At 40.9% G+C, this 288,358-nt stretch overlaps 12 protein-coding genes across 19 annotated transcripts; 7 read left to right on the top strand and 5 right to left on the bottom strand.

The window, feature by feature from the left end:
- Positions 1-10,591: 10,591 nt before the first annotated feature.
- Positions 10,592-39,869, top strand: gabra2a (gamma-aminobutyric acid type A receptor subunit alpha2a). The gene is made up of 10 exons (XM_028565899.1): positions 10,592-10,667; positions 10,967-11,043; positions 16,361-16,473; positions 18,734-18,801; positions 27,719-27,939; positions 28,299-28,381; positions 29,334-29,477; positions 32,973-33,125; positions 37,808-38,010; positions 39,100-39,869. The coding sequence occupies exons 2-10, from the start codon at positions 10,976-10,978 to the stop codon at positions 39,403-39,405; spliced, it is 1,359 nt and encodes a 452-aa protein (XP_028421700.1). The 5' UTR covers positions 10,592-10,667; positions 10,967-10,975; the 3' UTR covers positions 39,406-39,869.
- Positions 39,870-54,493: 14,624 nt separating this feature from the next.
- gabrg1 (gamma-aminobutyric acid type A receptor subunit gamma1) lies at positions 54,494-68,186 on the top strand. The gene is made up of 9 exons (XM_028565820.1): positions 54,494-54,824; positions 60,319-60,479; positions 62,253-62,320; positions 62,962-63,182; positions 63,451-63,533; positions 64,880-65,017; positions 65,150-65,302; positions 65,868-66,070; positions 66,810-68,186. The coding sequence occupies exons 1-9, from the start codon at positions 54,748-54,750 to the stop codon at positions 67,089-67,091; spliced, it is 1,386 nt and encodes a 461-aa protein (XP_028421621.1). The 5' UTR covers positions 54,494-54,747; the 3' UTR covers positions 67,092-68,186.
- A 49,806-nt stretch (positions 68,187-117,992) lies between these two features.
- On the bottom strand, positions 117,993-124,807 carry LOC114546798 (glucosamine-6-phosphate isomerase 2). Of its 4 annotated transcripts, XM_028565866.1 has the most exons (8): positions 124,704-124,807; positions 123,911-124,046; positions 123,701-123,802; positions 122,038-122,220; positions 121,682-121,866; positions 120,756-120,930; positions 119,164-119,219; positions 117,993-118,605 (listed from the first exon to the last, which is right to left on the bottom strand). In XM_028565866.1, exons 2-7 carry the CDS (start codon positions 124,032-124,034, stop codon positions 119,191-119,193), a joined length of 798 nt encoding a protein of 265 aa, XP_028421667.1. In that variant the 5' UTR covers positions 124,035-124,046; positions 124,704-124,807; the 3' UTR covers positions 117,993-118,605; positions 119,164-119,190. The 4 variants fall into 4 exon arrangements, 3 of the variants coding, with proteins under 3 accessions (XP_028421667.1, XP_028421665.1, XP_028421666.1); XM_028565864.1 differs by lacking the exon at positions 119,164-119,219; XM_028565865.1 differs by lacking the exons at positions 119,164-119,219; positions 124,704-124,807 and adding an exon at positions 124,144-124,696.
- Positions 124,808-126,360: 1,553 nt separating this feature from the next.
- cox8a (cytochrome c oxidase subunit 8A) lies at positions 126,361-129,235 on the bottom strand. The gene is made up of 2 exons (XM_028566315.1): positions 129,007-129,235; positions 126,361-126,718 (listed from the first exon to the last, which is right to left on the bottom strand). Exons 1-2 carry the CDS (start codon positions 129,121-129,123, stop codon positions 126,623-126,625), a joined length of 213 nt encoding a protein of 70 aa, XP_028422116.1. The 5' UTR covers positions 129,124-129,235; the 3' UTR covers positions 126,361-126,622.
- rrh (retinal pigment epithelium-derived rhodopsin homolog) lies at positions 128,936-139,106 on the top strand. The gene is made up of 8 exons (XM_028566314.1): positions 128,936-129,299; positions 132,776-132,890; positions 134,497-134,687; positions 134,986-135,085; positions 135,666-135,819; positions 137,006-137,174; positions 137,901-138,079; positions 139,001-139,106. The coding sequence occupies exons 1-8, from the start codon at positions 129,294-129,296 to the stop codon at positions 139,104-139,106; spliced, it is 1,020 nt and encodes a 339-aa protein (XP_028422115.1). The 5' UTR covers positions 128,936-129,293.
- A 1,296-nt stretch (positions 139,107-140,402) lies between these two features.
- Positions 140,403-167,359, bottom strand: enpep (glutamyl aminopeptidase). The gene is made up of 21 exons (XM_028566261.1): positions 166,640-167,359; positions 163,247-163,388; positions 162,156-162,290; positions 161,909-162,029; positions 160,411-160,565; positions 158,650-158,763; positions 158,403-158,537; positions 158,225-158,290; positions 158,041-158,106; positions 157,189-157,349; positions 155,517-155,599; positions 153,832-153,968; positions 152,886-152,941; positions 152,644-152,794; positions 150,704-150,777; positions 150,093-150,197; positions 148,057-148,230; positions 143,593-143,733; positions 143,439-143,520; positions 142,061-142,248; positions 140,403-140,535 (listed from the first exon to the last, which is right to left on the bottom strand). The coding sequence occupies exons 1-20, from the start codon at positions 167,266-167,268 to the stop codon at positions 142,102-142,104; spliced, it is 2,874 nt and encodes a 957-aa protein (XP_028422062.1). The 5' UTR covers positions 167,269-167,359; the 3' UTR covers positions 140,403-140,535; positions 142,061-142,101.
- A 5,620-nt stretch (positions 167,360-172,979) lies between these two features.
- On the bottom strand, positions 172,980-187,539 carry lrit3b (leucine-rich repeat, immunoglobulin-like and transmembrane domains 3b). Its single transcript, XM_028566304.1, has 5 exons — positions 187,454-187,539; positions 186,690-187,064; positions 185,954-186,039; positions 185,364-185,657; positions 172,980-173,621 (listed from the first exon to the last, which is right to left on the bottom strand). Exons 1-5 carry the CDS (start codon positions 187,537-187,539, stop codon positions 173,125-173,127), a joined length of 1,338 nt encoding a protein of 445 aa, XP_028422105.1. The 3' UTR covers positions 172,980-173,124.
- Positions 187,540-191,722: 4,183 nt separating this feature from the next.
- Positions 191,723-195,496, top strand: fam241a (family with sequence similarity 241 member A). The gene is made up of 2 exons (XM_028566407.1): positions 191,723-191,989; positions 194,737-195,496. The coding sequence occupies exons 1-2, from the start codon at positions 191,840-191,842 to the stop codon at positions 195,031-195,033; spliced, it is 447 nt and encodes a 148-aa protein (XP_028422208.1). The 5' UTR covers positions 191,723-191,839; the 3' UTR covers positions 195,034-195,496.
- Positions 195,497-201,357: 5,861 nt separating this feature from the next.
- jkamp (jnk1/mapk8 associated membrane protein) lies at positions 201,358-212,368 on the bottom strand. The gene is made up of 7 exons (XM_028565826.1): positions 212,283-212,368; positions 210,433-210,512; positions 207,124-207,278; positions 204,710-204,916; positions 203,799-203,980; positions 202,784-202,860; positions 201,358-202,588 (listed from the first exon to the last, which is right to left on the bottom strand). The coding sequence occupies exons 1-7, from the start codon at positions 212,284-212,286 to the stop codon at positions 202,370-202,372; spliced, it is 924 nt and encodes a 307-aa protein (XP_028421627.1). The 5' UTR covers positions 212,287-212,368; the 3' UTR covers positions 201,358-202,369.
- Positions 212,369-215,401: 3,033 nt separating this feature from the next.
- gpr135 (G protein-coupled receptor 135) lies at positions 215,402-224,171 on the top strand. Of its 4 annotated transcripts, none has more exons than XM_028566493.1 (3): positions 215,402-216,226; positions 217,106-217,341; positions 219,113-224,171. In XM_028566493.1, the coding sequence occupies exons 2-3, from the start codon at positions 217,181-217,183 to the stop codon at positions 220,464-220,466; spliced, it is 1,515 nt and encodes a 504-aa protein (XP_028422294.1). In that variant the 5' UTR covers positions 215,402-216,226; positions 217,106-217,180; the 3' UTR covers positions 220,467-224,171. The 4 variants fall into 4 exon arrangements, with proteins under 4 accessions (XP_028422294.1, XP_028422292.1, XP_028422293.1 ...); XM_028566491.1 differs by having other exon boundaries at positions 217,093-217,341; XM_028566492.1 differs by having other exon boundaries at positions 215,402-216,262.
- A 6,414-nt stretch (positions 224,172-230,585) lies between these two features.
- Positions 230,586-256,953, top strand: LOC114547286 (disheveled-associated activator of morphogenesis 1). Of its 2 annotated transcripts, none has more exons than XM_028566570.1 (26): positions 230,586-231,276; positions 237,084-237,288; positions 237,436-237,525; positions 238,533-238,604; positions 238,875-238,969; positions 240,180-240,399; positions 240,786-240,899; positions 241,263-241,373; positions 241,749-241,852; positions 242,005-242,071; positions 243,070-243,187; positions 243,284-243,422; positions 244,563-244,621; positions 245,100-245,287; positions 245,747-246,007; positions 247,863-247,970; positions 249,184-249,281; positions 250,474-250,558; positions 251,078-251,181; positions 252,939-253,030; positions 253,267-253,435; positions 253,559-253,666; positions 254,027-254,087; positions 254,242-254,376; positions 254,632-254,802; positions 255,813-256,953. In XM_028566570.1, exons 2-26 carry the CDS (start codon positions 237,106-237,108, stop codon positions 256,014-256,016), a joined length of 3,156 nt encoding a protein of 1,051 aa, XP_028422371.1. In that variant the 5' UTR covers positions 230,586-231,276; positions 237,084-237,105; the 3' UTR covers positions 256,017-256,953. The 2 variants fall into 2 exon arrangements, with proteins under 2 accessions (XP_028422371.1, XP_028422370.1); XM_028566569.1 differs by having other exon boundaries at positions 237,057-237,288.
- A 3,389-nt stretch (positions 256,954-260,342) lies between these two features.
- LOC114547321 (mitogen-activated protein kinase kinase kinase 7) lies at positions 260,343-278,954 on the top strand. The gene is made up of 14 exons (XM_028566632.1): positions 260,343-260,802; positions 261,410-261,520; positions 263,967-264,032; positions 264,971-265,016; positions 266,230-266,368; positions 267,813-267,937; positions 269,333-269,461; positions 272,680-272,810; positions 273,865-273,949; positions 274,064-274,194; positions 274,856-274,994; positions 275,716-275,777; positions 276,924-277,039; positions 278,091-278,954. Exons 1-14 carry the CDS (start codon positions 260,737-260,739, stop codon positions 278,260-278,262), a joined length of 1,518 nt encoding a protein of 505 aa, XP_028422433.1. The 5' UTR covers positions 260,343-260,736; the 3' UTR covers positions 278,263-278,954.
- Positions 278,955-288,358: the final 9,404 nt, after the last annotated feature.

Here is a 288,358-nt window from a genome sequence, read left to right as displayed (position 1 = left end):
ACTTGTTTTACTGGTCCCAAGTGTAGCCATCTGTCATTTGATATACTGTAGACCCAGCAATGAGCTGGAGGCTTGTTCAGGTTCAAAAGTTCAGGTTATGAAGGAATATTCTTCTAGACACACCCATGTAGTGAAGACCAGGGCTGCTTGGCTAAGGGGGTTGAATGGAACATGACCTTTCTAAATATAAAAAGAAGAAATATAGCACAGAAGCTGAATGTCAAGTATGTGCAAATATTTTTTGTTCTAGAAGGAGTGATAGTGATTGAAAAATGATACTTTATTTTGTGAGCCCACTAGATGGCGCTCTCTGTTCAACAAGGGTTGAAAGCACACTGAATTGACATTCCTTGAGCCTTTTAAAAAAACAACCAAGAGCGCCATCTAGTGGGCTCAGAAAATTCATAAAATGGTTCACTAGCTAAAAGAGAAAGCTGATTGCTAAAACGCTTAAGTCTAAATATTAAACGTCTACAGCCAAGCTAGTGGCCCTTAATCTAAATGCTAATTTCAGCGTGCTAATGTGGAAGAGGTTTTCTCCTTTCTATCTGCCCACTAAATTGTTACCGGCTGGATCTAATGATGAACTGGCACCTTTATTACTTAAACGGGAACTATGCAGTTTTTTTTTTTTTAGCTTAATTTAACTTAACTGAACAGCTTCGGAGTCATTGGAATGGTTATATGACTTTTTTTCCGAGTTGAATGGTGGTCGTCTCGCTCCCCCCTAGCGCCTGTGAGCGGAAAAACCACCCTTGCAACTTTCGGTGCGGCCTCAGCGTCAGGAAGTATGGCGTGATATCAGGTCTCGTGGTGTTACGAATTGCTTCACGGCACTGCACACATACCATACGCCCATTCAGGAACCGGCTAACAAGGTAGCGATGGAGTTTGTCACACTCATCATGTCACCATGAATTTCCATTCCTTGAGCCTTTTTCTTTAAACTAACCTCAGAAATTACATAAAATGGTTTACAAAGCTTCACGAGGCTTCATTTGGCCATCGCTAGCTAAAAGAGAAAGGTGATTGCTAAAACACAAAAGTTTAAACATTAAAGGTCTACAGCCTAACTCGTGCCCCTATGCACCTAAATGCTAATGTAGCAGAGCTTTTCTTCTGTCTTACCGCACCGGCACCTTAATTACTTAATTACGCCGTTTTGTTCAGCGCTTTATCTGAGCAGGCGACTGGTGCTCTGTTTGTTTCCTACTCCACCTCGTCTGTCAACCTGGTTCCTGTGTTGGCGGCGTGGTCCACAGTTTTGGCACAGCTGTGTTAGACGCCATGGCTCGTGGTAATCAGTGCTGCCCGCTCATGTGTGTCACAGGCATTACATTTTCCTCCGCTCCTTTGCTTTTGCAGCGTGGCTGGCTCATCTCTTGGCTTCGGATGTGGGTAATATGTTCCGCTATGTGTCCTGTGCCCCCAAGCCTTGCTTAACGCAGCTTCGCTTTGGTTGAGGTAGGCCGCCTCATTTTCACCTCTGCTAACTTTCGGTTGCTTCTATTCGGCCTCATTCTAAATGTGCATTTTTGTAATTTGTGGTGCCTGACTGTCGATCGAGACACAGTTTCTACCCTCCTGCAGTTTGGGAAACTGTGTCGTTTCCCTTACGGTATGGACTTTGTACATGCAAGTTTGCGTTATTGTTTCTCCTGCATTTGTAGGCCAGCCTGTGTATCACAATGACAGCCTTTCCAAATACCTGGCTTCCATGGCCATGGCCCAGTCTCCTCTGGTTTATTTAGCCTACATGCACTCAGGGATCTGACAACAGCTAATTTCAGCTCACATGGGAGAACCCACTTAGCAGTATTAGGGTGTAATGTGATGGTTGGAGTATAGCGAGAGGGAAGGGGAATTCATCTCTGCAGCGCAAAGAAACCACACAGCTTCTACAACCCCAAATCAGAAAAAGTTGGGACAGTATGGAAAACACAAATAAAAAAAGAAAGTAGTGATTTCTAAATGTACTTTGACTTGTATTTAATTGCAGACAATACAACAGCACATCATTTAACGTGTTCCTCATGATTTTTATTGTTATTTAAAAAAAAAAAAAAATTCCTATTTTGGTTCTCGCAACACATTTCAAAAGAAGTTGGAACAGTAAAGCATTTACCACTTTGTAATGTTGCCATTCCTTTTCACAACACTTGAAAGATGTTTAGGGACTGAAGACACCAAGAGATGAAGGTGTAATTTTGTACCATTCTTGCTGCAAACAAGTCTGAAGGTGGGCAACAGTACGGGGTCTTCGTTGTCGCAAATTTTGCGCTTCAAAATGCGCCACACATTCTCTATTGTTGACAGGTCGGGACTGCAGGCAGGCCAGTCAAGTACCAGTATCCTCTTCCTCCGCAGCCAGGACTTTGTAATGTGTGCAGAATGTGGTTTTGCATTATATTGTTGCAATATGCATTGACGTCCCTGGAAAAGAGGTCTTCTTGAAGGCAGCATATTGTGCTCCAAAATCTCTATGTACTTTTCAGCATTAATGGTGCCATCACAGAAGTGCAAGTTACCTTGGCCAAGGGCACTGACACAACCCCATACCATGACAGACCCTGGCTTTTGGACTTGTTGCTGGTAACAGTCTGGATGATCCTTTTCTTCTTTGGTCCGGAGCACATGGCGTCCATTTCTCCCAAAAAATACCTGAAATACTGATTCATCTGACCACAGTACACGTTTCCACGGTGTGATGGTACATCCCAGATGCCTCCGATCCCAGAGAAGTTGACGGCGCTTCTGGACACCGTTAACATAGGGCTTCCTTTTGGCACAGTACAGTTTTAACTGGCATTTGTGGACGTAACTACGTATTGTGGTACTTTACAAAGGTTTGCCAAAGTAGTCCTGAGCCCATGTGGTGATATCCCTTATAGATGAATGACAATTCTTGATGCAGTGCCGCCTGAGGGATCGGAGATCACGGTTGTTCAGCTTAGGCTTGCGCCCTTGTCCTTTACGCACTGAAATTCCTCCACATTCCTTGAATCTTTTAATTATGTTATGCACTGTTGAAGTTGAAATAAGCAAATGTCTTCCTATATTTCTTTGAGGAACATTGTTTTTAAACATTTCAATAATTTTCTCACGTATTTGTTGGCAAACTGGCGATCCTCGGCCCATCTTTGCTCCTAAAGGACTAGACCTTTCTTGGATGCTGCTTTTGTACCAAATCATAATTACAATCACCTGTTGACATCACCTGTTTCAAATCACATCATTATTTAACCAATTTACCTGTATACTAGCCCTAAATTGCTCCTGTCCCAACTTTTTTTGGAAACTGTTGCAGGTCTGAATGACAGGAAAGGATGTATATTTACAAATGAAATTAAGTTGACCAGACAAAACATGAAATATTTTGTGTTCACATTGTCTGCAATGAAATACAAGTCAAAGTACATTTAGAAATCACTACTTTCTTTTTTTATTTGTGTTTTCCATACTGTCCCAACTTTTTCTGATTTGGGGTTGTTTTTAAACAAAGGAACAAGACATCTGCACCCACAGAAGAAACTAACAGTGGGGCTAATGAACTTATAGAGAGTGATTATTTGAAGTAAAATACATATGGCATGTTTTTTTTGAGCAAGAATTCAATACTTTATTTTGCATTGCACTGTAGAAAACTAGTGTGGATCAAATCAAAGAAAGTGAATTTAGTTACCGTTCCATTGTAAACATATAATGTACATAAAACCTAGAATTTGTATGTACAGTTAATAATGTATGTAACTGGGGCCCACCTTCAGTCTATTTTATTATACTGTAAATCCCCGCTGTGGAGCACTGACAGGAAGGAAGCAGGGAGACTGTCTTCGCCAAGCCGTCTAAAAAACCATGTGTGCGATTCAGGAGATGAAAGCAAGTCCCATGAAGGGGTAAGACAATAGAAGTCATCCCATTCTAAAAGGCGCAGTGTCAAGGCAGGGCAATTGTTCATTCATTGAGTCATTAAGGCAGGTTATGAAGTGGAGGAGGTCAGCCTGTGAGAACATGATCATGTAATAGACGGTATCTGAATGACAACAGCAGGCCACTTTCATGCCACGTGCTCTATGCTCACTGTCAGTAATGCTGCAATTTCAAAGAGGAGCTGTCATGACCACCTACCATAATTTCCGCCCTCCCCCAACCACCAAGCGCGCATGCACGCACACGCACACACACACACACACACACACACACACACACACACACACACACACACACACGTATATGTACACATGTATACACCATATGTAAACCAGCCAGCTGTGTGTGGCTGTCATCATTCCTTAGTATCACAATCGCTTGTCCACATAAGAGGCATCCAACAGTCTGCTGTAAATGTTCTAAGCCATGAATGTCAACAAATGACACAAGCATGCAGTGATCATTTGTCAAAATCAATCAATCAGTCAATCAAAATGTATTTGTATAGCGCTTTGCAACAACCAACAGGTATCCAAAGTGCTTAACATCTGGAACTAAGAATAGACAACATATCTTGCAATAAGAAGAATGAAACATTATAAAAGATAACAGAAACAGGAAGAGGAAAAAAAAACATGAAACCGATCTATATCTACTACGTCCTGATATCCACATTTACCCCTATGTTCACATCAGTTGGAGGTTCAAGTGCAGTATTTTCTTATAACAATGTTTGTAAATTATTTTGGACTCAAGTCACATGCAACGTAATTTCAGTTGACAACTTTTACCCTTTTGACCCTTGTCACCCTCCTAGGGGCTAGGTCGGGGGGTGGGGACCTTGGGCCTACAGTACATATCTAGACCCCCTTCCACAGGGCTTTGGAGCTTCGGAGTTGGATCATCATCTGTGTCCTGGACTGGGGGTCTCTTTCCCTTACCCCATGTCTTCCCTAACCATGTCATGGCTTTTAAACTATGCGTTTAAGGACTTGTGATAGATGAGCTAAAATTAGGATTTTATGTGCACAGACACATGCTCATACATGCATGCATCTAATGCATGTCAGCCTACCCTCAGTCTGGTCGGTTCAACCTTTCAATAAAAGCATGTATGCTTGATCTAATCCTGCCCTCCCGCTCATTGGAATCATTAATCTCCATGATTTAAACAGTATATGTGTGTTTTTTGTTACTGTTCTTGTACACACTCTCTCCTGAATGTCTTGAATGAAAGAGCAGTGTGCTTGAATCTCCTTTTTTACAAGATACTGAGGACTTCAACGCTCCTGCATAAGAAATACTAGATGTTCAAGTCTGGACCTCATTCATGAACAGGCCACGATTTTGGAAGTTTAGCAGGCTACTTTACCAAAACAGTGTAGGACATTTTGAGCTAAGGGTGGAAGGTGAATGTGGATAAGTCGTCACCAGTCTTGTGTCACTAACCCAGTATTCCAGGAGCTTCCTGGGCAAGGCTGATCCAAAGATGGAGCACTCCAGATAGCCTCAGGTGGATTCTTCATACTGGACTGAAGCTGTCACAACTCATCTGGCTTTAACGTTCAGCTGTAAGTAGAGCACCATGGCTGGTGTTGGCAGAGCCGTTTCTTCCTATGGGCTACCCAAAAACATATAGACCTACAAGTCCAGCTGAAATTATCAGACGATTATACACTTAGTTGATTGACAGAACTGTTTGGATCGTTTCCAGTTTCTAAAATGTGAGGATTATTTATATTGTTTAATCATCCCCCTTATAACACTTTGTTTTTTATTAAGATAATTTTTTGAGTCATATTATTGTTTCTCTGGATAATTATTTTGAGTATGTGTCTGAATGATATCAATATGAATGTATTTTTCAATAAAGTTGAAAAAAAAAACTTTTCTCATCTATCATTTTTATTGTTAAAATTGTTAAAAAAAAACGAGGTCTCTCCTGACTGACCTATCATTACTTGACCTGAGACATACAGTAGAGGTCTCAGTGAGACATAAAGTGAAGTTAAACAAGATAAGACACTTTCTTAATGATAAATTACGGAATTTACCAGTAATAATAAACATAGGAATGGGAAGTGGTCTAGAAGTACATACTTACAGTGAATGAAACTGAAAACACATGCAATATACTAGATCCAGCAGACACACAGTAATATTAATATTCATTGGGAATCGTTTGGCTCTAGTTTGTTCTTTAAGTTATGAGAAAAAAGGCTCTTTAGCTGCAAAATGTTCCACTCTTCACCAGCTAGACTCTTACTTTTATCTGAACGTACACTGAAAACAGCTGCCTGCTGGAAACCACGTTCATAAGAGTTTGTGGGCAGGAAAACTAAAACAGAAAAATGCAATTAAGTATAAAAAAAACTAATTTTTTGTTATTTTAACATTTAAAGTATCTGTATGCACTGTACCTGATGGGAACAATCCAAGTTTGCCACTGGGCATCCTAACAGGTTAATTCTGCCAGGCTGTAAATGGGATCTTTGTAAGTGATAATGCATTACAAGTATTAGGTAAGAGTATCTTCGCACATATATAAAAACCAAAAACAAATGTGGAGATGCAATGACAGCTGAGTCCTGTTGTTTTCTATATCAACAATGATTATTTATGTTTTTTAACTGTTTTAAGGAAATGACTATTTTAAGTGTCCATGATATAACAAGCTTGATCTGTCACATACATGATTCTAGGTGCTCTGGTTCAAAAGTAAATTTTTCAAGATGGCGAAGGGACCTGGGGGGGCCTTATTTTTTTTTCATAAAAGGTCCAAAGAAGTCAAACCAACTATCAAAACATCTTAGCCAGAGAATGGTCACGGAATTGAGGTTCTAGACCCAACTACAAGACTTGTTTATACTGCTACCATCATTCAGTTTTGTTACACACACACACACACACACACACAGGTCACTGTGACTGTGCCTATGACTAAACATTTACACTTGATGCCTGGATCCACTCCATCAGTCATCAGCACTGGCAGGAGAATGCACGTGCAGCCCGAGGCCACATCTGTCAACTCCCTAGTTAGTTCTTCTAATCAAAATATGTTATGTCACACCTTAAACTGCATGAAGGTTTGTGTGTAAAAATCAAACAATTGCTTACTTAATAACCTTTACCTAGCATGAAGCCGACTGATGTCAGCATATTCTATCCCTCCAGTTGCAGCAGTTTGGTTGGGAGTGAAGCCAGTTATCTTAATTTACTGGTTGATCTACAGTATGTTCCAACCCTCACCTTTAGCAACAAGATTTAGGTAATGACTGAACGAATGAGATCGCAATTAAAAGTGAGGTAAATGAGTTTTCTTCGCAGAGTAGCTAGGCTCAAACTTAAGGCTGATTTATGGTTCTGCGGAGGCTCCACGCAGAGCTCTCGCCGCAGCCTACGTAAGTGGTCTGAAGTTTATACTTGTGCGTTGGATCTGCGTCGATCTCTTTAAGAAAATAGCAGGGCCGGCATGTGTGTGTGCGTGGGGAGCGTGTGGTAGAGCAAGTGAGAGAGTGACGGCGATTATCTTCGGAGCGAGGACTCTAGAGAGGCATAACTGGGGAAACAAAGTGTCTCCCCTGTGCTTTCTGAATACGGTCGAAAATCTGTAGCAGGAAAAGTTAACCCTCTCCCTGATTTCATGTCGTTTATGGAGAAGGAGAACCAGGAAATGAGTCGGGGGAAATGCAACGCTACCAAGCCACGTCCGAGCGACGTGCGTCACCTCGACGTGTAGTTAAATTTTTTTAAGGGGCACGTCAGGCTACGGCGTAGGGTCGGTATCTCCACGTTTACATACGCGGATATACCGGGACTATTCTGCATTGTTTTAAACATTCAATATACGATAATATTAGGTGTTAGCTTAGCGGTAAATGGGACATGAAGTATAACTGCGGCCCTTTCTCCGCTCTGCTCTGAAGCAGTGCTGCCGCTCGTGCACGTCTGTGTGTGGGTCAGATCCCCGAGGGCAGGGGCAGGGGTTAGACGGAGCCCCGAGGAGATGCTACTTTCAAATCTTGCTAGCTGTAGAGGCTAAGCCCAAGCCTGTTGGTGCTGTTCCCCGGGTAGAGTCATTGACCTTTTTGATCAATGAAAGTCCAAGTCGTATTTGCAGTTAAAACCTTTGGTTCCATTTATTTCCATGAGCTCTTAGTTGGGTTTCCAGATAAATCACTGCTTGTATGTATGCCTGTGTAGTTTTGTGGTGTTGGTGTGCGTGTGTTCATGTGTGCGTGTGGTCAAAAACTGTATGTCCTTCCGGGTTGCACCCGAGGAACCAAAGATTGGTTCCAATTTATACCAAGGGCACTAATTGGCTCTTACACTAGCTTTTCAACATTACCAACCCTGTCTTCAAATGTCTAATGTCAACCATCTACTGAGCATTAGTGATATTGGACAGTGTTTCCTTTAGGATTTTTTTTAGCAGTTGGGGCAGGTCCGAACCCCCCCCCACATGCTCTCTAACAATGCATGTTTAGTGACACCAAAGCCCTGCTGGCAGAACAGGAGATAGATGCACACCCAAAGGGCTGCATATGTCCCTGTGTGTTTTGGAACAGGTAGTACCGTTCCTATCTTGTTTGTGAAGGTTGCCGCCGTCACTGACTATTACTTGAGACATTTGCGACCTTTCAGGTCTTGGTGCCTCAACAATTCATCTCCTGCTGTTGTGTGAACCCAAAGTGTGTTCACACAATTGTGGAAATAGCAGTTACTCTATATTGCACTTATGAGTCTTAGCTTTTAGCTCTAATGCAAAAAGAAATATTTTAAAAAAAAAGTGCTAGTTTTAAAAAAAGGAAACAGAGGGCAACCAGGGTTCCTCTGAGATAAATAATAAGAATAAAAATAACTTCATTTGTATAGCACCTTTAAAAACAATAGTTCACAAAGTGCTATATCTGTGGAAATAAAATACATAAAAATAAAAAACAAATCAATACACATATACACATTAAATCAACTCATACACCCATAAATACACAACATTGTAATAGTGAAAATGGACAGCTGGGTCAGCTCTTAAAGGACAAAATGACAAACAAAAAACCACAACACCCAATTATGCTATGCTAAAGGCCTAGGAAAAGGAAAAAAACAAAACAACTGATATGCTATTGTCTGTACAACGCATTCTCATAAACGAGTCCGTATGATATCGTATGAAAGTGTATGCACACCAAAACGTATGATATCCTTACGAAATTAGGAGACCACGTGACGCCGGCTGGCTATGAGCTCCATGACGCCGAGCGGCAGTTGCTAGTTGTTTAAGCCGCTACAGAGCTTCATGACCCGGGCTACAGACTTCCATTGTATCAGTAGTAGTTGGTGGTTCAGTTACCCGAAAATAGGTGACTTTGAGCCGGGTACAAAGCATCACAACAGCCGGTCGTTTTGCCGGACATTACGGTTACATTTAGTCCACAAAATATGAGCATTTTGCAATCAGAATAGTTCAAATCCAAACAATGCCCAACCCTAGCAGCGTCCATCACTGCCTGTTTGGAGACACTGATACAGATATAAAGAAATATGATTCATAATTATAGCAGTTGGAACGGTGAACAGTGGCAATTATAGTAACAATAAAGATAGTGGAACTATGACTAGAAATAATAGTTGTAGCCAGGGGCGATTCTAGGATCAGACCTTTAGGGGGGGGCTCAGCCCCTACTGAGAATGTGACACAGATACAGAGCCTTGCAAAAGTATCAGTAATTTCATTAGCCGATAATCTCTGAGTTAGCTACTGAACAACAAGTTCTCAAACTCTCATTTGAAGTACCAAAATTTACGTCAGGGCGATGCGGGCGTAGTTGGGTGTAGCTGGGAGTTGCGGGGCATAAAGAAGTCTCAATATATTTATACTTTTTTTTTACACACAATAAGTGTAAAAAGCAACAACAACAAAATGAACCCAGTCGAATTTTATTGAAATAACATTATCTAAAAATAAAACTGCATGTTTCTTTTCATGAATGTTTCTCATTAGTTTTGGCTGTGCGAATTCTGCTTGAGGTCCTCAAAGGACTTGGCAGGATCTGGATTATTATGGTCCCTAAAGTTCAGATTTGGCAATGTTCTTCTCTTTTCATTTCATTGTTTGTCATGTCACAGGACTGTTCTTCTGTGACTCTGCAAGGAGAAGCATGAGATCAGTCCGCTGTCAGCTGCAGTGTAACATTTGTGTTTTGACTGTCGTTTTCATGTTGTTTTATTAAACCTTTTTGCTTAACTTTCAATTCGACCCCAGCCTCTCCTATCTCCTCCAGAAATCGAAGAACGCGTCTTTTAGCATTCTTAACACTAGCCTAGAACACCCATTGACATCCATACATGCGATTTGACGGCGCTTTTTTAAATGCAATGTGCACGTTGGTTTCCATCGTGCGCAGTGGTGCGCACTGATAAATATCTCATTAGCAGGAAATGGAGGCTTTCCGAGCGGCGGAGCCCTGCGCCTCTGTATGGATCCGTCAGTGTGCTGCTGTGCTGCAATAGGACGCTGCTCTTTGTACACTTTGCTCTCAGGTTAGTCTCTGGCTGAGCTGAGTGGACCCCCCCTGTTGGAGGAGCTGACAGAATGGACGGACAGTAAACGCATCTCTCCGGGTTGCTATACTCTCTCTATTTTTTCTGCCGAAGGCTTTTTCGTCTCCACTGTGTTTTAGTCACTGTTCCGTCTCTCTTGGCAACCCCCGGGGACACCTGTCGCGTGTCAGGTAGGCAGAATCAGTCGATAATGACACTTAATTGGACGCATTTTAAAAAAAGAAAAGAAAAAAAAAAGCGGTGGAGAAAGCTCATTGTTCAGCCAGTTTTTGGATCGGGAGTTGGGCTTTGCAGATTCTTGGATTGAAACTGAACAGAACCCCAGTTTTAAGTAGACCAAGCCGGTGTAATGTCTGTCTTTATGGAGGCATATATCGGCGCTGGGTGCGTTTATTTGCAACAGCTGTAAGGCGGTCTGTGCCGGGTTTTTTTACCGTGTAATTACGCGCGTTTCCCGTCTCGTTTGCAGGTTTCAGCAATGAGAGGACGATGGAGCTCACATTCCATCTCTATATTGGTCTCTTTGATCGTAATGTGGCAGACACGGTAAGTTGGATATCCGTCATATGTGTTTTTTTTTTCTTCTTTTTTTCTTATAAATGAACATAAACAAAAATAAATAAAAAAAACACCGCTCGGACGGCGGGCTGACCGCGCGCACAGGCAGCGTAGCCTACACGACTCTTTGGCTTTCAACCGAAAGGCCATTTAACGGGATGTTTTGTTGATCAACCTAGTAGTCTAACCTTAATGAGCCACGTTTACATCTGGATGGATCCTTTCCATGACGGTTGCTCTGAGCGCAGTTCATCCCCACGTTCGGAGCGCAACACCAAAGCTCGTTGATAAATCTATCTAAAATAAGTGTTATTTGCATATTAGGAAAAGATCACACATAGCTCAATGCTTTATGCAGTTCCATAAGAGTTGTTAAGACGTGCGGGTAAGTTCGGCTCCTCGATATTAGACCAAGCATCCATTTATTGAGAGAAATCTCAACTTGTGGTGCACTTAAATGGCAGGCAAGTTAAACGGCAACCCGTTTTCAAAAGTTTAAATCCTAATTCAAAATAATTGAAGCAACACGTTGGCACCCCATTAATCTGTATGGTATTACATGGGGTGTTTAGCCTACAGCGCTTATAGAAAGAAAAGAACAGCTGCGATAATTAAAACAGGTTATCCCCCATCAAACTGAAAATAGGCCTAATATTTTAGTGGGAATTAATTTACCAAATTATTTGTTTATTATTATTAATTATATATTTTTTTTTAAAAAGACAAAGGAAATTGATTTTGAGACTTGTGTTTAAAGGGTCAACAAATAGAAGATTAGGCATTTTGTCACAATGTTCTGCCTCAGTGCATCACAATCCTTTATTTTTCATATTGGATTAAGTAGCCTAATACATTACTGTGTTAGATTCTTGTTAACTAGGAAATATTAGTGTTACTTCTTACTTTATCAATGGCTAAAGTAGACTGACTCTGTAACAACAAGCTGCCCTATCAATGCGTCACTCCACTCGTGACAATTAAAAACATTGGTAACATTTCAGTCGGCAACAAAAAGGGTAATTCTTCCCAATTCTCAGTGTAAGGTGTTGTACGGAGTACTAACTAGTACAGTAGCCTGTGTACTGATAGTACCTGCAGCTACAAGGCAACAGGATGGGAAGTAAGAATCTGGGAACTTAAGAATTATTCATACTGTAGGCATTTGTTAAGTAACGTGTACAAGATCCAATATTACAGAGTTACAGTATAACCTACCCAGCAACTCTAGCACTTTATAAATATGCTGTGATTTATTTCAGAATTACCCTATACCGCTTACCAACACTAGAGGGGTACAGATGATAACAAAATGAGGATAGGCAAACTATTTCTTATAACTACAGGGCAACTTTATGTTTATACTTTATACAAGCAGGGGTTGAGGGAACATACTGTAGGTATATGTAGCCTATGTGTAAGTGTTGAAGTCGGCCTACTTTCAGTAGTGGGTTCAACATTATGCATACTGACTCAATGGCTTTGAGTCACCTGTGCCTCCCGAGCCTCCATCACTGAAGTCGGACTATAGCCACATGTCATTTTTTTAATGCCACAATGTTTAATATGAATGAATCATGAGCTAATACAACCACTGAATCTTGTGCGGCAAACAGCCCCCACACGCACGCACACCTACTGTACAAACCAGGCAGGGGCGGCATAGGGTGGCAAATGCCACCCTAAAAGAAAGCCTTGCCACCCCTGCTGCCACCCCAGTTGGCAGCAAGGAATTAAAAGTTATGGCCAATTTGACCATTTACGAGCGCAAATCTCCAATGTCTGACTGCAGTATAAAGTCAAAAACTGTTTGCTTTCCCCTCTCACACATCTGCCACTCAGCACCTGGGTCTTACCTTAATGCCTTTCCTGTGATAATACCCCTTACTTCTATCCTACTTCTATCTCCTATTAAGTGAGATCACATTGTATGGTCACCTCAAATGCAGGACATTGATTGCATGAGATGAAGTTTGTCCGTATGAGTTTGTAAATGGCAGCCTGCACTTTGTAGTGTGTACATACTATTTATCATCAAACTGTGAGAACTGTGATTAAATTCAGTATATATACGTCTGCCATATGTTGCCACCCCTCAAAAATTCCTGCCCCCCTCTTGCCACCCCATAAATGCTTTTCTAGATCCGCCCCTGATACCAGGGGTTGATGCATAGACTGTATAAGTGAAGCCAAAACATCTGGATCGTCCCCTGGTGGCTGGCTGCAGTATAGGTCATAAACCCCGCCCCCTTCATGTTAGCGGATGGGACATGAACCAAACTGAAAAATACATGTCAAATACATTTTTCCCCAAAGATGGTTTCTGTCATTTTAGGTAGTTCTGATTACGCTGGTGTTATTTAAGTGTTCATATGTCTAATACGTTTTTTTTTTTTTTTTTTTTTTTTTTTTGATGCTATAGAAACGGGGTGAAACGTCACGATTGACAGCTGTGATTGACTTGCGATTGGTCGGGCGGGTGTATGGGCGTATGGGTGTATGTTTTTGATATTGCCTTACACCGCCTGATTACTGCGCAGTCTCTGGCTCAAAAATTACAAGATGGCGGTGCTCCTATCGGGGATATTTTGGCTTCACTTCTGTACAGTGGGAGGAAGTGGAGACGCGTCGTCCATCTTTATATACAGGCTATAGCTGCGTTCGAAAACCAAACCCTATCACGGAAATAGTGCACTATGGCGTGTGTATAGTGTGCTCGCCATTTTGTAGTGGTGTTTGAATTCTTTGCGGTTACTTTCGTTCACTATATAGTCCACTATAAAATACCCACAATGCACTGCTAATGCACAAACGATGTACCCTACATTTTACTCCCGTATACCACAATGCAATGCGGAGAAGAAGTAGCACCTGCGAAAACTGTAAAGGAAAAATGGAGCAGGTTTTCGTTTCTGAACAGTGGAAATGTAACATGCAACATATATCATATACAACTTTTATTCTCCTCCTGGGTGCTCGGTTTGTTTCAGGGACATATTAGAAGTATTTTTCTATGTGTTTGTTTACATGATGCCGGATGCGCCCGCCTCCGTCACACACATAACCCAAGCATCTACTGATGCAACGATATTTTCAGTGAGGGTCCAAAATCTCGTTTGGTTGCTCCCTATATAGTTCACTATTTAATAAACACTACATAGGGAATAGTGAGTGAGTGAACGAGGGAACACAGCTCATGTTTTACACGCACACACACAATGTTGGCAACTTTCTCAGCGGCTCCTCTGGCAGCAGCACAGCCTCTCTTCCTCCCTCTGCTCTCTCGCCGTGCGCACGCAGGCACGACTCAGTTACTATGGTTACGGGCATCTGTGTCGCCAGGTCATTTTGTCAGGGCTCAACCCTGAATGTTTCGAGTGTAGACCCAAAAAATCATTGTAAATGTAAGCCTGTGTGTGTGAATTTCATGTAGTCTTGCTAACCGGAACAGCCTGTCAAAATGAATGCAAGATTCTACATTTTTTTACATAACTATTCATAATTAATCTGGAAAGTACACAACAGTTTTTAAAGTACACATTTACATTTCTCAGTGGTTAAGACTAGGGCTGTGCTCGATTGAAGAAATTCTTAGTTGACTAATGCTCGTTCAATTGTATCAACTAATCGATTAGTTGATTTAATCGACAGATCTGTAAATCTGAGTTTCTCCGCAAAGAGTCATGTAAAAGCACCACTTGAATTCTTGTGTTTACCAGAGATGTGCTCGTACGTTTCTTGGAAATAAGTCATTCAGCATGAAAAAAGCATAAAATATGACTAATCGACTAAAGAAATCTAAGTTGACTAAGACCAAAACGACCGATTAGTCGACTAATCGGCTAAGAGGGAGCAGCCCTAGTTTAGACATGTACTTTGCATGTAGATAAGGTGCCACAGTGCATGAAAAAGCATAAAAATAGAGCTTGTTTATCCCGATTGCACTATATCTTAATTCAAATATGATTTGACGAGCTATGGGTCAAACTCAGCATGACTCTGTTAACAATACATTTTTCATTTTTTTTAACCTTTATTTATCCAGGTAAGTCGAACGATGACCTGTCACATTCACACAGTTCCAAGTTGCCCAGTACAACCACAGTCTGATCTGCTGGCCACTGAGCAGCTCCACTGGAGCGGTTGGGGTTCAGGGCCTTGCTCAAGGGCACCTCAGTGGTGGTAATGAGGGAGGGACAAGCGCTGCTCTTTCACTTTCCCCACCCAGATTTAATCCTGCCGGTCTGGGGATTGAACCAGCGACCTCCCGGTCCCCCTACTCCTACCCCACCACTGCCCCAGGTGGTAGTTTAACATCAAGCTATTCATCTTTCATCCAAAACTGAGCGGACCTAATGCCAGATCCGTAGGCAAACATGTCTCTATGGTAACCCTCAACAACAGCTCCATGGAAGACAGTCACAGCTGCCACTCGCTTCGCCAGCAGATGTTGGTGGTTGACGCTCTACGCTCCCAAGGATAGTCCCGCTTTTGTACTAAGTAATATTATGTACCCAGCCGGTAGTTAAAAAATACTTAGAGATTAAGTTCTCTTAAATTCCTCCCAAACACCAGATTGTTGCACACAAGGACATAGCCTACTGTACGCCATAATAATAGAATTAGTACCCGTTCAATGGAATTCATTGTTTTTTGTTTGTTCATGTTTGACCTGAACCGGACCATAAAACAATGATAGCAATCATATCACATCCATACAGGGATAGTAGTATACAGCTGTTAAAACATAGTAAAATATATGTATTTTCTAACACGCTAGTGTCAGATTGGTTCTAGGTATTGGCCGATACGCAAGTTCAGGTATCGGAATTGGCATTGGGAAGGAAAAAATAGTATCGGAACATCCCGGACATTATTTTATTTGTTTATTTTGTAATGTGTACGTATGCAGCTCTTTTAATATACACGTTTACGTTGAAGCTTCTTCAGTTTGATCCGGACCGAGACTATTTTTTTGGTCGGACCAAATTTCGGCCGTTTGATCCAACCAAAAGAGGTAGTCTCGGTCCGGATCAAACTGAACCATACACCTGTAATTTTGGTTCGGATCAAACTGAAAAGTCCGAAGGTCCGGACCAAACGAGGTAGGTGTGAAAGCCCCCTTAGTGTTTAAATTTTAGAGCTTTTAATTCACTGAAAAAAAGAGTTTGTTGGTTATAAAATGGATGTGATGTAGCAGGTAGACATTACCAAGATGTGTCATCACCCACAGTTCTTAGTAGAAAGTATATTTCTGTAGCTGATTTAGAGGCCTGTGTCCATAATCACACGTTTGTCTTTTATGTAGGTCAAAAGCAGCTTCCAATTCAACACGTAACGTCAAAGACATCACAACCTTCACCAAGATCCTGGACAGTCTGCTGGATGGATATGACAACCGACTGAGACCTGGCCTGGGAGGTAAGAAAGGGAAGACCATTCACTTACAGTACTTGGTGTGTGTACCAGTAAAAGGCTTCTCCAGTGATTTACTATTGCCCTAGTCTCGCTTTGCCAGACCTTCCTTCACAGCGCTGCGGGGGAGAGTCCTCACAGCATTCCCCGATGGGAGAAAAATGTGCTCTGGTCCATTGGCATTTCTTTAAACCAAGCACAATCGTCATGGGCGGAGCTAAGCGCCCAACAGAGTCGCAGTGCCACTGCAAAATAGCCTCAGGAAGGAACTTGTTTTGGTGGAACACGTGTACGTTTAAAAGTAGTTTTAGTCGTGCAACAGAAATCTCAGATTGGACAGATAGTCTAGCTAGCTGTCTGGATTTACCCTGCAGAGATCTGAGGAGCAGTTAACCATAGTCCTCAGAAATGTACCAGAGATTAAAATTAGAACACAAAGAAAGCCGAAGTCAACGGACATCCAGGTGAAAAGAGCGTGATCCAGCGGAATTTTCGGCAGCACCGGAGCAATCACGGAGGTGGAACGTCGTGAATCTAGACTACTATTGCCCTTTAATAAAGTTGGGACATATTTCAAAAGGAATGGTCAAAAATCGAAGCAGCAGAAAAGGAGATATCCTGACTTTTATTCCCTAGTTTAAGTCAAACTACTTAAGCACTGGATCCTACATTCTCCTTGTAGGATGGCTGCTTGCCTTTGCTTGCCTGTGCTGGATTACCTCCACCCCAACACTCCCCTACCCCATTGTGTGTCTTGTGTGCTCTTGTACTGTTATGTGCTTATGTTGCTAAGGTGTTTTTTTCCTCTTCCCAGACTGTACTCCTATCAAGAGCATAGTCTGGGAGTTGCCTTTTTCTCCTCCTCTTTCCTCATGTCATGCTGTATTTTCTTAATACCCTGTCTTCCTGTCCTGTCTACCCCATTGTCATATTGTATGTTTGTATATGTATGGCCAGGTTGATGTGGTTGTACCTTGTAAAGCGCTTTGTGATTTGTATCTGTGAAATGCGCTCTATAAATAAACTTTACTTACTTACTCCTTAATGTAATTGAATTAAGTCTTTCATTAGACTCTTCCTGTCTGGAGCAACGACAGTACATTTCCAGAATAATTGCCTCACATTCCCGATGTCCCTTTTCTTTGCACTCTGAGTATTGGAAAGAGCGAATGAAGTTTAACCATGTATCCAGCTAATTCAAATATATTACATTACTGTATTGTGTGAACAGTTAATTTCATTTAATATTGTATGTGGCGTTTTCTTTTGCGTGGGTGCAAATGTTCCACCAAAAACAAGTTCCTTCCCAGCATCATTTAGCAGAGCCACCGCCTCTGCGTCCAGAGCTTAGCGCCGCCCAAGATGATTGTGATTGGTTTAAAGAAATGCCAACAACCCAGAGCGTTTTTTTCTCCTATACTGGAATGTAGTGCTGCTGAGATAGGTCTGGCAATGAAAGACTAGACTCTTCCTGTCTGGTGAATACCCAGGTCTTTCAAACTCCAAACCTGCAGTTTGTAAGTCAAGCTTTCTGTTATAAAGTTTAAGTCTCCATAACCGAGATGACATAACCCAGGGTTTTTCCAGCAATAGAGGAATTTTTGGCAACGCCCCAAAATTAGCGCCAAAATAATAAGAATTAAGATAAAAACTAGCAATTAAAATCCTCCTCAACTGTGTTTAATAGCAATTTACCAAACAACAGTTGAAAAGCAGAACATGAAGTTGAAAAGGAGAGCTAATCTCAGTTTTACCGTCCAGAGTCTGGCTGTGTCGGACTCTCTTGGTGATTTTAACAGTGGTATTTAAATAATATTAATTTTTTAAGCAGTTTTGTTGATTGGGGTGACATTTACTCAAGCGCAATCAACATTTTTATAAATCATATTTATAGAAATAACAGTACGTGGACCAATTGGGCTTCCTGCCGTGCGTAGTCACTACTCACAATTCCAATGACCCATTGAGCCAGGAAAAACCCTGCATAACCCTGATGACATCACTACGACATCATCATGGATAGTTTTCACACAGAGTAAGACTCAATAGTAAACTGATTATCATGTGTAAAACGTACAGAGCTTAAGGCATGAATGTACAGCATATAAACTCCATGAAAAAGATTTTTCAGTTTTTTTTTAACCAAAGATTAAAGTGTAGAGAAATAAAATAAAATCTTGCTAATTTGTCCAATGCCCCTTCCTCAGGGCAGGGACTTATAGCAGCTATGATTTTCTATAATGAATTTCACTCTTTGTCATCGCAGACCGAGTAACAGAAGTGAAGACTGACATCTATGTGACCAGTTTTGGTCCAGTGTCTGACACAGATATGGTAAGTTCACAGCCCATCTCATAGTGCATCTTCTCAGGACCCGAGACAACACACACAAAGTGTAAAATGAAAAAGGCTTCAGCTCTTTGAACACCCCAAGCCGTCAAAATAAAGGCACAGTTAGAGCTGTAACAATTCCAAATTTTGCTGCACAATTAATTGTCTCAGAAATAAATGTGATTATAATAATAATAATAATAATAATAAAAACTAATTGTTATTTGTAGAGCACTTTTCATTGAATAAGCAATCCCAAAGTGCTACAGGAGTTTAAGAACAGGGTAAAAACAGAAGCAAACCAAAGAAATAAAGATAAACAAATAAAGAAAAAATAAGGACTTTTGCGAAAGCTTGCTCAAAATGAAAGGTTTTTAGGTGCTTCTTGAATGAGTCAGTAGTTTGTGGAGCCCTCAGGTGGTCTGGGAGGGAATTCCATAGGCGAGGGGCCGCAGAGCAGAAAGCCCGATCCCCCATGGTGCGGACCATGATGATTAACAATAGAATTGCCGCTTTCAGTCAAATTTAATGAATGAATGAATGAATGAATTTTAATTAAAATTTGAATGAGTTATGTAACCCAGATAAAATATAATAAGACAAATACACAGCATATCAAGTAAACCACGCCTCTTTATCATCACATTTTGTCTAACTGTAGACCCATCCCTTGTCATTTTTGTTGCTATTAATGTGTATAGGGTGTGTATAGGGTGCCAACAACTAACAATTGAAATAATAATAAAAATATGTAGTCTGACCAATAATCACTTATAGAATTACAATTTGGCACGTCTAAACTCAATCAACAATTACCATTCATACGCCTTAAGATCTTAGCTAATGTTAGCAATTAATTGCGGTTAAAAAAAGAAACCGCCGACAATTATGTAATAATTGTAACAGGCCTAGGTGCAGTTTCAAACACATATCACTTGGTTTGAAAATGCTTGTAGGATTCTTGCTCCAGGTGTAAACAAGGAACTTGACAAAATTGTTAAGTGTAATATGTGGAAGGCTCTGAGGCACCAGAAAGACAGTTAATTGTTACTAATAAGGATGGGGGGATGTTTCAGTTAGGTTCATATCAATAGCAAACAAAAGTCAAATGGACTGCATTTATATAGCACCTTTTTATCTCACCGGACAAAGTGCTAAACAATTTGCCTCTCATTCTCACACATTCATACTGAGGGATGGGTACCAAATTCAATACTTTTTAGGCTCCAACCGAATTGCCTCTAAAGTATCGAGTATTGAAAAAATGCCTCGTCATTCAATACCCAAATTCAGTACCTAAGGAGTAGATCTCATTAGAGTCAGTGAGCCAATAAGCACGCAGCGTGATTCTACCAAGATGTAATCACGTTTGATTGGCTATCTAACGTTACACGTCGTAGTGACACGCAGGTAAGACTCTACGTTACACAAAGACATGTGGCTCACGTAGTCAGAGCTGACAAAAATTAAAATAAATATTTGTGTCACAATCTAATGTAATTTCTTTTTGTTTTATAAAATTGGTATCGAAAAAGTTTTGTTTAGGAACCTGTTTCCACGTTATTGGTATCGGTACCGTTATCGTGAATGTTGTAATTAAAGAACGACCGGCTCTACCTCCTTCAGATGGGTGTTGGTGAGCGTAGGTTGATTGGGTGTTTCATGGTACTGATCTGTAAGTATGAGTACAGAGTTATGCCCAGATACCATCAACACATCAGCTGTGCTACCAACCCATTCTCACTCCGAACTCTTAAAATACGGATGTTTGGACAGTGGCTGTCAGCATCTGAAGCGACGCAAAAAGCACCCATCTATCTACCGTTTGTAGAACGCACCAGGGAGAGCAGCAGCTACACGGGGTTTGAAGATGACGTAGCACTAAGAGCGACTACGATAGCGAGTAGTATGAAAGCCCGAAAATCCACATAGGGAGGTTGGTTGGGTCAAACAACACAGGACTTTCACCCAGGATACCGGGGATTGTGTCCCGCGTGTTTTGTTTCCTAAACCCAACCGTCCTGTTCTTCTTTTCCTAAACCCAACTGTCACTTTCTTCTTTTCCTAAACCCAACCGTCCCGTTCTTCTTCTCCTAAACCCAACCGTCCTGTTCTTCTTCTCCTAAACCCAACCGTCCCGTTCTTCTTTTCCTAAACCCAACCATCCCGTTCTTCTTTTCCTAAACCCAACCATCCTGTTCTTCTTTTCCTAAACGCAACCATCCTGTTCTTCTTTTCCTAAACCCAACCGTTCTGTTCTTCTTTTCATAAATCCAATCCTCCCGTTCTGCCCGCGTGTCATGGAAACATAAGCCCACCCACGAACTTTTCCTTAACCTAACTGCGTCAAAAGTGATGCCAATAGTCCCGACCAAGCCAGTTTAGATGTGATGCTAAAGGAGACTTTTAGCATCAATAACAACGGCAAAGGCACCTGACCAAGCGTCCGTATTTTACGACATGGGAGTGAGAATCTGTTGGTGCTACGCATAGGTAACACGCTTAACCATGTTAGCGCTCCTTTCCGGAGATGGCTTGTCAGACGGACATATTCGGCGCCGCAAACAACATACAAGGTAAATGCAAAGATGTGATTAGACGAGAAAAGACGCACATTTGAGGGGGGCGGCGTGAATTACGCAAATGGTGCGATGCGAATAAGGCGAACATGGAAAAATAACGCGTCATTCACATGTGTTTACGAGAATGACGCTGACGTGTTAGTGAAGGCGGTTTGGGGGTGCGATACTACGAGAGCACTCAGACTGAACCAGCACATCCAGAAAACTAAAACAAAGTCAATTCAATTTTATTTATAGTTAATGTAGCACAGAAGAAAAAAAAAATACAGAGGGGTAATTTTATGAGATTAACTACGTAAATTTACGAGAAAAAAACCTCTGATATTCTCTGAAATAAAACCCAGACCTCCGGATACTGGCGCCGTTTATCTGCATGTATGGCATTACAGCTTTAAATTGGCTGGTTACCACCTAATGCTAGCTAGCTTTGTTTTATTCAATTCAATTTGAATTGATAGTGAATGTAGCTTTACAGCTCTGTAGAGCTGAGGGGAACTGCAGAGTTGGTTGTAATTCTCTTCGGCTACCTCCCACGTTTCTTTCTTTATATCAAAATCAATTAGCAATAAAGGCAATATCAGAGTAATAAAAATACATGACATGCCCACAGTTCATTAGAAATTAGAACCCTGTGTGAATTTTTTTTTACTATTTTCACTGCTCTAAGGAGTGACCGTTAAAACCGGAACTGACTACAAAAAACGTTGCCAAATACAGGGTTTCTATCCAGGACTCAACCTGAAGAAAACTGCCTTCAAATCAACATGATCCGTCATAAAATCTCAGGGTTGCCTTGCCGGGCCGGTTTAGATGCAATGACCTACATCCAGCAGATACAATCTTCCAGACGGAGAGCTGTCAGCTCGGCTGTCCTGTTGCTAATGGAAACCGAGCCACTCCAAACAGGACAATGATGACATGGCAAGGGTCAGACTCTCTTATTAAAGATGAGATCTGATCATCCGCTGCCATGCAGCTCTGATACGGAGCAGTGTGGTGTTCTACATATTAATGATCATTATCATATATTGGCTGTCCATCGTAAACCTCATACAGAAATTATTATAATGCGGCATTTTAATAGGATGGCACATCTTGTAGTCCTGCACATTGTATTACGATCAAAATCCATTCATATATTACAGCGTAGGCTGTTTTAGCTCATGTTTCCGCTATACTATCTTACACATAGTGTACCGTAACTTCTGATAGGCTACATCCATACTACTAGGTTTTCGATTTAAAACAGCGTTTAAAAAACTAAAACAATCTCCGTCCTCATGTGCATAAGGCTGAGTACGCCCCCGGACATGGGAATTATCATTTGAATAATAGCTTGCCTCCTGCACATGCAGGCAGCAGTAGCATTATGGAACAACTGCTAGCTAACAAATAAACAGCTGTAAGTTGTTATCCACATTGAATTAACCACCTGTAGCCAAGGCTGATTTTGTCGTTCGTTTTCTTCCGGAAAAGGGTCACATGATAGGGGCATGACGAATCAGGAAATGACACGTAAGGACTGATAAGATCAAATCGGGGAGTGAATGTGGGTGTCATTGTTTACAAAGGTCATGTGGGTTTCTGTCAGTCCAGACTAAAACGCAACCCCAGAGTTTTCCAAACATCACCATCTTAGAGGCTCTTAGAGTACATTTATAATTTATACTTTCTATTCATCCCCACTGGGGAAAATAAAATGTGTTGTTAGAACACACTACACGCAGGCCTGAAATACACACACATGCTCAGGCCCTATACATGCACAAATGGAGAGCTGTCAGAGTGAGGGGGCTGCAACTGTTAGACAGGCGCCCCGAGCCTTGCTCAAGAGCACTTTGGCAGTGCCCAGGAGGTGAACTGGCATCTCTCCAGCTACCAGTCCACACTCCGTACTTCGGTCCGAACAGGGACTACAACCTGCGACCCCCCCCCGGTTCCCAACCCAACTGAGCTACTGCCACCCCAAAGTAGAGTAGAGTGGATGCAAGGTGTATATGTGGCAAAAGATATCCGTTTTGAAACAAAAGTTAATAATTTTGGATGTAGCCACAGAATATACCACAATACACAGGGTCAACACAGGGGCTCCTGGACCTGGATTGATTAATTAACATTTAGGGGCCGGCCTTACTTTATAGCTACGCTGTAACACTTAATGTATAAATGCAGCTTAAATTAGTCGGCTGAAGCCTCGTATTGTTTTTTTTTCTCACAGAACAAGGGCTTGGATTTTGTCCCCTTTCTTTTACAGCGTAGTTGTGCTATGAATTTTGCTCAGTATGGACAGGAGGAATGATTCCAGGGCCCAGTAACTGTGCATGTGGCATATAATTATGGATTATGATAGGTGGGACTTTCATGCCTTTTAATATAGATTTCCAGTGTGTACACACAGGGAGACCCCCAACTCCCCCCCAATAAACGGTATATGACACACACACACACACACACACACACACACACACACACACACACACACACACACACACACACAGCTTCCTGCCTTAAAAGCTTTCCTTAGTTTTTCCATCACAATCACAGCCATCAACCCTTATCCCACCTGGCTCTTTTTCAAATATTTAAGTGGCACAGAAGCGAGGGGCAGAGGGATGGAAGTGGTCGTGATCGAGACAGCACCTTCAAAAGAAAAAAAGAGAGATGGTCTCATATTTAATTCATGCCATGTCTCCATCAAACTTGCAGCAGATCATTTCACCCCACCACTGTGTCTATCTTCCCTCTTCCTTTGATAGCTCGGCTCTGATACACACACACACACACACACACACACACACACACACACACACACACACACACACACACACACACACACACGCACCTCATCCCTTTCCGTGATAGATTGCACCGCCTCCCTGCTGCACCCTCTGCCTCGTTGTTTGTGAAGGTTTCTTATTGCTGGATTATATATATCCTGTCTGTCCATCTGACGCAAATACTGTGAAAGCAAAAACACCTGCTTATTTTGTATGTTCGCCATTAAAAAGATGAAGACATTTGGGGGCCTGGGTAGCTCACCTGGTAGAGTGCGCCCCCATACATAGAGGTTTACTCCTCGACGCAGCAGCCATGGGTTCGACTCCGCCCTGCGGCCCTTTGCTGCATGTCATTCCCCCTCCCTCTCCCCTTTTGTGTCTTCAGCTGTCCTATATAAATAAAGGCCTAAAATGCCCAAACAATAATCTTAAAAAAAAAAAAGATGAAGACATTCTAAAGCCTTCTATTTTGAATGACAGATGGCGAAATGGCGTAAAAATCTGAATTATAAAAGTGGTCCAGATCTGGATCTCAGGTGGAGGCAAAAAAATAGCTCACACAGCTGGAAAAGGTAGCCTCAATAAAACGGGGAAACGCAGTTTCTCCAGTGGGCTTTGTCCTGACATCACAGCCCCACTGCAGCGATTTTACACACAAAAACTAAATAACAACTAAAAACATATCTTATGACATACACACAGTATAAGCAGATATTAATAAAAACTACAATGCATGTGTCAGAGTCTCCGTGAAGGTGCGCACATTCTCCTGTCAAGTCTGTTGTCCAGAGCACGTTTTGTCTCCCATCCCGTATTGCTGTGTGGACTAGCCAGACCTTCCTCCTCAGAGCTGTGGAGGAAGGTCTGGCAATGCGAGACTAATATTATAATAAAGCATTTCATTTTGTTAATTCATTTTGTTATTATTTAAATATTGGTGCTTGCAACGTCAAAATTTGAGATTCTAATGGTAGCGAGGATGGTTAACTCATAGGTCGTTATGTACATGTACTGTGGAGTAATGAAAGAGAAAGAGTGGGGTGAGATGTTTTCACATCCTTGGAGGGACTGAAGGTCCTCAGTGATATTGATTTAAACCGCGGCTGACACTTTGCCTCAGGGAGCAGCTGGATCTGAGACTGACAGGTCTGAACCGGGCCAGGTGTCGCGCTCGGCCAAGCTATCATGTGTCAAAATCTGAGGCTGAAGACAAGACAGGACAACGGGACTGATTTAAAAATGCAACGTACCAAAACACATGCATGATTTCACAGATTTTAGTCTCTCAATGGTAATTTACAAGGTATTACAATGATGAGATGATCATGCTTAATTTTAATGATATACTTCATACACATAATATTCGGAGAACATTATGAGACATGTAAAAGAAAGTGCATTTAAATGATCAGTTCACCCAAGTTACAAAAAAATACCCTTAGTGGTATCTACCCGTGCACCTGGGCAAATTAAATGCAGAAGTATCCACATGACTAGACAAGAATAAGGGGGATTTATGGGTGATTTGGGCAAATGTCCCTTAATATTTCCTGAATCAACAAGACTAACTACAGGTACATATTATGAAATGGAGTAATAGATGGTATATCTAGGTACATCTCTGTGCAATACCTATGCACCCAGCCTCATCTTAGATAAAAGTATAGGTGTAATATTAGCAGGAGGGGACATGAACTGTGTGATGTCCCAGACAGCAGAAAGGGCCCCAACAACAACTTCTATACATTACGCATCAGAATGAGCAGAGCTGTGAATTAGGGCCGCTTTTTTGGCAGTTAACAGATAGTTAAATAGTTAAAAAGTGATCTACTTTGGCTCGGCTACAGCTCTGTGTCTGTCCCTCTGCTTCGGTTTGTCTCACCACTGAGTCTAAGTTAATGTCCCGCCCACAACACTGTCTGACTCTCTGTTACTGGGGATTATGTTCAAAGTTTCTAATTTATTAAATAATTGCTTAAAGCATTTAAACAAAAGTTTTATGTTGGAGTTTGTAACATTCCAAAAATCTTAATTTTGACTTTTAATGACTATTTTAATTTTTTATGTAAATGCATATCAGTTCCAAATATCGGTTATCGGTTTCATTAACTATTAATAATCGGTATCAATATCGGCCTTGAAAAAACAGTATCGGTCCATCCCTACTGTGAATCACACAGTATGGATGTGAAATGGGACTAGTTGACATATGACGATATAAATACATCACTGCCTCTATTGCTGCCACAAGAAAGTTTTACAAACACTATGAGGGTAAAAAAACAAAACACAAGCACTGAACTGCCCGGCAATTTATGCACAGCTGACTGTTTGCCAAACAACGGTCTTTTTGTCTCTTTTTCAAAGTCAAAGTTAACTTTATTTAGCCTGGTCCTACCAGACTCTGGTACATTTCATTTGTCCAGAGAGTCTGGCCACTCTCCACTGACAAGTGTTAACTTCCTTGAAGGCGGGTACTCTGTTGAAGTTTAAAACTATTGGATCTGCCATAACTAATTGCCAACATTTGGTCGTGATGTATGTCATGCGCATGTGCAACAAGACGGGAGACCAACAACAACTATTGTCTTATATTTAGCATTAGCATAGCTAGCGTTAGCCTTAGCCAACTCCTTCACCACTAACGGAGCGAGCTGGAAAATCAAACATGCCCCCACCAACACAACTCAGCAAAGATTGTTCTTGCTCGGGCTTTAACTTCTGGATATTCGGCAGCGTTGCCAAAACGGACCGAATGGCTTCACTCGCATCTTTCGAGCGCATGTCCTCAACGTCATTGTTCTCAGCCACTCCTTCTGTTCGCTGATTGGACCGCCAAAGATTTGGCCGGAGAAAACCTAAGACTATACCGCAAACCCAGACGGAGTACTGAAGGAAAATGAAAATTGAGCGGAAGTACGTAGGAGGGTGGAGCAAGGCTAAACTTTATTATCCCGCAAGGGTAAATTCATGAGGTCTTACACATCTCCTTGCAAGAAAAAGGAACACAACACTTTAAAATATGGGCGGTACACACAGTATAATATACCACACATACATAAAACATAAAATCGTTCTCTTTCTCCGTGAAATGAAACTGCCTTCAAATGCATTCGGGAACATCAAGATCTATAGGCTACACGATCTGCCGGAAAACAGTAATTGTGAAACATAAAGTCTACTTGTGCTTCATTGGGAGGTTAAATAACACAACAGGACGGGACACAAATGGGCCATTTAAGTGACACACCAAGCGTCGCACAAATCTGCGGCACAATGCCGGATCGCTGTTTCCTGGTCTGAATTTACGAATCCTACTATGGCCACGCCAAGACCTGCCCTTCAATAGCATTTATTGGCCAGGTGTCCATGCTTACGCAAGGTAACCCCATTTGTACAGGTCCTATCCCCTGACCAATCGGCTATCCTAACCCCAACCAATCGAGCTGCTTCGTAGGGCGGGTCTTGGCGTGGCCATAGTAGGAGTCGTAAATATGCCCGCAGCTCCTTTTAACACTGCTTTCCCTGCTCTCTCTGTCTCTCTCTCTTTCTCTCTCTCAGGAGTACACCGTTGACGTTTTCTTCCGTCAGAGTTGGAAGGACGAGCGGCTGAAGTTCCACGGACCAATGAACATTCTGCCTCTCAACAACCTGATGGCCAGTAAGATCTGGACCCCTGACACCTTCTTCCACAACGGGAAGAAATCTGTCGCCCACAACATGACCATGCCCAACAAGCTGCTGAGGATCATGGAGGACGGAACCCTGCTCTACACTATGAGGTAGCTGGTTTTACCATTCAAGTGATAATACACGTTCATTCATCCAGTCTTTCCAGTTGTATATTACTTGTATAGTATGCTAAACCCTGGTTTGTTTTAATTGGTTTTAAAGGGGACATATCAATATAAAACTCACTTTTTTACAGCATGTGCACATACACTTAGATATCTAGAGTGCCTACAAAGCCATAAACTGTGAAATAATACAACACTTAGTTTTTGTGACTTAAAAGTTTCTATGCCACACTTAGCAATGCAGAAAATAACATTCATTTTGTTCTTTGTATTTCATTATTTTAAACAAACTGTGCGTGCGTGCATGTGTGCGTGCGTGTGCTTGTATGTGTGTTTACTGCCAGGCTAACGGTTCAAGCTGAGTGCCCCATGCACCTTGAAGACTTCCCAATGGATTCTCACTCATGTCCTCTCAAGTTTGGCAGCTGTAAGTGTGAGCAGATTCACATCATCCACACTGTGCATGCCTCTTAAACCTTGATGTCATTTTCACCTTAAAAGGATATGTTCACTGTTTTCAACACAGACTGCGCTGAAATGTTCCTTGAAGCTTATTATTTTTAATTTTTCCTTCACCAAATTTCAGTCAAAATTGGTTTTGCCTCCCAAACAGATTACACATTTTACATTTTACTAGAGCAGGAAATCATATCGATAAAAAATGCCCCATGTCATCCGCCTGTCAAAACTCTTTGGCAGTTTTACGGAAAAGACTAAACCCTTTTTTTTTGTACACAAGCATCTGATTTTATTACCCAGAACGACAAACTTGTTGTAAAGTGTCATTTTTTGAGACAGATGTCGTGTTGGGTTCTTAAAATAAGCAATAAAGACGTAGCAGGGTAGATTCACACGGCTTACTTTATTGTTCTCTCCTCAACTCTCTCGCTATACAACCCCATGATAGCCTATACTGCCCCCTAGTGCCCCAGCAGTCTAACAATATTATAGATCACACCACTACAGACACCATTTTGTCCTCTAATCTCTGAATAACAATGTTCAAATATATCCAAATGTGGTACACATAATGTTTGACTATTTAGTGAAGGCACCAAAATAGACCTCTGAGTCAGGAAGCAGCCTGCAAAGGCTCCAGAACAACACTAATAACCAACTGGCCAATTAATTGTAGGCTGTGCATGGCACTGAGCTAGCTATCAACCCCTTGTTAGGGTCACAAACAGCACTGTGAACTCTGAAAACAGAACAGAGGGGTTGACGTTCGCGATGCAACATGAAATGGATATTAATTGATATGTTTTGTTTAGCTAACATATAGAAAACATAAGAGGCTTGTTTTAACATCCTGATTTTAATGCAGGAACCAACCCCTCTGGGTTGAGACTGTGTGTTGAATGTTGCTCTCTCTGCATCAGATGCCTACACTAAGACAGAGGTTACTTACATCTGGACTCGTAATGCCACCGCGTCAGTGGAAGTGGCAGAAGACGGATCCAGACTCAACCAGTATGACTTGGTGGACCAGACTGCAGGGGAGGAGACCATTAAATCCAGCACTGGTGAGCATCATGCATCGGTTTCAAGTCAGTCGGACAAACAGAAGTACCCAAACGGTGCCTGGACAAATGAAAAGGTTTCATGACAATTGCAATTTGAATTGCAAGCTTGGTGCAATCCTTGGTGACCCTTGGTGTGTCACTCAGCAAAGTGTAAATGTCTGATGTGAGTGGTGTTATATAGTTTGAAAGATAAGATAACTTAACACCACTCATCCAAATTTGAGTTTGGACTTAAAAACACTCGAAGTCTATAGTTAATCAAACAGATGCACAAGACCAACAAGATGTTATCACACGCAAAGAAAAAAATCCATTCATCAAAGCCTACAAGCTTTGGAAGCAGAGAGCAAAAGGAGGGTACGATTTGTGTTTTTTGATCATGCTCAACAAAACAAAACATGCAAGAATGAAATTGCCCTTTCAATACGATGGATATAGAGCCACTCCACCAGGCATGTCAAAACCCGTAATTATGAACTTCAATATCTAATGGAAAACAAATCGCAAAATGAAATAGTATAACGTGGTGTCAACATACAGTAAATCACAGAGCTTTTCAAGCTTCAGGGCGAAACCAAAATGCTTTCACCCAAGAAACGCGTGTTCGTTCCTCGGGAGTGTTTTAATCCAAACCATGATCTTTTCCCTAAACTTATCTGTAGAGATGCACCGATTGAACGGCCGGTGACCGGAATTGACAACTGGAACATTAAAACCGCACTCAGGTGGATCCCGTGAAATTTGACAGCTATAGTTTATGGGAAAATAGCACTGGGGACCCTGACTTTGATGAATTTACTGTTTATCAGACCCCAGATGAGACAAGAAGCTAACGTTGGCAAACGCTGTGGTCCCTCTGCCGCCCCCGCTGCAAAAAAAAAAAAAAAAAAAGAGAGACGCTGTATTCCTCCGACACGTTGTGTTAACGTTACTGTTTAAAACGCTTTCCAGGTTAGTCGGGATGCATACCGCTCCAAACCAACATTAAAAACGTAGTAAACTTCCCCCAGCGTTTAGTTTGTTATTAAACTGTGTGTAAAATGAGCGATGACGTTAATGTTTTCAGGTAACGTTACAGTTGACGTTCAAACAGGCCAGCGTGTGTGTTTTGAGAAATATCTTTATACTGCAAGGCTATATTTATTTTATTTTTATTTTTATTTTTTATTTATATATACATATATATATATATATTTTAGTGTGATATTGGATGTGAAAAGAAGGAAATGGTTCTAACATTGCACTTGATGTGTGTGAATGTCCCACACCAGGAGTTATTTATATAGTTCTGTTTTATAGTGATCGATTATCTGTTCAAAAAAAATCGGTATCGGCAGTTCAAACTCAGTGAAAAATCAGAAATCGGAATCAGCCTAGAAAGTTGAAATCGGTGCATCTCTACTTATCTGTCATCGCCGCATGACGCTCACTTTTTCCGGCCAAACTCCACTACCACGGCCCCCGAAAGGAGCGTCATCTGGCGGAGCCTGTAGCCGGCTCACCTGTTGGCGACTGAACAACTGCTACAAGAGCTCTGTAGCGGCTAAATACAACCAGCAACTGCCGCTCGGATTTTATCGTTCTATGGCATCTCTGTGTTCATGTTACAGCGCTTTACTTAGTTTAAAATACTTCTATTTTAGGTATATAATGTGGTCTATTGGTGAAGTAGCATTGATCACTTTGAAGGGGGCGGGGGTGGGGGGGTAGCCTACATTTTGTCCCCACCGGAGATACAAATAATTCAGCAGAGGCAGGGACATGTAGAACAGAAAGGGGGAAATCCCACGCAACCCATCCTGGGAAATCGCACCCTGGAAACGGTAATCAGAGTTATCACAAGGATGTGTCAACCACTGAACCACCACCTCCAGGTCCTCTAGCAATCATGCAGGTGCAGAAGCAGACCTGGTATCCAAACCAGAACAAGCAAAAGCTATGCAAAAGACGACATGCCCAACAAGCAAGACTCGATAAACTGGCGAGCGAATGGAAACACAGACCTACAAGAAGAAATTAGGCAGATGAGGCCGCAATTAAATTAAAGCTAGAGAAGGAAAAAGCAAGGTTACAAGAGCTACAAGCAGACAGAGAAGTGAAGGTAGCAGCTCGGCTGAGAGTGTACAATGCTATGAAAGTGGCGAGGAAGAGACTCACCACAAAACCCTTTAACATCCGTGCCAGTTTGAGAATTTTTTTACTCACTGCGCCAATTTTCTTTCTTTTTATCTATGTTATGGCATTAAGTCCACTCTCTTCATCCCTCTTTGAAGTTTTTATTTTTTTATTTTTATTCTCAGCCTGGAGGAAGTAAAGGGTGCAAAGGGAATATGGGAGCTCCAGAAGCTGCCAAAGTTTACAGCATCACAGGGCCAGAAGTAATTTGTGAATTAAAAAAATAAAAGTGAATTTTTCACAAACCAAACTGCGTCGGACTTCTCACAAAGAAAGCTGAGCTTAAGTGATCAAAGAAGCCTTTGACAGGCACGCACACAACGCAGTATTTACTTTTTTTTTTCTTCTTTTTATTCGGAACAGTTATTATTCTCCACATTGAACTATAACAACTCTTTGTTTAGATATACTCTTTCATGATGAATGCATCAATCATGAATATAACACTATTTATACCTGACATTTATGCATCTTTTAATCAATCTACTAATTCTGTAGCATCTACTGCATTTGAAGGCCCGTAACAGTTATTACAATTGTACATTTTCTTATGTAATCGCAGTTTCTTTGTTCAACCGCAAAATGGTCATTGTTGATTTTGTTTAGATACGCACATTTGTAATTATATAAGTGATTATTGGTCGGACTGTTGAGCTGAAGCTATGCTAGTTGTTGGCACTTGACCCCTATTATACACGTCCATAGCAACAAAAATTATGAGGGGGGGATAAAGCAGTGTGGTTTACATCATAGGCCGTGTATTTGTGTTATTAAATTATCTGGGTCATATAACAGTGATATAACCAAAAGATTCATTCAAAACTTAATTTTGTTTAAAAAAAAAAGAAGTAATAAATAATATTTAATTTTGACGGAAAGAGACAATTATATTGTTAATCGCAATTATATTGAATTGTTACAGCTCTACATGTGTCACCATTCTCACTCAGCAAAACCTCTCTCTCTCTCCCTCTCCCTTCTCCTTCTCCCTCTCTCTCTCCCTACATCTCTCTCTCCTTCTCCCTTTCTCTCTCTATCTCCTTCTCCCTCTTCCTCTCCCAATCTCTCCTACTCCCTCTCCCTCCATCTCTCTCCCTCTCTCTCTCCCTACGTCTCTCTCTCCTTCTCCCTCTCCCTCTCTCTCCCTCTCCTTCTCCATCTCCCTCTCTCTCTCCCTACGTCTATCTTTCTCTCCCTCTCCCTCCGTCTCTCTTTCTCTCTCCGTCTCTCTCCCTCCCTCTCCCCCCCCTCTCCCTCTCTCTCTCTCTCTCTCTCTCTCTCTCTCTCCCCCCCATCTCTCCCTCCCTCTCTCTCTCTCAGGTGAATACACGGTCATGACAGCTCACTTCCATCTGAAGAGGAAGATCGGCTACTTTGTGATCCAGACTTACCTGCCCTGTATCATGACGGTCATCCTCTCCCAGGTCTCCTTCTGGCTCAATCGAGAGTCGGTGCCAGCCAGAACTGTCTTTGGTGAGTTTTTTTATTTTATTTTAACATTTCAAGCTATGGGTAGGCTTGGGTATCGTTTGGATTTTTACGATTCCAATGCCGATTCTTGAAAAAAACTGAAAAATGACCTCAAAGAACGGTTCTTTTATAGTTTTTTTTTTTTTATTGAAAATTATTTAAATGTAACAATATATTAACATTTTAAAGTACTTAAATATACAATAAGTCAACCTAAGTCACCTAACACACACAATGTGTTTACTAGCGATCATGTGCAGTGAATGGTTAATATGCTTTTACGTCCGTTTTGGTGAGCCCAGAGGGGAAAATATGGCATTTTAAAAGTAGCCTACATCTACGGTAGCTAGCTAACGGTAGACTACAGAGAAAGTGTGATATTTTTACGTCCGTTTCGGAGCGACAGAGGGAAAATATTTCAGTGGACACATTAAGTGGAACTGAAATGAGGAACCGAAATTTGTGTTCTAATCCGGTCCAATTCTTACCGGTTGCGTATCCCTAACTATGGCTGGGAATCACAGGGTAACTCATAATACCATACACGATACACGGCTCACGATACTGATCGTATCACGATACAGCAATTCTGCGATAATCAATATATTGATTAACAATCCTATGATGATACATCCCAATATCTCTCTAACTATACAAAATGCAGTGAAAAGGTAAAGTGCCGGTTTTCTCACTTTATTCACTGCAAGTCCAAACAGTAAGAAAACAGCACAGTTCTTCAGTTGGCATATTAAAATTACAGAACTATAAAGCAACCATGGGTCCAGACTTTGGGCTTATATGTGGCTGGGGCATCTGTTATTTTCCTCAAACTACTGCCCGCCACCCCGTTGAAAAACCTCTTTTCCCTTTGGCTTGTTAACTTATGTTTTTCATGTGTTGAGCGCCACCTCAAGGAGCCATGAAGTAGTGATGCTGGGAGCAGGGAAATCTATTGAGGGCACCCTATTATATTAATTAACAACTAAATTAAAAAGATGGGCAAAACAAACTATTCTTTCCAACTGGCAATAGCTACTAAAAATTGTATTAAAAAAACAACAGCATCATATCAAAATGAAATCTAAATAAATAATGCCAGTTTATTCATCCGTTTAAGATGTGATGAAAAAAGAAAGCAAGTTTGTGTTATTCCAAATTTATTAGGTATAAAAGAGAAACTTTATTGTGTCTGGGCCTTCAATTCGAAATGCCTCTAGAACATTTTATTTATGTCCACTATTGTGGTGAAACAGAAAAGCACATGTAGCCAGACAGCTACGCCAGGATTCCCAAACAGTTGCTGTTTTATGCTTCTGCGTCAACTCCACGCCGTAGCTACGCCATCGCTCCTACGGCGTAGTGACCCTTTCTGAGTTCTTGTCGGGGTTGCTTGGCATCGCGGTGCATTTCACCGCCATAACGCTACGGGGGTGTCGCCTGTGTCTGTGTCGCTCACCACCCAAAACGGTACATAGACTGTCGTGCTAAAATATTAATCTTATTTGTTTGGCCTTTTCTTGCTTAGATTTTGTAAAACGTTTCGAGAAATAGACACAGTAAAATCCATTGACCTAGTTACTGTAACCAGAAAATAAGTCTGAGGTTATTTGCGAGGTGTCTGCCAGCCAGTTTATGTCATGTTAGCAAGCTAACTTTAGCACTGCCCACTACGTACCGCCTGCTGGCGAAGTGCTAATTTCAAAACGTTACTGACATATAGACACTTTACAAACGGATAACCCTGTCACTGTAACCAAAATATGTCTGAGTTTATTTGCAAAGCTGATGTCAGTGAACTAGCATGTTGCTACTCCCCACAGTAGGCTGCTTGAAACACTGACTATCAACAGACAGGACGAGTTGACCAATCACAGTCCTTGCGGTCTGCGTCGCCTCGACGCAAAGTTACACATTTTCGGAGGTGCACTTCGAGCTACGGCGGAGGGGGGTCTGCGGAGGGGGGTCTGCGGAGGGGGTTCTGCGGGGGCACGCCGTCGATTCAACGCAGAAGCATAAATCAGCTTTAACTCTTCCTATCCTCACCTCAACCTGCAGGGCTTTCTCTGCCTGGGTTTGCTGTCCTGATAGTTAACTGTGTGTTCATGCTGACAGGTGAACATTTTATCAGGCCACAGCAGGCTTATCAAATCACAAAAGACTGTGATTTAATTAAATAGGTATAATTACTATAAATAAGATATTAAATAAGTATAAATCTACCCCGGCTACTGTTAAAAAGTAACTTTTACTCTGTTCCAAGTTCAAGTTTGTAAAAAGTTAAGAAAGCATTTTTTAAGTTAAGCCTGATGTTGCCTTACACATAAAAGAATAACCCTAGTCACTTCCACACAGTGAGGCATACAGCTCTCTAATTCAATGCCGGTATCAGATCAGTAATCTGTTTCGATCGATACCCAAAGCCCAGGTAATGGTATCGGGACTAAAAAAAGTTGGATCGATGCATTCCTAATTTGAAGTATAGTCTGAATGGAATTACTTTAAAACTAAAGAACACAGTTTCAAATGGGGAAATCGGAGGGATTTGCAGATTGATTTACCATGTGTCATTTCTAAAAGCCTAACCAGAGACATGGACGGCAAATTAGCCTACGGCTAGAAGTCCCAGATACATTGTATCGATTGCACTTTAGATGTAACAAGCCTATATGTATTGCCCCTGACAAATAAACTGATAAAATAAAATACCCATCGTTGTAACAAGGAAATTACACTGTTTCCAGGTTAGAAATCGCAGCACATTATGTAATATGGTATAGGAAAAAATTACCTTAATTGCAAAGTGGAAATGTAACGTTGTAGTTTTTAGTAATGTGATTGGACTGGAATTGTGTTGTTGTTCGTTCAATATTAAGTAATTGTGTTGTAGGATTCAGAGAATGTGGGATGCAAATGCAGAGACAGCAGGCAGTGGTGAGCTTGAGGATTTAATACCATAAATTCCATACAAACAAAAAGAGTCCTGAATACAAGAGGCAAAGTAGTCCAAAATGTAGTGGAAGTCAAAAACAGGAAGCACAGGAAACAGGAACACTGAGACCAAAAGGGTAGGGTAGATTATATATACACACACACACACACACACACACACACACACAATCCAATACAGAAGCAATGATCTGACACTAGACAAAAACAACACAGAGACTAAATACAAGAGGTTACGAGGAGAAACAAGGAACAGGTGACACAAGGACTCAGGAACAGGTGAAACACATCAGGGCGGGGCAGACAATCACAAAAGGCGGGAAAACACAAAGCAGGAAGTTAAACAAGACATGACATGGGAGAAAATGGACTACAAAATAAAACAGGAGACTGAAATACATACACAAACATAACAAACTGGTCCATATTACAGTACACAGTACAACACACAGGCTCAACAAACAACTGTTGTATGCTGTACAGTTGTCCTATATGGTGATACTCCTCTATGATAGTTGGTTAGTCCTGTTATTGCCAAGGTAGGTCTAATACACTCAGTTGGCAGCGGAAGGGAATCAACAGATTTGTGAAGTGCGACTCAGCAAGAAAATTAATCTCCCACTGCTTCTTACAACATCAAAGAAATTCGTGGCTGAAGCCATCTCATTGTTGCAAGTTGAAACTGTGTATTGCAGCTAAAGTTTAACGGTTGTTATGATCCATGGCAGACCGGGCTATCAGTGCTGTCTGTTGCACAACAACACCAACACAATAGAACACAATTTATGACATTATTCCTGCGAGAGTATGAATGTGCTCGATATACAGTATTCCAGCAATATTGACATGAGAGTTTAAAGCTATAGTGCGTAGATTCTGTCGCCCCCATGAGGAATTCTAAGTAATGACATCAACACTGTTGGCGCGTCCACATGATAGAAGCCTTCTGTGATCGCGCACCTGACAATTTGATTGGTCCAAACAGCTCTGGTTCGAGCATAGTGGCTCCACAGTGGATCAAGTCCAGACTGAACTTCTCGACCTCAAATGTTTTGGGGCGGGGCTAAATTCAGCTGGCATGCAGGCTGAAAAGTTCAACTAATTATTCACACAATTGAAATAAAATGTTTCTCTGAATACAGTTTGCAGGCAGTAGGTTTTTTGGTTTTGTTATTTTTTTCATTTTGGTCTTTATATTGTCAGTCAGGTCATGCTTTAATGACCTCTCTGTTTTCAGATGTTTCTATACACGTAGAACATCCATGATGGAGTCAGATCTGGTTGAAATTCAAATAAGACGTGCAAGGCCATTTTGTCAGTACATTTCTACGTATAAAATCAAAACGATATTGGGCAAATGTTCATCGTGTTCACACCCCCCTTGGTTTTGATACCAAGGGGGGTGTGAACACGATGTACATTTGCTTCAAATGACAACAAATATAAAAAAAAATGCATAATGATGATTCTACAGGATGAAATATGTAAGGGGAAGAGATATGTGTGTATGGTTTTGAACATGTGTGTGTGCGCGCACGCGTGTGCATACAAGAAATGCAACTTCAAAAGGAAAACACAATATCCGCTTACAGTGTTTAGGGGTGTGTTCACGGTGTGATAAAGAGCTTTTAAATATGACCTGCAGCCCGAATAAAATGTATGTGTGTCCCCTATATCAATCATCATATCCCTGCAGTTACTAAATAAATCTTCTCTATGCTTTTGACCTCTCTTCCCAGGTGTAACTACAGTTCTCACCATGACAACCCTGAGTATTAGTGCCCGTAATTCACTGCCCAAGGTGGCCTATGCTACAGCCATGGACTGGTTCATCGCCGTCTGCTACGCCTTCGTCTTCTCTGCACTAATCGAGTTTGCTACGGTCAACTACTTCACCAAGCGAGGCTGGGCCTGGGACGGAAAGAGTGTCGTCAGTGAAAAGGTACAGCTGTCCATGACCTAGAGGGAGCATTCCTCTTTAGGATCAATCATACTGTAAAGGCCATCATGTTTCATGCTTGCCTTTATTGGGAAACGTACAGCCCGACTGCGATGCTCTAGTACAACATTAGCAAGTAGTATGAAAGACCTAAAATAGGGAGGCAGGTTGGGGTGGTGGATGGGTCAAACAACACCGGGGTTCGTGTCCTGTTCTTGTCCCGCGTGTCACTTGAACATGCATTTTGTAACCCCACCCACGATCTCTTTGTCCTAAACCTTACTGTCCCGCCGCATGTCAGTTAAACATATATTTTTTTAAATTGCGCCAAATCGGTCCAGACCTAGAGCGTCAAAAAGTGACGCCAAGAGTCCCGACACGTCAGTAACAAATGCCAAAGGCACCTGACCAAGCGTCACTTTTTGACGCACTGGGAATGACAATTTGTGTCCTGTCTAAACCTTGCATGCACAACAATATCAACTGAGCAAGAAGTAGTTTTTACTTCAAAAGGGTTGCGTCTGAATTTCCATACTAACATGCTATTTATAAGCTAAAACAGTATGTGAGATTTTTTAGTACGTCCGAAACCTTAGTATGAAACCAGTAGTACGTGAACCTCATACTATTTCTGGTGAAATATTACAGTATGCAAACATTGGACACTACGCCGGCATAAGTATCCCACTATGCAATGCGGTAGTGGAACGACAACGTTCATACAGACAAACGGACAGCAACCAAGTAGCTCTGTAACGTCAAAAACGCTGTAATTTACATTTCTACACATAAAATCTGTGATTTTATCACCTGCGACTGTTGGTCTTGTTGCTTACTGTTTTCAGGGATTTAAGCATTCGCCAGAGCTTAGCTCGGCAGGGGTTACCATGGTAACGCGTCTCCAACCAGCAAGGAGGCTCTCAGTATGTGACGTTGAAAATTACAGCTTAGGGGGCGTCCCAAAAGATACACTCTACTGTTTATTTACACAAAAGTATATTGAACGATAGTATACATATTGAGCATGTAGTGCAGAGTGTGAGATTTCGGATGCAACCAGGCTCTCTAACCCTGAGGCATTTTCCCCTGCAGAAAAAGGAAGCGTCAGTCATGAAGAAGAACAACGCCTATGCTGTAGCCGTGGCCAACTACGCTCCCAACCTCACAAAGGACTCCACGCTGCCCACCATCTCCAAGTGTGCTCTGAGCGATCCCAACCACAAGACCACAGCGGAGCTGAAGCCTGAACAGAACAAGAAAACCTTCAACAGTGTCAGCAAGATCGACCGCATCTCCCGCATCATGTTCCCCGTGTTGTTTGGGAGCTTTAACCTGGTCTACTGGGCCACCTACCTGAACAGAGAACCAGTCATTGTAAAATCAGATCCCTCCAAATGAACTGTAGGAAATCCCTTCGAAAACAATTCAGCCCATTCAGGACTAACATCTGTTGGTATTCATTTTTGTCAGCCCAAAAGCTGTTTTACATGCACGGAGAATTTCCTTCTTCCCTTCTTCCCTTCTGTCCTCGCTGAGTACAGTTTGGGATTGTTGCAGGTAAACATCGTAACTGGGTTTCGAAAAACTGTCAAACAGGATACTTTTAGTTTCAGCTGCCCGAACTGAGAGTAAACCAAACGTGTAGTTCCTTGATCTCCAAAAAAAGAAAAAGAAAAAGAAAAGACAAATGCATTAAAAAAAAGAGAAAAAGACATTTCCTGATTTAAAAGTCATCTTGGTGGACACGGTCTGTTCCTCTAGTCCTTATTTGTTTGTTTCCAGAAGGTTGATAGGTAGAGTATAAATTTGGCAATTTAAGAACTGTGTGGTGGGAGCTCGGAAAAGCAAGACCAACCCGGAAGTCTCCCTGCAGAAAAATACATTTCCTTCTAATTATGGCTTCTAAAATGTTAGAATTATGATAGTATATTATTTCAGTTATTATATATATATATATTTTTTTTTAAACTAATTTATCAACACAGTCCGTGAAACGGTGCATAATCAACAGGAACAGCTGATTATCTAAGGATCCTTTTCTTATAAATGTGTAACATGTTCTCATATTTGTGAGATGTACTACTGATGGGTTATGGAAGTCATAATTACAGGAAAACCTCTCTGGATTTTATGTTACCATGTCAAACACTTTAGAATCTTAACTTAACAGTTTTGTCATTAATTAACTTCTGCATTCATGAGACAGAAGGGAGTTGAGAGGCAGCAAGTCAGCACATTGCTCCTCAGTGTAGCAGAAAGATATTTCTAGGGAAAAAAATCAGGAGTTTGCAGAAGGTAGTCTTGTTCTGTGGGGCGGGCAGGTTGGCCCATTACCATCTATATACCACATCCGGCTATTTGCTGGGAACGTATTCCACACCATTGCTTCGTCACAATCACTGCAGGATTACATGGTGCTTTGCTGCTCACTCTGTAGCTTTTGTACAGCTTTTTAGACTTTTATCTTCCCCCACGTGGACTGCGTCACACTGGGGAAGATGATTCTGACTGGACACAAATGTGTGAGAATAGGTGTCTGTGTGTATGAAATATATATGTATTCATGTGTTTTGTTTAAGTGTCTTTGTGTTTATTTCAAATATTTTAAGTTTTTTTTTTTTTTTTTTAAGATTTATTGCAATCTTTTTTATATGCAATGTAGCAGGAACAACCTCCCAGAACAGCATACTGTGTCTGTAATACTGCATTCATTGAATTTTGTGTAGTCTTTGTGTGAACGTTTTAAAAAAAAAAATATGGGAATTATAATGTATATGAACCCTGTGCTTTGTTTAACCCACTTTTATTTTTTGTTCTAAAGATCACTATCTTTTCCACTTGGAACACTTGACCACATGTTTATTTAAATGTTGGAGTGTGGAAGCTCTTCGTGAATCATATGATCGCTAATACAAACTGATGTTCAGTGATATTCACTGATAACGAATCTCAGTGTCTGTTTTTAGCTAGGCAAAACTAAGATTTACCTTCAGAGCCAACATGTGTGAAAACAAACAGAAAAGAGGCCAAAATTGCTAAGAAAAAAACCCTGCAGGGAGCCAAAGAGGTGCACCTTCCAAAATATGTATGTCTGGCCTTGTCTTATGGCCTAGTGGGTGTTGATGGTGGGTGGGTGACCCCTGATGATTGTCAGCTATTTGTTAGTCTCGCATTGCCAGGCCTTCCTCCACAGCACTGCAAGTCCACACAGCATTACTGGATAGGAGAAAAACGTGCTCTGGCTTATTGGCATTTTTGGAAACCAATCACATTGGTCTTGGGCAGTGCTAAGCGCCGGACGGAGCAACGGTGTCTCTGTCTCTGCAAAATAGCCTCGGGAAGGAACTTGTTTTGGTGGAACATGTATACGTTTAAAAGTTGTTTTATAACAGAAAACTCAGATTGGACAGATAGTGTCAAGTCCTACTCTTGTTCACCTTCCAAAGGACACAGGGACAACTCAGATTTCTGACTCAATCACTTTTATTTTGCTTTTGCTTTGTCAGTTGATTGGTCTGTTCAGTGAATTAGGTTATAAACCTTTAAAGACAGAGAACAAAAGTTGTCATTTAAACAAAATTTAATTAAACATTTTTAATGAACTTAAATTAGTTTAAACATTCAATTAAAACCTTCTAAATAACTTTTAAATGAATTAACCACTCAAGACTTTTACATGAAATAAAGAAAGATAATTTCATGAACTTCCAAATTCGTTAGCAAAGTTTTAACATTTAACAGAATTTTAACATTGTACTATACTTTTGTATCTTATACTTTTACTTTCTCAAACTGAAACATTATTTTAGCACAAACCCATTTACCACTGAAGTATATTAACATCCTACTTTATTCTGATCATTCTATAACTTGTATTTAGGCCATATCTGAACTATCTATATGTAGCTAGAATGAGAACTTTAGCCTACTTTCAGAAGACACATCTGGAAAAGTGTTATCAATGGGACCCTCCAGGACAGAGCCAGTTGGCATGAAGCCATTGGTCAGTTATCGATCCCACCCCAATTCATGGAATATACACATGTGGTCCACACACAAAGAACTTTAGAGTGACTTTTGAGAATCTGGGTAGCTGTCCTCTCCGAGCTCTGCAGGGCTTGTACATGATGCTGATTTCTTTGATGTAAATAAACCTTTATAATCAAGAAACAGTGTCGGCGGATTCCTTTCCACACAACATTACAGCATCGCTACCAATTACACTACACCACAAAATCAATTAAGTCAATCTTTATCTTCCTTAACCAATCTACATAGCAGTTAACCAATACAAAGAAAGAGGAAGGTGACGGCAGGAAGTGGAACGTCGGTGGTATGGACTATGCTCTCACCAACGACTGAAAGCCAGACATTTACTCTCTGGTCATTTCTTTTCTTTTCTAAGCTTCCTCCTTGTGCTCTTCGGTCTCTTTGCCTTTGCAATGACCTCCGTAGAGGCTGATGAACCTGGTTGCTTTGCATGCCCGACTCCAATTCTGGCACTACAACGCCGTTCGCCGCTAGCATTCCCCACCATGCCCCGGGCCTGAAAACCTTCTCCTCCCAGTGGTCCTAAGCTCCCGTGCTAGCGGTGTAAATGGCAACACTCCCCCGGTGCTCGACGTTTCCAGTCCTGACCTGACAGCTGACGGCAGCTACAGTTAGCAGCACTTAGCGGTTAGCTTTAGCACTAACCACTTTAGCAACAAGTAGAGATGTCAGTCATAGCTGCCCGGAGGGACTCAGAGGGAAAACATTTTCTCCATTAAATATGATGCAGTTTTGCCAGTTTTAGTGACGTGGTGCATTAAAGCGCTACGCATATCCCCTGGGACATTGATCCCGCTCGCCAAAGTTACACAGGCGTTCGAGCCGCGCAGTGGGAATGACAAAGGCCCCGTTCTCCCGGTTACATGCTGCCAGTCTGACATGCCGCCACTCCGACATGCTTCTATTCCGACTTGTCGCTATTCCGACATGCTGCTATTCCGACATGCTGCTGTTCCATAACCCTAACCCCTAACCCTAATGGGAAAAAAAATTGTCGGAGTGGTGGGACGTTTGAAAACAATGAAAGTGCTGCCACTCCGACAATTAGACGTCAATGTCGGAGTGGGGATATGTCAGAATGGATGGCGGAACCCCATTCTCCCTAATACAAGTCAGTGTAGCATCAAAGTGATTTTGCAGGTGTTATTTTAAGGTAAAATAGTTGTGCAATGTTGCTTTAAGTGACCCCGTATAGAGCATGGCATTCTTTCTTTGCAACACTCAGTGTGGTAACTATTCAAAGCACTTTAACATAGCACAGGTACCATTCACCATTCACCCACTGTGGCCAAGGCTGCCATACAAGGTGCCACTTGCTCATCACAAAAACATTCACACACACATTTACACAGCATCAGGGGCAACTCAGGGTTCAGTGTCTTGCCCAAGGACACTTTGACATGGGACTGGGCCAGGGATCAAACCTCCAACCTTCCAATTGGCAGGCAACCGCTCTACCACTGAGCCACAGTGGTGGGATTCTTTTCTGTAGGATTTGTTTTACTGGGGGAATCTTGCAGAGATTGTTCAGCCACACAACTCCAGTGGAGTTCTGATCAGCTCAGCCTAAATACTGCCATCCCCAGTTTGGCCCAATATGTAATCTAGCAAAATTGTCGCTCTCCGTCTACTGTACATATCCTGCCACACCCTGCTGCTGCTGCTACCTGTGAACCCCACTCCTAACCACCTACCCCATCATCCACCTGTGTGCTCGGCGCCTTCATGCTTTCACATTCAAAGTCAATATAAGTGTGCCACCTCAAATGGATGGATGGATGGACAAAACATATTAATTAATATAAAAGTCACACATTCAGAAAATTCTATTTTAACAGAAAGTACATGTATGTAGCTCATTGACTGTTAACAAAGGTAAGTCCCATATTAATCACTTATGTTTCCTTTGTATTATTGTATCTGCTTGCTAGTTTATTTAAAAAAAAAATACATTTCTCTCACAAGGAACACAAAGGAATAACTTCTTTTTAGCTCTAATTACATAATGTCTTATGGTTGGGTCAAGCAAAAACAACTATTTTGAAACCTGTGATGATAAAATCCAACTTGTTTTTCCTCTGAAAATCTGCTATGACTCCAAGGCCTCGAAGGAAATGCATGTATGCTGCCTCCAGAAAAGGAAGCTACCATACAATCACTGAAAGATGATGGCACCCAAATGTGAATAAATGTGCTTTACTGTTAATAGTTGTACACCAGTGTGCTGATGTAAATAACGGCAGTGAACTGTAATCATTGCTGAAATGTTTATCCTCCGGGCTGATTGCTCCTGGCACTTCATCTCCATTTCTTTTAATGTGTAACCTGCAAGATCTCTGCTGGTACACCCTAAAGACAGGAAGACTGGAGGTTTCGGTGCATGACAATGAACATAGTAAGAGAAAATAAAAAATGAAAAGGGAGTATACCACAAAGGTTAGGAAACAAATGTAAAGAGCCATATAATGAAAAAAAATGAACAGTATTTTATAATGTCAGAGAATACAATAATCTGCAGTGTTATAAACATGACCTACCGCTTACGGAAGGTGCGTCATCCATATTTTAAAGTGACAGAACACTAAACCAAAGTACACAAAATATACGCTTCTAGTAAACGGGCAAGTGGAAGCATTATTAACCATGTTACACTGGGGCTAGAATCTTGCAATGTGGAGCTTTTAAATCAATTTTAGGTCTACTCCATACAAAGGTGTCCAGATTTTCTTAATACACAAGTCAGCAGGCGACGGGGCATCCAAATCCTCACAGTGCTTAGAGCCGCAGCAGCATTGCTGAGAGTGGAGTCCTGCTGAATGGGTAGTGTTGCTGAGGAGGTTGTAATCAGGCCCAGCACCGCATCGACTGCACATCAGCACATTTACCCTCATGTCCGCACTTATCCACCTACCTTTGATCTGCACCAGCAGCACCTTTACCCCTACTGCTGGCTAGCCTTTCACTGGGTGTCATCGGCCCATTCACACTGGGGAAGAAAAAAAAAGAACACAAGCTTTGCACACATCAGCTATGGACAAATAATATTTTAAATAAAGAATAAACTAGGGCTGCACAATATGAGGAAAATATACAATATGTGGTAATTTTGAATATCGCAATCATTTTATTTGCGATATAAAAAAAATAAAGTTAATACAATTTACCCTGTTCTGCATTTCTGGTGCTTTCAGTATTCTGCTAAAATACAACACATTACTTGTTGATTTTATAACAAATGAAAGGAAACAATTTTCAACTTTTTTAATTTTTTTATTGGACAAATTGAACATTGAATGGAGTATGAAAGGCACCACTATAAAAATCAAATGATTTTTTAAATGCAGTTTTCTGATAAAAAAAATCCCTGAGCCTTTTGCGATGTGTTTAATGCGACAGTTAATATTTCGATGACGATTAAAAAAAAATGATACTTTGTGCAGCCCTAGTATAAACTATACCCAAGCAGGTAGGAATACACTTCTTTTTAGCTCTAATTACAGAATGTCTCAAGCTTGGGTCAAGCTGCTGTGGCCCACAATACAAAACCAACCATTTTGAAACCATGCCCTTTTATGCAAATGTGATTAAAATACCCCTATCTTGTTTTTCCTCTGAAAATCTGCTCTGAGCCCGAGGCCTCGAAGGAAAAAGATGTAAAGGAAGCTACCATATAATCACTGAAAGATGATGGCAAGCAAATGTGAATAAATGCTCCGTACTGTTAATAGTTGTACACCAGTGTGCTGATGTAAATAATACCAGTGAACTGTAATAACTGCTGAAATGTTTATCCTCTGGGCTGATTGCTCCTGGCACTTCATCTCCATCTCTTAATAGGACTCAAAATATATGGGATCATATCATTACCTAAAACTATATTCTTAAAGAGGTAGTGAAACATGTTTTAAATTCCAATAGGCTGTAATATCTACATTAAAGCGATATTAGGACTGTATTTTTACCCACTTGTATACATTCAACATGCTCAAACCTTGCCATGTTAATAGAACATTACTTCAGCTGTCAACATGCCTCAAATTATTTAATTATGCACACACACACACACACACACACGCACGCACACACACACACACGCAGTGATTCTTCTGTCTTTAGGGGAGTGTAAGGTGGTGTAGCCTATCTACGGCCTGTCAGTAGCCAGAGGCCGGAACTGTCCACGCCATCACAGGCTCCCTCCACATCCTGCCCGCCACATCCACCCTACCCCTCTGCATGCATGGGCTGCAGCTGACAACACATGTCATGGGAACTTACACCTCAACAAGGCATACAAGTTAAACAGAAAAGTAAGTGAGGTGTGGGCACACTTGATATTACAACTCTCAGTGAAACTGAATAATTTTGAGACTTTAAACAGAGAAATAAAGAAAAAAAAAAAAATCTGACTGAATTTACCATCCCTGACACAATATATCCCACCTGGAGTAGTCTATCTCGACGACGTTTCATTTCTGACGTTTTAAACTCCGGTGGATTTCTGAGGACTATGGTTAACTGCTCCTCAGATCTCTGCAGGGTAAATTCAGACAGCTAGCTAGACTATCTGTCCAATCAGAGTTTTCTGTTGCACGACTAAAACTACTTTTGACAAACACACGTTCCACCAAAACAAGTTCCTTCCCGAGGCTATTTTGCAGAGGCACCGTTGCTCCGTCTTGCGCTTAGCGCTGTCCAAGACGATTGTGATTGGTTTAAAGTTATGCCAAAAAAACAGAGCAAGTTTTCTCCTATCCCAGAATGCTGTGCGGAATTGCCAGACCCTGCAGCGGTTGTGGAGGAAGGTCTGCTAATGGGAGACTACACCTGGTGGATGTTATTTGCCAATAAGTGTTTACCAGTGCACTGTTTCAGTTCATCTAAAGCCAGTGTATATTAAATATTAGGGGTGGGAATCACCAGAGGCCTCACGATGCGATATCATCACGATACTTACAGTATGTCACGATACGATTTTATTGCGATTTTAAACATATTGCAATATTCCGCGATATATTGCAATTTATTACCTTTTTTCCAACTTCAAATTTTCCCCAGTTTCGAAAGATGTCTCCAAAATGGAACTTTGTTAACATCTCTTTTATCTAAAAAGATTAATTTCTCTCTTTTTTCATCTCACTTGACTTGTAAAATGGGATTGTCAAGCAGACAAACTGACCGACACATACAGTATATAATAAAAGATCGATATTTGGTGTCTGTGTATCGATACGGTATTGCCACGAAAATATCGCGATACTATGCTGTATCGATTTTTTTTCCCCAACCCCTATTAAATAAACATGTTTGCTTACTTTCTGATATCTCAGATCTCTAGTACGGAGCTGGAGTCAAAACATAGTTAACCTAGCTTAGCCCAAAGACTAGAATAAGGAGTAAAGAAGCCTGCATTCAAAGTTAAAAAATACACCTACCAACACCCCTGAAGCTAATGGTGTACACAAAGAAAACCGGATGATTTTAGGGGGAGTTAGTCTGGATCAACGGAAGTACATTTAGAGGATATTTGCCTGACATCACGCGCCAGACATCCCTCCACATCCTCCACTTCCACTGTCTGTGTGTTGCCGTTCTCAAAATACCTTCGCTACGGGAGGTAATAACAAACTACGAGCTAGCAAACTACACACTGATTAAGTCAAGTTTTGAAGAAAATTTGGATCATGCAACAAGGCAGGCTTGGATGGTTCTTTTGGGGAATGATTGTCAAGATTTACAAAGAACATGTTTAGGGCATTTACTGGGCTGTTTGGGACCGATGGGTGGGGATTATCCACCAAAACAAGTTCCCTTACGAGACTATTTAGCAGAGCCACCGCCGCTGTATCTGTGGCTTAGTGCCTCCTAGGACGATTGTGATTGGAAGAAATGCAAATGACCCAGACCGTTTTTTCTCCTATCCAAGAATGTATGTATGGTGTAGCCAGACCTTACTCCACAGCACGGTGGAGATAGGTCTGGCAATGCGAGACTAAGGCGGAGTTACGTGTTGAAACTGTGTCTTGACAAACCGTTTATCCACCCACCTGGTAGTTCAGTTTTATAGTTTGTGCTATAAAACTGACAACAGAAATAAACAACTTTACCAATTTCACATATCTCTGCAATTCAAATCAAAGGCCATTTGTCTACCAGGAAGTGATTTTTGTGTTAGCGCGACGCCACAGTGTTTCGGTCTATTCCTCCAAAATTGTCCTTAAATTTTCTTCCAGTCTGAGCAGTAATTCTAGTTGGAGAAAATGAACATGAATTCTCATTTTCATCACATCACTGGATTGCATGCCCGTTGATTACCTTGCTTTTGTTTTCAAACTCAACAAAGTAATTAGCACAAATGCGCTTATCACATACTGTATCTTTGACACAGTCAGCTTCTCGGTGCAAAGAAAAAAGCCACCTACTGTATAGCAGATGATGAGCTGTATGATCTAAAATACATATCCAGCAATAGCACTGGCCCGGGGGATGGCAAAGCTGTTCACAATGGTTTTATCATGTGTGAATAATCTACCTCTCTCACCTCTGCAGCCTCAGTCAGCAAGATGGGACGCAGCCATGCGTCCAGAAACAAATACAAAGTAATCTGATGGGAACAATAATATAGAATATTTTACAGCATGTGAGTAAGGCAGATATGATCCGTTTATTTTTATTTAGACTGCATTTGATTTGAATGTTGCTGCATTGAATAGATTTCTAGAATATCATTTTTAGGTATGCAAAACATAAACCCAGTCAAGGTAAGGGATAAGGCTTCTTCTTGTCAACAAATCTCATGTGCAGACCCAAACCAACAGGGAATGTATTTACTAGCAGGTGTTGTGTGCATAGGTGTAATTTACAGAGGGGATGGGGGGGGGGATTACAACCCCCCCAATAATCAAACTGGCCCGTGCAATCCACCCCAAAAAGCTATTATAATTTCCTTGACATAAATAAAGACATATGCACCATAAATTGATGCAGAAAAGGCAGAAATTGTTGCAGAAACATACACCAGAGTGCAGAAAATAAAGTGTTTGATGTTCAAAATTTCAGTTTTGCTCAAAAGTGGAGATCTTAACCCTTCAAATGTTGAACCCAAAGTTGTGCCCTTGGTTGTGTGTGTATCACAGCCTGATAGATCTTCTTCCTCTATGCCGTAGAGCTCCATTGTTGTTAAAAACACATCAAAGAGCCACACTGTTAAACTGGCACTGGAAACAACATGTTTCATTACCAGGACCACACACACACACACTGAAGTTTATTTTAAGTCAATCCCACATACACCGTCGCGCTGCCACAAATCCTCACTAGACTTTGCCCTGGACCTGAGGAACTGTTTTGACCGTAGGGACCAGGGTCTATATTTAGTTCTGGGGGCTTTATAGCGGGTAGCTTCTTTCTGAAAGTACAGGAACCTTCAGGGTGGGGTTTGCAGGGATGACCGTCGCTGATTGGTCAAACACATAACCACTTCATTCGTTAAACAAGGAAGTACTCTCAAATCGACGTATGACCAATTTAGGATGAGGGAAGAACATTTCTCTTTGTTTGAGACTATTAAAAGTAAAGTTAGGCTTTGCTGTCGGCTTCCTGACTCCTTTTATAAGAAGACAGAGAGAAAGAAAGATAGAGATCGAGCGAGCCGTCAAGGAAACCCTAAATTGCAAGCTGCAAAGTGTGTTTACCCCTGCCACCCCCAGCTGCCCTCATCCTGTCATGTTGCTTTGGCCTATACGTCAGCGACCTCATCTTCCTCATCTTCACGGGTCTTTAGACCATGGTGGAAATGCACATAGCCATGGGCAGAAGGAACCTTCTAGTTCGTTCAAAATAGTTCTGGGGACTTTCAAAAGACCCCGCTGAAAAGAGTCCCCAACAAATGCACCATTTGCTCTTGTTTAAGTCACGTTTCGGGATTGCCCAGAAAACGTTATTCTGCGAGGTCTGTTAACAGAAGTGCTGATGAATACAGAGTGAAAGCTTTGATGAAAAGATAAAAGCAAGTGGGATTTCTTGAAATTGGTTTCTCTCGTATCATCTTCGTCATGCTATTTAGGCACTATCAATTAGTTGATACAGTTACTTATTCAAACCATGAATAATATTTTTCCCACATGAAGTTTACGTGTCAAATGAATTTAAGTTATGTGTTTCTTGGTGCCAATTAAAAAGAGCTGATATTGGCTTAAACAAAGTAAGTACGTTGGGTGTGTGTGTGTGTGTGTGTGTTTGATTGACAGGTGTCTGCTGTGGTTGCTGTTTGCTCGTCCCACATCTGTTTCATCCAGTTGTTATCATACGTTTTGGTGTGCGAAATCATACGGATCCGTTCATGAGAATGTGTTGATGATATCCTACCAAATTACAGCGATTTCTGGCCTGTCACATGACGACCGGTCACATGAGTTTAGCGGTGTTTACAGTTGAATTTAGCTGTGAAAAAGTGAATGTGAGCCGGGTACAGAGCATCGGGAGGGAGGCGGTCATTTCAAAAGGCGTTGAGTTTAGCCGACAAAAGTTGACAGTCCTGCGGAGACGACAGTTAAGTTTAGGCACCAAAACGACTAGTTGAGATTAGAAAAAAAGTTTGTGGTTTGGGTTAAAACAGCACGTCCCTCCTGTTGTCCTCGGGTCAAGTCTGACCCCTTTTCAAATTTTTCTACATCAGAAATTTGGGTTTCTTTCAACAAAATTGCCCAAAAATAACATGGATGGTTCAACGTAGCACTCTTCGCAATTAAATTTAATTAAAAGTACGTCAAAGAATGTTGACTAAAATTACATAAAAGTGACAAAAGCGCCAAAAATATTGAAAAAAGCGACTAAAGGCATTGAAAGCCTAGAAAGCAGCGGCATAAAGCTTTGAAAAAAGCGTCAAACAAGACACTAACAACGTTTAGCAACAAAAAAGTAAAAGAAATTGTTGGAAAAAAATCATCTAAAAATGTGTTGAAAAAATGTGAACACAAGGGTTAAGTGGTACTCCCTAGACACTAACTCCCTCTGGGGGGAAAGTCTTGTGTTTTCCCCTTAACTTCTTCCGGAACATTAATTCCGCTCCCCCGCCTAAAAAAGCCCAGTGTTTTATGACCCAAACATCCACCCTGACCTTCACAGCGCTGTGGAGGAGGGTCTGGCAATGCCAGACTAGAACACAGCAGACAACAGACAACAAAATAAAAGAAGCAGCGACCAAGAAAATGAACAAGTAACATCAGTAGGGAATAATCGATTTATGGTCTGTCACTGCATCGATGCAGAATCTTCCACGTCCGCATTGCTACGCATCAATGCCATGATTAATTTCAACAACAGACAGTCTGTGTCCAGCAGTCACTAGCTCCTGCACCATCTGTAAATAGATTACACAGCAGCTGATGTGAATATGAAAAATGACAGCTCTGTTTTCAAGCGTGCATAACCAGTGGTAGAATGTAACTAAGTAGCCTACATTCACTCAAGTACTGTCATTAAATTTGAGGTACGTTGTTGGTCTGATTGGTTGAAGGACTATCCAATTGCGGCCAGAGCCATTCGAGGGGCGTCCGTTAGTGACGCCCCTTTGGAAATGAACTGTCAATGAACCTTCCCCAGACCCACTCTGTTACAACTGAGAAGGGTCTGGTGTCAACCAGCCTAATTAGTAGGCCTAATTTTACTTAAAGGTCCAATGTGTGGGAATTTCTCCCATCTAGCATTGAGATCATATATCGCAATCAACTCTCTCGCGCCACGCAGTTCAAACTAGCCTTCACGCTTCAAAAAGCTCTTGCTCTTTTCAATATCCTTTTTCTTTTTCTGGGCGAAGAAGAAGACTCCTGTTGCAGGGGCCGGGAAGCTACGATACCCATTAGCAGCATTAGCAGCACCTGGGAGTTTATCATGTGACAGTGAAAAGGCGAAAGGCAGAGTATGTATGTCCATTACCGGCTAACGTATTTCAAGATGGCGCATGAATATGGAGCGTCTACCCCAGTTCATGCAAATGTAAAATTTCATGCCATAGGAATACTTGGAATTGATGGTGGTGGTAAATATTCATGAAAAAGAATAGTTTGTGAACGGGCAACACAGATTTAGATAAAAAAAAAAAAAAAACTAAACACGTTACACACTGAACCTAAAGGATCTGAATACTTCTTGCACCACTGAATATAACATACAGTACAGGCCAAAAGTTTGGACACACCTTCTCATTCAATGGGTTTCTTTATTTTCATGACTATTTTCATTGTAGATTCTCACTGAAGGCATCAAAACTATGAATGAACACATATGTAATTATGTACTTAACAAAAAAGTTTATAATAACTGAAAACATGTCTTATTATTTTAGATTCCTCAAAGTAGCCAACCTTTGCTTTTTTTGATAACTCTGCAAACCCTTGGTGTTCTCTCAATGAGCTTCATGAGGTAGTCACCTGAAATGGTTTTCACTTCACAGGTGTGCTTTGTCAGGGTTAATTAGTGGAATTTTTCCCTTATTAATAAAAAAGCAAAGGGTGGCTACTTTGAAGAATCTAAAATATAAGACATGTTTTCAGTTATTTCACACTTTTTTGTTAATATAAGTACATAATTCCATATGTGTTCATTCATGGTTTTGATGCCTTTAGTGAGAATCTACAATGTAAATAGTCATGAAGATAAAAAGGAAACGCATTGAATGAGAAGGTGTGTCCAAACTTTTGGCCTGTACTGTAATATTTTATCCACCACTAAACTAAACATTTTTTTATTTACAAATATCAACATTGTTGTTGTTGTAAACATGATTAATACATATGAATACAGATTATTTATAAACAAACACCATTTATTATGTGTATGCTATTTATTTATTCAGTATGCCATGTTTTTTTAATTTTTTTTAATTTTTACATTTTCCCCTTTTTCTTTAACTAGTTTATTAGTTTTAAGTAGCCTTATCAAGTTATTTATTTATGCATATATTTTTGCATTTATCGGTTTATTTTAGGGCTGTCAAAATTAACGCGTTAATTTTTGCGTTAATTTTTTAATATTTAACTCGTTAAAAAAAATTAACGAAATTAACGCAGCTGTGTTTGTTTACTGAGAAACGTAATACGTCTACATAACAGCAGGCGGCGCTACTCTGTATTGTTGCCCAAGTAATGAAAACCGGCAGCTGATTGGACGAACGCGTCACATGGGTTTGTTTTCTCCGGAAAACCAAAGCCAGACTGTCATGGCGGCCGTTCAGAATACGATCTCATATTGTACTAAAATAGTTCACTGAAACATGTTTCTGAAAACATGTTAATGCAGCTGCTGAATCTGTCTTCATTTCAGCTCAACAAAGGTCAGTTTAGAAAATTTTCGGCAGATTTTGAGAGACTAGTCACGTCATTCCGCTCGCCATTTCCGGGTGAGTCCCTACTGCGATATTACGAATCCCACTATGGCCACGCCAAGACCCGCCCTTCAATAGCGTTCACACACTACTATTGGCCAGGCGTCCATGCTTACATGTACTGGTCCTATCCCCTGACCAATCCCCTAACCCTAACCTTAACCACTCGAGGTGAAATGCCTAACCCCAACCAATCGAGCTGCTTCATGGTGTGGCCATAGTGGGATTCGTAATTTTGCGTCCCGACTGCCCTGCCGGCGACTGAACTCTCGGCTCGTTGGAGATGAACTGCGCCTCGCCTGTAAAGTAGACGAGAGCAGGCGACAGCAGCCGGGGACGGTGACAAAAATCTGCTCTCAAGCCATTTCAGCAGCCTTCAGCAGGACTAAATAAGCCAAATTGTTGCTGCTGTTGTTCTGAAAAATATTAAACATTCTGAACTTAGCAGAGCCTTTCCTTGTTTGTTTTTTTCTTCATATTTGCAAAGTTAAGTGATTTAGCATTTAAATATCATTATTATAAGCTTGTCTCAATTTAAAAAAGCAATTAATCGCATTAATTACAGCAAATTGTGCAATTAATTTGTTAATTTTTTTTAATCGATTGACAGCCCTTTACTTATTTGAAAATGCAATTTGTGGAAAATTAGAGTTCAGAAAATAATTTCATGGTAGCCTATCTACAGTGACAGTTAAAGAAATCATAGACAGTAAGGAGTACCTAAGAATATGTGTTTTGTGAGCAAAAACCTTCATTTGTAAAGTAGTAACTAAAGCTGTCAGATGAATGTAGTGGAGTAAAAAGACCAATATTGCTTTTCTGAGATGTAGCGGAGTAGAAGTAGAAAGTAGCATGAAAAGAAAAGTAAAGTACCTCAATTTGTACTTAAGTACAGTACTTGAGTAAATGTAGGCTAGGCTACTTAGTTACATTCCACCACTGGTTTTCTAGTGTGCATAACAGCAATATAAACCCACCACCACGAGCACCAGTCAGTCGGTAGCCTAGCCTAGCCTAGCCTACTGGGTGTAACAAGGAAACAGACGCCCCGTGTGAGAGCAGCGTGTCAGAGCCGCCTGTTAGCGGCACTGCAGATGGACTAAAGCAGAGTCAGCTCTGCCACATCCTCCCCCTTCCTCACACACACACACACACACACACACACACACACCATGGACGAATTTCTCTCATCCTAGCGTCGCTACAATTAACCCTCATCGGCTGCGTTTAACCTATACACGCGACCTGACGATAGATAACTCGGATTTTTGGACGCTGTTCAGTCGGTTCTCACCGCTCTGGAGCAGAGCATGAAGCGGCTTTTTGTCAGAGCTGTGCCGGACAGAGCCATGAACCCCTGGCTGCTTTTGGCTCTCCTCGGACTCTGGTAAGTGTGTCTATATTGATGTGAAGGGGGGCAGGGGTATGTCTCCATTATGATAAGAGGAGGGAGGTTTGACAGGGGTGGGGGAATGGTTGCAGATGTTGCCGCCTCCTCCGACAGGAATCGCTGCATCTTGTTAAGGTGTTCTACCGGTGATCACAGTGCAGCGGGTCATTGTCTTAGCGGGGGTGGGTAGGGGCCAGGGGGGCCCTATAGAGGAACACATTTGATCCGGGAAATGTTTGTTAAAATGAACCCACCTTGAGCCATAGATCTGCATTTTCCTAATCTGTGCGGAACCCATGTGATTTGATTTATAGAGTGTGTTTTTGGAGAGAAAAAAAACAGGGTGGGCTTTATTAGCCTACACCTGCATCTGAGTATTTTTCTAGAGGGTCTGTCACAGGGGCATAGGTTTTGTTTCAACATTGGGGGGGCACATAACCAGGGGGCTGGGTGTCCTCCCCCAGAAAATTTGGAGAGTCAAACACTTCATTTCCTGTGTCAAAAATCGTTGAGAAAATACTGTAGGCGATTTACTGGTAAAAAGGATATTATATTATATTATATTTATAGTATCAAATCATGACAAGAGTTATCTCGAGACACTTTACAGATAGAGTAGGTCTAGACCACACTATAATTTACAAAGCCCCAACAATTCCAGTAATTCCCTGCATCGACCCTGGAATATATACGCCTATGGTCCGTCATATGGCAGAATATTATGTGGGCTATTGATGGACGGGCGAGTGATGATTTAGTACCTCAGAAGACATCACTTCCCTCACCCCCCAACAGGAAACCTCTGTCAGCTGGCCACAGAGGTGTAAATTGTACCCTGCTAAGGACATGCCTATGCTCTTCCAGATGACAAATGTGAAAAGATGAAGCAGAAGCTGCTGATCCGCAGAGTAGACTGTCAGTCCTGGACCTGTATTCAACATTCATCATTCTGCATATTACTCTCTCAGACACTTTAAGGTCACCCGACAAAGTGAGATTTGGAGCCTGTCTTAGAAAGCTCTAATTAAAAACAAGAAATTAATTAAAAAGAAAAAAAATCATGGCGTTTGCCAGATTTGCTACTATATTTCAAAATAAAAGTGCTAAACAAATTTTAAAAGTTAACTTTTTCTTATTCCATTTACCAATGTGCCTGTCTTTCAAATGCACAGTCGATTGTTTTACATGTTTGCATTTAGGGATCTGTTAGATTGAAATCGAAACGTAGTGTGTGGCAGAACTCAGAGTTGTACTTAAAGTCACAATGTGTTGACTTTGTATACCTCTGACTTTAAGTACAACTGTGAGTCCTGCCACATCCAGAAGTACTCGAATGATACCGGCTGTTGTGGCATGTGTGCGAAGCGGACGGTTTTAGCTTGCGAAGCAACCACTTGAACAAATGACAGAAAAGTGCCTGAAGAAAAACATGCTGAAACAAACTGAACTGGTGCTAAAAAAAAGTCTCAAGGGCTCCAGTTGAATCAACACATCGAATCGAAGCGAGAAGATTCAGCAGAACTCTGCCTCGCCAGCTTTTAAACTTCAGATGAACTCAAGCAGCATCATCCACCACAGCTCAGTGCTAAAGGCAGAGCCACAGTGAAAAAAACTGTCTGTTCTGTAATGAACTGAGTAAGAAAACTCCCAACATTTAAGTAGAAATACAAAGTCCCGTTCTTGTCCCGCATGTCACCGAAACGTACATTTTGTAACCCCACCCACCATCTTTCTTTAACCCTAACTGTCCCGTTCTTGTGCCGCATACGTTCCGACCATAGACCGTTAATATTAATGGACAGAGCATGTGTGACGTCACCCATTGGTTGGTGGAGATCTGCTATCCATCATCGAGTTTGCCGTTACGGGTGACGATTTTAGACAAGTGAGGGAGGAGCCACGTTACGTTACACACTTTCACTGGCAATCAAATCATAGCCACGCCCGAAAACACCCCCTGCCTTATCGCCGATTTTAAAATCAACGAGACCATAATTAAAAAAATTATCATTCTGTGTTGCAGAAGACTTCAAACTAGCGATTGAGACCATAAGCTCATTATGAAAATGTTTACTGAGGTAATAAATCAAGTGAGAAGTGGGTCACTTTCTCATAGACTTCCACAGAAACCGACCTCGATAGAATGCAGGTTTAAGGCACTTCCGCATTTGCAGCACTTCGCCAAACCGGATGCTTTGTCCATTAATATTATACAGTCAATGGTTCCGACCCAGAATGTCAAACAGTGATGCCAAGAGTGCTGACCAAGCGCGTCTAAATATGACGCTAAAGCAGACTTTTTGCATCACTAACAAAACGCCAAAGCCACCTGACCGAGCGTCACTTTTTGACATGATGGGAGTGAGAATGTGTTAGTATATCCACAGCAGCCATGTACAGCTCAAATAAAATTAGTTTTGGCCATAATGTTGGTTAAGGGAATATGGATCTAACGGCGGTGCTAGGCACAAAGTGAAAGGTTGTCTTCAAATTCATTGGGAATAGTCCTCCATTAATATCCATAGCAAATTTCATGGCAATCTTCCGTCAGCTGCCCAGATATCTTGTTCAAGGTGTTTGCAGGACACAGGCAGATTACCAGACCAACCGTACCATCCTTAAGCCCCACTTCTGGGGGGGGAAAAAGTAAAAAAAATATTATTCTAAATTTGTGGCAACAAAATTGCGGAAAGGTAAGCTATTTTTATCCATTTTTTTTTTAACATTGAGCAGACATGAATCAGATGAAATGACATGGTATCGTAGTGAGTCATGTACAGTATTATTTCTGTTCAAGTGATAGCACAGAGTGGTAAGGTTCGTTTCTGCTGCACTGGGTTATTGTGCCATGGTTGAGGTCAGGTCCTTGGAATTAGAAGTCTAAGAAAGGTAATTTAACAGCCTGGGCTGAAGTCCTCAGGTCTCTTTACAGTATCAGGTCCATGTTCATTATCAGAAAAGCAGCAGTACACCTTGGCACAGACTGAGAGTTCAGCCATGTGTAACCGCCTGCAATAGACACAGCAGGGCGGCAGGAAACCCACTGCCTACAGCTGTTTAATTCCCAAGTTACAATCCTAAAAATGCTCTTTTCATTTGGATTCACTAAGCATTCTGCTGCTCTAAATTCACTGGGTGTTTGTGACTTATACCCTAAAGCTTTTCCTAGAATAAAAATATGTTCTCCTTTAGTACTTCACAATGTAGAAACAGAACATGAGAAGTGGCTTTATTTAAAAGTAATCCTGACTATATATATATATATATATATATATATATATATATATATATATAGTGTTCCAGTGTTTGCAGAGACAACTGATTGTTTGTTTGCTGAAATAAGCACAACATACTTTCATGCTTTATGAGCAAAATCTGGCTTTTGTCCTTGGAGAGCACTACTACGGTGAGGCTGCACCTTCTTGATAAAATGAGAATAACGATTTTTGGAAGAATTGAGATCATGATTCTCTCATGATTCTCAGGGAAAGTATTTATTTTCTATAACCAAAACAAATGATTGCTATTTCCATCATTGCATTTCTTGCCTGTAAAAGTGTCAAAGAAACCAAGCAAGCATATGGACTTATACAACATTCATTAAATTACCAACACGGTCAGCAACATACCTCCGACTAAAACAAACAAACAATTGCTATACCTATCCCTCTATCTATCTATATCCATATCAACCCACCATATATGGTAAAAAAAAGATGAACGACACGTCTCCACTTTCTATTCATCAATTATTAATAAGTGGATATGTTTCAGCCATTTTTTTCCAAGTGGCCACTCATGTTTTTGATGCGTAAAATCGCCATTCTGGCAAAAGGAATATCAAAACAAAAGTCCAAAATACCAGAACACTAGGAATAACCAAAGCACTAGGAATCAAACTGCAAAGGGAGCGATGCAGACAAAGAAAGCAGACAAAGAAAGCACAGAGACTAAATCCACAAGGTAATGAGGCTAGTAATGAGGGACTGGTGGCATAAGGGCTGATGAACAGGTGAAACACATCAGGGCGGGGGTGCCAATCACAAAGGCGGGAAAACACACAAGGCAGGAAGTAAACAAGACATGACACAGGAGAAACAGAGACTACAAAATAAAACAGGAAACTGAAGCATGAAAACATACACAAGGATGAAACTAGGAAAACAGAACAGACATGGGTAAAACATAACCTTGAACAAATAACAGGAAAACAGTAACACACAGGGAATGAATTGACAAAATAAAATAGGAAACTACTGAAAACAGCAACCATGACACATCCGGCCCAACAACGTAAAAACAGGACAGCTCGAACTGCAAACAAGGTCGATGAATTTTTGATCCATGGAGGTTTTATATTTGTTCAACTTTTCATAGAGCCTAGAAAACCAAGCCACTGAGGATCTTCCACCCTTAATGGAATAAAATTGGGTGCAGCACTGAGTCTTTGGAGTATTGAAAACCAATGCAAATGTATACTACACTTAAGTTTGACCTTTTTCATACCAAAACAAACAACTTGCTGTATTGCTGCTGCAAAGCCAATCCATACCTGCAAAAACACTCTTAACATATAGTTTCTGGCATTCACAGACACCCACTGAAATATTTGGGCTATATTATTGCAAATGACCTGTCTGATGATAAGGATATCTATAGGCAGCGTCAGAAGCTGTATGCTCAAGCGAACATGCTGTGTCGTAAGTTTAGCATGTGCTCTGTATCTGTGAAGATCTCACTGTTCAGAGCGTATTGTACACCTTTGTATACTTCCTACCTGTGGTGTTGTTATAGGCAAGGCAGCATTAGAAAACTCATAGTGGCTCATAATGACAGCATAAGGCTGCTGCTGAGAGCTCCAAGAAGCTCCAGTGCAAGCCATATGTTTGTCAGTGTCAGGGTACCTACCTGCTCTGCTTTTTTACGTAACCTGATGTATAGATTTATGTGTAGGGTATCTGAGTCAGAAAATAACTTGATTACTGTTTTGACTAACCCTCTACGCCAGGGGTCACCAACGCGGTGCCCGCGGGCACCAGGTAGCCCCCAAGGACCACATGAGTAGCCCTCAGGCCTGTTCTAAAAATGAAAGTTGAATATTGATACCCACCTTGTTAAGTCATTGTTGATAATTATTGTGAGAAATCATTAACATGACCAGTGTCTTCACATAAATGAGTCTCATTAATCATTAATAATCATAACTAAAGGCAAACTGAGCAAATTTGTTATTTCAGAAGAGTGTATCAAACTGGTAGCCCTTCGTATGACTCAATACCCATAAAGTAGCTCTCAGTGTCAAAAAGGTTGGTGACCCCTGCTCTACGCAGTTCTGTCAGATTTACTTCCAGGCGGTGGAACCATTGGCGAACATGTCTGTATGTCAGACACTGAATTTTGTGGAAGATTTTGTATTTTATGTTATACTCTGTATAAGTATAAATATTGTACATTTTTGTGTCTGACATTGTTTCTGTTTTCTAACTCACAGTGCAGCGTTTGGGCCCAGTAAACAGGAAGAAGAGGACTACGAAGATGTGCCCATAAATAAAACTTGGGTCTTATCACCGAAGGTCTACGAGAGCGATGTGACTTTGATCCTAAATAAACTGCTGCTGGGCTACGACAACAAACTGCGGCCTGACATCGGAGGTAAGTCAAGTTCACCCTCTGGAAATGTGTGCTTTGTTTTAGCTATGTTACCACAAAAGAGTAGAAGTGTGAAAAATAGCCTTGTGCAAATTACAACAGCTGCTGCTGTCAGGACAGAAATTTGTATACAACCTTGTTCCACTTTTAAAGTGATTAATTCTCCTTACTAATGAAAAACTCATAAGTGATAAAAAAAAAAAAAATGCTCTTCATCAAAACTAACATAGGTCGCTTTAAGGATCTATCTATTTGCACAATGTGCTAAGATAAGATAATAATAATAATAGTAATAATAATAATAAAGATAAGACGTTGATGCAATAGAAATACATTAATGTGTATTGTAACTTTAGTTAGTTATTTCATGGTTTTACACATCAGTAGGGTGACCAGACATCCCGAAAAATTCAGGACATTCCTGAAATCCAAACAGTTTAGGGCAAAGTCTCAAGAGCAGACTCTCGAGTAGTTCTAGTCTGATAGAACATTAAAAACTGTTCATTGTGATTGAGTCCCGTCGGCTGCTCATTGGCTGCCACAGTACGTAGGCCCTACGGAGGCGGCTATGCGTGAATTTTGATAACACGCATTGCTATTTTTCATTCATTCATTCATTCATTCATTCATTGTTGAAATGGAGACGTCAGACGTCAGTCTGCATGCTAGCAGCAAACTACATATAACTAACAGCACAACTGTACAGACCCACACTTTGGTCTCATCCTTCTTTAAGTGGGAGGATGACTCCATGTATGATAAAACAGCTGCTGCTGAGCTGACCACTGTGTGACCCACCAACAGTCATACAGATTGCTTGACTGTGCTATGAAGTTAACGCCAAATCGGTACTCTGACTCGGCTATAGCTAAACACATCTGCTGCGGTCGCACAAAAGCAGCAGAGTTTTGAAATTCATGTTAAGTGCAGGCAGCCACGAGAAGGAGTGATTGGATTGGATGTTGCTGATGTTAAAGCGCAGTCATTGTGTTCGTTTTATTTGTTTGAGATTGAGTGTGCACCGACTGTAGCAGAACAGAATTCTGATTTATTGAGTGGTTGTGTAATTGTGACATGTTTTGTTGTCTAAAACGAGTTTTCAAGTCAAATGTTTCTGGAATATTCTACAAAATTTGCTTTGCTTGATAGTACATAGTGGGCAAATGAGGGTTCAAAGAGTCTTAGATATTGTGTTCCTAATACCAGATATATATGGAATAGCTTCTAAAGTACTGAAGTTATTGAGTTTAAAGCTGGACATTAAAACAAACATTTGCTGAGACTAAGTGACATGATTGTTTCATTAACAATGTAATAGTAGTTTTTTTTTAAATGCATTTTTGCACAATTTGAAATGTCAAAATTTGATGCAGTCCTTGTCCTTTTTACACCTGCGTCTTTTTCAGAGGGTGGCCCCCGGAGTGTGACGCAGCTTAAATAAAGTGACATCACTTGGCACCAACGATGCAGGGAATTGACCACGCTTGCAAATATCAATGCAACTTGAATTGCCAAACAAAGAAAAACCAGCAACAGCAAAAGATTGAGTTTTCTGACAACTCCGTGTGTATGCATCTAATCACCTGAACACCACTGTCTTGTGCTTCAATAGGCAAAAAGTGGGCTTACACTAACCGAATTGCGATAGGATGCTGCTTGTTGTTTCACTTTAGGTTGATCAGACAGGCAGCATCTTTTTGGGAATCAGCTAACAAACATGTACGAAAGTTAATTCTGTCTATGTCAGTGCAGTGTGTCTTCTGTTATGTTTTTTAGTGAGGCCGACAGTGATTGAAGCAGCCGTGTATGTCAACAGCATTGGACCAGTGGACCCCATCAACATGGTGAGAATGCTTTTTCTGATTTCCCTTTGCTTTTCCTTTGCTGATATAATGGGAAATTTACTGATACATCCCCTTACTAATGTTAAATAACCTGCACATACAACCTACAATGAAATTGTGTTTTTACAGTATTAGGAAGTCATCAGGATTCATCCTCTGGGTACCATGAATGTCTGTAGAAATATGAAAAGCAATACATCCCATAGTTGAGAGCAAAAGTACATTCTTTCAAAGTTCCTTGGCACTGGTATTTTAACCCAATGTCCACAGATGAGTTTTTCCAGAGCTTTCAACCTCCATCCAGTGAGATGCCATTACAATTTTCAAATTTAATGGCAATTCACACAATAGTGGTAGAGAGATTTTAGTCTAAAAAAAAAATCAGGAGATCACCAAGTTATTAGCATTTAAGAAAGGTCAGCGGATTACTAAAGCAATTAGCATTAATGAAAAGTCAGGGGATCACTAAATTATTTACAGTTCATCCTGAGGCGAACATCTGAACCAAATTACTTAGCAATCCATCCAATCCAATAGCTAATTAACTATTTACTCTGGGAATTCTTAAAGTAACCGTTTAGATATCTTCTGTATATTATTCTTTAATTGGCTTTATTTGCATGTTTTTCCAAACTCTGCAGGAATACACCATTGACATCTTCTTTGCCCAAACATGGTATGACAGCCGACTGAAGTTCAACAGCTCGATGAAGCTGCTCATGCTCAACAGTAACATGGTAGGCAAAATCTGGATCCCCGACACATTCTTCAGGAATTCCCGCAAATCAGATGCCCACTGGATCACCACTCCCAACCGCCTCCTGAGGCTGTGGAGCAATGGGAGAGTCATGTACACACTGAGGTAGGACAGTTATGCAGCCAGTTTGCTAAACCGTTTGGTAGCCATTTAAAATGTTGTTGATTTTAATAAACTATCAACTCTTCAACAATCTTTGTTGTTTGTGCAGCTTTAGTGTGTGTATCTGTATTTATATCATTTAGCTCTGTTTTAGGTCTTGATCTCTTTAAGTTTAATTCAATGGTCTTTTTGATGTAATTACAGAGAAAGCATGAAGTACCTTTTACTATGTTCAGTCACACTTTCTCTGTCACAATTCTGTTTTTGTCAGGTTGACTATTAATGCGGAGTGTTACCTTAAGCTGCATAACTTTCCAATGGATGAACACTCGTGTCCACTGGAGTTTTCAAGCTGTAGGTGGTCAAACGTTTTCCCCTCCCCATTTCGACTTCAACTTCCGTAACTTGCCCAGAGGGAGAAGCTTCTGTGCGGGCTAGCATAGTTGCTAAGCCATTGTTCCTTCTCCTTGCCAAAAGGCTCATCTGCTTGAGGCTGCCCTCTCTAAGCCTGTACCAATCTATCATCTGCTCCACCAGCGGAGAGAGGAGGTCACACAGTCCCATTTTCTCTGACAGACCTAATGAATTATGCACCTTCTCCCTGTCTGATTCATGTTGTCTGTGTCATCCTCCATTCGTCTCCTGCATTGTACTTTAGCCTCTCATGTCTTGTCATGATCTTAATCTTCCACACAGTAGTGAAAAATGCAATACCATTCCATGGAGTTGAGAACAAATGTCCGGACCAGTGCAGTCACACTAAATTTCATGAAATGAGCATAAACATCGACAAAAACTACTGGACGAATAAAGAAACCTTCCCTGAAAAACTACATTTTAAAATTTTTCTTATTAGCAAGCATTATCTGGCAGTTGTGCAAAAAAATGCTCTCCTAGTAGCAGTGACAGCAGTAGTGTGACATTGTTATACCAACGCACATCTAAAAAAGAGGGAAGTGTGATCGAAAGCAAAGCGTGTGACTTTAACACCAGGGACCTTGGACTATGTCCTGTCTTCTACTAAAAGTCAATACTGGTTTCTTTTAACTATTAAGAAAATGCTTCCCATAGTTTAACCATGAACACAGTATTTCCCTAACCGTAACCAATTGGTTTTATTTGCCTATAATATAATGGCCTTAAGATTTGCATAAGATTTCGTACGATATAATACGAAGCCGATCATGAGAATGCGTTGATTTGTTTCAAGGAGAACTTCTTTGTGTAAAATAATTCAATTTAGAAGCACTATAAGCTCAAGTCAAATACAACACTGAAACATCACTACAAACGTATTAAGTAATGAAAGGGAATTTCTTTCCTCCATTATAGACGCCAGGTAGAGCAATTACTTTGACACTAGGTATTGCCTGGGAGTACACACTGGGTCACATCTGCACAAACACCCTTCTACTGTATATTAGGCTACAGGTATGCCTATCAAAGCACACGTTTACCCACCATACACAGAGTGTTATATGCATTGGAAGACATCTTGCTCATTTGAAGAAATTTCTTGAGACTGGGCAGGTCCGTTCCATCTTGAATGCGCCCCTTTGCCTTGCCATGGTGCAATGTTTCCTTGTGATGTACAGTACACTCAATGACAGATCTATAGGCATCAGAAAGGCTTCTAATTCATTTATTATGTGTCTGTCTTGGGGGGCGGGGTGGGGGTTGGGGTGGGGGGGTTTCTGTAGATGGTTATCCCAAGAATGAGATCATGTACCGGTGGCAGAGACGGGCGGTGGAAGTGGCAGACCAGCGGTACTGGAGACTCTACCAGTTTGCCTTCGTAGGGTTGAGGAACTCCACTGATGTGGCACACACCCAGTCAGGTAAGAGATTATGGCCAAGGCCTCTTACATGTTGCCGGTTTCCAGTTTTACATGAAGCACTGATACATCAAAAATTCAGACTAAACCAGACCTTTGTATGTGTGCATGTCTACCCTATTGTAAAACTTTCAGGGGAATATGTAATCATGACAATCTTTTTTGACCTGAGTCGGAGAATGGGCTACTTTACCATCCAGACCTACATTCCCTGCAGTATGATCGTGGTCTTGTCCTGGGTCTCGTTCTGGATCAACAAGGATGCCGTCCCAGCCCGCACATCTCTAGGTCTGTTAAGTTCTTATATTTCATACACAATTAAACTGAGTCAGAGTCCAAATGTGCCTGGTTCTGTAAATGGCTGTACTGGAAATCTGATCAAATCACACCCACACAGTCCTGATGAAACAGATCAGCTGAGTTGTTGCCTGGTTGTTTAACTTGATTGTCGCTTATTTAGTCATGAATAATATTGCTGTAGAGAAATACTTATTATTTGATGTTTAGTGGCTTTAAAGTTGTACTATATAAGTTTCAATGATTACCCAAATGCCAGGAAGAGGTAATTTTTCAAGATGTAGGGTTAGGGTTTGGGGGCTAGGGTTTAACTGCCCACACTAACCCATTTCTCCCTTTTCGGCAAGGAATACCAAAGGGACAAGATTAATCTAACATTGAGTCCAACTTTGACACAAGCCTTCTTTGCTACGGAACTTCACTGATTTGTTCTTTGGCTGTTACATAAATATTCTGCCAAACTCATCATGTAGGACACATACTTTAAATACCGGTAAATGTAGATCAAAAGTATTGGATATTCCACTGAGGAATTTGTCTCTGTGACTCCATTTAGGTATAACCACAGTGCTCACGATGACAACTCTAAGCACCATCTCCAGGAAGTCCCTGCCCAAGGTTTCCTATGTCACTGCCATGGACCTGTTTGTCTCTGTCTGCTTCATCTTCACCTTCGCTGCCCTCATGGAGTATGGCACTCTGCACTACTTCACCAGCAACAGACAGACCAAGAAGTCTAAATCCAACAATAACACACAAGTACCTACCACTCATTTTATTTCCTCTTCTTTCTTTTTAACCTACTGAATTGTTTGTTTTCAGGCTGTTCTCATGAGACATACATGCATACATACAAACATACAGTATAGCTTTGAAAAGTTAGGCACTGTTAGTTAGCATTCCACATATTTCTTGCTGTATGTAATGCTGCTGTATAAGAACGATATGGGCTGTGTCGGAAGGAGGTCAGGGTGGTTGGGTTACCCTGACTCTAACCCTTAGTAACCCTAACCCTAACCCAGCGCTTTCAAGTCGGAGGAAACCATATACTTGCACCCAGGAAATGCATGTTAATTCATCAGGAGTGTTTTAATCAAAAAATTATTTTCCCTAAACTTAACTAATGGTGCCTAAACTTAACAGTCGTCTCCACGTGACGCTCAGTTTTTCTCGGCTTAACTCAATGGCCATGGTCCCTGAATGGACCGTCATCTGGCGGTGCCTGTACCCGGCTAACAGTCCCCTATTGACGGCTAAACGCAGCTACAAACTGCCGTTGATTCGACGGAGCTCTGCAGCCGGCGTCACAGAGCTCTGTAGCAGTTAAACACAACTAGCAACTGTCGCTCGGTGCCACGAAACTCTGTAGCCGGCGCCACGTGACCATCTGGCAGTCGCCTAGTTTTGTAGGATATCATACGAATTGGTGTGCATCATTTTCTGTACTATACTGTATCGAACCCGTTCATGAGAATGCGTTGGTGTGTTTCCTTCACAGCAGAAAGCACCCAGCATGATGAATATCCGACCTGGCACGTCCCTGCTGCAGATGAACAACATTGTGCCCTATCACGAGGAGGCTGACTATGCTTACGAGTGTTTGGATGGAAAAGACTGCACCAGCTTCTTCTGCTGCTTCGACGACTGTCGCTCAGGTGCTTGGCGCGAAAACAGGATGCATGTGCGGGTTTCCAAGATCGATTCGTACTCACGAATATTCTTCCCCACTGCTTTTGGCCTTTTCAATCTGGTTTATTGGATTGGTTATCTGTATCTGTAAAACCATTACCTCAAAGAAGGACAACTGGAGTTTGACATATGCAAGCATTTTACATTAGCATAGCTGCTCTTGTAGCATCAGAAGTATTAGCTACTTAGCAAACAAGAAACAATATTAGAGAGCCCCTATTATACTCCTTTTCAGCGTCTTGGGGTCTACACGAATAGGTTTACATGCTTTGATGTTAAAAAAACATATGTTTCTCATACTGCCCATTGCTGCAGCGCCTCGACCTGAAACGCTTTGTCTGAGATCCTGGCACCCCCTTCCCAAAAAACCCTGGCGAGGATTTTCAGGCAGTTTAGAAAAAGTGCTTTCTGTGGAATAAAACGTTAAATTTGTACTTTACACATCTATTAAACACACAAAATACTATATAACACAGTAACAGACATGAAAAATCCAAAAAAAGCATAATTTAGAATTTTAAATTATGAATTGACATTGCCTTGTGTTTTACTCGCGCTCGGGATGAAGTATGGCAAATGTCCCTCAATCTGTCTAACACCTTGTTCCAGAGCAAGATAGGTCAACAATTACTGGTTAATATGCCATAAAGTATAGCATGTATATTCATTGTCCCTAGTGGATTATACCTAATGATTATGGTGACCTATTGACCTTTTAATTGTTGCCGGGGGATTGATCCCGTTTTTTATGACTGTTTAACCTTAACATGACCCTGAGCTAATTGAAGTCCTTTCCTCGTGGTATTTAGTACGTTTACATGCACACTAATATTCCACTTTTAAATTTATCATGCCAGTAAAATTATGGTTTCTGATAATTTTGGATTAAGGTTGGCAAATACCCAGATTTACTTAGCTCTAATGCGTACGACTGTCTTGCGTCTTTTATCTCTTCGTATTCTTTTTTATCAACCAAAAAGCAACATTGAAACTATTTCAATACATTTAGGCCTCATTTTTACCCAGCATTCTGTCACTTTCACCAGTTAAAATGACAAATGTTGACTCTGTAACCCCTAACTTGCAAATGTTGGAATTTCAAACCTCATAGGATTTGATAATTAGCCTAGAAATCTAGACGCACCCTACCGGCAGCAAATGTAATTTGCAGCCCAGAAACCAAACTCTGGCCGGGCCAATCACATCGTGTATAGAGTCAGTGGACGGACTTATGGCTGCTGCTGCTGCTGCTGGGAACAGCTTTCGAATCGGCTTTGGCCGTGACTCTGGAAGACTTGGAGTTAAGCTTTTATTTGAGAAAAGAACAAAGAACGGCCCTGAAGTCATTCTTTAAAAAGGAAGACTTATTAAAAGTTTTGCCAACCGGATACGGCAAAAGTTTAATCTATCAACTAGCTTTGCTACCTTCTTCGTTTCTCTGCTTGGTTGTAGCACTATCCTATTGCGTACAGAGGGAATTTGAAAGACAACCGTTTATCCCGCCCCTCAGATTGAGCCCTGCCAATGGTGAGTTCCAAGACCCAACATCTTGATGTGGGTCTGGCTTGTCAGGCTATTTGATAATGATTTAAAAGAATTCTGGTAGAATAAGCAGATTTGACACTGGATTCAGATTTGTTGATATGCTGTCAAACCCTATACCTACCCATAGCAGCTCTGACCCCGGAAATGTTTGCACACGTAAAACTCCAGTCTACACAGAGGAGATATTGCCATCAAACCTGAAAAACATAGCCCAAATGTTTGTTTACTCTTTGCTACCGTGCTATTGATATTGTTGAGAAGCGGGAAAGTGGAAGGGAGGGATATGTTGTTCTCTCTCTTAAAGGTATAGTCCCTGATTTTCTTAGCGAGGCCAATAGCTCTTACGCTTTGGCTACATTGAACGCGTAACGTATGCCGACCTTTTTAACAGGCTACACCTGCTGTGCACACACGGCGTAGGACCGTGTGATTCACAGGAGACACGTAGAGCTTTTGCTTTGGCATTGTGGTTGTTTCTTCAGTTTTTTGGAGCCGGCACAGCGCTGTGAAACGTCAATCTATTGTCGGCTGTTATCGCATGACATGACGCAGGTGTGGGAAACAAGAAATTAAAACAGAAACTATCAAAATGAAACTGACAGTCGTTAAGTTGTTTCCTGTATGTCGGTAGTTTAATTTAAAAGACATATCAGACACTGTATGATCTATTTCTGTGTAAAAGGGGAGCACACAGCTCGCGAAAAAAAATATAAATATTGTCCTATTGTTAGGTTTGTAGAGGGGATCTCCGCGGAGTATACGCACCACTTATGTGCTGCTCACGTGCCCGGTGTAGCCAGTTTCAGTGATTATAGTGGAAGCGTAGTGTTGGAACTTCCGCTCTGCATACGTTACGCTTGCAATGTACCCGGCCAGTTATATATTCCGTTGTGTTTTTTAGTTTGCAGGAGTTTGGAGCACTATTGGTCACTATAACTAGGGTTGGGCATCGTTTTGATTTTAACAATTCTGATTCTAATTCTGATTCTCTCTTTCGGTTCCAGTTCTTATGTATTTGAGGGGTGGAGTTGAAACGGGTCACCTGCTTATTTCACAGATAAGAGAAACATTTTTGGTTACAGTTTTTCTAGAGCGCTGCTTACTACGCTCCATGGCTGCAACACAACAAGCGCCTGGAAGTACAGTGGCTGGTACGGAAACCCAAATTTGCACGTGGTAAATTTGGAACAGAAGATCGGATTCGAAACCACATTTTCCAAACGACTCCCAAAAAAAAAATTATTCCATTGGAATCGTAATTTTTGAAACGCTTCCAAGTTGGAACCGGTTCTCGATGCCCAATCCTAACTAAAACAACCAGGGAGCATATCTTTAAATATATGAACAGCTCCATTGTTCATAGGGTTCTATTTTTCTAGGCAACACCTCACAGCAGTATGATTAGTGGGGTCAAACTGGGCCAGCCTCTGCTCAGAAGTTACTGCATGGAATCACTTTGTGACCTCTGTCCACTGGCGTATTGTCATGAACAATGACGGTTGTTTTTTCAGCAGCCAGATTTTATACTCTGATGTATAGGTTACAAAAGTAATCAAATTTTCGTTGATGAAATACATGTTCAGGCAAATGCTTATACACTCTCAAAAACACCAAATTTGAATTTGAAAATTTCTATCCCTAAATTGTAGATTTACTTTCTGAACAGGTTTGAGAAAAGAGTGTCCTTTACTATACAGTTCATAAATGACTTGAATTTCCTTTTATACAGTTGTGTTGCATGTGAAAAGTCTCACTGTGTGGACAAATAATGTTGCCACCCTGCAGACAAACTGAAACACAAGAAATGAATACATACTGAAATATCTCCAGCAACATCTTCTTAGAATTACTCTTATATTCATTTTCAATATAGTGTGTGAATGGCAGCCAATATCGTAAAGAAACAATGAACTACGATAGACTTAAATCTATGGAGCGTAGTTTTCTCTCCCCCATGAGGAATTCTAAGTAATGACAACAAAACTGTTGGCGCATCCACATGACACAAGCCTTCTGTGATCGTGCACCACCCCTCCTCTACGCAGTTGCTAGTAGCCAAGGAGGACACGGAGGATTAAAAAAACATAGACTCTTCAGAAAAGGTGATTATCTTCGCTAAATTTTCTGCACGCGAACGTCGCCGGACGACACAATTTTCTGAACATAGCCATACTGACAAATATAAAGAGAGTTGTGTGGAGCTTAGCTTTGTATAAACTCATTTGGCAATGGCTTGAATGTAACGGACGTTCATTAATGTAAAAATGTTAAGTTCTAAAGTTTTCCCCCCCAATGTTTTCTCTTCAGCCACGCATCCATACAGAAAAACAGTACATTATTTCTTCAGAAATAGCAGAGGTTCATAAAGTTGTCATGTAGTCATTAAGCAAGTGAGGCAACGTTAGCCTCTGTTAGTCTGTCAGCTACTGTTTGACTTGGTGAAATTATGCAAAACATCATCACTTTTGTCTCTCCTTCTGTTAAACTGTGCATTATGGGATATGCAAGTTCTTGGCTTTTAACAAATGTGCAAACCAGAACATGTCAAACTGTCATGAACCTGTGCCATTATTGAAGAATACCATTACATTATTTTTTTTCATTTTAAGTTACTGAGCATTTCATGTAAATAGTATTTATAAAAAGATTCAGCTTTAAGCCCTAAATCACCTAAACATACTCTTTTTAGATCTTCTAAATAGCAGACGGTATCCTGTGCGTCCATATAGACGGCTAAATCCTTGGCTTTTTTTCTACTATTAAAAAATAACAGAAAACACAATTGAGCAGTACTTCAGCCATTTTTTGTAATGCCCCAAAATGTAGACATGGAACAGATATCAAGAGGCGAAAAAATTATACACCAACCTTCGGCCATTACTTAACTACAGACAAGAGGTTCTTGAACTTTTTACATACACCAAAGATACAATTTAGTAGCATGTCCTGTTCAAATGTCATGTTGCACATCCGTCTCCACATATGTAAAACATTAAATACAGAATAGGCTTAACCCATAGTTAAGATGCCATATCTCTGACGTGTTTTAGAAATTGCAAGGTGAAACAGCCAATAATTAACCCACATGTTGGTTGGTTAAAGATTAAGAATTTTTTCGTATTATCGAACAAGTAATGTACTGAAAGCCACATTAATCTATGCAAACGTGAACATTGTTGCAACTGTTCTCTTAGGGTGTGAAAATCCTTTAGTTTATTTGTTTGGTCTGAACAAGGGATGTACAATTTGACTGAATTGACTATCGGCCAGTTTAACCCTTGTGTTGTCTTCCCGTGGACCATTAACTTGTTGTCCTACCGGGTCAAAATTGAAAATTAACTTTTTTAGTGCTTTTTTCAATGCTTTTGGCAATTTTTTAAAAAGCTTTTGTCAATAAAGCTTTCAAAGCTTTCTTTATTCATGGTCAATAAACCAAATTTATATGGTATATACTGCAGAAAGTATGAATTGTTTTGACTAAAAGTTAAGATCATAGGATGTTGAATGGATCACAGACTGGTTTATGTTAAAGTTTAGTCAGGATGCTGTTTTACAACCATGTAAACCTTTTTTTCAAATGCTATACAATTGAATGAAACACCCTAAATTCAATGAAAGTAATCATTAACTTGACCTGCATCCATATTAATTTTCTGCAATTTGGTTGAAAGAAACCCATGTTTCTGATATAGAAAACTTCTTCAAAACGGGTCACATTTGACCCAAGGACAACACAAGGGTTAAATATCCACAGTGTAAACTCTGTCCTCACACTGCAAGGCTACAACATCAGTGTTTCGCTCAAGTCTCTACAGCCAAAACACACAGTACAAAAGATCCTCTTACCCGCCCCTACCTCTGCAGCAGTGAAACCCTTCATTAGGTTTTTGCTACTTCCAGTCACATTGTTCTATTAACTTCTACTTAGTAGCAAAAACAAAAAAAGGAGCATGTGCAAATGACAAATATTCTTTAAATGTAGAAATTAGATCAGCCTTGGTAAACCTGTTAATACTGTACCAAAAGGACATTCTATAGACACATGAAATGATTCTCATCATGACCATGCTATTAAATATAGCAGATTTCATTTTAACATAGTGTTTGTCTAATATATTGCTATTCTAAGAATATTTTTGTTTATATTTGGGGGAATAAATCCAAATTACAAGCTGAATGTGCTTAATATTTACAATACCACAGATTATGCAAAGCATAATAAATGCAAGCGCCATTTGTTGTTCAGCGCTTCTTTGCCAAAATATCATAGCTGCTTTTCTGATTATATTATTTGCAGAGTATCATTTCATAAAAGTTTGAAATTGCACGTTTTGAAAAAGCTGTGTTAGCACTGATGGTTTCTGCCTAGACATGGTATCTCTAGTAGTCTCTATAGGGCTTTCAGTTCCCCCAAGCTTCAACAATCCTGTGTCTTGGCTTAAAAAAAAAAAGAGATTGTTTTTATGATCTATGTTAAAAGAAGAAGTATGTTTATATCGCTTATTTTGTAAAGTGTAACCCAAATGATTCATTTAAGTGTATTCACAAGTTGCTCTGTAACACGTCTGAAATTATGTTGCATACCCCTCCGTGTAGGTAGCCATGGACTTCAAAATCAAATGCTGTATTTTTCAGCCCAACAACCTCAACATGTTCAATGACCATGTGCTTATGAGAGTGAGGTTGTTTGCTGTACTAATTATTAATGGTTGGCATATTGCTATGTATTGCATTCAACTCAAGCCATATAAACACATCTATCATCTGTGTACAATGTCATTCTCTGTAAATGTTGTCATATTGTATCGTGACTACTAACTCAATACACTGTGAAAATAAAGCAGTGCCTGGAAAAAGGTCCAAGTGGTGTCAGACTTGATGTTGCAGTAGGAAACCATCTTGGAGACAGTAAGAACTCTTTTAGAGCATTGATTCCCAACCACGTGTTCGTGTACCTATGGGGTACTTCTGCAGTTGTCAGGGGGTACGTGGAAAGGTTGCGGAGAAGCTCAACTACTGTAGTTAGAAAATTTTGAAATTATTTGATGAAAGGAATATATCCACACATTAACATTAATTCAACTGTACCACCTGAACACATGTTGCAATTATGTGAGAGAAAACTAGTTAGCGAGCACAGAAGTTTAAACAGGTAGCTTAAAATAATGAATAAATGATAGAAATTCATAGTAAAAAGTAATGGCTAAACAGTTCAAATGATTAGTTATTAGAGCTGGATAAATGGTTGAAACATTCAGCTTTACTCAAAGTAGTAGTAGCCTAGGTTTGTAGTAGTATAGTTTTGCACAGCATTCTGGGATGGTAGAAAAACGTGCTTTGGTTTATTGGCATTTCTTTAAACCAATCACAATCGTTTTGGGCGGCGCCAAGCACCGGACAGAGCCACGCTGTCGCTGCAAAATAGCCTCGGATGAAATTTGTTTTGGAGGAACGTGTACGTTCAAAAGTTGTTTTAGTCGTGCAACAGAAAACTCAGATTGGACAGATAACCAACCTTAATATTAACAGTTAAATTGTATAAACAACCTAAAAATATCCAAAAGTTATACATTTGAAACATAAATTGGGAATCAACGAAGGGGTACATGAGTTCATCCGACAGGGCTTTGGGGATACCTTAGACCACAAAGGTTGGGAACCCCTGATTTAGAGTGTAAATTCTCACAATCATTATGGTCAGATTTACAGTTCTGTGTTTTAGCCAACTCCTATGAAATTTGAAAACATTTAATGTCTGCCTATCATTAAGTCCAACGGTCTAGATTCAGACCACTGACTCAAGGGTCAGTCAGTCAGTCCATCATGTTGGCTGAGACTGAAAAATCTCAACTATTTGATGGATTGTCTCATCTTTGAAATCACTTCTTACAACTCATGTTTATGTAATGACCATTCAATGGTCATTTGTTTGTAAAGTTAGAGACTCTTGTAGAGTAGAGACTCTGATATGATGTTCCTTGTTTTTCTTTAATATTCTGATGATGTATTCATGATCTGTTTTGACTTGTACCTCTTAGCGTTTTCAATTTTACATTGTCAGTCACTTTGTTATTTAGTTTTAAAATGTGCTGCTGTATACAGTATATGAAGTTTGTTATTACTCATACAGTCAGTTTTGCTGAGTTGATATTCCGGAGTTATGCATCACACCCTGCATGAGCACATCTCGTCAGCAACTGTTATCACCGAGTTATGTAATTACTTGGATTACAGCATTACCAGAGTGGAAACTAAGTTCACCTCTGGTATTTCTTTGGGTCTGAAAAAGAACTATAAGCTTCTAATGGTCGACCTTAGAACATATTATGCTGCGTATTAATAAAACCACAATCACCACTGGTGTCTGAATGCTGAAACCAGTACTAAAAAGCTTACGCCACAATTACTAAATAGTCAATGCAGGCTCCGTTAGACTTTATTGGACTGACCCTCACCTTCCCTCTGGAAATATGAAATCAAAACATATTTCCCAGAAGTACAGTCTCAATAGTTAACTTTGTTCCAATGTGCATCTTGGGCTGAAGATGAATGGAGATCTTGTGTGAATTCACCTCCCATATCTGGTTATTGAAGGATGTTTTTCACTCAAATTTACTGTCACAATTCTAGAAAAGGAAGAAAAGGTAAGAAATCCTGGGGAAATAAAAAAAAATGCTTTATCAGAAAACTCAGGGAAGCAGATGAGGGATTAATCTACAAGTGGTGACATGCAATGGGTGAGCCATATACTGTACTCCTTGTAAAATTAGTATTTCAATCAGGAGAGACTTCATTTAAGAGTGAAATAAGTGTATAGTCTGGCTATCACCAGACCCAGCTCTATCTTTTAAGATTGAACATTAGTCTGGGGAGTCTGCTCTGTATTTTCTACTTCACAAGAGGCGTGATCAACGGCCATAGTTCATATGACTCTGTACGCAATTGGATAGTCCTTCAACCAATCAGAGCAACGTTCCAGGTGACGTAGCAGCGACAGCGGCATCAACGGGTTTCTGCGCTTCGTTGGCCGCCAACGTTGTTGAACGTAAACAAAATGCTGCTTGGTCGCTTCTCTATCGTCAAACCCGGCAATAGCACACCAGGTGGATAAGCCAGTTTGTGATTGGTCCCCGCAAAATTGTAACGGAAGCAGGATAGTACAGGTCTCCAGCCTGAGCTGCAGGGCGAATTCAAATCGCTAGCAGATCGGGTTGGGTTTACCCAGTCTAATAAGTTTAATAACATGGTTCCATGGGCATAGCTTGAATTGGGGCGCAAATATGATTTCCCCCTAAATTAATCTACCCAACAATATAACGGCCTACAATCCATCCATCCATCCATCCATCTTCGTCCGCTTATCCGGTGTCGGGTCGCGGGGGGAGCAGTTCCAGCAGGGGACCCCAAACTTCCCTTTCCCGAGCAACATTAACCAGCTCCGACTGGGGATCCCGGAGTTCCCAGGCCAGGTTGGAGATATAATCCCTCCACCTAGTCCTGGGTCTTCCCCGAGGCCTCCTCCCAGCTGGACGTGCCTGGAACACCTCCCTAGGGAGGCGCCCAGGGGGCATCCTTACCAGATGCCCGAACCACCTCAACTGGCTCCTTTCGACGCAAAGGAGCAGCGGCTCTACTCCGAGCTCCTCACGGATGACTGAGCTTCTCACCCTATCTCTAAGGGAGACGCCAGCCACCCTCCTGAGGAAACCCATTTCAGCCGCTTGTACCCTGGATCTCGTTCTTTCGGTCATGACCCAGCCTTCATGACCATAGGTGAGGGTAGGAACGAAAACTGACCGGTAGATCGAGAGCTTTGCCTTCTGGCTAAGCTCTCTTTTTCGTCACAACGGTGCGATAGATTGAATGCAATACCGCACCCGCTGCGCCCGATTCTCCGACCAATCTCCCGCTCCATTGTCCCTCACTCGCGAACACAACCCCAAGGTACTTGAACTCCTTCACTTGGGGTAAGGACTCATTCCCTACCTGGAGAAGGCATTCCATCGGTTTCCTGCTGAGAACCATGGCCTCAGATTTAGAGGTGCTGATCCTCATCCCAACCGCTTCACACTCGGTTGCGAACCGATCCAGTGAGTGCTGAAGGTCGCAGGCCGATGATGCCATCAGGACCACATCATCTGCAAAGAGCAGCGATGAGATCCCCAGCCCACCAAACTGCAAACCCTCCCCACCCCGACTACGCCTCGATATCCTGTCCATAAATACTACAAACAGGATTGGTGACAAAGCGCAGCCCTGGCGGAGGCCAACCCTCACCTGAAACGAGTCCGACTTACTACCGAGAACCCGGACACAGCTCTCGCTTTGGTTGTACAGAGATTGGATGGCCCTGAGAAGAGACCCCTCACCCCATACTCCCCGCAGCACCTCCCACAGTATCTCCCGGGGGACCCGGTCATACGCCTTCTCCAAATCCACAAAACACATGTAGACCGGTTGGGCATACTCCCAGGCTCCCTCCAGGATCCTTGCGAGAGTGAAGAGCTGGTCCGTTGTTCCACGACCAGGACGGAATCCGCATTGTTCCTCCTCAACCCGAGGTTCGACTATCGGCCGAACCCTCCTTTCCAGCACCTTGGAGTAGACTTTACCAGGGAGGCTGAGAAGTGTGATACCCCTATAATTGGCACACACCCTCTGGTCCCCCTTTTTAAAAAGGGGAACCACCACCCCAGTCTGCCACTCCTTTGGCACCGTCCCAAACTTCCACGCAATGTTGAAAAGGCGTGTCAACCAGGACAGCCCCTCCACACCCAGAGCCTTGAGCATTTCTGGACGGATCTCATCAATCCCCGGGGCTTTGCCACTGTGTAGTTGTTTGACTACATCAGTGACTTCCGCCTGGGAAATCGACGACAATCCCCCATTATCCTCCAGCTCTGCCTCTAACATAGAGGGCGTATTAGTCGGATTCAGGAGTTCCTCAAAGTGCTCCTTCCACCGCCCTATTACCTCCTCAGTTGAGGTCAACAGTGTCCCATCCTTACTGTACACAGCTTGGATGTTTCCCGCTTCCCCCTCCTGAGGTGGCGAACAGTTTTCCAGAAGCACTTTGGTGCCGACCGAAAGTCCTTCTCCATGTCTTCTCCAAACTTCTCCCACACCCGCTGCTTTGCCTCTTTCACGGCAGAGGCTGCAGCCCTTCGGGCCCTTCGGTACCCTGCAACTGCCTCCGAGTCCTCCGGGATAACATATCCCGGAAAGACTCCTTCTTCAGTCGGACGGCTTCCTGACCACCGGTGTCCACCACGGTGTTCGTGGGTTACCGCCCCTTGAGGCACCTAAGACCCTAAGACCACAGCTCCTCGCCGCAGCTTCAGCAATGGAAACTTTGAACATTGTCCACTGGGTTCAATGCCCCCAGCCTCCACAGGGATGCACGAAAAGCTCCGCCCGGAGGTGTGAGTTGAAAGTCTGTTGGACAGGGCCTCCTCCAGACGTTCCCCAATTTACCCGCACTACACGTTTGGGCTTACCAGGTCTGTCCAGAGTCTTCCCCACCCTCTGACCCAACTCATCACCAGATGGTGATCGGTTGACAGCTCTGCCCCTCTCTTCACCCGAGTGTCCAAAACATACGGCCTCAGATCAGATGAAACGATTATGAAATCGATCATTGACCTTGGCCTAGGGTGCTCTGGTACCAGGTACACTTATGAGCATCCCTATGTTCGAACATGGTGTTCGTTATAGACAATCCATGACTAGCACAGAAGTCCAACAACAAACACCCACTCTGGTTTAGATCAGGGAGGCCGTTCCTCCCAATCACGCCTCCAGGTGTCTCCATCATTGCCCACGTGTGCGTTGAAGTCCCCCAGCAGAACAATGGAGTCCCCCACTGGAGCCCCATGCAGGACTCCAGTCAAGGTCTCCAAGAAGGCTGAATACTCCGAACTCCTGTTTGGTGCATATGCACAAACAACAGTCAGAGTTTTCCCCACAACCCGCAGGCGTGGGAGGCGACCCTCTCGTCCACCGGGTAAACTCCAACACAGCGGCGCCAGCCGGGGCTTGTGAGTATCCCCACACCCGCCCGGCGCCTCACACCCTGGGCAACTCCGGAAGAAAAAGAGTCCACCCCTATCCAGGAGTATGGTTCCAGAACCAAGACTGTGCGTAGAGGTAAGCCCCACCAGATCTAACCGGTAGCGCCCACCTCCCGCACCAGTTCCGGCTCCTTCCCCCACAGAGAGGTGACGTTCCACGTCCCCAGAGCCAGCGTCTGCCGCCCGGGTCTGGTCCGTCGAGGCCCCTGACCTTCACTGCCACCCATGTGGCATCGCACCCGACCCCAACGGTTCCTCCCACAGGTGGTGGGCCCATGGGATGGAGAGGGAGTTGCCACGTAGCTTGTTCGGGCTGTGCCCGGCCGGGCTCCGTGGCAAACCCGGCCACCAGGCGCTCGCCGACGAGCCCGCCGTCTGGGCCTGGCTCCAGACGGGGGCCCCGGGCTTCCTCCGGGCAGGGTCACTCCATCTCTGCTTAGCTTTTGCATTCGGGTTTTTGAACCATTCTTTGTCTGGCCCCTCACCTGAGACCACTTTGCCTTGGGAGACCCTACCAGGAGCACAAAGCTCCAGACAACACAGCCCTCAGGTTCACAGAGACACACAAACCTCTCCACCACGATAAGGTGATGGTTCACGGCCTACAAGTACAGCTAAAATAATTAGCCGATTAAATATGATTTAAAAAAGGCATTTTGTGTTAATTGCACTCAACTAAAACTGTCTGATAGATACAAACAAGTGTGTAACTAATCTTATGCAGACTGCAAATTGAACAACCACAATACAGTATCTAGTCTGATATGTTGATATGGTATCGGAAACACTTAAAAAAAATGTGAGGATTTTTCTGCATTGAATACTTTTACTTTTAATACATTTCCCTGACAATAGATACTATGCCTCATTAGTAAAATGTAGAGAATACACGATTACAATGTATAACCAACAATGAAAGTGCCAACGCTACAAAGTAGTAGAAATACAGAATAAATGGAATTAAACAAGTAGCAAAATGACACTATGCTGTACTGAGGATTTCAAATAGAGACAGAATGGAGTATTAATGCAGTATGCAACTTCAAGGCCCATCATTCCATCTGACAGTACTTGTATAATCTGATGTGTTTATGAATTGCGTTTTTTAATTACTTTTTAATGTGTGTGGTTCTTTTTGTGCCAACACTGCAAATCAGTTTCCCCTTTGGGGAAAATAAAGTTAATCAATCACAATTAACATGGCAAAAAAAATTCTCAGGCATTTACCTGAGACAAACAACTAAAAAATACAAAAATTGCACTACATTTAACCCTAATTTTCTGGATGTCAGTTAACTAAAATAGAAATCCCCCAGGCTCAATGGCAAAGATTATGTGCGGACTCAAGAGTATTTCAACCCATGCTTGTTATTAATAATGTAAGTCTCAAAATCAAGGACACATTTCCATAACTGGCATCATTAGCTTTACAATTACAACATAAATACTTACTTTTTCCACTTTGTTTTTTGAAATATTGTTACTACTGGCGAATATACTGCACTGTAAACTGTTGAAGAAAAATGTTAAGTATTTGATCAAAGATAAATGAGATCTCTGGCACATTTCTGGAAGGAACAATAAATCCGTAAACACTCATTCCTCTGAATATTACCCCGGCAGCCTGTTGGAATTTCATAACTGCTAACTTTTTCTTTTTCCTTGATTGATTTTTAATTGAAATTTAATGATGAAACATTGGGTTCCAGGGAAATGAAATATTTTCTACATGATGGAGGCAATCACAGCTGCTGGGTACAATATTACAAAAAGCTATTTGGAAGTTGGGAGACACTAAAGATAGAGGGGATGAAAACGTCGCCAACTGTCGTCTCCTGGCGAGACGTGACTATGGGGTAAAAAGATGTGAAGTGTTAAAGTTGAAAAGCTCCCACCTCCTGGCTAAAAGATGAGATACATCACAGAAACATTGTGCTGCTACAGTAGCTCCCTGCTCAAACACAGAGCTTGGTCTCTACTAGTCTAGCATTGCCAGACCTTCCTCTACAGCGCTGCGGAGGAGGGTCTGGCTAGTCCACAGAGCATTCCAGGATGGGAGAAAAACGTTCTCTGGTTAATTGGCATTTCTTTAAACCAATCACACTTGGGCAGTGCTAAGCGCTGGACGGAGGAACGATCCCTCTGCAAAATAGCCTCGGGAAGGAACTTGTTTTGGTGGAATTGGGACTACGTTCAAAAGTTGTTTTAGTCGTGCAACAGAAAACTCAGATTGGACAAATCAGAGATCTGACGAGCAGTTAGTTGTTGTTTTAACTGAGACATGTAATGTAATGCTTATTTTTTTAGTTGAGCTACTCTTAGTCTATACAAAGACATTTTCATTTTCATCAGGACTATGGTTAACTGCTCCTCAGAACTGATCTCTGCAGGGTAAATCCAGACAGCTAGCTAGACTATCTGTCCAATCTGAGTTTTCTGTTGCATGACTAAAACAACATATTTTGCAGAGGCACCATGCCTCTGTCCAGCGCCCAGGACGATTGTGATTGGTTAAAAGAAATGCCAATAAACCAGAGCACTGCAAAACTAGTTTACATTCAACTCCCTTGCTGTCATATTGGAATCAGACATGATTGACTAATCCACGGAGGGTCAGAGGTGACCGTGGAGGGTTTCTTTTCACACCTGTGAGTGTGTGTGTGTGTGTGAAGTTGCTATTCCCCTTGTTCATCTCAGTTCTGTGAAAATCACTCCGTTTTTGGTGACATGCTGTGTGAGCAGCTGTGGAAAGGAGACAGGGAAAAAAGACGTGCAACTAGAAGCGGGATTGTTTTTCGGCGGCACGCTGCACCTGGTCCTCAATTCTGAGTCATTTAAAAAGAAATCTGTCATTTGTTTTGCCATGCCTAATAATTAAAATGTGAACTTTATTACTATACAGTGAGCTTGTTGGAGAAGTGCTTAATTAGGTAAATCTTCTGCCCACTGGTGAGTAGCAGTACACGACTGATTAGCTGAACAGCTTATAACTTGATGTTGCATCATGTAATGTCTTTCTTTCTTCCCCAATGCCTGCTACATACTGAAGGAATGCACTGAAGCCTACAGGCTGCACAGCATGATTCATTGCTCTCGTGCCTCGATGGTTTTGTCTCTCATGAGTGGCCCAGGTGCTTTCAATGTGGATTATGCATGTTTGCACAAAAAGTGGCAGGGACTCTTTCCATGTACAAGGCGTAGGCATACTAGACTCAAAATAGCTTTCTCAGACATTCAGATTTCTTTTTTCAATCTTTTCTAATCATCCAGTTCCACTAAATTACGAGCTGATCTGTTCCAGCTGTAATGAGCAGCTTCAGGCCAGAGCTGTGTGGACACGGTCTCATGGCAGTTCGTGAAATGGTCACGTTATTTTGAATCTATTGATTCGTGTTCACAGGGAGTTTTTTTTTCTCTGTTTTTTTCATGGTGGCCAGCACGAAATGGTCTATACGGAGATTAACGGGGAAAGCAAACTTCACACCCCGGGAGACGGTCGCAGGGAACGCGCGACAATAACGGGACGGTTAACGGGAAAACAAAACTCCACACGCGGGACGCGATCCCCGGACTCCAGGGTCAAAGTCCTGAATTGTTTGACCCATCCACCCCCCAAACCAACCTCCTTACGCGGATTTTCGGCATTTCACACTATTCGCTACGGTAGTCGTGCTGTGACCATGACATATGCTTCCCATTTAAATACATTAGTTTAAATTTTCGTGCTGGCCACCACGGAAAAAGACAAAAACGTCCCCGTGAACACGAATCTATAGATTAAATAATGTGACCATTTCACGTACTGCCATAAGACTGGGTTGCGCCATAAATTCAGGTGTTGAATTTAATTTGGCTTAATTTACTGTAAATCTATATCGACGGTGTTTCATTTACGGGATTGTTCTGGTGCTGTCAGAAATTCCACCGGATGTCCCTCATTTTCAGCCGGATGTCCGTCACCTTCCGCTTTCTTTGTGTTGGCATTTATAATTTTTAGGACTATGGTTAACTGCTCCTCAGATCTCTAGGGTGAATCCAGACAGCTAGCTATCTGTCCAATCTGAGTTTTCTGTTGCACAACCGTACACGTTCCACCAAAACAAGTTCCTTCCAGAGGCACCGTTGCTCCATCCAGCGCTTAGTGCCGCCCAAGACGATTGCGATTGGTTTAAGGAAATGCCAATAAACCAGAGCATGTTTTTCTTCCATCCCGGAATGCTGTGTGGACCAGCTTGACCTTCCTCCGCAGCGCTGTGGTGGAAGGTCTAGCAATGTGAGACTAATTAGTGTTAACTGCACAGTCAAGAAGGGACTAATCAAATTCAAGACCTGGATCAGAAAGCAACTTTTTATTAGTTGTGTTAGCAGCATGGCTCTATGGATGGCAGTGTCCAGTGTCGGTCTGTCAACCCTCTTGGTCTTGAAATATCTCAACACTTACTGGATGGATTGCCATGGAATTTTATAGAGACATCCATAGTTCCTAGACAATGAATACTGACTCTGGTGATCCTCTTGACTTTTCCTCTAACGCCACCACCAGGTTGAAATTTTTTTTTTAGGGAAATATCTTGACAACAACTTAACAAGTATTGCACGTATTGCCATAAACTTTCATGTTCATGCCCCTCTCAGGATGAATTGTAAGAACTTTGGTGATTCCTTCATTTATTTATTTATTCACACAGACAACGCACATTAATCAACATACAGACGAGATGTTTTGGCAAGTCACTTTTCCTCTACACGTTCACGTGAACATAAGAAGCCAGCGGTGCCAGTTAGAGCTGGTTGGTGGCCGAAAACGGCATCCAGATCATCAAACCACTATGTAGGTTTTCAGTTTGCTCTACTGCACAAATAATGACGGTGCTCAACCTCCCAGAAACGGTGCCGTGAAGTGACTTTTTTTGTTATCAGAATTGAATCCATTCAATCAAATACCATCTTGAAAGTCTACAAGAGCCGTATGATTAAATGATTTCATCCCATTCATGTATGCAGGGTTGCAACAAGAAGTGTCATGACTCCTGTTGTTTTTGTTTTGCTCATTCTGCCTCTCTGTCCTAGCCTTGGAACCAGACAAACCTGCGTTTTCATTTGCTCTGGCAGATACGTCTGGTCCCCTTATGTTCAGACAGTGTGGGGGTGGAATTTGGCTGCCTTTAATTGTGCATTACTTTAAGCCTGAAAAAAATAAATAAATCGCATCCTTTGCTATAAAGCCCAAAGCTGCTTTTTGTACCAGGCTGTTTACATGTTTATTTCTGCAGTAAATTTGGGCATTATAACATGGGCGTCTCTGAGGATTGACTCAGTGGCCACTGAATGAACTGCAGTTATTTTTTATTTTTTTTTACGTTGGCTTCATTTTTGCAACTAATTCTTACACCCATCGTGTAAGGTGCCTTTTTTGTTTGTTACTGACAAAAAGTCTCCTTTAGCGTCATATTTAGACGCGCTTGGTTGGGACTCTTGGCGTCACTTTTTGTCACACTTGTTCGGCATGTACGTTTAACTGACATGAGGCACAAGAAAAGGAAAATATCATGGGTGGGGTTACAAAATTTATGTTTCAGTGACACGCTGGACAAAAACGAGACACGAACCCCGGTCTCCTGGGGGAAAGTCCTGAGTTGTTGGACCCATCCACCACTTCAAACAAGGGAGATCCTAAATTGGATCTGCTAGAATAGTCGATGTAGATAGATTTTTCAGCACCGGAGGTTGCAGGTTTTGACCTGCTGCCTCTTTCTGACCATCCTGCCTGCCATTCTCCGATTAGTTTTCTTGTTTGGACTTTCTTCTTGTGCCTGACTGTAAACCTCAGTGTTGATCTGTACCTCACCTTTCGAGCAGAGACTAAATATAGTTCCATCGGCTTGCGTGTGTGAGTGTGTATTATTATCAGCGAGGAAATAACACACACTGTGTGGCTCCAGCTTTGTTTGAGTGTTAATAATTGTGCTGACAGTTCATGCTTAAATGAACACAGAATAAGAAAACCAAAGACACACTCACTCACTTCCACGTCTTCATTTACAGAGTGAAATCAGCCGAAAAGCTTGAGAATAACAGATAAAAGGCACTTTTCCTCTTATGTAACAGAGCAGCTCGTCCACGTCTCAAGCATGGATATAAAAAGGGAAGTTGCTGCCTGTCACTGACACTTTGTTTTTGTCCTTTACATCTGAGCTGTAGCTTACTCACACAGCGATGGCTTTAGCTCCCTGTACTGCTGCTTAGCCAGTTACTTAGCTACTATCGTGTTATTACTGATTAAATTATTAAATTATCATACAAAGTTGATTCTACCTGTTCATCTGTTATTCAGTAATGTGTTTTTCTTTAGTCAGGTGGAAGGTGATTTATTTCCTGAGGGTCCATGTCTTCACATGAAACTGCACAGAAGATAAGCGCTTCAAATTAATTTAAATGTTAATAGAAAAATCATCTGTACAGGTTTGTAGTCTTTATCTTAGCATGCCCCCAGGCATAAACAAATGACTCAGCCTCCTTTAGCCCCACAGCCAAGGGTCCCTGAACAAGCGGATTACAAATGGGAAGTGTCTTGGGTTCCGCTGTTCACTTTTATCATAATTAAATTCATTTATTTAAGTAAAGTTGTTGGAAGTCTCGGAATCAGATATTGTTTTTAAATCCCCGTGGAGGAAATAGCAACACACATTTTATTTCAGTTAATTTACACACTTGTACCATTTGACCATTACAGAAAGGTTCTGCCACTTACAAGACTGAAACTAGCTTTCACCATTTCAGTTTAAGAATTAATTTTATAATTAAATGTATACCTATATTTTGGACATAGTGGACATACTTATGTCAAGGTTTGAGTAATAGCAGGCTTGGACCCCAATGCAGATTGGAGCGAGGAGGCAGCAGGGAGATTTTAAAGGTTTAATAAACTAAAACCGCTACAAAGAAAAGATGTCCAAAAGCGAGCAGGTAAAAAACTGGCAACCGAGATCCAAACAAAAATGAATACACTGAAAATTAATTCTGACCTTACACCAAACGACTTTTCAAGCGATTCCACTGTCGCAGACTAATTTCCAATATGGGAAATGAAATCCTGAGTCTTGCTAGAGTTGGCACGCTCCCGTCGTCTCAATCGTTCCGACAGTCTAGACGTTCTGACAAAATCAAACATGTTTGATATTAAGTATGTTTTGAGTCTTGGTAGTGAAGTTAAATCATGTCAACAACCAATGGGTGCACTCCCTCTAGCACCAAACAGGAAGCAGGGAATGGCTAGAGCCAGTGTTGTTTATTGTTGCTATGGCGGCGGGGGGAAGAGGGAAAGTTGATTTTCAACCTTTATGAAGCTAGTCATCCAACGGGAGTTTTAAAATGCGGACCTCTGGCTACTGCCATTCATCTGCATACATGGCAGAACAGAAAATTGGCAAATTGGGCCCATGGTTAGCTCACCTGGTAGAGTGGTCGCCCATATATATATATATATATATATATATATATATATATATATATATAGAGGTTTACTCCTTGACGCAGCGGCCACAGGTTCGACTCCGACCTGTTACCCTTTGCTGCAGGTCATTCCCCTTCTCTCTTCCCTTTCAAGTCTAAGCTACAAATGCTCAAAAAATAATAATAAAAAAAAAACTTTAGTTACCATCTAACACTTGTGGTAGCTAGCTAGCTTTTACATATTATGACATTCTTTAACGTTGATGATGTTAGATGGTTGTCTTTAGATGTGAGATGGTGTCAGACTTGAGTCTTTTCAAAATCTGTTCAAAGTCTTCTAGTGTAAGGGAGGCATGAGGAGAGAAAGAAGAGAATGACTCAGGAAATGACATTCGGAAAACAGACAATGAAAGCACCGAGACTAAATACACAAGGTAATGAGGGTGGTAACGAGGGACAGGTGACACGAGGGCTGATGGAGCACAGGTGGAACACATCAGGGCGGGGCAGCCAATCACAGAGGCGGGAAAACACACAAGGCAGGAAGTTAAACAAGACATGACACAGGAGAAACAGAGACTACAAAATAAAACTGAACTGAGCATGAAAACAAACACGAAACGTTACTGGGAAAAACTAAATCCGAGAACAATACTGCAAAACAGGAAACAGTGAACAAATGACAGGGTATCAAGCAAAACAGGGAATGGATACAAAATAAAAGAGGAAAAACCACAACCTTGACATGAAATAAATATTTAGAAATTTGACTGAAAGACACAATTACATTGTTAATTGCAATTATTTCTGAGACAGTTAATTGTACAGTCAAATTTGGAATTGTTAGGCAAGGCAAGGCAAGGCAGCTTTATTTATATAGCACATTTCAGCAACAGGGCAATTCAAAGTGCTTTACATAAAACATTAAAGAGCAATTAGAAAACAATTAAAAAACAATAATAAACAACTTAAAAACATTAAAAGACAAGAATAAAATTGATAGTGCAGTATAATAATAAAAGTTACAGTGCAGTATAAGAAATTAAAGTTAATAAAATAGATTATTTAAAGAAAAGCAACATCAAAAAGATAGGTCTTTAGCTTAGATTTAAAAGAACTGAGAGTTGCAGCGGACCTACAGGTTTCTGGGAGTTTGTTCCAAATATGTGGAGCATAAAAACTGAACGCTGCTTCCCCCTGTTTAGTTCTGACTCTGGGGACAACAAGTAGACCTGTCCCAGACGACCTGAGAGGTCTGGGTGGGTCATAATGTAGTAACAGATCAGAAATGTATTCTGGCCCTAAACCGTTTAGTGATTTATAAACCAGTAAAAGTATTTTGAAATCAATTCTTTGAGGCACTGGAAGCCAGTGTAGAGACTTCAGTACTGGAGTGATGTGATCCACTTTCTTGGTTTTAGTGAGGACTCGAGCAGCAGCGTTTTGAATCAGCTGCAGCTGTCTGATTTTTTAGGGAGACCTGTAAAGACACCGTTGCAGTAGTCAAGTCTACTGAAGATAAAAGCATGGACAAGTTTTTCCAGATCCTGCTGAGACATAAGCCCTTTAACCCTTGATATATTTTTAAGGTGATAATAGGCTGATTTTTTAATTATGTTAATGTGGCTTTTAAAATTTAGGTCTGAGTCCATGACTACACCAAGATTTCTTGCTTTGTCTGTTGTTTTTAACATTGTCGTTTGAAGCTGAGCGATGACTTTCAATCGTTCCTCTTTTGCTCCAAAAACAACCACCTCCGTTTTTTCTTCATTTAATTTAAGAAAGTTCTGGCACATCCAATCATTAATCTGTTCAATGCACATATTTAATTGTTGTATTGGGCTATAGTTCCCTGGCGATAAGGTTATGTAAATTTGTGTGTCATCCGCATAACTATGGTAACTTATTTTGTTGTTTTCCATAATCTGAGAGAGTGGAAGCATGTAGATGTTGAACAGAAGAGGCCCCAGAACTGAGCCTTGGGGAACTCCGCACGTCATATTTGTATGCTCAGATGTATAATTACCTATAGACACAAAGTAGTCCCTATTCTTTAAATAGGATTCAAACCACTTTAGTACTGAGCCAGAAAGACCAACCCAGTTTTCCAATCGGTCGAGCAATATGTCATGGTCTACCGTATCAAATGCAGCACTGAGATCAAGTAATACTAAGACTGAAATTTTGCCACTATCTGTGTTTAAGTGGATGTCATTAAAGACTTTAACAAGAGCTGTCTCAGTGCTGTGGTGTGGTCGAAAACCTGACTGGAAGGCATCAAAACTGTTGTTTAGTGATAAGAAAAGGTTGAGTTGTTGAAAAACCACTTTTTCTATGATTTTACTTAAAAATGGAAGGTTTGATATTGGCCTATAGTTGCTCATTAGTGTCATGTCTAGATTGTTCTTTTTTAGGAGTGGCTTGATGACTGCAGTTTTCAGGGCCTGTGGGAAGATACCTGAGAGCAGAGATGTGTTTACAATCTGTAGAAGATCAGAAGCCAAACAACAGTTACAGATCTAATGACTATTTATGAAAATTAAAACACGGCAGTAGCTCACTCTGTAGGGACTTGGCTTGGGAGCTGGAGTTCACCAGGGCATTGGGCTTTATTTCTTGCCAAAATAATGATATATTATATATAATATAATAATTGCCAGTGTAAGCTGATCTACAGCTTGTGTGGTGCTGTTAGAGACAATGGCTGTTTTCTCGTGTAAGTAGGAAAATGGGACACTAATTGAACCTATTAGGACGATGACATTAGGTAATGACTTGTGTGATTACAAAATTAATGGAGCTTAACAGAAATCTACTTCTCTCTCTCCTGCAAACCACTCTCCCACGCTAAGCTACACCTTCATTTTTTTCCCCACTCTTTCAAATTGAAATTCTACACCTAACTCCCTCTTCATCCATCACTGCAGTTTCCCTCTCCAGCCCACAGTGCCACGAGCAACATCAAGACTGTTTGGAAAGCAGAGGATGATGGCTGATGGGAATCTGTTGCTACTGTATGTGACAAAGGGTCCATTAGCTCGCAATGGTCTCCGGGGGAGATTTGGGTTTATGAACTAGAATCTCCTGATTGCATTGGATTTGCATTTGGTTGCATTCATGTCCTCTACAAACAAAGCTTCACAACAAACTGTTTTCTATCTGAATCAAAGGATTGTACTTCTGTTTGCCTTGTCTTTTGTTTGTTTATAAATGTATAGAAATGATCATGTGTTAGTTGTATTTTTGTTCTTTTGTAATAGGGGAGGACGTTGATTAAGCCTCTTGGGCTTCTCTCATCTCCTGCACTGTAGTTGGTTGTTTTTGAAATTATATTGTATGTATTTCGCTTGTTTGGACAAATACACTTAACTCTGTTATTAGGTTCTTCATGGTGGAGCGACTGTCCAGTTGGAGTGACTATGTTGTATAAAAGAAAGATTCAAAGCATCTAGCACCATCAGCAACCTAGAGAATAATAACAGTCATCATCTTGAGGGCAAAGTGACCCTGCAACACAGCAAAATAACGGTCTGCTTTTGCAGAGCCGACAAAATGTGTTCACCATCTGTCACACTGAGTCAACACTACTGGGCTGATCTGGGTTCTTTTTATACAACATGTAGTTAAAAAAAAACCAAAAAAAACATTGTCATCCAGTTGTGCATCCTCACACTTTCACCTCAAAGCGTCCACATGTGCATCATTAAAATCATAAAATGTGGTCTCACTCAGGCTGTTCCCATGAACCGTCAGTACAATATCTTACGAAAATGCACGCACACCAATCGTATCGTGTTTTCCAATGTTGTGTTCCCTGAATTGATGTTCTGTTTTCTTGAGCCTTGTTGTGTATTCTGTAAGGATGCGTTTGAATGTTTTTCCGATTGGATGTTTATTTTTTTCTCCAGCGTTTGCTTGTTGACTTTGCACCTCAGGGCCACCGTAGCATAAGGATCTACAATGATTTTTTTTGTTGCAAAAAAGGTCTAAAAGTCAATCTGCTTCTCACAAGGCCAGCAGTATAATAACTCTCTCTCTCTCTCTCTCTCTCTCTCTCTCTCTCTCTCTCTCACACACACACACACACACACACACACACACACACACACACACAGATAAAGATAGATTCTGAGCATTTCCATGAAGACATTTAGAATCTATCAGCTTTAATAAATAATAAAGCTAATCTTAGCAGCCATCTAAAGATTTCAACAGAAATCTCCCTCCTCTAGTCCGGATCCATGTGCCGCCCAGTATAGGAAACTTTTCTTTTAGTGAAATGCTTCATAAACAATGTATGACACATATAGGTGGAAGTGCTCTGTCAGATGCCATTTTCTTTTTAAAAGCATGAAGGAGAAATGCCCCATCTATCCCGTCTTCTACCCAAAGCTCTGCAGCATTCAGACATGCACTTTGAAAGGGAATAGATTATATGGAAATAGGTTTGTGGGGGGAGGCCACATATGATATGACAAACATGGGTTTCAGCAGCTGTTGGGACAGATCAGGGACAGACTAAATAAAAAATGTCTCTTTGACTTATGAAAGATTCTAACCAGCATTACTCATACAGCACCAGTGCTCTATTGAAGTTGTGCTGCTGGTGATGCTTTCATCATATTTCCTGGACAGATTCAGTGCCTTACATTCTAAAGCAAGGGAACAAAAGTCCCCTTTGTGCAGCAAAGACCATGGATTACATGAAAGACTGTAACATCCTGCAGTCTTGCTCTGTAAGATGTGCATTGATGATTATCTTTGGCTATTGTTAAGTAGGTATACAGTAACCTTAGTAACCAATACAAATGTATACATTAATCATCTTCTTCACCTTTCCTTCAGCGTTTGAAAATCAGCCCAGGCTAGCAGAGCCGACAGAAGACTAGCAGGTTGATTTCCTGATCCCAATGAGGGACTCGTAGCGATGCCATCACCACCCAATGTTAACCATGTAACGTACAACTAATATTTTTACAATCCACAATTCAGCACTAACCCTCTGAGGTCTAAAGGCCATCACCTGTGGCGCCGCCTCTCGTCGCCTTTGTCTGGGCAAAACATCTGCACTGGAACACACCACACAGACTACAGCTGACGGCCAAGTACCACGTACATTTTGCACATTCGTGCAAGGAAATAACTCCCGATACCAGCAGGCAGTGGTAATCTGTACTCGTTGATCAATAAAGGGGACACCGGAAGGCCGGCAGGAATGCAGGTATAAAAAACTAAACAAGAAGGACATTTTCTCACAGCTCGTAGTTTCAATCACTCTAATCGAAAAGAAAATATGTCCAGTGAAGACATGGAGATGGTACTGGCGTTGGGAGCCCTTAGTCTTTTGTTGGTGGAAGAAGCGGAGGCGACAAAAAGGAAGAAACCACACTAAATGGGTAGGTTTGTCAACGAAGACCGATGGTGCAGGACATACTGCACAGACTTGACCAACCGTCGGCCCAACTAGGAGGCCGGTGTGTTGATTTTTACATATCTTCATTCTCCTTTTAAAGGTACGTCCATCCATATAACCTTAGAACAAACTCAGTTTCCTTAAGTGAGGCCCAAATTTGTCCGAGAGAAATGTGTAAAGTGATAATTTGACCCTAAAGCCGGAAAGTCAATGTCACCTCTGCTCGCTTCATAATTACAAGGGCCACTAAAGGGGGGCCGCCAAATATAGATTGTATTATGTTGCTTGAACAAACTGGGAGGGGTTTTTTTTTGGGGAGGACAGTCTCTGATATATCAATTAATACATTGTCCTGCAGCTGCACAAATGGCCTGTCAATCCCAACACCCTCACTTTCCCTGGCAGCCGGTGCATGACTTATTAATGCCACAAGGCATATGGGTTCATTATTAAAAGAACACAATGTGCAGAGCGGCCCCCTCGCTCCTGATGTAATGGAAGCTGAGGGACTTGCAGTGAATCATTGGGGTGTGGGGGCGGATGTGTCTTCAGGGAGATGCACAGTTAAAGAAACCTTCTGCAGATTTTAGAGACACTGATATTTGCAGGAATTCATTTTCCCAGTAAGCACCGATTATGGACAGTGAACATTTCAGTCCAGCCGAGCCTTCTTTTTATTAACACACACAATAAAATGAGACTTCATCACTGAGAGGGGAAATTCTGTTGACACAGCAGGACAGAGCACAGGTCAGAGAGGCTACACATACAAATTGATATGTAAAGGAGGTAATTACAATAGATCAATAAAATGGACTTGACAGCAGAATGGAAATGCACATACCATAAAGAGCACAGATATTAGTGTAGTATAAGGGGATGACACACTGCTTTAAACTGCAATGCATTCTCATGAAGATTTTTTAGGATATTGTACGGAAATGTATGCACACCAATTTGTATGATATCTGACAAAATCAGACCGCCGGCTGGTCATGTGATGCCAGCTACAGAGCACACAGAACACACGTTTTCTGGGTGAATGTCTTTTCTTTTCCCCGGAAAGTGAACTCCGCTCCCCGGCTTGAAAGCGCTGTGTTTTATAAACCTCCCATCCATTATGACCTATTTACTTGAAATACACTAGATGTTTGGATGTGATTTGACTATTTAAAAAAAGAAATGGGATGAACCATTTGAGATGCAGCATCTCGTTTTCAAAGGGGTCCTCTATTGGATCTACTTTACAATCTTGGAAGCGGATATCCGGGCCAAGACATCTTCTTCCGTGCACCGGGTCAGATTAGCAACTTGACACACGAGAATGAAGTTGGACTTGAGAGACTACGTCTCTATAAACAAACGTCTGCATATGAATGCAAGAAAAGTCAACAGCTAAATCGTCGTCCGACACCAGCCGATGGGTTCCGCCTCTTTTGCTCTCCACATGGACTGTTTACATGCACGCAACCAAAGCTTCCTCAAACGTGATTGGTCCATACTACTTGGACTACAAGCGGAAACCAGAACACTTCTGGTACCAAAATCTTGTCCTGTTGCCTACAGATTCTGAATTTGATATCTAGAATATGTTTATAGAGATTACTTACTGTATGACTGGGCATAAACTGATCCAGTTTTGGGGGTTAAATTGTTGGTTGTTTACAGGGCTTTAAATTAACTTTTTTGATCAAGAGCCAACATGGCTATTAGATTTTTAAAGTTACCAGCTAGATTTTTAACTAGCCAAATTTTACTTATTTTCCCCTCCTCTTTCATCTTCATTGCCCCCAGTCTCTGCAGCCGTCGCAACTTGGTGTTCTTGGGGAATGTAGGTTTAGTACTTAAAGCAGTGTTGCCAGATAAAGATAACTTTTCCAAGCCAAACGCACACAAAAACGCCCAAATTTCTTGGCAGAAAACAGACCAATCTGGCAATACTGAGTTTGTTTCTGCAGCTGGCTGATTCAGACAGACAGAGTTTTTTTTTTGCTTCATTCATCTCCGGACAAATTGGCTAGTTAGCTTTACAATGTTACCCACCAATTGTAATTTTTACCTGCTTTTGGCCATTTGGCAGGTGTAAATTTAAAGCCCTGGTTGTTTCATATTAAAGGTGCTGTAGGTAGGGCTGTGAAGATCCAGGACTTATGGTGCGTTCTTTTTGTCCACCGAAGTCGATCTACGAGTCGTTTTCTGGAGTTACGAACGGGAAGTTGCAAAAAGAACGCCACCGAGGTCGTATATATACGACTCGTCAAGTCGTCTGAACTCAGAGGACCCCGAGTTCACTTTCAAAGATGGCTACGTCGTGCATCACACGTAGTAAACATTGTGGTTTTCTACAATTTTAAGCAATTTTGTCTTTGTTGTAACCAAATGAAGAAGTCGTACACATAGCGCTGTATACTGCTACCTATAGGCATGTCGCTGCAGTCTTATTAGGAGTTAAATACCGCCCGATTAGTTATTTTGTAGCTTGTGCAGCTGAAATTGGCCGAGTCTTGAGCAGAAAGCAGAGCAGTAGCCTACCCGCGGTTATTCGTTTTTCGACATGGATGTGACGTCACACTCGAGCTACTGGTCGCGATTACAAGACAAAAAGAACTCACCAATAGCCAAAAAATGTGAACATTGACAACTTCTCAGTCCCTCCCCCCTTTCCGCTAAAGAACAAAACTGTCTCCTAAGCCCCTCCCCCCACAAGGGAGAATTAATGCGTGTGCATGAGCAGTGGAGGAGTTTTCAACCTTTTGAATGGTAGTGTATAATGATGTATTATATTTCTTGAAAATATCTAAAAGTCATGAAACCAAAGGCCAAGTTCATGATTTAAATGCCCTGCTGACAGAGTGAATATGTTTCCCTTTCAGCTGTATTACTTTCTGTTAAATCGCACTGTGTTGGTCTCAGCGTGCTGCCCAGACTGATGTCGGGGGAGGGGGGGGAGGGGGGGGTAAACAGGCCTTAGTGGGTCAGGCACACTGTGTCCTGGTCTCTGTGCTGCAGGAAGGCCTCAGCTGTGCTTTCCTTCCTCACACTTTTCCATGTGTGATTATGTAGTCCCTGTTGGTTTGTCTCTTCGGTGCCGCTTTCACTCCCGATGTATCCGACCCTCTCTCACTGATGCCTCTGTATGCACTCCACTCAAAGTGTCACTGACAATAAAGATCATACAGTGACAGATGTCACTTTAAATACACATGGGACCCTTAATTATGTTAGCTTCGGCTAACGAGGGATATTTAGATGTTTACGTGCAGGAGGAAGGATTCTTCGGGACAAAGCATAAAATAATTATCTTCCGTTACTGTGGAGGATGGAAATATTCCTACAGTCTGTAGAACGCTGAATCTCCAGTGCACGCAGACTCACACCAAACGCAAACGAATGATCACAACATGTACAAAGTAGAACTAGAACCTTTACTACCACCTACATAGTTCTAGTAGCAAGGTAACATTACCATAGCAAATTATCCTTTATAATAGTGCTGCTAGAAAAAATCATAATTGTTAAGGTGAATATTGAAATCACCATTATATAACACGATTACTCATTGGCTTTTGGAAAGATGTTGCATTTATTGAAGTTAAAAAAAACAACCTGTGAAACACTTAAATCAACCGTGAAAACACCTTGAACTGTGAAATTCCCCTTCATACGTTTCCTCTTGAACTTTTTGAATTCCCCTTAAAATAAATAACAGAAATATTCAAATGTTCAAATAGTATTAAATAATAAACACAAAAATAGATCAATTGTTGTAGTGCCCTTTCACAATCTTTCGGAAAAAATAAATAAAATACAAATGAAAGAAAAACTAAAGAATTGTTTTTTCTCGATTACATTGATTTGTGATCGTTGGGAGCCAAAATTGCGATTTGATTAATTGCGATTTGATTAATTGCACAGCCCTAGTTTCTACTGTAATTAACTCAACATGACTGGCATACGTCTTTAGGGCATAGAAGAATAATAGTACCAATACAAAAAAAAATCTACGCAGAAAGGAAATTATTTTGGAGCACGTGTAATAGGCTTGTTTTCCATCTTCAGAATAAAAGAAATATCAATTTCATCTTTGTGTGGCTGGACCGCTGTCTTACTCACACAATGTACCCTGTTAATGAAACACATGTAGGAATCAAAGCATAAAAAGCAAACGTTGGGCCTCATGCAAACACCACTGGTACGAACAATTTCATCGTTAAGTGGCACACAGGAGAGATTTAAGAGGATTTTTTTCTCATACTTACCTAACCCACGGATAAAGTTCATGATCCTGACAAATTGAATGACTGATTCTCCACAAACACCCTTACACTATTGAACTGTTATCCGGGCTGTTCTCATGAACTATTCCTACATATAGTTACGAAAAAGTAATGTACTATAATTCGTATGTATTCCATTTGGTGCTGTACGCACCACATCGACCGCTGCTCTATAAGAGAGCTGTGGAGTGCATAGGGTGGAGGTTGGGGGGGTGGGTCATAAAAAACAGAGCTTTCAGTTTCCCAAGTAAACAAAAGACTTTCACCCAGGAAATGCATGTTCAGGAGTGTTTCAATCCAAACCACAATCTTTTTCCATCATCGTTTTGGTGACTAAACATCCCGGTCGTCGGCGCATGACGCTCACTTTTTGTCGGCTAAACTCAACTACCAACCGTCGCTGATACGACCGCCGGCAAGTTACTGGCCGACGGGCACCTTATTTCGTAGGATATCATATGAATTTGTTTGCATAAATTTCCGTTCATGAAAATGCGTTGACTTATATTGCCATATTCTGAATGAATTTGGAATTTAAATATTAAATTACTTTAACAATTAGTATTCAATGAATAATGATCAGCCAATTTAAAGGTATCGCTGTTATGCGATGAAATCCAGTTGTATGTCTCTTTTAAGCTGGAGACTGACGAACTGAGACTATTTTGCGCAGTTGCCTGACTGCCAGTAAGCACTTTTTGACTTTGTTCTGTAAAAGGTGCTGTATTAAATCAATGTATTTATTATGTCCAACTGGCGAGCTAATCGCCGTCAATCTGCAGAGAGCACTGTGTGTAAGCCAACCCCCATTAACTGCACTACTAACTCCTCCTCCATGTTTTCTTGTGCAGGCTGACATCTGTTTTGATGTCTAAATGTCTTAACTGTTGTCATGGCAGGACAGTCACCTTTTGTCAGCTAAACTTAACAATGGCCGCTAAAACAGCCGGGCTCTCACAGCGGCCTGTTCCCGGCCCAGACTCTGAGGCTACATTTACATCGCTATGTTTTGGTTTTTATGCAGAGTTTTGAGCCAAAAGCGATCTCCATGCACACAAGTGTTTTAAGCTCCAGTTGAAGAACTAATCTGAATTTAAACTAAAATCTCATCAACTTTCTGTTATGCTGGGCATTAACAGGAGGCAATCGGGCGGCGAAACGTTGCCGTCAGTGTTGGCGTTGTCAAAGGTCTCTGTTTGCGGCCGTTGAAACTGCAACACACCCCCTGAGATTCCAAACCAGAACAGGGTCAGAAGTGTTTTCAGTTTTCCCCCGGTTTAAGGGCTCTGAAACGCCAGAGAAGTGTTAATGCAAGGTGTTAACGTAGCAAAAGATATTTGTTTTTAAACCAAAATGTAGCGATGTCAATGTAGCCTGAATGACGTATATTGCCCTTTTAACAACGGCTGAAGCTGAAAGAAAGCAGGCACAGCAGGACATCACGGATCTATGATTAGACACAATCGACTCCGGCACCGTGTTATCTTGTTTTGACGGGATACATTCAAAGATATGCTGATGAGTGTGTGAAATAATGTGATATAATTATTCTGCTTAATATGTCAGTAACCCTGCAGCAAACCCACAGTGTGAGTTGAACAGACGTGTGTTTGGTTCCAGCTGCAGTGAACCTGGTGTGTTCTGTCGGATGTGCTGTGATTACTTCTAGTCACGATCATTCTCCATTCCTCATCACTGCAGCTCAGTTTCCATGGAAGCAGACGAGACAGCCACAATGGCCATGAATAGCATACTAGTGTGCTGAGCATCAGGTCAGAGCCTCGTGCACTATGAAAGGAGCTATTATGACGCAAAGCAATAGTAGAGATGAATCATGGTCAGAGTGATGACAGGTTGGAAAAGATTTGCTGGGATTTGGCCAATGGAGCAATCCACCTGAGGCTCTAGGGATGTGTCTGCTAAGCCTTAGATTTGATTTGAGCAATGGAAAAATTCATATTTGGCATCAGGGAAAAGCACAAGAAAGGCTGCAAAAGAAATAGAGCAACATAAAAGTGTAGCTCCAATGAAGGATGTGATGTTACGCTTCTGATGTGGGTAATAAATAAATAAATAGTGACCATTGCTCCATTTTTAAACACAGAACATCAGTGTTTCTTACTGGCTCCACTGTGAGTCGAAGTAGAACTCTGAACCGTACGCCGACGGGTGATCCCAAGGAAACATGAAACATGCTTGAATTAGTCTGTCGTGCAGGCTTCCCTAGAAAGTGAATGGAGATGGACCGAATATGTGATTATACCTTTAATTGTCTTTTAAGATACGAACACAGCTGTTGGTGCAAGGGCCACTAAAATCAGTGTTCAAATTACACCGTGGCTTTTGGGATAGCCCCATTTGTCAGTGATGAGTGGGTGCACACATAGACGTGCACACATGAATGCATCAAACTGTGTCCACACTGTATAAAATATAGAAATGGAACACCACGTTTGAAAAATAAAATAAAAACTATTGGTACCAAATATGGCGATATTTTAGAGCTCCCCTTAAATTCCTCAAATGAGGCTTTCTGCGGCCTGTAGCCCCCCTGTATTTACAACACTGCCTTAAATGGAGATTTTTAAAGCCTATAGCCAAATACAGGTTTTAGGCAGAGAAAAACAACCCAGCACTACTGCACTGGCAACTCACTTGTAAATCCACACAATAAGACTTTAAAAATAAGCTCCAAGTGTTGAGCGGGACATGGGTCCAGTGTCCTCGTGTTCTCGGAAGACTTTGATGACTTGCACAGAAGCGTTTAATTAACTCTCGATCGAGGAGAATTAGGAAAACCGCACAGTTAAACCACAACGTGTTATCGTGTAATGCCATCCCAAATATGAGGGTCTGTGAATCTCCAAGAGGCATGCATCTCTCATTTAAGCTGTAAAGTTTGGGTTATGCAAAGATATTGATGGTGCCATAACATAGATGCTCACCTGAATCTAGTTCAGTCTATCTCTCCTGTCTCTGGGAAGTAGGCTTAAATGTTTTCCGCCTTTAAAATGATACGTTCCGGAACACAAGCACCCTAGACTCCCTCCATCTCTAGCTACACACATACTGTAAATTCATACATGGACACAGGACAGGTTTGGTTATTAGAGTATGGCCAAATAGAGCATCTCTTCCCCTGACCTGGGACCTAAGAATCCTAACCCTAACCTCAACACATCCATCCAGATCTTCAGGCTCTTCTCCCATCACCACCACCAGTGTCTAGACTCCATCAGGGTAGTCTATATCGATGACGTTTAATTCCCAGGAATGTTCAGGTGCCGCCGGAAATTCTGCCGGATGTCCCTCATTTTCGGCAGGATGTCCGTCCCCTTCCTATTTCTTTGTGTTGGTGTTCTAAACTCCGCTGGATTCATGAGGACTATGGTTAACTGCTCCTCAGATCTCTGCAGGATAAATCCAGACAGCTAGCTAGACTATCTGTCCAATCTGAGTTTTCTGTTGCACGACTAACACAACTTTTGAATGTACACACGTTCCACCAAAACAAGTTCCTTCCAGAGGCTATTTTGCAGAGACGTCGTTGCTCCGTCCAGCGCTTAGACCATTGTGATTGGTTTAAAGAAATGCCAATAAACCAGAGCACGTTTTTTCTCCCATCCCGGAATGCTTTGTGTGGACTAGCCAGACCCTCCTCCGCAGCGCTGTGGAGGAAGACTACCATCGGGGGATATTCCTGTATATGCATGGCTTCTATACCTCTTACACATTTAACACTGCGACGGAGTCTAATCACCAAAGACACTAACAAATCTACCTATTATGCACCATGTTAATTAAACTTATTTCACTCTTACATTAAGCCTCTCCTGATTGAAATTACTTATTACACACATGCAACTTAGTCTTATAATTAAAGGTTTAAAGATATTTTCATGAACATTGGAATGATTCTGCCGTTACCTACTGTACATACGTACATTCTCAAGTTGTGCACTGTGCTCTGTTACTATTCAGTCACAGATCTGCAGGATAACTGGTTGCTGTCAGAATTCTCCAGCTGACAAAAGATGTGCTGCAGCACAGACCCGCAGTTGCCATGGTTACAATGCCCACACTCTGCCAGGGGGATGTCCAACCCTCCCCTTCCCCCCAATTGAAAGGGAATCCTAATCACCCCCAATCACTGACAGAGGAGGGCGGCTGGATCAGGATCTGAATGACAGGAGGCAGGGAGTAAAGATGCTGCGGTTGGCTCTCTGGTTACTGATATATTATATCAGACGCATCTCATCACATTTAGATGTTCCTTTATATCCACCATCTGCTACTCCGTTGTAGCACAAGCAAAGTTAATCTCTTTTCAAGGAGGCTGAAGTTAAACCGACATGTAAAACTTAGGTGTAAAATTATGTTTAAGTGCAAAATGGTGTCGAGAAGGAACTTGTTTTGGTGGAACATTTGCACCCCGCAAAAGAAAACGTCACATGCATTATTAAATGAAGTTAACTGTTGACACAATACAGTAACGTGAGCTATTTAAATTAGCTGGATACATGGTTAAACCTCATTAGCTCTTACCAGTGTATCTCCGTGTGTACCTCGTCCACAGCAATCCCACCAATCGGTCCCAAAACGTCCCAGTTAGAGAGGAAATGACCTGAACATATTCTTTGTAAATCTTTACAATCATTCACCGAAAGAACCAAGCAGGCCTGCCTTGCTGGACGATCCAAGATTCAAACCTTGACATTTTCAGCCTGTTGCTTGCTTGCTCCAAGTTTGTTGTTTTTCCCCTCAAAGAGAACGGAGTTAGACAGCAGCAACACACATGTATCATCTGAAGTGAACTGTCGTCGATCCAGGCTACTTAAACATACATTTTTGATCTTCTAACCATAACTTAGTGGTTTCACCCTGCACGTTGAAAAATGACGCAGAGGGGTCCTGACGGAGCATCAGTATTTGACGAGTTGGTAGTGGGTTAGGGTTTTGTCTTCAACTGTTAAACTGAAACACTGAAGCAGGCGGTCCTGCAGCTGCAGACCAACATGGCATCATGACATCACTTTCCTAAAGCCAAATGGCGTGTTATGTGTACGCATTTTGAGCTATCCACGTGTATGTCTACGCTGTATACAGCGGATGTAAACATACACGCCAGGTTGCGTGTTATTCTGAGAACGTGCTGTACTATCGCGAGTAGAAGAAAAAAACAAGGTTAAGGAAAAGAACATTGGGAAAGGCTTTAGTAACACAACAAAAACACGACAAAAACACGACAAAAACACGACGTGACCAACGTCACGCGCTTAGGACAACAAACGGTTGGGGTTAGGAAAGAAACATTGGGGAAGACTTAAAAGAAATAAACGGCTGAAAAATGCCACATGCGGGACGCAATCCCAGCTCTCCTGGGTGAAAGCCCTGTGTTTTACACATCCACCAACCGCCCACCACAGACTTATGTCCCTTCATACTACTCACTACGGCGAAAATTCACACATTGATACGTTGATAAATACGCTTAAAAGCGATTATGCGTATTGATAACAGGCCAAAATGGCATATGGCTTGGCGTGTCATATATACGCCACTTTATGAGATCAGGCTGTGCAGACAGACCCTGCTGCTCTGGAGACTGCAATCAGTGCGGACCGGCATTTTGCACCAAATTTACCTTCATAGATCTCATTCCAAGCGGCAAGTGTGAAATGACTTTAAACTCATAAGACTAATGGAACTGGAAGCCCTGGGCTAACCATGGTGTGTCAGAGGGTCCCTCCTATCACACTGTTGGAGCCATTACACAACTTTGTTTAGTTAATTAATCTGCAGTTTTATGTTTGAGCACTGGGTGGAGCATTGCCTTTGGGAAGCCATATAGGTAATTAACGGCCAGGGATACACAGGTGTGTGGCTAGGGGGAAAGGCAGACAGCTTTTCATAGGTCAGGTTTGCGTGTTATTGTTAGATTAGTGTGCAAAAGAAAATAAATGGGTCACTCAGTGCAGACAGATTGTGGACGTTGATTATTGGCACGCAGAACACGCGTCCAAGCAAGTTCTTCCCTGGTCCCACCTCATTGGCCTGATGTATCCATCCATCCATCCATCTTCGTCCGCTTATCCGGTGTCGGGTCGCGGGGGGAGCAGCTCCAGCAGGGGACCCCAGACTTCCCTTTCCCAAGCAACATTAACCAGCTCCGACTGGGGGATCCTGATGGCGTTCCCAGGCCAGGTTGGAGATATAATCTCTCCACCTAGTCCTGGGTCTTCCCCGAGGCCTCCTCCCAGCTGGACGTGCCTGGAACACCTCCCTAGGGAGGCGCCCAGGGGGCATCCTTACCAGATGCCCGAACCACCTCAACTGGCTCCTTTCGACGCAAAAGAGCAGCGGCTCTATTCCGAGCTCCTCATGGATGACTGAGCTTCTCACCCTCTCTCTAAGGGAGACGCCAGCCACCCTCCTGAGGAAACCTATTTCGGCCGCTTGTACCCTGGATCTAGTTCTTTCGGTCATGAATGTAGGAGATGGTAAAAGACTCTAAACAGACACAGTACAGCTGCAACAGAGAGGATCATCCATCCCAGCAACAAGTATATTTTATTCTATTGTATGATATCCGTATGTGATATGGAAATAGTTGACTTATTATTTGCAGTTTTATAGTTTTAAGAGTCTTGAGTTTTCTAAGGTATGTTACTGTAGTATTCCTCGATGGCACATGTGTCAAACTAAAGGTCCGAGGGCCCAATCAGGCTCCTCGCAGAATTGATCTGGACCGCAAGTTTTGGTCCCTTTTTTTCCTGACATTCTTGGTGCTTTTTTTTTTTTTGACGTTTTTGACGCATTTTCCGGTGTTTTTGGTGTATATTTCCATGCTTTAAGCATTTTTTTTTTTTTTTTTTTTTTTTTTGTCGCTTTTTTAGACAATTTTGTCACTTTTTCCGGCCTTTTTTGTCCCTTTTTTCAATGTTTTTGTTGCTTTTTTCTAGACTCTTTGGTGCTGTAATTGAGAAAGCTATATAAGAGATAATAATACAGTAATACTTATTTTCTTAAATAAAAGCATGTCAATAAACTATACATGTCTGGCCCTTGATGTGATTCTCATTTTTCAGTCTGGCCCTCAGTAAAATTGAGTGCGACAGCCCTGCTCCATGGGATCTGGTTTATATCTTCGTATGCCATTTCTAGAAGCCCTTTGTGTGTGTAGATACAGTAAATCCTCTTGCACCAGTGATCAGAGAGTACGCTGACAGTATATGACATGCCAATGACTGCCGCCCTTTGCCTGCAGCCTCCCGCTGCTGCCAAAGATCAATTTCTACAGCGAGCCAGACCTTTGAGACTTCCCGTGCACACAGGTAGCAAATATTCACTTTTCCAGGTTCAGCCAAGTGAGCAGTGTCCTGGAAATTGAAAACTGAGGCTTGTTCTCAGACTTCTTAAGGTCAGTTTTTCCATTTCATATTTTTGGACAGACGTGTCACAAAGTTGCAGGCGTAACTGCAGACAAAGATTGAAAGACCAACAAAATGACAGCTGAAAATCTTGTTTATGCTCTCATCCAGCCAGGAGTTAAAGCTCTAAACCCTTGTGTTGTCCTCCCAGGTCAAAATGAACACTCTTTTAGACACTGTTTTAATATTTTTGTTGCTTTTTCCCAACGTTATGCTTGCTTCTTTTTTTTCACATTTTTTGTCACTTATTACAACGTTTTTGGTACTTTTTTCCATTAACACCAGTATATTCACCACTAGACCTATTTATTTGCATTAGTTTTACACTTATCTTTTGGAATTCATGGTCAATAAATCTCATTTATATGAAATTTAAAAAATTTTGGGTAAGAAAAACAAATTATGTATGATTTTGACTAATGGTTAAGATCAGAGGAATGAAGGTCATGGATAATCACAGATCTGTCAAAGTTTAGTCAGGATAACGCTATAAAATTTAATACAACCATCCATGTTATTTTGGGGCAATTTGGTTAAAAGAAACCCAAATGTATGATATAGAAACTTTGAAAACGGGTCAAATTTGACCCGAGGACAACATGAGGGTTAATTTGTTGCAATAACGATGAAGTGTACTCTAGGTTTGGTCACCATGACAGCACTTTTTGGTGGGGTTACAGGCACAACACAGCACACTTCTGACCACATCTATCAGCAGGGGCAATATTCAGGGCTCCATTTACAGCAGCTATTTGCACTATTTTTCAAGCCATTTGATTATAGAATGCCTAAAAATCTGAACATCGTTTGGGAAAAACACGATAGTTGCCGAGGAAAAGAATCATCCTGTAGAGACTACATCCTGTTTTGTATCTAATTGTTCCCTAACTGTCTTCATCTGAAGAACACAGCAAAATGTTGAGGATGACGATTTCATGACGATAATAAGGCAACATTTGTCTGACGTTTCTATTTTTAAGTAACACAACGTAGGTAGCGTAGTGTGACTTTGGCGTAAACAGCAAAGTCTTGAAACCTATTTTTAGTCGAGCTCACAGAATAGGAATTTTTCCCCAGGAATGGAACTTTTACTCCATTGATTTGCCGGTCCAGTCAGAGAGACTGACAATGACAACAAATTAAAATTATTTTAAAACCCTTAAGGCCAGTTCATACCAAAGATTCGCCAGAAGACGAGTTGAAACTTTTAACTACTTGCAACGCACCAGTCTGCAGCGTTCACACCAACATGACGAGACCAGACCCTGTATCATCTCCAATGGAACAACTCAACTTTTGACTCTCAGGCTTTTTTGTAGCTGGATATATCATTTTTTGCATCTAAATATGAATGTGGATAACGTTAGTGATACTAAGTAATGCTTGCTACAGTTGCATTTCTAGTGATGAATCAGCGAAAATGTTTTTCTCTGATAGACGTTTTTGTTTAATGCCGCTCAGTTCAGTCGCTCTCTAGCTCGCTCCACCACATACCGTGGCCACGGGCGCTTGTTGAGGCTCCGTCTACCTGCCATTTCGACCAGCTGGCAGTTTGTAACATAGAAATAAAATGGATTATGGATTTATTTCTATAGTTTGTGGATGACTTGACCCAGCTGACTTCTCTATTGGCTGTTGAAACAGGTGACGTCTCTTACGTTCTAAAACCAGCTGCTGGAGGCTGGATCAGCTGTTTGAGTCGAGCTGAGACGGGCCGGTTCAGACCGCTGCAACTTTCCCTGCAACGTTCTAAAAACGCTTTTGTCTTATTGCGAATCTTTGGTCTGAACTGGGCTTTTGAGAAAACATTCGGGACTGGAGCCCCAGAAGCCGCCCCCTCACTCCGCCTCCATCCAGTCCTTCCAGAAAAATGTGGAGTTTTTTTGTGATTGTTGCGGGCAAAAATCCTTGATTATGCGGCACGTTTTCTTAAAAAATGCGATGGAATATGCAGGATATTTATGCAATTTTATGCGATGAAATTGCGGGAACTTGCAAAAATTGCGGTTTGATGAAAAAGAGAAAGAAAAGTGATTCGCCCAACATCCTGCTTTTCGATGATGTTCACGTTGCGTAATTACGTCACTTCATAATGTTCCCATGGCAACGGGAAAAATGGCTGCTGAAATAAACGCAACATTTTTCAACTTTCTGCTAGATATATGTGACTTTTTTTGCAACAAAAATGCAGGGATTATGAAATCATGCAAGTCCCGCATATTTTGCGCGGCCCCCATATAAATATGCGGACTTTGGCTGATTATGCATTGAATTTTGCGATCGCATAATCACGTTTTTCTGGAGGGACTGCCTATCAGTCACATGCTGCAGACTTAAAACGTTCAACCTTTAGACAAAGTCAAAGTGAGCAGTTCATTCAAACACTGGAAAAGTTTAGTGAGTGAACATTTTGTTAAACTGTGATACTTGTGAGATAGTATATAATGAGAATGATGATGAGACATTACAGGAAGAAGGCAGTTTCTTTATCTTCTCAATCAGATTGTTACTTCTGATGGAACTGTGTGTACATGTTTTACATGCTGATGAACAAAGCTTTATTAACTAATGCTAATCAGTTTCCTCATCATGTAAATCAAGTCCCACGGTGGTTAATAAAGCTAAATCTATTGGCAGGATGTGATTTGCTTGCTCCATCTCATTACAAATCCCTGTTTATTCCCCTGGATATTTATGTACTTGAAATATCTCATTAGCAACAGATATTTATCTATGTATTGACATGGCCTTCTTGACAGTCTTATGGCCCAATTATTACCACTGCTCATCAGATTTAAACACTGAACAAATGGTTGTTATGTCCCAAAGGTTGTCTAGGGCACTAACACTAACAGCTAAATTATGATATAATGAGACACGCCTTTAAATTTTAATTTTGTTTATCTGGTTTTCTTTTCCTTTATTTTATGTACAGTATTTATGTGTGTATGCGTGCATGTATATCTGGATGTGTATGTACAGTATATATATATATATATATATATATATTATTTTTCTGTTTCTGGTTTCAAGGGTATCAATTTGTGTCTAAACTTGCTTCTACTTGAATCGTGTTGTATGTATATATGTGACATTATGCTTGTATACATATGTTTTTGTCTTTGTGAAGCACTTTGGTGCAACTGTGTTTGCTTTTAAAGTGCTATATCAATGAAATAAACTTAAACAATTAAATAAACCCAGGGGGAAAACAAAAGGAAAGGCTGAAACGGTTCAAGCTATAACAAATCATTTACAGTAAATTAAACACAAACCAACTAAACGATCTTCACCAAAAGAAGACGGACATGAAGTTAAGATGATGTAAAAAACTTAACGTTTAACACACAGAAACCGCTGCCGTTCACACAACTGCAACCACTGTAATAACTTATTTCACAAAAACAACCAAAAGCAGTAACACACGGCTTCCGCGCAGCCGCTGAAGCACGCTGGCTGTCTGGCCCAATGGCACTCTGTGCTCTCTCTGGCTCACACTGGCAATCACGGGCTCAGCACAGCCACTTAATGCTTCTCCCTGATTGCTGCTGAACGGCTTCAGGTGTGGGAGTGACGTCAACAGCCTACACACCTGAAGGGAATCACATGCGCACACACAAGCAGAAAACGCAGCAAAAACACTATGGCACATAACAAATGCATTATGAGGTGACAAGTGTGTAGGGATCCTGACAAACGCTTTCAAAATGGGCATTAAAGCTAGAAAGCACTCAGTGGAGCTTCCATAACAGCGAACGCTTCAATTCAATTCTTATTTATAGTGTCAAATCACAACAGGAGTTATCTCAAGACACTTTACAGATAGAGTAGGTAGGTCTAGACAACACAATTTACAAAGACCCAAAAATTCCCCACGAGCAAGCATTTGGCGCGGCGAGGAAAAACTCCCTTTTTACAGGCAGAAACCTTGGATAGACCCTGGCTCTTGGTGGGCGACGATCTGCCGCTGCCGGTTGGGACACAGAGACACTGACTATGTTGAACTGCACATAATGTTCCCGGTTTTTGCCCTTATTCCGAAAAAGACGATATTCCAAAAAAGATGATTTTCCGACCAAGCAGTTTACATGGCTAGTGAAAGTGAATATTCCACTATATAGGGAATATATATATATGCAATATTGCAGCTGTACAAAATACGATTTTTCTCAAAGTTTACCACCAGTGGAGGACTTGTTGGATCGTGCAAACACAGCCTCCCTCTTTCATTCCTTCAACTAGCTTCTAGAAAAGGTCGTCTCATATCCAAAAACCTGTTGATATCCAAGTCCTTAATAATGTTTAAAAGATGCTGTGTTTCTCCTTCTTATCGGACTGCAGCCTTGCAAACTCTTGTCTGGTTGGTTTGTGTACAGCAACCACATAGCAACTCGCAGAGTTGACCATAAGCTGTAAATAATCAAGAGGCCATAAAAAATGGGAAAATAAATACACCAATTATAAATCAAGAGTCAATATTGTTAAAACTTTCATCCTATCCAAACTCCTGTTTTTAGCCATTATCTTTCCTCCATCTCACAAAATAATAATGAAATTAAATAAACAGTGTGTAAACTTGGTTTGGGGTACAACCAGGGAAGTAACAAAAAGAGAACTCATGTATAAAAGTAAAGAATATGGGGGGCTAGGGCCATAGATATGCGAATTAAATTGTACATAGCTTTTATTAAAAACGTGTCAGCAGCCATCTCCAGGAATGCTCTCTGGACCTGTAATCGCTCCAAGTGGAGGAAAAGGAGAGGGAGAGCCAGACAAGGTCCAGAGTACAATCTCATTTATGGTAATTTTGAGTAAAATTGACTGGAATGGCCTCCCAATTAAAATGATTTAAAAAAATAATGATTATAAATATGGTGAATGTATAAATTATAAAAATGTTACACATAACGAAGGAACCCACTTCCTGAAATTTTTAAATAATAAAAACATTTCAGAGAGCATCCGTGACATGAGATGGCTGATGTCTGTAAATAGACCAGCTGTTAGAGCTGTTGTTTCTTGGAGTTGTTATGTAAAAACAAAAAAATGTCCCATGACTAATTGCAATGAGGATGAGACACAGCAGCATCTATTGATGGATTGTTATAGGGCTAAAGAGGTCTGGGACAAATTAGGAATGTATGGTGTAAATATTGAACTTTCATATAAATCTGTGATGTACTGTATTATTGATGAACCTCTACCAGAGAAACAAAAGGAACTGTTAAAAATAATCATATGTATTGTCTGTTTTAAGCTGTGGAAAAGTAGATGTTGTATGACTATACAACAGACTTTCATAAGTAGTGATGAAGTGTGCAAACAAGTGCTCACTGAGCTCAAGAGAAGAAGAACCCTAGACAGAAAACAGCTCTTTCCTCCTCTGAGCATGGTGGCCCAGTGGTTAGCACTGCCGTGAGGCCACAGTGCTAACCACTGGCCTCACGGCAAGAAGGTTCTGTTTTTGAATTCAGGTCGTTCCGGGGCCTTTCTGTGTGGAGTTTACATGTTCTCCCCATGTTTGCGTGGGTTTCCTCCAGGTGCTCCGGTTTCCCCCACCATCAAAAACATGTACTAGGTTCTCCAATCAGTGCCCTTGATCAAGGCACTGGCTCAGATCTGGAGTTGGTCCCCGGGCGCTGTGATTGGCTGCCCACTGCTCCCTTGAGGGATGGGTTAAATGCTGAGAATGAATTTCGCTACATGTATGTGTATGTGACAAATAAACTACCTTTACCTTCTGTGAACTACAGCACTTTATGAAGACTAATTTGCACTGTACGCACTTTTAATAGCCCAATTTGCACATTTGTCTCTGGTATCGTTTTTTTCTTTCTTTGGTATATTGTGATATTTAATGTATAACTTGTAATTTTGTAAAAACTTTGTTGTATTGTATATTGTGATGTTGTTTGGTGTATAACATGTAATTTTGTAAAAATTTAATAAAGCTCTTAAAAAAAAAGCAAGAGACCATAAACTGCAGTAAAAACTTAGACTGGGTAAACCCAGCCTGATCTGCCGGCGATTTGATTTCTCCCTGCAGCTCAGGCTGGAAACCTGTACATTTTTCTATCCTGCTTCCGTTACAAATCTGCGGGGACCAATCACAAACTGGCTTATCCAACTGGCGCGCTATTGGCAAGTTTAACTGTAAACTCCTCTAAAACCCCAATAATACCAGAATATCCCATGTCTTAATCGGAAAATGGTAAATTTTTAAAAAGGGGAACCACCACCCCGGTCTGCCACTCTTTTGGCACTGTCCCAGACTTCCACGCAATGTTGAAGAGGCGTGTCAACCAGGACAGCCTCTCCACACCCAGAGCCTTGAGCATTTCTGGACAGATCTCATCAATCCCAGGGGCTTTGCCACTGTGGAGTTGTTTGACTACATCAGTGACTTCCGCCTGGGAAATTGACAATGATCCCCCATCATCCTCCACCTTAGACCCTAAGACCACAGCTCCTCGCCGCAGCTTCAGCAATGGAAACTTTGAACATTATCCACTCGGGTTCAGTGCCCCCAGCCTTCACAGGATGCAGGAAAAGCTCCGCCGGAGGTGTGAGTTGAAAGTCTGTCGGACAGGGGCCTCCTCCAGACGTTCCCAATTTACCCGCACTACCCGTTTGGGCTTACCAGGTCTGTCCAGTGTCTTCCCCCACCCCCTGACCCAACTCACCACCAGATGGTGATCAGTTGACAGCTCCGCCCCTCTCTTCACCCGAGTGTCCAAAACATACGGCCTCAGATCAGATGAAACAATTATAAAATCGATCATTGACCTTTGGCCTAGGGTGCTCTGGTACCACGTACACTTATGAGCATCCCTATGTTCGAACATGGTGTTCGTTATAGACAATCCATGACTAGCACAGAAGTCCAACAACAAACAACCACTCTGGTTTAGATCAAGGAGGCCGTTCCTCCCAATCACGCCTCTCCATGTGTCTCCAACATTGCCCACGTGCGCGTTGAAGTCCCCCAGCAGAACAATGGAGTCCCCCACTGGAGCCCCATGCAGGACTCCGGTCAAGGTCTCCAAGAAGGCCAAATACTCCGAACTCTTGTTTGGTGCATATGCCCAAACAACAGTCAGAGTTTTCCCCCCCACAACCCACAGGCGTAGGGAGGCGACCCTCTCGTCCACCGGGGTAAACTCCAACGTAGCGGCGCTCAGCCGGGGGCTTGTGACCTTCACTGCCACCCGTGTAGCAGCGCACCCGGCCCCAGCGGTTCCTCCCACAGGTGGTGGGTCCATGGGATGGTCGATTAGTCATTTTTTAAATGCTTTTTCATGCTGACTGACTTATTTCCAGGAAACTTGTGAGCACATCTCTGGTAAACACAATGTTTAGAGTGGTGCTTTTGCACGATTCTTTGTGGAAAAATTCAGTTTTACAGATCAGCCGATTAAACCAACTCATCGCTAAGTCGATAAAATCGTTTGAGTGTTAGTTGACTGAGAATTTCTTAATCGAGGACAGCCCTGATATCATCTCCTCGGACCCCAAATATTGCCACTGTTGGGTTGGGTTGTGTATCTATCTATATCAAAAGCTTCATTCAAGATCCTAAATATTGAATCCAATATCCAAAGATACCAGTTTGCCAAGTAGGGATGGGTACCGTATTCAATACAGTATCGAGTGTCGAAAAAATTCAATTGGTAATTCAACACCCAATTTCAATACATTAGGAGCAAATCTCATCAGCGTGCTTCTACCAAGATCCAATAATGTCTGTGATTGGCCGTCTAACATTACACGCCGTAGAGGTAAAACTCACGTAATGTTATTTTAAGTATTGTTAGGACCCGGTATCAAAGTCACGATATTAATCCATACTGGTATTTTGGTATTACTGATATTTTATAGGTATCGAACATTTTTGAATACCCAGCCCTAGTGCCAAGTCTGCTTTGGTTAATTTACAGTGATCACGTTTCATCTGTTTGAGTATATTTGAGCCAATTTGGTTTTACTCTAGTGAGTACAATGGAGGACTTTAACTTTAACTTTTAAATTGAGTCAGATTAAGATTTGCACAGGAAGAAGGAGCCTTGTCCCGTGAATTGTCAGATATTTCAGTTCCTAGTTCTTCTTCCCATTGTTGCCTTGGTATTGTCTAGAGACACATTTTGAATGACGTGATTAAATTATAGGTAGGCCATTGTTTTACAACAAAAAAACGTATTTCTCTCCGGATCACCAGCAGAAGGACCTGTATTCTATCTGCTTTAATCACACATTCAAATGAGAGAAGCAAACAGCTTCTGTCAGAAGAAAACCAAACACGGAGGACGGGGCAGCTGTCACCCTGCTGCCTGTTTAATCAGGCCTCACTGCATCATAATAAAGTAATTACTCAGTATTTATACATGTCATAGTTCATCAGTAGCATGGATTTCAGAGGTGCTGAAATGCAACGCAGCACTGTTTACGGTGTCAGACTGCAACTACGGAAACCGCGCTGAACTCATGAACCTGATTCAAGCGGGCAGCATCACAGTGCTGCTGGTTGTGTGTCCACTGCCGGTCTGGCTACACCACAGACACAAAAACGTCAACATAACTTCACAGAGTCAGATACAATTCCAACATGGTGTGATGTTACACTGGTGCCATCTGGTGGCTGTAACTGCAACAGGTGTGTGAGGTAAACAAGATTTTAATATTTTTGTTTGCCTTAAAACCGCTGCATGTAGTCAACCTTTGAAGTATTTCATGACCAGCAGTGGTATACTTACACACCATACTTACCCCACTACAGTTCAGGGAGTATTATTGCACTTACTTTACCAAGATCTGTCATACAAAACATTAGATTTAACTAACCAACAGAATGCAAAGTAGTTAATTAGCAGGGACGCTTTAGTCTGTGGGTATTTTCTGATAACTTAATAGGAATTTCCTGAAAAGATCTATGATCTAAAGATCCCTATATCTATTTCGTACAAATTATAGGGAGATATAATTCCCTATATGTTTGCAGCACCTGAGAAGCCCCGTGGTGAGGAGCAGAGAGTAACAACAGTGCTTTTCAGGTGTTGCACTAATCACTCCGCCCAAGTAGCAGAAGTAGCAGTGCTTCGCCTTTCTGAGAATATAGTTACCAGTATGTATACAGTTAGAAGATGCCTGTGTCTCATGTGACCTTGTTATTTGTACACCCTGTGACTATATAAATCACAACATATAAATAGGAAAATGTTGGCGTTATTTTGTCACTTATTAGGAGCAGTAGGCTAGATGGAGCCGGTTACCTCCAGGCTCTGTGCTAAGCTTGGCTAGCGGTGGGGGCGTCAGACAGCGTTACAACACGCACGGAGATGAGAAGGGTATGTATGGACTTATCTAACTCTGGGGGGTACAGGGAATAAGACAAAATCCCAATAAGTCGGCGCGTTCCTTTAAGTTTAGCAGTATTTACAGTTCAATCTAGCGCAGGAAAGATTGCGGTCGATTCAGAGGCCGATGCAGTTGAGTTCAGCCAACAACAAGTTACCGGCATGCAGTGACGTTAAAATTTGAAGAAAAAAAATTTGGTTAGCAGTACTCCAGGGATACAAACACGTGTTTGTTTCCCCGGTGAAAGTCTGTGTTTTCAACGGAATGAACTCCAATCCAGTGCAGAGCCATCCACCTCAACCACCTGTGCTTTGCATTTTTACATCAGCAGTGAATGTGATGCATACAACAAAAAATATGCGGAAAACATACAAATTACAGGTGTGTTTATGTGTGTGTGTGTGTGTGTGTGTGTGTGTGTGTGTGTGTGTGTGTGTGTGTGTGTGTGTGTGTGTGTGTGTGTGTGTGTGTGTGTGTGTGTGTGTGTGTGTGTGTGTGTGTGTGTAGGCGAGGTCAGCATGTGGTGCTGCTGTGCACCTGCTGTCTACTGCTGGATTACACAGCCTTTAAAAAGAAGATAAACCCATGTGATGTCTCTGGAAAGAGCCACAGGAGAGCCATTTCATGCTGTGCAGGACATTGTGTAGGCTCAAAGGTATCGGTGAATAAAGGCTCGGTACAACTACTGAAGGTAAACAAATTGTGTGCTATTTGAGGTAAATTATCAGTGGCACGCATGATGCCGTCAATGGCGACGATCCAGATAATGTTTGAGAGATTTCATTTATTTTCCTGAATATTACTAATTACTACTCCATGTCCCTCTCCAATCACTTTGGAGAGAATGAAACCATAACTACGCGATTAGTTATGGAACTGTCAGACTCTTCAATCAAAGGGATCTCAACAGACTAATCTGGCTGCTTTATGTACAATAACTCAGTTTTTCCTGGCTCAGATTTAAATCAATCACTGAGAGAGTCTGGTACAGCCTGACTCTGGAGATAAAACTGAGATCAGCGCTCATATTCAAGTTTATGTTCTGCTTGTTCAACGGTTGTTTGGTAAATTGCTCTTAACTCTCGTATTGTCTTTCTGCAGGCCATATTTTGACAGTTTTCAACACTTTATTGACTTTATTTTTTTTTTACGGTTTTAACGCTTTTGATGATTTTCTCTGACAATTTTGGCATTTTTTTGGACGGTTTTAAAGGTCCCATGGACTGAACATTTCACTTTGGGTATCCTGCTCTGTCTTTTAGAAAATGAAAGCTCAGATGGGCCGATCTGGAATCTTCTCCTTATGAGGTCATAAGGGGAAAGGTTACCTCCTCTTTCTCTGCTTTGCCCGCCCAGAGAATTTGGCCCACCCATGAGAGAGAGACATCATGGCTTTCAAACGAGCAAAATGGCAGTTGGTCAAGGCCACACCCGCAACCTCCACCTTGCCCACCCCCCCTTTGCTCCTCCTCAATAGCTACAGACACAGAAATGGCACATCCTAAGGAAAGCTCATTGAGGGACTGGCTCTAGTGGCTGTAATTCTGCACCAAGGCTGAATTTCGGGAAAGAGACTTCAGATACAGTATTAGGGGACCACTAAGGTCTATATAAAAGAGACTTCAGATACAGTATTAGGGGACCACTAAGGTCTATATAAAAGAGACTTCAGATACAGTATTAGGGGACCACTAAGGTCTATATAAAAGAGACTTCAGATACAGTATTAGGGGACCACTAAGGTCTATATAAAAGAGACTTCAGATACAGTATTAGGGGACCACTAAGGTCTATATAAAAGAGACTTCAGATACAGTATTAGGGGACCACTAAGGTCTATATACAAGAGACTTCAGATACAGTATTAGAGGACCACTAAGGCCTATATAAAAGAGACTTCAGATACAGTATTAGGGGACCACTAAGGCCTATATAAAAGCATCCAAAAAGCACCATGTCGTAGGACCTTTAACGCTTTCTTTGACACTTTCAACACACTTTCCTACGTACTCGCATGCTGTCCTCCTCTGGTTTGCCTGTCTGTAAAGCATAAATTATTACCCAATTCTGTGTTACATCTAGTCTTCTAGACAATTTCATTCAGTTATTTTTGGGAAATTTGGTTGAAAGAACCCCAGATTTCTGATATAGAAACGGGTCACATTTGACCCGAGGACAACAGGAGGGTTGAACGCATTTAGAGAGGACTTGAGTTGCTATTTTTATTCTCAATTCTGGTCATTTTGGTGCTGATGATTTTCTTTTGAGGCTGGCTAAAACTTCTTTGGGGGAGGGGGTTACGCCACGGCAAAAATTCCTCTATGCAAGAAAACCCTGTAACTTTATTTCTTGCCGCTATCTGCAGACACACTACACTTTACCAGCCACTTAAGTATTCAAAAATCCTCATTTTGTCGCTTACTTGTGATTGTGTCTCAACACACCTGTTATTTTTTTTTAGCTTTGATTTTGGTTTTTCCAATGTCTCATTACAAATTGTGTATAGTAGCTGAACAGCATTCTCATTATTTAAAGTTACCAATCTGTTCTTGTACTTCCTTGTGCTGCTGTGAGCCATGCTTGCCTGCATAAGGGTCAATAACGTTTGTTTTATCTTACAATGAGAATCGACGAGGGCCATTAACATGCAACTTAAATGAACTGATTGTACGGTTGATGTGGTTTTTGTGTATTTAGCAATAAAAATGCAGCTTCACTTACAAATAAAACCAAGTTGCTTCCATGGTACAATGTTTGGCCACAGATTTCTATCACACTGCATCTTATGAGAGTACACGTGGGTTGCCATTGGTTTAAAATCTTAGGAGTGAGTGCCCCACTGTGGGAAACCAAGAAACTGCAATACAACAGAGAAGGATAGGAGTGGTTTACGACAGTGTGATCTCTCAACTGAAATAGTTTCTAGGGCTGCACGATTATGGCCAAAATGATAATCACGATTATTTTGATCAATATGGAGATCACGATTAATTATCACGATTGTTTGTTGATTTTAACCAAAACTAATTTTATTGTCACATAGGCTAATTATAAATGCTTTTACATCCATATTGTGCTACATTCTTAATACATCCATATTGTGCTACATTACTAATACATCCATATTGTGCTACATTCCTACTAATACATCCATATTGTTCTAAATTCCTCCTTTATTGAAGGATACTGTGAAGGAGTATGCCATTTCAGCTGTTGTGCGACCGCTTTCCACACATGCACGTTTGCCGTGAAAGATACAGGCAACGCAATTTTCTGTTCACGTTAACGGCGCATGTGGTGCCCGGTATCTACTGGACAAAATAGCAAAGCGGATTTCGGTGGCTCATTACACTGCCACTTACATGTCTGCGTTGCGCTCTGATGCTACGAAACCCACGTTAGAGGCACCATAAACATCGCTGCATGTCACGCTAGTAAACACAAATAACACGTTACGCAGCAGGTAACGTTAGCCTACCGTTAGCTACAGTAGTAACTGGATTAAGAACGGCTAAAATGCTGACAGTGTAAAACGGTGTAAAAGTGTGACTGTATTGTAGAGGATTCCAACAACGGGACGTCCGACAGTCTGCTGCTAAAGCTATGAGCTAAAAGACACAAACTAGCACTGGTCACTGCTGTTGTCTGAATAACAAAACGGACGGGACAAAATGTTGCGTTTACTGGTAAAGTGGTAAACATCGTGACTGGTTTATGATGACCAACTGCTACTTGTTGTGGAATTTTCCTCACGTTACTCTGTCTTCTGTGACTGTCTACATCTAGAAACTAAGCTGCGCGGTGCAGGGAACAACTCTGATTGGCTCATGGAGGCATGTGATCAGACAGTGGTTTATGGAGCGCTAGATTGACGTTGCAAAAACTTTGATAAGGAGCGTTCTATGAACGGAATGACGCATTTTAAATATCGTTCGATCACGGAAATTTGATCGTGGGAAGCCAAAATCCTGATTACTAGTGGTGGCGAGATGAAGCCTCGTGAAGCTTTCCAGAAAATTGGTTCGCAAAAAGCTCGAAGCGTCATTTGCTCACAACACCACCTGTTGACCAAAGAGTGTAAAACAGGCAGATGTATTACAGATGATCCAGTGATCGGTGGTACACGGTATCCAAGACGGTTTTTGACTAGAGAGCGGGAAATCTTTTTTCAGGGTGTCACGGCTTAGTATTAACCAATCACAATAGCCAGCACATTTTCATATATTGAACTGTGACTTTTGAACTGCATTCTTTTTGGGGCGAGAAGAGACAGAGAAACAGTTGATCCGCTGACTGTGGATTCTCAAACCGGAAAGACCCTTGTATACAAGTTTCTATTATTATTATTCCAGCTTTAATAAACCACCTTAAATGAGAGAAGTTGTTTGTATTCTGTCCTAACTGACCAAGTGGAACGCGTCACACTTATGGCAATATAGTGTGTATTTTCTTTTGGTATAATATAATAAACATAACTGTATAATAAACGGATAATATTAGCAGGCTATACTTAAACTGGAAAGTGGCAATGGTTTAACTGGGTTGAGGGCACTGAATGTGCTCCTGTAGATCACGTTGTGTAATAAAACTGCAGATTCAAAACATTTAATGGATGGGCAGCGAGGCTTCGGATGTCGTCAAGGACGTCTTCAGCCTAAAACGATACGAGCCTTGATACGCGCTTCACGGACAACTTTCGGGATTTCTCGCCAGGCTTCGAAGCCTCTGCACAGAGCGTAACATCACTAATGATTATCTGATTCAACTTTAAATATGTACTTCATAAAAGACAAGGATTAGGCAAAGAATTCGTTTTTATTGTCATTAGAAAATAAAGTTAAAATAGACAGTATATGTGCACAAACACCGACTAGAAGTCATATAGTAACTGTAACAGCCTGATGAAAATGGTGTTGTAACCAATCACTAAAGATGGAAATAAATCACAAAAGGTACACTGGAAATAAGTCAAAGGCCTTAAAGGATATTAACTATACACGTCAAGTGTTGAATAGATGCATCATGAATCCAGATGCTGTTTAAGTTGACAGGAACTCAAAATATATTCAGTTTACTGTGACAGGAGTGTAGAACTAGAAAACATTCAAATTTAAGAAGCCGGAATCAGAGAAGTTTTCACTTTTTCATTAAAAAAAAATAAAAAAACAATTTATTGATTAACAAAACAGTTGTTGATTGATTTAATTGTCGACAATCGATTTGTTTGGGATGTCTTTGTCATGACAACTTGACATAATGTCATCCTGTTTAATGTCAAGTTGTCTTAATAAGGACACTCCAAAGAAATTTAATGTCAAGTTGTCATGACCAAGACAACTTCTGGTAATGTCACTTTGATTAATGTCAACTTGTCATAATCAAGACAACCCAAACAATGTCAATTTGTCATGACAAAAACCAAATGACACTTAATGACAGAAGTCATAAACGTGTATGACTTGACAGTGTTATGTCATAGTTATGACAGTGTCATGTCACGATTATGTCGATACCTTCAAGTAAAGTGTTATCGATATTACCAATAAACACGCAGTATTTGCTTCCTCTGTCCCATCACTAATTGGGGGATGAAACTGATGAAAAAAAAGTTATCAAATATATTCTGTACAGGTTCATTTACAGAGAACAGAGACTGTGTGGATTCACTTCGCACACCAAACTAAATTAAGGCTTTATGTCTACTGTCATGAATCATACTGATTGAAAAAGAAGAGGGCCAACCAAGACCCAGAGCAGTGTTTAGAAAAAAGTAAACTGGTACTATCCCTTTAAATAAAGAACCGCAGAGGGAGTATCTCCTTACATCATTAATTACTGGTGACATTATCCAAAGGCCGTTCAGGTCTACGCATGAGCAACATGCTACGGTCAGGACAGCCATTCAAACACTGGCTCAACAGCTTCTCCGATATGGAACAGTAACAGAGTAATAAGGCGGTCCTTTCATGTCCGTAGTATCTTCAGCGCACTCTGTGATCTTCTCCCTTTCACTGGTCCTTTATGCTGAGCACCGGGTCCACCAGTCGGTTATGGACATGCAGTAAACCTACAATAAAAACAAACAAAAAAAGGACAATAAAAGCATATTAGATACAGACATACAGCTCTGCAGAAAATGCCTAAAATTACTACTACTCTGCAATATTATGCAACTACAGATGTTGCTATAGATTTACAGCTCTATGTTATGATGCTATTAGTGAAATATTGACTGTAGTTACAGAACAACCGAGTGTTTAGTTTAACTTAAGACCCTTTGACCTGTAGGGCACTGGATAGCACACCACAGATCCGTTTTAGATAATGATCTGAATGTTTCTATATCCACTGTGGCAGCATTATGCTGGTTTATAGTCTCATTGTCTCTAATGGACTGTTTTGTGAACTCTGACCTTCTCTCCAGGGTGCTGGGAGGGCTTCACAAAAGGTTACAGGAAACTTGATTTGGGTTCTTTAACATTTGCAATGTGGTTGACTTTGTGCAGACTAAGGAACAGATGATCCATTGTTGCCATATAGTTTGGGTCTGTTTCCCGTTCACACACTGAGTTATTACAAACTAACTAAAAGGGCACAAACAGTAAGTCATATAACCTGACGTAACTCATTCTTTGGACAGTTTTTGGGGATGTCATTCTGCATCATCAGTGCTTGATGGACCTACAGAGAAAAATCAACATTCTGGTGACTGACAGCAGGTTGAGCAGCACTTTACTGAACCTGATGGGTTTATGGATCTACTCTGGTTTTACAAAGAACTCACCAAAAAAAAAAAAAAAAAAAAGAAGTTATGACCATTATTAGTCCTGACTGGAACTGGACTTTATGTTTCTAAAATAACGACAGACGAGTAGAAACAGGTGGTACAGAAACATTACAGTGAGGATAGTTACTATGTTTTATTCACTTTTTAATGAGGAACTTTTAAAATACACACCACACCTCAGTTTGAACTGCTCTACACTTTCTGATGAATTAGGAAAAATCCGAGCACTAGCATCCATTCAAATTAGAGAGGTTATCGGTATCGGCTCCGATACTGCCTAAAACGCTGGCATCGGTAAGTACTGGAGTTTATGGACCAATCCGATACCACGTAATAAAGCCCTAAAGAAAATCTACGTTAAAGTAGTTTATTTCTTTTTCCGTTATAACTGACTGTCAAACTGGAGAATAAAAGGAAGTTCTGTGGCGTTCATTGTTTGTGTTTGTTCATGTTTCACAAAGAGTTTAACCTGAGCCAGACCGACGACAAAGATAGAAATCATATCACAGCCATACAGGGATAGTAGTACACAGTTGTTAAAACATAATAAAATATATGACACACTGGTATAGGATCGGTATTCGGTATTGGCCGATACGCAAGTTCAGGTATCAGAATCGGTATCGGGAAGCAAAAAATGGTATCGGGCCACCTCTAATTCGAATCCATTCAACAACAACAACAAAATCGCAAGAATCCACTCAGAACCAGACCGAGACTAAGGATCAACCAAATATCGGCTGCGATATTCAGCATTTCTACGACGATCGTTATTTCTTTGCAGTAAGTAACAATTGGTTTATCATCAAAGAACATTTTTGTATTACGTCTACTCTACAGTCCACAGTCCTCTCTCTCTCTCTCTCTCTCTCTCTCTCTCTCTCTCTCTCTCTCTCTCTCTCTCTCTCTCTCTCTCTCTCTCTCTCTCTCTCTCTCTCTCTCTCTCTCTCTCTCTCTCTCTCTCTCTCTCTCTCCCTCCCTCCCCCGGTATCGGCCCTGAAAAAAAAACATAGAACATCACTGACCAAGACCCACGTTTTCAGATGGTTTTGGTCCGGTTGTTTGGTCCGTGCCAGCTTTCACACCAGCCCAAATGAACTGAACCAATCAGGTAATGTACACTTAGTTGGCAGTGAATCAGGTCCCGCCTCTTTAAAACTAATGCCGTCTAATGCAAAAAGAGTACTGCAATAAATCCTCCCTCCATGAAGGTTCCAATATTCAATTTCTGTTGGAGCCGATTTAAATATGGCGGGTGTTGATTCCACTTTACGTTCATTGTTAAGGCCGTGGTTCGCTGCTGTTAGAATGTATTACAATACACCGGTGTTTCTAATATTTTGTACAGCCGATTTATGTCAATGAACTCTTCTCCATGGACTATTCCACTCCAATTAGCTGAATACAGAAGGTGCGGTTGTTGTTGGTACCTTTGAAGTATTTGACGGTTTTGACCCGTAGCTCCAGGGTGGCGTCTTCATCGCAGACAAAGATGGTGCGCGGGTGCTGCTGGAATGCTGACACGGTCCACATGTGGTTCACTCCCTCCTCTATGGCTTTATACAGAGCAAAGGCTTTGTGTGCTCCCGTGATCAGAATCATCACCTAAGCAGAGGAGGACAGAGTTAGCAGCAGCCACCACTTGCTGTGGATCCAGGAAAGTAGGAACATGTTAAGTGTTTTAGCTAAAATATATTCTTCAAAAGGTCCTATATTATGCTCATTTCCAGGTTCATACTTGTATTTTGTGTTTCTACTACAACATGTATACATGCTTTAATGTTCAAATAACACTTCATTTTTCTCATACAGTCTGTCTGAATATACCGGGGCTGCTTCTCTTATCTTATCACCTCGCTCGGACCGGAGGTCGTGCTGGCCCTTCTTCGTGAAGGCCGTCTCAAAGACGGAGCCCTGTATTCACCCTCTGTCTGGAATGCGCCGTTTTAGCGCCTGTCTTTTTACACCCTCCTCCGGAAAAAGCCTAGTCTGCTCTGACTGGTCAGCGTTTCCTGGTCTTCTGCATCTGCTCTCTCGGAGTCTCTGCACCATCACTGCAGCCGGGGAATGACTGTAACGGCACTTTCTGTCTGTCTGTATAGTATACTCAAAACTGTACAGAAGTCCTGACACCTCGTTTAAAGGTTTCCAAAGAAAATTGGTGTCCTCAAAAGGTCAGATTTTTCCTCATTTTTTTAATTAAGGCATTAAGATCAATTTCCAAAAGATGATTTTTTTTTGTATTCCTCTTTTTAGTCAACTTTAGCTTGGATGTCCTAATTTTTTTCACATGACTGTATAATATTATGTTATTCCAGGACAATGGATGAATAGATTAACTGCTTTATAATCTGACCTCCTTGGCGTCCATGACAGTTCCGACGCCCACAGTGAGAGCCATGGTCGGAACCTTGTTGAGGTCGTTGCCAAAGAAACGAGCATTGGCCACAATGGTATCCTTAGCTAGGGTTTTCACTCTGGTCCTGGAAACAAGGCTGGAACCGGGCTCATTGAACGCTATGTGACCATCAGGGCCAATACCTACAGAAAGATTACAGAAGATACAGAAGGAGCCGGACAAAGACCAAGTTAAAGAGAGGTTTTTGCAAGCAAAAGAGATGAAATGATCCTTGTGATGTGTACGTACAACAGGCTCTGTTTGACTGATGATGATATAGCAGACGAAGCAATATTTAAAACTGCAATTCTGACCTCCTACGAACAACTCAATTCCTCCAGCCTCTGCGATCTTCTGCTCGTAGGCCTGGCACTCAGTCTCCAGGTCCTCTGCGTTCCCATCCAGGATGTGAGCGTTGGCTGGATCAATGTCGATGTGCTTGAAGAAGTTGTTCCACATGTAAGAGTGATAGCTCTCTGGATGAGCACGAGGTAGGCCTTGAGAACAAGAGATGCAGTGCCATGAGTCAAGCCTCCAGAGGAAACACAGTAAACTACTCTGCCGCAGACCTTTGGGACCGTGAGGACGTGGAAGGTATGAAATTAGGCTGAAAATGAATCACAATCCAGAGCCAACTGGATGAACTTGTTTATCTATGCCTAAGAAGTCACTGTTGTTTGCTGATGTCACATTACAGGATTCCTGAGTGATGGTGTCATCCAAATTTTACTCTTCATGCCACATGAAAACTGCCACTTTGCAAAGTGTCCTAATGTACACGAGCGTTTTATTTTATTGAATGTGCAGTCTCCTGAGGGCTTGCACTTGACATTCCATTACTCTCTCCATGTAAAGAAGTACAAAGTTGCAATTGTCCAAAGACTTTCTGGGAAACAATGGAAACAAACAGAAGTACAAGCACTTGCAGCTGGTTGAAGTAGAGCGAGTACTTCAAGTAAGGGCTACAAGTGTATCTCTTTTGTTGTTAATTCCATGGTTGGATTTACCAGGGAGTTAGAGTGCTGTTTTCTTTGACAAATTATAATACATCTGTAAATTCTCTCGCAATGTTTTGAGTGGTTTAATAAACCAGTTAATGCAGGAACTTCATCTTGTCTTCTACGCGTAAGAAGAACCTTATAGTAAGCATGTGTATACAGAAGTGTGAAAGTTACACACCGCACGGGACATTGGTTTATTTATAGCCCAGAAAACACGCTGTCACTACCCGATGTGAGTCGAGTGCAGATGTGAGTTGCGCATGCTCAGATTTAAACGGTTTACGGCATAACGCCAAGGGATCCGGCTGCATTGTGAAATCCATAAAATAATAAACTTTTCTCATTGCAAACAATAACAGAAGACGGAAATCATTTCAAAAACGTTTTAGCTATCTATGATTGTTTGATTGCTAACGTTAGCTCAAAACGCCATTCAAGTGACAGCCTTTGTTGTGTTTGATTGCTAACTCGTAGCCAGCAGTGAACGAACTTCGTTACATGGGTCCATTTTTCTTACAGAAGTCTCTCGTTAGCATGTTCTTGTAGGCTACTTCAGCCTCTAATCTAGAACTGACATCAGGGATCATGCCGTGAAAATGTGATGTCTTACTTTAAATAATAAATTACTGCTATGTAATGTACCTATCTCATTATTCTGTGGCTAACAGCAAAACAGATCTGCATCTGTCGCAAAGCACTCGACTCACATCGGGTAGTGACAACGTCCGAAACAAGTTCACACGTTTGCCCCTCAGTGGCTTATTTAGACAGGCCTATATTAGTTTTGTTAAAAGTCACTACAGATATGACTACATTATTGTGACTATGTGTGAAACTATGAATATGAGTGCTGTGGCCGTTCTCGTGCGTACTATGATATCCTACAGGCACCACTGAGAGATACGCATCATCACAAAAGCTTTAGTAAGAATGTACTGCAACACGTTAGAAGAAGTTTAGTCAGCCTTTAACTCACCTACATATTCATCCATGTTGAAGGTCTTCACATATTTGAATGAAATATCTCCACTTCTGTAGAATTCAATTAACTTCTGGTAACAGCCATAGGGAGTACTCCCTGGAAGAAATGGGACACATTAATATACGTTCCACTTAACGCTGACAAAGTTACAGAAATAGTTTGCCCACGAACCCGAACAGTATTGTCTGTGTGAATGGTGCTCACCTGTAGGTAGGCCCAGAGTGAAGTATCTATCAGCGGAGGGCTTGAACTGGATGATTCTGTTGCGGATGTATTTTGCTGCCCACTCACTGGCCAGGTCATAGTCGTCCAGAATGACCAGCCTCATTGTATTGGGTTACTAAATGAGTACGAAGAATATAGACCCTTTCAATGGAATTCAATTGATAGGCAACAGTCTGGCCCCTTATTAAATCAGTTGATGTCATTTCACTTACACTGCAACCATATACGTATTTATATCTATGCACTGCAACAGGAAATTACCTTGGGGCCATTTAGAATGATTACAACCGTCAAATGGTCTATATAAACGTTACAGCTTAAAAAAACGTTAACGGTCACCAGCTTTTTTTTTCTGGCGCTCTGATGGACAGAGAGCAGTAACGTTGTGAGAAAATGCCATTCAAAAACTGCCAACTGAGTGTGTTCTTTGCTAGCTGGTTATCGAAGTTGTTGCGGTTCAAGGCGTCAATTTTTTTAAATACCTTCGCAAATATAGGTTTGGTTGGCTGTTATCTACTATCACAGTTAACATTGTCCGTAAGCAGCAGGACTCCAACGTTAGTCAATTATCAGATGGATGTATCGCTTGAGGCAGTGGCTAATGTTAGCAAGCGAAGCAACTTGAACAGAAGCGGAATGTAGCTACGATTAAGGTTACTGCTGACAAGTCGGTTCATGTCACTCAGCTAAATTAATCTGAAAGTACTAGCTAGTTAGCTAGTTGGTTAGTTTTTAGCATAAACTACACAGTTCAACAGTTCAAATGTTTTACCTGTTAAAATACGGAGTTGGTCAGACGTCTGTGTTTTGTCACGTGACAAACTGGTCAAATGATTTCGCCGTGCGGAATGTATGGAAGTCCGTTTGGGCCAAAATAACGTAATTAAAAAATAATGCATACTGAAATTGCTATAAAACAGTATGACTAAATTATTCACCACGTGTACTAAAAAAAGCCAGCTCTTTAATTATTTCAGGATACATATATTAACAGTCTTTTCATGGCATTTGCCTTTTTCACAGCAGTCATTTTGACTTGTCATAGGAAAAACTCATAGGCTTCTCCATAGGGATCTCTAAATCGACTTTTTGATGACGGTCGTAAAGTTGATTGGCATCACAGGAGTTGTTTTTATTTCTTTGCTTTGTATAAAATCGGGCAGCACTTTAGGTACCTAAGGTTGTACGTAGATAGGCAGGTATAAGACCAGCATGCACCTGGGAGGATCTCTTTTCTTAACCAGAAAGATGCAGCATTAATCACAATTTCTTGGTTCTCTTTGGTCCCTTGCAATGGATAAATAAACTTAAAAAAAACACAGATTTCTGCCTGCGTATATTACATCCATATTGTACATCAATGGCCCTTTGATATAAAGTTTGATTTGTAGACAAATAGCCACTATGGCCAGTTTTAGTCAATAAGAAATAATATACCTCACAAATAAAGTACATCATCACAATGATGCAATAGTCAAGAAAAAATATGGAACTTCTTACTTTGCTACACTTTTCGTTACAAGTCAAATTCAAGATTTTTACCAAAAAACATATGCCTTGAAGATATATAATATGCATTGTCACTGCTTTAAATTTGAAAACATCCAGTGATATAATAACACTGTGAAAGAGGATATTCTGCAAATTACTTTTACTTTTGAGTACATTTTGTCATTAATCTTCTGCAGTGGATTTTAAATGCACGACTCTTACTTGTAATGGATTATCTACATTCTCCTTGTTACTTCAATCGTCTTAGATAAAAGTAGCAATGACACAATGCAGTTTTCTTTTAACCACTGTTGATCAGTGTCCTCCTTTTATCTACATGTAGTTCTCCTGCAGCATTAACAATGGACCTTTGCCCATTATTCTCTTTTTTTCCTTCCTTTTTAAATCAGCAGAATATTTCCTGTTCAACACTTTGAAACATGGGGACATCAATTCCATCTTAAAATTATAGTTTCAACTAGAGCTGGGCAATATATCGATATTATATTGATATCGCGATATGATACTAGATATCGTCTTAGATTTTGGATATTGTAATATCGTAACATGGCATAAGTGGTGTCTTTTCCTGGTTTTAAAGGCTGCATTACAGTAAAGTGATGTTATTTTCTGAACTTACCAGACTGTTCTATTATTTGCCTTTACCGCTTAGTCATTATAGCCACATTACTGATGATTATTTATCAAAAATCTCATTGTGTAAATATTTTGTGAAAGCACCAATAGTCAACACTACAATATCGTTGCAGTATCGATAGAGGTATTTGGTCAAAAATATCGTGATATTTGATTTTCTCCATATTGCCCAGCCCTATTTTCAACTCACCTAATAATCCCCAAAAAATTATCAGGAATGGTCTAAATGAATAGCCTTAGCCCAAGGATATACACACATAAAATATACACAACAAGCAACATAGTTGGGTTTAAAATTTAATCTTGTAACATACTGTTTAAGAGAGAAGATCTGCAATGCAAATTTCAATGTTTTAAGAGTCTATGTTTGGAAACAGTTGTTTCTATCTGGGATGTGGAGTGAAACTTTCGGAGAGGTAGAAGAGTGAATGTAAAACTTGTTCCATATTCTTCTCTGCAGCAGAACAAAATGATGATGGTCCCAGGTTGTCAACGAAGACGGGAGACATGGGTGCACGAGGTATGACTGTTAAAATGTCCACATTATTCTTTCTTCTTGTAGTCCTCCAAGTGGGCCAGGATCCATCCAGATGGTCCCAGAATGGCCAGGGAGAACATGCTCATTCCAATGATCGTTTCCTGGAACAGACAGAGCAGAGATACAGTCAGCTGACAGCTGAAAATGCGTACAGATAACACGCCACTTGGCTTAAGAAAGTTGCCGTGTATATTTACGCTAAATCATGATGCCATGTTGGGCTTTTAATTGTATTGAACTTGTTTTGCTTTTCTTTCTTTTTTAAATCTGATTTCCTGGGTTTTAATTTGTGATTCAAAATGTTTCTATTTAAATCTTGTTTCATTTCCACAACATCTATGTATCTTTATTTGGGTCTTGTTTTAAGTTTCTTTGTGACTGTCTGTAAAAAGGTGCTATTATAAACTTATTATGTATGTGTATATGTCTTATGCTTATATACATAGGTTTCTGTCTTTGCGAAGCACTTTGGTGACAACTGGTTTGCTTTTTACAGTGATAGATTAATGAAATTAGGCAGTGTATTTGGGAGGCCCATTCAAAATCCTTTAACATAAGCTGTGTTTGAAACCGTTCCCTATCACGGAAACAGTGCACTATGTAGTGTGTTCGCCATTTCGTAGTGGTGTTTGAATTCTCCGCGGTAAATTTCATTCACTATATAGTCCACTATAAAATACCCACAATGCGCTGCTAATACGATATACCCTACATTTCACTCCTGCGTACCACAATGCAATGCGGTCTTGTGCAACATATATACAACCTTTTACTATTCTCCTGAGTGCTGTGTTTGTTTCAGGGACATATTAGAAGTATTTTAGGTTCGGTTTGTTTACATGATGCTGGGCACAGGGGCACATGATGCCCTGTCACACAAACAACGGGCGCATCTCCCGATGCAAGTCACATAACGATGGGTTTTCAGCGAGTGTCCGAAACCTCGTTTGGTTGTTCCCTATATAATTCACTATTTAATAAACATTACATAAAGAATAGTGAGTGAATGAGGCAACGGTTTCGCTGATGGCGGATGCGCCATTGATTCACCTCCCAAACAAACAAGCACATACACCATCTCAAAACACGCAGCTCTGTCTCAAACACATCGCAGACAACTGCATGCTACATTTTGGGTAAATCAGTATGCACGGCTAGTATGGTAGGGGGGGTTTCAAAAACGACTTAACAGTATATAAACAGTAAAGTTCTCGGGTGGTAGTAAATGTAAAGTGGTAGTTTCAGTTTGTCCATGAATAAATGCTGCAGCTCCTCAAGACCAACATTTGAGGCTGTGGTTCATAATTGTCATGGGGTGTGACCTAGATCTGGTCTGGTTGACAAAGTAACATTTATTACTAGGAATGTCCCGATCAGATCGGGAAATATCGGATCAGAGCCGATACTTATTTTTTTATTTTTAACTGAACAGGGATCAGCAGTCACCCCGATCACCTTAATCTAATCATTTACATTATTACTTACGGTATTAAGTAAATTCTACAACCTTCCTGAGCAGAAGTTGATTTTATATGCAAGTTTTACAAAATGCTAGCAGCACTACGTTAAATGTATGCTGAAGACATATTTTAGTTACTTTGTTATTTCTGTAAATATAAAACGGTGTGCAGCTCTATTACCTGGCAAATTCAAGTATGGATCGGGACTCGGTATTGGCATATATTCAATATTTTAAAAATCGGATCGGTGGCCAAAAAAGCTGAGTGGGACATTCATATTTATTACACAACACTTTAGATAAGGAATCAACAACTTGATGAATAGCATTAAATGGCATTGTTGAATTCTTGACATTAAAGCGGTCCTCAAACGTGTCTTAACCACGTCATGTGCGACTTCAGTACTGTACAATAAACAAATGTTACTGGGGCCACTACAGGAATTCACATTATAGATACTACTGACTATCTCTGTAACAATTTGACCCCAATTAAGCATTGACCATTCACGGTCCAGCCGTTCAAAGTTACCGGTTTCAGCCTAAGGTTAGTCTGCTACTGTCCCTGGAAATGTCAATACACTCACACATTTTGGCGTTACGTTCATAACGTTACAATAAAAAGCGCAAGCGATATCATGGCTACGGTTGGCGTTAGCTTACCTTTAGCTTGGGTGAAGCAAGGGGAACTGTCAATATGAAAATAATGAGCGTGGAGGTGACTTAAAACCCTTTACCGACTTGAATTCCGTTACTTAACTTGGGCTATTTAGACACATTGGCTTTAAAAACGCGTTAAACACAGTGCCCCCCCGACTTTACGGACATTGATTTTGACCTCGCCAGCCAAGGACAGCTAAGCTAACGGCCGCTAGCTAGCCATGCAGCTAGCATTTGCCCAAAGTGGTTTAGCGATAACAACAGACTTACAACTGTGCCGATCTTTTCCTTGGCCGGGCCAGCGTAGAGATTTGCCCTCTGAGTGACTGTGTGTCCCCGCAGCACAGGAGCAGCACGGCTGGCGATGGTCCTCAGGAGCCCCGACATGTTTATCTGCTACGGTGAAGAGATGTCTTCTCTCGACTGAAGAAGATGAGATAGTGTGAAGAGGAAGTGGATTATGCAAAGGTCCTTTCTCTTCTTCTCCGCCTAACAGGAGATTACTAGCGGGTCGTGGTCGTAGTGCCTCCTACTGTCCCGGATGTTGATGTACATGGATGGCGGTATGAGGATATTGTCTACATTAGACATACATTAGTGTTTAAAGGTCCCATGACATGCTGCTCTTTGGATGCTTTTATATAGGCCTTAGTGGTCCCCTAATACTTATCTGAAGTCTCTTTTATATATACCTTAGTGGTCCCCTAATACTGTATCTGAAGTCTCTTTTATATAGGCCTTAGTGGTCCCCTAACACTGTATCTGAAGTCTCTTTTATATAGACCTTAGTGGTCCCCTAATACTGTATCTGAAGTCTCTTTTATATAGACCTTAGTGGTCCCCTAATACTGTATCTGAAGTCTCTTTTATATAGACCTTAGTGGTCCCCTAATACTGTATCTGAAGTCTCTTTTATATAGACCTTAGTGGTCCCCTAATACTGTATCTGAAGTCTCTTTTATATAGACCTTAGTGGTCCCCTAATACTGTATCTGAAGTCTCTTTTATATAGACCTTAGTGGTCCCCTAATACTGTATCTGAAGTCTCTTTTATATAGACCTTAGTGGTCCCCTAATACTGTATCTGAAGTCTCTTTTATATAGACCTTAGTGGTCCCCTAATACTGTATCTGAAGTCTCTTTTATATAGACCTTAGTGGTCCCCTAATACTGTATCTGAAGTCTCTTTTATATAGACCTTAGTGGTCCCCTATTACTGTATCTGAAGTCTAAAATGCTAGTTAACATTAGTAATTAAACTTAAACAGCTCATGTAAGTCGAAACTGCCTGCGAGCTTCTCCTGTACTATACAGTAATTCCTCTACGATGTGACACAATCGTTAGCCTATTTTTTACAAAAACGTCTGCTACGGAGCCATAAGGTGATATACAAGGTAATGGAGCCTTTTATACATTGTCGTGTTTCTTTAGAAATAAACAATGGACAAATAGAGTCTTTAAACGCTTCAGATGTTAAGTTATTCGTTGTCAAAGTGACGTCAAAATGAATGGGAGTCAATGGAATGCTAACGGGAGGTGATGGCTTTGTAGCATCAAAATGGCGCCATAGGAGGTTTGTGTTCTGAACAGTTTCCCCTGTTGCCATGGGAACGTTATGAAGTGACTTAATTCCGCGATATGAACTTCATCGAAAAGAAGGGTGTTGAATTTGACATGTACTTTGAGTCTCTTAAGTTGGTATCAGAAAGCTATCTTAATATCTGATATTATCTGAAATTTCTTTGTTTAAGTGCTCCTGCTGTCTATATTATTAAAGATTTTTGAAAGTCTGTCTTTTGTATCTTTTATTTCCCTCTGTTTAGACTTACTTTTAGTTTTTACTTTCATATTATATTATTTGTATATATTTGTGTATCTTATTTGTTTACGTATTGCGATGACTGAATATCTGTAAACTATTTTTTTAAATAAAGTAAAAAAAAAAAAAAGCAGGGTGTTGGGGGAATCACTTTTTCCCACAGTTTTTGCAAGTTCCTGAAATTTTTGCAAGTTCCCGCATATTCCATCGCATTTTTTAAGAAAACGTGCCGCATAATCAAGGATTTTTGCACGCAACAATCACAAAAAAACTCACTTTTCTGGAAGGACTGTTTAGTGGTCCCCTAATACTGTATCTGAAGTCTACTTTTTCTCAAAGGCAGAGCAGGATACCCAGGGCTCGGTTTACACCTATCACCATTTCTAGCCACTGGGGGACCAGAGGCAGGCTGGGGGAACCCATATTAATGTTAAAAAACCTCATAAAGTGAAATTTTCATGCCATGGGACCTTTAATAGACACATGTAAACGGTACAGATATAAGTTTAAGTGTCACCATATGGGACCTTTAAGAATTAAAAAAAATTATGATGACATTATTTTGACAGTTAAGATCAGAGGAACGTTGTTGGATAATCTTAGACTGTCAAAGTTTAGTCCAAATACTGTTTTGAAACCATTTAAAAAAAGGCCACAAATATTGAGTAAATCAGCCAACATTCTATGAAAGTGGTGATCTGATCCTTAATTTTACTTGCGAATAGTGTTGTAGGGAACCATGCATGTTATTTTGGGGTAATTCAGTAGAAAGAAACCTAAATTTCAGATAAAGAAACTTTGAAAACGGGTCACATTTGACCCCAGGACAAGGAGGGTTAAATAAAAAGTTGAGGTACTTGTACTTTACTTTAGAGTTTCAACTCTATGTTATCTTACGTTATACTTACCACTACATTTTAGAGGTAGCTATTTTTTACTGCACTACATTTATTTGACAAATATATTGTATATGAAAAACATAAGACATATCTATGAGAACTTTAGCCCCTTAAACAAGTAAAGATTAGAGAAAAGTCCAAAAAGTAAAACAGATGTGTATCAGAACTTTGTTGTGTCTTCTTTCATCTTTCATCTCATGAGCCCTCAGATTTATCTTGTGACCCTTTGAAGGGGTCCAACCCCTAGGTTGGGAACTATTGGGCTAAGTTACCAAATATAATATACTAGGCTATCTAGATTTAACTTAGCTCCACCTCAAGCAGCTACAACAAATAGTGTAATGCTTACGAGCCGGGCTAAATGATCTTAGAAGGTCTTCTCAGTCAGACAAAGCAACTGTTAAACCGCCAATCAAAAGTGATAAATTATGAATGGAATAGTAATTATTATTATTATTATTAAGCTGTAGGCAAATCAATGTAATTTGAATATGAGAGCACCAAGTGTTGGCCACGGCTTCATCAATCTGGGGACTAAATGACTAGTCATTTTGTGTTCTATGTGTGACAAGTAAGACGTTATAGTAGTTCAGTAGTAGTAGTAGTAGTAGCAGTGGTGTAGGCTATGTGATAAGCAGGTATATGCACTATACCCACTTAGATGAAAATGCCAAATGACACGCAACAACATACTTTGCATTATAATTTTAATATATTTTGAAATATAATCTGTGTTTTTCACCTTCACATAGGCTAAATAAAGGTATTTCCACCGTAAACTGATGCATAAAAGTAAATACTTAAAACTTCCCACCACTATGATATGCCCCCCCCAAAATAAGGTAGATTCTGGCTAATATATATACAGTACAGTATACCCACTACAACACATTAGACTACACCACTGAGTAGTAGCTATTACACATTTACTTCTTTGGGTGTTTAACACTCTTTAAGGCTCAGGCAATAACTCAACTTCAGTGTTGTAATCAAAGCTTATTGGCCAGAGCCCAACCTGCAAGCAAATCCACGTGAGTGGTAATCCTCTCTTGTGCAGCCCTGTTGCCCCGACTACCTCCTGCTAACTGGGGACTGGGGAGCAGTGGTATGCAATAATCCCCTTCACCCCATCCCTCCACAACAATACCCGACAGGTTTTAGTTAGACGAAGCATTTTGCAATACTGACTCTCTACATCTCTTTTGTTCAGATTTTGCTTTTGTTTTATTGCATCGTTGTGTCATTTTCCTTGCAAGACTGGTAGTGGGAAGATTTACTTCATTAAGGGTCATTTTTGTTTGTCTTTTTCTAACACGTCAGAAAATGGGGATTGACTCTGGAGTCAATATTTCAGGTGATGTTGCACCTTACGGGGGGAAAAGTGCCTTTACCCAACTGGAGCACAACATAGTGGCTGGATATCTTATAACCGCAGGTAACAAATACAAGACCACCAATGGCATTATTAATAGACAATGAATAATGTGACTATTGTGTTGATGCAGTGTGATTTAGCTGCTTGATGTTCTTCTGTATAACCGTGTCCAATGGTGTAACTCTCAGTAGTCAATGGCACACTCAACACATCTCACAACTAAGTTTCAAACCATCAATAGTACGTTGGGACTGGGAGGATATATGGAAATTTGAAGTATTATTGGCTGAATTCAGAACATCCATCATAAAGAATAACACCAATGAATAAAGCAATGGTTTTAAGGGATTTGATCAAAACACTGCTGCATTTCCCAAGGATACGAAAAGTTTGCGGATTTTCCAGAGTAATGGAAAAACTATCTCCAGAAGAATTTGTTTTGTTGCAGTTTAATGTGGATCATGTTAGTCGGAGTAGCAATATCTATTTCTGTTAGCTTTTTTTATTTTTATGAAATATATTTGAAACTCACTTCACTTAACAATGAAAATGGTGGTTAAAGGAAACATGACAATCAAATAAATAGCCTGCTGAAGTTGGGCTTTCGAGGCCATTCATGGTAAAAGTAAATGAGTCCATTGTTATCCTCTGAAAAACTGTTCTGATAGCGTTATGTAACTTATCCAGGTCTTGGCACTGTATTCCATTCATTCAAAGGATTTTGTTTCTGAATTTTGATTTTGCACCTCTCTTATGGAAACTGTATCAAGGCAGTGAAATATAAATCAACAGCATAAAAAAGGTTAACCTGTTAACTCTAAAAACATCAGTGCAGTTCCAAAACCTTTTCTATCATGAGCCCCTTTGGAAACCAAAAATATTAGACTGAAAACAAGATGGGCTTTTTCATATTTTTATTATACTTTTATGTCATTATAATTGTTTGATGATGAGCATCACTAGTTGTAACATATATGCTGGTCTTGCACTGCCAGACCCTCCTCCACAGCGCTCTGGAGGAGGGTCTGGCTAGTCCACACATCATTCTGGGATGGGAGAAAGACATGCTCTGGTTCATTGGCATTTCTTTAAACCAATCAAAATCGTCATGCTAAGCGATGTACGTAGCAACGGCGCCTCTGCAAAATAGCCACATCGGGCAAATACATTTAACAACCCACTTGCAATTGGCTAAAAAAAAGTTTTAATAATCATTTCTGATCAATATTGTGATCATTATCTCGCCCCCCTCCCCTTGCCCACGTCGGAATATGCTTGATGAATGATTTGATTTGAATGTCCCGTTGGCCAATCAAAAGTTGAGTTGGCACTAGTGACACGTGGCTGGCAGTCGTCTTCTTAGTAGAAGATTAAACGTTTTTTAAACGTTTTTGTTGCTATTTTTTTATAGACTTTTTTGATTATTTTTTTGGCAGTTTTGTCACCTTTTTCAAGTTGTTTTTGGCAATTTTGGGGGCGTTTTTATCTAGTTGATATTTCTGGGGTTTTTTTTCAACAATTTTTTAAAATTTTTTTTGCAGCTTTTTAAAAATATGTATACATGTTTCCGGGACCTTCCTATATAGTTGAAGATCTCAACCCCACCCCCATGTTGAACTCAAAGTTACGTCCTTGCTTTACTCCATGTCTTCTTTTCTCTTCCCAGGTGTCATAAGTTTATCGAGCAACATTGTGGTGCTGCTAATGTTTGTGAAGTATAAGGAGCTGCGCACTGCCACCAACTTTATTATAATCAACCTGGCTTTTACCGACATCGGAGTGGCAGGTATCGGCTACCCCATGTCAGCCGCCTCAGACATCCACGGCAGCTGGAAATTTGGCCACACTGGGTGTCAGGTGGGTGGAATGTGAGTGCATTATTTACGTGTACATTATTTTGCTGATAAAACAACCTACTTCTACATTAAAAACTCATGTAAATAGAACCAAATTTGATGTTGATATTAGGGGCGGTATATGTTCTGCCAATTCTGTTAAGTTGTTGACACAAATAGAAATGATTAGTCCATTGATAAAAAAATTATCAGCAAATATTTAGCTAATTAGTAAATCGAACGACACCACAAAGCAATCGTGATCAGATTGTTTAAATTTTCTGAACTTTCTGTTATGTTTTGGGTTTTTTTACCTCCAGATCTATGCAGCTCTCAACATCTTTTTTGGCATGGCCAGCATCGGCCTGCTGACTGTGGTGGCCATCGACCGCTACCTCACTATCTGCAGACCAGACATAGGTATCTATTCTCTGCTCTTCTGCTTTCTAAACAAGGGTGTAAATCTCTGCTGGGGATGGGGGGGCATGCCCCCTCACTTTTCAAAATCCTTTTTTTGTATATACAGTAATTGCAATTGTAGGTGTAGTATAAATGTTGTAAAAAAAGGACACAGTAGAGAGAAAAAAGAAAAATGAAAGCTACACGTCCTGACGTGACCAAAGATGCAAAGACATTCTTCAACGTCAGCAAGGGATTTATATATTGAATAATGTCTGCAAGGGCTGGGTTAAAATAATCAATTCTCCCATTAAAATGGGTTGTTTGAGTGATCTGATATCTATTCATAATCTGCAGGGCTATTGGTGATACCAGACCTTTCCTATAGTGCCACCGTGGGGCCAAACAATACTTTACTTGTACATCTATATCAATTGTAATGGAGAGATTGCTACGAAAGTTACTAAACACCCCCATGTTCCCAATGGGATGAACCTTTTTGGTTGTAATGACAATCACAATGACAATATTGTAATGAATCCAGCATCAGTTAACTGACTTTCCTGACCGTCAGTGTGATGTATGTAATTTATCTTCGCAGGGCAGAAAATGACGATGCGATCGTACAACCTTGTTATTCTGGCAGCATGGCTGAACGCTGTGTTCTGGTCCTGCATGCCTATAGTGGGCTGGTCTGGTTATGCCCCCGACCCCACTGGAGCTACATGCACCATCAACTGGAGACAAAATGATGCGTAAGTTATCGATTGACTCTCGCATTGCCAGACCTTCCTCCACTCCACTGTGGAGGAGGGTCTGGCTAGTCCACACAGCATTTTGGACTGGGTGAAAAACGTGTTCTGGTTTATTATCATTTCTTTAAACCAATCACAATCGTCTTGGGTGGGGCTAAGCGCCAGACGGAGCCCCGTAGCCGCTGCAAATAGCCTCGGGAAGGAACTTGTTTTGGTGGAACGTGTGTACGTTCAAAAGTAGTTTTAGTTGTGCAACAGAAAACTCCAATTGGACAGATAGTCTAGCTAGCTGTCTGGATTTACCCTGCAGAGATCTGAGGAGCAGTTAACCATAGTCCTCAGAAATCCAGTTTAGAATGCCAACACAAAGAAAGTGGAAGGTGTGGGACACCTGAACAATCCCGGAAGTGGAATGTCGTTGATATAGATGTTAACGCATTTTTCACAATTGACGGCAATAGAGACAGAGCACATTGCGTGATACTGAGAAATCCAAGCCCACCGGAGGGGAAAACAACTCTCCAATGACTTGTATTGAGTGAAGGTGCCTCATTGTCAATTCTGTCTGCTAGCAATCAACAGAAAAATGCCTAAAAGCTGCTGTTCAGCTAACACATGTTACGTCAGGCATATCGTTAGTGTCAGGATCCCACAGTCTCCCCATTCTTCCTGCTGATTCCTCATGTCTGTATCCACTTTCGTCATTTTCTCATAGACTTATCTAGATACAGTCTTCTTTTTGGAGCCAGTGGTGTCACCCCCTGCTGGATATTATAGAATGCAGGATTAAGGCACTTCAGCATTGGCTTCGCTTTTCAGACCCCGGAAGCTTCGTCCATTATTTTTACAGTTTGTGGTTATGCTGCTGAACTGTAAAGAATGTCTTAGCTTAAGCTCTTTATCAGCTCATCTGATTACTTGGGGCCTTCCATCATAGAGCAGGCAGTTATGCAAGTCACAGCAGCATCATAAGTTAAAATAGAACTCACAGAAACAGTTTTAACGGAACAAACAGCAGACAGTCCGCCTCCTAGGATGCAACAAAATTGGGAGAACAAATGTACCAGTAATAGTAATTCAATGCAAATGATTAGGATTTGAATGTCAGCCAGACCCAAGATAAAACATAACCCAGTACATTGTTCTTTGAGCAGACGCTATGACTGACTCTGCTTTTCCTCCACAGCTCCTTCGTCTCTTACACCATGGCTGTAATTGCTGTGAACTTTGTGTTGCCTCTGTTCGTCATGTTTTACTGCTACTACAATGTGTCCGTCACTGCGAAGAGATACAAAGCCAGCAACTGCCTGGACAGCATCAACATTGACTGGTCCGATCAGATGGATGTCACCAAGGTGAAAACGGAGCTATTCTTCCTTCTTCTAATCGGCTGATTTAGCATGCAGCTTTGATGTAGCATCTGTATTTAAAACTTAATTTGAAAATAACCTTAATGTGGGTCTTCTTGACTTGGAAAACTTAAACAGAGGCAGTTGGCAAATGCCAAAACTGTATGCCAGCACTACTCTTAAAAGCATGCGTGGTTCTGTTCGTGGGGTGACTCTTTGGAATAGTTTGGAAGACGAAATCAAATTGAGTAAAAATGTCATACAGTTTAAAATGAAATACAAAAGAGCAATTCTGGAAAGGTACAGTAGAGAGGAGGGCGGTTGGACCTCATGAGTAGAGATGTTCTGATCTATTTAGAAGCTAATTATGCTTGATAAATATAATGGATGGACAGTAGCTTAAGGATGGCACATGAACAAATTATTTAATTAAGAAAATTATGGAATAGTAACTTGATCGATTAAGTGAAATGCAAAAACTGAATTTTGACGAGGTTTTCGGTTATAGGCTTATATGGTTGTTTATTGAAAAACAATATATTGAAAGCACTTTGATAAGGGTACGGATATTTAAAAAATGGTAGGACCAGAAATTAATTTTGCTTCTTCCCACTCCTTTTCAGACAAGAGTATTTAATTATTTTGCTTATTCTTGCTTTTCTCAAAGTGAAATACTTTGTATACTCCGCTCATATTATATGGATGCTGTGTTGTTGTGTTTGTGGCCGGCAGATGTCCATGGTAATGATTGTCATGTTCCTGGTGGCCTGGTCTCCGTACTCCATCGTGTGTCTTTGGGCATCATTTGGTGACCCCAAGACCATCCCTGCCCCCATGGCCATCATCGCTCCACTCTTTGCCAAGTCCTCCACCTTTTACAACCCCTGCATTTATGTTGCTGCCAACAAAAAGTGAGTTTTTTTTTTCGCATCATTTTGCTTTGGTAATAGTTGATGTGAGTGCAGATGTAGTTGTTGCATCTGAAAGGGGATGTCTGTTAATTTAATGTTTCAGGGTTTGTTTGTTTTTTGTTTTTTTTTACACCTATAGTTCGTTTGCTCTGTTCGGAATCAGTTGATGAGTTTGTAAGCATGGAGTGATCTCCCCTTGGTTCGGTTTCGTGTCGCACATACAGAAATTCAAGCAAAACAAATGCATCGCTACAAACCACGCAACAACGTTCACTCCTCATATTGGTCAGATGTGTCTGGGGTGGGAGCAACAAAGTAAATACAGAACCAAGGTCCTGTGTTCTGGACTAGTGTGTATTCCTTGTATCTAAATGGTCAAACTAGCTTATTTCACATTGTTTCGCGAGCGACGTTACAACGTCTGCTCTGCTCACCGAGACTTTGAGAGCTGTGCTCTGCTGGTGTCTGTCTCCAACTTTGGCTGCGGCTGGTTTGATCACGGAGATGCGAAAGACTGCTGTCTATTTTTGGTGAGAGAAACTAGCAAGCTGTTACATTTTGCTGCTCTGACGCAACACAAATTGCAAAGCACACCTGACCAGAGGAGAGATTTAGCTCAGACTTGCAGAGTACACATAGTTAGGGCGGTTCCAGGTTGGATCACATTCTCCCCACAAACAAACCACTCCAGAGTTCGATTGTAAGCGTACTGAGACCACCTCTTCATTGAGGTCTCGGTGTGATTGTTTGGTCCGCTTTAAGTGCCCACCCGAGTGCGATTGCTGCATTCACATGTGCCCAAACGAACCGCACCGAGGGGGAAAACAAACTCAAGTGTGATTCAGCCGAACTAAATGAGGCAGTTGTGAAAGCCACCTTAAAGCTGTACTGTGATAGTGAATGGACGATCTCTCCCTGCAGGTTCAGAAGAGCCATCATTGGGATGATCCGATGTCAAACCAGGCAGAGAATCACCATCAATACTCAGGTTCCCATGACAACCTCCCAACAACCCCTGACCCAGTGAGGTGAAATTGCATCGGTATCTCATTGTATTAATACACCCTGGCATTAAAACAATGTGTAGAAGATTAATATGATGAAATAACAAGAATCAGTGTCAGTGTTTTTCTCCTTACATTCCACCTGCTGTGACATTGTAGTCATTGTTTGCATTCTAGTTACTTCAAGAACAAACTGACAATGGAAAGCTTTCTGTGTATCTGTATGTATTCTTCAACTGCTTGACAGAAGCATATCCTGTGTTAGAAAAGGCCAATAGGAAAATCCATTGCTTTGATTTCACATGTTCTATGATAAAGAAGTGCCAGCTCTTTCATCACATACATTAGGATTACATTCAGTGTCGTTGTTGTAGCTTGCGTCAGATTCCCAAGAAAGTTTATTCGACAGGTAAATCTTAATTCGGATTCTGTCACTACCTTAGATGCCTCTCCACTTCCGCCTACTTTACAAAAGCCAAAATATCCCTGACACGGGTGCTGCCATCATGTAATTTTGGAGCCAGAGTCTGCCCAGTAGTGATTGGGAGGAGGCGCCGCGGTATCACAGTCCCATTCAGCGGTATCAAAGTCCTGCTTGCAGCTGTCAATCATGTCGATTTACCCTGTTTTATAGCATCGAATAACTAATAAAAACCAAACCTATCAGAAAACAAAGAACAATTGAACAAACATCAGCGTGATGAGAACTACCTAAAGTGACAAAAACCATCTTTAGGAAAAATGTATTACTCTAGCTCAAAGTTTGTCGTTGTTGTTTCTCAAAGCATAAAGAGTTTGAGAACGGCAACACACAGAGTGGAAGGTCAGGCTTCATCCAGGAAATGTACTTTATTGATCCAGACTATCAAAGTATTATTACTGCTACATCAAGAAGTACCTCAGTTTTTTTGCCGGTCATGTTTATATCGCATTCCCAGACCTTCCTCCACAGCGCTGCAAAGGAGGGTCTGGCTAGTCCACACAGCATTCTGGGATCGGAAAAAAACGTGCTCTGGTTTATTGGCATTTCGTTAAACTAATCACAATGCTCATGGGCCCCGGTGCCTCTGCAAAATAGCTTTGGGAAGGAACTTGTTTTGGTGGAACGTGTGTATGTTCAAAAGTTGTTTTAGTCATGCAACAGAAAGATCTGAGGAGCATACTCCACATGCAAACATGCTCTTCGCGCTCCAATCCAACAATCAAGAGTTGTACAGACAGCTGCGAGTGCTAAAGAAAACATATGGAGAGGCAAAGAAATAAAGGTAATGATGCATACAAAGTAATTTTAGTAAATATTTATTCATCCAACTCTTCATCTCCAGCAAGTAAAGACTTCTACACTTGCATTATTGATCATCAATACAAATAAACATACTAGTGCACAGAGAGTGGGGTGTACTTTGAGTCTTTGTGTGCTGCGCACCGAGGGAAGGATCATGGTTGCACTCCCTGAGGAAAAATCAATGCCACAAGTTAAAAATTTACAAAAATATATTGAAGAATTCTTACTAAAAATGTTTAAAGTACAGGGACAAAAAGGGATGCATAAATATCCTTCATGTGGTGAGCACAAGATCAGAAATGAACCGAAAATGGAAAGGGCTTCAATGAAAAAAAAAGAAGGGCAGCTGATGCCTTCCCAGCCACATGATGGTGATGTTGAACTGTAAAGGGCCGTCACCAAGAACGATAACTATAACGATGACTATAAATATATAGTTTAAAAAAACGTTTTACTCCAGTTGATGGCGGAGTCCACACCACAACTACAACGACAGTGGCGAACAATATCGTTGGGATCACTTTTAGAGCGATTTGATGAACGATAGAAACACCGACAGCCAATCAGAATCCATCTGAATTTACCACATGGCAAGGCGGAGAGAGGCACTGCGGAGAGATTTGTTTTCACGCAGGTGCAGTAGTGACTTGACGTGAGTTTTCCAATCTCTACAGGGCTACGATCCTTCAGCTCTGTGTATTTTAAACATCAGTACTTCTAAACTATGTCTCATGTCACAGAAACCACTGATAATTCAAATTCACTGTGATTGAATCTTGTGTTTTGGGTGTTATTATCACACTGTCTGTGTTTTTGTTCCGGTGCTCATGCAGATCTGACACCCGTCCACCTACTCTGATCTCCGGCTCTATGTAGCGCTGTGCGCCCGCTGTTGCCAGAAAAAGGCAGCATGCTCCGCGCCCCAGGGACTGCCGGTAGACTTTTTTTGGTTCCTAAAATGTACCTGAATTATTTAATTATTATATTAATTACTACAGACATTCCTGTAATCTCACATCGCTGGAGCGTGCATTGCGTCCTTGCCTGACACCCCTGTTTACAGAACGTTATCGTTCAGCAGTGTGGATGCTCACATTGTTATAGTTATCGTTTAGCAGTGTGGACGGGCCTGAAGGCCACAGCATGGGGATCAGTAACTATCAGAGTCAGTTTATATTGCAGTAGAAGCCAAACGAAGCTATATGAACACCTACCTGTATTTGTATTTGTAAAGAATGGCAATTCAGTGTGCTTTCAACCCTTTGTTGAACAGAGAGCGCCATCTAGTGGGCTCAGACAATAAAGAAAATGCTTCATGAAGCTTCCTTTGAACATCATTACTTACAAGTAAGATTATTTGTTTTTCAATTTCTAATTCAGATCAACAGTCCCCTGCTTCGGCCCTCTAAAAAGAACACAAGCCCAACCTCACCCTGGACTTATGGAAAGGAAATTTTATCGCTGTCAGGTGAAAACCTTGTATGTCCAAAACAGTTATTCACTTTAAACAAAGTCAGCGGGAATCGCCTCGTCACTGTTTAAATATTTGTTACCCACAGACAGACATAAACGGTGATCAAGAGCATTGATGCACAATATGACAAAAATGTACATGGAGATACCAGGTTTCTGACCGACAGTGACAATATGTATCAACAGGGGATTGTGGATGCTCTGGTTTTGTACCCGTACAGCATTTCTGTATCCCTGCAGTGTTTTACACTGGTGCCGTTTCAGACCAAGTTGGTCTCCAGCCACCCTCTGATCTCGTTTTCATTCATCCTGATCCATTCGATGTTGTTCCTCACGGTCTCCAGCGCCTGCTTCCGAGGCATCTCCCCAGCACCGGCATTTGGTGTTAGTCTGAAGAAATGCTCCATCTACAAGAACAGCACAGAGAAATATGTTTCAGGAAGCCTGAAAACAAACTGTCAACCTCTACTGGCTTTGACTCCAACTATATCACAAAATCAAACATTGTATCTACAGTTCAGCCATCATAATACTCATCCAAAAAAGGCCTTAATTCATAACTGCAATGGTCCAACTTTTAACAATTGGTCAAAAGTATCACAATGACCATACAAACTTTTCAATCCACCCAGTTTGTTTTAAACAATAATGTCCTCCAAAATATGACTTAAAAACTAGCCTGGTTGACACCAGACCCTTCTCAGTTGTAACTGAGAGTGGGTCTGGGCAAGCTTCATTCACAGCCCATTTCCAAAGGGGCATTACCAACGGACGCCACTCAAATGCCTCTGGGCGCAATTGGATAGTCCTTCAACCAATCAGACCAAAGATCCAGGTGACATAGCAGCGACAGCGGCATCCACGGGTTGCTGCGCTTCTGTGGCAGTCATGTTGAATGTAAACAAAAAGCTGCTCGCCGTCGCTGCGCTATTGTCATCGTGTAAAGCCCGCCTCAACGGTTGTGATTGGTGCCTCGATTTGGAAAAATTGGAAATGGGCTTGAATGGGCTCTTGGCCAGATTGACTTGCAGAGCAAATCTCAAATTTGCCGGAAGTTCGTCAGGGTTTACCCAGGCTAACTAAAAACACAACTTCTGGCAGAATTTTGACACATTAAAGGGTTATGGCAGGCAACAGAACAGCACAGAAGCCGTGTATTCAACCATATTTTGACAAAGTTATCTGTGTTAGAAACATACTGAGCATTTCAGAGAAGTGATGAGTTTGGGAAGTTTCTATGGATCGTTGGATTCATTTATCCGGCAAGAAAAACTTGCTGAAGACTGTAATCCCCTGTGACGTAATATATAATATGAACTGACCACAGCCTGTGTTCACAGTCACCTTTGAGGCCAACTGGGAAAATTTATTACTTAAAGAAAGATTTTTAATAGAATGATAATATTAAAATAATTAAAACTGTTCATGTTACCTTGAAGACAAATTTACAGCAGTTTTCTGCTTAAAGCTGAAAAGCTTTAAGCATAAAACTGCTTAAAACCAAACATGTTCAAATCAAAAAGCTAAAAAAGACACCAGTAGTTTTTGAATAATGATAACCAAAGTGCAAGGAAGTTGCACAAAGGACAGTGCCAACCTTCCACAGCTGGAGCTCTGTGTTGTAGGTGGTGCTGAGTCGACCCAGTAGGCGACCAAGGTTCCTGTCGTTGATGGTGTACCTGTTGTTAAAAAAGAAAATTTAGTACTATGATAAGCAAAATACAACATAGTCAAGACCTTGTTGCACTGACCTGTTGACCAGGTAGTCCCAATTGAGTGTGGTCCAGTCCCAGGCCATGACTTGCCCCAGTGGGTTGTTGGAAACGTATCGCACCACAGTGAACAGATCCTGACTCCTCACTACAGTCTCATCTTTAGTAGCCTCCAGGAGCCTGTTTGACAGAACACAGGTTATTCTCTTCACATTCCGGAGCATGTCCATTTGTGTAGTTTTCGGTTAAGAAGCTTTTATTGGTGATTTATCACGGTAAAAAGGGGCACACACAGTCCGTTACGCTCTTCGGTTGCAATGATGGACAGGAAGGGAAGCCCATGTGTTGAAGTCGACACTTGAATTGGGTGTGATTTAGCATCTGCCCCATTAGGCTGGCTGACGTCATTGTTTTACAAAAACTTGCTGTGCACATCGAAACACTGAGCCAAATTTGAGATTTACACCCTGGAAACCGTTTGAAAAAGTGTAGGTTTTGGGTAAAAATTCTGTCTTTTGCTTGCTGTTTTAGTTTGTATGAATGGCTAAAATGATGAATTTAGAAATGTAACCGGCTCAGTTTGATCTCAAATAAATCGAGAGGTAAGCTAGCAAAACTGTTGCCTTGTTTAAACCCGTCTGACTGCTCAAATAGCAATGTCTCTGTGTTCAAAGATCTCAGCCACAGAATTTTTGGGTAATTAAGCCAAGTGGAGCTTTAAAGTTAAGCCAAATCCCAAAATCAAATGTATGTGAAGCCTCATACCTACAGGTAACAGAAGGGTCTCCCAGTGTCCATCTACTATTGGCTCATCTCTGGTGCCATTACAACAGACACATTCATCACAAGACACAAAAAAACTATTAAATATCTCTTTGCTAGGAGATGCCAGGCTTCACACAGATTCGTGTTTGGGGTGTAGTTACTGAGAAAAGACCATGGCTCTACAACCCAGGTACAGGCCTAAACAAATATGGGATCTCGTCACAGGTCTGAGCAGAGTTGGATCCCCGTCCGGGTAGGGCCTTTCTATGTGGAGTTTGCATGTTCTCTCCGTGTTTGCTCCGATATCCTTCCACCATAAAGACACGCATGCTAGGTAACAGTTGAAAAGCAGCTGACTGGCTAACACTGGTGCATTTACAGAAATGTTGATTAACCCTCTAAAGCTAAGGTCGGGAACACCTTGCCTGCCAAAGACTTTGATTCACCCCGTGGAGGCAAAGGCCATTTGGCAGGGGAACAAAGTAAAAAATTATATTTTCAAATAATTCAAAGAAATATAGTTTACAAATCACAAGCATAGGCGATTAGTTTTGTCCGAAATAAAGGAGAAAAATAATTTAATTTCCTTTTTGTTTCAAATGTTGAGAGTCACGTCACATGCCCTAAATCTAACTGTGCGCTGACGGCTAGCATGGCATCCTTTGTTGAAGTGAGGGGTGGAGTGTGGAGAGTCGCTCGCTGTACTGAAAAAGGCCAACCTGGAACATCACTACAGTACTAAACATGCTAGGCTAAGTGAGTTGCAAGGGAAGAGTACGCAGAGATAAAATAAACGCACTTCTGCTAAGTTTGTGTGCCCAACAGGCAGCTTTCACCAGACCGAATTTGGACAGAGATAACATTATAGCAATATCAAGTTATGTGGTGAGTGAGCTAATTGCCACCAATTAACCAATAATTGCCAAACCTTATTCAGATGGGGAATTTGTGAAGGAGTGCCTTGTTGCTACAGCAGAACTGCTTGCACCTGACAAAGTGAAATTGTTCCAAAGCGTGAGTTTCTCGCGAAGAACTGTTGGTGATTGGATTACAGATATGGCAGTGGATATTGAAAAAACACTGAAGGACACAACACAGAATTTTTAGCGTTTTTTGCTAGCCTGGGATGAAACAACAAACATTACAAATACTACCCAATTAGCCATTTTTGTGTGTGGGACTACTTCGGAGTTCAATACAACGGAGGACTTGCTTTCACTGCAAGCCATGCATGGCACTACTAAAGGAGAGGATTTATTTCAGCTATGAACCATTTGAAAAGTTAAGCGGCCTTGTGATGGATGGAGCCACAGCCATGGTCGGCGGTCAAAGGGGATTAACCGCATTTATCCGAAGAGAATTTTCAATTTTCAATTCATTCAATTTTATCAAAAGTAAAGGGCTGAATAGCCACCAGTTCAAGGAACTTTTGAGTGAACTTGAGTCGGAATATGGAGCTCTGGTGTACCATTGTGAGGTTCGATGGCTGAGTCGTAGAGAGATGCTCGCACGGTTTTACAAATTGAGGGAAGAAGTAAAACAATTCATGGATACGAAGCCTGTTAATGAACTCAGTGATGGCAAGTGGCTGTGTGATTTGGCATTCATGGTGGACATTACCATTTCTGAGCTAAATGTCAAGCTCCAAGGTCCCAACCAGTTAGTCAGCGCTCTGGTCTCCAATGTGAAATCATTTGAAGCTAAATTAAAGCTGTTGCAAATGCAACTGGTAAAGGGCAACAGCGTGCATGTTCCTACTTTGCAAGAACAGAAGCCTGCTGTAACATCTGAATATGCAGCTGAGTGCGCCAAACTCCTTCATGCTTTCGGTGAGAGGTTTCAGGACATGAAAAGTAAGGTAAAGGAACTCAACATTTTTGCAACGCCATTTAATGTGGAACCAGCTGACGTGCCTGACAACCTGCAACACGAAATCACTGATGCATGCAAAGCAATGACGAGCTCAAAGCAAAGTACAACAACCTCCCTCTGCTTGAGTTTTATAAACTGTATGTGCGTGCTGAAGGATTTTCTAGTCTCAGGAGACATGCACTGAAATTTGCGTCCTTGTTTGGCACAACTTACTGCTGTGAGCAATTCTTCTCAAAACTGACTCTTGCAAAATCTCGGTTCCGCTCAAAATTAACTGCGAGTAGCATCATCATCAACGCCATCCAACATCGGAGGCCTAGTGAAAAAGAAGCAGTTCCAGCCATCTCACTAGACAGCAGGCGCGTGTAGGCGTGAGATGGTGCCAAGCTACAGAAGATCAAGGTAAATTAGTGCCTAATTTTAAACTTCAGCATTAGAGGCATTAACAAAAAAACAAACATTAAATATAACCATAACAATGGACCTTTTTCACAGCGGACATTTTGACTATTTTGTCATAGTTGGAAAAGCACAGCTGAAATTGATAACCTTAACGATGGCTCAATTCCATCAAGTGTTCCAGTAAGCTGTTTCAGTGAGTCAGCATGCCCAATACCAGGACCTCTCCTAAGTGGAATGCAGCCATCATTAATGGTTTAATACCAGGGCCTCTCCTAAGTGGAATGCAGCCATCATTAATGGTTTAATACCAGGGTCTCTCCTAAGTGGAATGCAGCCATCATTAATGGTTTTGAATACACCTGTGCTTTTTCTATGACATGTCAACATGTCTGCCGTGAAAAAGGTCTATAGTGTGACGGCCTTCTGCTCGTTTTCTGTCTGTCTCGTGTACAGGTGTGTCAGGAGGCCTCAGGAGCTAATGAGCTGACGAGCTGCACCTGTGTGCAGGTGTCCAAATAAAAGGGCTGCTTCCTCTTTCCTTGAGAGGGCCATTCTTACTTTGCGACACTGCACTCAGACACGTTGCAAATATACGACAGCCGGGGGTTACTGACTTGGTCCCATGTTGCACTCTCTCATCCACATTTGAGTTAAAATCCAATCTCTCGATGCCCTCTTTTGTTGTGGTCTTAACCCTGGATAAAAAAAGTGTCTGTGTGTGCTCAGCACTGTGGCAAAAAAAATAAATAATGCAGCCCGCAAAACAAGTCATAAAAACTGATATGGCCCTTGATGTCAAAAAGGTTCCCCACCCCTGCATTAATGTCTAAGGGCATTTTTACATATTGTTTAAAATTCACCTTTTAAGGGTATTTGTATATAACCTGATCCCCATGTGTTTAATTTCAAAATGTTCAGAACAAACTCAACTTTCTGTCTACTGAGGCCCAAAATTGTTCCAGAGCAATGTGTAAAGAGACAATTTGGCCCTAAAGCTGAAAAGATGATGTTCGCTTTTGGAAATTTCTCATATCTCTAGTGAAGAAATACTACTACACTCAATAGTTTTGGTGCTTCAAATGAGTTTACAAAAGTAGTGGGTTCACAAAAGTAGGGTAATGTATGAATGAAATAGTAAATAAATGTCTCATGAAATTTTGTAATATCTCTTTTTGACGAGTGTTGTCAAACAACTGTCCTAGTTACCTAGCATGCATGTCTTTATGGTGGAAGGATATCGGACCAAACACGGAGAGAACATGTAAACTCCACACAGAAAGGCCCTACCCGAACCACCTGTTCACCACAGCCTACAACCTCCCTTAGCTTAATTTAGCCTCAGTTATTCTGTAAAGTGTCCTTTGGTTTCATGAAAGGTGCTGTATAAATGTATTATTAATATAAAGAAAAACATTCTTAAATGCATTTTTTAAACCACTCTGTAAATTGAGCTGTTTCAATTACCTGTTTAGGAGTTCCACATTCTCCACAGATGCAAGTCCGTACAGCAGCTTTTCCTTCTCTTGGGCCAAAGAAGTATCTTTGTACCTTTGGAACATTATGTTCCACTTTGCTTCGGTGCCTGAGTTCTTCATGCCATAGCGATAGACCAGCAGCCTCAGGTTCACTGCTACACTGCTGCAGGACAGAAGGTCAAGAAGTTGTAATGTCATTACCAGAGAAAAAACCAACAATATGTTGTTCGTGGTGTTGCTTTTCTCGTTCTTATAGAAAACTGGTTTAATGTTAAAAGGGTGGCACCGTGTAATCATATTGCAACGCAATGGAGTTAAAGGTGCAGTAGATAAGACTTATAAAACTTTCTGTCATATTTGCTGAAACTGACCCTATTTTCCAGTAGAACTACATGAAGCAGGTCATTAAAAAAAAAAAGAAATCCGGCTCCTCTGGCACCACCTACAGCCTGTAGTGCGATTTGCAAAAATCCACCGCTCCCTGTTCAGATGCACCAATCAGGGCCGGGGGGGGTGTCTAACTGTGTGTCAATCACTGCTCATGCAGACACATTCATTCTCCCTTGTGGGGTGAGGGGCTTAGGAGACAGTTTTTGGGCTTTAGCACAAAGGGGGGGAGGGACTGAGAAGTTGTCGATGTTCAAATTTTTTGGCTAAGTCCTGGATCTTCACAATCCTACCTACAGCACCATTTTAAACTAAAATGTTCTTGCTACTTGACACATCAACAGTAAATATTTGGTTTGAGTGTCGGAATCAAAGAGAAATTGTTTCTTATAATATATTTGGATGTCACATAGTTTTGATGTCCAGTCTGCTGGTTATACAAATGATTGATAACAAAAAAAAATACACTATAGTCCTTTGAACACTCCAGTTGTCCTGTGGTCAAAGAAATTTGTGTTTCTTTCAACCAAATTGTTGAAAACAAATTGCATGGATGGCTCCATGCAGCTCTTACGAGTAAAATAAATTCACTAAAAAGGTTCACTACTTTCACTGAATTTGAATTTTATAGCATTTGAAAAAAAAAATTGAAGGACGGTGAAAAAAGTGACGTGTCAGAAAAAGCTTCAAAAACGGGGGGAATGTCAAAAAAGTGCAGAAAATACTTTTAAATTTCTATTTTGTTATTTTATATTTTACTATTAAATTTTTTATTTCTGTTTGTGATTTAACGGTCATATTGATAGCTGCTAAACTGTGATTCATTTTTGAAAACAATGGCTAAGATCTATTCCAGGGGGGGTCTGGTTTCCCAGAGGGCCACAATGGGAAAAGAGAATCACACCGAGGGCCAGACATGGAGAGATTATTGACGTGCTTTTGTTACTGCATGTCACTTTTTTTAAACCTTTTTGGTATCTTTTTTTCCTCATTTTTGTTGTTTTTGTTCTGACTTTTCTGTGGCTTTCTCAGACATTTGTCACCTTTTTGTAAATTTGTTGCTTTTTGTCACATTTTTGTTGACATGAAGCCCTACAAAAGTCATCAAAAGAGTTCCTTAGCCATCGTAGAATTTAGCAAATCAAGCAAAACAATGATTACAGTTTAACAACAACCTGTTTCACAGCCTGAATATGAAAACTCTGCTTTTATTTATGAGTCTCAGAGTCGGAGATTTACAATATTCTGCTTTGAATGGCAGGTAATTACAGTTTAAAAAACACTTTCCAGTGTTTTTTGTTTGGCGCACAACTAGGCGGGCCAACATTTATTGTGAACCCAAATTGATAAGCGGGCCGGATTTAAATCTGCAAGGGGCCGGATTTGGCCCGCGGGCCTTGAGTTTGACACGTGATCTATTTTAAACATTGTAAAAAGTGACAAAATAATTGGAGGAAAAAAAGCTTCAAAAACTTTGGGAAAAGACGACGATGACATTTTTTTTCATCCGTAAAAACCTAAAAGTTGCAGGTCAACAGGAAGACAACACAAGGGCTAAAATATTTAATTATTTGGCTGAAAATTGAGCACAAGTAACCCAGAGACATGTCAAGTTTGGAAAGACTGGTGTGGTGATACCTGAGTCTTCCATCAATCCACTGGTCAAAAAGGCGAGAGGCTTCATCCAGAGCCTCCTGGTCTCCCATCTGACAAGAGATGCTGAGCACAGTCTCCCTCAGTAACCTGCCAAATCACAGAAAAATGCAATTCTTGCAGAAACTCTCCAAATATCAAAGGTTTCACAGCATGGGTTTTTTCTATGGTGTCCCTCAAGATCTTGGTGTGTTCGTGTGGTGTTTTGGAGGGGGTTTTTGACCATTTTAAGCAAATCTTCAGTGGTCAAAAATGGTTAAATGTTGCACCAAGTCTGTGTAACAAGAGTGCATTTTTAATAAGTGCCTAACCAAAACATAAAATTTATTACAGATGTATGACTAGAAAAACTGAGCTGCATTTCAAATTAATCTTCAGATTCCCAGCTTTCAGATGATGTATGCTACTTCATATACTGTTGACCTGCTATGTCCCCCTAAAGAGCCCCTGTCCCTCCAAAAAAAGACAAAGAAATGGGTCTATGTGGGTCTCAGAGGGTTAATGACTGCTGTACGTTGCAGAGGAGATCAGGGAAGGATCTAAGGTGTTTTCTGGAACGTAGTATGAAACTCTAATGGGCACTGTTCCTGCGGTACCTCTGCGTCTGTGTGCCGTTATCAGTCCATCCAAGCTGGGTTGCGATTACTTTGACGTGGTCACGAAACAGTCTCTAGAGAAAACAAACAAAAACATGATTCTTGATTAACACTAAGGAACTAGACAGAACCTTTACTGACCCACTTTGTATCTTTTAAAGGAACAAGAAGTGAGGTTTCTACTATACCATTAGACACTAATGTGTATATTTCTTTATTTTTTTTTTACAATTTGCAGTTAATGGATTTTTTTTTAAAGGGCAGCTATTATATAGCATTTTCAGGATTATTCTTGCATTTTGGGTTTGTACCTGAACATGTTTACATGCTTTAATGTTAAAATTTTTTTTCTCATACAGCCCATGGCTGCTGCAACCTGTATTCACCCTCTGTATGAGACACTCTGTAGTAGCGCCTGTCTCTTTAATCCCTCCTCCCGAAAAAGCCCAGTCTGCTCTGATTGGCCAGCGCGCTTCCTCTGCTCCGTGTTTCACTAGTTGAAGCTGGAGCTACTGCAACGGAGTATATAGCAGGGCTTTATACCGTGAAAAATCACCAATAAAGGCTTTTTTTAATTATATATAGTTATTAGAATAGTTGGAAATCTGAACGTTTTAGCTCATAGGGATGTTTAAAATATATGAACCTCATTATTTGGACACATTTAACATGAAAATCCAACATTATAACATTGTAGATATGACAGAAAACAGCATCATATGTGACCTTTTTAATAGTATGATGGCTCAACAGTTACTTGACTACAGCCAGAGAGCAGAGACGACTGAAAACTATACCATGGTAAACAATGGAGAAAAAAAACTATTTCTGACAAACTGATCATTTTAGCCAAGAAACTGTGAGCAGGGTACAGGGCTCTGTAAGGGCTGTAAGGGTTAAGTTTAGCTGACAGAAGGTGACCGTTTACGCTGACGACAGTTAAGTTTAGACACCAAAGCGACTAGTCAAATGCTCACATTTGAAAACTGAGAACCCAGCCTGTGCCCTGTTTGGGTATAATTCCTGTGGCAGTTTCTTTCACTTAACCCCAGGCAGACGCTATTGTACTGTATAACAGATTTTAAGCAAATGAGTGCGTCAATCAGAAGACTAAAAGCCTGTCCCACATGACACTGCATGTTGCACTCATCAGGTGTGATTCAATAAGAGGAAGATAAATTAGACATCCCACTTGAAATTATTATTATTATTATTTATTACATTTATATAGCGCTTTATCATAGACACTCAAAGCGCATTTGGGGGGAGGGGGGGACTGCTCTCTAACACCACTAATGTGTAGCACCCACCTGGGTGATGCACGGCAGCCATACAACGCCTTACGACGCCAGAACGCTCACCACACATCAGCTAGTTAGGGAGGGGGAGGGTTTTTTAGTGGTGGGGGGAAACCGGAGAACCCGGAGAAAACCCACGCAGACACGGGGAGAACATGCAAACTCCACACAGAAAGGCCTGGATTTGAACCCAGAATCTTCTTGCTGTGAGGCCACAGCACTAACCACTGGGCCACCGTGCTGCCCAAATACACAGCAAAGTAAAGTTAAGAGTTAAAATAAAAAAATTCAAGTATATCTTGTGATCCATAAGTATTACTAATAACAATACAAACTATATATTTATATATAGCACCTTTTTAAAACTGCATCTAAGAAATTAAAGAATTGCAGCCTCTGACTGAAGCCTGGTTACCTTTAGTCTTGAGGTGATTGATTGATTGATTGATTGATTGATTGATTGATGGATGATTATTATTATGTAAGTGTTTAAATGTCACATACATAGACAGCAAAAAAAGACATTTGGGTTGATTTTTTTTCTCTAGAAATTTTAGATCACAGATCAACTTCAAAGTTAATGAGTTTTTAATTTTCCAAATGTGATAGCTCAACACATAGAAGGATTAGCAGCTCCCCTACCTGAAATTTTGGGTAGAGCGCCTCATTGCCTGAGAGCATGTCCCGAACATACGCGATAGAGGCGGCCACGCGTTCCCAGACTATGTATTCAGTCTCATCTTTCAGGTACTTGGTAAGATTGAAGGCATTACCATAATCTATAACATCTGCCCTGAATAGTGAAATGAAAGAGTAGTTGCAATATCTATATATATATGATGTCATGGATGTTCATAAAGCGTGTTTTGGGGGTGGAATCCTACCTTGCGAGAGCGAAAACGTCATCAATGTAGCTTGTGCGATCAGCTGCATCAAACTCCTGTCGAAGAAATATAACGGAGTCAAACAGAAGACTAACACAGTGAGTTCTTTGACGAGTGTGGTGTTAATAAGCCTTTCCAAGAAATATTGGAACAATGACACCAAAACATGTATGTATCATGAAAGGTCACTTACTCTTTTGCTGAGAAGTTAGCATCAAAGGTGAAAAGCATCACATAAAATGTTTGCTATATAACTTTCAATAATGTTTCTGGCAGTTTAAAAAGTAAGATTGGGTTAGGTTAATAGTGCGACAGAGATTTCCACAATAAAATTATAAAATCTAGAGAAAAAATATATATAATTTTACAAGAATAAAACATGATTGTAATATTTAAAAAATAAATTAGTTTCAAGAGTTTTGAAATTAAATGAAATTGAAATGTCTAAATTGTAATATTATGAGTCATGAGAAAAATGTCTTAAGTCACAGTATAATACTGTTGCTTCAAGAACATACTTCCGCATGTTATAAGTAGTTTGGATGAATTACATTACATATGTAGGCTATGGTTACAGTTTGATCCGGGCAGAGACCACCTCTTTTCGTTGGACCAAATTCCGGCGGATTGGTCCGGAAAGTGGCCCGAGAGAGTTTTCACACCTTAAATTTTTGGTTTGGATCAAACTGAAAAGTCCATAAGTCCAGACCAAACAATGTAGGTGTGAAAGCCCCCTAACCGTGCAATCACCCAAAGTTCACTATGTAAACATCTTCAAGAAGACTTGAATCCAATGTAAGAATGAGGCTGACCAACGTCAGCAGTTAAACATACCGAGCTAGAAATAGTCTGCAGCGAAAACAAAATAACTAAACTTGAGAATGTGTTGGGTAGGGTGAAAGACGTGCACTGCAGTGTGTTTGCAGGTCTCTGAGGACAGCTTTACCGAGTGGTTGTTTTGAAGCTGTTGACTGATAGCATTCCACATGTGCTCGTCATGGTTGACTCTGTAGAATCCGATGTGATCGTTGTTAACCTTCAGCAGCCCATCCTCTGAGGCCGAGTAGTCACTGATGACAAGCTCTGAAAACCAACAGTCATCAAGAAGGCGTTAAGGGCTTTTCACACGGGGAGCAACACTTCGCCTGCGTGGTCGCGTGGATCCGCCGGGTCTGCTACGCTCCTCGTGTGAAGGACAACGCTTCAGTGCGTTGGAACCATGGGGATTCTGTTCACTACTGTATCCCTGCCGTACAACTAAATGAGATTAGCTGACTGTGGTATCATATATCCCCAATCATAGGTCGATTTATAAAAAATAGTGGCAACCCTAGTCTTTACTAACCACGGACTGTTATTGTTGATAGCTAAAGTTAGCTAAATTAGCCTAGTCCAAATTACGGATGCTACCCGATAAATCCAGTCTTGTGCCGATGCTCTGACAAGCCAAAGCCCCGCTGTCTATGTCCTGATAACTGTTTAGAACTCACAAATTATATTTTAGTGAACTCACAAACAAAGAATCAGTCACTTGTTCATTGATTTGCACAGCATGTCGCTCGCGTAGGGACAAGTTCAACACAATTCAACTCTTGCAACAGGCGGGCGTGTGCGTTTGACGAGCACGAACGCGACAGTGTGACGATCGCTTCCCGTGTAAAAAGCCTGTTAGTGTGTGAGTGAAAACGGACATGTTGGCTGGATTGATCAGTTTTTGCTATAAAATAGAAACCCTCTTCAGTTTATTTACTAAGAAAATGAGTACATATTTTTAATTATTTATTTATTTATTTATTTTTTATTTCTTTCCCATCCATCTATTAGGTGACATATGTCAAATGTCATCTACTTTCTTTAAAAGTCTCTAAAAAAGCCTAAAATTTGAAAATCAAAATGTTAGCCTTAAAAAGTCTGAAATTTGCGGAAGTATTTTGTTCAAAGTCTTAAATAACTTTTAACATGTCTTAATTTTCATATTCTGTGGTGTTGTAGTTCTTTCTGTTGCTAGTCCAAATATAATTAACTGTATTATGATTACAAATGACACCAACATGCAACTTATTTCGCAGCCATTCTAGACACCAGTCCTATAATAATTTTGAGGAAATCTGGGAATTGTTTCAGACAATGTTTCCAGACTCTGACATATGTATTACATTTCATTCATAATGGTCTAAAAAAGGTCTCAAAAAGTATTAAAGTTGACTTGGTGAAACCTGTAGAAACCCTGTTTATATTTGTATTTGTCTTGATGTGCTGAAAAAACTAAATGTAAACTAAATTTGTACTTTGTATTGCCACCTGGACGCTTAGGCAAATGTCTGTGTGGCAATAAAAAGTTTAACTTGGAGTGCTGTCCAAATTACCTTTTTTTATATATTATCTTAAGGATCCAGCAGTCTTTGAAGTCTTCTAAGTTTCAACGTGAGTTGAGAGCGTTAGGTCTTATTTTTTTATGAAAGAACTAAATGCCAATTATTATATAATTCATCCTAGTGAGAAAATGGATCACATTTGCCATTAGTCATTGGCTGGCTTAAAGGCAATGTGCTGATTAAATGTTTTTGATTATTTTCAATGTTTTCAAGATAATTACACAATTAAAAAATACTTAAGCTGAGCATACTATACCTGTGTTGCTCTTGTTAAATATCGTCAACATATTTTTGTTGCTTTTCACAGAGTGCCATTCGACTGGAATGGTCCACTTGTACCTGAAACAAAAACACATTCATTGTTATTAATGCCCTGACATACACAACCTACACATATACAATTATTTTAGGCCATCTTAAAACTTAGAATTGCATTTGATTCATTAAAGCTGCCCTCATCATTGGCTCTAGTTTGGTCTCCACCAACTCTTGAGGAAAGATCTGTCTTTTCAGCTATTAAATGTACACCAGCTAGTCTCTAATTGTGTCTGTCTGCTGTTTGCTGCTGAGCAGGAAGTGTAGAGTGGCTTTACCACAGATTAAAGTAAAGTTAGGGGCTTAAAAGTCCAGTTCAGACCAGTAGACCAGAAGTTTCGCAACAAGATGAAACTGTTTAAGAACGTTCTGAACCGGCCCGTCGCAGCTCGACCCAAGCTGATGGCGTCTGAGCTGTTAATCTCTAGAGGCTGGTTTTAGAACGTAAGAGACGTCAGCTGTTTCAACAACCAATAAAGAAGTCAGCTGGTCGAGTCAGCTTCAAACTATAGAAATAAAATGGTCCATAATCCATTTTATTTCTATGTTACAAACTGTCAACTGGTCGAAATGGCAGAGTTTTGGGTTCACTAGCACCAACGAGCACCCACGAGTACCTACGAACATGGCATGGGGTCAAGCGAGCTAGAGAGCAAAGCAGTGAATCTGAGACATAACATGTTGTTTTTGCCGATTCATCACTAGAAATGCAACTGTAGCAAGTATCGCACTATCGCTATCCTCATTCATATTTTAAGACACAACAAATGACCTATCGAGCTACAAAAAAGCCTGAAAAGTCGGTCGTTAGTAGAAAGAGTCGTTGCTACGGAGATGATAACCTCATCTCGTCTCACCGCATTGGTGTGAACTGGCAGGTTCTTAAAGCAGAACCCAGATGTAGCTACAGATTGTTAGAAGACCAGATTGTGTCATTTTATCATCTCATTCATCTAAATTCCAACACGGAAACTCCATTACCTCTTAAAACTAAATTATTATATTGTAGTACCTCACTGAGATGGTTCTAAAACAGTATTTAGTTTTTAGGCCTGTTATCCTGAATAAACAATCTAATTATAATATTTTATAATAAAATATAAAATTAAACTTAAATGTCTTAATAATTCTATAGAGTGGCTTTTAACTAGTCATGTCCAAATGAAGCCACATGAAGCTTCATTAATCATATTATTTATTTGCTGAGCCCACTAGATGGCGGACTTGGTTTAAACAAAAAGGCTCAAGGAATGGCAATTCAGTGTGCTTTCAACCCTTTGTTGGACAGAGAGCGCCATCTACTGGGCTCAGAAAATAAAGGAAATTGTTAATGAAGTTTTATTTGGCCATCATTTCTTTCAACGTGAAAGACAACAAAGCAAACATCAGAAAGGAAGCACCATCCTGAAATAGTAAATCAGATGAAAAGTTGTTAATTGGAAATAACCTAATGATTAGGTCGTAATAGAAATACAGCTGAAGCTGACGAAGTATCTGGCAGCCTTTGGACTTTTTGTTTTGTTTGATGGGTAATGATGCTAAAATAGGACAATGTCATTCTAATCCTAATTAGACAGCTCTGAGGCGTTTTTAATCTTGTTGGTTTCACTGACCCAAGAGGTGAATGAGGCTCGCTGGCATTAGCTTTAGGATCCAGGAGGAATCGTTTTTGGCTCAGTTTGGCATTCATGTCTGAGAAAGACAGGTCCAGCACAGGATAACCCATTTGTTTGGTCCATGTATCCATTACGTCCGCAACTGGCAACCCACTCACCTGGGCACAGACAGAAGAAATTGGATATTGTTCAGACAAATTCACAAAACTTAAAGCAATATTCCACCATTTTGGGAAACAAGCCCATTTGTTTTCTTTCTGAGAGTGAGATGTTCAGATCAATATCAATCTTTCTCTGTGAGTTAATTAAGACAGCTAGAGTCAGGATGTGGTTAGCCTAGCATAGCATACAGCCTGGAAGCAGGTAAACAATTAGCCTGGTTCTGTTAAATGTTTCAAAATATTATGTATTAAAAATGAACACACTTTCTGACATGTGGGTTTATTCTGTACTCGAACACTACTAGACTCAGTGGAACCTGGTTCTGCTCGAGGTTTCTGCCTGTTTAAAGGAAGTTTTTCCTCGTCACTGTCTCACCAAATGCTTGCTCTTGGGGAGAATTGCTGGGTTTTTGTAAATTAAGAGTGTGGTTTAGACCTACTTTATCTGTAAGTTGTCCTGAAATACCTTCTGTTATGATTTGACACTAAACTAAATTGAATTGAACTATATGGCACGCTTGGTTTAAAGCTTCATGAAGTTTAATTTGGCCATCACTACTTCTCACTTTCATAAAGAAAGGAAATAAGCATTTCTTCCCAAAATATTAAATATTTCCTTTTAATAATTGGGTATTAATCTGGCCTTGTACAGTTTTTAAGGTTTAAAACCAATATAGTTCAAACATACTTCGGCGAGAGATGCCCAGAAGTTGGCGGTTTTGGCGTTCTTGAAGTAGTAGTCTTTCAAATATTTCTGGTGAAAGAAGACAAGAAACAAACAGGCTTTCATCAATCAGCTGCTGAACCACTTGAAACTTGTATGATCATCCATTGTTAGATTTCCGTGATGAAGCTGCAACCGTGTGACTTACTCGACAGCCGTCTCTGAACTTGTCTTTACCCATCCAACCCTCCAACATCCGGAGAATGGACGCTCCCTGGATGAAGTTGGATCATTGTTGTTACAAATAGTATTTTGTTGCATGGTATGCGTGATACATTGTATCTTGTTGGTAATGTAACTGATATGAGGTTTTCCAGCAGTCGTACCTTGCTGTATGAGATGCCATCAAACACAGAGGTGATCTCTGCCGGGGTCGACACGCTCACAATGATCGGGTGAGAGGAGAGGAGGGCGTCGTCCACCATGACAGGTAGCACATCACTGATGATCATGATGTCTCGCTGTATACCAAGGGAGGACACGGGGCGATTTTTAGGGTACTGAAGTCCTCAAACTCACTGGTCACTACTGTCAGTGGGATTATTGGTTGTGCCTTATTAAAGGAGAACTCACCATGCCCCAGCTAGGTTCAGCTTTCTCCACACCGATGTACTCAAAGAAACTGGCAAAGCCTTCGTTAAGCCAGAGGTCATCCCACCAATCCATAGTCACAATGTTCCCAAACCACTGGAAGAATGAATTTTCAAACAAAGGAAATTTAAAGGGACAAATTAACCTGCTAGGGGATTACTGGGTGTTAAAATTAGCCATGGGCCCCATTCTTACAACTGCCTGCAGAGAGAATCAGGTAGTTATAAGAGACCGATATTATATATCGTATTCCCCTGTTTTACAAATATTTTTATCATATTTTGTAAGAAGCCTCCCTGTTTTCCGATCTGCTCATGTTTTAACTAGCTGTTTGCTAGTTTTCCCAGAATACAATATTTACTCCATGTGGATATAGAATTGTAAAACTGAAATAAAAATGACTTATGACTTTAAAATGACTTACAAAATGACTTACAAAAAAAGTACAATATTACAACTTCCCATGAAAAAACACTCTCATAGGTCGATTATTCAAGCATCATCCCAGGAGACTGGGGGTCTTGTCTTGTTTAAAAATAACTTTAGGGAACAAACGGAGCTACCTCACATTCTGCGCCATCACGTGCCTAACCGGAAGTTGAAATGGTATTTGTGCTCAAAAAGAGAGTGCTGAATTGAAATGATTTCAATAACACAAAACAGACATGAATAGACTTTGGGCCTATGAGGCCTCTGATTGTCAACAGGTGCCCACTTTGGCAACCCACCATGACTTTTGTGTATACAGTATATAACTATAAAAGTTTACTCTCCAGTAAATGTGAGTGGGCCTCATAAAAGCAGAAGACTGTTGTACATCATCATATTCTGACAACTAAACCACTGCTGATCCCTCAGGTGACTTTGAAGAATTCATAAAACTTTATTGACGGCCTCAAAGCCTCTTATCTCCCATCATAGTAAAACAGCTGATGTCTCGGAAAGATGTGCATCATAAAAATCCTGAACAACAGCACATGAAGGGTGTTAAACATTTACAATTCTGAACTTCAAACTCTTTTTTTTTTTTCATTTTAAATGATGGATCTTTCCATCCGTGTGGGAAATGGAGATAAAAGAATTTCCGCCACTCAGTCTTCACACATTGGTCTAAGTGAGCTTCATCACCTCTGTATGAGGTTATATCTGTGCCAGTGCAAGACAACAGTCACTTATTATAGAAAGGTGCTGCTGGACAGAATTACCTGATTTGAATATTTATATTTGAGCTTTTATTCTCTAACTGATTTTTGGTTGAACTTGGTTAGAGCCCACAGGGCTTTCAAGCAGGGGAGATGAGTATGTGTCCCGGAAGAAGTTAAGAGAAAAACACAAGACTTTCACTGAGGAAAAGCATGTTGGTCCCGGGAGTACTACTTAAGGGGACCGGTGTTTTAATCCAAACCACAATCTTTTTTTCTAGCCAGTTTGGTGGCTAAACTTAACTCTCACGTTTACGCTGACAGTCACCTTTTGTTGCTTCAAATTAACTGCAACCTTTTCTCAGATATAGTAAGATAAACCTACGATAAATAAGGTTAAGCCGACAAAAAGTTTATCGTACGATATTGTACGAACCTGTTCATGAGAATGCGTTGTCCTATAATAGGCCTATGCAACACAACCGAGCGGATAAAAAGGAACCTGCATGTGATGTATAGTCTTGCATACTCCTTCAAAATTCTGACTGAGCAAAATAAAATAACAAAGCAGAGAAGGTAATAAGGAACTAGATAGTGGTACCTGGTGAACCAGCTCGTGGGCGATAACACTGGCCACTCGCTGCTTGTTGAAGGACGAGGACTGGTTCTCATCATACAGCAGGTTGGTTTCCCGGTAGGTGATGAGGCCCCAGTTCTCCATGGCACCAGTACCAAAGTCAGGGATGGCTATCTTATCTGGATCAAAACGGCACAGAAGTATCACTGCCTCAATAATTTGTGTGAATGGACGTTCTTTATCCCCAGAGATTTCCTCATTTTATTAAATGATATTCAAAAACTGGATTTAGAAAACCACGTGGTATTTCCTCCAGCACCACTATTAAAACAAAATTCCCTCCCTCATCACAAAAAGTAATCTTTCTCTCCTCTAATGTGTTTGTTGAGATACTTCTGGAAAATAACCTGTGAGCGCACAAGACACTTTCCCACCATCAGTTATTTTTCATGATGTCCACTGTAGGAATATTTTGTTAAGAGTGTGTGTGTATGTGCTAGTTGCAAAAGAGCTGTGTGTTGTCAAATTGAGGAAGTGGTTAAAAGTACTCTGGGTGACCTCTTGATGCACAGAAGCTTAAGTCTTAAGTTTAGGCCTTATATAGCATAAAAGTGAATTGTTTAAAGGTTACGAGAACAAGAAGAGGAAGTTGCACCAGACAGAGGACCCAACCCTGTGTGTGTGTGTGTGTGTGTGTGTGTGTGTGTGTGTGTGTGTGTGTGTGTGTGTGTGTGTGGCAACAGAAGAATCCGCCCGGAGACAGGAGGACTATACCCCATGGAGGAAAAGGTTAAAGGTTGGGGGATATTGCAGAATGAAGCTCACAACTTGACAGAAACCTTTCTAGCCCGAGCTCCGACTCCTTTGTCTGAATCTAGGGATACTCGGTGTCTTTTTGTGAACCCACATATGTGATTACAACTTAACTGCTGGACTCAGTAAACTTTTCTTAACCTGAATCTACCGTCTCAGAGTTGATCCTTGAGTTTTGGTATCCATAAGTTCTATCAACGAATATGCGGGAATTAGAGTAATTGGAGTTAGATATCTCGGCCTTCAGGCATGTGTCTTTTTCGCCAAAATTCCCTTTCTTCACCACCTTGGAAGATTTATTCCACTGAATTTGGTAACGGCTAGTCTCGTCGTGGATATGGACTAGGTAATGGCTGCCTTAACTGCCATTTACTTTTAGTGAATTCAAGATTCTGTGTTTCTTACCTGAATCTCTTCAATTCTTAATTATAGCAGTGAGCATAATAAACCTTTTTGACAATGAGCTGTCCCCTTACTTCTTACAGCTGCTCTGTCTGTGAGTTTGAGTAAACTCAAAGAAGTACTTGGCCCCCTGTGAAACAAACCTGTATCCACCAGAGGGCCATAGCGGGGACCTTTTAGTCATTCTAATCTGAAAAACAGTGGGACCCCCAAAACAAAGTATGTATCTAACTGAGATCGCTACGGTGGGACACAGAGAAAAATCTGACATGCCTAACCCTATGGGGGTCATACAGTCTTAACGTACCCAGTTTATCGATGGAGAAAGACATGTTGAAATATTCCTCAAAGTAGTCAAAGATGATCTTGGTTGTGTTGGCTGCATACTCAGCAGTTCCTAACTGAGTTGGCTGTGCGTAGATTCTCAACTATAACGGAAGACAGAACACACATGCATGTATTGGCATTTGCCTGAGAGTATAAATATAATAGTATAGTATAAGTTCATTTAACCACAATTATTCATCCACAATACTTGTTGTAAAGAAACTCACAGGAATTCCTCCGGCAGAAGTTCTTTCCACATGGCCAAACTGGTGCACAGCAAAACATACCAAATAGGTACTCATTGGAATGGACTTCTTAAAGGAGGTCTTCTTTTTATTGCCTTGCAGTTCTTTAGGGGCTCCCTGGAGAGGCAGAGGAAAAGGTTAATGGGGATGTCACTCAGACTGTGGAGCTTGGCCCAAAAACAGTGGGACAAGATTGATTTCTCTGTTTTTAGTATTCAACATGTTCACTTCCAAGCCTGGCTACCCCTTTCTTTTTTGTTGTTTTTTCCCCTCCACCATGGGGAAGTTTGAGGAATGATGCTCCTTTCACCTACAGCAACCATTCTTCAGTCCAACAGGATTGCTTAACAGTTAGTAACTCTCTACGTACAAGAAATTCATAGCCATTAAGTATTAGTAGTTATTAGTGGAGCTGTGAATTTTGAGACTTAATGTTAAATTTAGTTGAACCACATGATTTTGTCTAGAATGAAACCCTTTGCTGATGAAGCCCATCAAAATGACTTGAATTTACCCAATACAAAAAGGAAATGCTGGTATAGAACTATTTCCATGGCAGACATTTTATTTTTTTAAGATTGAAAGATGTTTTTGGGCATTTTAAGCCTTTATTATATAGGACAGCTGAATATAAGAAAGGGGAGAGAGAGGGGGAATGACATGCAGCAAAGGGCCACAAGTTGGATTTGAACCTGCAGCTGCTGCGACAAGGACTTAGCCTTTGTATATGGGGCGCATGCTCTGCCAGGCTAGCTAGCTGATTACTGCTAACTCCATTCCATACGGAATAGTGTCGAAACCAGAAACCTGTAAAATAATAACTGTCCTAAATAAAAACACAATGGTTACATACATACACCATAGAATGCTTAAAGTCTGAGGCTTGAGGCTGGAGTTGTTACAAGTGTTTTTGTTAAAAAAATGTACTTTCAATTGAGTTAAGCTAACAGTTAGCCCCTGCTTTAACTCATTTTGGCAAGCATGCCTAATATGGGTGACCTTAATGTAATTCCAACATTATCTAATTTCTATGTATTAATGTTAATGTTTAGCATTGCTGATTTGAGTCCTACCTCAGTAGGCATGTTGGACAGAGCTTCATAGTTAGCATCATGAGTGATGGAGATTGTGTAGGTGGCCTTCTTGTTGGGTTCATCGAAGCAGGGAAATGACTTGCGAGCATCTGTTGGCTCATGATCAGTCGCAGCAATCTTTCTGGTGATCAAAAGAAGGACAGATTATTGCAATTTTGGAGTTTTTAACCCCAAACATTGTTTAGATTAATACTCTACAAGTACAATACTTTCAGATTCAAGTTTGTCATCTCTGATGAGATCACCTCTGCATTTTGCATCAGGGGGAGGGTATGATGTACATTCATTTCAAAACTCCGCTCTAAAGTGATTTTATTCAGGAATTCAGTTGTCTGTCATGTAAACCCGAAAATACAAATAAAAAAAATCATTAAAATGATGAACTCAAGTCTCATCATGAAACAAATAAAACGAATACAATGACTGCGCTTTAACATCAGCAACATCCAGTCCAATCACTACTCCTTGTGGCTGCCTGCACTTAACATGAATTTCAAAACTCGGCACCAAGCCACCAAAATTATTTATTTTTATTCAGAAATTCAACTGTCTTGTCATGTAGACCCGAAAATACAAATAAAATAAAAAAAATCATGAACACAAGTGTCCTTATGTAACAAACAAAACAAACACAATGACAACTCGACTGCAGCAGCCGGGAGAGCATCCCAGCTGCTTTAAATATCGACTGTAGAAACGGTTGGGTCATGTCTGAGAGTAGGCTACTGAACACAGGTTTAGATTTCTGTGTGGCTGGAGGGACCTGTAGGCCTAGTTAAACTCTCCCGGTTACTACTCGAGAGTCTGCTCTTGAGACTTTGCTCAAATTTTCTGGACAGTTATGGCAGGATTCGGGATTCGGCACAATTGCTTGGATTTTGGGTCACCCTAGTAGCTTCTTAGTCTTATACTTCAACAGTTTTACGACAAACTTCTTGACTGTTTAGGAAGGACTTTTACCAAATTCGAAAATTTTAAGTGATACTGAATTTATGTCAGCTAAGTTTTCATGGTGGCAAAAAGGTATCCAAAGGTCCATAATGCAGCATAATTCACATATCTGCGGTCCTTCTACTTGCTCAGTATGTTTGAGGTAGTGTATTTAGCCAATGAAACAATGGCTGTTTGGAACATACTGAGCATACAGTACAGGACTGAAGTAGATTGTGTCTCTGCAGTGGTGTGAAACGATTCTGTAGACGGATCATTTATTTCTGCAGTGTAAACAATGTGTCACCATTGGAATCCATTGTAACTGATATGAATCCAAGCTGAGCCCAGCTGCTCTCCATTCAACTGCTGCATCCAAAGAGTTGTTGTTGTTTCTCGAAAGATTGATTCTGTACGGAGTATCACTTCAACCAAAATATAAGTTTGCACTAACTCCAAAAAATCTAGCCAAGTTGTAAATCAACAATGTATTGTTATTTGATCAAATATTTATAGTCCGATAAAACGGTCCCAAAATGTCCCAATTAGAGAGGAAATGCTGTAAACATTCTTTGCAAATCTTTACACTCATTCCCCGAAAGAACCAAGCAGACCTGCCTTGTTGCACGATCCAAATTTTCTTCAAAACAGCGTTCCGCTTGCTAGCTCGAAGTCTGTTGTTGTTTCCCGAAAGAACAGAGTTTGAGAACGGCAACACACAGAGCAGAAGGTCAGGGACATCCGGCTTGTGAGCCACGCGCCAGATGTCAGGCAATTATCCTGAAAATGTCCATGACAACTGAGAAGATTCCATCCAGTAAAGAAGGCCATGTGATACAGTTAAAGCTCCAGAAAAGCCACTAAGTGGACCTTGACATGATTTTGATTTGTCAAACTATTTTTTCCAAGATTAAGAATGAACCTTCAAGCTTGGAATGAATGTACTGTTATGAAAAATTGCTGTCACTTGTTGTTTGATATGTTATTAAGATATACCTTAACTTAAATGGCCATTATAATTATTTTTTAATATTTGACTGGGAGTTAATGATTGCTGTTATAGAAAAAAGCTTACATGGTAACCAGTGTTATATATTTGGTTTTTAAGTACAGCAAGAAAAAAAAAATGCTGTGCTGTCATTTCCAACTAGAGACAGATCACTGACAAACCTTTAGCCTGACTTTGGCTTTTGATAAAAGTATCACCAAAGTATCTGAACTTTGGTGAGGATTTGATTAATCCTTACTTTAATCAACTATACAGAAGAAATAGACCAAAGAAAGAGAGGGAAACTGAGGCGAGAGTGGGATTTGGCCCTTTGATATGGAAAACACCTCAGTCAACACAGTTACAGAACCTCTGCTGGTGTTTTCCGTTCATTTGATGCACAGCAGACATCATCATTAACTGAAATCTGATCAATATACAATGAAATGATAACAGCATGTTGCATGGAGCATCTGACTCAATACTGTACATGTTATTGGAGTTCTTAGACAGGTCATTAATGTAACGTTATGTACATATGTAGCATTCTTAACTAACGCCAAAAGATTTAAGTATTTTAACCTGAACCACAATCTTTTAACTAAGTATTTTCGGTGCTTAAATATAACTACATAGTTTTTGTGCCTAAACATAACCAAACTGCAACCGTGGTGAGTTTTTTTTTAAACTTTATGTACGTCACGTTCATAAAGCATAGCGCCTATGCCCCAATCTTTTTTTATTAATACGTTTTTTTTTTTTTTTGAATTCACAACTGAGACCGAGAGCGTCAAGGCAAACCAGACCAAGCTAACAGCGATCGGTACCAATAAATATATAATAACGGCTTTCTGAATTTAATAGTATGTGAAGCAGACCCTTTCTTATCTATGAGGCTGATAACCGCTGATCATGCCCATTCATTGGAGTGTTAATATTTGAGTCAGATGCACCATTAAACTTTGTACAAATCCTTCACATGTGGGTATAAAACTGTCTCATATATTTTGCTGCTTAATACATATTCTAAACGAATAAAAGCTGCTTACTACTACATTAAAGTGTGTTATAAAGATCTATTTTTTTGCTGAATACAGTGAGATAAAATAAGTGTTAGCAGCAACTTCCTTAAATGACTGAAGCTGTCTACATCTAATTTTGTTTAATAAGATATTGTAACGTAGGGTCAGGACTAAGCATTATGTTTCTGCCTGCTCCTCTCAAACGTATCCCTGTTTTTTTGTTATTTGGCGAAATCGGATTGATTTTCTTTGTGCTTTCTTTGTGTTGTAATCTGCTGTTTTTCTTCTTTTACAGCATACTGTTGATTGTTTTCGAGATTAATAAAGAAATCAAATCAAAATCAAGACACTTTCTTTTCTATTTGTTTTGTTGATGAACACATTAGAGTTATTCATATGTTATTAATGACAAAACCAAATCAAAGAACTCACTTTGTGACCCCCTTCTCGGTGTAGATGACTCGGTAGAATCCCACCACAGAGCCGTTGAGCCAGCCCTGGAAGTCCAGACTGAGAACGTACACTTCTCCTGGGCCGGTGACCGGCACCTCCTCTGCGGCCTCCACCACCACATACTCATGGTCTTTGTATTCAAAGCAGCTCTTCACTGCCACCTCCCTCTTGCCCCCCTGGCTGTCCAGCATCGTCAGCCTGGGCACAGCGCTGACAAACGTCTCCCTAATGTGTAGCCACAGATGGCGGGTGGGCTTGCTGACTTCCACGTGGACGTCCACGGTACCCATGTAGATGTCGTCGTCCAGGTCTGGCTCCAGGTGCAGGTCATAGTGGACCGGGTTCACGTAGCTGGGCAGACGGAAATTCTTCCAGTCTCCACTGGAGTCAGTGGAAGGCGCACAGGGCCCTCTGAGCGGTGGCGGCGGCACGGTAGGCCCTGCTGTGGGGGCTGGTGTGGAAGGTGTAGGAGTGGTGTCTGCTTTGGAGAGGCCCACCCCGAGGCCCACTGCCAAAGAGCACACCACCACCGTCGCACAGATGATGACTGCATGCTTTCCGCGGATGCAGTAACGCTTCTGTGGCTTCTCCATGTCCATGCTATCCATGTCGGTGACTCCCAAACCTGCAAAAAAAAACGTTGCAGGACTAAAGCACGACTTTCTCCAGGTTTCTGCAGCTGACCTGGAGTCAGAGTCAAGAGCTGTAGGCTTTGGCTCTTACGGTATTTAGATTAGCTGTGTGAGAGCTTGCCTCTGTGGTGCTGAGGGGTGGAGAGAGAATCTGTCAAGACAGCAAAGAGAATCTCACACATTCAGCAAGAGATTTATTCTGTCCGCAGGGAAGGTAAAACGCCTCCTCCTGTTAAACATCTACAATCTGCCTGTAAATCAACAGCTAAAGTTCAACTTGTGTTGAAAATGCTACATGTTGTTCTCTGTGTATATGCATGTAAATGGGGGAGGGTCTATTTTTGACTGCACTTGCTATTGCGTTTGCTCTTTGGTCAACAGTGATTGCAACAGAATGGCGTGTGAATAGAAAAGCAAAACAATGTCCGTATTGTGTTGCAGCACAGCAGCAGGATTAGCTCTGTAGAAAGATTATTCTTTTCTTTCTTATTGCAGTATCAACAGCGCCTGAGGATGATGATGATGCTGGTCCGGCAGGTGGTCAGATGTTTGTCCAGCAAGTCGGTCCAAAGCAACATCCTTTGCGGTTGGCAAGATGAATATTCATGATCCCCAGAGGACGATCCCAAATTACTTTGTTGACCGCCTGATGTTTCATCTATCAGAATCAGAACCAGGTTTATTGCCAAGTCAGGTTTTCACGCACAAGGAATTTGACTTGGTTGTTTGGTGCATAACAATAAACATAGTAAGAAAATGTGAAAATATAAGTACTGCAAAAATCAAGAAAATAGAATGGAAAACGTTGCGATAAAATGTGAAAAAAAAGAAATACTGTAGAAAATGTACAATATATTTGTTTTTTTAAAATGAAAGACCTGAACCGTTTTGTGCAGTTTTTTTGCCCTGCCCTAATGTAACACATTGTGAGAGATGTAGATACTTAATGCCTTTAGTGTCTACATGGTGGGATGGGGAGTCAGTGTCAGTGGGGGTCCCGGGCTTTGTTGATGAGGCCAGCTGCAGATGAAGGGGAGTGTTCAAAATGTTTGTGTCCAGGGTGGGAGGGACACACAATCTTTACTGCCCACCTCAGTGTCCTGGAGGGACGGTCAAGTTGCAGCCATGCACCTTCTCCCCAGAGCGAATGATACGCTGCAGTCTGCCCTTGTCCTTGGCAGTGGGAGCAGCATACCAGATGGTGGTGGAGGAGCAACACCAGATAATACGTTCAAGAGTCATTGTAAATCATACAATGTCACATAATTATACTCGGTAACAGTACCAGCCACACAGCTTACTACAATCAATATTCCATGTTGATAAGGGGCTCATGCTAATACTTGGTGGCTAAACTGTACGGTAACATTATAAGGTTAAAACAATGTTTAACACTGTTATTTTTAGTATGATTGTTTTGACCACGGTTTACAGCGTTGGGCTAACCCATAATTAAATTTGCCACGTTACGTCAGCTGTACGGGTAGTCGACAAGTCTAACGCTAAGTTAGCCAGCTAGCGCACTCCAGTCTGTATGTCTAAATCCCTGGCGCTTAAAGTACTCAGTCGGGATGAGAGAAGACAACAGTCCCGGGGACATAGCCCAGTCAGCCCCCAGCCAACAACTACAGCAACCCAAACCAAGCCAGCACAAACCCCAGCACTGGGTGCTAACATCGCTCACGGCAATTACAATATGTTTGCTGATCCGTCTGAGAGGTCCTGGAACAGACCATTTCAGACCCCAGTTGCTGGCGCTTGCGTCTGGCCGAAATAGAGCCGCAACAGCTGCCAACCAAAGATCTCCGGGTCGCCCTAGAGACGATCTCACCAAACCAGCTTGTGCAACCATTCTGACCCTGAGCTTCTTCCTCATATTGTATCTTTATTGTTAAAGTTTGACAGAGATAAGACATTCATAAATGTTATGACTCCTTTATCATTGGCCTTCACTTATCCTCTGCATGAAATACAACAACCTTTACATTTGAACACTTCTGTCTTGAGATAAAAGCCAGAAAAGGTTCTTCATACTCAATGTGTTTGGACCTCGTACCTGGTCCCTTTCTGGGTGTTTTAGGGCTGGGGTATGTATGAAAGGAAAAGGTGTTTATACCTGTTTAAAACAGCCACGCTCAAGGGCAGAGTGAAAAACCTGCATGGCTTCAAAGACAGGGACAGCCTGGGATGTGGGAAAGGTGTTGGGGGAGGGGGTTTAAGATGCTGTTTGACCATCTGACAAGCACTTGTCGTAGCATACTGACAGTTGTGGTATAGAAACTGCAACTGTGAGATTCAACTGTATTGCACATTGTACATAAGTAGACAAAAAGCCTAAAGTCATGCTAACAGTGCAAAAATATAAATGGTAATATTTCCAGTGCTCACTAGTGAAGATGTAGGACTAATTTATGATACTCCAGGATCCATAAAAGCAAAACTTATTAATTGTGATTATCAAGTATAAATCTTGGCTTTTAGCTGCAATCTCAGTCTTTCAGTCATCACCCAAAGCTTAAAACCACAGGCGAGGGTTGGATATGGATTGGCAAATTGAGACCAATTTGCCTGATGATCTCACAATCCATTTTATCCTCACATGGGGCGGGGGGCTGTGGCTCAGGTGGTACAGCGGTCATCTATCAATTGGAATGTCGGTGGTTTGTGTGTCCTTGGGCAAGAAATTGAACACCAAATTGCTCCTGATGCTGCACCATCGCTTCGTGAATGTGTATCTAATGAGATGAGACAATGAATGTGTGTGTGTGTGTGTGTGTGTGTGTGTGTGTGTGTGTGAATGGTACCTGTACTACGTAAAAGTGCCTTGAGTAGTCGTTGAGATGCTATATAAATGCTGTACATTTACATTACTTGTGGACAAGACCCTGAGATAACTTTTTCACTGGCAGCGTACCTCACTCCCAACTAGGATTGGGCATCGAGAACTTGTTCCAACTTAGAATTGTTTCAAAAAGGATGACGATGTTTATTGGACAGAAAATTTGGTTTGGACTCTAAATTTAACTCAAAGTTTTGGTTTCCGTAGCGGCCAGCGTACTTTCAGCTCTTACGTTGCAGCCATGGAGCGCAGTAAGCAGCGCTCTAAATTGTGGCTTTATTTTGCATCGAAAAATCCTGGTACAACTTTAAATCACCACTGAATCACGAAACAATTTTCCTTTTATCTTTGATGTTAATGTTCAAATGGGGTAGCATGATGAACAAACAAAGCATATTCATCACCTTTCACCACGTAATGTTCAACAAATCATTACTGAATTAATTGTCTTATATTACACCACCATGTGTGCCCCCTCACTCAGGTGTGCCAGAATATGTTAACAGGCAGGGAGACAACAATATACAGTAGCCTATCAGTAGCTGATACTGTGTTCTTGAAGGTCTTTATTGAATTACCCTTATATTATATCTACTTTATCAGAAGTTACACGTTAGAGGAAAAGATCAGTAGGTAATCAATAACTTAATTCCGAAACATTGTTAACTAAACATGGACTACTTCCTGGTAACTTACCAATATACCTTTAGGGGAAAAGGGATTGGGGTGAAACATGGGAAATCAAATTAAAAATAAGACAATTTACTTAGATCTTTTCAGAACTGTTACTTAAAGGTGCTCTAAGCGATGCTGGGTGACGGCACTTCTTGTTGACTTTCAAAGTATTTTCAAACAAAAAACAAGGCTAGATCTCCAATCCCTCCTCCTCATCCCGTCCCCTTCCCTTCTGTGCTTCCGCGCACTAACCCCCCCAACCCCCACCCCCAAATCCTTCTTGTCGGTTATTGGCTGGAACACGGTTTTTTATGTTTGGTGGTGCAGGTTGGCACAGTTAGTTTTTGTTGCTGTTTGTGGAGCCTGGGCTGTCTACAGAGACCACGTTTTTTTACAGGGGACAGGCAGCTGGCGGTTAGTGAAGAGATGTTTGCCGTATGTGACAAAAAATGTTGTCATCACTTAGAACAGTAAAATAAGGAACGCATCATTAAGTGATTGTTTAGGCCATTTAGAGGCAGCAGAGGCTGTAAATACAACACTGATATGCTGCCACCTTATAAAGTTGACACGGTGAACATGTGAGCAAACAGTTGACTATTTACACATCCAGCACAAAATGTACTTCTACGCAAGAGATAACATCTCCTACGAGATAAACTTTTAGGCTTAATTAGGCTATTATACAATAAGAAGTAAATGTTCAGCCAAATGCAGCATGAACAAAAGCTTTTATCTTCTCAGATGACTACAAGGTCCACTGTAAAACTTAATGGAGTGTAGATTTGTACGTAGGAGATAGACTTTAAGATAGTATCTCCTGTGTGAGATAAACATCTGTTCTATCTATTTTCACCAGCTAGTAGATTTACAGCAAAGATTTCAGAGATTTATTAGGGCAGTGATGTCATTTCTGCAGGGGCAGTTCTGAGGGGTGGGGGGGCAAGGGTGGCCAGTGCCCCCTTAATATTAAGCCTTGACCACCCCCCCCCCCCTCCACCCTCTGGCCTTCCTAAATTGGGCAAATATTTGCATACATTTTTAACCCCACCTTTACCCTCAAAGAGGAGATATTATTCATGTGCAGTGATAAATAAAATGTAGGTTAACAGTGAATGAGTATTCTTGTGCTTATTGTTTTATGTGTGTTACGTCCCTATCATGTCTAGGCACGTAACAACTCAGTCTTTTTTTAGAACCAAACCTATAGAGGGTTGGTGGTATGGAACACTTTTGCTTATATTTGGTACCCCTAAAATCGCGTGTGGGCCCAGCCTGGTCCCTCCATCTGAAATGGTCTAGAACCGCTGTGCTTTAAAACAGTTTATAAACTGATTTAGGGACAAAGCTAATGAATTCCTCTGCGTGTCCTGTAGAAATGGTGCAGGGAAATAGTGCTCAGGATGTTGTGTCAAGCTATCTGTTCAACCTATATTTCACTCAAAACCACAAATATCAACATGGTGCTTGAGAAAAAGTTAGTGGAACATAAAATCAGTAGGCTTCATACTCTGGAGACCATGAATTGGGAAATCTAGCCCAAAGGACATTTGGCGCTTAATGTTTGGACAGCTACACGTATGTATCACTTGAGCTATGGCTCGACCGCAGGGAATTAAGCGCCTCAGGCCAATGCCGGTAGCCTGCGCCTGAGCTCTGGCTCGGCAAGGTACTTTCCGGCTCAAGTAGTGGTGGTAATGGTGGAACACAGTTGACCAGGGATCTTAAACTCAAATAACTTTGGGGCTACAAGCCAGGTTGCTCTCTTCCTGGGGGCTGCTTGAATTTATTTCAACAATACATTTGAGCTATATAAACTTGAGAGAAACTCTCCTTTCTCTCTCCACTCTGTTGTGCCTACAATTCCCCTCTGTATGTTGAGACTGTAATGCTAGAAAACAGCTCATTTGAAAGCTAAAACAGTAGGCATTGCTCCTCCCTTTGTCTCTGGTGGCTGTGATAATGAAAACGTATGTAATGTGATATATTGGACCCAAGGCCTTTAAGATAAAGGCCATAGTGAGAATGAATGTTGAACCAATGACTGGCGTAGGATTGGGGCTTCACCAAAGAGACTGCTGGTCCTCACAGAAAGAGGGGAAAAACTCACAAAAAAATCCTGTGTCAAACATTTTATTCATACAAACAAGTTCAATTTACAGGACAGCTTATCAACAATTTTATTTAGCAGTGCAGAATGACCCAAAAAAGCCTGGAACACTAAAAGTAGAGGTTCACAAACAGTTAAGATTGATTTGCTTTCCAATAACCTTTTTAAAGTCAACCAAGTTACTGATGCAGACCAACTTGAGCGCATCTTAAACAAGTTTTTCTGACAATGGAGCAGTTGTAGAGTTTCCTGGGGGCTCAGGTGTAGACCTGATGGATGTTGGGGCCTTTGCATTTGTGAAGTTCATTTTGCGCCTTTTAATGTACTTGTCTTTGGGGAACACTTTGGGCAAAAGATTAGGAGCCGTCTGGGTCTTGTTAATGGAAGGTGGTGGAATGTTTTGGAGTATCTGATTATCCTTCAATGGGGGGGTGTTAGTGGGAGCTGGAATCTTGTTTGGCTTCATGTGTTTCGTTGATGATTTGGGTCGAGGCTTTTTGGACTTCTTTTTTGGCAGAGGGGATAGTCTTGAGATTCCCACCACTTTCAGTTTAATTGGGGCTTCAGATGTTCCTGCCATGTTCCGTGCCTGGCAGCGATATTCACCAGCGTCCTTGTATGATAACCCGTTCAGGCTGATTATCGACCAACGAACTCCAACTCGAGGAGATTCCTGCATAACTGGAACATACAAAGTTGCAAAATCTCAGCATTCTATGCCAGTTTGGCTTAGAGCAGGGGTTTTCAACGTTTTTTTAAGCCAAGGACCACTTAACTGGGAGAGAGAGACGGAGCAGGGACCCCCTACTACATACTGTATAAAATGAAGTTGCATATTAAACTGGGTCTACAATATTGTGTAGGGCGGCCTAAAGTCTTATACATACCTTTTAGTGCATAGAATACTAAGCTATTAAGATAATTGCTGGCATGATTTTGTAAATCAAGTTTTAATGTTAAACATACATGTGGCACAGTGAATCCTTAGGATGAACTGAATCTGTGGATGGCTACCTTAGTGACTACCTTTTTAGGTCAGTAGGCCTATCATCAATGTGTTTTTCACAAATAGGCTGATTTATATTGGCTAATAATTTGTTGGATAATAGTTACGATATTTTAACTTTTGAAAAAAGTTTCAAAACTTGCAAAGAAACTCCCTTCATAAATTTTTCCTGATGATGGTCTACTACCGAAACGTTGCCTACTATTAAATTTATTTTTTGCAAGTTAGACAGTGTGCGGGAGTTTCTCTGTAACTTTTGACTTACTTATCCACCTCTGACGCACCTGTCTCACGTTATAGATGTGCAAAGTAACTCTGAGGACCCCCTAGGGGCCCTGGACCCCCTGTTGAAGATCTCTGGCTTAGAGTTTTACACAGCCAGTTTTAAAGACATGGTGAAAGCATCACAGAAGTAAAAATACTGGGGAAACACTGGTAGTAGGAGAAAATCTCTATATAGGCGGCTGCATATATGAAAAAGAAACACCTAACCCTAAAGAAATTCTAACAAAAGGTTTCTCAGCTGGTTTTTGTAGTATTAAGTGTCCTTAATAACAGTTTACAAAAATGTGACCACTAGAAAGGTGTTATTTTCAAGATGGGCAGGAAGCCCTTAAAATATCCCAACTCATTAATTATTTGACCTAGCCAAGTAATTGGTGTCTAACCCCCTGTTTTCTGGGTCTATGAATCCATTGGACTTGTCTAAATTGCACTGACATGATTACATACTTATGGAATACATTATTTTGTGAGATTACTGTAAGGTTTTAGCTTCGTTTAGGGTGAACCAGAGATGTAAACAGTTTAGCCTATGTCATGTAACTCCTACTCATTACGTGTTTTGGGACACATAACCTTTTTTTGCTAAAACGCAAACTTGACATTCATCGTAAAAGTTATTGCACCCAAAATAAACTTAAATTAGAGTTTTATAACTTTGATCATAAACAACTCTGAATCAGTCCGAGCAGAGGCCTGTGTGTGTGAACCCTCTAAAATGGTCAATCCTTTCAATTTGAATAAGGTAATACATATGTAATACATACTCCTATAGATGTTTTTGAGTATAAAGGTGGGCTTATACTAAACTCAGCAAAACTAAATTCACAATTTTCAGCAATTCAGAAGATAGTGGAAGGGAATACTGACATTTGATATCGCTTACCTCATTGAAATGTCGGACTGTCTGCCAATATTTGCCGCCACTGGGCACTACAACTACCTGAAATCAGCATATTTCTACCTCCAAGAAATGGGCCTACTTGAGACCAGACACCCTGATGTTGTATATGACAAGTTTTCCAGGGGTCTTCCAAGTGATCCGCCACAGCAACCAGTACTGGGCAGGCCTTCACTCTGACCTTGTCATCGAGCAGACATTAATGCAATCCTTGGAAAGCAATGGAGGCTTGACCCACAGAAGTGGACTGCGTTGTGGACCATGTCTACACCCATCACATCTGAATCCAACGCCATGCAGGAATTCAATGACCTCACCTACATGACCAGCGCCGAGAATCCTCAGAAGCAAGGATGAAAAGAGGTCACTCTGATCTAGAAAAGATCAAGGAAAAGCTTAGCATTTGCACACCATTCTCTTCAGGCCCCTCTCTGAGAAACATTGTTGCCAAAGAGGAGGTGAATGTGCATGAGTTTGATACTGTTTGAGACTGGCAATGAGATCATTGAAAATATGAATGGAAAACCCGTTTTTGGAATATCCTTAAAATGGAAAGACCGGGCAAAAACCCTTGCAGATGACAGAACCATTGATCCTGCTTTGCTGTTCCAACGGTTCCTAATCATGTCGAAAACTGGACAGTTTTCACTGGAAGATGTAATGAGCTGTGAGCTCTGCTCATTTCCTGCAGCCCTGTTCGAAGGCAAGGAAATCTTCTGTAAGCCAACGAGCCCCAACTAGCGCAGGCAGTCTCACGGAGTTCTCAAGCAAGAAATCTAACAAAACTGTCCTGGATTCCATCCCACCAACTGAGCATTATTTCCTTGACAGTGGCTCCCTGGTTCACCGCTTGGCATGGAAAAAGGGTGCCAGTTACAGCCTTGTGCATACAGAAGTGCACATAACATCTTCTAAATCATATAACTAAAACACAACATAACATATATACACTAAACATAACAACATAACCATATAACAATATATAAGCTCTTACATGTACAAAATATTACCACTCTCTAGGTATAATATAAAATAAAAATCACATTTCCATTGCCGTAGCTCATTATGAAGTCATTATTAAAAACATAATTACAGTTACTCCAATGTAAATAAATACAGTCTCAGTCTTTTGGAAAAACTGACATTGTGCCTCTCTGAAACCAAAAACAACGGGAGCAAGTTCCATGCCATCATTGCTCAATAACATGATGTTCTTTGAAGTTGATTTGTTCGACAGACGGGTAACAAGAAACGCCCTTCACTTGATTGGCGTGTGGAATGAGTATGAATGTCACTGAAAAAAGTCAATCTTTCATAAATAATTTCTGGTACTTTTGTAATAATTAAATTTAAGAATTTAATAAGAGAATAATTAATTCTGCTTCTTACATGAAGCCATGTTAACTGATTAACTGTGCATGTCCCTAATACTTGTTCTAAAAGAACAGTTAAGGACAAGCCGAGAAGCTTTATTTTGTGCAATCTGTAATCTGTTTAAATTATTCTCTGTAGTTGTAGCCCAGATGACACAAAACTATTGATTCCACCAGAATTTTCCGTATGCAAATCAGTATGCATTTCCTGCAAATCAGTATGCATTTCCTGCAATGGCGAACTACAGCCATACTCCTGCCCATTTTATTCAATATTAGTTTTATCTGAGCGTTCCATGTCAACCTGCTGTCCACAATCACGCCGAGCAATTTAGCCTCAGCCACTTGTTCAATGATCAAACCACCAACTGACAAGTTCAGAGCAGGGGAATCTTTTAAAAGATGATTAGATCCCAACATCATACATTTACTCTTCGCAATATTAATAATTAACTTATTTTCTCTGTTCCACTTTTCAATTCATTTTAGATCATTATTTAATATAGTATTAAGTCTGGTAGAGTTATGATCAGACACAAAAATAGTCAAGTCATCTGCATAAAGGGCAATACTGGCACACCCCAAAATAAAAGACAAATCATTAATGAAAATAGAAAATAACAGTGGTCCAAGACAACTCCCTTGAGGCACCCCACAACGCAGAACTTTTGTCTCAGAATAACTACCATTAAACAGTACATTAAACTCCCTATTAGTAAGATAACTATAGATCCATTGGATTGCACACTTTTCAAAACCATAACAACTTATTTTTTCAATAATAGATCATAATCAATTAAATCAAATGCTGCACTGAGATCTAACATTACCATACCAACTAATTTTCTATCGTCAATTTCATGCAACCAATCATCAGTCATCTGAACTAAGGCTGTCGTTGTCGAGTGCCCTTTCTTATAAGCATGTTGATAAAGTGAATTTAACCCGTTTTTAGAGCAATACAAATTAATTTGATCATAAACCATTTTCTCCGTGACCTTACTCAAAATTGGCAGAATACTTATAGGTCTGCTATTTTTCCCAGAAAAATGTTCCCTTTTGTTTTTAGGAAGAGGCACAATTTTAGCTTTTTTCCAATTAGCAGGAAAAACACATTTTTCTAAACTTAAATTAATAATATAACATATAGGCATAGTAATCACATCAGCAACCATCTTTAATAACTTAACATCCAGTTCATCAATACCAGGAGGTTTATCTTTCATTAACTTTAATGTTTTCTACTATGTTAAGACTTACTTTGTCAAATTTAAATGTACATGATTTATTAAACATAATTGTATCTTTAATTGTCTTAAAAGATAAATCAGGGTATTCCTGTGAAATCATCTCTTTTTGTAAATTCTGAACTTTCTTTGTAAAATAATCTCCTAAATAATTAGCTATATCAGCAGGTTTAGTCAAAAAAGTATCACCTACATCTAAACATTTTGGTACAGATCTATCTCCCCGCCCTGTTAATTGACTTAACGTATTCCATAATTTATTCCTGTTTGATTTTACTTCCTCAAATTTATATTCATAATAGTTCTTCTTTTTTGTTCTGTTTAACTTTGTAACAAAATTTCTTAATTGCTTGTACCTTTCCCATAATCCATTATCTCCTGATAAGCTTGCCTCTAACTTTAATTTATGTCTTTTCCTCATATGTTCTTTAAGTTCAGCATCTAACCATGGAGAAGCAATACTTCGTACTGTCATTCATCTTAATGGGGCATGTTTGTCAACAATTGGCATTAATAAATTTGTAAAAACCTCCAAAGCTAGATCAGGATCTGCTTCCCTTAATACTTGTGACCAGTCAATATTTCTAATATCAGCACAATAACTAGCCTCATTGAAGTTTTTAAAAATCCTTTTAATTATTATCTTCTATTAACAGAAAAACCAAAATCCTCAAACCAGGTCAGGTTTGAGGATTTTGGTTTTTCTGTTAATTGTGATTAAATTATGATCACTAAAGCCAACACAAATATAAATTGCTTTTGAACACAAATCTGTAGCATTAGTAAAAAGTAAATCTATACATGTTTCCGTTTTTGTCCCATCAGTATTATAAAAAATTCTTGTTGGTTTTTTGACCACTTGTGACAAATTGCAAGTATTGGCTAGAGACTGCAACTTATTTTTCAATGAGCAATTATTCAATCTCCAATCAATATTTAGGTCACCTAAAAAATAAATCTCCATATCTAAATCACAGACTATATCCAACATGTAACAGATTTGATCTAAACAGACTATTGGTGCATTGGGAGGCCTATAGCAGCAACCAACTAGAATAGGTTTTAAGTGTGGCAACTGCACTTCCAACCACAATGCTTCAACCCCAATACAACCAAGGTCTTGTCTGGTCTTTACTGGTATTTGATCCTGAACATAAAAGGCCACTCCTCCTCCATTTATATTTCTGTCACATCTATATAATAGGTATCCATTTACATGCAAAAGGAAGTCCTCTATAGTTGCATCTAAATGCGTTTAGAAATTATTGCAAATTATTATTTTCCAGAATCCCAGTAATATCCTGTATCTTATTTCTCAAACTACAAATATTCAAATGAGCTATTTTTAACCCTTTATTTGAGAGTATTTTATCTATCACCATTCTTTATTTTACACAAGTAGTAACTTCTAATTAAACATAGTAAAGAGCTATCAAATGAACAAAAAACACACAAAAACACACATACACCCACATTCACCCAGATGCCCCCCCATATTGCCAACATTTGTCAACAACAACTAATAAGATGTTACACCAACTCAGACAAACCTACTATTATACACATAACTTCTGAGGTCATAAAAACATAAATCATAAGTCGTAAATCAAGCCAACCAGTCTCACTATTACCATAAACACTGATATAATTTAAACCGAGAAACTGAGAGCATATACATTGTAATTAAAACTTCGAAATCAGACTTCAATATGTCTATAACTAGGCTACATGCACAAAGTCAATACCTGTGCTTGACCCTCAGTGTTCATTCGTACTTTGCATCTTCGGTTCAACCACAGTCTTGTAGAATGTCTCTGCAGCTAGATGGTCAGTAATTTAATGGTCTCTTCATTAAAAGTCAAAATCAAAATAGCTGGATGAATGATCCTGTGTTTCACTCCTGCGCTCCACAACTTGTTTCTCACCTCACGGAAACGCGCCCTAGCCTTAGCCGTCTCCGCAGTGAAGTCAGGAAAAATGCGCAGCTTCATTCCACAAATCTCAAACAGCTTTTCTGTCTTGGCTAAACGTAGAATCTCATCTCTTGTATCCAACCTGTGCATCCTTGCAATCATTGCATGCTGACCAGATTTAGCCACAGGTCCAACACGGTGAGCATTTTCCACTTCAGGTGCGCGATGGAGTTTATCCTTGAGCAGATCAGTAAGCAAAGCGGACACAAACCTTGTTGGATTCCCCTTCTCTGTATCTCGAACCAAGCCAAGAATACGAATATTATATTTCCAACTATGATTCTCCAAACGATCAGCTTTCTCTTTCAAGTCCGTGTTCTCTTTATGCAAACTTTCGTTTGCAAACTCCAGCGCCGTAACCCTGATCTCCATGTGGTCAAGCGTTTCCTCCATAGCAACAACTTTGTTGGAACACTCGGCCATATCTTTTTTAACGACATCAAGTTGCGGTTGAAGTTTATCAACCACCGCATTAATTTCTTCCCTTTATTATGGTTCGGATCAGCTCAGACAGCTCCTGCATGTTAATATCCTTTCCTGCTGCCATATCGATCTCAGGCACCTGTTCAGCGAGGCCGAGTCCACTTAGCTTTGTTTGCGACCTTGTTTTCTTCTTAGACATATTACAGCTCTCTCACCCGATCAAGTCAACCTTTATACTTGACTGACCGTCATTATAAATCAGAAAGATCTTTAGTTACCAGTATTTTTCACATTTTTGTTTGAGATTGGCGTTCTTCCGATATGCTCAGCCTTGACGCATGCGCATCATAATTTTTTATATAGCGAAGGTTATAGCGAAGGTTCTCCCATCAAAGACAATACGCATCAGAGAAGTGGTGAAAAGACTCACCACATCGTTAACTTCAATGCAGAGACTGAGTTTGTGGGAAGAAAGGATGATTTCCTTTCCAGATCTTGCAACAAACAGGGACGTATCAATCTTATGACGAGGAGCTGGAGAAGAAGGGCTGCACGCTCAATCACCACTACATCAGGTGATGCAGACGTGGACATTGTCAAAGCTGCAGTCAAGGCCTCATTATTCTCCTCTAATATTCTGGGATGAACAATAGAGGCCCAGTGTTTCCCACACATAGACTAATGTGTGGGGGTGCGCCTCACTATCAACACTAGCCGCCACACATTGCGTTTTGTTGTTAAAAAACACAGCGTCCGTCTCCATAATGGAGAGAAGACGGCTGGTCGGAATTCACAAGTTCACGAAAGGTTGGCATCTATCTCGTGAACACCTTTACAAAATCGCATATTAAAAAGTCCTACAAAAATATTTTATATTCTGAATACAATGTTGTCAGTGTGACAGTGTGAGACCCGACCCTTAGCAAACGAGCGATTGTGCCTGCTTTAGAAAGTTAATTTTGCGGTAAAATGCAGTTGGATTGTCAAGGTTAAAACACTATATAGCAGCTGTGAATCAAATGAAGATATTATGAATGTTATGTAATTTTTTACTCTTACACTGAATGTTTGCTGCTTCAATCCAGACGAGTATTGAAAAGTATTTTCCGCGACTGAAAAAGGCACACGTTGAGGATGAGGACCAGCCTGAACCGCAGGTTCCCCTGCCACAAATTGCACAAAACACTGGAGGCCTCTATTTTCATTCAGAATTAGAAAGCAATTTTTGGCGAGGGGGAAATACTTTCAGACACGCTGTTGGATGCTGTCCTCCTCTCCTACTTCAATGCCTAACGAATCTATCTCTTTCTTTCCCTGACCCTGTCTTTTGGTGGTTGAAGCCTGAAAATATTTTAAACAAATATACTGTATAACCTAACTAATTACACTGGTCGGACTGCAGTGTTTCCCACAGATTAGAAAGCAATTTGTGGCTGGCGGGGGGTACTTATTTTCGTAACAAAGTATCAAAAACTGAGGACACGCAGTTGGATGCTGTCCTCCTCTCCTACTTCAATGCCTAACCAATCCATCTCTCTCGCCACACATTAGTCTGTGTGGGAAACACTGGGATGTGATACAACTTCACACATTTTTAGTGTTGGCAAACAGACAGCATTCCAGAAACTTGTGAATGGTGAATTAACCATCCAGTCCTCTGCAAATGTTTTACTGCTCCCACATCAAGCAAGGAATGTCATAGAGGACCGTAGGACCAAGGCAGTGGCAGTGTTGTTTGGCGGAAAGAATACCGATTCACTTGCCTCTTTGTGCTTCAACCTTGTTTAGCAAGAAAATCGTTACCGCCAAATCATTAATCCCAGAACGTCTGCCTCCAACTGAGTCCTCAACCAAATATCACTGCCAAAGTGTTTACTTCCAGATCATGGTGTGGATTGGAAAGGAAGGTGACATGAACACAGTGGCTTGGGGATGGAAACTGGTGGACAACCGGGTTCCTGCCAGTTATGAAGTGTTGCCCCAGAAAGCCTCCTGCAGATGATAATGTAATTGCACAACTGCCTGCCGAACACAACGGCCCAGTTGTAGGGCATATGGACTACCTAGCGTGCCTGCTTGTGTACCATTTCAAGTTGGGAATTGTGAGAATCACTATAATCAACCTCTATGGGAGGAAGAGTGTGCAGTGCAAAAAAGTATTAAAAAATAAACCAGAATAAGAGGAAACTGAAGAAAATAGAAAAAAAAGATATGTAAGAAAAGTATTAAAAAATATATAAAAAACAAAAGGCAAAAGAAGAAAACTCATTATAAAAAATATTTAAAAAAATAAAATGGGTTAGCGGTACGGAGCCTTCACGTGGCAGCCGTTTTGACAAATTTTACAGTATCAAACAGTTCTAATAAATGTATTCTTTATTGGAATCAAAAGAATGGCTATGAACCACAGAAACCACCAACACTACGCAAAACGATATGAGAAAGGAGAAATATGCAGTTACTTAAGGGAAATTGTATTATTAAATTGTATGTAATTGGATTCGCCCTTATTTTTCGCATAAATATGCTTGTAACCAATTGCTTTAATATGTAATTGTACTTGTAATCACTTATCTATCATGCTAATATACTAATTACAATATTACATGGCCAAATCATGTATCAGGCACCAGTATTCCTTGTCTAGGAGGAATACAAAGGAGTAATGGTCATTTTAAGGACCTCACGGCCACCACTTTGAAAATGGGGCCTTTCTTGGAGTCAAACTTCGGTAAACTTTTAGTATGGTCTTAAGTACATCTGATACTACTTTAAACCACTGAGAAATCTTTTGTTAGAATTTGTTTGGGGTCAAGCCATATTTTCAGCTAACTAATATGCTCTAACACATGGATCTTAAAAGAGACAAAATAGCACCAACTTACAACTTTCCAAATTCCTGGGTAGCTGGTAGGAGTTGTCAAGGATGTCTTGTTGGCAACAATCTGCACGGAGAACCAAATTACAACATGACTTGAGCGATGCTCGGATCTTAGTAATATCACTTTATCACCTGGGCCAAGCCATTGGCGCTCCCAACTCATCACATACAGCGGTTGGTCAGTGGCCCTCAGCGTCAGATGCCGACACTGAGGCACCCTTTAGTGTCTGTGTGGGGTGCATCGGGCAGAGCAACTCCTCAACCGCAGTGCTGTAAGATGACGTAGTATGAGGTACGACAGTGGTAAGGAGTAGTATTTCAGACCAAAACTTAGCATAAGGAGGTAGGTTGGAGAGATGGGTGGGTCAACAACACAGGACTTTCACACAGGAGATCTGGGTTTTTGTCACATTAAGGTTAATATTTTAACCTCACCCACAATCTTTTCCTAACCCTAAGTGGTTTTACCTTGCACGTTGAAAAATGACGCCAAAGGGATACCCAGAGGGGCAAAAATGACCCCAAGGGGTCCTAAACCAGGACGTTGACAAATGACACCAAAGGGCCCTGACCTAGCCTGACGTCGTCATGCTCAGATTCTAGTCCGAATATGAGTCTGATACTGCTTCATTGGGCTGTGACTATGGGGCGTGTTTCAATCGAACCAGGAAAGAAAATGCCTCTGCACTCAATTGGATAAACCTACAACCAATCAGAGCAACGGAGACAGACGTCACAGAAGTTGCAAGTCAAAGACAGTTTCCGTGTCGTGCGGACGGGTGTGGCAATGTGTATACATACGTGATCGCGGTTCTCTGTTCCTCTTTTAAAATGAATGCGCTGTCCAGTGTTGGGAAAGTTCACTTTCTACATGAACTAGTTCAAAGTTCATCTCACAAATTTTAAAATGAACTAGTTCATAAATTTTGAAGTAGTTCATACTTCAAAATTTTGAACTAAGTTCACAGTTCCAAAAATGAACATAGTTCATAGTTCTTTTTTTTTTCCATATGTTGCCGCAAGCTATTATTTTTCAAAATTGAAAGGCTAGCCAGGTGCTTCAGTTCAATGTGCCATTTCAGGTTTGCTGTGGATGTGACTGACCTCACCGACCTTGTCATAAAACTTGTTTAAATGATCATACAACGTCTCCTTGCTGCTTTGTCGCCTCCACGCTGCTTTATGTTTTGATGACTCATGCGGCGGTGCGACAATGGTGGCTGGTGTTGCCAGATTGGGTGTTTTTTCCGCTACATATTAAGGCCCCGTTTACACAAAGGGAAGACTCAGATATTTTCCTGCGGTTTGGCCTCTCATTTACATGAAAACCCTGTTTTTATCACAGAAGACGATTATTTCTAAAAACTCCGGCCAAAGTGGAGATTTCGGAAAACTTTGTTTGCACGTTTGCGTGTAAACGGAGACAAACGGAGGTTTAGGCAGCAGAGAGAGAGAGAGAGAGAGAGAGAGAGAGAGAGAGAGAGAGAGAGAGAGAGAGAGAGAGGACGTGATTGGTTGCTGTTGTTGCTATTGTCGGGATTCTGATTGGCTAACGTGGGCTTGAGCTTCTTGTTACACTGCCACCTACAGGTCTGGCATGGTCTTGACTGCATTGACGGCATATATACACGGGTACATATAAACAAACGCTTTTCTGAAAACGGAGAGGTTGAAATGTCCGTTTATGAAAATAGCCGGCCACGTGTAAATGTAGCGTCAGGCCTGTTTACGGTGTGTTTTAGCCGGGTTTTCGCCTGGAAAGCTCTATAGAAATCTGGCACCCTATTGAACGAAGTTAAACTGAGAGAGTGCGCCGTTCACAGACACCAGAATGAACGAGTTCACAGTAACGTTCATCAGGCAGTAATACAGTAGGCCTACGTTCAGTTCACGTTCGCCCAAAATTTGAACGCGTTCAGGCACAACACTGGCGCTGTCGATATCTTCTATAACAGAAGCGACGAATCTACACATCTCAATTCTCCAGCAGCAGCGATCTTTGTTGTAAACAAATTCAACCCAAGCGCTCTTTGGAGACGTGGTTGATTACGTTACTGTTGATCATCTGTCCATCATTGTATAAAGCCCGCCCTGACAATTTGATTGGCCCGAACAGTTCTGGTTCGAGCATAGTTGCTCCACAACAGATCAAGTCCAGACCAAACTTCCCGACCTCAAATGTTGTGGGCGGGGCTAAGTTCAGCTGGCATCCAGGCTAGCTCTGACCAAGCACGTTGAATATTACACCAAAGGGTCCAGACCTAGGACAGTGTTAAAAAGTGGCGCCAAGGGATCCTGACCAAGCGCCAGTATTTGACAAGTTGGGAATGAGAATGTGTCACAAGCCTGAGCGGGTGTTACCAGTGTAGGCTGCCGTTTTGATCCAGGTCAGGGTTGGTGTTGGGTAGCCGGTGGCGTCACAGCGGAGGATTACGTTGCTGCCCAGTGGAGAGATGACTTTGGTGGCTGCGGGCTGGACCGAAGGCCTCATACAGCGGGACAGCTCAGCCTGGGTCATCGGTAACCCTGACTGACCCAGAGACCTGCGGCATACCAGCAGCTGGTCCATGAGAACCACAGGACTCGCCAGGGACGTGGACAGGGACATCACCATGGAGATCTGGCAGTCACACAGCCAGGGGTTGTCATGGAGACCTGGATATCCAGGACAATTTGACTCCTTTACATAATTGTTATGTTTTTAATGTGTCATAAATCGGATGGAAAAAATATTGTTGTAATGGCAGGTTTTCAATTGTACACATGAGTAATTGATTGCTGATTTGTAATTGAACAGTAGTGTTGTTCTTTGAAACTACTTTCTACCAAAAACAGTACAGGTAACAGTACACATTGGGCGTCTTTATTTCTTTGCTGATTTAAATAAAATGTAGCTCATTTAGAAAGGATTAGAATATAATGTGTCTCTATCGCTCCCAAATGTACTGTACCTAAAACTCTTCTTTGTTCTGGTCTTTCCTGTTGTCCTGGGAGAGGAAACCAAAGGTCTAGCAGCTCAGCAGGTAATATAGTGAGCCTGAGGAGAGGAGACAAGGAGAGGAGACAGGGAGAGGAGACAGGGAGTGGAGAGGACAGGAGACAAGGAGAGGAGACAAGGAGCACAGAGGAGAGGAGAGGAGACAGGGAGTGGAGAGGACAGGAGACAGGGAGCTGATTATGCATTGAATTATGCGATCGCATAATCGCGTTTTTCTGTAGGGACTGGTCTATAGGGAGATTAACGGGGAAAGCAAACGCCACACCCAGGGGGAGGACGCCTCACACGCCGGGACACGGCCGTGGGGGACGCGCGACAATAACGGGAAGGTTAACTGGGAAACAACACGCCACACGCGGGACGCGATACCCGGCCCCTGGGGTGGAAGTCCGGAATTGTTTGACCCATCCACCACCCCAACCAACCTCCTTACGCGGATTTTCGGCATTTCATACTACTCGATACCGTAGTCGTGCTGTGACCACGACATTAGTTTACATTTTCGTGCTGGCCACCATGGAAAAAAACGACAAAAACGTCCCCGTGAACACGAATAAATAGATTAAATAACGTGACCATTTCACATACTGCCGTGAGACTGGGTTGGTATATATGGAACAGTTTCAAACTAGGCTACTGACAGCTCGGTAGCTTTCTAGGCTCCATGGTTCTGTGGTATCTGAACACACCTGTTGCTGGACAGGTCGAGGTAGGTGATGTTGGGAAGAAAGAGAGCAGCGTGGGCAGGAAGGCTGGACAGGTGGTTGTTATGGAGACCCAGAGTCTGGAGGCGGGGCATGTCCCTGAGCCCCTCCCAGGGGAAGGATGTCAGGAGGTTGCCATCCAGACGCAACTCTCGCAGGGCCTTCAGGTTGACAAAGCTGCTGGGGTGGATGGACGTGATGGAGTTGTAGGTCAGCCACAAAAAACGCAGCTCGGACAGGTTGTAGAAGGCTGCCCGGGGCACCCTGGAGATCAAGGTCTTCTCTAGACGCAGTTTGACTGTGTCAGCTGGGACGTTGATGGGAACAGCCGAGATGCCAGGGTCGCTGCACTGCACCAATCTGCGATGTTAAAAACTAAACTGTTACAGACTGAAGTTTGGACAGACAGACATCATCTTTTTATGTATTATTTTTTAACTTGGACTTTTACAATGCATCATCAAATGCTGTAAAAAATTAACCATTCCTCTGTTCCACGACATGCCTGATCCAACTTTAACCCCTGCTTATAACCAAATTTGTCAAATGATGGCATCACCACCTATAACATTTGTGCGTTACCACTGCTGTGTTGGTTTCATAGAGCTTCAATAATACGATAATTATTCAAATGCAATCCACCGTAATGAGTTGTGTTTCGGCTGAAACAAATCACTTGCACACACAAATGCAGAAAGATGGGAATGAAATCAACCTCACTCAACCTGATCTCTGCTATTCCACTGTACCCGTACGTGCAGGCGCATAAAGCTGGACAGGATTGGACCGCCAACAGAGTGGACTGCAGGATGTGAACGAGGACCAGCAGATACATCCTTCATCAGAGAAACCGCATACTCAGACAGGCACTTTGTTTCTCCATATTCCCAGTCCTCTCCAGTCTGAGGTTGTGTCCACAGTGCAGCGTGAAACGGAATCCCAGATTAGCTGGGATTACGCTGCTTACAAGTGACATGTAATCCCATGCCTCCCAGTCTGAATAACGAATCACAACATCAGGGCAAGACCAAGCCCTTTTTTGGGCCTTGAGGACAAAAAATTTTATTCCACCATACACCCCACCCTCCGGAGTATTTTGTTTTTTAACATTACATGTACAAAACATGACAGTCTAATGCAACGTTTCGCAAACTTTTTTAGACCAAAAACTCACGGACCACCTAACTGCCAAAATATCCCCCCAAAAACAAAAGTACCTCCTACATGAACAGTGTATTACAAATTACAGCCAAATTAAATGATTATTTTTTTTTACAAATTGCTTGTCTCTGTTGCTGTCTTAATGAAGACGACTGGTGCTGCTTATGCTGTGACATCAGGGAAGCAATGTCCGTCTTAAACCACCGATCCATCTTGTCAGTTGACAGTAACTGCAAACTTTATTCCTTCGCATTTCCTTTTAAAAGTCACACTGATACATTTTGTGATGTAAATTGGAGGCATAGTCGCAAAACCTTCAGCTTCATTGTTGTCAATTGTTGTTCAAGTCCGACAACGCAGCAAAACGGCCAACTCAAATCATAATGTTTAACTCTAGGCTTTGGGGTCACTGGCAGACAGCTTGAGAAACACTTTTGAATTTTAAAACATGATATTTTACCAAATCTACTCACAGACTACGTGGACCACTCTTTGAGGAATAGGCTACTGGTCTAAGGCATCAGTGCATAAACCTAAAAATTTTTTAGGTTTAATTTTTTATTTTTAAAAACACACACAAAACACTCTGTGACAATAGTTAGATACTGACATAATATGAGTAAACTGTGCCAAAAGCAAAAGTACTCATTATGCATTACAGTATTTTATTTATCAATCAACCGTTGTTACTGTTGCAATTATCTGTAAAGACTATTTTTTACTGTTGGGTAGTTTGTCTATGCATTGTATTTTATAAGGCCATCATCTGTTTTCAGTGGTAAGGTTAAGAGTGTTAAATAATATATATATATATATATATATTTTTAAACATGACAGAGACCTAGAGAGGCCTGATGCGTAGGCGGAGTTCCTCAGAGAGGCAAGCAGCAGAAGATTGGTCTGCATGTCGGGGCAGGGTGCTGAGTAGGGGAACTGCTGAATAACAGAACAGGAGGAAGGAAAGGAGCGCAGGGCAAGAGGCCGGGTTGCAGGCTAGAGGGTTGAGGTTCAATCTGGCCAAGAACGAGTGGAAATAGGCCGATAAATATACTGCAGGGCTGATGAGGCTGTGGCTCAGCTGGGGCGGCTGTGGCTCAGTGGTAGAGCAGTCGCCTGCCAGTTGGAAGGGTTGGTGGTTCGATCACTGGCCCCGCAGTCCCATGTCGAAGTGTCCTTGGGCAAGACACTAAACCCCAAGTGGCTCCCGATGCTGCGCCATTGGAGTGTATATGTGTGTTATGTTTATCTGATGAGCAGGTGGTACTTTGTACGGCAGTTAGGGCTGCTCGATTATGGAAAAAATATATAATCACGATTATTTCAGTCAATATTGAAATCCCAATAATTTAACATGATTACTCATTGACTTCTGGAAAGATGTAATTATTTAACTTAAAAAACAGTGGAAAAAGTTAAATAAATCAACAATGAAAAAAACACATACAACTGTGAAATTTGCCTCAATACTTGTCCTATTTAAACTTTATTTTTTCATTCAGAACACAAGAGAAAATAAGAGTTTACTTGCAAAACGTAATGAGCTAAATAATTGTTTTTCTCGATTATTCTGTTTTTGTGATCATTGGGAGCCGAAATCATAATCACAATTAAATTTCGATTAATTTCACAGCCCTAATGGCAGCCCACAGTGTGTAGCCTCTTTCCAACCAAGTAGTTACAGGAACGTAGTTATAGGAACAGTCCATTTCTAAACAGTTCTACTAACCACTCTCACCAAAAACTGGTTCCCATTTGCATTTGCACTGGCCAATTGGCCATAGGAACTGGTAGGAGAGTTCAGACAAAGTTGTCTGAATGCCAGTGTACACCTTTTGTGAGGATAACACAAACATTTCACAAGAATGTCAACAGGTGTGATTAGATGGCTGTGTGAACACAAAAGACCTTTTGTTAACACAGCCATCTAACCACCACAATATTTTGTTATGATCCCACAGCCATTTAACCTGCTGCTGCTCTTTTCACAGTAATCAAGCAGGTAGGCCTACCTTCATGTGTGCATGTACAAATAACTGTAGTAACCCACTTTTCTATTAAATAGTTTAAATTTTTGTAAAATACCTGTTTACAAAAGTAGAAGGCATGCTAAACAGTGAAGTTAATACAATATTAAAAAGATGCAGAAAAGGGAAAAGGGGAAAGACCCTGCCCTGAAGTAGGAGCTGAAAGAGTTACAGGAACTGCGGTCAGAGGAACTTAATCATCCCCAAATTGGTCCAGTCGGAACACAAGAAAAAAAGGGTTCTAGGAACCTTATGTTCTAGGAACTGCAAAACTGCTAAGACTAGAAAAGCACTATATAAAAACAGTCCATTTACGTTTACATTTACATGAGGGAAAGTGGAATTAAGTGAGCAAATGGAAGTGAGAGTCAGGTGCGTAGGTTTCATTTCAACATTGAGAGGGCAGCTAGCTAGACTATCTGTCCAATCTGAGTTTTCTGTTGCACGACTAAAACATCTTTTGAACGTAGACATGTTCCACCAAAACAAGTTCCTTCCCGAGGCTATTTTGCAGAGGCACCGTGGCTCCGTCCGGCACTTAGCGACGCCCAAGACGATTGTGATTGGTTTAAAGAAATGCCAATAAAACAGAGCACTTTTTTTTTCCCATCCCGGAATGCTGTGTGGACTAGCTAGACCCTCCTCCACAGCACTATGAAGGAAGGTCTGGCAAAGCAAGGCTAGCTCACTACTAGTCTGTATTAACGGAAGTACATCTCCAGGATAAAGCCTAACATCTGGTGCATGATGTCATGCTTTGTCCCTCACCTTCCGCTCTCTGTGTGTTGCCGTTATCAAACTCTGTTCACTTTCGGGAAACAACAACAAACTTCGAGCTAGTGAGCTACACGCCGAAAATGGCAAAATTTGAAGAAAATGTGGATCGTGCAACAAGGCAGGCCCCAAACGGTACCAACCACAGTAACAAACCTACATCACACTACATCTGTGTGTTGGTCTCTCTTGGATACCGAGAGAAAACACAAAGTCGCACAGAGCCAATAGACCTTTTTCACAGCAGACATTTGGACTTGTCATAGTAGGAAAAGCACAGTTGAAATTGATAACCTTAACGATGGCTCAATTCGATCAAGTGTCCCAGTAAGATATTTCAGTGAGTCAGCATGCCCAATACCAGGACCTCTCCTAAGTGGAATGCAGCCATCATTAATGGTTTTGAATACACCTGTGCTTTTCCTACTATGACATGTCAACATGTCTGCCGTGAAAAAGGTCTATTGACTACTCAGCCTGGGCAGGAAGACCCGCTCAAACCCAGTTGATTTACAGCTCGTCCCTATATGGAAAAATAAAGGCATAATATGTAAATGTTATTATATAAAAAAAAGAATAAAAATAGAGTAATTTATATGCAAACAATAAATAGGCTAAATATTTCAAAAATATATAAATATATACAGAAATAAATGAACAAATACACGTGAAAATTAATGAAAATGCTTATAATTATTCTTTTATTTTGTTATTTGTCTTAACATTTACACATTTTTAATTAACCTATTTATTCTTCAATTTATTTTTCTTTGCATTTACACATTTTTTGCACTATGGCACCATACTGTAAAGGCGAAACTAAAGTGTACTGTATTTGCAACGCAGTAGACTGTGAGTAATATTATATTTATTAAATTTTGTTTGTATATCTGGAGTTGTAACAAAAATAATTTCCCCCTGGGATTATTAAAGTATTTCTGATTCTGATAAAGTTTTATAAACAGTAACTTACTGGTGTAATGACCAATTTAGCCTGTAGGTGGCGCCTGCTGACATGAATAAAACTGCGGCGCTGCAATTGGATGATGTTCAGCTCTCGCTTCCGTATCTGTCACATTGACATATGGTCAGGGCGAACGTTGGACCGCGTGCCGTCAATCACTCCGCTCGCATGTTTTGATTCCTGAAAGTTACTGTCAGTGGACTAGCTGTAAAATGTCCACTTTAACGCAACCTGCAAATGACCAGTATGTTTTCCGTCGACGTGAATTTCAAGAGCTGCCGTCAGAAAACCAGAGAAGATGGCAAACACCTCCACATGTCCCCGCTCCAAGGCAGACCGCACTACAACACCAGCGACACCGGGTAAAGCGAAAGCACATTAACGTTAACAAGCTAGCTGTAGCCCTTCGTTACATTTCAGGCTAACCGTGACGCCCTGACGCAGGACATCCATGGACCGAGATTCGGGAGTGGTTCCACTGTGTTTGAGCTAAGCTCAGTGAGGTCCCGTGGTAGTAAAAGAGCTATTTAGTTTAACTAACGTCAATTACTACGACCCCAGTTTTAACAGTTTAACGTCAACTGCAGTAGATATAAGTAACACCAGCGCCTGAGCCAAACTCGAATTAAAAAAGACCTGACTGAAATGTTTATTTTCAAAGGCAAGCGACACATACCTGATTAAAAACATGACTTGTCCATATTAATAATGAACAGGATCAAGTATTCAATTCGGCATGGTGTAATATATAAAATATAATACAGAAGCTTATACACACCCAAGTAAGGGATGACTTAGGGGTGTCTTTATGCATTCATGTTCTGAGTCGGCGGGGCAGTAAAGCAACTTTAAATAAAACGCATTTTCAATGTAGTTTGGTGGCGTCATGTGACAGGGCCAAGCCTTATCTACATGTAGGCTTCAGTTGTCATTTGTCTGTTGTTTAACAAAGTGGAAGGTAACGTTAGCATGTTTTAGGACAATGTATTATCGAATTGAGTTTGTTCCAGGGGGGAGTGAATTTGGTCTTCACCCAACCTACTGTAGCACGGCTTTACTACTTTCTGGGTTCAGACAGCTAACACCAAACAACAATAAAGTCTTGGTGCATGTTAGCCTATTCATTTATACAATAACTATCTGTTTTGATAGAATTATTGGATAATGGGATCTTGTATTATGTTCCTACAGTTCCCAAGTTTGTGATTGTACAACCATTTTGCTAGTTGTTGGATTTTTTTAAAACTGGGAAGAGATTTACATTGTAACTAAAAAGCACTAGCTTGCTACTCCTTCATGCTAACACGTTTTTAACACACACAATTGATTGATGGCAGTGTTTTGCTGTCTTTAATGTATATTAAGTGCTATTTGTCACTCACAGTGGTAATGCCTTCCCAGAATGAAGGTTTAGGTTTTAGTTTAAGACTTGTATTTTTTTTTTTTTCTGTAGCTTGTGCTGTCTTCTGGTAGTCAATTTGTCTTCCTGCCTGTGGCGATTTCCTTATGGGATGTGAGCAGTTCAGAAAGACAACAGGTGAAAAGTAGCCTAGTCAGAATAGCAGGAAATTGTCCCTGAGGGGAAATTTGTCTTCGGCATTGTGTTACAATGTGTTGCTTTGAAACACAAACCGAGAAACCATTTGACCCTAAATCAACACTAGACATCTTAGGACGTAAATGAAGGACACATGCAACCGTACAGACAAAACATCTTAAAAAGTAAGAATTAATGTGCTATGTGGCACAAAGTGCTGGTGTATTTATTGCACTTTGCCCTGTTGTGCTAAGATTTACTGTTGGGAGTTCAGCGGCTTGATAGATGTTGGGATAAACAATAATTTAGTTTGTTTTTACATTCTGGCACACAGAATCTTCTCCCTGATGGCAGAAGTTCATATTCAGGAAAGAGAGGGTGTTGACAGTCTGCAGTCATTGTTTCCTTAGAGCATCTGTAATGTGTACCATTGCAACAACAACAGAAGAGAACCGTACAAGCTGTTTGTAGCTGCATCCATATTCGCCATTTCCCAGAGGCTAAATATAGTTAATGAAGTAAATAACAGGTTAGATAAGGTGATAGTCAATCATTAACTGCCCCTCCTAAACCTGAAGTGTAGTGATGTCACTTCTAGTCAGTGCACGTAGTGAGGAAACAGCCCCACTGCTTTTTACAATGCATTCTGGGAATTGTCTAGGGAGTTAATGCTTTAATACGGAAGTCACTGTAATTACTGTTATCTGACTTTTACGGTTTACTGTCAGCATCCAGGTTAGAATTACAGCTGGGAACGGTGTGACCTTGTTTTACTGAAAGCTTTCCATCAGCAGATATGAGAGAGGTCATGATAGTTGTACTGAGGGTTCTTCCCCCACCCCTCCCAAATAGGTTTTAGCCAGCACCAAAGGAAAATCACCAGGGCCTTTACTGTACGCTGACCAATCATGCTTACTGTCATGCGTAGTTCCTGCATGAAAGAAATTCAGAGGTGCGCGTCCACCAACTCGCACGTCGACAACTTACGGACTTTGCACTGGAAACAACAGAAGTGGTGACGACAGTACGCCTAGCTTTAAGAGGAACACGCCAACTTATCGGGACTTTGTCTTATTCACCGTATCCCCCAGAGTTAGATAAGTCCATACATACCCTTCTCATCTCCGTGTGTGTCGAAACTCTGTCTGACGCCCCCACCGCTAGTCTAGCTTAGCACAGATCCTGGAGGAAACCGGCTCCATCTAGCCTACTGCTCCCAATAAGTGACAAAATAACACCAACATGTTCCTATTTACATGTTGTGATTTGTATAGTTGTGTACAAATAACAAGGTCACATGAGACACAGGCATCTTCTAACTGTATACAGACTGGGAACTATATTCTCAGAAGGCGAAGCACTGCTACTTCTGCTACTTGGGCGGAGTGATTAGCGCAACACCTGAAAAGCAATTGGCTAAAGTCTCAATAGGTCGGCGAGTTCCTTTTTAAGAGGATCATGAACTGTTTAGGAGCTGCTCTGTTCATAACTGATGAGGGTAGTATGGCCAAATGCTTGCGTGGGATACGTTCATGTGCATTTGTAACCCCGTGCCGAACTTTGTCTCCACAGGTAGACGGCAGTCAGACCCGACCCGGACCTCCCGCCGATCCCGGCACCAGATGGCCCCACGTGGACGACCCCACCACCAGAGAGCCGCAGCTGGACGACTGCGAGCGCATGGGGACTCTGTTTGGGATGCTCAACAAGTGTCTGCGGGGGATGGGCTTCAGCCAGATGTACTTTGGGGACAAGATCGTGGAGCCCGTGGTGATAGTGTTCTTCTGGCTGCTGCTCTGGTTCCTGGGCATCCAGGCCCTGGGACTGGTAGGAACTCTGTGCATCATCATCATCTACATCCAGAAGTAACGAGCGCGGACGATCCGAGTGGGAAGCCTGCTGTTTTCTTTGTTTAAAGCTTTACATCCGCGGGACTCATTTCACGCTCATTTGGATTGGAATCTGCAGTGAGTCTGTGCTTTTAGAAGAGGAGCAAGTACGGAGAGGGCTGTACTGCTCTGTAGCGACGGTGGCTTATCCCTTGTATTGTCCATCGTGTCATGGGGACTTGGTTAGTTTATTTACATTTTGTATTAGCCTGTCCAAATGCGTTCGATCACAGCACAGGTCCCTGGGACCCCCCTCCCCCGTGCCAGTTCACGTGAGATGACATCACATAGTACGCGAGGGTCACCGGGGGAACCAAAGCTCAACGCCAGGCCAATGTGAACACGTCAAATAAACTGAACGGGTCCCGGAGACCCGAAGGACAACACAAGGGTTATAAAAAGGTTTCTAGAAATGGTTTGAAGCTTGTTCAGGGTCAGTGTAACGCTTATCAGTTCAATTTTCTAAGCACTAAGGGACATTTGGAAAAACAGAAAAATGGGTGCAAAGATCCAATTTTTCACTTTTTTCCACCTTGACAAATAAAAAAAATTGGATCTTTAACCTGTTTTTCCAATTTTCTGTTTTTTATTCAGAGGATCAGAAATTGAGAAAATTACAAAATTGCGTCTGAGCTCCAATTATTCAATACTGCAAATGGTATTCTCTCCCTCTGCTTTGAGGAATATGCAGGTCATTAACTGCATATGGACCAAAAAAATTGGAAAAGCAGGTTAAAGTTCCAATTTTTTAATTTGTCAAGGTGGAAAAAAATGAAAACTTGGATATTGGAACCCATTTTTCCGTTTTCCCAAATGTCCGTTTTGTGCTCCGTGAAAATTGAACTGATGATTGTTAACGCTGACGGTTCAGTCGGAGGAAATCCAACAAGCGCTGTCTGTTCTTCAGGGTTGTCTGGTCTGTAGCGTCTCCCTCAGTTACTGGAGTGGTGTCGTCCTGCTGCTAATGGTATTGATCAGCTGATTTACAAGAAACAAAAACGGGAAGACATTGTGGGGAAATGGTTTGTTTCTGTTTGAATCAGAGGCAGCCGAGCGAAGGAGTCCCAGCACTCAGGAAACTGTGTGTGTGTTCACTTCAGAAGTCGACTGATCTTTGCTGAACACGCTGCACGTGTGATGTGGTTTGCAAGTGCAGCAGTAATGCAACTCCAATTATCAATCATGAGTAACATGTATGAATGTAAGGGCTGGGCGGTATGGCCTTAAGTTTCTATCACGGTATCATTTAAAGCACGAACGGTAACAGTATTTATCACGGTGTATATTTGTATTTCTTCGATATTTCAATGTCGGTTCTTATGAAGGGGGTAAAACACTGCTATGGCAACTGCATGGCAGCCATTACTGTAACTCATAACTGTATTACTAGGACATGACATAGTACTGAGTCCTTTTGACCTTTTGTCTGTTGGGCTTTCAGTTTTCAATTTTGTGATTGGGATATTGGTTTGTTTTTAATATTGTGGAATAACCGAATCCTTGGAAAAAGAATACCTTTTTAAATATAAATGAAAGACCAATCCGCTCCGTGTGAGAGTCTGACTCCTAGTTTCCACTAAACCCGTCCGTGCTGTCTGAGTTCCGGTTTTTTGTTTCCGCTCTCTACTCATACTTTACAGAACAATCCCGTGTTTATGAGCTCCAGGCACTCCTGCTAGGGCTGCACAATTAATCGCAATTTTATCGAAATCGCAATATCCAAAATCGCAGGGGGCGCAATATTTGTTAAAGGCAAAATATATGTCAAACCATTCTAAAATAAAGTAGTGTGGAGCTGCAGAGATGTCCCGGCCTACAGATCCTTTCCTACAGACTAAAAAGAAAAAATCTTTGTTTGGTGCAGATCCTCTAAAAAAAAAAAAAAAACACTTCAATCATTTTAATTTCTTTCAATGTTAATTTTCATTGAAACTGAGAATAATGATACAAAAACGATAATTCCCTCCAATATCGTGAATCGTATCGCAATATCAGTCAAAAATAATCGCAATTAGATATTTTCTAACTCCTTCCACTGAACTCCATGGCAGGCAGGTCTGTGATGTATATAAGATAAGATTATTATCCCAGAGGAAATTTGTCTTGGACAAGTCAACAATATCTGTTGTAAAGAATTCAGCTTGCGGAGAGCCACGTTGCGCACGCTCCCGGGACGCACCGTGGCTGGTGGATTATCAAGCAAGGGGGCGCGGCGCATCCGGGACACAGCGCAGACGCGCCCGGTGGAAAATAGGGATGGCTTGTTGCTCTCGCTACTAATATTAGTGGCTCTGTTCTGTCGGGATTAAGCTAGACGCTCGGCTAATTTATACAGTGTAAACACTAAAAAAAAAAAAAAAAAAAAACACTGCAGCGCTATCCCGCCCGTCTCCATCTCCATCGGAGAGAGGGGAGTTCCAACAGAGCACTTCTGATTGGTTATACTGTAGCTTCGTTTCAAGGGAACTGACACACGTTAGGTCTGTAACTGGTGATATTTCTCATACGTGGAAAGATAAATGGGGATAAAACTTCCACTTTGTATCGTGAACAAAGGCTACGTTCACACCGCAAGTCTTAATGCTCAAATTGGATATATATATATATATATATATATATATATATATATATATATATATATATATATATATATATATATATATATATATATATATATATATATATATATATATATATACATATATACACACACACACACACACACACACACATACATACATACATAATTTTGTTTTTTGCTCAGATCTGATTTTATTTGTTTGGTTGTTTACGTGACCTTTTTAAAAAGTGGCCTGTATCAGATTCCAGTGTGAACTGTTTGTGGTTTCAAACTGACCCGCAGGCGCAAAAGAACAATAACCGTGACATCAGACGCAGCACGCTGTCGCACTAAAGTTAGGGAGGTCATGGAGGAAGTCAGCATTTTCACTTTTATTTCAAAGTGTGTACAATGGCAGCCATAACATTAATGAGCATACACTAATTCGGTCTAACACCTCCCTCTCCCTCCATCGACTTGCTCCATCGCTGTTCTCCATGTCGTAAGCCTAGTCCAGTTTTTAATGTTACCGTGTCTAGGGCGAACTCCTGCCGGCGCACAATTGTGACAAATGTCGATGCAGATTGACGTAAAAGTCGCATCAAATCCGCCTCGGTTGTTCACACTGCAGCTGCATTGGAAAAAAAAAAATAATAATAAATCAGACCTGGGTCTGATTCAGGACCACATATGGAATTGGTCTCAATCTGATTTGAAAAAAATCTGATCAGGGCAAGATTTGAGTGGTCCCACTACTGGCCACTTGACCCCAAAAAAAAAAATCAGATTTGGGCCACTTCTGCCTCCAGTCTGAACGTAGCCTAAATGTGTTCAACAGATACAGTAGGGTTCTTGTGGAGCGACAAAACTAAACCCTTTCCTACTGATGTAGTACTCCAGTTTGTCTCTGCTACTTTTGCGGAGCTGCAGTGTGATTTCTTAAATTGCCAGTCAAACTGACACGCTGAAACCTAATGTTGTTGCCGCAAAACTACACCGACTGACATTCACAAAGTTACTGCATAGAGCTGTCAGTATACCGATACTCTATCAACATATCAGAATAGAGGGTTGTTGTTTTATGAAATACTGTGCTTTCAATTTGCAGTCTGCATAGCATTAGTTGCACACGCGTTGGTATCTATCAGACTATCAGTTTTTAGTTTAGTGCAGTTAACACACCTTTTCATCATACTCACAATCCTTTTTAAAGGTCTTCATATCTTGTGGAAGCCTTCTCAGGCTCAGAGGTTGTTCTTTTAAATAAGCAATGTGTCCACAATCACAAACCCATAAATCCAAAGCTGCAAATGTCATCTACAAAACTGACAATTGTCACATTAAGCTGCAACATAAATGTGAAAAGAAAAGTGAGAAAGGGTATGAGTACTTTCTGAATGTTTAACATTAATTTGTAATGTAAAAAAAACAACAACCTAATATCTAACCGTATGGGAGTATCTGAAGGTGGATTACATGTTTGGATTTGAGATTTTTCTGGTAGTCTCAGGTAGTTTTCAAAACGTCGGGATATATTTTTACTCTTCTATTATTTGTATAATTTGAATGTGCAGATGTCCAGGTTAACTGACCTCACACTGTTATAGAAGAGCTGAGCTGTAGTCGCCACACTGATTTTTAAGTTTACTACTGAGCATTAATAAACGTTTTCCAGGGCAAGTATGTAACATAAGAAAGTTCACCGACTTACTGTCGACATGCTGCATAATGTTCTCGTTTAAAAAAATTATTGTTAAGGTGTTAGCACTTTGAGTCCTATGCATACCTACTGAAGAAATATTGACTCAAAATGTGTTGCAAAAGTCTATCAATAAAACTAAACTTCCTAAAAATGTTGTTTGGCTGTCATTGAGGTCTACAGAAAGGTCTGTTATTTACAGTATGTGCGCCACTGGTTGGATGGCTGTAAAGACCACACTAGATATTAAACCATTACTGATGGCTGCATTCCACTTAGGAGAGGTCCTGGTATTGTGCATGCTGACTCACTGAAATAGTTTACTGGGACACTTGATGGAACTGAGCCATCGTTAAGGTTATCAATTTCAGCTGTGCTTTTCCTACTATGACATGTCCAAATGTCTGCTGTGAAAAAGGTCCATAGGGTTAAACCCACCCACACAGTCCTGGGAAGAGGTCCAATCGGCCAGATTAACTGGAAACACCTGTATGGGTGTTCAGAGCCTTGTGTTGTCTTCCCGTCAACATTTTTGACGCCCCTATTTTCAGTTTGTTTGCTTTTTCCAACATTTTAAAAATTGTAAAATGTTTCTTCTACACATTTTCAGCACTTATTTCTACGTCCCATATATTCTGATACAAAACAAAAATTGAAAACCAAGCCAATTTGACCCAAAGTCAACACAAGTGTTAAAACGTGAAGATGGCCTCCCTCTGCACTCGTTCCTCAGCTGGTGTCCACAGATTCTTTTTCCCAGATAACACACAAATTAGTTCTCTCTTTCCCCAAGGTGTGTGTAGCTCCAATAAGACAAGTGCACTTCTTTAAATGACAACAGTGTGTTTTTTGCCTCAGGAAGGGCAGAACATCTCCTCTCGCATACATGAGACCACACTGTTTGTCTGACTTTGACAGCATGTTTATGTTTAAGAGAACCATAAAGAGGACTGAGATAATGCTGACAGGGTTCACTTAACAGACTCAAATATAAATACAGAGCACATGAACTGATACAGGTAGGTAGACTGGACCTCACACACTGTTGTGAAACATCCATTTGTAATTTGAGTTTATGTGCATGTAGCAAATCCTACCGAACACACACCTATTTACAAGCATACATATATTTACAATTCTATAAATATACAGTCCGAAACAACCCCTAAAAATGTAAAAAAAACAAGGTATAAATTGAAATTAAGCGACAAACATTTAAGAAAGTGTCAAACTTTGGGGAAAAAAAGTGAAAGAAGAAAGAATTTACAGAAAAGGAAGAAGAGTCAAAAAAAGCAATGAACACATTGAAAAAAAGTGTCAAAAACTGGGAAAACGTGATAACGTCAAAGAGAGAAACGCATCAAGAAACTAGAGGAAAAAAAGACAAGCATGTCAAAAAAAACATACATTGGAAAAAAAGCAACAAATAATTTAAGCACCAAAGAACGTCGAGAAAAAAAAAAAAAAAATAAGTCAAGAATGTCCCAGAAAAGCAACGAAAAACGCCACCAAAAAGCGACAAGAACGTTGAAAAGTTTAGTATCACTGTAATCTCAATCTGAAGGAGTCATTTAAAGACAGATCAGTGTGTGCTAACTCGCCATCTGCATTGGGCATTATTGTTAGGGACTATATTATCATTGATTTGCAGGGTTCAATGCTAAGGATTTTTTCAATTGTCCGGTCGGGCAAGTAAACAGAAAACCGTTGAAAAAAAGTAAAAAAAAAAAAAAGTCTTGGGAAAAGTCATCAGGGGAAAAAAATATATCAGGGAAAAAAAAGTCAAACTTCGGGAACCCCCCCGTCCAAAAAAGCGTTTCAAATACGTCAAAAAGGGGGGGGCGACCTCTAGCTCACCCAGTAAGAGCGTGCGCCCCATGTAGGCGGAGTCCTTTGCAGCGGCCCGGGTTGGAATCCGACTTGCGGCCCTTTGCTGCGTGTCATCCCCCATCTCTCTCCCACCTTTCCTGTCTATCCACTGTCACTTGGAAGTAAATGGGAAAAAGCCCCCACCCCAAAAAACTAAATCTTTAAAAAATGTCAAGTGTAGACAAAAACAAAAAAAGGTCAAAAAAAACGTTGCATCAAAAGTGTAAAAAATAAATAAATCAAAAGCATCAAGTGCCAACTCAATTCCTGACTGGCCAACAGCAGATTCAAATCAAAGGATTTATGATACGATGAGTGGGTCGTTATGTTTATTGGCCCAAAGTGGCGTCTGACTTGCCCCGGGCCATCGGGGACCCTTACTGTTGAACCCTGATTGGTCTACTAGAATCATTAGTTGAAGCCATGCATGAAATGAAATGTGAAGAGTTGTACGAGCACTCAGACAGTTAGCATGGAGTCCTCCTCCAATGGGAAGATGTAGTGTTAAAAGACTTAATGAAGTCGGCCTTCAGCTGACTGAACTGATCTGGGAACAGATCCCAGACCATCAGTCCTGTTCAGAAATCCTGACTGGACCAAACCTGGAGTAGTTTATCACCTATTGTCCAACTTTAACTATTAATATACTTCGTTGTCAACTATTAATCGCCAGCTATTTTGATAATCGATTAATCGTCATTTTTTACGAAGAAATAAAAGTCAAACTGATTCCAGCTTGTTAAATGTGAATGTGTTCTAGTTTCTTCGCTCCTCTGGGACAGTAAACTTAATGTCTTTTGAGTTGTGGACAAAATGAAACATTTGAGGACGTCATCTTGGGCTTCTGGGAAACACTGTACCACATGTTTTAAACCATTCTCTGACATTTTATAGAGCAAACAACTAACAGATGAATCGAAAAAATAATTGACAGATTAATCGCCGATGAAAATAATCGTGAGTTGCAGCCCCACTTATATACTTGCACACCATTTGGAGCAGATGATGAAGTTGTTTCCCCAATGTTAAATATTGCACTTCGTTATGTCATCCCATTATGACCATTGAGCAAGTTTGATGGCATTAACCCCGACACTGAAGCCCCACCTCTCGGTGGGAGGAGCTGAAGGTTGGCACCGGAGACGTTTGTAAAAACTTTATCGATGTTTGATTGGTCGGTCAACAATGTCAGTGTCCGTTGCCGCCCTCCGACAGGATGCGACTGGGCTCAGTGAACCGGGCGGTGGCGATGTAGAAGAGGGCGGGACCGGGCACGAGGGCCAACAGCGGCAGGTCCTGCTCCAGCTTGTCCAATCGGGAGATAGAGATGATGCCGTACGCGTGGAGCAGCCAATGGCTGAACAGGACCACCAGACGCTTCTTCTTAGTGACAAGGTTCTTAAAGGACTGTGGACACACACACACACACACACACACACACACAAAAGTCAGAATTAATCATACTAGGTGATCAGTTTCCAGTAAACACTAAATGTGCTTGTCAAACATTGGACTGTTTTTAATATTAGTGAATAATATTAAAGACACATGGCACCACATGCTACATGTTAGAAAGGCCGAGAGTGCAGTGAGTGCAGTTACCTGGATCTCCGAGGCAGACATGTAAACAGCCAGCGTGACCAGAGACAGGACCAGTATGATGTAGGGAAACGCATAGTCTGAAACACACAAACTGTCACTCACAGCTGCACAATCAAACACCGCTGGTTAGTCTGCCTTTTGGTCATTTACTGAACAACTATCAAACCAGCTGGATGTGAACTCAGTGGCTCAGGCCTACAGCAGAGCTAGCGTAAAAAAAGTTGTTTAAAAAAAGCCTTTTTAAAACTCATAAAAAAAAAGTCAAAATGTCAACGAAAGTAAAAAATAGAAGTTCCAATGGAAAGTGTCAAACTGGTCATAGACGGATCCCACTTAACATTATCTTTAAATCACAGCCAGGTCATGGACTGATCCCTGCCGACGTCATCTCTAAATCAAGGCCGGGTCATAGACTGATCCTTGACATTATCGCTAAATTACAGGTCATAGACTGATCCCTGCAGACGTCATCTCTAAATCACGGCCGGGTCATAGACTGATCCCTGCCGACGTCTTTTTTAAAATCACAGCCAGGTCATAGACTGATCCATGCCGACGTTATCTTTAAATCACAGCTGGGTCATAGACTGATCCCTGCCGACGTTATCTTTAGTTTTCAATGTTTTTTAAGTTCAATAAATGCACTACGACCACTGCACCCACTCTACCATAGCACCCTATCCTGGTCATTTCATCACATGGTCAGTCCATACCAGACCTTTGTAATCACCTCACAAATGATTAACTCTTTACATTTCTGTGAGTATGTGAGATATATGTGTGTTTGTTGTGTTGTCTAAGCTACTGGATGCCTAGAATTTCCCTCGCGATGAATAAAGTATCTATCTATCTATCTATCTATCTATCTATCTATCTATCTATCTGTCTGTCTGTCTGTCTGTCTGTCTGTCTGTCTAAATGCAACATATTGCCAAAAGTCAGCGAGTAGTGGTGTTGAATAACGGTGAGCAGGGTTAGCCTCCAGCTTCTCTTCCTGCTGCGCCTCTACACTCACAGAGCAGTCCTCCGCCCACCGCCTGCAGCACCGTGAGGATGGGGAAGAAGTACAGGGCAGCGTAGATGCTCTTGAAGCGATCCGACTTGCCCAGACCGCACGCTATCTTCTTCACCAACAGAGGACGCAGCAGCATCATCAGCACCAGGCAGAAGGCGTAGTAGATTAACACGATGGTGTAGCTGAGGACGAGAGAAACGAGAGGCAGTCAAATGAGTCCCAATGAGAGATAAACAAAAAACCAGAAGACACGAAAAATATCAGAAAACATGAATATATTTTCCACAAGTCAATATATTGCGATACTGTGCGTAAGGCGAGATATATATATATATATATATATATATATATTATTGCGAAACTGTGCGTAAGGCGAGATAGATATATATACACGATATGCCCATGTATCGTGATACGTATCGTATCACGATACATGGGTCACGAGTCAGTATACTTTTGTAGCATAGGCCACACAATTAGTACGAGTTTCAACTAAGTCCCCTGTAGTCTGAAACTGTTCAAATGACGTGTCGGCATACAATAGTTAGTAATTTTCCTTCCTTTGACCTTTTATTGGAATATAGTACTTGTATGTATTAATAACAAATTTTTGGCAGCGTAGGTTTTGAGCCCGAGCACACCATGCACCCCTAACCCCAGACCGGAAAAAAGGTATCCAGTTGTTTTTTAATTATTCCAAATTTTCTTTAGTTTTATTTTTCCATTTTCGTTTCTGCAAGATCTTTTTCCTGAAAGAGAGTTAAATAACATACAGAGCTATTTCATTGTCCAAAAATCTAAATGCTGTTTGAAAGACTTCTCCGCACTGCCAGAAATACATTTTGGTTTTCATTGTTTGTCTTTTAATCGTCGAATAAATTCAAAACTTGGGGCCTGTTGTTGGTACTTACAGCGGGTAGACGGCCTCCTGCGTGCAGTGTAACGTGTTGACGTAGTCCGGGCTGGGGTTGTAGAGCATGGTGTACCAGTCTGACAGCATCTGGACCCGGCAGGAATGGATGCTGAACTCCCCCACCGGCTCCGTGACCAGCAAGGTGACCACGGCCGACACGCTGCACTCCAACATGGCTGTGATGTGCTGCAGCAGAGCGCTGGAACTAGACAGACAGACAGACCGACACACACACACACAAGACAACAGAAACACCAGTAATAGTGGGCGTCTGACATTTTAAAATTAAAACATAATGGTGAAAATAGCTATTGGTGTGCATTTGGTGATCCATTGCACATATTGTATATTCTTTGCAAATTCTGCACTCAACCTATCCAGCCTCTTTTTTTCTTAAAGTGCTCATATTATGCTCCTTTTCAGGTTCATAATTGTATTTAGAGGTTGTACCAGAATAGGTTTACATGGTTTAATTTTTTTTAAAACACCATATTTTTGTTGTACTGCACATTGCTGCAGCTCCTCTTTTCACCCTGTGTGTTGAGCTCTCTGTTTTAGCTACAGAGTGAGACATCTCATCTACATGTGCAGTAGCTAGGTAAGGACTACTAGCCAGTCAGAAGCAGAGTATGAGGGCGTGCCATGCTAGCAGCTAGCAGAGCATTATAACGTGTGTTACAAAGTGACCACGTTGGTCTCTGAAGTAAAGGCTGGACTACAATAGAGCTGTTTGGAGCAGTTTGTGAACAGTGTTTTCTGTTGGAGATGGTAAGTCCCTTTGGGGTGGACTTTGGGCTTTTTCACTTTGTAAACTTGTAACGTGCACAAAAAAGATATATAACGAAAAGGAAAGGAAGGAAAGGGAAAAAGCCAAAAAGCATAATATGAGCACTTTAAGCAACTTCTTATGCAATGTCTGTTTTTCTGTATTTATTGTTTATATCATATTAGGGCCACTTTTTTGGCAGTTTGCAGATTATCTGTTTTGGCGTTTCATTTGCCTGAAAACCGATAATTAAGTAATATAAAAGTGATCTACTTTGGCTCGGCTACAGCTCTGTGTCTGTCCCTCTGCTTCAGTTTGTCTCACCACTGAGTCTGAGTTAATGTCCCGCCCACAACACTGTCTGTCTTTCGGTTACTGGGGATTATGTTCAAAGTTTCTAATTTATTAAATACTTGCTTAAAGCATTTAAACAAAGTTTTGTGTTGGAGTTTGTAACATTCCAAAATCTTCATTTTCACTGTAAATGGTCTCAGTATCAAATATCGGTTTCATTAACTACTAATAATTGGTATCGGTCATGAAAAACCAGTATGGGTCGATCCCTATTTCATATTAATGTTTAATATGTTTGTTTGTGTATGCATCTTTCACCAAAATAAATTCCACATAAGGTTAACTTTCTGTGGCAATAAAGCCTTTTCTGATTCTGAAAATGCGGCGATCGATATATTGATATTTCGACAATAGTTTTTGTCTTTTTCTGGTTTTGAAGGCAGCATTACAGTAAAGTGATGTCATTTTCTGAACTTACAAGACTGTTCTAGCTGTTCTATTATTTGCCTCCATTGTATCCACACTATTGATGATTATTTATCTGAAATCTCATTGTGTAAATATTTTTGTTAAAAAGCACCAATAGTCAACACTACAATATCGTCGCAATATCAACATTGAAGTGTTTGGCCAAACATAGCGTGATATCTGATTTTGAGCCGATAGTAAGTCTAGGGCAGGTTTCAATTTGGAAGAGAATAGATAATACCGATACTTTTCTTGCTTCTGAAAGAGCCCGACTGATAAAGGATTTTTAAAGCCGATATCGTGATATAAAATACGATATTCCGATATGTCGGAATATCGATATATATACATATATATATATATATATATATATATGTGTATATATATGTATATGTGTATATATATATATATATATATATATATATATATGTATATGTGTATATATATATATATATTTTTTTTTATTTTTTTTTAAATCCAGAAACGCCCTCACTAAAATAATATAATGCAGTTTAAAAATAAACTTGTTTCATTGTCAAAACAGAACAGAGGAACATCAAAATACTGTATATTTAAGTTCTGATAAATAAAATACAAAACTTAAGATATGAAACTTAAAGGGTTAAACAACAGGGACGTTGTAGAGCGCCCTCTGGTGGAAAAACTACACAATGCAAACACTCAGAACAACACCGTTTTTATTTTACTTTTGAAATATTCATTTATCGGCCATTATAAATGCCGATACCGATAGTTTGGAAACTGCCCAATATCGGCCCGCCGATAAATTGGTCGGGCTCTACTTCTGAAGGAACAAAGCATTGGAAATGTCCTACTCCACGGATATTATTTGATGCTCTTTGAGTGTGAGTAATCCTCCTCACCTCTTCTTTCCAGAGTACCACTCGATGAAGAACCAGTGCAGCACTAAGGGCAACATGGCCATGAAGCCCAGATAGAGCCAGTCGTAGAGCTCGGGGGATTCAGTGCAGCGCTGGCACACATTCTGGTGGTTGGCCCGCTGTCCTCGAGGACAAACCTGGCAGGACGGACCGAGATGGCAGTGATTAGCAGGGCTCAACATTAACGCTCGCCAGTACGCTCTGTGTTCGGGCAAGTGGAATGCTAATTACAACAATCCCGGCTCTCTGAGGCTACATTTACATTGCTAGATTTTGGTTTAAAAACGAATATCTTTTTCTACATTTACACCTCCCATTCACACTGCTCTGGCATTTCAGAGCCCCTAAACCGGAGACATTGGAAAACGCTTCTGACCCGTTTTGGCTTGGAATCTGCGGGGGTTGTGTTGCAGTCTCAACGGCCGGGAGACCTTTGGCAACGCCAGAGACTGTTTAAACCTTTAACAGCGACAATGTTTCGCCGCCTGATTCGGTCTTATGACATCTCGTTCTCTGGGACTAAGCTACTTAGGCCGATTACACACTGGCTGCGTGGCGTAAGCGTGTCAGCTGCGTAGCGTGTCTGTTTTTAATTTGGCTCCATGTTAACAGGTTAAAGCTTACACACTGCCTGCGTGACACGCACGTCTCAAACACGCGTGGATGCCAGAAATAGAACAGAAGCCTATTTTTCACGCGACACGCGAGCGTGTTGGAAGCGTTTCCAGGCAAAATAGAATAAGAAAAGATGTTAATGTCATTTTGACACGACTACATAATTAAGCAGTACAAAAGTCCGGCATCTTTAGCGTTGATCTGAATGCTTCGGACCCCTGTTCCAAGATGGCGGCGGTTTTGACGTATGTTTAGAACCTCAAGGCGACATCTGTGTATATATCTATGGGAGCAAGGATCACATTTGAACTATATCGATATATGCGATATAGTCTAATTCCATATCTCATTTAAAAATATATCGATATATTTTTTATATCGATATATTGCCCAGCCCTACCTGTTAGCAGGTACCAGGTACTTTTTTTCGTAATGGAAAACCAAAAAAGGCGAGGCGAGTCGAGCAGGTACCATGTAATGGAAAAGCGCCATTACGCTGCTGTGTTTTGGTTTTTAAGCAGAGTTTTGAGGTCAAAGTGATCTCCGTGCACACAAGTGTTTATTATAAATGACATGTTGATGTTTGAAATTCTCTAGGTTTTGACATAAATGCAGATATAAATGTAATTCAAAAATAAATAAATTGATTTTCAAATATTGCACCTGTCAATACTAAATGAAATATTCTGTAGCCTATTTTGCCGTCAATACTGCCGACGTTGTCTTTGCTGTAATCAATCAAATGTTTAACATGGTATTTCATTTTATAAATAGGAAATGTGTCCAGACGAGGCTATCAGCAGCAGCGCCGCGTCAGACACGTTTGTGGTGTGTAACGTTACCATGGCAATTACCAGCAACGAGCAGAGTATACACGCTGCCTCCTGTTTACCCCGGCACGCACATGCCCAGTAAGCGAGTTATGCGGTTTGGGCGTCTTGGTTTAAACGTTGATTAATTCTTCTACTGGAGCCAGAAACACTTGTGTGCACGGAGATCACTTTGACCTCAAAACTCTGCTTAAAAACCAAAACACAGCAGCGTAATGGCGCTTTTCCATTACATGGTACCTGCTCGACTCGCCTCGCCTTTTTTGGTTTTCCATTACGAAAAAAAGTACCTGGTACCTGCTAACAGGTAGGGCTGGGCGATATATCGATATAAAAAATATATCGATATATTTTTAAATGAGATATGGAATTAGACTATATCGCATATATCGATATAGTTCAAATGTGATCCTTGCTCCCATAGATATATACACAGATGTCGCCTTGAGGTTCTAAACATACGTCAAAACCGCCGCCATCTTGGAACAGGGGTGCGAAGCATTCAGATCAACGCTAAAGATGCCGGACTTTTGTACTGCTTAATTATGTTCGATAGAGGAAATGAAAAGAACAAACCGCAATGAATAACATTTAACAGGTGACAATGTGTTTTATGATTATGTATGCCGCCTTCGACCAGCAACCTGAGCTCCGGGCGGCAGCGGGAGGCGGAGAGCTCCGTGGCGGCCGCAGCGTCTCTTCCCCGGAAAAACACAGCTTTGCCTCGCTGCTGCGCTGTCCCCGCTGATCCAGATCGGACCAGCCAAAGACAGAGTGGTGATCGGTAGGATCTTACACGTAGTCCAGGACGACCTGTATGCCGATATCGGGCGGAAAGTTCCACTAAGTTTGCCGGCGGCAGGCGGATTTGGAGAGAAGCTACAGCGGGCAGCAGAGACCGCCTGCGGCTGCAGGATCTGGAGCTCAGTGCTCGTTAAAATTACATGTAACGCATAAATACATACAGAAATAAATAGTGGAGGAATGAGCCTGGACATTTCAGTCTGTTTTAAACTTCACCTTGAAGCAGAAACTCTTAGTTCAGAAGGGTGAAGTTTCCGTTTGAACTCAGATCTGTGAACCGATCATAATAAATATTCTTTGTATTAACACATTAATTAGTTTCTTTGTTTTGTAGTCGATAGTTCATCTTTTAGTTTACTTAAGTGGAAGTAGTATCAAGTGGAAGAATGGGACTATAAACCTAGGCTTACAGGCATGAGGCATTACATTTTGAACAAAGTAGATTATATTAATATCAAAAGCTTAATTGACCTTTGGAACGAATCACAAATATGGAGCTTTGATTTCAAAAAAGGTACTCCTGTTATACAGTATTTAGGTTTACATTTTATTTTTATTTGAACAGCTGAGCATTTAATCATGAACCAGGTGAAGAAACCGGTTTATTATTTATTTGATTTTGCAACTGTTTCTATGAAACTACATGTGACATGTCATATTTGATTTTGGCTTTGACTGAACATTTGCTCTCACTTTGCGGAAAAAATATCGGGCTATATATCGTATATCGATATTCAGCCAAAATATATCGGGATATGACTTTTGGTCCATATCGCCCAGCCCTACTAACAGGTACTTTTTAGTACCTCCTCAGTCGAGGTTCCAAGCAAGCTGAGGCGAGCCGAGAAGGTGACGTGAAACCCTGCAGGCTGCTGATTGGTCGGAAAGAATAGTCACTGATCACTGCATTGCTAGCGATGGACGGCATTTTTAAATAGTTTAATAAATGTAGCCTTAGATGGATGACAGGCAATGCCCCACAGTCCCACACATAAATGTCACCCATCAGCAGTCAGACACAAATCTGATCTTCAGTACTTACGCCACACTCTCCCTCCACTGATCCATTGACCATCATCCTGCCACAGTATGTGCCTGGGCACGTTAAACTCATGGCCACAGCTGCAAAGACATACAAACACCGTACACACCAGTCACACAGCCGTTTGGCAGCACAATCGCTTTGTTATAGGTAACGTTCCATTATGGTTTCATACATTAACATTTAAAACTCTTAGTTTCTGTGTATGTCGGATTGTTTATCCTAGCTATGTTGTTCCGGGGAGTGTGACATAGACGATGAAAAAAAGTAACGATGCCTAGAGCTGATTTTAAAGTGTCCCGAGTTAATCAAACCACATGTATGCGAGTTCAAGGCTTCAGCTGTCCATTCGTGGTTAGGATTTTCCACGAGGAAGCTGAGCTGTAACAGTACCTTACTGAACATTAACGTGGAATGTAGCTGTCCCAGTCAACGGTATTCTCTCGTAACTAACTTTAATATGTAGCTATAACATGGTGCGTGGCATTTTTGAAGCTCTTGTCCTTCATCTTTTCCATGCATTCTGCATTTAAAAGCATTTAATATTGACCCGTCACAATCCACATACACACTGTGTATAAATCAGTTACAGAGATGGGAAATAGTCTACAGCAATTTAATCTGTTCTGTTTTCTTTATGTAGACTTGTTTTTTCCTACCAAAAATGTGACATTTGTGTTGCCTTCTTTGGACCTAACCTTGCCTGCCTTCCTTCTACTGTCCTATTTTTACAAGTTTCTTGCTTTTTTCAAAGTTATGTCACTGTTTTTGAAGTTTTTAATACTATTTTCACCTATTCTTGCCTTATTTCCTTCCTTCTTTCTACCATCTTTATTGTCTCCTTTTCACATTAGCATTTACGTATGTTTTTTCAGTTACAAGGCTGTTGTTTAGTAAATCTATCACTGACAGCGCTGTACTGTTCCCCTTTATATAGACTTTTTTTTCTACCAAAGATTATTAGCGCTGGTCAGGGGGGTACTTGGCTTAAAGAAACAATTCAAAAGGGGTACCTTATTTAAAGGTTTCATGGCATGAAAATGTCACTTTATGAGGTTTTTAACGTTAATATGAGTTCCCTCAGCCTGCCTATGGTCCCCCAGTGGCTAGAAATATTAACACATCCTAAGGAAAGCTCATTGTGGGACTGGCTCTAGTGGCTGTAATTCTGCACCAAGGCAGAATTTTGGGAAAGAGACTTCAGATACAGTATTAGGGGACCACTAAGGTCTATATAAAAGAGACTTCAGATACAGTATTAGGGGACCACTAAGGTCTATATAAAAGAGACTTCAGATACAGTATTAGGGGACCACTAAGGTCTATATAAAAGAGACTTTGGATACAGTATTAGGGGACCTAATACTATAAAAGCATCCAAAGAGCACCATGTCATGGGATCTTTAATGAAAGAATTCAAAATGGATACAGCTCGCGGTTAGCTATATCAAATTAACGTTCAGAGTTTTCTGGAGCGAACCATAATATTTACATTAGCTTGTGACCAACACAAACACAAGCCAGTGTCTTAGATAATTGTACCAAATTGCCGCTAGCGACACAAAACATTAGCTAGCTACTCTCAATGGTCGGTGTTTAAATTGTCTTGAATACACTCGTCGGTTTTCTAAAGAGAAAACGTTAGCTCTTACTCAATAATATGTGATAGTAACGTTATTACCAGTGCAGTGGGATGCTATTATCTAGCTAGCTAGCTAACGTTAGCTAGCTAGTTCACAGCTAACGTTATTAGAGCCAAACTATAGCTAGCAAACTAGGATGTGCGACGCTACCATCAAACTAATTTAACAAGCTATGAAAAGTGAAAATTGAACGCAACTTTAACTTACCCATTCTGTGCCCAATAATGTTTAAAAACAGTCCTACAGTATTTTCATTTGTCAGTCAGATGTTGGGCAAACCGGATGTGGACGAAAATTAGGTAGCACAACCCGGAAATTAAGTCTTTTTTCTTTTTACGCTTTATTGAAACAACAATAACTTTACCACATTGAAAAAAATAGAAACGTAACATACAAAAACATAAATATAAAAAAGGAATTGAGAATGTAAGTGCTGTTGGACTCAACAAAAAAAGAGATTTTAGATTATTGAGGCAATTTTAGTCCAAAAGTGCGCACAAAAACACACTAGGCCTAATGTTGAATGACATTTTTGCAAAAGGAACATGCATGCAAGGGATTTCAAAGTTTATTATAGGTATAGTAGCCGTGTTAAATTGTAATCTTATTTGAAAAATACAGATTGGCCAAACAGTCTTGACATCAAGTAGCCTGCATCCTTCTTATCGCAAGGCTGCCAGCTGCTGGATATAATAACCATTTTTCCAGATATTATTAATTAATAATAAATAAACAACTATTCTTCCCTTCTAGCCTTCTACTACCTAAATAATCCTGTGTATATTTAACTGGTCTCCTTTCCTCAGCTCAATTCTTGACTTTTCAAGTAATGTGCTGATTAAGTTTTTGGGGGCTTTATCCCTTATTTATAAATATTTAAAGCTGTGGCGTCAAACACAGTTACATCTGGTGGTTTGCAAAACGTATAGCGGCCCTTTTAGATGGGCACACAACACCTCTCTGATTTGAATAGTTTTAGTCTCATTTGTGCAATAAAAGTTCCACATGCCTCTGTGTTATTATAAAATCTATACCTTTGTTTAGAAGTACTGCATTTATTGATGTATTGTGCAATAAGGTAAATGTAAATTTTAAGTTGTAAATGATGCATTATCCAAGAAGCCTACATCTTTTGCTGACACAAAACCTTAATGTAGGCTACTTTAATGGTGTGTGTTTCCATCAGTCACTTAGCCACAAAAACATGGGAAAATAGGGTGCAGGTAAATACTGAAGTTACTCTTTAAAGGGATATGCCACCGTTTGTTGAAATAGGGCTTATCACGGTCTCCTCTAGCTGTAGATAGGTGGGCCAATGCATTTTTTTGTGCATGCATTGTTTTAGTCCGGTGCAGCACCGGCAGTGCCACCGCTAGTTAGCTTAGCGTAGTGAATGTAATCCTATGTTGCCGGTTAGCATGTTGTGAGTAAAAGTGAGCCAACAAAAGACAAATAAACAACCTAATTACTTGCACTGAGACAAAAAATGCATTGGGCCACCTATCTACAGCCAGGGTTGATCGTGATAAGCCCTATTTCAACAAACGGTGGCGTATTCCTGTAAATCATTGCTATAGAAAAACTAACTCTGGATACGTGACAAAGGTTCGGGAGACTTTGATGATTTACACAGATGAAATCTTAATCGAGGAAAATTAGGATTAAACGGTATCAAACCACAATGTGTTGTTGTGTAGAGCCATCCCAACTCTAGTGTCTGTCTATTCCCAAGAGACGTATATATCTCCTGCTGAAGCTGTCAAGTTTGAATTATGCAAAGATATTGATGGCACCATAACATAGGCACCACAAAAACAGACGCTCACCCAAATCTTGAAATTTTGCAAGTTCAGTCTATCTCTCCTTTACCCTGTTTTCCACCCACCTTCAAAATGGACAGTCCCGGGAACACAACACATTCGCTTATCATGAAGCAGCCTAGACTCCCTCAATCTCTATAGCGACACATAAATTCATACTCAAACACAGGACAGGTTTGGTGTTGGAGTATATCTCATCAGATCGTCTCCTCCCCTGACCTGTGTCCTATAGGAATCACCTGTTGTTACGGAAGTTTACCCCCTTTGTTTGATCTCATCACAACATTCTGGAAATTTGGATCGTGCAACAAGGCAGCCCTGCTTGTAAAGATTTACAAAAAAAATATGTTTAGGTCATTTCCTCTCTAACTGGGACATTTTGGGACCGATTGGAGGGATTGCTGGGACTGGACAAAGTGCACACGGAGATACAGTGGTAAGAGCAAATAACGTTTAACCATGTATCCAGCTAATTTAAATAGCTCACGTTACTGTATTGTGTGTCGAGTTTAGATTCTCTGCCCGAGCCCGAACTCGGCCCGACCCAACCCGACCAGCGGGCCGGGCCGGCTGGGTCCTTCATCAAGCATTTGTGGGTTTTTTTTAACCATTACTTTATTAGCCTAATTGGGTGGGGAGAAAGCTATGCCTCTCCAGCTTCTCCCCCAGCTCTAGATCTTGAGTGTGAGGTAAACTGTGCTAAATCGTGTCTCCCCCCATCTGTAGCACTGTCTTCGATAATTGCGCAACCAGGCCAGATTGTTTCAGATATCTCACGAGTCCTTTAGCAGCAGATAGGGTCTCTCCTATATCCGGCGCGTTGTCGGCCAGTGCGTCGGCATGCGGACCGTGGTGAAGGACTGTATTAATTAGGTGATTGAGACCAGAAAGTCTCCTATATATTTGATTATGTTACTGCATTGATCTGTTACCCACAGTTAAAAGGAATTGTAGTTGAGAATGTCAGTTATAACGGCCCACGTATTAAAAAATGGTTGGGTTAAAATCGGGCTCAGCCTCTTAATTACAGCTTGTGTCGGGCCGGGCCGTGCACGGGCTCGGGTAGGGTCTGGCTTGATTTTTTTGGGCCCGATCTAAGCTTTAATTGTGTGAACAAATCTTCCACCAAAACAAGTTCCTTCCCGAGACTATTTTGCAGAGCCACCGTCGCTGCATCCGGACCTTAGCGCCGCCCAAGATGATTGTGATTGGTTTAAAGAAATGCAAACAGCCCAGACATCCTAGGCCTCTGCTTGGTTTTTCCCAATAAATCATAGCCTATTTTGGTAGGCCATCAGTCTAATAGGCCTACTGATAAGAACAATAAGAAGTAAGGGTACTCATGTGGACAAAAAGAAGAAGAATTGTGGTGAGGACTGGTCCATTTCAGGCCCTGCTTATTACCTTATCAATACATCGCCAGTTACCATGGCAACTGCATTAAACGTCACATGAAGCTGTAAGCACGGTCATATAAAAGGCGTGGTTTGAGAGAGGCAGAGACTCCAGAGCAAGGGATTGTAGGCAGCCAGGTAGAGAGACCCCGAGAAAGAGGAGAGAGAGAGAGAGAGAGAGAGAGAGAGAGAGAGAGAGAGAGAGAGAGAGAGAGAGAGAGAGAGATGAATCGAGTTCACACCATAGACTGTAATATTAAGTCTATGGTTCACACCTGGGATTTCCGAAGCTGGTCTCGTCTGTTTTCAGAGCTGTTATTCATGGAGCTATAGAGCAGTAGAATCGAGGCTTACGTGTTATTTTTTCCTGACAGAAATCAACAGGGTGACAGCTAACACCCCACACGTCTCTCCGACGATGTTTTCTTTTGTCTTCCAGCGGCGCTGAAGCAGCTCTATGGGAAAAGAAATGGACTGACTTTCTTCTCCCTTCTCCTTGCGAAGGATTTCAAAGGCCAAAAAAAATCTGTAGCCTACAACACACGTACAGTAACTTACTGGCATTAACAACATGGAGTTATAAATATAGGCTACATGGGCTTTTTTTTATTGCAGCCTGCCGTGTACGTGCACTCAAAAACAAAAAGAGGAAACGCTAGCTATATAGGCCGAAACATGAAGAAAACCAGCTGGAGCTACATGACTGATGGAGACATAGCTTGTTTGTGTGGAGGTTACTGTGGACAGATACAATGACCAAAGTCTGAGATAACACAAGGAAAGAAATAAATAAATAGGCTAAACCACGTTTCACAGCCCAAATAACGGGCATGTAACTTCTGTAAATTTTTAACAAACGTGCTTTAACAAAAATGTTAATAGCCTGTACGACTCTGGCCAATTTTTCTTTTACGGAATGTAAACCAATAACTCCCGGGTAAGTTATTGAACTGCTGTCTGGTGAAGAAACAAAGTGAGTTCTTGTTGTGGTAACATTTGGCTAAACCTAAAACAGCTGCATTTGCTAATTAGCTTAGTCGCCTATAGACCTTTTCAATGGAATTCCATTGCTAGGCAATAGCCTGGCCCCTTGTTAACTTCCTGTCAGTTGTGTTTAGAATGTTTACATCTTTGAAGTGGTCTATAGCAAAAAGCTATAACATTTACATAGCTGTTTTGTATCTGTATATTTCAGAGAGTAGGCTACATTAATAATAGTAATAATAATAATACATTTTATTTAAAGGCGCCTTTCTCGGCACTCAAGGACACCGTAGGTGTGTCATGTTCTTATCACTGTAGCTACAGTATTACTCTACCATCACACCTGTATCAAGTAATATGCAGTGGTGAATGTAGTTTATCGTATCATAATTTAGCAACATCTTGAAATAACTATAATTTAATAAATGTTATAATATGCCATCAAAATGGACAAGTGCATATGTAAATGGAATTGATAATATATTTCCAACAAGATAATTAAAAGGAAACTAACAAAAGGAAGAGACAAATAAAGAGCAACAACTTTGGATAAGAAACAATTAAATCCTATCAGAGTTGTAAATCCTAAATTCAGAAGTGACTAAATCGGTGTAGTCTACTTCTTATGATGTGCTCATAGATCAAGTGTGGCATTAGGCATTATTATATACTACTGATCTTAAACACTTTTGTTGTACTGCCCATGTTAACTTACTAGATATTGCACTATATGACAGTTATTTCAAACCAGCCTAATACGCTGAACATGGATTTGACTTCCCTTTTGTCTTTCCCTTCCTTTTGTTGATAAATTTGGAGATAATGAAAATAGAACTCTACAAATGGATGAGGAGGAGTTACCAGCAGTTTGAATCCATGAAACCAACGCGGACTGACTGTAATCTGAATGGATGTGTGTGAGACGAGGGTTGACTGTTTTTGTGCTTCGTCGATGGATTCGCATGTCAGCACCGCCCTGCTGGGCAGCAGTGGCAGCAACTACACGGCTGACACCTCGGGTCTGAGCTTCACCAGCCAGCTGGGCACTACCTCCCCTGTTGTGCCAAGGTAATCCACTCCGTCCGTTCACTTTTCCATCTTTCCTTAGCCTCTGAACACCCACACAGGTGATGTAACATATTCTGGCTGATGAGACCTCTGTTCAGGTTGAAGGTGGGCCGGAGCTTAGATGGGAATTTATCAGGCTTGTTTGAGATGGGCTAGGCCTGCGCAAAATCATTTGTCAGCGATCGCCACCCAATGCAAGCCAGTTTAATTTTGTGTCTGACTTGATCCCGACTTGCTCTGACGTCATGCACACGTGGGCAACGATAACCTCACGAGATTGAGGCGGCCGCAGTTTTGGGAGGCAGGTGCGGCAGTTGCTCTCCACCGACTGCGAGACCCAAGGGGGTAAGCGAGCATCCGGAAAGCATATCTCCTATGGGGAGATTCTGAGGCTAACAAGCCATCACCTCCCGATAGCATTCCATTGACTCCCATTCATTTTGGTGTCACTTTGACAGCGAATAACTTTACATCTGAAGCATTTAAAGACTCTATTTGTACATTTGTTTATTTCTAAAGAAACACGACAATGTATAAAAGGTTCCATTACCTTGTAGCTCACGTTATGGCCATTTTTGCAAAAATAGGCTAACAATTGTGTCATAACCACGCGACTTACTGTCGTACAGTAAACAAATTACCATACAGTACAGGAGAAGCTCGCAGGCAGTTTCGACTAACATTTGCTGTTTAAGTTTAATTACTAATGTTAACTAGCATGTTAGTGATCAATAATTAGCCTGTGCCCATGTTATCTCCTTACATATACTGCGTTACTGCGCAGCCTCCAACTGAGCTTGATGACGTAGATGTGACGTGAGCAACCTGTCTGAAAGTTGGAAGTCTTCTGGTAGCTGTGCCAAGAGAAATCTCAATCATTCCCAATCTTACAGAGACGGAGAGCGTAGGTATATGTAAGGAGATAACATAGGCGCAGGCTAATTATTGCTCACTAAAATGCTAGTTAACATTAGTAATTAAACGTAAACAGCTAATGTGAGTCGAAAAGCTTTAAGCTGCAAGCTTCTCCTGACTATACGGTAATTTGTCTGCGATGCGACTGAATGTCGCGTGTTTATGAAACACTCGTTAGCCTATTTTTCAAAAACGGCTGCTACAGAGCCATAACGTGAGATACAAAGTAATGGAGCTTTTTATACATTGTTGTGTTTCTTTAGAAATAAACAATGGACAAATAGAGTATTTAAACGCTTTAGATGTTAAGTTATTCAGTGTCAAAGTGACGCCAAAATGAATGGGAGTCAATGGAATGCTACCGGAAGGTGATGGCTTGTTAGCCTCAGAATCTCCCCACAGGATGTACGCTTTCCGGATGCTCACTTACCCCCTTGCTGAAAACAGCTGTAAAGTGTCTGACTTGACCGCAGCTTTTTGTCACCACCCCCTGCTGCTGCCGCCTGCTCTCGTCCACTTTGCAGGCGAGGCACAGCTCAAAATTTTTACGTGAAAGATTTTGCCATTTCTTCTTATACTTTTTTTATTTAGCTAAGTTACTGTACCTATGACAATATTCACAATTTGAGAGCTTCTTTTGTTTCATGTATTAAAAATGTATTTTGCAGAGTATTGAAAAGCAGTTTAGTTTTGGTTACGATATCGAAACTACTTCAATCTATCGCACTAGTATAAAAAACCAGCCCCATTGAATAAGTTTATATTTTTTAAACATTTTGTGAGAACATATTGTATGCAGACTGTGATGGTTGTACAATTATTTCTGCCTCTTTCTTCTTCTTTTTTGGTTCTTTAGTGTTGTTTCCATAGTGACCAGCCTAGTGACTGCCACCACTATAGAAGCCACATTGGGAAACACTGGAAACCTGTCGACGTTCAGAGACCATAGAGGGAGCGAGCTCGGTCCAATCCATCCGGCGTCGACCCCGTCGGTGCTGAGCGCCGCCGAGAGTAAGTCTGTCCTGCAGGGCATCACCGTGGCAACTCAGGCCCTGGTACTCCTCGCCATCTTCCTCCTCTCCAGTCTCGGTAACTCGGCAGTCGTCGTGGTCATCATCAAACACAGACAGCTTCGGACAGTGACCAATGCTTTCATCATGTCTCTGTCGTTGTCCGACTTCCTCACGGCTGTGTTGTGTCTGCCGTTCTCCTTCGTCATGCTCTTCAGCAAGGATGGTACCTGGATGTTCGGGGATCGTTTCTGCGTGGCCAACGGCTTTTTCAACACCTGCTTTGGTATCATCTCCACCCTGACTATGACTTTGATCTCGTTTGACAGGTACTACGCCATAGTCAGACAGCCGCAGGCCAAAATAGGGCGCCAGAAAGCAACTCAGTTGTTGATCGCTGTGTGGTTAACTGCAGTCATTTTCTCTCTGCCTTGGTATCTCTTAGTTCGACCGCCTACAGAAATCCATAAGCGAGGTTTCTACCACTGTATGTACGTGTTCCACTCCAGGACTTCACGCATGGGGACGGCCTACAGCATCTGCCTTATTGTCATATGTTACTTACTGCCCTTCGCCCTCATGTGTTTTTGTCATTACAACATCTGTAAGACAGTTCGTCTCTCTGAAATCCGAGTCCGGCCGGTGACCACGTACGCATACTTACTGCGATTCTACAGTGAAATGCGAACAGCCACCACAGTTCTGATTATGATTGTTTTCATCATTTTTTGTTGGGGGCCATATTGTTTAATGGGGTTGGTTACAGCATTGGGGGACTACACGTTCAACCCAGCAATGGACACAGTGGCCATCTGGCTAGCCTGGGCAAACGGAGCAATCAACCCTCTGATCTACGCCCTGAGGAACCCCAATATATCCATGTTACTGGGGCGGAACAGAGAGGAGGGCTATCGGACCAGAAATATCGCTGCGTACCTCTCCAGCCAAACCCAGAACCGCGAGGTTCGGCTTAACCAAGCGGAGAGGATCAGGGACCGCTACGTGAGTCGCGTAGGGGTGAATAATAACAGCCGGCTGTCAAATTCAAGTCCTGGAAAAGGAGGAGGAGGAGGAGAGGTGGGAATGTGGGCCTGTAAAAACCCTGCCGTGTTCTTCTGCAGGGACGCCCAGCCTGACACTGCAACACTTCCTAACTCCGTCAGTGCGCCAAAGATGAAGACAGCGGACACCAGCCTGTGACGTTCTGGAAGAGCGCTGAACCATCCAACGATTGTTTTCATCTTCTCTAATATGTTGTTGTGGATCTAGAGACTGAAGACGAAATACCTTATAGTATCTAGTATCTATAGTGTCTTTCAGATCACACTCTAAAACGTTTATGAATCAAACCACCACTTATCATCTTTTGTCAGCAATCAAATGGATCATTTACAGAACTATGTGGGAGGACAACAAGTTATGACGGTGAAAACTTAATTTAAGCAGCTGTTGTACGATAGATGGGGTCAATGAAATTCCTTTCTAATTTTGGAGGATGCCATTAAGTCCTCTCAAGGATCCACGGGACCACCTGACGGACCCCTGGAAACCCCTCAATGATTAATCATGGAAGGGGATGCAAAACATTTCTGTAGAAAACCATGATGAGTTTGCGCTTGTGTTAAAAAAAAGGGCTTGATGTCATATCATATGTAAATGCAGCATATGGATATGGAAAACTATGAAGGATCAAGCATTTCCTTAATCCTTTAATCCTAAACCTTAACATGCTTAGAACATATATGTTCTGGACATGTCATTTGGGTTAGGGTTAGGCTCAGGCTCGTACACGGGCGGGGTAGAATACGCACGGCGGGGCAAGGAGGCATTTCATTGGTTCTTTTCAAGCGGACCGCGAGGCAGTGATTGGAACCCCTCTCCGAGCCTTCCGCCGTAGCTGGACGTGTACCTCCAAAAATGTGTAACTTTGCGTCAAGGCGATGCAGACCGCAAGGACTGTGATTGGTCAACTCGTCCTGTCTGTTGATAGTCAGTGTTTCAAGCAGCCTACTGTGGGGAGTAGCAACATGCTAGTTCATTGGCCTCTAAGCTTTGCAAATGAACTCAGACATATTTTGGTTACAATGACGGGGTTATCCATTTGTAAAGTGTCTATATATGTCAGTAACGTTTTGAAATTAGCACTTCGCCAGCAAGCAGTACTTTGTGGGCAGTTGTGCTAAAGTTTGCTTGCTAACATAACACAAACTGGCTTGCAGGCACCCTGCAAATAACCTTAGACTTATTTTCTGGTTACAGTAACACCCCCGTAGCGTTATGGCGGTGAAAGGCACCGCGATGCAAAGCAACCCCAGCACAGAACTCAGAAAGGGTCACAAAGCCGTAGGAGCGACGGGGTAACCGAGACGTTAAACTTAAAGGTTGTAGATCAGAAACTGCGCATGTACAGTCATATGGATCGTTTCAGAAGGCAGCAACCAACTAATATTTTGTCATTTAGGTATTACGACTTGTTGCATTTACCATGCATGTCTGTATGTTAGCCTGTTGTTGCATTATTTTGTATTTATTAGGTAAAAATTACTGTTTATTGCATTTATGATTATTAATCTGTGTAAAGGTGTCAGCTTGAATATATCTCAACAGGTTTTGGGTGACCTTCTCACAAATACGGTGAAAGATTGAACCTTGTGAGTCAAGATGTGAGGACTGTTCAAACTGTTTTGTTCAGTTCAGCTGATAAGCTTTGTTAATTACGTTAAATGGCCCAGCAACCACCTGCAGCAAAGCTATCCCATCATACGGCCATCTTCGATTTTATGGTTTTAACCAAGAAATAACTGTATACATTATTAAGCGGAGGCAAGCTGACATGGAGCTCCCCAATGTTGAAAGCTACTGATTTTGTCAGTGATGATGATTCAGTTTAGCATGAAAATTCATTTTGAAAGATTACTTTGTCCTGTCACATTCTCGTGAATGGGTTTGTATGATATCATACGAAAACCTATGCACACCCATTCGAATGATATCCTGCGAAATTGGGCGACTGCCGGCCTGCCTTGTGACGACAGTTAAGTTTAATCGTCTTTACAGTTAAATTTAGCCGATACAAAGGTTACTGTGAGCTGGCTTCAGAGCACTGCGCGCTGTCAGTTATTTGGGAGGCTGTTGCTAGTTGAGTTTAGCCAACAAATGCTGACTTTAAGCGGGGTACAGAGCACCGTGAGCTGTTGCAGTCTAAAGTTAAGTTTAGGCGACAAATGGTGACTTTGAGCCTGGAACATGGCACCAAGCGCTGCCGCAGTATATAGTAAAGTTTAGCCAACAATTAGTGAGAGTCATGCGGCAACGACAGTTAAGTTTAGGCACCAAACTATTTAAGATTAGAAAAAAGATCGTGGTTTGGATTAAAACACTCCCGGGACATGAACACTCGTTACCTGGGTGAAAATCTTATGTTCACCCCAAGACACAAACTCTTCTCCCAGAGTTGAAAGCCCTGTGTTGTATGACCCAGCCGTCCAATTAACATTGTTTTACTTTTCGTAGCTATATGTAAGAATGGTCCAAGAGAACAGCCTGTTTGTTTACATCCTAAACACCTCTTCTGTTATTGAACATCAGCACATAATTTAAAAAGTGGAGAGAGCTTCAGATTCTGAGTGTGGAAGATGTCAATGGCTGTGCTGCAAAAGAACAAGTATTTTTTTAGAGGAAACCAAAGAAAGATTGGCTACATTTCTTTATGTAAGTTAGTGACCTCATCTGGCCACAGTGGCAAAAAGTATTAAGATTCAGGAAGGATCAGTGTTGTAGTACTCAAGATTGGTCTTGGTCTTAAGACCACTTTTCTAAGGTCTTGTCTCGGTCTCAGATAAAGAGGATTTGGGATTTTATTTCTAGACCACAACTGCAGGGATATGACCTGTGCGTTGTCTGGTTTATGTTGTTTGGTCGGAGTTAGCAATGGCTTTCAGCTGCACGGCTTTCGGGAAGGCTGTTCTCGTGTATCCTCGCTCATAGCTCCTCAGAGATCCCTCCTCCATCCTTGCTCCTAGTTCCTCGGGCCAGGAATAAGAGCTTTGAGACGGCCTTCACAAAAGAGGGCCAGAAGGGCTTTCGGTTCAAGCAAGGAAATATGAAATAGGAGACTTGGGATTCAGCATTAGTCTCAACCCCTCAAAGTCTAGGTCTTGACTCGGTCTGGATACACTCTGTTCTTGGTGATGACTTGGTCTCGGTTTAGGTGGTCTTGGCTACAACACTGATTACAACCGTCCAAAAAGAGTAGCGCTTACCTTAATGTTGTTTTTTCAACCAAGCTTTGTTGTAGTATTCATCCATTGTATGCGTACTGTACCGTATCTAGCTCCACTGGGTGCTGCACGGAGAGGGATTCAAGTGCCAAGCAGGAGGAAAATAATGTTGTCATCACTTTGGCCCATATGTCTGAATGCATTTTCATCTCAAGTTTTTTGTCACCAATAAAGAGATTGTTCAATTTTGTATTCCTCCTTACGATGGAAAATAGCTAATACTTTAAATTAACAGTATTTGCGTGTAACTTCCTTTTATGTCCTTAGAAGACAAAAGTTCCTGATCGATTTTCTTTTTACTTTTGTACACGAGACAAGGTCCGATGGGTACATTTACAGTAAACTGATTTAAGTTAATTGTTTGCATAATCTAGAGAGCCTTTGACTAACATGCAGAATGTAAATTTTGTGTAAAGGGAAGCACACACATATATAATAACAAGTCGAAAATTAATATTTTTCTTAAATCAACAGCTGCTTTTGAACTCAACTAATAACTTTGTCTTTATTTTCCTGATACCTGGTACCAAATGATATAGTTTGTTATAATGTTAAAGTCCAGGAAACTAGGAAACTGTGAAAATCAAAGACCAATACAATAAAGGGTTACATTAAGAATTGTTAAGGACATTTTGGTGCAGTCTTTTGCATGTCCATGCATGTTTTCAGTTCATGTGTGGGAAACAGCACATTTATAGGAAGAAATGGAATTAGGGAGCTCAAACTCAAGCTATTTCAAGCTAATATAATAATAAGAAAGGCCCAGTCAGGGACAGCACTTTTTGTCCTATGTCATGAAAACTGTTTTATCATCCTGTACTGAACCCTAAAGGTCATCTGTCTTTGAAGACCATACCCAACAGGGTTATTTAAAGACCAGCCCAGCAAGGACACGAGATCTGAGAGAGGACGGAAAAGTACAGCACACTGTTTTATTCAGTTCCTTTGCTTAAGTAATAAAAGCAGCAATACTGCAATGGAAAAATACTCCATTACAAGTCAAACTGAACCTGTTCTGAATGTCACATACACAAGTAGAAGTACAGAAGTAGAATCACCAAACTATTTACTAAAGTTGATTCGAAAAGTATCAAAGTTTCCTGTGAATGTTGTGCAGTAATATGTGTACAGTGTTCACGCAATGGAAGGACATCCTTTTTGCTTTCACTTTATTTCTGAACATTGGCCCTGCCTTTAGTAGCAATCTTTCTAATTGGAATGACTATTAATGACATTAACTAACTTGTACTAACTAACCAACAAATAATGACATGTTCTCATTTGCCTTTGTTGAAGCCTGCTTGCAAAAATGTATGTGGGCAACCCTTTATAAAGCATGTGCTGTACTATTATGCCATACTGCATGTTGTGAGTTAACTGCCCAACTGTGCAAGACATTAACTTGTTATACAATTAAAAGTATGATACATTTCACATGGGATGGCCAGTAGTCCTACCAGGATATGTTCTCTCATTAAAAAAAAACACTTGTGCAGCTGCTGGATCAGAGTGGCCTGCTCTGACTTAACTCAAGCACTGGATTTATCAAAGACAGTAATACAGGGGTCTTCAACCTGTTTTAGGCCAAGGACCCCTTAACTGAAAATAAAATGGAGCGGGGACCCCTTACCATATTTATTGGAGTTGCCTATTAAACTTGGGTCTACAACAAAGTGCAGGGTGCCCTGGAGCCTTTACACTTATCTTTTTATGGTGCATACAATACTAAGCTTTGAAAATAAAAACTGTTGGCATATTTATATATTTATACATCATGTTTTAATGTTAAAATGTGGAAAAGTGAATCCTTAAGCTTAACTGTATCGGTGGATGGCTACCTTAGCTATTGGCCAGTTAGCCTATGATCAATGTGTACGTAAAAAATAGTTTTATCTTTACTAATAATATGTTGGATTCATGTTGATGCCATTTTCAGACACACATACTGTATATATGTATATACTGTATGTACACACACACACACACACACACACACACACACATATATATACAGCAACTCTGTGGACCCCCTGTTGAAGATCTCTGGTCTAATACAAACGTTAATATTTGTGCAAGGCATGCAGCATGCAACAAAAGAGCACAATTACATATTTTATATATGAGCTTGTGGTTGTACATTGGCCCAACACTTTTGTAATTTGGGCTGTAATGAAAACTTTGTCCTTCAGGGGGAGCTAGCGGGGAATTTAGCCTTTCAGTCTTGATCAACTTAAACAGTAGCAGACCAGTTTGATAGTAATGCTCTTTCTAATACCAAGAGTTTGAACAGTTTGCTGTGCTCATTTTTCAGCAGCTGCAGTTAATGCATGTTTAGCCAGAATATTTTGTTCTTCTTCCTTTTAACAGTCATAAATCCAGACCCTTAGCCCAGGACAGTAAAGTATCTACATCATGTTTCTGTAACAGGTTCAGAGATAATGGGTTCATCCAATGTAAGCTGACGTTACCCAGCCTGGAGACAAAGGAACAACACCCTGCACTGCTCTGCAACAGCCAACTGTATCAGTGTAACAAGTGTGTTGGAATGTCACCTGGCTTCATACCATACCACACACAAACACACACGCAGAGTGAATCATCAAGGTATTTGTGTGTGTGTGTGTGTGTGTGTAACGTCAGTGTCCACTCACCATAGGGCCTTGGTTAAAGAGTCATCATTTTGGGAACTGCTTACGAAATCCACCTCCTCTCTCTTTCTCTCTTTGCCTCAGTTATTCCCCGTACATCCCCAAGTCATGTGTTATGGAGGAAGTGTTCAGATGCTTAAGTAAAAGTCTTGCATTCAAAATTCTTCTGAAAATGCTCACTATGCAGAACAGACCCGTGTGGTATGTGAAATGATAATCTAGCATGAAACTGAAAAGCATAAAGCAGAAGGAGAGTGATTTACCATTACGCTTCCATGAAGATGAGAGACTTGCAAGAGACAGTTTTAAAAGAAAATGTTGATAAAGTTGAAAAAGCGGAGGCCAAATAAATTCAACCTTTTATTCTCTAGTATGGGTCAATCTCCCAAAGCACTGCAATTTGATTTTCATCAGACATTCCCTGCCTTGCAAAAGCCCACATATTTCAAAGTCTACATAAATACTGTAGATTTGGCAAACTATGTATAGAAACAGGAATCCTTTTTACATTCATTTTCATGAATTTTTTGCACCTGCAATGCATTCTCATGAACGCTGTTAAGGCCACAACAAACAACTGTCAACTTAAAGGGTAACTACCGTTTTTTTTTCTTTCAATCTGGACTATTTTCCTATGTTTTTGTGTGTAAGTGTCTGATGGGATCAACCTCTCTTTGACATTGGTCCAGTTATAAGCAAGAAACAAGCTACAAGCAATTGTACTGTTTGTACCTTCACAAAAGTGCTCATTTTGCCGCTGACAGGCTCAGATTGTTATTCTAAGTATCTGACAACATTATGGAAAGGATCCCTACAGAGATAGACCTTTAAAACCTATTTAGGACCTTTCTGTTTAACCAGAAACAGCTCTGAAGTCGCTAGCGCTAAACCCACCAGACTCCATTTAAAAAAGCAATACTTTTAGCATGTATAGAGCCAACATATTTCCACGTGTAAACCAATTAACTATGTGTTTATTTCAACCAAAACTAGAGTTGTAATGGTTGGAAAAGTGGAAAGACAACCCAAAACGGCTTTTCATCATTTTGTTTAGTTTCTGTTGACTTTGAATGAAGTGTATTTTACGATGTTAAAATTACTGTTTATTTACATGGAGTCTGGTGGGTTTAGTGAACGCAATTTCGCAGATGTTTTTATGTTTAAAAAAAAGATCCTACTCTTTAACAGAAAGGTCGACCTCCTTAGAAATCCTTTCCATAATGTTGTCAGACACTTAGACTATGAATCTAATTAATATAAATCTTCATTCATTCATTCATGTAGCTTGTTTCTCCACTGCCGACTGCAGTGATCTTGCTTAATACTGGACCAATGCCAAAGATTGTTGTTCCCATCAGTCACTTAGACGCAAAAACATAGGAAAATAGGGTCCAGGTTGAAAAAAAACAAAAACGGTAGTAACCCTTTGGCATCCTCATTTTTTGTCTTAGATTCAGATTTTGCTTTTACTCGTGTGATTTTCTTTTTAGTTATTTAATGAATGTAGTTCGCGGAGCCTGAGGCCTATACGATTTCCATTGCCAATGACTACTTCTGTTATTGTTTTTTTCACGTGACTAAAAAAACGAATAAGAAGAAACACAATTGGCAGAATGGAAAGCTGCCGGTTTCTCCCCACAGGAGCCGGGAGGACGGAGTTGCAGGTCATCGGGCAGAATTTAACTCACATGGTCTGACTGCCTCCACTATGTTTGTTTTGGTAACATTTAGTTTCCATATTTACACCATACAACATTCCTCTCATGCATCACAGACACTGCAATGTGACCCATCTCTACAGAGTTTTCACTTTGGTTTGTGGCTTCTCAGAATACAGTCTCAGAATACATCTTCAATGTTGCAATTCATGTGTGGTCTCCCCTTTCTGTGTCCTTCCATGAGCCGGGTTGTGACATACTAAATGAACTCATATCCATATATACAGATAAATACACATATTTATGACTTATGACTTTTGAAATAAAAGAAGTGATTCAAACAGCTGAATCTTAACATGAAATAATGCATTTATGAGGAACAGATGAATAAAAAATAAGGTACTAAATGTGTGAAAATAACCTTCATTACTTTCAACTTCCTTCAATACCTTCAACAGTCACTGAGTCTAAACCCCAAAAAATAAAAATGTTGGGCCATTTTAGCCTTTAATAGACAGCTGTAGAGAGAGGGTGAAGACATGTAGCAAATGGCCACAGGTCGTACTCGAACCCTGAGCCGCTGCGTCGAGGACCGACCCTCTGCATATGGGCAAATTTAAATGAGTACAAGTGGTTCTTACAGATTTTATTTTCCATTTTATTGAAGATATCAAAGCATTAGTCTGGCTCGACGGATGTACATTTCCAGGATAACTGCCAGACATCCGGTGCGCGGCTCACGCTGGATATCAGATGTCTTCATCTGCAGATGGATTTTTGCTTAGTTCTCATGGAGGCATTGTAGCTGTCATCATGTGACCTGAATTGATTTTTTTTTTTTTGGTAGGAAATGTCCAGGAAGTGTTAATGAAAATGTAGTCTACATCCACGACGTTCCACTTCCGGGATTGCTCCGTTGCCGATGGATATTCCGCCGGATATCACTCATTTAGGCTGGATGTCTGTTACCTTCCTCTTTCTTTATGTTGGAATTATGAACTCTGGTGGATTTCTGAGGACTATGGTTAACTGCTCCTCAGATCTCTGCAGGCTAAATCCAGACAGCTAGCTAGACTATCTGTCCAATCTGAGATTTTTGTTGCACGACTAAAACAACCTTTGAACGTACACATGTTCCACCAAAACAAGTTCCATCCTGAGGCTATTTTGCAGAGTCACCGTGGCTCTGTCTGGCGTTTACCACCGCCCAAGACCATTATGATTGGTTTAAAGAAATGCCAATAAACCAGGGCACATTTTTCTCCCATCCTGGAAGCGATATTTTTTTTCATGCCAAGACCCGCCCAGCTTGATTGGTTGGGGTTAGGCATTTCACCTCGAGTGGTTAAGGTTAGGATAGTCGATTGTTCAGGGGATAGGACCTGTACAAATCAGAATACGTTGCCTTGCGTAACCCTGGCAACTAGGGCTGTCCTCGACTAAAGAAATTCTTAGTCGACTAACAATTATACAATTTTGTCGACTAAGCAATTAGTTGATTTAATTGACAGCTGTGCGCTTTGAGAGGTGGTTAAGACTAGAAAAGCACAATATAAATGTAGTTAATTAACCATCTGTAAAACTGAGTTTCTCCACAATTAATCCTGTAAAAGCACCACTTTAAATCTTGTGTTTACCATAAATGTGCTCATAAGTTTCTTGGAAATGAGTAATTAAGCATGAATAAGCATAAAAAATGACTAATCGACTAAAGAAATCTTAGTCGACTAAGACCAAAACGACCGATTAGTCGACTAATCGACTAAGAGGTGGCAGCCCTAATGGCAACTGGCCAATAAATGCTATTGAGGGGCGGGTCTTGGCGTGGCCATATTGGGATTCGTAATTTTGCATCCTGGGAATGCTGTGCTGACTAGCCAGACCCTCCTCCGCAGCGCTGAGTAGGAAGGTCTGGCTATGCTAGACTAAAATAGAACAGAACAATGAGATTAATGGCCTGGGGGAAAAAGGGAGTGGTACAATCGTTACACTTCATAGCTGCTAGACAAGTTTTTGAATGACAGACATTTCCTCTTTCCTCACTGACAGTCTGTTCCAATGACAGTTTCATCACTCGCAGTTTGATGACTACGGCACGGTCACATGAGAGCAGGCTGAACAATTTGATTTTTTTTTGGTATTTATCTCCAACAATCAACAGTACATTGTAAAAGAAAACAAAAGCAGATAAAAACACACAGATAAAAACACAAACGTAGACCAATCAATCCGATTTCACCAAAGAAAAAGAAAACAGGATAAGTTCAAGAAGGATCAAGCAGAAGCATAATGCCTAGCCTATATTATTCTGCACCCTACTTCCCAATATCATATTATTACAGAAAAAAAAAATAGATATGCACGGTGCTGTAATGTAACTAAGTACATTTACTCAAATACTGTACTTACAAATATCAGATACTTGTACTTTACTTGAGTCTTTTGTTTTTATGCCACTTTCTACTTCTACTCTGCTATATTTCAGAGAGAAATATGTGGGATTTACTTTTAGCAGAGTCTTTTTTTTTTTTTTTTTTTTTTTACAGTGTGGTATTAGTAGGCCTACTTTTAGTAAAGGATCTGAATACTTTAGAGTCCAGAGTCTGTCACGTATGTCTCTCTCTCTCTCTCTCACACACACACACACACACACACACACACACAGACACACAGAAAGCAGTGGGTGAGGTCTGGGCGGGACTAGGAATCCACTCTCTCGCACAGACTGTCAGTTTCTGCCTGCCTGGGACAGAGAGACACACCGCAGACACTGATCCAAACTCCAAAAAAATGGAAAAAGGAAGAAGTAGAAGAATACAGAGACCAGAGCAGGTGTTGTACAGATAGCATGGAGTTACATTTAAGAGGATTTGTATTTTTCTTGGACACCTAACTGCAAGTTTCTGCCAAAACTTTAAGAGAAACTGTCTGAATCAACATCGGATTTTATATTTAGGCTACACACATTCTAACTGAACAAACTTGTTGTGGATTATAACTGAAGACTCTTCTGTTTGGACATTTTCAATTCAACTCCAGCTCTAAGTGAAAGTGCCACCAGCTGATTTTTAGTTCCAGATTTGGTATCTGTGTTTATTTTTCGTCGTAATTGTCATCTTAGGAAAGTTTAAATCTGTGTCTTTGGAGTTGAAGATTTCAGTACAACTTTCTGACTTTTTCTTTCCTTGTTTCATACTCTGTATCTCTCTGTTTTATCTATTTGTTGCATTATGTAGAACATGTCAAACATGTTCTCAGAAGAAAGTCACAGTAGTCTTCAGTGCTGTTTTAATGTTGGGAATGACATCAGAGTTTCAGTGAGAGCAGAGTGAGTGACTGATCTGATCTGATGTGAATGGACTACACACACTGCCAGGAGCTGAACACGGCATCTCACCGCATCGCATAGAAGTGGATCACAAAGGTAAGAGACCCATGATGATCCCACACACTTTAAGTAGAGCACATGGGTCAAACTCAAGGATCGCGGGCCAAATACAGCCCCTTGCACATTTTGATGTGGCCCGCAATATCACTTTAGCTTCACAATACCGTTTTGGCCACAGATGTGCGCCAAACCAAAAAAAGATGGAAAACTGTTTTTTATAAAACTGCATTTGCGCAACACTCAAAACTGAATTTGTCGACTTTGATGGCGCGTTCCAGGCAACCCGTAACTCGTGTTTTCACAACCTTCTACCCGTGAAAGAGCCCTGGAACGGCAGTCAAACCCGTAACTTACTACCCATGAACTCGTACCAGATTGTTGTTCTCCCAGTTACAGTTTTTGACGTCACACACAACAACGATGGCGACCCCTGTTGATGCTGTACAGACGCCGGTGATTAACGGTGAGAAATAGAAATAAATAGACATAAATAGGCAACGTAAAGTAATTCCGCACATTGTAATCAAAACAATACACATATGATTGTGTGCTACTACAGGTTATGTTTATTAAATGAAGCCCAAAATATGTCGCCAACTAGAAATCGTTAGTATTAGCTAGCGCTAACTAATTATAACGTTTAGTTAGCCTAACTTGAACCCTGCCAACGGCACAATGTTTAGCGGGCCAGCTTTGACGGTGTGCCAAATGTCATTATTTTTTATCATCAGACGCACAAATCTGCTGCACATAAACATAACTAAACCGACTTTCACTCAATCCCAGTTTATCTGGATGATGACTGGAACGCTGAGTCGTGACTTGAAGTCGTAACTTACGGGCTAAAAATTGTGTCTGGAACGTATCATGAGACCACAGAAGCAGAGAGTTTTCATATTCAGGCTGTGGGTCGGCTGTGTGGTAGCCTGCTTTTAAAAATGTAATCAGGTGATTATTTTACTTGATTTTTGCTGACTTTTTAAGGGTTTTGTGTCGAGCGAACTGTAAGTGAAAATGTATGGGACATGCAATACAGTCAATAATATTTGACTTTTTCGATGAAATAAAGCATGTCAATAAACTACATGTCTGGCCCCTAGATGTCATTCAGATTTTCCAGTTTGGCCCTCAGTGAAACTGAGTTTGACCCCTCGGATGTACAGAATGACGACCTGAGGAATAGAACTATTATCAGTCCAAATTCCCCCAGAACAACCCACTCTTTTACAAAAAACTAAATGCTCATTCCTTAAAACATTTTTTTGTGTCATTTTAACACTTACTATAATAATAATAATCTTTAGGGCTGGGTATCGCCAATTATTTGCTGAATCAATTTGATTCCAATTCACAAAGGGAAATTTTAATTTCCCAACTGGGATTGTAAGAAATATCTGTGTATTAACAGTTTTATGACTGTATATTTTAACAGAAACTGTCCATAGACGGTTTGTATTTTTGTTTTTTAACTTTTCGAATTGCATCATTTTGTGCTCTGACAACTCTTCAGGAGTCCACTTTTGTCACTTTTTTCGCCGTTTGGTGCTTTTTGACGACATTTTGTCATTTATTTACGTCCATCCATCCATCTTAGATGGATGTTTTTTTATTTTATTTTTTGACGTTTTGAAAGTTTTTTACCCAGCGTTTTCAGAAACGCCAGTTTACTAACTGAGCCGGGGTAGTATGATATTTCCAAATGACAGGAAATGTTCTGTATTTTGACTGGAGCTACACACAACATTTCTGTTTTTAATGACAAGACAAAGTAAAAGGGTAACAAGCCGCCAGAACTTTTTCTGTTATTTTACGGATTTCATTTTTAGAGCAGCAATCTTCAACAGGGGGTCCCGGGACCCCTGGGGGGTCCTCATAGTTACTGCATGGGGGCCTCCAAATTATTGTAAATTGTTTGAATTTTTTTTCTTCAAAGAACTTAAATGTCTTGAATGAATGAATCCAACATATTATTAGCAAATATAAATCAACCAATATGTGAAAAAAAACCACTGATGATATGCTCACTGTCCACAGATACAGTCCATCCTGAGTATTCACTGGGCCACATGTATGTTTAACATAAAACATGATTTATAAAATCATGCGAACAATTCTTATTTTAATAGCTTGGTATTCTATGCATACACAAATAATTTACGTATAAAGGCTTTAGGCCGCCCTACACGTTATTGTATAGGCTCAATTTAATATACAACTTAATTTTATACAATATATGTACTAGGGGGGAAATGCTCTATCTCTCTTACAGTTAATCCTTGTGTTGTTTTCCATTCAAACATGTTAAGATTTTTGTACACAAAACAAATGTAGTTTATAAAATACAATGTAGTATTATAAATTAAACTAGCCAACAATATAACGGCCTACATCTGTCTATATCTTTTTAACTACCTAATTTTGATTACCAAAAAATAACACGGATGATTCCATACAACGCCCTTCTCAAGTACAACAAACAATCGTATCTCTACATTTTATCTTTTTTTTTTTTTTTCGAAACAGTATCCCGACTGAATGTTGACCCTTCTGTGATTATCCTTCCTTTAATAATAGTCTTAACAATTCATAATTTCTGCTTTTTTTAACTCAAGAATTAGGTATAATTTCCTACAAATGAGATTTACTGACCATGAATTCCAAAGACTAAAACTAGTAATAAGTTGGTGTAGCAGTATTTATACACAGAGGTGAAAAGAACCGTTAAACGTCCAAAGAAAGCGCCAAAACATTGATAAAAGGGCCACAAGTGTCGAAAAAAAGAGACAAAAACATCAGAAAAAGTTAGAATTTTCAGATTTGGCCCGGGAGGACGATTGCATGGCCGAATGGAAGACAACACAAGGGTTAAGTAATATTTTCAATGCAAGACATTTACTTGTAACAGAGTATTTTTACAATGTGGTATTACTACTTTTACTTAAGTAAAGGATCTGTATACTTCTTCCACCCCTGAACAACCCGCATCGTTGTTGGGAAGCAGACATTTTCTAACTGCAGTTGTCACTGGGTGAGACCGTGCTGTTCTGTCGCTGACACTGACCTTTGACCTCCGAGTGGAAGCGAGGCCAGAGAGAGAACACACTCTCCCTCCAGGGATCCATAAAGTATTGATTAAACCCTTTCGAACTCTGAGCTGACCGGTTCATCAATATATACACAACATGACCACAGAGACACACACACACACACACACACACACACACACACACACACACACACACACACACACACACACACACACACACACACACACACACACACACACACACACACACACACACACACACACACACAGTGCTGATCGTTATTAGAGTCCTGTAGCAACCATTGCTATTCTTACTTTGACACAGTTACGTGACTGAGGCAAGGACACTGGCACATTTACAGTAATATACTGGCAGCAGCTTGGCCAGTACTGTTTATACTATCTATTTATTTAAATTTGAGCTATCTTACTGTAAATAGACATAGTTTCTTACTGTATTATTTGAATTTACAGTAATATACTGGCTGCAGTGTAGGAGAATGAATGCGTGTGCATGAGCAGTGATTGACACGCAGTTAGACACCCCCCCCTGGCCCTGATTGGTGCATCTGAACAGGGAGCGGTGGATTTTTGCAAATCGCACTACAGGCTGTCGGTGGTGCCAGAGGAGCTGGATTTTTTTTTTTATTATCTGCTTCATGTAGTAGCTTAGTCTCAGAGAATGAGAAATCATCACTGATAAGACCCAATCAGGTGGCGAAACATTGGTGTCAGTGTCGGTGTTTCCAAAGGTCTCCGTTTGAGACTGCAACACAACCCCCAAGTTCCAAAACGGGTCAGAAGTGTTTCCAAAGGTCTCCGATTTAGGGGCTCTGAAATGTCAGAGCAGGTGGAATGAGAGGTGTAAACTCCTTCCCCCCCATGGATCAATGTTACTGATTGTGGAGATTGTGGAGATTCCAGACCTTTTCTCTATTTACCATTTTACTGCAGAAATATCCAGCGGTGGTTCAAGTACATTCACTTGCATTCACTGTACTGTACTTAAAGATTTAATATGTAACATTTCCGCATTAAAATGCTTGAAAAACGAATAGACCCCTCTTATATATGTTGTTGAGTTGTGTACTTACATTGTCCAAATGTTTCCAACAATGTTCAAACCCAGAGAAGTCATTTTAATCAGGGACACAGTCGCCGACATTTGGCCGCCGTCTACAGCATGTGATAGAACATGTACGGGAAAAGGTATTTAGTTGGGACTCTGAGCACTTGCTGTATGACTGCGAGAGGACCTGAGGATGTTGCTGTTCTTCACACAGCTACGCTGAAACTATTTTTCGTGGTCCAACATACCAAAGTGCTGTTTCAAACCCTAAAATAAATAATCAGACGCAGGAGGACTGTGAGAAAGAAGTGCACAAAACCACACCTTATGACTCAGCTGTGTACAAGACCTGTTCCAGTTGTGGCACCCAAATGTGTGTGGGTGTAAATGTAAATGGACTGTTCTTATATAGCGCTTTTCTAGTCTGAACGACTACTCAAAGCGCTTTTACATACAGGAACCATTCACCACTGTGGCCGAGGCTGCCGTACAAGGTGCCACCTGCTCATCAGATAATCATTCACACACATTTACACTCCGATGCGCAGCAACTCGGGGTTCAGTGTCTTGGCCAGGGACACTTTGACATGGGACTGCAGGGCCAAGGATCGAACCACCAACCACAGCCGCCCCGTGTGTGTGTGTGTGTGTGTGTGTGTGTGTGTGTGTGTGTTAGTTTGTGCGTGTGATTGATCATGTTTGTGATGATGGATAGGAGACAACTGTTTGTGCAGTGGGTGTGCTCCTTTAGCTCAGTTTTTTTTGTTTTTTTACATTTTTTTAGCAGCTTATCAACACGTCATTCAAAGTCAGAGCAAATTTGTTCCTCCAAAACAAGTTCCTTCCTGAGACTATTTTGCAGAGCCGCCGTCGCTGGGACCGGAGCTTAGCGCCGCCCAAGATGATTGTGATTGGTTTAAAGGGATACCGATTAGCATTAAGCTTTGTATCAGTAGAAACCAGGTAGTATTTTTGAATGTCATGTCCCCCTGATACTAGAGCTAGCTTTATTGTGTGTCTGGAAAAAAACCTCAGATGAGGCAAAAATCGTCATTTTGCCTCATCTGAGGCGTTTTTGGCCAAAGGCTAGAGACTACAGCTAAAAAAAAACGAAGAAAAAAAAAGAAGCCTCCGATGACGCAAAATGACAATTTTTGCGTTGGTCATTCAAACGGTCATTCAAAAATACTACTGGGTTTTTACTGATACAAAGGGGTTCGGCTGAATACCGAATCCACTGGTTAAGATTCTGTCGAATCCGAAAACGAATACCGACTCCTCCTCCCATCCTCAGTCCATTAACACAGTAAACACATTAAGAAAAGAAAACAACATTGCACAACTCATATTCTTTCAGATGTTTCATACCAAATGTAACAGCGGCCATGTTGTGTATTGTTTAGGATCCTCGCCACCACCGGACCAATCGGCATTGAAATTGAACATGTAGCTGGACTTGAATGGCCTTCTTTAGACTGAACCAAACAACACTTTTTCTGCTCACCAGTTCCATTTTCACTTTCTCACAGCCTACTGCATTGAACGCTCCACCTACGTAAACATTACGTCATTACGTCGACCAGCGTAGTGCAAGTGTAGGGTTTGGTTCGGTGGAAAATATTCATCCGAATCCTGGATTCGGTGCATCCCTGGTTTAAAGAAATGCAAACAACCCAGAGCGTTTTTTTTTTCCAATCCCAGAATATAACTGTGGTGTTCCTCTTTAAGTCAATACTTCGCCAAAGTAACCATGGCGTCCCGAGGGAAGCCCAGCCAGGGGCGTGGCCTATCCTTTCTGTTTCCTTGCTGCTACAAAGACAGCGACCAACCAGAGATCACCGTGTGTGAAAACATGAACACTATGGCTGCACTGGAGCCCACCCTGCCCATGCCCCCCCTTCAAGAGCTGGACTCTATGTTCACTGAGCTGGTGGTGAGTACAAGTCCACGTTCCTACTGCAAACATTATTCCTATGTGCCTTCAAACATCCATTCAAATAGCTTTTTTCTTATGTTCATCACTCTATCTTCCCATCCTTTCTTTCTTTCTTTCTTTCTTTCTTTCTTTCTTCTACTTCAGGATGAACTGGACCTTACAGATGAGCACAGAGCTACCATGTTTTCTTTGCCAGCAGAGAAGAAATGGCAGCTGTACTGTAGTAAGAAAATGGTAAGAAAGTTAAACTACTAGGGCTGCATTACATAAGGAAAATATGAGAGAACGTTGTTGAATATCGCGATAACGATATTACATGCGAGTAATAAACTGATAATAAAAGTGCTTAGTTCAGCCTCTTTCAGTATTCTGCTCAGATACAACACATTTCTTATTGAATTTAAAACAAACGAAAGGAAATCATATCCAGCATTCTTTTATTGAACAAATTGAACATTGAATTGAATATAAATGGTCAAACCGGAAGGCGCGGGGAGAAAAGCCTGAACTCAGAGAGAGGTGAGAGCAGTGATACATATTCCAGAGACTATTTTGCAATGTGTAGTTTGCCCATAGCAATCTCTGCCAATCGCTCCCAAAACGTCCCAGTTAGAGAGTAATCATTCCCCAACAGAACCAAGTAGGCCTGCCTTGTTGCACCATCCAAATTTTCTTCAAATTTTGCCAAGACTTTTCAGCGTGTAGTTTGCTGGCTCAAAGTTTATTGTTATTTCCCGAAGCGAACAGAGTTTAAGAACGCCGCCACTAGGGCTGTGTCCGATTGAAGAAATTCTTAGTCGACTAACACTCATTCAATTGTATCGACTAATCGATTAGTTGATTTAATCGACAGATCTGTAAATCTGAGTTTCTCCGCAAAGAGTCGTGCAAAAGCACCACTTTCATTCTTGTGTTTTACCAGAGATGTGCTCGTACGTTTCTTGGAAATAAGTCATTCAGCATGAAAAAAGCATAAAACATGACTAATCGACTAAAGAAATCTAAGTTGACTAAGACCAAAATGACCGATTAGTCAACTAATCGACTAAGAGGGAGCAGCCCTAGCCTCCACATAGAGAGAGGAAGGTGAGGGACACCCTGCGCAACATCCAGTGATTATCGTGGAAATGAACTGTTGTCTATATAGACTACCCTGACCTGTGTGTGTGTGTGTGTGTGTGTGTGTGTGTGTGTGTGTGTGTGTGTGTGTGTGTGTGTGTGTGTGTGTGTGTGTGTTGCAGGAGGCAGAGGAGAATAAAGGAGCAACCAGATGGCCAGAGTATTATATTGACCAGCTCAGGTCCATGGCTGCTGTGAGTAACACAGTTTATTCACAGACACAGATTCACAGAGTTTGCTTTATTAACAATTTCCTTAAACACATTGATGATAATGTTAATTTAAATGCTATTGTAGTTTATTGTATCTTTATTTCAGCTGATATCACAGAGTGCAACAGTCCTACATTATAAACCAACATTTAGTTCAAGGAGCCAAAGGGACAGAGCCCAACTCTCTTCATTATTGCCTCATATGTGAAGCGCTGTGAGGCACTATTTAGTTTGACCCCTTCTCTTTTCCAGAGGAGGACTCTGCTGGCACTGGAGGATGAGGGGGAGCAGGGGAGGCATACTATCGTAGACGGTCTAAAGACAGCGCTGCGGACACAGCCAATGAGGTACAATTCCTGCTCGTTATTCTGAAAATGTAGACATACATAAGACTTTATTACGGGCTCATGGTCCAATAAAATGACAGCACAATACATACAACACTTAATACATATATAAACCAAGGGGCATAGTACAATTTCATAATATAAAATATCTAAAAATAAAAATATATAAATATATCCATCATCTTTACTGTTAGAAATAGGCCTTTGTGCCACTGTCTTCATATCTGACACTGACAACGAACAGTACTGAATCTGATGTTGGATAACACGCTTTAAAGGTCCCATGACATGGTGCTCTTTGGATGCTTTTATATAGACCTTAGTGGTCCCCTAATACTGTATCTGAAGTCTCTTTTATATAGACCTTAGTGGTCCCCTAATACTGTATCTGAAGTCTCTTTTATATAGACCTTAGTGGTCCCCTAATACTGTATCTGAAGTCTCTTTTATATAGACCTTAGTGGTCCCCTAATACTGTATCTGAAGTCTCTTTTATATAGACCTTAGTGGTCCCCTAATACTGTATCTGAAGTCTCTTTCCCGAAATTCAGCCTCGGTGCAGAATTACAGCCACTAGAGCCAGTCCCACAATGAGCTTTCCTTAGGATGTGCCATTTCTGTGTCTGTAGCTATTGAGGAGGAGAGAGGGGGGGGAGCAAGGTGGAGGGTGGGGGTGTGGCCTTGACCAACTGCCACTTTGTTCGTTTGAAAGCCATGATGTCTCTCTCTCATGGGTGGGCCAAATTCTCTGGGCGGGCAAAGCAGAGAAAGAGGAGGTAACCTTGCTCCTTATGACCTCATAAGGAGAAGATTCCAGATCGGCCCATCTGAGCTTTTATTTTCTCAAAGGCAGAGCAGGATACCCAGGGCTCGGTTTACACCTATCACCATTTCTAGCCACTGGGACCATAGGCAGGCTGGGGGAACTCATATTAATGTTAAAAAAACTCATAAAGTGACATTGTCATGCCATGGGACCTTTAAACAAAGACATTTTTACAGCATCAGAACACATACAGTACAAACATTGAGATCATTGACTGCCAATTTGAAAGCCGGAAATTTCAGAGTCTGATTCCCTTTGGTGCGACAGATTAACATAACGCTCTTGTATTGTATTTTTAGAGATTCGCCATAGCTTAATTTCACATTCCAGTGACTGCATTGACCTAAAGAATCTTAATGTGCCATTCTGATGTATGTCCACCAGGTTTGTGACGCGATTCATCGACCTGGATGGCCTGTCTTGCATCCTGAATTTCCTGAAGTCGATGGACTACGAGACCAGCAACTCTCAGGTCCACACGTCTCTGATCGGCTGCATAAAAGCTCTGATGAACAACTCTCAGGGCAGAGCTCACGTCCTGGGTCACTGCGAGAGCATTAATATCATCGCACAAAGTCTCACCACTGAAAGCATCAAAACCAAGGTACATACCGTGCATTCAGTACCAACATAATGACAAAACAAAGAACAGGATCTTGGAATCTTTTCCAAATCCATTAAAAAGAAAAAACTGAAATATCACATTGACACAAGTATTCAGACCATTTGCTATGACACTTGACATTTAGCTCAGGCGCCTCCCATTTCACTTAATTATCTTTGACACCGCTAGGGGGCGCTAATTTATGACCAGAAAAGGGGAAATCCCCCCCCAGCAATTGGCACCCTAGAGTTAGGAACACACAAACTTGTTGTTTCTTTAAGGTCAAACTTGAACTTGGCCCTTTAAAATCCCCACGTTGCAGTTATTAATCATGAAATTCTTTCTACTTCTCTTTTGTAATTGTCCGTTCTTCTTTCTCTCCCTAGGTTGCGGTGTTAGAGATCCTTGGTGCAGTATGTTTGGTGCCAGGAGGCCACAAGAAAGTACTGGAAGCCATGATGCACTACCAGAAATATGCCTTGGAGAGAACGCGCTTTCAGGTCTGCTTTTGATTTGTTTGTGTGTGCTTCATTTAATCTTTTGCAAATGACATGGAAGTGTGGATGAAATGGGTTCTCATTTCTTGACACGAAGACCCGCGGGAGGAGAATTCTCTAGGCTTCCCATAGACAAAATGTTCTAAATTGTTATAATTGTCATAATTACTGGAGATATCATCACATTTAGGTGGTCAATGATTATAGTAATCAACAATAAAATTAGGAATCATCCTCTAAGGACAGAAAGTGATTGACATCATTCTATTTGAATCCACAACCAGCAGCGAAAGCATTTGTCCATATCCATACGGATATGTTTTATAAAGGTGTATCTTTCGGTTCTGTTCTGTGTTTTGTGCGCAGACCCTGCTGACAGACTTGGACAGATCCACAGGCCGCTACAGAGATGAAGTCAGTCTGAAGACTACCATTATGTCCTTCATCAATGCTGTGCTCAGCCAGGGAGCAGGAGAGGTGAAGAACCATCTACATGTCTCTCTCGGTTTCTAAAAACAATCATTTTCTCTTGTCAAATCTCTTTCAGGACTTGGTTTGTGATGCACCATAACACCATATGATATATTTTTTTGTCTGCTCTATAAATCATCTGAATGGCAAGTACTTTAAAAGCTGAAATAATAACTGCTGAGCAAACACCAAGGTAGCTGAGCTCTAACTACTGTATCTTTGAGTGACATCATGTTTTAATGTTTGCCTTTGTGTTTGTCTCAACCAACTTCTCGCGGTATCTTTCTTTACCTGTCCTATCTTTACATATTGTCTACTAAATAGATGAATATGATTACATTGTGCATGTGTGTGTGTGTGTGTGTGTGTGTGTGTTTTCAGACCAGTCTGGAGTTCCGTATCCATTTGCGCTACGAGTTTCTGATGTTGGGCATTCAGCCGATCATTGACAAACTACACTCCAATGACAACGCCACCCTGAACAGGTACACAGCTGCACCAGAAGGAGCATTTTGAAACATGAATACTGTGTCGAGGAACTAACAAGTAACTAACAGGTCAGGGGAACATATGTGTACTTTGACAGACTTTGAGTTGAGTTGTTGCGTGTGTGTGTGTGTGTGTGTGTTGTTTCCAGACATCTGGACTACTTTGAGATGTTGAGGAACGAAGACGAGCTTCAGATGTCCAAACAGTTTGATGTTGTAAGTCATTTTAGACAAACCTTTATACTGTCTAAAGGTTTTCTCATTACATCCTTTAGATTCAGTAACTAGCTGAAATCCAAGCTCTTAACACATACATGATTTTTAACAACATTACATTAGTTCAGATAAACAACACAACCTTAAGGGGGATTTTATGAATTTTTAGAAATCAAAATAACATATTAACATATGCTGCATATAGTATTGCTCCAAGTTTTACAACTCTGGACAACGCTGGGCAATAATTCAATATGATCATTTTTTATTTAAGATCATTTGTGTGGAATTTTTAGATAGGACAGCTTTAAAAATGAGAGAGAGGGGAAACGACATGCAGAAATGGGCCGCAGGTCAGAATTGAACCCGCATCTGCTGCGTCGAGGCACAAGCCTCTGTATATGGCTGCACGCTCTACCAAGTGAGCTACCCAGGCACCGTCAACATAATTCATCGTCTTTCAATGGAATCATATCGTGATGAAATCATATACAGTATCGTGATACGCATCTACATTGTCTAAATTGATAATAACAAGCACATTTTAACTCAAATTTCTCAGAAAATCAGTTGTGAAACATTTTGAGGGAATAATCATTTGAAGAATTGCAGATTTTTTTTAACATCACTCTAATTTTGTGCACGCATGTAAACACAGTCAGTACATAGCAGGAATTTTTTTTTATTTTGTCATCACATTATTGATGATTATTTGTCTAAAATCTCATTGTAAAAAATGTTTTGTGAAAGCACCCATTGTCAACCCTAGAATATCAATATTGAAGAGATGTTTTTGGTCAAGAATATCGTGATATCTGATTTTCTCCATTCCACCCATCTCTACTAACATATGCCAGTGTTCCTTTATATTAGATCACACATGTACTAGCTTATCTTTAGAATTACATTTCTTTTTTATGTCAAATAGAATGTGAAAAAATGCAAATCAAATGCAAAAAGTTATGAACCTGCTGATAAATGTCTTTTTTTCCCATCAGGTCCATATAGAAACTAAAAGTGCCAGCCAGATGTTTGAGCTGATAAAGAGAAATCTGAGCCACACTGAAGCTTACCCTCACCTCCTGTCTGCCCTGCAGCACTGTCTCATTATGACACGTAAGACCACCTGTCTGCCTCCTTGTTTGTTTTTTTAACCCTTGTGTTAAATGTCCGTGAAATGATCCTCGACTTCCTCTTTCCGTCTGTCTGCAGGTAAGCAGCACCGCAACACCCTTCAGTACTGGGTGTTGTTGGATCGGATAATTCAGCAGCTGGTTCTGCAGACGGACAAAGGTGAAAACCCTGATGTCGCTCCGCTGGAGGACTTCAACGTAAAAAACATTGTGCGCATGTAAGTTTCCGGGGGTTCCTAACTTTTGGGAAATGAGCATTAGTGCCGCAAACTCTACAGCTGTTGCAGTTAGTTCATATTTTAACAACCCAACATTGATTTGAATAAACTTATAGCTATCTAAGACAAATTGTTTTGTTATTTTTGATAATATGTTTATAATAAGTAAGTACATTATACATATGAATAAGTCTAACATAGAGACAGAAACTGTACTGTAACTATTGGGCGTCATTTACCAACTTCCGTAAGTTTTTATTCTTTTGTTCTTGAGAAAAGTTCTCTATCAGATTTATACGGAAGAGGATTAGGGCCTCATGTGAAAAAAAGTTTCAAGTTAGAATTATGAAAATAAAGTCAGAATTCTTAAAAATAAAAAAAATCTGAATTCTGACTTTAAGCTCAGAACTCAAATACAATTTATCACACGTGGCCCTAGATTCATGACGTGTTCCTATAGTGATGAATCCTTTTGTCCTCGATAATTCAAGGCGTGTGACAGTTGAGCATAATTAGCATAAACGCCCCACCTATCCACATAAAAGGGCACTGAAGGGCCGTGTCCACACACGTTATGCCACGTTCTATTTACCTCGGAACTCGGAAGCCAGAACTGGCAATGACGTCATACCCGAGTTGAATGCGTTGTATTTAAAAGTCGGATTTTCATTGTTTTCATTAGCTCTAGCCCGGTTAGCTATTGTTAGCAACCAGTTGATAACAACGCATTACGCCGCTTTTTGTGCATGCAAACAGCGTAACAACATGTCCACAGATAGAAGTTGGACATGCCTGTGTGAACGACACAAATAAGACAGAAGTGCTTATAACTTTATGTTACTGCAGCTTTCACAACTGTTGATACAGGAGGCAGCCATGTTGGATTTTGAACTCGGGCTACCGCGAGGTTGTACGAGTTCCGAGCTCGGAAATCCGAGGTCAGGGGGCGTGTTTCCGACTTTGACCTCGTTAAAACCGAGTTCCGTGGTAAATAGAACGCGGCATAAGTACAGCATGGTAGCTCAGTTTCAGTGCAAGGAAAGGAAACGTGAAAATATGTGATGCATACAGTTAATTTCCCCAGCATATGACGTAGCCCGAAAACTTAGGTGTGTTTTCTGTTTGTTTGTGTGCCTATAGGCTCAGCCAGGAGAACGAGGTCAAACAATGGAAAGAACAAGCTGATAAAATGAGGAAAGGTAAACACGCCCACTGTAATGTGCGGAGGGGATCAGACTGTGACATCCAACACAGTCTCGCTCCCAAAGTCTCCTTTAGCGTCTCAGTCGGACGCATCCTGTTACGTTAACAAGGTGAAGATGGAGAGCTTGGCTGGACTGTTCAGTTTCAAGCTATGTTTTTCCTCCCATAATCACTGCAGGTCACTATGTACAAAAGAATACTGAAAAAAAAGACAATCCTTTCTTTTGGTTGTAATTAAGTCACCCCAAAATTTTTATTTCACGATGTAATCAACAATACAAACTAGACCTGCAAGTTGGTACATAAGGGTCCAAGCACGCAATGTGATCTAGAAGAACACATTACGGTAATTAGGTCAAGATGCAGAAAGTCACAATGCTTGTAGGTCTATTATCTGTAGCTCTGCAGCTCTGCCTTCAAGAATGACCGTTTACTTTGAACGTTACTAGCTGTCTCCCCTTCTCTTCTCTCTAGAGCATCAGAACTTACAGCAGCGTCTGGAAAAGAAAGAGAGGGAGTGTGAGGCCAAGAATGAGGAGAAAGAAGAGATGGTGGCGATGCTGAACAAGATGAAAGACAAACTGGAGCGAGAGAGCAACGACCACAAGCAAGCCCGACTACAAGTGGAAGAACTGTCGGCTCGGCTGCAGCAGCTCAACTCGGTGAGTTACGGTGGCCGAGAAGGTTCAACACAAACGCAAAAGCTAAAACACAAATGCAAAAGGCAAGACACAAACACAAAAGCCAAAATGCAATTACAAAAGCTACAACATGAACGCAAAAGCTGCAACAGTAAATGCAAAAGCCACAACAAAAATGCAAAAGCTAAGTTTTTTTTGATCATTTGGTATGATAATATTGGGTGTTGAAGAAAAATTAAGTAAAATTGCGGCCCCTTTTCCGCTATGAAGTGGCGATGCAGGGGTTATGCTACTTTCTAATCCTGCTAGCTTTTCAACATCACCAACCCTGCCTTTAAGGCTTTTGCCCATTTGTGTAATATTTTGAATCATCTACAACCTGAAAATATTTTCTTTTCATTTTCTTACAAGATCCCAGCTTCACAATGATCACGCCTTGGTCATCCGTTCATAATGAATAATGTTATGTTTTCTTGTCAGATTTCTAGTGTTCCAGGAGGACCTCCTGTGACTTCGGGTAGTTTATTTCCTCCTGGTCCTGGTCAAGACCCATCTTCCTCCTCTTCTCTTCCTCCTCCACCACCACCTCCTCCTCCGCCTCCAGGAGGCCCACCAGGTTTTGGCGTGGCTCCTCTTGCTCCACCTCTTCCACTCGGGGTTTCACTAGGAAGTGCCCAGAAGAAGAATATTCCTCAGCCGTCTAACCCACTGAAGTCTTTCAACTGGAGCAAACTGCCCGAGGTACACTTCCTACTGCCAGGTCTATTGGTACTGATCTTACTGCTGTCATTATACTTTTACACATAAATACAGTATAGGCCAAAAGTTTGGACACACCTTCTCATTCAATACGTTTTTTTATTTATTTTCATGACTATTTACATTGTAGATTCTCACTGAAGACATCAAAACTATGAATGAACACATATGGAATTATGTACTTAACAAAAAAGTGTGAAATAACTGAAAACATGTCTTATATTTTAGCTTTTTTTATTAATAAGGGAAAAAATTCATCTAATTAACCCTGACAAAGCACACCTGTGAAGTGAAAACCATTTCAGGTGACTACCTCATGAAGCTCATTGAGAGAACACCAAGGGTTTGCAGCACTATCAAAAAGAGCAAAGGGTGGCTACTTTGAAGAATCTAAAATATAAGACATGTTTTCAGTTATTTCACACTTTGTTAAGTACATAATTCCACATGTGTTCATTCATAGTTTTGATGCCTTCAGTGAAAATCTACAATGTAAATAGTCATGAAAATAAAGGAAATGCATTGAATGAGAAGGTGTGTCCAAACTTTTTGGCCTGTACTGTATAGTCCGTCAGTATGTCTTACATAACGAAAATAGACTGTAAAATGATTGCACGCACCATCAGTGATGTCACCCGTTGGTTTGTGAACTGCTTTTTTGAAGCCTCGAGTTTGGCAATTTGGATGACGCCATCTTGGTTTTTTGAAACCGGACGTGACGGTTTTTGAACAAGCAGGGGTAGCTGTGGAGGATGAAGTGGCAAACCAGTGTTGTTTATGGTTGCAAATGCTAAAGGGGGGGGGGGGGCTTAACCCTTGTGTTGGCTTCCCATCAACCTTGAAAAAAACACTTAATTTTTGGATATATATGGATTTGGAGATAAACGACATCACGTTAATGATCAGAGTGGATACAATTGTAATGTTTCGCGCTACGTCAGTGTTTAATATTATTTTTTGGGCATTTTTACCACTTTAATGGACAGCTAGAAAGGGGAGAGAGACGTGGAAGACATGCAGGAAAACGACACAGGTCGGACTCCAACCGTGCACCTTCTGCGTCGAGGCATAAATCTCTATATATGTGCACCTGCTCTACCAACTGAGCTAACCCGGCCAGGCTACGTCTGTGTTTTAACATTGATGTGTTTACTATCATTGCCAGGCAGCCTGCATTCCTTTACTTACAGTCTCTTTCTCTTCTCTACTACTTCTTGCTTATTCACAGATTATTTTGTTTGTACGCCCCCTAGTGTTTCGGAGAATACTGCAACAAAAAATGCGTTGAGCTTCAACATCTCCGTGCATGCTCGTAGTGCGCGCACCATCTGATCAAGTATACCCTACCCTTTACTGGTGGGTAGACGCGGACCTCCGTAACTGTTACCTGCTAGCGCTGTTTAAAAAAAAAGTGAAACACAGAGTGAGAGGGTCAAAGTACACCCAAAGTAGCACCCAAAAACAGGTTCAGGTCTATTTTAATGTAAACAGTGCCATGGTTAGCATTGCTAAACTTCTGTCCTAGTTGACAAGTCGGTGTGTAGCCATGGCCCTAAAGCATCCCCTGCTTTATCTGGCAAAGATTGACTGGGGGAGGCGAGGAGAGGAATCAGGGATGTACAAACTGGAAATTAGGAAAAAGCCTTTGGTCTTTTCATGGAATTAAATGACAGTAACAAAGTACAACATCAGACTGATCCTCTAATCAGCAAACGCCAAACAGCAGCTGACAATCTCCATTGGGAGTAAACAGCTGTGAGATGCAGTTGAAATAAGCATGTTAATTGGACCCTGAATTAACATTATGTTGACAAACTGCATTGCTTGTTTGTTTCAGAACAAGATAAATGGAACCATTTGGAAAGAGATCGACGATGCCAAGGTGTTTAAAGTCCTGGATCTGGACGAGCTCCAGAGGACCTTCTCAGCTTACCAGAAACCACAAGTATTACACCCTGACATCCCTGCCATGACTTCAGCAACACTGCCCTTCTCTCTTCATTTTCATTCATTCTTTGTGTCTTTGGCACATACTCCATCCATTCATATATGCCTTTTTAATTGTGTCACAGATATTCAGACTTCACACTAATTCAAACATAAGTCCAAGCAATGCACTGTGATCTTGAGATTGTCTAATCTTAGTCCTAGAGACATTGGGGGCTTAAAACACCAATAAACTCCTTTGCACACTGAGTCCGAAATATTCGGACGTTAAAAAATGAATCCGACCTCACGTTGTGTCAATCGCGTTTGTACACTGCCTGCGAAACTTCCATCCGTCATAAAAATATGCGGATCGGGTTTGATTTTCTGCATTTTTTTGCATTCGTAGCAAGCATCTTGTTGTATTTTGACAAGGAGAAGGTATGAGCCTATTCAGAAATGCAGACACTTGCACAGTGCAATGTATCATTTCATAACTCAGATAGTCTGCTGTCAACAGGTCAGATGGTATTATCCAGGATGATGATGAGGAGGAGCATGGAAGAGGGGAAGATGAGAACGCAGACAGAAAAAGTAGAGCAACAGTGTAGTGATGGAGACGGAGAGCTAGAGCAGCACAACAATCCTGTCAACGAGAGAAGCGAGGAATGAAATGAGGGAGAAGGAGAGAGAGGCAGAGCGACTTCAGCGTTTTGTTTTGTTTTGTTGATTAATCACTACGCTTTGGAGTCAGTGTGAAAGGTTTCTGTCCGTTTTCTTTTAGATGCTTTTATTCGAGTTTATCGCCATTTTCTCTCTTCTTGGGGCATTTTCACACCTGTAGTTCCTTTGCTGTGGTCCAAATTAGTTGATGAGTTTGTAGAGGAGTGTTTTCCCCTTGGTTCGGTTTTGTTTGTTTGGTCCACGTTTTGGTGCGCATCCAAGTGCGAATGCTGCCTTCACATCTGCCCAAACGAACCGCACCAAGGGGGAAAACAAACTATAGTGCGATCCAACCAAACTATAGGAGGCAGGTGTGAAAGCCCCCTTAGTGAAACAATCTATTCATGAATAAAGTGTTCTATTTTGTTGGACTAATGTTTATTTTTCAAAACGGTTATCTTGAGATGATAATTTTGTCATGATTCAAATGTTCCCAGTCTTATGTTAGCCTATAGCCTATATTGTATTGCATTCTTTTTGCCTTTTAACTCTGTTGTGTGTATTAACAGAAGGATGCAGGGGACGACCTCGCTTTAGCTAAGAAGGTCAAGGAGCTGTCAGTAATCGATGGTCGCCGAGCACAGAACTGTAACATCCTGCTCTCACGGTCAGTGGATGAAAGGGTTAGGAATGAATGAATGAATGAATGAAAAACCTACATGTGGGTTGTTTTCCAGGGGAATAGGAGTTAAAATGCTCATATTATGCTCATTTTCAGGTTCATAATTGTATTTAGAGGTTATATCAGAATACGTTTACATTGTTTAATAAACACCATATTTGTGTTGTACTGCACATGGCTGCAGCTCCTATTTTCTCCCTGTGTGTTGAGCTCTCTGTTTTAGCTACAGAGTGAGACATCTCACTTCTGTTCCATGTTTGGTGGGAGTCGCACATGTGCAGTAGCTAGGTAAGGACTACTAGCCAGTCAGAAGCAGAGTATGAGGGCGTGCCATGCTAGCAGCTAGGCGAGCATTATAACGTGTGTTACAAAGTGACCCATGTTTGTCTCTGAAGTAAAGGCTGGACTACAGTAGAGCTGTTTGGAGCAGTTGGTGAACAGTGTTTTCTGTTGGAGGTTTTTAAGTTCCTTTGGGGTGGACTTTGGGCTTTTTCACTTTGTAAACCTATAACATGCACAAAAAAGATATATGACACAATAAGGGAAAGGAAAAAAAGCCAAAAATCATAATATGAGCACTTTAAATGAATAGATACAGCAATAAATTACAGGCACATTGTTGGCCATTGTTGCTTGAGGTGAAACATCATCGTAAACTTGGATATCATGAACTTGCCTTTGTTCACCTTTGGTATTTACCTTATTGTTGGCTGTTTAAGGGGAATTTCCTGCCAATAAATTGCAACTTTATGACCAGCCTCAATGCACTACTACTTTTGGTGTCTATAAGGCCAGGTGGCCATGGTGTTTGTTTTTTCAACAGTAACATTTTATAATACCATATGTTTGTTTTCCAGTTGGACAGTTGCACTAACTTATGGCACTAACTAAAGATTCAGGTACAGCTTAAGTTCAAACACAGAGACAGGCATTTTTCCTTACAGTCAAACTTAAAAGCCTCAGCAGCAGAAACTAGTTAATCTGTCTTTTATAGTCTAATAAACTCCTCTCTGATAGATCCCTATTCCCCCCAAAAAAGCACATTTAAACACAGCTTAAGCTGACCAAAGTACTGTACAAAAACCACTAAGGTGCTGTATAAAAGAACATTGAAATGTAAAAAATAAAAACTAGAAAGAAAACACACAAATAAAACATCCCAGTGTCTGTGTTACAGGCTGAAGCTGACCAATGAGGAGATCCGCCATGCCATCCTGACCATGGATGAACAAGAAGACTTACCTAAAGACATGCTGGAGCAGGTACACGCACACGCACACACACACACACACACACACACACACACACACACACACACACACACACACACACACACACACACACACACACACACACATACACACACACACAACACAATCTTAAAACACAAAGGAGATGCTCCATGGCCATTTCCATTTTGATCAATGTATTGGGAGAAAGTTGCCACGTCAGCTGTTGAGAGTTCCAGCTGTAAAAGTCCAATTTATTTTTCCCCATAGACAATGTCAGGTGACTGGCTTTTGTACCGATGTACTTCATCACAACATATATTGATAATGTGATATAAATCTACATGTTCCATGGTAGATGTTTTTAGCAGCGTAATTCACTTTAGGATTTGGGGATAATATTGGATCAGTTTAGCCACTATGATGCCTGTTTCTGACTGAAACATTCTTATTATTATTTTGGGACATGTCTGATAAATAAATACATACAAGAACTTTTTGAAATGAAATGCACATGTGACAGTTGTTGTGTGTTTATGTGTCTGTGTGAAGCTCCTGAAGTTTGTTCCTGAGAAGAGTGACATTGAGCTGTTAGAAGAACACAAGCATGAGCTGGAACGTATGGCCAAAGCTGACCGCTTCCTCTATGACATGAGCACACACACACACACACACACACACACACACACACACACACACACACACACACACACACACACACACACATACACCTACATAAACCTAGGGGTTTGTATTTTTTGATGTGTATGTATACCTCCTCCCTCTCTTCTCCAGTTCTGCTGTGTTCACTCAGCTCCCTTGGAATAAATAAATTCCTTAACACATACAGTCAGGGCTTTAAATTTACTTTTTTGATCACCAGCCAACATGGCTGGTAGATTTTTAAGTTGCCAGCCAATCAGATTTTCCACTAGCCACACGTTTGTCTAGCTTTACAACTTAATTTCAGCTCTTCTGGTTTGTTTTGTACCATTTCTTTTGTCTTCTCCATTTCAGCATAGCTCATAATCGATTCCACGCACACTAGGCATGTAGCCAACGGTTGTATCACACATCACAACAAAGTGTTCATGGGAAATGTAGGATGAGTACTAAAAGCAGTGATAAAGATTACATTTCCAAGCCAAACACACACACAAACCCGCCTGAATATTTTTCGCGGAAAACAGACCAATCAGGCAACAGTGACATGTTGCATCGTTTCGGCAGCCGACCGATTCAAACAAACGCAGTGTTGTTTGCTTCATTCATCCCCGGCCAAATTGGCTAACAACTTTACAATGTTACCCGCCAAAATTCATTTTTACCCTCATTTTGCGGTTTGGCGGCTGTCAATTTAAAGCCCTGCATACAGTACATCCCGGACGAGTCCCCAAATATGTCACGTACGATAAAGAAGGGAGGAGACCCCTCTTCTCCTTCTTTGTTTTTGACGTCTGACCTGTCTCGTTTGTAGTTGATTTTGGTTTTGAAGTTCTGCCTGATACATTTTTGTTACATATTTTTCTGCTCTCCTAACCCACTTAACATCCATGATTACACACTCAATTCCTATTTGGGGCATAACATATTTGGAGGCTCGTCCGGGATATATGTGTTTCGAAATATGTTGCGTCCCGAGTAGGAATTAGGGAGTAACAGTAAATGTTAAGTGGGTACGTAACAAAAATACGTAACAAAAATCAATCAGGCAGTTCTTCAAAATCATCTGCACACGCTACATGCCAGCTGTCACGAACAAAGGAGGAGAAGGGGGTGGGGTTGCCTCTCTCCTTTATCACACAGGAGTGCCCACTCAGCAATCACCAGCTAACCTGGAAAAGAGAGGGAGGAGGCACATGCACACATGAAAAAAATACAAACCCCTCCATAACACCTGTCATGGCTCTCTACGGAGGAAACTCATTAATGATTGGTGTGAAAAGAGCAAGTAGTCGCCACTAAGCTGCCTGTGTGCTTAATCAGAAGTGCATTACGTAACATTTTTAGCTTTCAGAAATTGAAAATGTGACATTTACACCCACTTCTACAGGTCTACAGTTGAAAATTAGCAGGCCGGCTAACACTGATTAATGTGCAATGTCCTTTTATAAATAAAATAAATGAAATGAAACAGCTATAAACATTGTTAGACACTAATAGTTTGAGAAATACCAGGTAGTTTAGTTGAGTAAAATGAATGAATCAGACTGAGTGTGATATAGTTGCAGGTTGCCAAAGACCCGAGGCAAGCATTTAAGGGTTAAACTTAACAACATTTTTATTTAGGATCTGCAAAGAAGTTTGTAAGTTTCATCACATAGGTATTTATATTAAGTGATGTACAAAATATTTCACCCCCTACAGTTGCCAATGACATTCACTGTTTTGCCATATAACTTCTGTCTTCACCCAGCATCAACCACTATCAACAGAGGCTCCAGTCTCTCTACTTCAAGAAGAAGTTTGCTGAAAGAGTAGCTGAAGTCAAACCTAAAATCAAAGGTACTCTTCTATCCCTAAGGGTTATTTGTTCACATTAAATGTTTGAGAGGAGTGTTACATTTGAAATTGAGGTAGATGTTATGAATATGGATGCATGCATTTCTCTCTTAAAGTTTCTTTAAAGTCTGTTTTGTATCCCCTGCTTAACACATTATAAGATATTCACTATTACAGTATTGGTTTGAGTGCTGTCTGTGAACATACATAACATTCCCTCCTTGTCTCCTTGGTTTCAGCTCTGAGTCTTGCGTCCAGGGAGTTGCTACAGAGCGGGACGCTGCGTCAGCTCCTAGAGGTGGTTCTGGCCTTCGGGAACTACATGAACAAAGGACAACGGGGAAACGCCTACGGATTTCAAGTGTCCAGTCTCAACAAGATAGCTGACACCAAGTCAAGCATTGACAGGTGCAGTTTACAACATGGCTCTGTACATCGTAGGCCTTTTTAAAAAAAGCAAATCCAGCAATAACAAAACCAGGGACCTGTGAAGTTAAATGTTCACTATGTGGCGTGTGTGTGTTTTTGTAGAAACGTCACTCTGCTCCACTACATGATCACTGTACTGAAAAAGACGTTCCCTAAGGTTGCAGCTTTCAGCCAAGATCTGCAAAGTGTGCCTGAAGCTGCTAAAGTCAAGTAAGAAAACACACACACACACACACACACACACACACATTGTTGAAGTAATACATGCACAATGAAGTCTGTTGAAATAATATGGTTTAAAAAAATATTGTGAACCTGTTGTAGTCATATTTATAAAACTAGAAGCAGTCTATTTAACCATCCCACCTTTTTAACTAAGTGTACAGGCTCTTTACAGCATCACTGGGACGGTACAAAACCTGGCAACCTCACTGTGACAACAAGACTCACTGCACTGATTGTGCCCCAAGAAATTGTTCGGTTTCTACCCCAGCTAAAACTACAAATTTGAACAAAAAGCAGTTAAAAAATGTGCCTTGTGTCTCTCTACCTCTCCCCCCGTCTATTCAGTATGACAGAGTTGGAGAAGGACATGGGCAATCTGAGATCTGGCCTAAAAAGTGTTGAGGCGGTGAGTGAGCTCAGTAGAGTGCTTGGAAAGTTGTTCATTATCATCGGAGCATGTTTAATAGACAGACAACCTGTAAATCCGTTGTGAAGACTGCGCCAAAGATACATGTATGAAAAAAATATTCAAATCAATGTGTCTGTCTCTCTGTGTCCAGGAGCTACAGTACCAGCAGGGTCAATCCTCTCGGAGTCTTGCCGATAAGTTTGTCCCTGTGGTCAGTCAGTTCATCACTGTGGCCTCCTTCAGCTTCTCTGATGTAGAGGAGTCTCTCAGTGAGGCCAAAGAAGTGGTGAGTGGCCAACAGATGACAGTTATTATGTTATTCACGTTCCCTTTGTCGCACCTACTCTATCTGTAAAGTGTCCTGAGATAACTTCTGTTTAGGTTTTAATACTGCATTGCACATCAAAGTTATATACACTATTTAAATTACTGTCGGTTACTTTTTGTAATGTTTTAACTCTAAGCCACTTTATTGCCATTTACTGACTTTTACTATTTGCACTATTTTAAAAGAATAAAGATATTCTTTCTCTTGTTAAAGTTTGAAAAGGCACTGAGACATTTTGGAGAAGACCCGTCCAACCTGCAGCCGGATACGTTCTTTGGGATCTTTGACACTTTCCTCACAGCTTTCTCAGAGGCCGAGCAGGACAACGAGAACATGGTCAGACGCAAGGAGGAAGAGGAGAGACGGGCACTCATGGAGGCACAGGTTAGACGACATTATCAGCTTAGATAAGAGAGAGATGACCATTCCTACATATAACTATGGAAGTCAAAGTTAAGCTCTGTAATTTGTATGTATTCCATGTATTTCTTGCTGTATGCCCCACATGTATTGCTCCTGTAAGAACACTGGGGACCACGTAGGGAGGTGGGTCATAAAAAAACATGCTTTCAAGCCAGGGAGCAGAGTTCGCTTACCCGGGGAAAACAAGACTTTCACCCGGGTAACGCGTGTTCGTTCATTGGGAGTGTTTTAATCCAAACCACGACATTTTCCCTAAACTTAACTAGTCATTTTGTTGCCTAAAAATAACTGTCGTCGCCGCATGACGCTCACCTTTTGTCGGCTAAACTCAACTGCCACAGCCCCCAATCGGACTGTCATCTTGCGGCTGTTCGCGGCGCCCTGTAGCCGGCTCAGAGTGACCTTTTGTCGGCTAAACTCAACTAGCAACGGGCCCTGAAACAACTGGCACCTCATGGTAACTGGCATCCGGCTGAAAGTAACCATTTGCCGGCTAAATTTAACTGTGAAGACCGCGGCGGTTGCCTAATTTCTTGGGATATCAAACAAATTGGAACCTACGAAATTTTCAGACGATCTCATACGAACCCACTGATGAGAATGCTTTGCAGGCATGGTTGCAGTGGTTAGATGAATAAAAAAAAGTGGGTAACACTTTACTTGCAGGTATCTACATAAGAGTGACATGACACAGTATGACACATGAACCCTAACTCTAACTCTAACCCTAACCATAACTTGTCATGGCAAAAACCGAATGACACTTAACTAAAAGAAGGGTTATGTCATAACCATTTATGACACGCTCATGACCTTTTCACTCAGTCATTAGAAAAATATTGAAAATATTTGACACCAACTTCTGATGGTTTATATAAACGGATACAAAGCCTGACGATCACCTCTTTTCATGGATACATGTACTGCATCCATCCATCCTCTCCTGACATAATCTGTGTCTTTCTTTCAAGCTGAAGAAAGACAGGGAACAGAAGGCAAGGAAAGGCAAAGCCAATGAAGAGGAGGAGGGCGGTGAGTTCGATGACTTGGTGTCCGCTCTGCGCTCTGGAGAGGTGTTTGATAAGGATCTGTCCAAAATGGACCGTAGGAGACAGCGGAGAGGTAACTTGGTGGACATCAGCCGGGAGAGAGCCGTAACCAAACTGAACCAGTAACAGGACACCATTTAACCCTTTGAATGTGTTGTGTTTGTTGGTATAGTGAAAAGCAGACACTGGAGCTGTTAAAATGTAATTTATGAACCGTCATGAATGTATCTTAATGTATTGACATGAAGCAGAACACTGTTCCTTTTTGTGCTTTTATAATTATTGAATAATAATAATTGCCAAAACAGTCTCAGTCTGCTTTGGCCAGTTTTGAGGGTTTTTATGTTCTTTTGGTTTTTTTTAAAAGGAGAAAGAGAATAGTAACAAAAAAAGACATATATGTTCTCAGATATATGATAACTTATCGTGTTATAGTAACCCTATATAATGTCAAATTTATAACCTACCAAATAGAAAAACTATAATTTAGTAACTGTCACATTAAGTGACTTTAAACAAAAGTTTGTAAATATCTACACAATTGTGTCCTGCAGAAATTGCATTTTAATTGCACTAAAGTTGATGTATTCATTTTTTATATTTCAAATAATTTTGAACCAAACACTTTAACAAACATAGATTCACTGTTCAAAATCGAAACTAAATTCAATGGCGATTCAACCTTGGTCCCTGACGTTGTTTCAACCGCGAATAAATGTTGAAATGCCGTCTGGGAATATATTTATTGTTATAGTTCTTGGTGTGGACGGTTCTTAACCAAGGATCAGTATTATCAGTTGATACGAGTATATACAAAAGTCCAGGTGTGTTATTTATAAGAATTACAGTCCCCTAACGAGGCTTGTTCACCAGCAGCTGTAGCTTTTCCATAGACTAGACATCAAGCGTCTAACACTACCTAGCGTTTCAATCAAATATGTATAGATGGCCAAATAACCAATGGGCGGCCACTGAGTTGGGTCATTAATCCACTAACCTGACTCCGCCAGATGGATTGCTTCGCATTTGCTCGGCATATCCATCTGGGAACTTTCCGTTGGAGAACTTTTGGGAAGGGGCGGAATACTGGTTATTTGATTGGATGAACCATCTGTCTATCACCTATGTTGGTGATAGACGGGCCAAATCAACCAATCAGATCCACGAAGCGTATGAAAATACAACCACAAGCCCGCCCCTGCTGCTGCAGGCAAAGCATAGCTCGTAAGCTCAGCATGCAAGCAACATGTTGGTAAAGGATATTTGCCGTTTGTGTAACGAGAATTTAGGAATAAAAGGAACCATTTCAGGTTCCCGGACCATATTCCAAAAGAAGGATCCAAGAGAAAAAAAGCATTAGCGAGCGGCTAACGGAATTAGGGCTACCGCTGGCTGATAATACTGGTTAGCTGATTGGATAAACCATCGGTCTATCACCACCTAACCCACCTCAAAACCAACGCTGATTGGCCCGGTCGTTTGGCTAACGGCTCCAAATTTTCTCTGCCTCAAGATGCCAGACTGATCTGCGAGTGGAAAACTGGAGCTCGCCAGATCAGGACGGTCTCACGAGGCTATTAATCCACAGCGTTTGAGGCGGAGCCCCGTTCATTCCTATTAGAGTTGCTCAGTGGCGAATTGTAGGAATATATTTTGTGAGAATAAAGTGAGAGGCTTTAGAGTTCATGAGCTGACCTTGTCGTCTCTGCTTCTCTGGGTTATGAGAGGCCATCTGGTTTTTAAATTGATAAGAGATAATAAAGGGAGTATGGGATATTGGCACCTGGGGAAATGATTGGGAACTGAGAAAGGTCTCGTCTGACCGAAGGAGGCGGAGACGACAATGGAGCAGTGTTTTGCAAGCTTAAGAAGTGTGGCACAGGTTATGAAAATGGCCTCGGCTCTCACGCAACTCCCTAAGTCTGCAGAAGATTAAGAACACACAGGTATTCAGTATTATGAACATCGTAAAACATTTTGTAACCAATGTATACTTTTGGTAAATGGAATGCAACGTAGCAAATCCCAACAATAACAGCTTGTCTCTTGACCTGGGAATGGGAGAAGCCGAGGTAACATTTTCATACGTTGTGCTACATGGTGTTAGGAGAAGATCTGGACTGTATTCAAACTGATGACAGCACCATCAGAAGATGGGACAGAAATGGATAAAAAGACAGGGTTTTAACTTAGCGGGCATCAGATGCTGGACGGGACTATGTCTGTTTGCTAGGAGAGAGGAATAGACTTGTCTTGAAGGTATTTTGATCCTTGTGCACAAGTTTGTATTTGCAATATCATTCTTCACTAAAGCTTTGATATAACTTATCTAAATTGAATCCTGTGTCTTGATTTGATTCTGGTCTACCATTTAAACGAACACTTACATTGTGTAGTGACCTTAGAATTGGAGTCAGATAGTATCTGGCGTTTTGGGCCAGACCAGAACTGGTCAACGGTCAACTTTTAACCTTCAGAATAAAGACAAAAAACATCAACTTGCATTCGCCCATAAAGCAGAGCCAGCAACCTCCGGTTCAGCACTTTGCTAACTTAAATGGGGATTAAATGATTTATTCATGCGGCTCTTCTAGACTTCCCAAATGTTATCGGACTGAATGGATCAAATTCTGAGAGTGATTTACAAACTTCTCTTTCGCCATGTAAGTCTATGGGGAAAAAAATATTTTTGGCTCCAATGGCACCACGTGACGGACACGGAAGTTGTAATTCCATTGTCAAATTGGTTTCAAAGCCCGGAGCAGGAGCTTCAGTTTTCTATCCCCCCAAAAAGGACACGGCAATGGCGTTATGTAAAGTTCTCTGTGTGACTATAGCCTCTTTCCGACCAAGTAGTTACAGGAACGTAGTTATAGGAACAGTCCACTTCTAAACAGTTCTACTAACTACTTTCCCCCAAAACTATTTTTTCCATTTGTATTTGAACTGGCCAAGTGGCCATAGGGACTTTTGTTATTATAATCACAGCCATCTAACCACCACATGGGGGAAAGGGAACAGCGAAAAGACCCTGCTCTGAAGTAGGAGCTGAAAGAGTTACAGAAACTGCGGCCAGAGGAACTTAATCATCCCCAAATTGGTCCAGTCTGAACACGAGAAAAAAAGTGTTCGAGGAACGTTATTTTCTAGGAACTGCAAAAAATACCTCCGGTCGGAAAGCAGCATGTGTTGGTGAAAAAGCTGAGGAATGAGTATGAGGCTGCAGATAGGGCACTCTGTTTTTGTGTTGCTGCTTATTTTGCCAATGAGCATGATGCCCTGGGTTTGATTGTGAACAGAACTCACCTGGGTGCATTTTGAGACCTCTTCAAGTCAGCGTTAGATCCACTTATCCGTCTTTGAAACTCTCTCTCTCTGTATTTCTCAGTATGACTAAGTGTCCGGCGACTTTCGCGTGCAGAAAATTGAGTGAAGATAATGACCTCTTCTGAAGAGTCCAACATGTTTTTTTATTCCTCCGTGTCCTCCTTGGCTACTAGCAACTGTGTCATTACTTAGAATTCCTTATGGGGGACACAGGAACTATGCACTATAGCTTTAAGACTGCCTGCATCCAAGGCAGAATCAAGATGTTTCTTTCTGAGGAGTAAATGTTTTCCAAATCTGTCCAAAACCTGTTTTGAATTGTGAACGAGTTGCTCAACTGTGTAAGACATTTGGACTCTTTGATTGAATGTAAATAAAACAATATAATGCTTGTTTTGTCTGTTTAAAATGTTGCGCTGTTGGCAACAATTAATGCCATTGTCAATGTCAATTAAGCTCACTAAATGTCACGGAAATGTCTAATGTCAGGAAACGTGCATAACAACATATATCTACTGATGTGTTTTCACTGTTTCCTTTTTAAATAATGAAATAAGTAACAGACAGAAATATATAAATAGCATACACATTTATTGACTTGTATTATTTTTTTCTATGCTTTGGCAACACAGATGTATAGGCCTAGGTTTTGTAATGCTAATTGAAATTAAAATTGGAGAGAGAGAGAGAGAGAGAGAGAGAGAGAGAGAGAGAGAGAGAGAGAGAGAGAGGGGGGAAGGAGAGACAAGACTGAAACTAAAACAAGATGTATGATGAAGTAACCTTATAAGCTTATAAGCTGCTGAATAATGTTGAATATTTACTCGGAAAATGAAATGGTATTAAAGTGAATAAATACTGATCTGCAAACGTGTGTGTGTGTGTGTGTGTGTGTGTGTGTGTGTGTGTGTGTTGTACAGTAAATTAGCTATGGAAACATTGTTTGTCTCCCCTTGTGGAGGCTCTTGTGCATGCAGAAACAAAACAAAGCTGCATTCAAGAACACGCCTCAGCAGCGCGCACGGATGAAAAAGCTAATTTAAAACGAAAAAACGAAAATAAATGTATGCCGCAGGTCAAAGGCTTGAGATGCGGTCTGCTCGGTAGTTTTAAATCAATCCAAAATCACGATTTAACGTGTCAGAAATGCTTCATTTGCGCTCATTTTCTTCATTTCCGTGTCGGTGGGACGTTCCCCAGCGCCCCGCCGTTGGGTTTCAGTTTTTCCACAGGCAGCTGCTGCGGAGCGGAGCGATTCAATTCATTCCCTATGAGAACAGCGGTATGTGAGCGCAGTCCGCTAACGGCGATGAAAGTGCCCGGATGTTCACCGCTCTAGGCAACAGCGCTGCGCAAGCAGCCTGCAGTTTCCCCACTTCCTGAATTCACAGCAACAGGAGCCAACTAAAAACTGACATCGCAGCGAATCATTTTGTCCCTATAACCACAAGATAAGCTTCGGGGCTTTTGAACTCCAGCGTCGTCGGCTTGCGTCGAGGAGTGTCTCCGCTGTGCTGCGATGGTGGAGACTCCAGCGGGCTGTCTGTTTGAAGACATCCAGTATGAAGACATCCAAGTTGAAGCGGTAAACTTATGACCCGACAACAAGCTCGAGAGAGGGCATTAACGTTAGCTTTGCATTGCTGAGGGGGGGATGTTCCGGTAACGTTACTCGTAGTTAAAATACAACTAGCTAGCTAACGTTTTTGTAACGTTCTTGTTTGTGTTTATGAGCAACACTGGGGTAAAAGAGAGACACAGGAGGCTACTCTGCTGCTAACATTGTGCCGTTTACTGTCCTTTAATGTGACATACAGTGAGAGTTGTGGTCTGAGCAAACCCTTAAGACACATCACAGCATCTGCTGTTGAACCTACACGTAACGTTACTTTAACAAGCAGTGCAAGGCCTCAGTTTGTTAAAGGGCAGACAACTAGTTAGTGGTAAAATGTGCACTGGTAAAACTCAATTGTAGCTGCTTCTAAAAGCGCAGTGAAAATACAGTTTAGGGAAAAGTGGCAGCATTTAAAAGCCTTCTACAGATGTGCGGGGGGTGTATGTCCAGCTGTTTACCATGGTAACATTAATCTGCTTGGGCGTTGGGGGGTTGCTGGATCCCTGTTATCTCCCCCCTGTTTCTCCCCCTCTCTGTGCATTGTGTGTCCTGAGCCTGTCACGTTGTCTTTCTTCAGGCTGTTGGCAGAGGGACATTTGGAGTTGTGTTCAAGGCCGTATGGAACGGAAAAGACGTAGCAATCAAGACCATCGAGAGCGAGAATGAAAGGAACGCTTTCCTCGTTGAGGTACTGTGAACACACACCTTTTTATTGGTGTTCTGCTCTGTGCAGCAGGAAACCTGCAGACATGTGGCATTATTAAAATATCACACTATTACCTATAATGCTAACAATTGCTGTGTTGCCTTGAGGATTTTTTTTTGTAGCAGAGGGGACAGGTCTGTCCAAACAACAACCCCCACCCCGCACCCCGCCACCAAATGTTTTACATATGAAACGGAACTGACACTTCGCTTCAACCCAAACAAATAGATTTATTCACCTCTATTCACACACAATGAGGCATGTTTTTTGAGGAACTATAGGGCACTTAACGTCTACAACAGGTCTACAAAATTAATTTCACAAGAAATTCTTCATAGGAAAACCCAAATGACTATATACTATAGACTATTTCCAATTTATATTCTATTACACTGACTCACTTACCGTTTTAGTGTTTCCGGATGTTTGATATCAGGACGATGAGCTGACAGAACTGACAAGTTGAACGTTGTCCAATTAGAATGGACCCACCACGGTGACGTTTTCGGTGGAGCTGTTCGTTTAATAGTCGACCCGGAAGAAAAGCAAACGTTTTGACGATAAACTACATCAACACAACAGTATGTGGAGTTAAACTGGACGGGCCCAATAACCTCTGAATAGTTCTACTTGTTGTTAAATTGCAATGTGAGCGGCAGCTCGGCAGGATCATTTTTAAAGGCAACCGCGACTACATTGTGCGTCCGCCCTATTTCTGATACAGTGGCGGCAGAAATTTTGCCATGGTGGGCCACCACTACAAAATCAACGTAAAAGAAACACTGAATTGTGTAATTACATCGCTAACACTATCCAGGCACTTTTATTGGAGTTAGCTGCACCACTGTCATAACCTCTTAAGTATGGTTACTGTTAGGGCTGCTGGATTACTTGTAAAACTTTTGCAGAATACTGTATTTATATTATGACGTAGAAAGCCATTACATGGTAGACAATTTTATCCATATCCGCCACATAGGGCTGGGTATCGATTCTCCAATTAAAATCGATCTTTGTTTGAGTGATCTGATATCGATTCATAAAATCCCTAAATCAATCTTTTAATCTAAATCTTTTGCCTCTTCACCATGGATATGTAACCCACCACGCACGTTTTTGGAGTTCAATTCTTAATGTAAACATTAACCTGCTGCATTATTAAAAATATCTGAGGGTTGCTTCTTGCTTGTACAATTTACATCAAAAGTTCTCTGAGAATCTATTTTATATCCAAGCTAAATTGGTATTGTAACTGAAATTGCCCTAACCTAATTGATATTGAAATGTAACGGTAATGGAATCGAATTGATTCAGGAAATCACTGGTGAGACCCAACCTTACTCCCACCCCTAGGGTTAGGCATGTTGTGCCGCTGACACTTATGAGAAAAATATGGGTGTGTTGAATATTGCGATAACGATATTACTTGCAATAAAAAAACATATTGAAGGGTACTCAGTTCTGCTGAGACAGATTTAAACCAAATAAAAGGAAATCATTTCCCAAAAACTTATTTTTTTTGAACAAATTCAACATTGAATTGAATATAAAAGGCACCACGTAAACAAGAATGACAGTTACATTTTAAAGTGCAGTTTTTTTTTTTTTACTGATATTTTCTTTCAACAAACGTAAAAAATCTTTCAGTGTCTTTCACGTTATGTCGCATTTTTCGCGATGTGTTTATTGCTCCAGTTGATATCACGATAAGGATACAAAACGATATTTTGTGCGGCCCTAATACCAACACATGAATACAACACACACACACACACACACACACACACACCTACCTACACACACACACACATTCACACCTACACACACACACACACACACACCTTCACACACACACCTACACACACCCACACACCCTATTATGGTGCGTTCTTTTTGTCTTGTAATCGCGACTAGTAGCTCGAGTGTGACGTCACATCCGTGTCGAAAAACGAATAACCGCGGGGTTGTTGCGTTCTTTTTGTCACACGATACTACGAGTCGGAGAAAAGCTGGATTTTTGTAACATTTTTAGTAACATTTAGGATTCTATTCACCCAGTTCTTGACATATTACACAAATATATTTCACAGTTTGATACATGAACATTACGTTTTGATTAACATTAACGTTAGGCTACTGCTCTGCTTTCTGCTCAAGGCTCGGCTTAAAGCCGTTGTTGTCATAGCAACCAAGCGTCTCTAGCCAATTTCAGCTGCACAAGCTACAAAATAACTAATCAGGCGGTATTTAACTCCTAATAAGACTGTAGAGACATGCCTATAGGTAGCAGTATACAGCGCTATGTGTACCACTTCTTCATTTGGTTACAACAACGACAAAATTGCTTAAAATACATACATAATGTGTTCCAATGTAATACACAAAAAGTAAGATATAATGTTCATGGTTATGTTTTGTGTGTGTGCAGCTCCGCCAGCTCTCCCGGGTGAATCACCCCAACATTGTTAAGCTGTACGGCTCCTGCGACAACCCAGTGAGTATACAACACTCACCTAGTGGTGGAAGAAGTATTCAGATCCTTTTACTGCAGTAAAAGTACTAATACCACACTGTAAAAATACTCTGTTACAAGTTAAAGGACTGAGCCTCCGTATATGGGCGCACGCTCTACCAGGTGATCCACCCAGGCAAAATGATTACGAACTTTTAAACTGATGAACATCATATGTGTAATTCCTGGCTCAATTTAAACGGGATCTAAAAAGAATTAGCCTCTCCCCGTCCAATACCGTACGTATTTTTGTTACGAAATAAAGTTCCATGGTGGGCCACCGAAAGGGGAGGGACTTTGCCGTCCAAATCCTTTTCTAAGAAACACATGTGGTGGCTGTCAGCGGAGCAGCACGGACGGGGATCACAGCCCGTCCCCTTTTTATTTTTAGTGTGAGCGTGTTGTCAGGTAGTTGCAGGTGGCTGGGCAGTAAATTTAGATTAAATTAGATTCAACTGTATTGTCATTGTGCAGAGTACAAACAACGAAATGCCGTTTGCGTCCAACCAGAAGTGCAAAAAGAGCATAAAAGTGCAATGCGATATACAAAGTATAGACAGGTGGTGCATAGACAGGACAAGAAATATAGTGCAGTGTAGACAGTAGTATGGAGTTGGTTTACAGAAATATAAATTAAATAAATATGTGCAGTGTATTAGCAGTTACCTTATAAGAGCAGAATAAATATGGCTATGTAATATGAACAATGTATGAACAACATGTACAGATATGTGCAATGTAGCAGCAGTGACATTATAATAGTAGTAAGAATAATATAGATATGTGCAGTATTATTATAAGAAAAACGTATGGATATTCAGTGTAAATGTAGCGCAGCTTAGACGTTAGTTACAGATGACCCGATGTCTGCCTCTGTGTCGCTTTCACTGCTCCTCAGGTAATTGGATTTGTGTCCTCAGGTCTGTCTGGTCATGGAGTATGCAGAATGTGGCTCTTTGTATAACCGTAAGTCATGTTACGTCTGTGAGATATTCAAGTTGATTGACATTGACCGGTATGTTGCATGTCATACATTGTAGGGCTGCAAAGCTTTAATCTTTAGATTAATCGATTAGTTGTCAGCTAATAAATAAACTGTCAACTAATTTGGCAATTGATTTATCTGTTTGAGTCATTTGTTTTTAAATGTCTCTGATTCCAGCTTGATAACCCTCGTCTTGTCTTTCAAAATTTCAACATGTGTTTTTTTTCTACACTTTTCTCTACGTTCTTGTCGATTTTATTCCAATTTGTTTGTCACTTTTTTTCCTATTTGTTTTTGTCCCTTTTTGGGCGTTTTTTTTTTAATGTTTTTGTCAATTTTTTTATACGTTTTTGTAGCTTTTTTTTGTTTTTTTTCCTTCAAATTTTTCCAATTTTTTGGTCACTTTTTTTAACAAGTTTTTGTCACCTTTGCCGATGTTTTTGATGTTTTTTTTGCCCACTTTTCCCGTTTTCTTTGCTTTTTTTTCACCTTTTTTCAGCGTTTAAAAAAATAAATGTTTTTGTTGATTTTAAATTTTTTTTTAATTTTTTTTCTGCGTTTTTGTAGCTTTTCCCAACATTTGTCACATTTTTTTTTTTTTTTTTTGTCGTAATTCTGATATAGAAAGTTTTTGTAAACAGGTCAAATTAGACCCGAGGACAGCAGCAGGGTTAAATCTGAATATGTTCTAGTTTCTTCACTCCTCTGTGACAGTAAACTGAATGTCTTTGACATTTGGGGACGTCATGAATAACTGATCAAATAATTGACAGATTAATCGAAAATGAAAATAATCGTGAGTTGCAGCCCTAGATGAATGTAAAGGTTAAATTGTTTCAGTTCTTCTGAAACTCAGTCATGGTTACACAGTTTCATTGTTTTCAATATTTCACTTCTCCTTTTTCTTCTTGATAGTTGCTTCTGGCGCTAGGCATAAAAGAATTGCATGACACATTGTACTGTGTATGATTGTGTATTTGGCAAGCGTTTGATTTGATTTGTATATATAAACACATAAGTTGAAATATGCGAGGCAAAGCCACGCCAATGATGTCATTCACTTGTTGTGCAACACTTCCAAAAATGGATTTGAGATTTGCTGCACGATGATGGCGCCCCATGTTTGTGTGCATATACTGTAGTTATCCTATTCTGTGCTTCTCTTATTTATTTATTTATTTTGCTTAATCCAAGTCCTGCACAGTGCGGACCCACAGCCCCACTACACAGCCTCACACGCCATGAGCTGGTGTCTGCAGTGTGCCGAGGGAGTTGCCTATCTGCACGCCATGAAGCCAAAGGCCTTAATTCACCGAGACCTCAAACCACCAAAGTAAGTCTCTTTATGATCAAACAGAGAAGTTACACAGTCCAGAGTTTTAGAGAGAAAACATGGTGATGACAATAAGTGCACTAATAGCTTGAGATAGTCTAAATCTCCCTGGTTTGCACTGGAGTGTGTATATATGTATATGTGTATATGTGTGTGTGTGTGTGTATATATATATATATATATATATATATATATATATATATATATATATATATATATATATATATATATATATATATGTGTATATGTATATATGTGTGTGTATGTGTGTGTGTAGTTACCTTTTTTCTGCTCTGAATTGGCACCCTGGAAGATGAATAAGTGTTTAAGTGTATAACTGGAATTGTTGGGTCTTTGTAAATTATAGAGTGTGGTCTAGACCGACTCTATCTGTAAAGTGTCTTGAGATAACTCTTGTTATGATTTGATACTATAAATAAAATTGAATTGAATAACTTTGCCGCTATCTGCTGATTCTAAAGAGACGGTATTCTCGGTAATTGTGGCTTAGGAGTCAATTAGCAAAATCTGAACTGCTCGCTGTATTATAAGTCCTGTGCTGACGGGTGAAGACCAGAAGCCTGTTTATGTTGCTGAACTCGCACAGCCAGAGACACGTTTAAGGTGAAAGCATGTATGGAAATGTCTAAAAAGATCTGTACACATGAGATGTAAGGCCCCTACAACTCAAAATTTAACAAAATAACCACACGTGTGTGTGTGTGTGTGTGTGTGTGTGTGTGTGTTTTTTTTTCATTTTTTAGCTATGTTAGTTAGTGGTAAGGTCAGTATAGTTTTTTTTTCTTTCAGATACTGGTACTAAAATGATACTTTTAAACGCTACCTGAACTAGGGTTGGGTACCGAAACCCAGTTCCACTATGGAACCGGTTCCAATGCAACCGGTAGGAATCGGACCGCATTAGAATGCAAATTTTCATTCCTCATTTCAGTTCCACTTAATGTGCCGACTGAAATATTTTCTCTGTAGTGTACAGTTAGCTAGCTACCGTAGATGTAGACTACTTTTAAAATGTCATATTTTCCCCTCTGGGCTCACCAAAACAGACTTAAAAGCATATTAACCATTCACTGCACGTGATTGTTAGTAAACACATCTTGTGTGTTCGGTGACTTAGTTTTACTTTATTATGTATTTAAGTACTTTAAAACGAATATATATTGGTAATTGAAATAATTTTCAATTTGAATTGAGAAGCCGTGACATTTGGTAGAGATGTTTATGATAATCAGAGAATGAATTGTAATAACTTTGGTGACTTTTAATGTAGTGCCATCCTTTCCATTCCAATCACTTTGTTTTCTAACTAAATACCTGTAAAGGTATTCTATCTGGACTCATTCTTTAATTCTCAAATGTCAAGGTGTGACAGTATATCTCGAGTGTATAGCATATTTAATCCATGTCCTCTGTACTGTTCCAGTCTGCTGCTCGTGGCTCGTGGCACGGTGCTGAAGATATGTGACTTTGGAACAGCGTGTGATATTCAGACCTACATGACCAACAATAAAGGCAGCGCAGCCTGGATGGCACCAGAGGTGTTTGAAGGTGAGCCCCAAACTTTTTTTCACTTTTCATTCTGGGGATCCAACCGAAAGCGGCTTAAACCAGCGCTGATCATTAGGTAAAGATTTGTTTCCCACAATCCGGGTCTCGATTTGTAATTTCTTTATTTATATTAGTTATTTTTTTGTTTATTTTTAAATCACTAAGATTTAACCTCAAAGCTAGACTAAATTCTGATTGGATTTACTCTCCAGAGATTGTATTTAACTTGAGCTAGAGGAGCTGGAGTTTTCAGCCAGTCAGGGTGCGGCGACTTAAAAGGTAACTTCGGTTTATTTTGAACCTGGACAATATTTACCTGAGTTTTCGTGTCTAAGTGACTCATGGAAACAACAATCTTTGGTCCGGTATTAGGCGAGATCGCTGCAGTCGGCAGCAGAGAAACAAGCTGCAATGTAAGTTAATAGGGCAATTGTGCAGCTTCTATTTACGTTCACAAAATTGTTTTACCACTGACAGGCTCAGATTAATATTAATATAAGTGTCTGACAACATTATGGAAAGGATTTTGAAGTAGGTCGACCTTTCTGTTAAAGACTAAGATCCTTTTTTTCTTTTTAAATAGCGTTCGCTAAACCAGACTCCATGTAAATAAACAGTAATTTTAGCATCGTAAAATACACTTCATTCAAAGTCAACAGAAACAAAATATAATGATGAAAAGCCATTTTGGGTCGTCTTTCCACTTTTTCAACCATCACAACTCTAGTTTTGGGTGAAATAAACACATAGTTTACCGATTTTACACGTGAAAATATGTTGGATGTTAGATTGTTGTTCCCGTCAGTCACTTACACACAAAAACATAGAAAATAGGGTCCAGGTTGAAAACCCCCAAAATTACCTATCAATATATTACAATTAAGCAACAGCACACGGCAGGCATTGTCCTGTTTGCGTCGGGCCGAACAACGCCCCTTAGCTGTGATATAATCACAACATGCCACGAACTTAAAGCTATAGCGCGTAGTTTCTGTCTCCCCCATGAGGAATTCTAAGTAATGACAACTAAACTGTCAGCACGTCCACATGATACAAGCCTTCTGTGATCACGCACCCACCCCTCCTCTGCAGTCGCTAGTAGCCAAGGAGGACACGGAGGATTAAAAAAACATGATGGACTCTTCAGAAGAGGTCATTATCTTCACTTGAGTTTCTGGCAAAGTCGCCAGACGCCACAATCTTCTGAGAGAGTTGTGTGGAGCTGAGAGTCTTAATTAGCTTTGTAGCAACTCATTTGGCGATGGCTTGGATGTAACGGACGTTCATTAATATCAAAAAGTTACGCTCTAAAGCTTTAGCAGAGCTGTTGCTTTTACAAAAGGGTCGTTCATTTCTCGCATACACTAAAAGTAACTTTTGGTGTGTGTTCCTCAGGCAGTAACTACAGTGAAAAGTGTGACGTGTTCAGTTGGGGCATTATCCTGTGGGAGGTCATCACACGCAAGAAACCCTTTGATGAGATCGGCGGCTCGGCCTTTTGTATAATGTGGGCCGTCCACAGAGGTGAGCAAAATACTACTATAATACCAACTGCTCTGTTGATTTTTTTTCTTATGATGTTCTGCTGTACCTTATTATAGAAGTGCAATGCTAAATTGGAGTACGAATGAATGAAATCTTTATTTCAAAAGATATATATATATATATATATATATATATATATATATATATATAAAAAAAAAATTATGAAAAATATCACAAAAAGTCCACATAACACTAGACCTGTTTGAAAAGAGCTATGTAGAAGCCCTAGGCTTATCAGGTCCTACCCTGTTTTTGCTTGTTTATTTTCTGTTTAGGATCCTACTGTATTTTAACAAATGTTTATTGTGTGAAGCACTTTGAGACTCTAAAAGGTCTGTAAAAGGTGCTATATCAAATAAATGATTACTACCCCCGTTCTTTACCACATCTAAATCACATTCAAACAAGACCAATCAGACAGACCATTTTAAATAATAAAAAAAAAAAAGACTACTCCCAATTTGCGTCCTACTTTATCAAGATATTAAAGGAACACGCCAACTTATTGGGAATTTAGCTTATTCACCGTAACCCCCAGAGTTAGACAAGTCGATACATACCCTTCTCATCTCCGTGCGTGCTGTAACGCTGTCTGACGGTTCCAGCATTAGCTTAGCCTAGCACAGATCCTGCAGGTAACTGGTTCCAACTAGCCTACTGCTCCCAATTGTGACAAAAGTGACAAAATAACGCCAACATGTTCCTATTTACATGTTGTGATTTGTAGAGTCACAGCGTGTACAAAAAACAACGTAACATGAGACACAGCCGTCTTCTAACAGCAAACAAACCGGGAACTATATTCTCAGACAGGCTTGCTGCGAGCATATCACTCCGCCCAAGTACTATATTCTTCCGCCTGAGAATATAGTTCCCGTTTGTTTACAGTTAGAAGACGGCTGTGTCTCATGTTACGTTGTTTTTTGTACACGCTTGTGACTCTATAAATCACAACATTTAAATAGGAACATGTTGGCGTTATTTTGTCACTTATTCGGAGCAGTAGGATTACTGGAACCATTCACCTGCATGTTCTGTGCTGGCCTGATGCCGCTGGAGCTGTCAGACAGCATTACAGCACACACGGAGATGAGAAGGGTATTTATGGACTTGTCTAACTCTGGGGGTTACGGTAAATAAGCTAAATTCCCAATAAGTCGGCGTGTTCCTTTAAGAGAAGAAAGAACAAACGGAACCAAAACAAGCCGCAGTAACATCAGTGTAACTCTCCTTCCTCACTTCTGTACTTTTCAAAAATAAATCTTAATTTAAATTGCAGCATGTTTACACTTTGTTTGATCGATTCCTTCAGACTATTCCACCAAAGCATCCCACACATTGTAACACACAAACCTTTACGCTTTGTCCGAGCTTACCGTTGTTTCAAATTTAAAACCCCTTTCAAGTTCTAACCCCCCCTCTCTATCTGCTAACAGTTGTAAGTTTCCAGGCAGGCTTTTTTTATTTATTTATTTTTATAGATTAATTATGCAGTCTTAAAATCTACCAGATCTTTAAACTTTAAGGTGTGTAATTTTAACCTTTTTAACTATTCAGTGAGCCATTTGTGTTTTCCATCTAGAAGCCCCTTTAAGCTCTTTGTTTTTGGTCCAAAATCTGCTGCTCACAGGTGAAAAACAAAATTCTACTCCCCCTAAGTAAATTTTCACAAAATATTTACACAATGAGATTTTTGATAAATAATCATCAGTAATGTGGATCTAATAACTAAGTGGGTAAAGGCAAATAATAGAACAGTTACAACAGTCTTGTAAGTTCAGCAAATGACATCACTTTACTGTAATGCAGCCTTTAAAACCATGAAAAGACAACACACTATCCAAATCTAAGACGATATCTAGTCTCATATCACGATATTTATATAATATCGATATATTGCCCAGCTCTACTGTTTCTGAATAGATAAAAGGATAAAAAGGTGTTTTAAAAAAAAAAAAAAATGTATTTCTTTCTTGAAACACTCTCTTTCACTTTAGCTCGTATGCAGCCTTGCAGCATCTTCTTCTAACATGACAGCCGGCGATAGATAGATAGATAGATAGATAGATAGATAGATAGATAGATAGATAGATAGATATGGGCGCCTGCTCTACCAACTGAGCTCTCCGGGCGCCTCCAACTTCAAATCATATCATTCAACATTCACTCAAACTTGTCCAAACACGCCCGACTTGGCATTTTACTTGCCCCGGGCCCATCGGACAAACCCTTGTTGTTGAACCCTGTGAATACCAGACATTCGAGCTGCGATGATGTTGAGCTGGATGTGTGAGCAATGTCAGGGAAGCTTTTTATGACACGTTAGTCACATGGGATTCATGACTTGACCTCGGGTATCCAGGTTTCTGGGTTGTTCTGGTTACATTTTTGATACAGAAAACCATATTAGTCAGAATGCCTCCTCCGTCTGATCTATAATGTTAAGTCAGCCAGATACCATTTGTATTATTTCTATCATTTACCATAGTTACATAGTATGGAACAACATATACAAATCAAAGAATAAAAAGCACCCTGCAGGAGTAAAGTGCTACATACATTACTTAAACAGAGGTGGAACATTCTTCAGCCTAGTTTACCTACAGCTTTTGGCTTATTCCTGCGTAATAACAGAATTAATTAGAACGAAGATTGAAGTTTTGAATATCTCTTTGTCAAGTACTTCTGTCCCTTGTTTATTATGAGTGCAGACAATCTAGAAATAACTTTAGTGATCTTTTATCTGCAAAGTAACTAGTAGGCAACTAACATTTTAGTGTAGTAAAAGTACATTGTTTCTTGTGTTGCATAAATGGAGTACAACTGCATGGTGGGAGCAGATGTTGACGCTGGGCAGGTAGCATCCAATCAGCTTGTGTGAGCTTCTAAGCTGAAAGCTGCTTTGCTTTGTTTTCATATCAGGGGTTCAGTGAGAGTGGACTGAAGTCAAACCCTTCAGTGTTTCCTTATTTTTTTTATAGCAGTGGGGGCAGGTCCGTCCGAACAACAACAGACTGACTGTTGACTCGTAGCAGAATCAGATGTACTAGCGAGGTCCAAAGTGCGCACACATTGTTGTGAGGTTACACTGTTCCCTCCGCTGCAGTGATGATGGGAGGGAACCAGTGTTGTCCTTGGCAAAGCTTATCACATTCCCACATTCCTGACCGACTGACTGACTGTTTACTGTGACGCAGGTACGCGGCCGCCTCTGATCAAGGACCTTCCCCAGCCCATAGAGACTCTGATGACCCGCTGCTGGGACAAAGAACCCAGCCAGAGACCGTCCATGGAGGAGGTGAAGAACACCATGAGCCAGCTCATGAAGGTATCGTCCCAACACGTGCTGTTACTCCGGCTGGAGCCCAGTTCACACCACTGATTCACGACTAGTTGAAACTTGCAACTACTTGCATTGCGCCATTCTGCAACAACTGTAACTTGATATATCATTTCAGGGTTTCCCCCAGAAAGGTTGTTAGGCCCAGTGGCAAGTGTCTTTATCTCGACGAGGGCCCCGGCTGGGGCCAGTCCCAGACCGATGGCAGCTTTAATGTAGAGCCCGGTAGTTTCAGTGATACCAAATGGACGGAATCGCAAAATTAAACATTTTTAAAAAGCTATAAGACCGATTCCATAGGGCCCTACATTAAGTCAGTGCTATAAGCTAAATGCAGATTAGAAAACATGACTACGCCCAAGTTTCCAACCGAGCCGCCCCACTGTAACTGTAGCTTAAACGTCTTAAAAATACATTTACATTCCCCCCAGTGGGGGAAACCCTGCATTTGTAGCATCTTCAGATTTGAATAAGGTAAGTGCTAGTGAGATGTTTGCTACAGTTGCATTTCTAGCGAGGAAAAGGCGAAAACGTCTTAATTCTCTGATTCACTGCTGTGTTCTTTGTTGCCTCTCAGTTCAGCCACTCTCTAGCTCGCTCCACCACATAACGCGCTCGCGGGCGCTCGTTGAGCCTCCGTCTCAAATTCCGCCATTTCCACCAGTTGACATTTTGTAACGTGGAACTAAAATGGATCATGGATCATTTCATTTCTATGGTTCGTAGCCGACTTTACAAGCGGAATTCGCTATTGGCTGTTGAAAAGTCTGACGTCCCTTTTTATGTTCTAAAACCAGTCTCTGGGGACCTGACGCGCCGAGTCACAGCGGCGCCATCAGCTGGTCTGAGTCAAGCGAAGACGGGCCGGTTCAGACAGCTGCAACTTTTGTCTCAGCTGTGCTTAAAACTACAAAAGGATCATTCCCACATTCTTATTCATGTGCAGAATAAACAAAGTTAATATAACCTATAAATTAGCTCTAGGTCAAACTGTAACAAGCTCTTTTTGTAACGTGCCGGGTGGTGTGTTTGGATCTTCCAGTACTTCCCAGGTTCTGATGAACCACTCAAGCTGCCTCACCAGTCTTCAGACAGCAGAAGCGGCTCCTCGTCAGCCACAAGCACAGGTAACGTTCAGCTTTTGTGGCTTCCACTTGTTTCCGTGTGTGTGTGTGTGTTAAAGTCATTGTATGCTTCAGGTAAAGAAAGTGTCCCAATGAATCGGTCTTTGCTGTCTGCAGACTCGTACGCGGACTACACCATCAACAGTAACAAGAGTGACGACAACTCCGAACACAGAAACTCTGTCGGCAGAGAAGAAACCCTAAAAAGCTTTGAGGCTAAATTTCCTCTCCAGTTCAAACCCTCGAAGGTAATCAGACCGGGAACACTGATAGTACACACTCATCCTGTCTGTGTACGTTCACATGCACACTCATATTCCACTATTATCCCAAATATGACAATATTCCCTAGTCTATATTTTTCTGAATTTACCTTTTTCCGATTAATGTGGGATATGCCGGTAGTATTTGGGTTTTAGAAGCATTCTTTGGACATGTATACAGCGCATTCAGAATCTGCGTCTCAGTCAGAGTTTTCACTGCAGTTTGTGACAGTTTTTTTGCCTCTTGAGTGTTTACGGCGTACGGTCAGCTCTGTGCGGGGCTGCTGTAGAGCTGCATGACCAAAAGAAAAGAAGGAGAAACGCACCTACTTTTAAACATTATGAAAGACTTGGAAATCAACAGGTTTTTTGGATATGCACAAATATCGAAAAGCCGACCTTTTCCAAAAGGTGGTTGAAGGAATAAAAGAGGGATGCTGTGTTCGCACGGTCCAACGAGTCCGCTACCGCCGGTGGAAAACACGGCTGCATGTGAACAGTAATATTAGTGGAATATTTACTTTCATTAGCAACGGAAACGGCTCAGTCGGAATATTGTCATTTTTGGAATAAGGGGCAAAAACTGGGATATTATGTGCATGTAAACGTAGTCAGTGATTTCAGCTGTGTTTCTCCCTCCCCCCAGACAGCCACGCTGCGTACTGGGCTGTCCAGAGGGCCCAGTGTCGACAGCCAGCCAGGACGCTCCCAAAGCCCCACGCACTGCACCAGCCCTGTAACCACCACCAGCCAATCGGAGTTGAGGATGACGATTTGTCCCACAGGTAGGGAGCCTCATGAGCAGACCCAAACGGAATCTGCAGTTTATTTATTTATTTTATAATTTATTTTTTACAGTCCGTGTTGATCCAGAATGAAAATCTTTAAAATTTAGCTGGCCGTTTTTTTGTGGTGGAGATGTGTTAACATTGTGAGTTTAATTTTTTATTTAAATCTGCGAAAAAATCTGCAGAATTCTGTATCCGCAGATTCCATGTTGCCCTGCTCATGAAAAATATAATTACTGATACTAAGGGCGCTTTCACATATACACATATACATACTGTACATGCTGTATATACACACACATACAGTCATAGTGTGGTTCACATGAAAAGTGACAGAAATAGTTGTGTCAAGAATGAAAAATCTGAGAGAGAAGTTTATACCCAGCGTACTTCCTCACCTCCACACAACTGGCCAATCACAGCGTGGAGTCGGTTTGGAATTTTTTCCAAGAGCAAGAGCATATTGTAATGTCTGTACTCCGCCACTGTATTTTCTCATTTTTTAGTTGACTCCAACTTCAACAGGTTGAGTTCATCAGGAGTCTGAGCCCACAGTCAAAGCTTTGAGTTGTGTTGCACTGCCCATACTGCACCACTGAGGGGCATTACAGTGCAACCTGCCAGAGAGTGTGTGTGTAGGAGCTCTTTTACACTGACTGTGTGTGTGTGTGTGTGTGTGTGTGTGTGTGTGTGTGTGTGTGTGTGTGTGTGTGTGTAGCTACCAATGGTTTGGACAGCTCCATTCCCATGGCCTACCTGAAACTGGATCACCAGTTACAGGTAAGTTGAAAATTTTTTGTGTTCCTTTCCTTTACATTATAGTCCTATTCCTGCTGGTAATAATGATACTAATATGTAGTGGTGCAAAGATTAGATCCATTAGTTGTCAACTATTAAATTAATCTGCAACGATTTTGATAATCAGTTATTGGTTTGAGTAATTTCTTTTGATAAGGGTAAAAAAGGTCATATTTCTTGTATTCCAGCTTCTTCTCTCCTCTGGGACAGTAAACTGAATATCTTTTGAGTTGTGGACAAGTGTCCAGTGTGTAACGTGTTTAGTTGTTCATTATCAAAATCTGTATTGCCCTTCACAAACTTGTCCTTTTTCATGAATATTGACCACCACCATCAATTCCAAGTATTCCTATTGGCTTGAATTTTTACATTTGCGCTTGCATCAGCTGGGGTAGACGCTCCATATTCATGCGCCATCTTGAAATACGTTGGCCGGTAAGGGACATACAGGACACACTGCTCCAACTTTCACCTTTTCACTGTCACATGATAAACTCCCAGGTGCTGCTAATGCTGCTAATGGGTATCGTAGCTTCCCGGCCCCTGGCAAGTTTGAAGAAGGAAACATGGAGGACCACACGTATTAAAAATCTTCTCCCAGAAAAAGAAAAAGGATAAGAAAAGAGCAAGAGACCGGCTTTTTGAAGCATGAAGGCTACCGTAGCTGTAATACGTACTTTTGAACTGCGTGGCGCAACAGAGTTGATTGCGATATATAATCTCAACGCTAGATGGGAGAAATTCCCACACATTGGACCTTTTTAAACAATTTTTTGACTTTTTATAGACCAAACAACTAACTGATTAATCAAGAAAATAATTGTTAGTTGCAGCCCTTACTTATATTTCATAGTTATTCTACTGTTGCCTGTTTTGTCTGTTATTAAACAATTCATTGATTAATTCCGTTATTGTGGTGCGACTCATTCTTGGCCGTTGAATTTTGTAATCGGTTTGCGGAGTTATTGGACACGTGTAGGATTTAATAGGTCGACGTTCAATTTCAGCCTAAACAAGGATATTGCTCTCCAGAGTGTTGCTCTCCTCCAGTTGTTTTGACGTAGGTCTCGATGAGCCCTGTGTATACGCAGCAGTGTGTAAGTCACGGAGCTGTCCCTGTGCTTTCAGCCGCTGACTCCGTGTCCACACTCCAAAGAGTCCATGGCCGTGTTCGAGCAGCACATCAGGATGGCGCAGGAGTACCTCAAAGTCCAGTCCGAGATCGCTCACCTGGCTCTGAGGAAGTAAGTCAACCCACATGTTACTAACTAAGGCTGCTGGGAAGAAGATCACAATCACACAATATTGAAATGATTATTATTTAACCCTTGTATTGTCTTCCCGTGGACAATGCAACTCTTTTCAAAACTCTTTTTTTCAGTGTTTTTGGTCATGTTTTTTGAAAAATTTTAATCACTTTCCTCAACGTTTTTGTCACTTTTCCCGAAATTTGTTTCTCTTTTTCCGTCATATTTGTCACTTTTTCCAATGTCTTTGTGGATTTTTTTTTCTTTTTTTTTTTTTTTTTACGTTTTTTTTTTACGTTTTTTATTTTAAATGTTATTTTTTTTAATGCTATAAAATTTAAATAAAACACCCAAATTCAATGACGGTAGTGAACTGATAATTTATTTAGAAGGCGTGCATTAAATCTCCCTGTTTGACCTGGCGCTGCAGTCCATTCATCGGTATGCCGTGTTGAAAATGATTTGGTAATGCGCTGGGTTTGACAGTCAGATTGGCGTTGTGACTTTAAAGTGCTCATATTATGCTCATTTTCCGGTTTATAATTGTATTTAGAGGTTGTACCAGCATAGGTTTACATGGTTTAATTTTCAAAAAACACCATATTTTTGTTGTACTGCACATTGCTGCAGCTCCTCTTTTCACCCTGTGTGTTGAGCTCTCTGTTTTAGCTACAGAGTGAGACATCTCACTTCTGTTCCATCTTTGTTGGGAGTTGCACATGTGCAGTAGCTAGATAAGGACTACTAGCCAGTCAGAAGCAGAGTATGAGGGCGTGCCCTGACAGATAGGCTGGACTACAATAGAGCTGTTTGGAGCAGTTTGTGAACAGTGTTTTCTGTTGGAGATGGTAAGTCCCTTTGGGGGGGGACTTTGGGCTTTTTCACTTTGTAAACCTATAACATGCACAAAAAAGATATATAACACAATAAAGGAAAGGGAAAAAGCCAAAAAGCATAATATGAACACTTTCAAAGTAAAAGTGACCAGGGTGCCTATTCAGACATGATGACAGTAACGGAGGCTCTGCGTGGCGTCCTCTGTTTGCAGACAGGAGCTAATGTCGGAGCTGGAGCAGGACCAGAGGGAGCAGCAGACTTCGTCCCGACTCATCCAGGAGCACAGCAAGCTGCTGGAGGACAACAGCAGCCTGTCTGCCTACTGCCAGGGCCTGAAGAGCAAACTGAGCCTGATCAAGAGTCAGAACCAGCACCACAGCTAGGAACAGGAGCGCCACCGCCGCCGCAAACAGTCCACGTCTCCTCTGTTCTCCCTGACGGATGAGAGGAAGCACTCCATGCACCCACCGTAAACTAGGAAGGTTAACCTGAAAAGAAAGAAAGAGAACATATTTTACTCACCACAAAACATTGTACCAAGATTAACTTTAACACAGACGGGGATAAGTGGGCAGAAAGTTGATCCTCTTAACGGAAAGCATGCTCCATATCTCCGGTTACGGCTGTTGGAATGTAAGCGATAACTTTTTCTTTTTTAATGACTGCACCAACTATATCGCAGACATTTCCAATCGGTACCAAAAATTCCCTGAAGAACACCAACGTAGAAGGCGTCGTCGCTACAGGAAAACAAGTGAAAATTTCATTTTAAAAAATTACACTTTTGACGCATAACATTTAGATTCCCTTTGACTTTGAATATAAGATACGAGTTATCTTGAGATAACTGAGCTGTGAGATTAAGGAGACATGACATGAAATAATTTAGCAGCCACCACATCCCGTCTGGTCCTACGTACATTTGACGATTGGGGGGAGGCGGACACAAAACTCAACGCTCATTTTGAACATTTCACGGACGGTGTTGATACGGTGGGACCGAGGAGATTCACGTGGACTCGTACTCTGAAAATGGACTTTGATTCAGAAACACAAACAAACTGAAGCCTCAGGCGTCACGGGGGGGAGGGGGAGGGGGGAGGGGTGAGGGTCCCAAGGTGAGTGTTATATTCAGTTGTATTTTTCCTTTCTTTCTTTTTTTGAGTTGTTGAAAAAGTAACTACTATTGTAATTAGTAAATTACTACTTTTATGTATTCAGTTTTAACACACCCATTGTATCGTGTTTTATGAAAAGAGGAGCGGTATTATTTGAAACCAATTTTTACTGTGAATACAAGACTTACCAAAGGAGTTTGTGCTTCAGAGACATGCTGCCTCGGAGCACGGGGGAGGGAGAGGGGGGAGCTTTGTTGAAAGGCTGTTTGAAATGGAAATATCTGTAGAATAATGAACCTGGCAGGCATTTCTTTACCTATGTTTAATTTCGATTTTTTTTTCTTTTCTTTGGTTATTTTTTTACACACACAGTTATATTTCACCGAATTCTATTAACATTGTTCTGCACTGCACTTATAGTATTTGGGTCAAAGAATGGTGTTGTAGCCTCACTTTGGTTTTTTTTTGGGGGGGGGGATTACTACAACGATGGATGACTTTGGGATGGATTGTAGTTTTTTGAATGCATTTCTTCAAACGTTGCCTAAGGATTGTTCCTGTACAGTTCATTATTTCTCTCTTCCCATCTCGGTTCATTTTATAAAACATTTCTCCTGCAATTTTAAAAATGTACAGACTGCAATGATGTGCTTTTAGAGAGTAAAAACAAAGTTTGTAGTATTTTGTCAAGTTGTCTTAATTTATTTTCGTCGAGTGTTTTTGTCTGAAGGAAGATCCTGTGTCGTGAAGCTCCACCCGCCAGTCCCAGCTGTGACGCGTGAAGTGGGTGGAAATTAGGGCTGGGCAATATATCGATGTTCTAGATATCGATATCGCGATATGAGACTTGATATCGTCTTAGATTTTGGATATCGTAATATGGTAAGTGTTGTCTTTTCCTGGTTTTACAGGCAGCATTACAGTAAAGGGATGTCATTTTCTGAACTTACCAGACTGTTCTAGTTGTTCTATTATTTACCTTCATCCACTTAGTCATTAAATCATTTCTGGAGATTATTTATCAAAAATCTCATTGTGTAAATAACATTTTGTTAAAGGTCCTATGACATGCTGCTCTTTGGATGCTTTTATATAGACCTTAGTGGTCCCCTAATACTGTATCTGAAGTCTCTTTTATATAGACCTTAGTGGTCCCCTAATACTGTATCTGAAGTCTCTTTTATATAGACCTTAGTGGTCCCCTAATACTGTATCTGAAGTCTCTTTTATATAGACCTTAGTGGTCCCCTAATACTGTATCTGAAGTCTCTTTTATATAGACCTTAGTGGTCCCCTAATACTGTATCTGAAGTCTCTTTTATATAGACCTTAGTGGTCCCCTAATACTGTATCTGAAGTCTCTTTTATATAGACCTTAGTGGTCCCCTAATACTGTATCTGAAGTCTCTTTTATATAGACCTTAGTGGTCCCCTAATACTGTATCTGAAGTCTCTTTTATATAGACCTTAGTGGTCCCCTAATACTGTATCTGAAGTCTCTTTCCCAAAATTCAGCCTTGGTGCAGAATTACAGCCACTAGAGCCAGTCCCACAATGAGCTTTCCTTAGCATGTGCCATTTCTGTGTCTGTAGCTATTGAGGAGGAGCGAAGGGGGGGGTGGGCAAGGTGGAGGTTGCGGGTGTGGCCTTGACCAACTGCCACTTTGCTCGTTTGAAAGCCATGATGTCTTTCTCTCATGGGTGGGCCAAATTCTCTGGGCGGGCAAAGTAGAGAAATGGGAGGTAACCTTGCTCCTTATGACCTCATAAGGAGAAGATTCCTGATTGGCCCATCTGAGCTTTCATTTTCTCAAAGGCAGAGCAGGATACCCAAGGCTCGGTTTACACCTATCACCATTTCTAGCCACTGGGGGACCATAGGCAGGCTGGGGGAACGCATATTAATGTTAAAGGAACACGCCGACTTATTGGGAATTTAGCTTATTCACCGTAACCCCCAGAGTTAGACAAGTCGATACATACCCTTCTCATCTCCGTGCGTGCTGTAACGCTGTCTGACGGTTCCAGCATTAGCTTAGCCTAGCACAGATCCTGCAGGTAACTGGTTCCAACTAGCCTACTGCTCCCAATTGTGACAAAAGTGACAAAATAACGGCAACATTTTCCTATTTACATGTTGTGATTTGTAGAGTCAATGGCCCTCATTTATCAACCTAACGTAGAAACCAGCGCAGATATGAGCGCAGAAATCATCTTACGACGGGCTTCACGTGTGATTTATGAAACGTTCGTATCACACCAATCAGAGCGTAAGAATGGTCGTACATTGATAAATGCAGCGGCTGGAAATGATCGTAATTTAAATATCACGCCCCAATATATTCTGGGTTTTGAGGCCTCGCCCCTACAATTTACGACATGGCGAGACGTAATCCGGCTGAGAAGAGGCACTTTTCAGAGGTGGAGATTGAAACCCTGATATCTCAGGTTCATTTGCACTAACGTGTGTACTTTTTGGCAGCCTGAAAACTGTTATTAAAGGCTGTAGAAAGAATGCGGAATGGAAAGAGATAACTGATGCGGTCAACAGTGTTGCCGTAGTAAATCGGACTCCAGCTGAAGTTTAGCCTATTTAATTTATACATCCTTGACGCATTTTCTATAGTCCTAATAGTAATATACAGGCTTATTGCAATCTCTTAGGCCTACATGGTGTACCTAATTTAAATAAACACACGGTAGCGGAGTTTATGCAGTGTTATTTTACTCGTGTTTTTTTTCATGAGTCAGAACGAGACAACAGCTGAGGGAGAGCGTGTGGCCCAAACAAGCCGAAATAACTCGGTCAATGGCAGAAATAAATCGTTCACGACATAGAAATAAAAACCTGAATAATAAATAAAAATGTTGTGCATCGTCATGTTTCCTGTAGCCTATGAATATCATTGCCAAACATAGCACTATAGGCTACCTTTTAAAAGCGAGGGATAATAATATCCTGTCTCCTTCAGTTGGGGCTGTTCTGGACTCTGCTCTCTGGGCATCGGGTCATCTGGCTCCATCGCTACATTTATGGCACCCAGTTTCCCTGCGAGATGTTGTGCAGAACCCCACAGGCTAAAACAATGTTGCAGACTTTTTCTGCCGTGTATAGGGTCCCCCCCCCCACTGATGCGAGCCATCTGCCCTTAAACAATCCGATGGAGCGCTCCACCGTGGCACGTGTGAGTACGTGTGCACTATTGTACCGGCTCATAGAGGTCTTCTAAAAGAGCCAGATCTGCCTTTGCTGATAAGTGATCAACTGATGATTTCTCCTTCTCCTGTTAAACTGATTATATGCTGCACTGCAAGGCCACGCTGACGCAGAAACTTGCGTACACGAGTTCAGACCAGACGTGAGATTTGATCGCAGCCTACGCTCACGTCCAAATTGATAAATGTCGAGCTTTGCGTAGGAATCGGCGTACGCCCGTCGTACGCCTGTTTTAGGTCGTACGCACGTTTCATAAATGAGGGCCACTGCGTGTACAAAAAACAACGTAACATGAGACACAGCCACCTTCTAACAGCAAACAAACTGGGAACTATATTCTCAGACAGGCTTGCTGCGAGCATATCACTCCGTTTTTTGTACACGCTGTGACTCTATAAATCACAACATGTAAATAGGAACATGTTGGCGTTATTTTGTCACTTATTCGGAGCAGTAGGATTACTGGAACCAGTCACCTGCAGGTTCTGTGCTGGCCTGATGCCGCTGGAGCCGTCAGACAGCGTTACAGCACTCACAGAGATGAGAAGGGTATGTATGGACTTGTCTAACTCTGGGGGTTACGGTGAATAAGCTAAATTCCCAATAAGTCGGCGTGTTCCTTTAAAAAAACATGCCATGGGACCTTTTTAAAGCACCAATAGTCAACCCTAGAATATTGTCGCAATATCAACATCGAGGTATTTGGTCAAGAATATCGTGATATTTGATTTTCTGTATATCGCCCAGCCCTTGTGGAAATATGAAAGAGTCTCGCAGTGCCAGACCCATCACCACAGCACTGTGGTGTCCTCTACCAGGGACGTTTTGAGCGTCAGCAACTTCATTTTCTGCATCTGTACACGCTTTAATGCACCAATTTACGGTGGAAATACCTTTTTATTTAGCCTATGTGAAGAAAAAGAACACAGATGACAATTCAAAATATATAAAAAATATAATAATACAATTAGGCATTTTTAAGTGGGTATATGGAAGCCATGGAGCTTTCTTAGTGGGTAAACTGCGTATACCTGCGAATCACGTAGACTACACCACTGGGTAGGGCTGGGCGATATGGAAAAAATCTAATATCACGATATTGTTGACCAAATACCTCAATATCGATATTGCGGCGATATTGTAGGGTTGACAGTTGGTGTTTACAGATTGCTTTTAAGATTATTTTTTGGGGTCTTTTTCCCTTTATTATTCAGTGACCATGGATAGACAGGAAAGGGGAAGAGAGATGGGGGACAACACGCAGCAAAGGGCAGCAGGCCTGATTTGAACCCTGCGCAGCTGCAAAGGACTCCGCCTACATGGAGCGAACGCTCTTACTGGGTGAGCTAGGGGCTGCCCCGCTCAATGAGATTTTTGATAAATAATCATCATTAATGTGTATATAATAACTAAGTGGGGTTAAGGCAAATAATAAAAAAGCTAGAACAGTCCAGTAAATTCAAACAATTGCATCACTCTATCCAGCCATTAAAACCAGGAAAAGACAACACTCATATCACGATATTACGACATCCAAAATCTAAGACGATATCTAGTCACATGTATCGATATAATATCGATATATTGCCCAGCTCTACCACTGGGTATCACCGATAAAAGAATTAAAGAAAAACAACCTCTGAGTCTTGGATGAGTCTTTCTGGGCCAGCAGGAAGCATTGTACCAGCGTGTACACAGTGTCTGGTGAGCGCAGCGAGAGCTGCAGTCGGAGGTCGGTTCTGGCGGCCAGTGAGCACATCAGTGGTGACAGGGGCGGCCGAGCTCACAGAAACAGCTTTGTCTGCAGGACGACGGCTAGCCCTCCCACTCCAGCCTGTCCAGGCCCCTGTCCTCTGAGCTCACTGTCATTCCTCCCATTCCTGCAGCCTCTGTGGAACACCAGTTAAAGGGCTCGTCCGTCTAATTATTACAGGTACTCAGAAACTGCAGAAAATCGGCTTTTATTCTATACACAGAAATGATCGACAAAACGTCATGCATCAACACGTTTGGGCTATGTCACGTTTAAGTAGACTATATATATATATATATATATATATATATATATATATATATATATATATATATATATATATATATATATATACACACACACATATCCACTAATTAACTCTGACAAGGCACACCTGTGAAGTGAAAACCATTTCAGGTGACTACCTCATGAAGCTCATTGAGAGAACACCAAGGGTTTGCAGAGTTATCGAAAAAAGCAAAGGGTGGCTACTTTGAGGAATCTAAAATATAAGACATGTTTTCAGTTATTTCACACTTTTTTGTTAAGTACATAATTCCATATGGGTTCATTCATAGTTTTGATGCCTTCAGTGAGAATCTACAATGTAAATAGTAATGAAAATAAAGAAACACATTGAATGAGAAGGTGTGTCCAAACTTTTGGCCTGTACTGTGTGTATATATATGTATGTATGTATGTATGTATGTATGTATGTATGTATGTATATATGCATATATATATATATATATATGTATATATATATATATATATATATATATATATATATATGTGTGTAGATATGCATATATATATGTGTATATATATATATATATATATATATATATATATATATATATATATATATATACATATATATGTGTGTGTGTGTGTGTGTGTGTGTGTGTGTGTGTGTTGTATGTGAAATACTGCAAGTTAACACCAAGCTGAAACTTCATGTGGATAAAAAAAATTCTTGACAAGATGCAGCAATTAGACAGGACCAGATTTGTTTAGATGTGAATAGAGCCACAAAATTTTATTCCCAAACACATACTGTATCTTTTCTAATTTCATGCTCTGCTTCACTCACATTTTCAAACAGACCACTTAAGAAGATACAGTAGGTGGGGGGGGGGGGATACGTGGAGAGTTTTGCTTTTGATTTGTAGCTAAATTAAGAAACAAACGAGATGAAAACAATCCAGCAACTTATTGATGTTCCAGGCGTTTCCACCGGAGGTGTGGGTCCAGTTTAAGGGTTGGATTCCTTTTGAATGCCAGGATTCAGTTTCCATAGCGATGCCGAGGTTTTTACAGATCCCAGTACTCGCTTCAACAACGGTTTGACACACACACACACACACACACACACACACACACACACACACAAAATCTCCTGGGTGATAGGTTGGACTGAATTTGAACCCACCACCCTGTTATGTTATGATGGTGCAACACAGACATCAGCAGCTTCATCTGCTTTTTAAAAGGAGGAAGAGAGCACATCGGAGGGGAGGGGGGGGTCAGACCATTGTCAATGAGTGAAGGCGAGTCTTCAGTACTGTTATGCTGCGAGTTATGTGGATACATATAAATCAAACCGATTTCAGTTTGAGACTATCTGGTGAGCTGTTACTATAGGAACAACTACTGACTGGAGAAACCATTGCCAGACCTTCCTCCACAGCACTGTGGAGGAGGAGGGTCTGGCTGGTCCACACACAGCATTCTGGGACGGGAGGAAAACGTGCTGCGGTTTATTGGCATTTCTTGTGTTGTCCTTCGGGTCCCGGTAACCCAAAGGACCACACGAGGGTTAATACAGCACCTTAGTGCTCGTTTGTACAGCATTTTGGTCAGCTTAAACTGTGTTTAAATGTTCTCTAGAAATAAACTTGAATTACTTACTTTACAAGAGATAGGGTTAAGAGAGCAACTGTCAACAAAGTAAACGGAAGTACATAAATCCCTTGTGTGGTCCTTCGGGTCACTGGGACCTGAAGGACCACACAAGAGTTAAGCCAATCACAGTCGTCTGGGGGCCGGACGGAGCAACGGCGCCTCTGCAAAATAGCCTCGGGAAGGAACTTGTTTTGGTGGAACGTGGAGTTCAGAACGCCAATACAAAGAAAGCGGAAGGAAACGGACATTCGGCCGGAAATGAGGGACATCCGGCAGAATTTCCAGCGGCGCCTGAACAATCCCGTAAATGCAACCTCGACGATATAGACAAATCCGAACTCAGTGACTATTCTGGATCAGTAGTACATTTCCAGGATAGAGCCCGGCATCCTGACTAGGGATAAATCGATCTGGATCCATTTATCGGTTCAGTCGTCAATGATCCAATATTATAGATTCAAAGTGAAAATATCGATACATATCATCTTTAAGATGGGCCTTTATTTTGAAATTCCCTTCATATTTATTCTTTTTATTAAAAAGAGTTGTTTATTTTTTTTAAATTATATTTACATTTACATTTATTTAAATGTCTGGAAGAGCTTAGTAATGAAATTTTCAAATCCTATTTTAGTTGCTTTTTGTAATTAAATATATATAAATGTAACTGATTGTGTTGAACGGGCTTATGTATCATCTGGTATCGGTCGCAGGGCCCTGAACTGAGTCGAATCAAAATCGAATCGTGGCAGCCTTTGTGATTTCAGTAAATATGATATCATTGTCCAAAGAATTGATATAATATCGTACCGTGATAAAAACATGGGATTTACACCCCTGATCCTGGAATCCGGCGCGTTGTCCCTCACCTACTGATCTCTGTGTGTTGCCGTTTTCAAAATCCCTTCTCTTCGGGAAACGACAAACTTCATGCTAGCAAGCTAAAGAATATGTTCACACATTTCCTCTCTAACTGGGACGTTTTGGGACCAATTGGTGGGATTGCTGTGGACGAAGTACACACGGAGATACACTGGTAAGAGCAAATGTCATTTAACTATGTATCAGCTAATTTAAATAGGTCACGTTGTATGTGGCGTTTTCCTTTTGCGGGGTGCAAATGTTCCACCAACACAAGTTCCTTCCCGAGACGATTTAGCAGAGCCAGCATCGCTGCGTCCGGAGCTTAAAACAATGCAACCAACCCAGAGCTTTTTTTATCTCCTATCCCAGAATGCATCTGTGGTGTAGCCAGATTTTACTCCACAGCGCTGTGGAGATAGGTCTGGCAATGGGTGACTATACTATTATCTAATACTGTATACAGTAATAGATAATAGCACTGTCAAGTAGTTTTATCTATATGCAAACTCAGAAAATGTCTTCTTTGAAATCTTATCCTGTGTGTGTGTGTGTGTGCGTGTTTGCCTTCAGGAGGCTATACCAGCTAGCTCTTTTCTTTGTCAGGCTACCCATGGATCCATCCCTGAGAACATCACATCCCCCACTGAGCTGATCTTAGCTGCCTGAGGAACTGTACAAATCAGTTCTGGCTATTTATAACATCTTGACATTGAGAATGTGGGCTGATCTGAATCCAGCCGCTCAGAACGAGGCCCAAGAGGTGCCTGTCTGTGGCAAACTGATAAAATGTATCATCTCCGCCAGCTCCCGCTGGATTACAGTCCGTATTACAAACCCTGTCACAATACCTACCGTCCTGTTCAGATTGGCCTCAGCGCACTGCAAACCTGCCTTCAAATACATGTGATTAGATTTCCATCTAATCCGGAATTAGTCCTCACTCAATCCCATTTATCTTTCTCCGTTACAGTCTGATTTTAATGCGATGGCAGTGCCTTGTGAGTTCATGGAGGCCACTCCTTTTGTTGTTAGTGCAAACCAAATAGCTGAAAATGTGGATTATCAGTTCATGGTTGAAATCATTTAGCAGATAAAAATAGAAACTTATAAAAGGAAAATAAACATTTACTGGCTACAGTTTCAAATGTACTCAGATTGCACGTCAATTGAAACTATAGGACATTGTGAGATTTGTTTTCTTTCTCTCAACTCAGATAGGCTACCTTTTTCACATTGGCCCTAATCCTCTTCCGTATATGAATCATTTCAGTCAGTTTTCTGGTAAAAATACCAAACATTCTTTTGGCTTTTCTTTGTCATAGGCAATAACTAAATATTGGCTTTCTTTGGACACTGCTGTAGACTTGGACAAAACATAAGTGATTTGAATCGGCTCGGGCTTTGGAAAATTGGGGGCATTTTATCTATTTTCTGACATTTTATAGACCGCACAAAGAAAGAACTTAATTGAAAAATAACCTTTTAGACTATTCTACAGTAAAGTAACAATCACTGATGTCTGTTAAAAAGCATATCTGATTAAGATTTAAAATGTGTAGTAAATAGGGCAATTATATCAAAATCGCAATATGGACTAGTGCATTATCCAAATCACAGAGGGG

Source organism: Perca flavescens, chromosome 20 (assembly GCF_004354835.1).
Source record: "Perca flavescens isolate YP-PL-M2 chromosome 20, PFLA_1.0, whole genome shotgun sequence".
Lineage (NCBI taxonomy): Eukaryota > Metazoa > Chordata > Actinopteri > Perciformes > Percidae > Perca > Perca flavescens.
This window is presented reverse-complemented; position numbering and strand designations above follow the sequence as displayed.

Bases quoted from the DNA above. Each gene is read 5' to 3' on its own strand.
- gabra2a (XM_028565899.1), top strand. From the start codon at position 10,976: ATGAGAGGACGATGGAGCTCACATTCCATCTCTATATTGGTCTCTTTG. The intron at 11,044-16,360 runs GTAAGTTGGATA...TCTTTTATGTAG, and splicing joins ATCGTAATGTGGCAGACACG to GTCAAAAGCAGCTTCCAATT. The intron at 28,382-29,333 runs GTAAGTGTGAGC...TCTCTGCATCAG, and splicing joins TCCTCTCAAGTTTGGCAGCT to ATGCCTACACTAAGACAGAG.
- gabrg1 (XM_028565820.1), top strand. From the start codon at position 54,748: ATGAAGCGGCTTTTTGTCAGAGCTGTGCCGGACAGAGCCATGAACCCC. The intron at 65,018-65,149 runs GTAAGAGATTAT...TAAAACTTTCAG, and splicing joins TGTGGCACACACCCAGTCAG to GGGAATATGTAATCATGACA. The intron at 66,071-66,809 runs GTACCTACCACT...TTTCCTTCACAG, and splicing joins AATCCAACAATAACACACAA to CAGAAAGCACCCAGCATGAT.
- LOC114546798 (XM_028565864.1), bottom strand. From the start codon at position 124,034: ATGAGGCTGGTCATTCTGGACGACTATGACCTGGCCAGTGAGTGGGCA. The intron at 123,803-123,910 runs GTGAGCACCATT...CATTTCTTCCAG, and splicing joins CACTCTGGGCCTACCTACAG to GGAGTACTCCCTATGGCTGT. The intron at 118,606-120,755 runs GTACCAACAACA...TTTTTATTGTAG, and splicing joins AACCGTCAAATACTTCAAAG to GTTTACTGCATGTCCATAAC.
- cox8a (XM_028566315.1), bottom strand. From the start codon at position 129,123: ATGTCGGGGCTCCTGAGGACCATCGCCAGCCGTGCTGCTCCTGTGCTG. The intron at 126,719-129,006 runs GTAAGTCTGTTG...TGTCTGTTCCAG, and splicing joins AGGAAAAGATCGGCACAGTT to GAAACGATCATTGGAATGAG.
- rrh (XM_028566314.1), top strand. The intron at 135,086-135,665 runs GTATCTATTCTC...TTATCTTCGCAG, and splicing joins TATCTGCAGACCAGACATAG to GGCAGAAAATGACGATGCGA. The intron at 137,175-137,900 runs GTGAAAACGGAG...TGTGGCCGGCAG, and splicing joins ATCAGATGGATGTCACCAAG to ATGTCCATGGTAATGATTGT.
- enpep (XM_028566261.1), bottom strand. From the start codon at position 167,268: ATGGATAGCATGGACATGGAGAAGCCACAGAAGCGTTACTGCATCCGC. The intron at 162,291-163,246 runs GTAGGACTCAAA...CTGCCTCTCCAG, and splicing joins TGTCCAACATGCCTACTGAG to GGAGCCCCTAAAGAACTGCA. The intron at 143,734-148,056 runs GTAATTGAAACA...TCTGTCAAACAG, and splicing joins AATGTGGAACTCCTAAACAG to GCTCCTGGAGGCTACTAAAG.
- lrit3b (XM_028566304.1), bottom strand. From the start codon at position 187,539: ATGTATCTGCTGGTCCTCGTTCACATCCTGCAGTCCACTCTGTTGGCG. The intron at 185,658-185,953 runs GTACAGTACATT...CTGGATATCCAG, and splicing joins AGAACAAAGAAGAGTTTTAG to GTCTCCATGACAACCCCTGG. The intron at 173,622-185,363 runs GTAACACCCGCT...TAGAATGCTGAG, and splicing joins CAAAACGGCAGCCTACACTG to ATTTTGCAACTTTGTATGTT.
- fam241a (XM_028566407.1), top strand. From the start codon at position 191,840: ATGTCCACTTTAACGCAACCTGCAAATGACCAGTATGTTTTCCGTCGA. The intron at 191,990-194,736 runs GTAAAGCGAAAG...TTGTCTCCACAG, and splicing joins TACAACACCAGCGACACCGG to GTAGACGGCAGTCAGACCCG.
- jkamp (XM_028565826.1), bottom strand. The intron at 207,279-210,432 runs GTAAGTACTGAA...CCGTCCTGCCAG, and splicing joins CAGTGGAGGGAGAGTGTGGC to GTTTGTCCTCGAGGACAGCG. The intron at 202,589-202,783 runs GTAACTGCACTC...GTGTGTCCACAG, and splicing joins TGTCTGCCTCGGAGATCCAG to TCCTTTAAGAACCTTGTCAC.
- gpr135 (XM_028566493.1), top strand. From the start codon at position 217,181: ATGGATGTGTGTGAGACGAGGGTTGACTGTTTTTGTGCTTCGTCGATG. The intron at 217,342-219,112 runs GTAATCCACTCC...TTGGTTCTTTAG, and splicing joins ACCTCCCCTGTTGTGCCAAG to TGTTGTTTCCATAGTGACCA.
- LOC114547286 (XM_028566570.1), top strand. From the start codon at position 237,106: ATGGCGTCCCGAGGGAAGCCCAGCCAGGGGCGTGGCCTATCCTTTCTG. The intron at 238,970-240,179 runs GTACAATTCCTG...TATGTCCACCAG, and splicing joins CTGCGGACACAGCCAATGAG to GTTTGTGACGCGATTCATCG. The intron at 253,031-253,266 runs GTACTCTTCTAT...CCTTGGTTTCAG, and splicing joins AGTCAAACCTAAAATCAAAG to CTCTGAGTCTTGCGTCCAGG.
- LOC114547321 (XM_028566632.1), top strand. From the start codon at position 260,737: ATGGTGGAGACTCCAGCGGGCTGTCTGTTTGAAGACATCCAGTATGAA. The intron at 266,369-267,812 runs GTAAGTCTCTTT...GTACTGTTCCAG, and splicing joins CGAGACCTCAAACCACCAAA to TCTGCTGCTCGTGGCTCGTG. The intron at 274,995-275,715 runs GTAGGGAGCCTC...GTGTGTGTGTAG, and splicing joins GATGACGATTTGTCCCACAG to CTACCAATGGTTTGGACAGC.